The sequence below is a fragment of the Hibiscus syriacus genome, unplaced genomic scaffold, assembly GCF_006381635.1.
Source record: "Hibiscus syriacus cultivar Baekdansim isolate YM2019G1 unplaced genomic scaffold, ASM638163v2 tig00110194_pilon, whole genome shotgun sequence".
Taxonomy (NCBI): domain Eukaryota; kingdom Viridiplantae; phylum Streptophyta; class Magnoliopsida; order Malvales; family Malvaceae; genus Hibiscus; species Hibiscus syriacus.
Genome location: NW_024062620.1, coordinates 367863 through 595176, shown reverse-complemented (window position 1 = coordinate 595176; position 227314 = coordinate 367863). Strand labels below are relative to the sequence as shown.

Sequence of the window (227314 nt, the reverse complement as noted above, 5' to 3'; positions counted from 1 at the left end):
ATCTTTAAGGTTAGTTCATGCCATGTATATCTGTTGAAATTTTACAACTTAATACCAATTCCAATCATCTTTGATTAGTTCATGGACTGAAGTTGAAACTTTAATACATTCTCTTGGGTACAACATTGTCATCAACCTTTCCCCAATGAATCTTGTAGAACCTGGAATGACAACTGATTTGGAAAAAAAAAATCCACGAAAGTGATGAATTTTGAATTCGAATATCAGTATTCAGTAGCATAATTTTTTTATGTTATATGGAAGATGGATAACATCACACTTTCATTACTTCTATTTGAATTTTGCAGCTGCACCCGTGGGACTGAGTGAAGCCTCTACTTCTAGTACTCTTAAACAAGGTGGCATGCATGAAATATCAAGTGCAAACTCCCTAGATATTGGGAGCCAAGCTGAATTACTGAACAAGGGGACCGATAAACACGAGACTTCCTCTCGCGAAACGAAAAGCATCAACCAACACTGAATCACTCCAAAAAACAAGCAGGAATCAAGCTACTTTATTTTCTTCAAAACTACTGAATTCCTGCATTATAGCCTCTGAAAGAGCACGCAGTTTATGTGCCCAAGTGATAGCATTTTGTGTACTTTCTCATAATTTTCTCTTGCTTGGACTTAGGATAGGCACGGTTGATAGCAACGTATCCTCAAAGCCTCTTTACATAATCTTACTGACCGATTTCACCACTGCGCTCAGCCGACTGTTTCTGGACAGGAAAGGAGTCTCTGGGGAGGCTGAGGAAGAGAAACCTGCAGCATCTCAAGATGATAAAGAAAACTGGGATGTAACAGTTATCCTTTTGGAGAGAGGGTTAGTGACCTATCGGACAATCCGAGCACTTTTCACAGATTTCAGCATTTACGCAGTGGTGGTCATTTGTGGCACTTCTCTACTGTAACTTTTTTTCTTTTGTTGTTGCTAGAAGATGCATTTTATTCTTCCCCAGTTTCGGCAAATGATGCTGAGAAAACAAATTTATTTGTTGGAATTTCAACTGATCAAGTTCATATTCTCCTTTCTGCTATTATCTTCGTCTTTTATTTAAGCTTTCTTTTCTTTGTTTCCAAGTGTTTCGGAGAAAGAAAAGCTTCTATGGCTTACTGTGAAAATGTTTAAGATATCCTCATTCTTCTCTTTGTAGCATATGATTCATTAAGTGTTGTAGGTGGAATTTGTCAAAGATTATTATATAGGTTGGTTACAAGTTCTCAATCTTGCAACCTATTGTGGCCAGTAATTAAGGTTCAAGCCACTGCTCTGGTACTTGACAATTGAGATTTCATTAAATTGAAGAAGGGGGACCAAATGCAAGGATTTCTTCTGGACCACCTATTTATGGCATCACTGCTTCAAAGGCTTTTCAATTAAAGGATATTACTAACATTATTGAGAATTGTGTGAACTTTGTGCTACCCTAGACCATGCCTGATATCATGCTCCACTCAGCTGATATACATTCACAACCGATGTAGTTCATATATGCCATAAACGAACCGAACAAGGTATATTCATATTCATTCGTTTAACTTTAATTGAACAAACGAATGAACAAGATCAACTAAATGAACATAATTTCTTGTTCGTGTTTGTTCCTTAAGAAATGTATACTTTTATTTAACGAACAAAAAAAATCTTGTTTATGTTTATTCGTTTAATAAATAAACGAACTTTCCGGCAAACGGTCCGATGCATACTTTTATATGATACTCCCCTCTCTTATCCAAATAAAATTGAAGTCTTGGAATTTGAGGCTTTCAGGACATTTTATTTCCCTTTTGGTCGAGAGGGGTATCATGGTTTCAAGAATTCATAAATGCAGCCCAGAGATTATGGTTGGATGATTTATGAACCTATAATCATATATGTATGTGTATATTTTCTCAGTGGATGTATAGGCTCCACCGACAAGTCTTCCAAATATTATTGCATCTATTAATTTTACAAAAACCTGTTGCTCTTCCTGCTCATATATCCATCTAGGTAAAGGACTTGGGGGGATTCAAAATTTCTGGTAAGCACAGTAAATGCAGTGGACAATGATCTTATCTCTAAAATGTAACCTCTTCCGGGGCTTTCTCCAAGAGAGATGGTACATTATTCGGATTTTAATGTTAGTTTCATATATAAATATATATCCAACAAAAGTATGTTTAATTTTGGGTAAAGTATAGTAATGGTCACTGAACATTTCTGAAGCTTGCATTTAGGTCCCTCAACTTTTAAAACTTGTAATACAGTCCCCCAACATTTAATCCACTTGCAATATGGTCCCGCACCTATGAAAATTAGGGTAAATTATATAAATGGTCACTGAACTTTTCAGGTACTTGAATTTAGGTCCCCTAACTTTTTAAAACTTACAAAACATTCCTCAATTTCATTATAAACCCCAAATTCCAAAGTAATTCAATTTCATTCTAAACCCTAAATTTCAAAATAATTCAATTACATTCTAAAACCCAAATTCTAAAATATTTCAATTTAAGGAGGAATATACTAGATTATCTTTAAGAACGTGATAGCGTTTTGATTTCTTTACTTTTGTGAAGAAAAAAATAAACTCTCTCCTCGTAAATGTAAATTTAGCGACCTTCAATAATTTAAATATAAAAAAATGATTATGGAAGAAATTGAATAAAAAAAAGCACAATCTCTCAATGAAAAAATTAAGAATCAAAATCCCCAATTGACATCCTTATAATTTTTATTTATTTCAATTATAATTTAGTTTTTTAATAGTTTGATGTGATTATAAGATAGTATTTATTCAAAATTTTTAATTTATTAATAATATAGATATACCCTACAAACACAATTGTTTGAATTTAAAACTTTTAAAGAAAATAACATTTTTTACCTATGAAACCACTTAACGAGTTATAATATAATTTTGTTAAGTGTATTAGAAAATTAAAAAATAGATCGTGCTAGAACTAAAAGAATATAAGACAATGAAATAGAAAGTTTACGTACGTTACGAAAACATAGCACAAACCCCATCTCTTTTGAGTTGATTGTTATCATCAACTTAGGGTATATTATATTAAATTATTGATTTTTTTTATTTTATTTTTGAAGTAGTCAACTTCAGTGTTTATTTTTTATTGTGTATTTTATGATTTTATTAAATAATTTTTCTACAAAAAATATTCGATGTAATAAGTAAATAAATATTTAATTATCATGGTAATATTTATATTTTAATTATAATAGAAATAATATAAAAATAAAATATATTTATACATCATTACTATAATTAACATAACTCATATATAAAATTTTGACTCTACTATTTATGTAGTCTTAATATTTATATGAAAGATATAAAATATATTAACACATATGATTAGATATAAAAACATACACAAATAATTAGAAATATATTTATTTATAAATAAATGAATTATTATCATATATTCTTACTATTGAAAAATTTTCATGTCTTTAAATTAATATTTAAAAAATATCATATGTTTTTAAATATAAAAAGTAAATTAATTAATAATTTAGTGACATTGGCGTCGTTTATAAAAAAGACAGAAATTAAAATATTTTAGAATTTGGGTTTTAGAATGTAATTGAATTATTTTAGAATTTAGGGTTTAGAATAAAATTGAATTACTTTGGAATTTGTGGTTTAGAATAAAATTGAGGATTGTTTTGTAAGTTTTAAAAGCTGGGGGACCTAAATTCAAGTACCTAAAAAGTTTAGTGACCATTTATATAATTTACCCTAATTTTCATAGGTGCGCGGGGACCATATTGCAAATGGATTAAATGTTAGGGGACTATATTGTAAGTTTTAAAAGTTAGGGGACCTAAATGTAAGCTTCAGAAATGTTCAATGACCATTACTATACTTTACCCTTTAATTTTTAACATTTTTAAACGTATTTAATTTAAGTTTAAAGCGAGGATCAAACAAAATCGGTAGTTAAATGACATTGTCTGTATGGATTTTTAAACATTTATTGTAAAATAGTTGAGTCTTCCACACATATATTATTAAAGATGAATGTACGTTATAAATGGGAGGAACAATGGTCTAATTATATTTTAGGTCAGTGATAGTTTTGAAACTATTATAATTAAGCTTTTTTCCTTTCCGAAATTTGTTGGTATAATTATTTTTTAGGACATTATTAGTTTTAAAATTAATGGAATTAAACCTTTACCTCGAATTTATATGGTTTAATTACTTTTTAAGACCTTTGAATTTTAAATTTAGTGAAACTAAACCCTTGATCTCTTAGCTTTTACGGTTTAATTATTTTTTAAGACCTATTTATTTTAAAGTTAAACAATTTGCCTCCCTCATGATTCAATTTTGACTCCGTCCCTGAATACTACCTTAAAATCATCTCAGATTAATCAAAACAAGAAAGATTGAAGCATCATATCTCATACTCTTAAAAAACAATTGACTTAATGTCAAAAATATTTTTTATCGTTTGATTAAATAGTCATTTTGACTTTTATTCTTTTAAAACATTTTAGCTCATAAAGTTTTATTTTAATGGAAAATGACCTCTAACGTTTGATTAATAGTCACTCTAACTTTTTTTTCTTTTTTTTTTTAACATTTTAACCTCTGAAATTTCATTTTAGAACAAAAAAATCCCTATTTGATGGTGCTGATAATTTGTTGACTACCCTCTTCCATTCATGAAAAAAAATTATCTCAAAATGAAATGTAAGACTAAATTATCAGTAAAAAAGCATAAATTAAAATTATTATTTAATCAAACATTATACCAAAACAATTTTAAGTTATGAGTACGTACCTTAATAAAAAGCTATTGGAATATTGTATTTAAAATATTGAAATATATAAGTGAAATTTTTTAACCATATACTCTATAAATTATTAACTTACTGCAACATTTTTAGTGTATTTCGGCATTTTTCCTGAAAAATAATCTGTGACCGGTATATTTATCGATCTAACACCGTTTAGACTATATTTCTCGATCTAACACCCTTTGCATAAAGCGTGCCCCCTGCACCGCGCTATATGCTGATTTGGCGCTACGTGGGGTAAGGCGCCCCCCTGAACCACGCTATATGCTGACATGGACTACATGTGGGTATAGCGCGACCCTTGGAGCGCGTCTTATGCCACGTAGGGTATAGCGCGGGTCAGGGGCCGCGCCTTACCTTTAAATCTCTGACATAATTATATATAGCGCGGGGCAGGGGCCGCGCCATACCTTTAACTGATATAATTATATAAGGCGCGGTGCAACTACCGCACCTTGTATAATTATAGCAACTTTTCTCGGCTATAAATACCCTTCTCCCCCGGTTAAGTTCCTCACATCTCTCCTTTGAACTTATAAATTAATACAACAATTCCATCAACGAGTTAATAATTCTGGCAACTATCTCATATTTGATTTAGAAATTCGTGCGATTTTTCGTTATAAGGTAATTTTGTGATAAATTTTTTTATTATACTTATTGTTTATTATGATTATTTGAAAAAATATATTATACTAATTGTTGTCAATTAATTTATGTGTTTGTAAAATTAGAAAGCGGGAATATACATCGAAATAGTTTTGTGGTACATGTAATAATATAAAATTATATTATTTAAATTATTTACGTTTATGTGTAAAAATTTTATTCTGTTATATTTTCGTTCATATATTATTTATTTTATCAACATTGTTTCAGTTATTTTTTTACAGATATAATATTGCCGCACTTTTAAACTCAAAGAATGACACGTTATTGTTTATTATGATGGTGAAATTAGAGAAGATGAAACCGACGTTGTTTTCGTATCAAATGAGCGTGTTAAAATATCATTGAAGAGAAATATAACTCTTGAGGAGATGATAACGAAGATTTCGAGGAAGATTCATGTTGGAAGTAGTAGAAGAATGTCGTCGTTGCAGTACAGATTTCCAACATCATTGTTGCCATTAACTTATACAGCGTTTAAACTTTTGAACAATGATGATGTTGAAATGATTGTTGAAGCTCAAAGTAATTATTCAGACGCCGATATTGAACTGTATGTAAATTTTATTCAACTGTATATCGTTCGGGGTCAATCATTAAGCTCTCACTATGGGTTGGCTGAACAAGTTGATCAAGTTGACAGCCCGACGACATTAATGTGTAATGATTTTAATGCCATAATGAGGAGATATTCATCCGCAACTCCTTATAATAGGTACCGAGGTGGGTCGACGAACAATTCGTATGGCAACATCGCGTCCAGTTCAAAGGGAAAACATTCATCTGCAAATCCGTTTGACCTTAATATGGAGATGCCATCGACGCAACCATCTGTGTAGTTTCTATTTGACACGATGGCTTCAAGCTCCAGGGGGAGGCATTCGACTGCGAGCTTTTTCGATCTCAATGTCGATATGCCTTCTAGTTCAAGGGGAAGGCGTGCAAGTAGTAGGTTCTTTGACATAAAAGTGGAGCGCATGGAGGAACCATCATCTCCACCAGAAGAACCGCTTCGTGAGCCTGATGCGGATGGTGCTGAGACTAGACTATTCATTCACCCAGAATTACCGCAATTCAACTCCGATGATGATGAAGTTCCAGGAAATGTGGCACAAACTGAGCCTCCTGCACACATGTATGAAGCTGATTATGGTGCAATGTAAGGGATAGAATTTGCGGATATGCCTCATCTCGGTGACTATGGATATTACTCATCAATAAATAATGGTGAGTTATCTTTAGGCATGGAGTTTTCAAGCAAATAAGAAGCGGTGATGGCTATAAAAAATTACAATATCCGTAATTTTGTTCAGTCCAGAGTCAACCGATCCATGACCGAAAAATATGTATGCTAATGTGCTCGACACGAAAACGGATGCAATTGGATGGTTCACGTATCAAAAATGAAGAGGAAAAACAACATATAGAAACTAACAGTATACAACGGTCCTCACACATGTTGTGCTGGAGGGGTCAACCAAGATCATCCCAACTTGGACTCTGAAATGATATGCCAAGCCATCATGCCCATGGTAAAAACAAGCTCTCATATAGCTGTTGCAGTGTTGATTTCAGCTATACAATCGTAGTATGAGTACATTGTCTCCTATAAAAAATCTTGGTTGGCAAAACAAAATGTCATTGTCAAATTTCATGGCGAATGGGATGCATCTTATAATGAACTTCCAGGTTGGTTTAGGCTAGTGCGGACGTTGAATCCTGGGACAATTGTGGACTTCGAAACTTCCTATGCATACCTTAATGACCGAGTTCTTCGCGATCGATGCCAATTCTACCGATTTTTTTGGAGTTACCTACAGTGCGTTAATGATGTCAAATACTGCAAGCCTGTGGTCCAGATCGACGAGACTTTCTTGTATGGAAAATACAAGCAAGTTTTATTATTGGCAGTTTTCCAATATGGAAATCGCAACATTTTTCCAGTTGCTTTTGCTCTTGTTGAAGGAGAAGATACATATTCTTGGGCTTTTTTCCTCTGAAATTTACGTGCACATGTTATCACGAGGAAAAACATCTGTGTCATTTCAGATCGCGGAGCTGGGATCAAAGCAGCAATGGAGTCTTTGGGTCCAATGTGGCAACCACCCTTTGTCCAACATAGGCATTGTCTCCTACACATTTCTGAGAACTACCATGGAATGTACAAGAAGAATGATGAGCGTCAATTAATTGTGTGCATGGGTAAGTGAAACTGATGTAGTTTGTTTTCTTTCGATCGTTTTGATTTTGCAAAGAAAGCATGTTAGTAAGTTATACATTTTTTGATCAGGTTACGAACTACTTCCTCGAACGTTTGAATCAATGCTTCAAGATTTGCGGACGAAGAACGAGGAAAGATACGATTACATCAGCCTCATCGATAAAAAAATGTGGACGAACGCATATGATGGTGGATATTGATATGGACACATGACAACCAACTTGGCAGAGGCAATCAATTCAACCTTAAAGGGTGCACGTCACTTACCAGTAGCGACTTTGGTAAAGATTACATATTTTTGTTTGGGGGCGTTTTTTGTAAAGCTCGGGGGACAAGCTCAAACCTGGATGCAAGACGGTCATGTCTATCACCCTATATTAGTTGCAGATCTACAGAAAAAAAATTCTGCATCAAATGGAATGTCTGTAACAAGCTTCTCTAGAAGGCATGAAATGTTTCGTGTCACAGACTTACCGCGACCTCTTCAAGGGATTGAAGCTGTGTCGTTAAGAGTAAATCTAAGGGACAGAACGCGCGACTATGGGTTTTTTCAAGCTCTGAAGTATCCATGCTCTCATATGATAGCAGTTTGCTCGCATACACGTCAAGACTATAACCATTTTGTGGATCTCGTATACCTACTATATGAAGTTTTTAAGGTATACGAATTTGAGTTTCCCCCATAGGTAATGACAAAGACCCTGATGAGGTTTAAGATTAGCTTTCGATTGTACCAAATCCGAGTTTATTGAGGGAGCATAGTCATCCAAAATCAAATCGAATTCATTGCGATATGGATATTCGAGAAAGATCTAGACAAGACAGAAGATGTGGGCATTGTAGAAACCCATAACACATTAGAAAAACATGTCCAATTCTGTTGCCATCAAGTAACAATTGATGAAGAAATGATGTATTTGTTTATCAAATAATAATTCTTGTACTTTAATTTGCATTTACTTCAAGTTAATGTTATTCGATAATCGCTGATGAAGATTAAAAAAACGATACAATAATACGAGATAGGACGTATGCGTTATATGTGATTATAATAAAAGAGATAACAAGTGACAAACTTAAGAAAGTTATCGAACACAATCATTAAATTTTATCAAACTAATAACAATTTGGTATTTCAAATAATTTTAAATACAACAAACTTACAATAAGTATTAAATGGTAAATGATAACCAAATTACAATAACTGATATTAAATGGTAATAAACAAAATTAACTGAAATACATTAAAAAAAAGTCCAACAAATTTAACAAAATAAAGTAAGTATTAAATGAGAAATAATAAAAAATTACAATTAAAAAGTCAAATAAACTAAATACAAATATAATAAAAAAATCTATCGATGTCTGCGACGCGAATGTCTTCCGTAAGGCGGTGGCTGTCGGTCTCGAGGAGGATTTCTTCGTATCACATGTTGTGACTCCTCGCTGTCATCGTCGTCATCCTCCTCCTCCTCTTCCTCCTCCTTCTCCTGAGTAGGTATATTAGGTTGATGAGGAGCTGATGACGATGAAGCACCTCCATAGAATAAGGACCCTCGAGGTGTATGACTAACTATCCCACCGGCCTGCGAATACTGGGAAAACTCATAAAACCCAGACATCGCTGAGTGTGAAAAATGTACAAGAGGTGTCTGTGCTGCGACCATGGGTGATGAGGCTGAACCCGCCAAATATCCAGTATATGAACCCTAAGTCAGATCTGTAAACATAGACCCATAATAGCCTAAAGGAGGGGTCATTTGTGACGGTGACGGTGGCGGGGTCATAAAACCAGGTGAAAGCGGCGACAGCGACATCTGGTAATGGAAAGGCGGTGGAGGCATCATATATGGCTGTGGTATGTAAGTCGCTGGATACAGTGGCTGCTGTGAAGGTCCTGCTGGTGCAGCTGAGGATGAACCAGAAGCATCTACTCTCTGTCCATAAGTCGGGGGATGATGGTGATGTGTCAGTGAATGTCTCTGTCGACATCGCGAAAAGGTCTACCCTCATGCATCATCGGGAAGCAGAAATGGTTTCCCGTTACTGTTAAACCACTCATAATAACCGTTAGCAACCATAAAGAGGTCATAAAAAATGGGCTCTCTACGGGGAAAGCGCCGATGTCGATCCTCCCACAACACGATCCACTCATGATGCCTCACCAGCCAATCTATATCTGTCTTGCCGCGTTTATCTGTGCTATGCAACTCGTCCATATTGTGAGGTGCTTCCAGAATTGGTTGAAAACAACCAAATTGTCATAGCACGCGATCAGTGAAATGCCACTCGACGATCGCATAACAGATTAGGGGGACCATCGCCATCCAAACATCTGATGGGCCCCTCAACTCAGGTGAGATCACCTCCCTCACATCATCAGTAGAATATGACACTCATTCAAACTAAAACAAATATATATAATTTTTATCAAAAGAATAATCTAATTATATAATTATAATCTAAAATCAATTTTTAAACATTAAAATGAAAAAAATTTATTATACGCTTTATAAAATTATTAATAGTTTTATAATTACATTAGGAGTAGTGGAAATACGAATGGGTTCTTCACAACGGGACATAAAAAGGACAATCGATACCATGCCCAAGACTGCAGCAGCAGGAGACATCCGCCGATAGCATTACGCCTGTAGTCAATGGCTCGACACATCTCCCTATACAACAAAGCCAAAACTGTCGAACCCTAACTGAATGATCCGACTAGATGAAAGTCACTCAGATGTCACAACCACATGCAGTGAACTTGGTTGCGCGATTTGTCCAGCATCAGCAACCCTCCTATCAGCTGAAGTATGCATGCCCGTGCATACATTTTAACTTCATCCTCAGACGCGTCCTCGCTCAACTCCCGAAAATTGGCATCTAACCAATTTAACGGTATCCGACCACCGTTAAAACTTTCCGGGACACGTCCTAAATTTTCCCTGCACAAAGTAGTCCAGGAACCCTGTGCGATCCCTGATATAACATCTCCATCCACCGAAAGCCTCAGGTGCATAACAACATCCTCAAGTGTAATCGTGCACTCTCCGCACGGAAGATGGAATATGTGGGTCTCCGGCCTCCACCGCTCTACTAAGACAGAGATAAGGTCTGGTTCTATCTTATAGTAACCCTGATATCTACCTATGTAACCAAATCCAGCCTCTACTAAATACGACAAGACACAACTAGGTATCACTAACTTAAGGTTCTTAATAAAAGGATCTAATACACGGTCCTTCTCCTAAAAATAAATAATTACAAAAATTAATTCTTAATCTAATAATCATGCATTAAATAAATCAACAAATTATTACTAATAATTTAAATTAAATTAAAACATTAAAATGTTACCGTATCAGCAAAGTGTCGAGATATATGATTTCTATCCAAGCGAAGTAGACCGTCTTCCATTATATTTCTGCAAAAAAAATTATATAAGAAAAATATTAAATAACTTAAAATACTTAAATAAATTAAATACACAATATTAAAAATATAATAAAATATACCTTAAACAGAGAATATAAGAGTATTTGAGAGAAATTGAGAGAATTTGGTGTGATGAAAGTGATTGAGGATGAGGGTATTACAAAAATTAATTCTTAATCTAATAATCATGCATTAAATAAATCAACAAATTATTACTAATAATTTAAATTAAATTAAAACATTAAAATGTTACCGTATCAGCAAAGTGTCGAGATATATAATTTCTATCCAAGCGAAGTAGACCGTCTTCCATTACATTTCTGCAAAAAAAATTATATAAGTAAAATATTAAATAACTTAAAATACTTAAATAAATTAAATACACAATATTAAAATATAATAAAATATACCTTAAACGGAGAATATAAGAGTATTTGAGAGAAATTGAGAGAATTTGGTGTGATGAAAGTGATTGAGGATGAGGGTATTTATAGAAAGGATTGGGGTGTGAAGAGTCGGGGTATGGGGGTAATTAAGCATATAGCGTGGGGCAGGGGAGCGCCTTTCTGACGCGTGGTAGATACACAGGTAAGGCGCGACCCCTGATCCGCGCTATACCCACGTATATCCCATATCAACATATAACGCGGTGCAGGGGACGCGCCTTACCCCACGTGACGCCAAATCAACATATAGCGCGATTTAAGGGGACGATTTACTGCAAAAAATGTTAAATCGATAAATATACCGATCACCGATGATTTTTCGAGAAAAACGCCCTATATTCAAACACATAGTTTAACTTCGAATGTGGCCCTCAAGTCCTCAAAAAAAACAAAACCCCCCACCCCACCCCAAAAAAAAATACCGTTGCAATTGCAGTCTTAGAAAATAATAAAAAAATGCATATTATGACGTAACCAATTCAAATTTCAAAAGTTTAAAATGAAGGGAACAAAACACGATAAATAAAAAGAAAGCTGCTGCCATTAGCTCCTCTTGAAATCGGAGCTCCCAATCTATCTCTACAAGTAAACTTCAAATTCAAATCTTCCAACTTTCTTGTGTTTTTACTCATCTTCGTTTACCAACTTATGATAAGCATTTGCAAAAATTAAAATGAAATCTCAGTTTTTCTCTGAGAATTTAGTGTTCCTGTCGTTTTACTTCCTCCTTCAACTGTCGTGAAAAGTCTCTTCTTTTTCATTCTCAAGTCTTCACAATGAGAGAAGAAAACTCATCTGAGAACAGAGCCAAAGCATCATCAAAATTTGGCGATCAAAATCAACCACCGAAATCTCTGCACACAAAGACCATTTCCAATCAATCCAAGCCCAAGTCTTCATGGGGTTCACACATTGTGAAGGGCTTCACAGGCACAGCTGACAAGAAAACTAAGGTTCAAACCATTACTGTCCAAACCAAGAAACCTCCTTTATCGAATTCTGACCTCCCAAACACTAACCCAGTTCTGAATTCCCATTCTAGAGTTAAAAGGTCTCTCATTACTGATTTATCTTGCTCTGTTAATGCAACCCAAGTTCACCCTCAGGTCTACCAAACTCACCGGAGACAATCCTCCGGTTCTCGCGATTTGTTCATCGAATTAGACCACGTTAGGAGCCTTCTTCAGGAGTCTAAAGAAAGGGAGTTTAAGCTGCAAGCTGAGCTTGGGGAGTGGAAGACAAATGTCAAAGTTTTGGATCTCGAAAAGCAGCTTGAAACAAGGAACATTGAAGTGGATAATCTTTCACACCGAGTTGGGTTGTTGGAGTGCGAGAAGACCAGCTTATGTGATCAACTGGCAACTTTGACTTCCATTTTGGAAAGGAATGAGGAAAATTTGGAGATTTCAAAGGAACCACAATTGAACAGGGATCTTGAAATGGAAGTAGTGGAGTTGAGGAGGCTGAACAAGGAGTTACAGATGCAAAAGAGGAATCTTGCTTGCAAGCTTTCTTCTTTGGAATCCCAGTTAGCTTCTCTTGCCAAAGCTAATGAGGTACTTTCATTAACCCTTCCTTTATTTTTTGTTCATTTTGGTTGATGAATCAAGAAGATGATTGACTTCTTTTTACATTAACTAACTTGTTTTTCTGTTATCAGAGTGATGTTGTTGCGAAAGCTAAAGCGGAGGCATCAATGTTAAGACATACAAATGAAAACCTGAGTAAACAAGTTGAAGGTCTGCAAATGAGCCGGTTGAATGAAGTCGAGGAGCTTGCATACTTGAGGTGGGTTAATTCATGTTTACGAGATGAACTACGGAATTCGTGTTCGACAACGAATTCTGATAAGCCATTAAGTCCAGTTCAAAGCAAGGTTGAGTATATCCGCTCACCGAATTCAGCAAGCTGTAAGAGCTCAGAACACAGTAGTGCAAGTGTAAAGAGATTAAATTTCATAAAAAAGATGAAGAAATGGTCTATTACTAGCCAAGAATTTTCAAGTTCAGAGTATGCAGCTGATGTTGTGGACAAGGAATGGGTGCATATAGAGGAGCTGAGAAGCCCTGGAAGAAGACATTCCATAAGTGGATCAAAATGTTACATACAAGAGTTAATACCAAATAAGAGAAGACAATCTGATGGTTTTATGTGTATCAAAGAAATGGAGGAGGCTGAGCCATTAAGTTCTCAAAAGCCTGCAGCTCTTCTTTCTTCATCTTCCTTAGATTTTGAAAAAAGGGCTTTGAGGATTCCTAATCCTCCTCCCAGACCTTCATGTTCAATTCCATTTGGACCTAAAGATGAAAGTTGTACACAAATTCCACCACCACCCCCACCTCTCCCTCCAAAGTTTTCAGTGAGAAGTAGCGCCGGTGTCGTGAAACGTGCTCCACAAGTAGTCGAGTTTTATCATTCACTCATGAAAAGGGGTTCTAGAAAGGATTCCACAAATGGAGGAATATGTGATGTGCCTGATGTTGCAAATGTTCGAAGCAGCATGATCGGTGAAATCGAGAATAGATCATCACATTTAATGGCTGTAAGTGTGCTTGTCTAGTTCACTGAAGCTCAACATTTGTATAAACATCTTGTTATAAAATATCAAACTTGGTTCTACCCATTATTGGTTCATTTATTTATGCAGATCAAAGCGGATGTCGAAACTCAAGGAGAATTCGTGAATTCGTTGATAAGAGAAGTAAATGATGCAGTTTATCAGAACATCGAAGATGTTGTAGCATTTGTGAAATGGCTTGATGATGAACTTTGCTATCTAGTAAGTTGCTAATTATTAAAGTTTAGTTGACTGTCTATCGTGTATGGTACATGTGAACTATGCATAACTATGTTGCTCTTATTCATCATTTTTTTAAAAGAAATTTCGTCCAACACCTATGCTCGATACATAAATGAAAAACGAAATCATCATACAGGGACACATACACGACGACACTTACGCTCGAGTCTAAGTAACATATGTGATTTTGCTAGTTTTCCGAGTGTTGCAATAAAGTAATGATTCTATATAGTATGCTTAAAATGATATATTGCACGGTCATCTTTGAAATGATGGAAAGATACCTCTATGTATTACGATTAACCGGAATGCATGCAGTTTTCTAACACTACTATGGTTTTCGATAAATCTAAAAATCTTTTTAAGGTTGATGAAAGGGCAGTTTTGAAGCACTTTGCTTGGCCAGAGAAAAAAGCTGACACATTACGCGAAGCGGCGTTCGGATACCGAGATCTCAAGAAATTGGAGTCTGAAGTATTATACTACAAGGATGATTCCAGAGTGCCTTGTGATATTGCCTTAAAGAAAATGGTTGCCTTGTCCGAGAAGTAAGAATGCTGAACATTTTGGCCAATTTTCCAAATTATTCAAGTTGAACATCTCTGAAAATTTCTTGTGAACTAAATTCCCAGGATGGAACGTACTGTTTATAACCTCCTACGTACAAGAGAGTCGTTGATGCGTAACTGCAGGGAATTCCAAATTCCCACAGACTGGATGCTTGACAATGGGATTATAAGCAAGGTACTTCGGGTTTTAATTTATTTAAACAAAACTGGACATGCCTTCATACACCTTTTTTATGCTTCTATGTATAAGCATCATCTTAAGTAATGCCTCAATAGTATAGGATAGAAGGCTTAATGAGTGTTCACTGCAGATTAAGCTTGGATCGGTGAAACTGGCGAAAAGGTACATGAAAAGGGTAGCCATGGAACTGCAGTCCAAGGCAACGCTGGAAAAGGATCCTTCAATGGACTATATGCTCCTCCAAGGAGTCAGATTCGCTTTCAGAATACACCAGGTTCGTTGTACGATTAATATATAATGTTTTAGGGTAGGTATATGAATGGATGGGTTTAAAAGGCCTAGAGTGACCCTTGTGGTGGTTGTATGGGTGCAGTTTGCAGGAGGATTCGACTCCGAAACAATGCATGCATTTGAGGAACTCCGAAACCTTGCCAACCTCCTTAACAAGAAGTAGTAGTAGTAAAGGGCAAGGGCAAAGGCAGATTTTTGTTTTGTTTTCCTTGTGTGTTTGGGGCATAGAGTTGTGTGGTTTGCTTACCATATCGGTGAGGATTTTTCTTATATCACAATACTTGCGGCAAAAAGTCATAGAAATAGAGGATTGTGGGGAGAAGAGGAAGATGATGATGCTAAATGATCGGATAGCTGAACATGCTGCTGTGCAAGATGAAATGTGAGCAGTATCGTTATCATGTGTAAAGAAATTACAAGTTTACTTCTTCTCCTACCTAAATCACAATATTTTGACTTTTTTATATTTTCATGCTGTTTTTTCTTCCTAATTACAACACTCTTTCCTGCTACTGTTGTGTAAAGATATGTTGCAATTCCAATCAAGCTAATTAATTACAGCACCTGGCAATCTTGTTTGTATGTGTACTTGATACTTCTTAGTTTAAGTACGTCTATTTATTTTAAATTTGTTATACCTTCGTAAATATAACTTTTCGCCAACTTATTAAAATTACTTTAGGAAGGATTTACCGAAGAGCATAAGTCTTAGACGGGATCTTTGATAAGATCTTTAATGAATTCGAGAGATTTGTCCTAACTAAATATGCTATCTGACAATTGCATTTATACATTATGTTGAAGTATACATAACAATCGAGGCTCTAGATCTAACACAAACATGCAAATAGAGTCGATATATAGATCCCAATGACATACAATAAGGGGACTCTTCGACCATTCTCCTCTTCCACCTTAGAGCCTCCTTTTCGATGCCTTGTTTCCATATCTATAATTTCTTTGCAACCAGCCAATCATTTTCCTAACACTTGACTGCGGTTCTCCACTCAAATCAAAAGAGATGAATCGTCAACTATAAATTATATATTTTATCATTCAACATGGCAATTACATGTGCTGATGATGATTGCTTTTTATTAACATGGAATCCACGTGTCATCTATGTCATTTTTTTATATTTTAGGGTAAACTACACCATTCAATATTCTACTATCTTTTCACTCTTATTTTTATCACTATAATTTAAAAAATTTAATTTAATCGCCCAACTTTTGATCACTCTATAATGATATTGATTATTTTATTAATATTTTCATATGACATAGACATATTTTATTAATATTTTAATACCACATGAAATTATAATAAAAAAGTTAAATTTAAAATCTTAAATTGTATTCTTAAAATGTAGACCCAAACTATAAATTCTCAAATTATACCCTAAATCATATATCAAATGCTAAACGCCAAATTACAACCTCTATCTCGTCCTCGTCTTCATCCTCCCACCAACGACGATGACTCATCAATGACTTCACCATCGGATCACAACCCCAACCCCCTCCCTCGACCGCCTCACCAAAGGTAGGTGATTTTGTTGGTGGGGAGACTACAAAATGTTGATTATTATACATTGATTGGTTTTAGGCATGGGTGCTCAAGGTCTGAATTTGAGAGAACTCATTTGCTGTTTTGTTTAAGGGACAAGCCGGATAAAGTTACTAACTTTATTGATCGTAGGCGAGCTCGATCTGGACGATGAAGCCAAGATGTCGGCTTTCCTTCTTTACAGATTGCTTCAAAAAGTGTATTCCAGCTTGATCTATACAATTATGGATGAAGAAGCAGCTGAAAAGAAACGGAAGAAAACTGCTCCTTCTTTACAACTGAAGTGCCACGTTCGAGTATCATATGTCAAAGGTATATATATATATATATATATATATATATATATATATATATATATATATATATAAACAATTGAAGTGCCGCTAACCCAAAATTCAATCTCTAAATTTGCTTCATTAAATTACTTTTTTATATATAAAAAGTTTTTATTTTAATTATTAATGTAACTATTGCTAGACAAATTTTAATTAGTACAACACATTTAATACTTAACATTTACATGTTCTAATAATTTAATCAACTTTAAACAATTCAATAAGTTTAACATTCAATATTTATAACTTTGATCAATTTAATCATAAAAGCTCTTTAAATGGTCATCATCCCTCTCATCCACCCTTCTTACCCTCGTCGTTGCTTACTTTCTTGCCACCAACGAAGCTTAAATCCAGCGAAAGTTCTTTCTTCCGTCTCAACTTTCTATTCTCGTTCTAAATTCTCTTCACTAGGGCTGTAAATGAGACGAGACAAATTGCGAGTTATTCGAGATCGATTCGATCAAAATTCGGTAATCACTATAATCGAATGGACTCGATTAACGAATCAAAGCAAGCTACTTGATATTCGACTCAAAAAGCTCGCGAGCTACTCAAAAAAATATATATTAAAATTTTAGATTTTTTAAATTATTAATAATGTTGAATTTTATATGTTATTTAAAAAAACTACAATATAAGGCTTTCATGTATTTGAGGTTCGGATTCGAGATAGAGTCAAGCTTCAATTTTTTATTTCTAATGAAGCTTGAAAACTTTAAGCTCGCAAGCTTTCCAGTCGAGTCGAGCTTCAATTTTTTTATTTCGAGTTTGAGTCGAACTTGACAATTTTAAGCTCGCGTGTTTTCAAGTAGAGAAAGTTTTCGAGTCAAGTCGAACTCAACAATACTCGAACTCGACTCGGCTCGTTTACAGCCCTACCATCCACTCAGGAAGAAAATGTACTACATGATTTGGTTAACAATCTACAAGAAATTATTGGCAAAAAAGGAGGAATCAACAACGATGATGAACAAAGAATTACTGGCCTTCAAGAAAAAGCACAAATTCTAAAAAACCAGAGCATTGCTACTCTTCTTCATGCTTGAAGCATTATGGCATCCCATTACGCTTGGAAGATAAAAGATTTACAATGTAGTACAAATTATTGTTGGAGCAGTAGTTGTCGACCATCCAGGTCAGATTATCATTATTATATACCATATTTTTATGATATTTATAGTTATATGAATTAATGCATGTTGAATGATTACCTCTAATAGTTTTAATCTATCTTCTTATAATGGATTTGATGATATTAACATAATTACTAATTATGATATTTATCAAAAAGTAGTCTAACATTCCTGAACAACAGAAGGATGAATTTTCTTTATATATATATATGTATGTTTACTTATTTTCTTTCATATGTGCGTTTGTATTTGGATACATAATCTTTTTTTTTTATTAATTGGATACATAATCTAAATACATATAATTTCTAATTAGACTACTTCTCCAGTTGTCCCAGGTTCGATCCACTCCAATGTCATTTTAACATAATTTTAAGTTGACCACATAGTTTAACTTAAATATAATATTGTATACATTTACAAGGGATCCTGGCTTTCAATCCCACTCAATGCAAATTTAATTTCACTAATAAAATAGTGAATGATGAAGTGTAAAATAAAAAATTCATGTCAGCATTTTCATTAATTTTTTAATAGATTAATAACTAAAGTAAAAATAATATTAATGGTACAGTTTACTCAAAATAATTTTATCATTAACACTACAACACAATTAAAACAGCTGGAAAAATACCAAACTAAGCTCTATCTCTAATTAAATTGTAGTTACACATAAAAGAGTATATATTCTTATGAACTGGAAATTTTAAAGGAAAGAAAAGGATTCCATGAGAAAACCTTCCAAGAAAGATTTATACATACCCAGACAGTAATCATGGATGAATATGATCCTTGAGCACCACAGATGCAACTTTCTTCACCGACGAGCATGCCTTGAGCAGGTCGGATTCTGAGTGGGCAGCTGAAACAAACATCCTAATTCCCACAGGTAGTGGGCATTTATCGAGAGTTGACCTTTTCGAAACCACTACGAATACGGACTCTTCTTTCAAGGCCTGTAATTCGTAAGTTATTCGGATCAGACACTCGGGTGATGGAACTCAAATAAAGGCATCAAACATAGAGGCAAACAAGGCAGCGCACTTACATGATTAGCAAGGTCTTCTAGGAGCCGGAGGTCACCTTTCATTGAACCAGCTGATTTTTCGAGTCTAAGGAAAACAATGGGTGATTCTGGATGGCTTGCTAGTGACAGCCCCTGCACATCTGAGAGTCCTGTAATTGCAATATGTTCAGAACCAGAAATGGTTTGATCGGTTACACAACAATCACAATAATCATGTTTGTGCTGTAAGTTCTAGGCAGTATCTTCTATTATCTATGGCCGAAGGAAGGCTTACACTACAAAATGTTTGATTCCCACACAATTTAAAACATTTAAACAAGTATTAGTTCAATTAAATTACAGAGGTGCATCTGATGTTCGATAATTTGATGAGAAAATATCAGGAATTTTCTAGTACAGAAAAATGTTTGATTTTTCTTATAGGGCAAAAATGACATTTTTTATCTATTACCCCAAGAATAAAATCACCAAAGTATTTTCTAATCTGATTTTGCTGAGTTACATAATTAAGTAAGAAGATACTAAAGCTCCATTTTGCTTGATTTTGGCATTTCTATTTTGCTCAAGGTTATCAAGGACGCCAGATGCGCTCTAGGTGCTACGACCTCCATATAGCTTTAGGTGCAAGACAAAAGAATAAAGATTATAAAAAATAATGAAAAAAGAATTACAATACAAACTATAAAAAGAAAAACAGATGTTGTTCTGTTGTACAATACTAATACAGAGTAATGACTCCTCTGCTTCTAAACAACAACGTGAAAATTAGTACGTTTTCATGTCATATTTTGTTTTTAAATAAGCTTTTAGCAGACAGAGATTTGCAATATAGCATTGATTAGTTGAAATAAGAACATATCATCACGGAAACAAAGGAAACTCTTAAAACTGTATAAAAATTTGTTCAGAAACTAACCTTTCCATAAAATTGCAATGTTTTCCTTCAGCTTTGATGTCAAGTCAGGATTTTGCTCTAGGACATCAATAGCAGTAATTGCAGCACTAGCCAGATATGGGGGCAATGATGCAGAAAAGACATATCCAGAACTGCTCAACCGCTGACAAACATAAGTAAAATTAGCCTTTTAAAAGAGAATGAGGAGGGCTGTCTGTTCAAATAACGGTTAAAGAATACTACTAGGCCAGACTTCCACGTTCAACATAACTAGAAGGTTATAGTGTAAAATCTACATACTTGATGATCAATGACTCTAGCACTTCCGGTGCAAAATCCTCCTTCGGTCGCCAATGCATGCCCCATAGAAGCAGTAACAATGTCTATCTTCTCTATCTGAAATACAAATAATAATTAATCACCGAGTGAAAGCAAAAGTAAAAAAATGTCAATAGAATAGTTATAAACGGACCGGAACCCTGCAGTATTCAGTAAGTCCCCTTCCTGAATGGCCAAGTACACCAATTGAGTTACTCTCATCCAATAAAACACGGAAGCGGTACTTCTCTTTCAGTTTGATGATCTTGTCCAAAGGAGCTATTTGACCAGAATTCTGCGTATTTAACCTCAAGTCTTAACTACAGCAAGTGAAATATTAAATTTATGAAAGAAAGAATTCTAGAGACCTGAACCAATCATTCCAAGTGCCTTCATATTAACTAAAGTCTTTTTGCAATCTCTTCTTAAGACAGGTGTGACAAAATAGATGCTTATCAAGATAACAATTAACAAAATCCATAACTGCTCTTATACCTTGAACGTGTTAAGTAACTTTTCTATAGATTGAAGGTTGCTACATTTCAGCAATTCTATTAAGGGAAATAGCCAACTAAAAACAAATAAGTCATTGCAACAGCAAAAATGGCCATGACTTAATAAAGCTATGCAATTACTAATCATGTGAGAAACCATTTTATAACTGAAAAAGTGAGACATGAGGAGTTGTGATATACAAAATATTAGGAATTAATTAGCAAGATATTAAGAAGGATTCATTTATATGTATATATTCACTGCAATATTCATCTTTCCATATTTGGTACACAATTAATAGTATAAAATCAAACTTTAGCTTTTGAGTCAGACAAGCTGAATTATTCATAAACAGATCTCTTTTTCTCTTCTTTCTATTTTCTCTCTTATCTTTTCTTCTTTCTTTTCTCCCAACCTTCAAATCTTTCTTAATTTCATAGAACCACAATTTCAAAGACATCAACAGTTGCAAAATTTGGCTTCTAAAGAGCTCCCAATCAGGGAAAAAAGAAACTTCCTATGGAGTTAATAACTTTATGATAAATGCATGTACATGCATGAAGCAATGAATAAAAAAAGAAATTAAAGGCTAAGTGAAGAATAAGAAAGAAAACACTCAAACTTCCATAATTAAAAATCATGGCTTCCCAGCAATTTTATTAAAGGAAAATAATCAATCCAACACATAAAAGTAAACCACTGCAACAGCAAAACAGGTTATTACTATTGATTGTTTAGGCAAATAATGAACCTCTAGTGAGAAAATGGTTTATGACTATGAAATTGAAACTTGAAACTAAAACATTCACTTTAATTGAAGCATCTTTCACACGGAATATCAATTTCCATGAATCCAATAGCGGCAAACTTTGACAGCTAAAGTAATCCTTAACAGGAAAGGACACTTCATAATAAAGATGACTTTATGTTCAAAATGCAAATGACTCCATAAGAGGATCAAGGAAAATATTTTCTTTTTGCAAGGATGTAAGCCTAAGCATTATTGTTAAGCAAATTCTTCACATCACTACTCACTAGTCATTTATGGAAGCACTCTCGAGCACTCATCCTAATTTGTTCAGAATTTGGTATACCAACAAAAGATGAAATGGTTCAAATGAGAATGTCCTCAAGGATCGGTAATTATGTAAGGAAGACTATATGGGAAATGAACATTCAAAGTACACCACAATGACATGAAAGTCATTAAGTCAACAATACAGACTAGCACTGCACACGTTTATTGTCAGAAACATTTTAGAAATAGTCCAAACTAGTCTAATACTGCCACCATAAAAAAGTAAACCATTTCAGAAGGTGAAGTGAATCATTGTTGTTTATTGAAGAGGAACATGAGTGAATGTTCTTCAAAATACCACTAGACTTATTTATTATACCAATAACTCATGGGAAGTAATTTGAGACTGCACCTAGATCGGTATATGTTAATCTTACAGACTGCTATAAATTTGACAGAGGGACTGACCAGAAAACCAAATCATTAAAGCTTATACATACATAAGACAAAACATACCTGATAGACAGCTTCAACCACAATGTAGCGCCTCAATTTCTTAGCCCGCTGATTCTTGGCAGTAATTTTCTCTAGTGTCTTCTCTAGAGATTCCATATCATTGTGCTTGAAATATACAATGGTGCTTCTAGAAAGGTACAGACCATTTTGTATTCCCCAATGGACTCCCTCATCCCTAGATAACCACGCACAAATATAATACACAATAATGAGATAGAACCCCACACCTGAACATTTCTAAATAAAAATATTAAAAGAAAAGATAAAATTATGCTAATGCAAGGAAAGCATGACAATAGAAAATCCAAGGCCTAGAAAGATTACAAACATCATATGTAGTCCCTCAAAGAAAAAAACAACAAAAAAACTTTAAAGATGGAACAACTCAAAAAACAATTTAGACCTCTGAATACAAGCTCCATCACTTAAAATTTCCATCTGTTTTATTTTTACTAAATATAAAAATAAAACAAAAGGAGCTAAACTTCAATCTTCATGAGGTTTCCTCCAAAACTCCTTTCCAAGCAAACAACAACCAGAAATCAACATACAACACACCGAAAATAGAATGATACTAATACTAAAAACTTCCTGGCAACCAAATAATAAAGCAAAAAATGATCCTCTGTCTAAGCATTATTCATACATATAATGTACCAAGCTCAATCTTTATGGGACTATCCATTCATGATCTTTTACACAAAACTGCTGTATAAACATTTAAAAGAATTTGACCAAAAATGAAAAAAGAAAAACACCCATAAGGGATTCTTGGAAAAACTCTCAACATTCCAAAACACGCTCTCTTCTAGTTGGTTTTCAAAAGAAATAAAAAACCACCACTTTAGAATGGAAGGAAACTGTTATAAATTAATATAAGGGACAAGGTCCCAGTTTACCATTCTAGTTAGGGTGATAGGTTAAATTTAGGACTAGTTTTTAATTTGGTTCGAAAATGGTGAATCGTTAACAGTTGAAGAATACTTAGTGAGAAATTAAAAGAATAACTCACACTATTCTAAGCTTTTAACATCAGTAACAAAATTAGTATGATCAATAGTATAAACGAGAGAACATTTCATAGAATATTTTAACTTCTGTCCATTTTTTAACCAAATTATAGTGGTAAAGTGCATATGTTAGGACTTAGGAGACAAGAGATAAATATGGTCCTTCTCCCTTAAATGATAAAAAATGATCAAAGTTAACAGTTGGAGAATATTAAGTGAGAACTTAAAAGAATAATCGACATGATATTCTATCCTTTTAACATTTTTAACCAAATTAGAAGCACCAACAGTATAAACAAAGGAACATTTCACAGAATATTCTAACATCTGTCCATTCTTTAACCCAATTAGAAGGTATGCCTGTAAATTTCACATGTTATAGGTAAATTTGGAAGTTCACCCTTATATTGAACATGATAACTCAAAACTATGCCAATCAGAGCTATAAACAAAAGATAACATAAAGAACTATGTGTGTGTAAGCACATACAAGAGGATGCATTCAAAGATGAGATTAAAATTCACAAAGTTTGCACTAGTAATAATTTTAAAATATTTATAAATCTAAATTTAAATAAATTAGTTTAGTTTTAAAACATGGAAAACAGCAGCAGGCACACTGCAAAACAAATTCTAATTCAGTTTGTGAAAACCATCTATTAATATGACAAAAAGTTGTTATTCATAAAAGAACCCCAGTAGGACACAAGAAAATATGTCTATTTTCCTTGCTTAGGAATTCCAAGTTTTTTAATCAATCAATTTTAACTTATGATGCAAACATTGACAATGTGAAAGCGTAAAAAGTAAGGAGAAAGATTTTGTTCATACCATAGCTTGCCACGTCAAGCTCTGGCTAATAGCCATTTATGAAACCATTTAAAGCAATGAAAAGTCTTGTACTTACACAACAATTATGTCGCCCTTTTTACAAAAACATGGGATTGCACTGAACATGGTGGAAAGCCCATAAGAATAGAGGATGGAATCAGTCGTTCCCAGAAAGTTTGCTATTCTGGCCTCACAATCAAGGTGGACATCTGAACAATGTAAGGTTGTCATAGTCTGAATGTTGTTCCTATAGAAGATTTAGAAAGAAATCTCTGAAAGTATGCCAGTTAAGTAGCTTCAGAATTGATGCTTACCAATTGTTCCATAGAATCCACGAGGACCACAAGAACCGACACCATATTTCTCCATGCAAAGGTACAAGAATCCTGAAATAACAGATTTACTTCATAGCTATGTTTTTGTCTACTTAACCCCAAGGCTTTTCCTAGAAAATGTACACTTCTTGAGAAGCCATTTTTAAAATAATACCTAAAACGCTTCATAAACACAATTTGGTTTAGGTAAATACTGAGGAAATATCAAGAGGGGAAGTATATGTTTTAAGGAAAATTGGGAAAGGATTTAATTCTGCCATCTAGCTTTAGGGTTTTTTCCGATTTGTTATCTATTGGTTCCATAATCTTCTAAGAAAATAGAAGTAAATAACAACATATTACTCACAAGCAGCTTTTCATGCCCTACAAATCCAAGATAATTTGCAGAAGCAAAGTTCACAACTTCTTTTCCGTTGACTATAGCACGGGGCCCTGCAGCACTGTATAAAGGTGAACTTGTAAGCTAGTATACCTACGAAAGATTTTCTTTTCCTTAAAATTACAACTTTCTACAATATCAACTGTTATGTTCAATATATATCAGAATCAATTATTACAAGTACTGAACTGGATAACAAACACAACTAAGGCAACTCAAACTAACTCGAACTCTAGAGAACCCACACATGGTTTATACAGGGTGGGTCTCGGTCAAACCTGGGACCTCATGGATCCCAGGGTCTCAACCTTGCCAACTCTGCCAAGGAATCAAGGACAGGAAATGGTAAAAGCCACATTGGAGATAAGGCCGTTCAGATTGGGAAAGAAAAAAAAATGGAAACCACATTTCACTGAAAATAATACTCTCCCAGATCTTCAAAATTGAGGATGAAAGGAATACATGCAAGTGGAACCATAATTTTTGAAGAGTTGAATGCAATTCAGATTATGCAGAAACTAAAATCATATTCACCTTTCCAGCACAGGGGGTTCAGTCTGCATCTCTTCTGTAATAGGAGGAATAAGAGATTCTGGAACCCATTCATCACAGAGCTCATCTATTTCCTACAGACATTCCAGAGGATTCTCAGATTGTTAGGCTGACACAATATTATCAACTTGAAAATAAATGATATTGTAAACTGACACAATAAAATAATGCAGAAAGCATATCAATCACAGTATAATACAAGGTTAAAATATGACATATGCATCATTTAATTAAGTTATTATATATGTAAAATACATCAATAGGTAGAACACCAGTGCACTTGGTCCAGCACCTTATCAAACACATCAGTAGAAAATTTTAGGCCCAGACATAAAATTAGAAGAGTATATATGGCTAGCCTTGTGATAATAGTATGATGATTGAGACATGCAAACTTAGAAATTTGTTATCTGATAAGATAGTATTTATGGCAGAACGTAAGAACAATTGGATTCAAGAAAAAATAACAAAAATAAGTGAAACTGAACTGCAGATTACACATTTTGTGTAAATAATAGCTTGCCACTGTTACACCTTTCAATATAGTCCTTGTCAAATGGGATTAGAAAAAGGGTGTGTTGAAAAGCTATCAAATAAATTTTGACAGCAGTAAGGTTTTACCAAAGGCAACAAAAAGAAGACTACAGCTATAAATAAAAATCTTGAATCATTAAGGCTATGTTTTCTTGTTGCTTTGGCGTTGTTCTATTTTTCCCTTATGATCAGTTAATTTTATTTTTATCTTTTCTTAATTTTCTCATGCTATTGGTAAAAGAAAACGGCAAAAGCACCAACCATGCAGAGCCTAAATATTCTAATCCAAATACAAGAGTCAAATCCTGGATATGAACTATTGAATAGAAACATAACATGGTAATGAATTCTCAGAACTATAACATCAACACCCAAATAAACTTTAGACAGTATTAGTCCAGGGTGAACAACATTAAATGGAAGTTGAATTTCAGCACAAACCTTCTTAGTTAAAGGCCGCTTAGGAGGCTTGTAACTTTTTTGCGAAAGCAGAAAAAGAATGACCACCAAAAGAAGAACCTCCACAAACAAATGCCCTACAATCAAAGCTCAAAATTTTTTGAAGTTAATAAACATGTAAAGCACGAATGTGGAGAAAAGATAGCATCACGTAAATAAGATTTCGAGAGGGTACCGCCTATATGGACTCCAAACACTACGGCTCGTGCAGAAGGGGCATCCAAAGCCAAAGTGACCCAATTCAAAGTAGCATTAACGAATTTTAAAGCAGCTGATTCCATTGCAACTTGTAAGGCCACTACACAAATAATAAGATCTGATGAAGAATTTAATATGTGCTAAAGAAGCGAGTACTTTAGCCCACTCACCTCAACTTTGCAGCCATTAGTTAACAACTTTGAATTATTTTATACTTCCCCCAAAGAAAAAGCAAATCATAGGAGGTAAAATCATAGTAATTTAATTTATTATAAATGACTACAAAGCAAAATTAAATCCAGCGTAATAATTTTACATGAAAATAAAATTCCAAAAACAAAAGAAAACACTTTGAACGTTAAATTCTTCAACAATATCAACTTTGATAAGCAAATACACTTTTTCACTAAAAAAATACGTAGTAGAATTAACAAATAAACCAAAAAGTACATAAGCTAATGAAAATTATTCAAAAGTAGAATAAAATTTTAACAAAAAATAACACCATCAACCACACAAATACAAAAAGACAACTGAAGCAAATATAGAAAGAATACTAAACGATAAATACAAAGTTTTATATCTTTAAATGCTGATTGCAGAAGAAAAAGTAGTATATGTTTAGCCAGAAGAAGAATAAGCTAAGGAGATCAACCAGATTTGATTGAATATATATATATAACGATCTCCAAATAATTGTATGTAATTTTAATGGGAGAATCAAAATCAAAGTCGCAAAAATAAAATATATAAAAATAAAAGGCGAATTTCGGGAAAAGGGAAAAGGGAGAAGCGAGAGCGAACCTGGTGCGGAAACCGGAAAAGCTCAAACCTATTGATTTCAGTTCGTATGGATTTTATTTATATTTATTATTAATAATAAAAATTATATACGTTTTCTTTTGCAGCCTGGCTTTGACATAGGAAGGAATATGATGACGGTAAATCAAGGATTTGGTCAACCCAGTCAAGCCCACCGCTTTTTTTTTAGGCAAACTACACCCATGCCCACTCAACTATGGGGAGATTCTAATTTAATAGCGTTAACATATTTAGTCCTCAATAATTATACATTTTATCATTTAATCTTAATTTTAATTCAATAAATTTAATTTTATAACAAGATGTAACAGCTGATATTCTAACTAAGGCAAAATAGGGAATTTTCGAGCACTTAAACCACTAATACAAATATAATGTTTGGTTAATAATTGAACAGATATATATAATAAATTTTAGTTAATATGATATTAAAAATTTGAGTTTAAGATTTTTATATTTTGAAACTAAATATAATATTTTATTGTCTATGATTATGTATAAAATATATATTAAAGATCAAAATTGTATTAAAAAAATCGTTTAGCAAACTCAAATTAACGACCATAACTCAAATCATAAGACAAATTTGTAATTTGAATTTTAAATTTTTAACCATGATGACGTTATAACTTAAATTACATATTCTGAACTACATAATCTAATAAAAAATTAACGAAAATATAAATAATTCATATTTTATTTTTGAATAAAGAATAAAAGTTATTAACTAAACAGAAAAAAATTCAATTTAATTATTATATATACAATTATTGAATTATAATTGTGAAAAGAAGAAATATCAATTTGACAACTTGAATTATAACGTAAATATTGTTGATATTAGATTTCGTCCGGATACAAATTAAAGGCCCATCACTCTACAAAATTAGATCCAACAAACCTTTTAACGCTACAAAATTAAAGTATTCAACTCAAACTTGAAAATCAGTCCTCTAATTATTAAAATTGAGTTATTCGAGTTCTATTTTTAACTCGACTTGAATGTGACATTTTTTCGAATGAAGTCGAGTTTATAAAAATACGAGTCAAAATTTTTTGATCGAGTAAAATTAAAAAGATCAATTTTCCGAGTCGAGTCAAGTTTGGATAGGAGACACCAAGAGATATTCCATGCTATAGACAATAGAGAGTCTTGACTAGTGAATAATCCCAAAAAAAAATGTCACCCATTATCCTACGCTAACCATCAAAACTAGCACGAATCAAATTATCTGATTAGTTAAAAGAATGATTATTATTCCTACTGATTATTTTATAATCTTCCTAGATTAACGATAAATAAAAAAAACCCTCAAAACCAACACTTCTCACCTTTTATCCAAAAGAAACACCACCCATCAAACCCAGCACCTCCCACCATCGAACGCCCCCTAACCCACAACTAATTCAGAATACACCCAAACCTCTTGCTTGAAGTTAAATGAGTGTCCAAAGTCTTAAAGGACTAAATTGAATAGTTCAAAAGCACTAAAGCCTTCGTAAAAGGAAATAAAAGTTGGAACCCTTGTAGTACAATTAATGCATAGATAATGCTTTTTTTACTTCCTCCGTGAAATTTACACCATATATTTATAAACATCTTATTTTAATGATGAAATAATAATAAATAATCATTATAAAAGAAAGAAACATGAGAAATTTCTCCATTCTTCTGCCTTCCCAACGTGAGAAATAAGGAAGAAGTGGAATTTTCTCTCTTTTCTTCCACCCAATTTCAAAGAAGTATCTTCAATATTCCTATCATATTTAATATTTCAATATATTATTTTAAAATATACTAAATTCTAATAATTAATATCAAAATATTGATATTTACATCCGTTTAAAATATTCTAGGGATAGCATAAATTTAAAACCTTAAATTACACTATCCATTGATTTTTAGATAAAGATGAAATGTATTTAAGGTCATCTACTTATGAGTTTGAAATGGATATTTTTTAAAATATTATAATTTAATTATTCAAATAAAATATTATTATAAACAAGTCACTAATTATTAAATATCAGATAAAATAAATCAACTTATATAATAATATTTATTTTAAAATTTATAAATTCTATTTACTTTTAAATAATTCAATAAATTCAACCTTTAATATTTTAAAATTCAATTAATTTACTCCTTATTCTTCTCCAAAAATATTATATTACTTTTATATTATTTCTTGATATAATAACAATTTAATAAATTAATAAAATATGTAAATTTTGAAGATAAGCTATCATTATATCAAACCCACATCTATTTCAATTATAACAATAAAATGAAAAGACCACTTTATAATAATATTTAAATTTAGTGACTATTATATTTTTAAAAAATATCTCATTTGTTACCAAACAAATAATTTAATGGAGTGACTATTTTACCCTTTATATAAAAGAAATAAGAAAAGCCATTTTTGATCCATCAATTTAAGGGCATCTTCAACGAAACAAGAAGCGTTGATAAACTTCACAAAAGAGAGAAAGAAGAAATTAAGTCAAACAGTAGATCCATCAATAATTGTTCAAAATATAAACTAGAAATCCAATGTAACATAATACCACTCCTCAAGACTAAATGTTTCCCATAGAACTTTTTTCCTCAAAACCTTCAATACCAATACAAATCACCTTTTAAGCGGAAGTTGCGGCAACCTTCCTTGGCGATGCTTCGGTACCTATAGATCATGATCCATTCCGCAATAAAAAAATACGAACAATATGAAGAGAAGAACAGAAAATGTTCATATATCATATGCAATGAAACTAAAATCAGAAAGCAATGAGCTTAAGGAAAGTAGCATTTTCCTACCTTCTCTGAAACCGGTCTTGAACCTGCGTGGAACGTGGCGAAGATACCTCATCCTACCGGTTCCAGTTGTCTTTCTTCGGATTGCCTTCACACTCCAGTTATCTGAACCACAAAATTAAAGGAAGATTTCCCTTCGGGCTTAACAATTAACACGTAATCACAAAGCATATGCAACCATCTAGTATCCAATTTATAGCCGGCTTTGGACTCGGGTTTATATATTATAGGCAGCCATGTCAAAGGGTACTTCAAGAAGAATGAAGAATCGGACAGCATACCATATTCAAACTACAATATGGATCCCCATTTCCATTCACAAAATCGCCGGTAAAAGAACATTTATTGTAAGATTAAACTGAAGAATACTAAAACCATGACAGGTAAACTACAAGTATGATCATGCAAGTCAAGATTTCAGAAAGAAATGCATTCACATTCTTGCATGTATACATAGTTCATACTTTTACAAAGAAACACGTTCAAATCAGACACCTCTTGCTTCATTGTTTTTAGGCAAATGAACTTCAATCAGAACCAAATAAACAAATTCAAGGGAAAACTACAAACCCAGATTCTCAAACAGCTAAACAAAAAGAAATCCAGATGGGGAAGAAGACTTAATCAATAAAAGCACAAACAAAAAATGAAGCTTTAGAGTTGAAAGAAAGTAGGGGGAGCAGGAAGCTTACATTTCCTCTTACGGGCAGCGGGGAAAGCACAGGCGGAGCAACGGCTCTTCTGGAGGTGGAAGCTGCGGCGGCCACATCTGACGCAGAGAGTGTGGGTCTTGTTCCTTCTTTTACCAAAACTCCCAGTTCCCTTTCCCTGCAAATTACCATTCCATTTCATTGACGAATATATTAAAACAGATCGCGAGCAGAAAAATAACACAAAAGAGAATAAAAGGAAAGAAGAGTATCGTTTACCATTGGAGCTGAGTTGATTCGGGAGAAACCCTAAGATACGGTGTTGAATTAAGAAAGAGGGCGGCGGAGAAGAGATGGGTTTATATTGGGTGACCAACTAACAAGGGTTGTGTAATTTTACTTTTGGTAAACCATACCATTAGTCATTCAATTATTACTGTTCTCTTATTTGATTATCAAACTATTTTGTCTGCAAAGTTGATCACTAACGTTAGTACTTTTTATTTTGATCACCTGCCATTAGAAAAACTAATGGAGATGGTAACGTTACATGATATAATAAATATTTTTAATCTTTAAAACTTGTATATTCTATCAATTTGATCTTAATTCAAAAGTAATTTAATAAATTTAATCTTAATGTTCACAAATCATTTCAATTTGGTCTTTTATTTTATTTCTAAATAACTCAATATATTTAATCATCTAGTAAGCTAGAAAACACATCATCATTTTATTAGTTAAAATTAAGAAAAATATGGATGAGTTTGGGATCAAAAGTGATATATTTAGTTATTAAATTATTGAGAAATAAAATAAGGAGAAATTAAAAAAAATTGTCAATATTAGAGCTAAATTTATTAATTTTTTGAATTAGAATCAAATTGATATACAATGTAAGTTTTGGGAGATAAAATTATTATTATATAATGTCACATCACCTTATTTATTAAGTTTTAACGAAAACTTAAAAGTTAGTGACTAAAATAGAAGAATATGAAACTAACATTAATAAGACCGTTCTCATATTTAATTCCCAAGAAAGATTCATTGAAAACTTTCAGTGACTTCCGACCTATAAGTGTATACACCATCATGTACATATTGAATTGATAACGAAAATTACAGTCCGACACCTCAAACACATCGTACCTCCCCTTGTTCATCCAACATAGATTAGCTTTGTACACGGAAGATCAATTATAGAAAATATAATTATTAATCAGGAAATCATTCATTTTATGAGCAGTTCAAAAAAGAAAAGAAAAAAACATAGAAAACAATTAAAATCCACCTCGAAAAAACTTCTTACTGCGTCCATTGAAAGTTCATTCAAGCGTTTCTTGAATGAACTTTCTTTCCCATGCTTCATATCCCCCAACTTTACTAGTTTCATTAGCCGAATATGGAATCTACTCTGGGCACAAAGTATGCAAGCTGATTTGGAGCCTACATATTCCCCAACGACTCCGGCTATTCCTATCAGGGTTTTAAAAAACGTTCCACGACTGCGATTTCGTCCGCGATATAGCGGTTTTGCCGCCATCCGAGTTACCCGCTACACTCGCAATAACTCCCGCGACGGCCACAATCACGGTAAATCCGAAATGACCGAAAACGCGACCGCGATCGCGATTTAAAACCCTGATTCTTATAAAGGGAAGATTATGAAGAACCACGAAAGATACCGTCGTACTCTCACAAATGATCCTTCTTGCCCATGTTGCAGATGCTCCCAAGAAACAATCATCCACGTCTTGCGTGAATGCCCCATACCTCAACGACTCTGGCTACAGGTCCTCCCTTTGGACTCTAGAACTGATTTTTTCTCTACTGAACTAAGTGACTGGCTACTAAAGAAATCTATCCTCGCATGGCAAAATGTTAGAAATATAATATAATAAAATGTAATTAGTTGGTATTGAGTTAGTCAAAACTAACTGAGTTTGTTAAAAGTTAGTTAATCTGTTGGATCAAAGTTGTAAAACTTGTTTGAGTAGTGCTATATAAGTACTGTTTGTAATGGGTTGGAGTACCTTTCATTAATACTCTTTCAGTATATTTCCCCTGTTTAAGTCTCTCTTCTTATACTCTGGTCATTGGTCGTTCCTCATATCTTGTCTCCGATGTCTCCTTTCTCACACAAACGATGGCCTACACTGGTCCTCCCTCTTTGTCTCAACAACATGGCAATTATGGAAGAACAGGAACGGTACTATCTTCAACAATACCTCACAAGAAGCAGATGACGCGTTGTTATACTATGGCATTACTTGGGCTCGATATTTTGACAGATGCTCACCAACCACCCACATCAGCCCTACACCACGAGCCACAAATTGAGGAAACGTCTGGACCCCCCCTCAACGAGGCTGGTACTGCCTAAACTCTGATAGCAGTACCAACCCCCAAACTGGAGCCACCGCCATTTGTGGAGTCCTACGAGATTCAACAGGAAGATGGGTATATGGATACTCTCGAGGTATTGGCATGTCCTCAGTTCTCAACGCCGAATTATGGGGTATATTTGAAGGCCTAAACTCGCTAGGTCCCTTGGACTCGAACTGCTTCAAATCTAAACAGACAGTGCGCAAGCGGCGAAACTACTGGATGACCATGATGCAGGAAATAATAGACTCTCCCTTGCTCGCTTAATTACCAAGCTGAGGAACAAGCTTCGACAACAGAAATCAGATGGGTTCCGCGTAAGGCCAACATTGCGGCTGAATCTGATCACAGGGCTAAACTAGTTCAACCACTACACTTCCAGCTGATTTCTCTGGCATCCCCACCCGCTTCTTTGAAAGATATCCTTGTTCGTGACTCAGGAGTTACTACGCAGCAACCTGGCTATAGCAACTAGCCTACTGTGATAGGCATTTTAAATTAAAAAAAAAATTGTTTATTGCTTACGAGAAAATCACGATTGCCTTGTAGGGCTTACATTACTAACATATTCCCAATTTGGTCCCTGAATTTGGATTCCATCACACATTTTAGTCCTTAATAGAATCCAAGTTCTAGGACTAAGTAGATGAAGTTGTCAAGTAGTGAGACTAATTTGGATGAAAAAAAATTCAGCAACCAAGTTGAAAAAAATTAACAAATTTAAAGACTATTAATGTGGACCAAAAAAGGTGAAGGGCCAATTTAAGAAAAATAAAATTCAAGTTCAAGAACTAAACTTGTTTTAACCCTTTTAAAGCCTACACCACAATTCTATTGCATCCATGTCCACATTTAATTCGGATTGAGACTATTTTTAACTAAAATCCACTTAAAAATTGATATAATTAATCAAAATCCTAGAATTGAAGAGTAGAAATAAAAGCAAATCTTCTTACAAACTCTAGATTATCTACCAATTGAAAACCATGCATTAGGTGGCCTTTAAACCTTAAAGGGAATAAAATACTAAAAATAAAATTTCTCAAAATTTGAGAATTTTTTATCCATATATAATAATACAATAAAATTTGTAGCTTAATTAGAATAAGTAACTTAACTCATCAGTGGCCTTAATAATAAAAAAGAATATTATTTTTCCTAGAAGTCTTGAGTTCGAACAATTGTGTATGTCAGCAAAGTGTTTGCGTTATGAATTGATTAAAAAAAATTCTAAACTTATATTAACTTGTAATCACATCTTAAATTATTTTTAAAAAAACAAAAAACAAGCACCTTCACAAGAATGCCAAGTTATTATTATTATTTAGGCAAAAGACATGCACATAAACATGGAGGACACTGTCATTAGTGATTTCCTAAGACTTTAGTGCAATTTATCCTCAAATCAACTCATCTTCCTCACTGATTGTCGGTCATTGTGCTAAATCATGGTATTTATTCATCCCAGTGTTTTGTTTATTTTTATGAGTTTAAGTATTTATGCTTTCAATGATGATATGTTTTGCAATCTGTGATGGTTCTTACGGTAGCAAGGCTAGTGTCAGCGCTAGTGACTCGGCCAGTCGCCTCGGTCACGACCATGCTTTATTACAGTCATCTTCTTCCTCGAAACCTCAACTTAGAACGATTGGTTCGACATGAGTTGTTGTGTCCTGAAAACTAATTGTTCATTTCCTCATCAACCTCTTGAGATGTTTCTGGGATTAGTCCTTTGTTGTTCCATTTTTAGGGATGGTACCCATTGATAGATCGGTGAGTTTTATATGACCGACTGTTTGTATGTTAATATTCAAATTTATATGTATTTTTTATAATTTTTTTGACTCGACTCGATCAAATGTTCACCCCTAACATATTGATCTATAAAGTGATGGAGCCAGCAGACTGTAGTAGAAAACCATCGTTTATACAAATCAGATTGTGTGGGCTAAAGGTGAAGATTGGGAGGAGATTGAAGAAGCTAAGGAAGAGTAGTGTGTTGGTTAGTATTTCGGCAGCAAGAATCGGTCTTTACAAGCAGGTTATGAATTAGTTGAAGACATGGTGACACTTATTTTCTCTTGTTTGCTATTAGATATGCACAAGGATTTAAATAGCGGACCTTATAACTGTAATAGTATCATCCGAAACTGTTATTACATGATTATGATAATCATAATTATTATAATAACACTTATTATATTTGTAATCACGATATCAATTGAGAGGTTTTAATTACTTGCTTTAGAGATTGTTGACATGATTATTTATATTGCTGATGGTGTCTATCCTAAAATTTTATTTGTGTTCACTCTATATGAAAATTTTCTTTAATTATATATGTCTATCCTAAAAGATATTTCCAAATCCGTGACTAAGCTAATCACAATTTATGAGTGACCAGCTGAGATTTGAGACAATCTACTCACATGGGTTTCAACTTACAACACTTATTTACTGAAATGTTGGCCGTATAGCAAGCAGGCACATCAATATAATATACACGATAATAAATATTATGTTACTGATATAATGGGTAAATAATAGCAAAAAATATATAATAACACACGTTTACTTAAAAAAAATATTAAAATAAACAATTATACACGCAAAATTAAGGATATAATCAATATTCAACAACAAATTACAAAATTGTCATACGAAAGTATCGAGAGTCTTTCCATCCTCCACATATTCCTATAATATCTTTTCCTCTTAATTTGTTTTTTATCAAACGAATCACACAACAAATTTCTCAAACCGAATCAAATGAAATTCATATCACAAATTCTGTCATTTGTCTTTCAAGCACTAATAATGGATTGAAAATACCCAAAATCATTGTAATCTCACTGTTTCATCCTTGCCCAAGACTTGTGCAGAGCTTTGTACTGCAAGAAAAACCAATATGTGATTACATGTTACTGCAGCTAGCATCATCGGCTTCAATTAAGCTATAATGGTATATTGTAACAGTAAAACATTTCAAAGTTGTTCTGACTCTTCTTCTAATATTATGCTATCAAATCACAAGTTTCTAAACAGGAGACTTTTTTTTTGAATGACTAAACAGGGAGACTTACTTGTTCAGATGGAGGTGGCTTAAACAGTGTCTGTTCCAAAGCCTTAGAGTCCCATTCAATCGAAAACTCTCGTGCTATGGCATGCATCAGTTGAAGCTTCATCTCCTTTGTAGGAGGCTCCGCCTGAAGCTTCTCTACAAACTGTATATACTCAATTATTTGGTTGGTACTTAAATGAAGGTGTAATGATAAAAGTAATACCTCTTACGCAGGATTGAATAATCATTTTAGCCTTTATTATTTTCTTTGAAACATTTTAATCCCAACGTTTCATTTTAAGGCAAAATGACTCCTAATTGGATGGAAATTGTTAGCTGATTAACTGTCAATGTTTTTTTGCTAATGTAACACATGCCATGTGTCTAAAATGATGATGCGACACATGTCACATATACATAAGTGATGATGTGGTTGTATCATGTGTACATAAATAATGATGTGATACATATTATGTGTATATAAGTGATGACATGATACATGTCAAATTATCAATTTGAACACATAGGACTTGCCACATCAACGACAAGCAATGATCATTAATCAATTAACAGTTTCTATCTAACTCAATATAAAATGATAAGACTAAAGTGTTTCAAGTAAAGAATAGAAATCAAATTGAATATTTTCTCAAACATTAATGATGAATTTTGGTATTATGCCCTAAAAGAATAGAAGAAAGAAACATGTTGGACTTCATGCCATCTAATGTGTCTATTACCTCTCGGTTTAAATAGAGTTCTAAGGGATTTTCGTATTTCTCAATAAACAACACTACGAGGGTGCGTAGTTCTGACAAATCGGTGAATCAGGCTGCGACGTATATCAGAGACGTTAAAATGATGATGTGATACATGTTATACGTACATAAGTGATGGTGTGGCACATACCACATGTACATAAGCGATGATGAGACACGTCATATGTACACAAGTAATAATATTACACATGTTACATGTACATAAGTGATGACATGATTTGTGATATATGTTATGTCATTAATTTGAACACATAAGACTTGTCACGTTAACGACAAGTAGTGATCATCAATCAATTAATGGTTTCCATCCAACCAAATATTCCAAGACAAAATAGAAATGAAAGTGAATATTTTATCAAACATTAATTGTTAATTTTAGTATTATGCCTTAAAAAATAGAAGAAAACAACTTCAAGCCATCTAATGTATCTATTACCTCTCGATTTAAATAGGGTTCTAAGGAATTTCCGTATTTCTTAGTAAACAACGCTCTTAAGGTGCGTAGTTCCGGCAAATCGGCAAACCGGGCTGCAGCGTATATCAGAGATGCTATCGCTTCTCTGCATTCCTCGGGACACTCACTGTAATGGAAAAGAAGTAGATTAACACAAGAAATGTATAATCAAATATCAATAGAGACGTGATACCTCTGTTTTTGCATAATAGAGACGTGCATTGAGATGCACAGTGAAAACTGCTCTATGAATTTGTAACAGGCGGTTTGGTTTTGCTCGATCGTAAGACCTTCAGCCTGCAATAACATACACAAAGTGGTCAGGAGCTATAACTTATTAGCCAAGTAATTTATATCTAATTAGATGTATATAGATTGTGTAAAATGTGAATTTAAAATGCACAAGTTTGGTTCAAATAAGACTTCCAGTCCTATGACCGTCTCATGAGCCTCTTCCTAAAGCATTTAATCGGAATTTTGGTATATAGATATGCGTACGATAACCACCAAAAGAGAGAGACGAAAGAATATAGAGTAAATGCTTCTTCTACTACTCTCAATAGAAGAATGAGTGGAATGACATAGTTATAAATGAGGTGGAGAATGTCTCAATTCATAGTTGAGTCCCCCTACATAATGTAGAGTTAATCTTGGACGGAAAAGGTGTCCTAGCTTTTCCAGTCAATGCACATGAGCTCTGACGGATGCCATGAATCTCAGGAGAAGAAAATAATTGGAAGGACTCCATCAAATAGATGCTTAAAACGAGCAACAAATCAGAAGAGAAGAAAAAAGAACTAACAATATATTAAAAAAAACAAATCATTACAGATATGCTCCAGCACATGCCAACACAAACAAAAACAAGCAAGCAAACGTGGGGGGCTGTCTGTGAATGATATATATATATATATATATATATATATATATGAGTTGCTTGGGAAGCAAGGTATTAAGAAAACAAAGAAAAATTTATCGTTACTGTTGGCTACCAGAAGAAGAAACAGGAAAAAAAGGGGCAAAAATTAGTATTACCCTTCCATAAGCATTGTAATCAAGATCGTTCTTCAGAAGATCAGCAATATCTTTCTTCAAAAAGTTTTCCACCGCATTTCTCTTCTTCTTTATAGTCTCGAGCCTCACCTTATTAATCCTCAGTGCCGATTTACTAATCAAAAACAAAATGAAAAGTCTAATGAATCAACAAACACATTGACCAAAATTCAATGCAACCAGGAAAAAAAACTGCAATATGAAGCTTTGGGTTTTGTGTGTCTAACCATTTTGAATAGAACTTTGGCTTCAACAATAAATCAAACATCTTGTGAGCTGAGAATCAAAACCAAAAAGTCTGCTTTTTTTTTCTTTCCTTTTCCTCTCTCTTATCAGGGGAAAAAAGCAAGGTTATAGTAATGAATATATACACCTTTAATCTGCATGTCAGAAAACCTAAAGGTATAAAAAGCAAAGCTATCAGATAAAGATTTGTAGTTGAAAAAGAAGGAAAGGGGGAGGAGGTGGAATGGTTGTGTATTAATAGCAAAGAGAAAATAAGCTGAAACGATAAGCAAATGAGGTTTCTGTTTTGAAAGAATCTTTAAATAGGATGAATGTCAACTAAATATATATATATAGATACATATGGTTGAAAATTTAAGGAAATGAAGATGGCAGCTGCTTATAAAGTTTGAAACAGAGGGGAAATCATTGCCACGCCGGACGCTGATGTTCCGCCACTAAAAAATATTTACGCGACATTCCTTTTTTTCAGTTAAAAAAAGCAGGCTTCAGCACCCATGGGTTAAAACAACACACTACACTATTAGTATGTCAACTATTACTTTTGTTCTGTTTTAGTCATCTAATTTTTTTTTAAATATACTTGACGTTTAGTTTTAGTTTCATTTTACTTTCTCATCATAAAAAAGTAAGGGTGCAAATAGCGCTCTATATTTTTTGTCTAACCGACTTTGGTCATCAATTAAAAATTAAGGGAAAATGGTCACTAACGTTATCGATCCGTTTGAATTTTGTCCCTAATATTATCGATCCATTTGATTTTAGTCCCTTAGCCGTTAACTTCCGTTCAATTCTAATCCCTCAACCATGTTATTTTTTTTTGAATGAAACCCTCAACCATGTTATTTTTTTGAATGAAACCCTCAATCATGTTAGGGACTTAAACAAAAGGGGATTAATGGAAAGTAATAACAGAGGGACTTAAACTGGACGAACCGATAATGTGAGGGACCATTTACCATTAATTTTTAAATTGGTAACCAAAGTTAGTCAGATGACACATTAGTTTTTAATTTTACCCCTGAATTTTATATAGAATACTAATTTGACCTTGAACTTCAGATAAAATATCATTTTGACCCTAAACTTTATATAAAATATCAATTTAATCCCTAAATTCGATCAAAGTCTCTCGTCACCACCACCACTCACCATTGACGTCATTGGTCACCGCTAGTCAACATCGATCATCATCACCGTCAACTGTTAGACCATAAAATTTACAATTCATTCCTTTTGCATTCTGAATGTGAATCTAGTGTCTGTTTCGTCGAAAACATGTGTAATTCAATAAATCTAACCTAAAATTCTTTGATTTTCTTTAACATTGAACCATAACAATAAATTTATTAGTAATATCCCTTTAAGTTGTTAAATATAATTTTTCTCATCCACCTTCACTTAAATTATTTTAGGTGGGATTTTGTTTTCCTCTTTTGATCTTAAGAAACGAATTTCCACCGGGGCCACAATTTGATTAAGTTCTCCAACATCATGCAATAAAAACAAAATGATAGGAAAATCCAGGGTTTAATTGTGGATATATAATTAGTGTCACCAGTGATGGTTCGAGGGGAAAGGGCGAGGGAGCGTCCCTCTTAAAAATTTCAAAATCTCTATATTTTAGATATTTTTGTATTTTCTATCGATAATATGTTTCCATCTCCTCTTAAAATTTTATGAATTCGTCTCCTAATATAAAATCATACGTTTGTCGCTGCGCTAATATCCAAGTACAAGAAGAGGAAGGAAAAAATAGGCGTCCATAGCATGCTTGGGAAATACTTCAGTGGCTTAATTACGTTATACATTTAATTAAGGAGTTGGTGAATTATAATTATAACAAACAAGCGTTTAATTATGTATACCATACGCTCTAGGTTAACTTACAAGTCAGGACCATGTTAAGCTCTTTGGTGCCATACACAACGTACTTCTAGAGGTTAGCTGTTATAAGTTTAATTAGTCCTTAACTACTTTCTTTTAAATGATTTTAAAAAGTTACAAATTAAAGTTAAAGTACATATTCATTATTGAATATAAAATTCATAATCATAATATTATAAACATGATAAAAAATAACGTAATAATATTTTAAATAAAAAGTTTATGTATTTGATTATGATATAGATTTAGATTTTTAATGATTTTATTTCTAAAGGAATATTAATAATATATTTATTATTATGGTTTAATTTTAATGGAAATCAAAGGGTTTTAGGTTAGATTTGTTGAGTTACGAATTTTTTTTTGGTGAAAAGAACATGAGATTCACATTCAGAATGTTAAGAATGAGTGAATTATAAATCTTGGGGGTCTAACAGTCGATGGCGATGGCGGCCAATGCCGATTGACGGTGATCGACAACAATGGTGGTCAGTGGTGGCAACGATAATAGACTTCGATCGAATTTAGGGGTTAAATTGATCTTTTATATAAAGTTTAGGGGTCAAAATATACTTCATCTAAAGTTTATGGTCAAATTAGGGATAAAATTAAAAACTAACCCTTTTGATTAATGTGTCATGTAATCGTATCAACAAAAATTAACAGTTAAGTGATTAAAATATAATAATCAATAATGTAAATAATTAAAATTTAATAAATCAATAAAATAAGTGATTAAAATATAATATTTTAAAATTTGATAAGTAAAATTGTAAGGACATTGACCAATCCAGTATTTTATAGTAAAAAAGGAAAGAAAAATGAATTTCGTGCAAGACGTAATTCAAACCTGCACCCGAAAAGGCAACATATTTTGTCACTGAGTTTATGGTTTTCCTCGCGAAGGAAAAGTATTGTATAATGGTTTTAAGTCTAATTTATTATTATATATAGAGTAAAGTATAATAATGGTCACTGAATATTTCTGAAGTTTGTATTTAGGTCCCCTAATTTTTAAAATTTGTAATACAGTCCCCCAACATTTATTCCGTTTTCAATATGGTCCCCCAACTTAAACCACCGTTAGAAAATTAAGGTAAATTATAAAAACGGTCATTGAACTTTTTAGGCACTTGAATTTAGGTCCCTCAACTTTTAAAACTTGCAAAACATTCCTAAATTTCATTCTAAACCCCAATTTCCAAAGTAATTCAATTTTATTCTAAACCCTAAATTCCAAAATAATTCAATTAAATTCTAAACCCCAAATTCTAAAATACTTCAATTTAAGGTTTAGAAAATAAATTTATTAATTATTTCAAATAAACACATATTGATATAATATATAATTTATAAAAATTCAGAATATTATTTTACCAGGTCATATTGAACCTAGATCTACCTATTTATAATAACATTTCAATAGAAAGATGTTTCAAAATATTTTAAAAATATATATTATTTTTTACTAAACACGTGACTTTATGGAAATGACCAACTGTTACCAAAAGATCTACAACCTCATTCATCCAATTTAGTATGAATTCATTTCCATTCACATCTAAAACCAAATTAACCAATACACTAATCTGTATTAACAAAAGAAAACCCTTTCTTCTACTTATACTACATATGCATAATGCAGTTACAGAATTAGAAACGGTACCTCTTGGAACAAGTTACTTAGAGATTGTCTCTTGCTCGATTGATCATCTTCCATGTTGTCGTCGATAACATCTTTGTCCTCGGCAGCCTCGTCGATAGCTTCGATCTTGTTTTCACTTCCAGCAGTAACAACATCAGCAGCAGCAGCCTCCTTTGCTTCGGGAACTGACTCTTTGGACAGTGAAGGCGGTGGGATCTCCCCTTCGTCACCCATCAAAACCTTAGGCTAGGTGGCGCAACCTCCCATGTTTCCTTAGTTGGAGAGCTTTGTCTTGTTTTGGATATGAATGGTTCGCCTGTTTTAGGCAAGTGAGAGCAGAAAGAGAAGGATATAGGAGATTCATAGGGAAAAGTTATGTTGAAGGTTGATTGGTTCCGAAAAATGTTAAAACAAAAGAAATCCCAAGAGACAAAACGAAAAGTAAAACATGGTGCTTAGATTTTACTAACGTTCCACAAAGTTTGCTTCGACAGTTATTAATGGTCATAATAAACAGGCGTCCCAAGCTGTAAAACACTTTATAAATCCAATTTGTTGAAGCCTGAAAAGATAAAACGTATAGAAAATTGGAGTAGGAAGCGAAACAAGTGGTGTGATGAAGATGGTGGTAAAAACAGCTATGAACCATCGCAGGCATGGAAATGGGTTGTAAAATGCTTCGGGTGGGGGTTTATATTTTTCTGTCAAATGTTTTACAAACTCACCTAAAGCATTGACAAAAATTATTCCATCAATACAACGCCACTTTCATAATTCCATAAAGTCACGTGTTTAGTAAAAAATAATATATATTTTTAAAATATTTTGAAACATCTTTCTATTGAAATGTTATTATAAATAGGTGGATCTAGGTTCAATATGACCTGGTAAAATAATATTATGAATTTTTATAAATTATATATTATATCAATATGTGTTTATTTGAAAAAATTAATAAATTTATTTTCTAACCCTTAAATTAAAGTATTTTAGAATTTGGGGTTTAGAATTTAATTGAATTATTTTGGAATTTAGGGTTTAGAATGAAATTGAATTACTTTGGAAATTGGGGGTTAGAATGAAATTGAGGATTGTTTTGTAAGTTTTAAAAGTCGGGGGACCTAAATTCAAGTGTCTGAAAAGTTCAATGACCGTTTATATAATTTACCCTAATTTTCTAACGGTAGTTTAAGTTGGGGGACCATATTGCAAACGGAATAAATGTCGGGGGACTGTATTGCAAGTTTTAAAAGTTGAGGGACCTAAATGCAAGCTTCAAAAATGTTCAGTGACCATTACTATACTTTACCCTATATATATATATATATATATATATAATCTTTAAATTTTTGTATTAATTTAACATCGTTAAGTTAACGAAAATAAATGATTGGGATTGTTTATTAATTTTTTCATTGAATATATTATTATTTATTACTGTTAATATCAACTGTTTATTTTTATTCGTCTAACTATTTTAAATTAATGTGAACTTTTTTAGTTTTATATTATGTAACTGATATACCTACGTATAAATGAGTCGAGTCGTGAGCCTAAAATTTTTAAGCTCGACTCAAACTTGAAACCATAAATTGAAGCTTGAAAATGTTCGAAATAAAAAAAATCTTAAACTTAATTCGGTTGAAGTTCAAACTCGAACTAAAACGTGAAACTTAAGTACATTAAAATATTATATTGTATTTTAAAAAATCAACACATAAATATTAATATTATTAATAATGTAATTTTTTTAAAAATAATATTTTAATATATTATTTTTTCGAGTTGCTCTTTTCGAATTGAGTATCAAACAGCTCATTAAAAACTCGAGATGAATATATATCGAATTTTAACCGAACCAATCCTCGGCTTATCACTTGCCAATTACATTTGAGGCGTGCCTCTTTTGCTAGCCATTTGTCTCAACAATTCAAGACCAAATGTATAGTTTTATGTTAGAGAACGAATTTTTAAAATTTTAAAATGGGACGAATTTATAAAATTTTAAAAGAATAAAAATATATTTTTAATATAAAATACATAAAAAAATAAAATATATGATAATTTTAAATTTTCAATAAGCTAATACTCGTGCCCATTCCTTCGGTCCATCCTTGCCTCTGTTTTGAAAACCGGACCGGTCCGGCCGGTTCAACCGGGAACCGTTACTTAGTCCGGTTCAATCTAAACCGGTTGAACCGCTATTAGTGAACCGCTATTAGTGAACCGGCCAGAACCGTTGAACCGTTCGAACCGGACCGGCTGAAAACCGGGAAAAACTGGGAAAAACCAGGATTTTTGTTTTTTTTTTTAAATTAAACCAAAAACGTCATTTGTTAAACGAGCCAAGTCGAACTCGAGTATTGCTGAGCTCGACTCGAATTTGAAAACTTTAAAAGTAAACTCAACTCAACTCAAACTCACAAGCTAAAAATTATCAAGTTCAACTCAAACAACAACAACAACAACAACAAAACCCAATTCCCATGTGTATGGGGTAAGGGGGAGGTAGGGTAGTAGGCTACCCCCAACGCCAGGTTGAGAGTAACTTCCGTGGAAGACCTCCGGCAGTCAGAAAATTAAAAATTTAGATAAAATGCAATGCATGTATAAATAAATACATAAATACATAGCTAAACAGTATTCATATGCAGTCATTAAAATCATATGTGCGTCTGTAACGGGAATTAATCCCTGCATAATTATCCCTGCGAAAGAATCTATGCATATAGACATAAGCATAAGATAAGATCCGGCTAAATTTAAAAGAGGAAACATGAAGAGAATGATACACAGAAGTAAACGTTAGCAAGCCCAGTTCTAATCCTTCATAAATACCAATAACAGAAACGTATAAAAAGTATAAGTCATGGAAAATACTACAAAGACATTAAAAGAAGACAGAGGTGATACACCCTATAGATGTGACCCACACTACTCGACTACCCTAGTCTTTAGCCTCCATAATTTCCTATCAGAGGTCATGTCTTCGGTAAGGGCTAAATCCCTCAAATCAGATCTCAAGCAGTCTTCCCACTTTCGCCTTGGTCGTCCTTTCCTTCTGGCACCGTCGACTGTAATCGACTCTACCCTCCTTACCGCATCCGACGGTAGTCGCCTAAGGACATGCCCAAACCACCGTAGTCTTCCCTCCCTCAATTTTTCGGAAACAGACACCACCCCCAAGGACATCCTAATAGCAGAGTTTGTCGTCATATCCCTCAGAGTCTTACCACATGTCCATCGAAGCATTCTCATTTCTGCGGCCTCAATCCTCCTTACGTGATCCTTCTTGGTTGCCCAACATTCTGATCCATACAACAACGCTGGTCTTATTGCCATTCTATAAAATTTTCCCTTAAGTTTTAGAGGGACCTTCTTGTCACACAGAACTCCAGTAGCGGCCCTCCACTTTAGCCATCCCGCCTTTATACGGGTCATCTATAGATGTATGTCTTCCCTGTCCAATGCTATATTTATTATGTTAGATTAAATAGTATTAATAGTTATTATTGAGTACTAATTTGTGTATATGACGTGACCTCTAGAAACAACAACGATTACTTTAACTACTGAATTAAATAAGTTCGTGCAACATGTATAAGACTCTAACATTTTATTTTAGGATAAAAAAATCCTAACGTTTTATTAAATAATTACTTTAGTCCTTATTTTTTATAGAACATTTTGACCCCAATTATTTTATTTCACGATAAAAGGCTCCTTTTTATAGCGTTAACTATTCGTTAACTAACAATTTCCACATACACGTGGGATTTTTTGCCTAAAGATAAAACATTAAGATTAAAATATTTCAAAAAGATATAAGGACTAAAATAACTATTTAATTAAATATTATGGGCTTTTTTTACATTATGCCCAACTGTTTTAAATATGGAAGTTAAGTATCCTCGGTCAAACCGAAGCCAAAGAGGCAGCTGAAAAGTGGAAAGACTTCTCGAGTCTCAGCATCTTTATTTTCTTTTCGCTTTATTCTGTTTTTTGTATAATAAAAATATAAATTCAATAAATTCGGAATAAATATATAATAAGTTAAGTTTGTATTTTAACATATATTCCTTTTACTCAAATGATTATTAATTATAATCAAAGATACTTTCATAAGGATTTGATTTAGCTGAATTCAAAAAAAATATATACTATAAAACTGTATTTGGACAACAAAATATAATTACTATTTTAATAATGTAATTATAGAAAATTTTAATTTACTAAACATGTTTGATTAGCATAATATAAATATCACGAATCGAAAACATCACCAATTTAAAAATCAGACATGAATCAAAGATGTTACATTTGAGATTCAAAATAAAATTTTGACTAAACTAAAACCTTTTACAATTATAAAAATCTTGTTTAATTTATTATTATTATAAAATAATTTAACTTACTCAATGTATAAAATAAAATTGATAACTTAATAGACTTACATTAAATAATTTATTTTCAAAATTTAAAATCAAATAAAATAAGACCTTGTACATGTTAGTTTTTGGCAAAAATTGGTCAAATCCCACATTGGAAATGAACAAATGATGAAAAAATTCTTAGCCTATAAATAGAACATTTCCCTTTGGTTAAATGTATGTCAATCACCAAAATACAAGTGGTGTACTAGAAAGCTATTAGCTATACTGGTAGAGAATTTAAAGGGAAATTCTCTTGGGGTGTACTTTAGTTTTTGGGCATGTGTGAGAGTTAAATATTTTGTAGTGTGGTTGTAATAATTTTCCACATAGTAAATATTTTTTTTCTTGGTTGTCTTTTGACAACGCTTGTAGTTTTTCTCCATTTGGGAGTTTTCCACGTTAAATTATTGTGTTTTCTCTCTTTTATTTTTCAAGTATTTTTGTTAATGTTGTGATCTAAAGGGATTGTTGGATTACAAGGGGTCTATTTTCCCAACAGTACATGTCAATAATAATTTTATAACATACCTTTAGCTTATAATTAGCATTAGAACATTAAAGAAAAATAATCACCATCTCGTTGCAGATTCCTCGTCCAACACCTACGTATGAAAACAATTCACACACTATTTTTTTTATTTAAGACAATAATTAAATAAAAATAAAATAAGTTATATCATAAGTTATTAAACTTGATAGTATTTTTATTTTAATTATTAAACTATAAAAAGTTTCAATTACAACATTAACATTTTTAATTCACTTTTTAGCTAGTGAATTGTTAATTTTTTAACACCTTGGGATCATAGATGAAGTCAGGAATTTTAAATTACAGTGTCATAATTTAAAAAAAAATAAAGTTTCTGAATAAAATAATAAAATTAATGAATAACATTAATACCTGACCAATTATTGTATAATATAGTTAAAAAAGCCTAAAATAAAAGAATGAATGAATAGAATATTCGATGAAACGTTCTTATAATGTTAGATTTTATTTGTTTATTAAGTTAAACAATCAAGTATAAACAAAATTTTTATGTTCATTTAATAAACGAATGAACACAAACAAAAGTATGTTCGATTCGTTTATGTTCATGAATAAATTTGTTTATTGACTTATTTATAAGCTCGTTTGTTAACTCATTTATTTATTAATGATATTTTGTTATAATACATTAAAATAATACCTTTCTCTAGTTTTTATTTGAATTTTTAACTTATTAATTTAGATGTACATACTTACACATGTCTAATATATGTACATATCCACTATCTCCTTTTACAATTATTTTGGTCACCAATTTATTCAATTTTTAAAAAATATTATTACTAAAAAAATAAGATTTTTATGATATAATTATCTTTATTGAATTTGAGAATTTTAACTATCCTTAATAGGATGATTCTCATTGTTTAAATTTTCAAAAGGATAGTTAAACTTCTCAAATTCAATAAAGTCCATAAATCCCAAAAGTGATTGTTTTGTATTGAAATTCATGAGTTTTAAAGTAGTAAATAATCAAATTCAATAAAGGATGATGAGATAAATTCATCAGAGTATCTGAATTGACTATAAATAATATTAAAAGATGATAGTTCTGACGATGATTGAAGGAAAAATCTAACTTCAGAAGAAAAAAAAAGACGAAGACGAAGAGCGAAAAGAAAATAAAATCATGTTTCAAATTGAATAATTGAATGATTGAGAAAAGTGAATGCAAAAACTTTAATATTATAGTTGAAGCATTTTATAAGTCAGTGACCAAAACAAAAAACGATTAAAAAATAGTGACTAATGTTATAGTTTATCTAAAAAGAAAAACCCTGCGTCAGTCTCTGTACTATGTCCTCTGTAACAGAGAAACTTCGTCCTTTCATACGCTCTCGCACTAAAAAACACTGTGTAGTAAACCCATTATATAAAAGCTTCTGTTTTTTCAGCTTTCAACAATAGCTCAACATCATCCAATTATTCGATTCAATTTCTGCCAAGATTCTTGGGGAGTAATGGGTTGTTCGCAGTCGAAGATTGAGAACGAAGAAGCGGTTTCCCGATGCAAAGAGCGGAAACAATTCATGAAAGAAGCCGTCGCGGCGCGAAATGCCTTTGCCGCTGCTCACTCTGCTTATGCCATGTCCTTAAAGAACACTGGCGCCGCCTTGAGCGATTATGCCCACGGTGAGGTCCAGAATCCCAATCTCCCTTCTCACCCTGGACCGTCCTTCGTGGGATCTCCAGTAGACAAGCTCTTACCACCGCCCCCTCCTCCCGTTAACCTTTCCGGCGATCCGGGAGTTCCAATCCAACGGTCGGCTAGTATGCCTATACAGATGTCATTGAAAGGGAAGCAAATGGAGACGTCGACGAGCACGATCATGGAAGATGAGGAGGAGGAGGATGACGACGTAGAAGCGAGTGGGTCGCTGGTTAAGCGGAGATCGAGGAATTATAAGGGGAGTGGTAGTGGCGGATGGCGTAGGAGGGAACTGAAGGAAGAAGAGGAGGAGGTAGAGGAGGAAATGGTGGCATCAACAATGGTTCATGCGCGTGCAATGCAATCGCAGCCGCCACAGGATTCAACTTTTCTTTACTTCTTTCCCACTGCAGATAGTGCGCCCGGACCGAGTTTAGGGGTTGTGGAAGAAATGAGGGTGGAGGATAATAGGGAGGTTGAAAGGAAGGTGTTTGAAGAAATCCCGAGAAGAGTTGAGGAGGAAGAGGTGGTGGAGGAGAATATGAGGGAGGAGGAAATGGTAATGGAGAAAGGACAGAAGATGGCAGTGGAGGTGGAGAAGCCGGTTCCTACAGCAGCTGGCGTAGGAAAAGTTAGCAAGAAGGGTGGGAAAGTAGGGATTGGTAGTACATTAGAGAAGAGTTCGGGGAAGGGGAGTTTTAATTTGTTGCAGTTGTTCACTGAGCTTGATGATCATTTCATGAAGGCCTCAGAGAGTGCTCATGAGGTTTCTAAGATGTTGGAAGCTACTAGGTTGCACTATCACTCTAACTTTGCTGATAATCGAGATCGAGGTAATGGGTTTTCAGTTTTTTACTATGAAACTCAGCATCAGTGCAGTACTTAGCATTTTGATTAGGATTTTTTGGTATCTCTTACATGGATAAGTAGTTTCGTACTGATGTTTGATTATTATTCAATTGCATATTGTTTGGTATCAGCAATTCAGCTTGAGAGTTCTAAGATTGGATTTCAAATGTTAATGGCTCTTGCATGAGTTTGCCAAAAACTATGGTACTTGTACTCAGGGTGGGAGTTTTAGATTTGTGTATGTGTCCTACATTTGTATGTTTAATTTTTTGTAAAGTTTTTTCATGGAAGGGTGTTTTGAGAGTCAACCCCATTCCATTGTCCGAAAATGTGTCAGGTGTTGGATTGAGGGTGGCTATAAGTATATATGTGTTTTCATTCCTTTGTAACATTGAATTATTAGAATGAGAATTTTCAAGGATTTGGATTTTGAGTGATGGATCTTGCACAAAACATAGGACTTGCGAGTACTGCATATCAATAGTTTAAACTTTGTTTAAGATTCAGGCTATTTTGGCTTATAAGTTTTTACTTAGTTTGTGGAGAGCTCTTCTTTTAAAGAATGGAGATTGTTTTATCTGGTTCTATTTTAGAGTCCGTGTTAGATTTACATATATAAATAAACATATAAACTACCAATAACAGGAGATCAGCTATGCAAAACCATAAGATTAAGTTTAACAATTTGGCTAATAAATATGTTCCTTTTCTCCTTCTGGATTTGAATAATTTGATTATATTATGCATGTAATGTAGCTTAGGCAGAGTTTTTATTATCTTGAGCAATGCTTGCAGGACACATCAATCACTCCGCGAGAGTAATGCGTGTTATTACTTGGAACAGGTCATTTAGAGGATTATTAGACAATGCTGATAACGGAAACGATGATTTTGATTCGGAGGAGAATGAGACTCATGCTACCGTGTTGGATAAAATGCTTGCATGGGAAAAAAGCTCTATGATGAAGTGAAGGTATATGAAAAAGTTTCTTCTTCTTGTTATGTCCTTTGTCCTCTTTTTCGTTTTGTACTAATTGACTGATACCTTCTTGATATATTAAACCGCATAATATGCTTTCCTTTGGCCAAGTATGTAACATCCCAAATCAGGGTCAGTGACTAAATTGCAAATTTTGTAAACTAGGTGCTCGATTTTGAAATAAGTTAAAAGTTCATGGATTTAATTGAAGAAAGTTGATGTTGGATTTAATGATTAAGTTTGGAAATATTAAGGGTACTATGGTAATTTTTCAGGGAAGATTTTTATTTCCCTTTATAATGGTAATAAGCACGTAGGAAGAAAAGTCCAGAGCATTCTTCAGTCTTCTTCTTCCTCCTCTCAACCGTGAAGCCTGGTATAAGGTAAGTGGGTCTTTAGTTGGTTAATTCTTTCGTTTTAAAGCTTGTTTTGATTCTTGGGATATTAAGAAAGATTAAGGAAAGCTTTAGGTGGCTTAAACCTCAAAGATTAACAAGTTATGAGAAATTAAGAAAACTGAGTTTTTAAGTGAATTTTTGATATGGAAGGAGATAATAGATTGTGAAGTTGAATTTGACTTGTCAAGGGTTAAATTAAGAGATATGAAGTGATAGAATGGGTTTTAGAACATGTTGGAAATTTAGTGTGATTCTTGAATGCCATGTAAATGATAGAATTTTGAGTTTAAAGAAATGATTATGGAGTAGAAATGAGTTTAAGTATGTGTATGAAAGTTAGGAATATTAAAGGGAATGAAGTATGAGGTGTTGAGCTGAAAATGAAGGATTTTCGAGCTCAAAATATGATTTCTGGACAAGGGGAATCGGTACCCATTCAAGGGGAACCGATACCCCTTCAAACGAACAAGAATTTCCAGTATGTCATGGGGGAACCGATACCCCCATAGGGGGGAACCGATTCCCCCTAAAGGAAAATTGGGAATATGGGTTTAATAAGTTCGTTTAAGTTGCTAGTATCAAATTACAAGGTGTAGGTATCTAATAATTGCCTTAAAATGTATAATTATGTAGATTCAGAGCTTAAACGAGTTCCGGAACCATTGACAAGTAAGATCGATCAAGGGGAAAGATAAGAGATTGGAATTGACTAGTGAGGCCAGGTGAGTGCATATTCAATAGTATATGATGTGCAATGGGAATAAGACTTGCGATGAGTCTATTTCCTGAAGTGTTACACATGAATGCATGATTAAAGGCATGAGTTGAATATGCATGTATGTATGCTTGAGTATATGGATTGATCTGTTCTTTTATGTGTTAGATGATAAAGTATAAGTAATTACATAAGAAAGGTTATGAATTATATGAGATATAAACTATGTGATCATAGTAAAATATAATTATTACTATATGATAAGTGAAATAAGCTGGATAATATTGATTTATAGGATGAAGTGAGAATAGTACACTAACTAGGAGATTTGAACATAAATGATAAGATGAACATATAAGATAAGCTAGATGGGAAAGATTCATATGTTTAAATAAAACTATAACACATGTGTTGTATGATAGAAAATTATGAAGTTATATGAGAAGATTATAGGAGTTATATGAAATTGAATTAAGTAAACAGATTAGATTATATATAGAGAAATAATAGAAGTGAGATATGTTTATAAGTCTACCCTAGATGAATATGAATACGAAATATAAGAGTGTTATATGATTTATATTAGGATAATCTTGAGGATATATATATATAGATAGATATGAAATGAAATGAGTTATATGAATACACAATTATGTGATGAAATTGTGGATTACCTGAACATGTGAATATATATATATATATATATGTCTAAGAGAAGGCATAAGATTAAGATATAAGCAATGTGACTATAAGTATATGTGCTCTAAGTGATATGACTTATAGATATTTCTATTATAATGTTACATGATATGTTATGAGATAAAACCTATGATTATAAGCTACGTGAAAGTGTTCCTATCTGTTATATGAAGTATATGATCATATGTGAACAAGATATGATGAGTATGTGTACATGAATAAAGGTGATTGGGTGAGAAATGATAGAAATTATATGAAAACATGACATATGTGACATGTGAATTATATGGAAATGATCTACGTGTAAGTGAACTACGTGACTATGTGATCATATGAAAAGAAGCTATGTGATAAGTGATATGTGAAAGTGAATTACAAGTTTATGTGAATATTTGAAATGAAATAAATGATAACGCCCATGTTATGTGTCATGAGAGCTAGGGGTATAGTTGGCATGCCAAGAGTCGAGGGTCTACGCGGTTCTTCGGGACATATGTATATTCTTTGGAACATGTGTGAAGTCTGGAAAGACACATACTTGATCCCTAGCATATGTATATGATTCTTAAAGAATTCTATGTGGTCCTTATGGACATTATTATATGGCACTACGGTGCAATTCTACGCGGTTCTTCGGGACATATGTATATTCTTTGGAACATGTGTGAAGTCTGGAAAGACACATACTTGATCCCTAGCATATGTATATGATTCTTAAAGAATTCTATGTGGTCCTTATGGACATCATTATATGGCACTACGGTGCAATTCTACGGGGCACTTCGGTGCATTTATACGAGCTGTGGTGACAGCATAGTGCACAACCTCTATAGACTCACATATCGATAGTTCTCACATATGTACATGGGCTAATCCAGAGATATGAACAAATATAAGTTAGTGGTATGATAAATGCTATAGAAATGATATGATGTTGTGTGTGTATAGTGTTTGATAAAAAAAGTATGTGATTATATGATAAACTGTTAATGATGAATTATGTGTATGTATGTATTTACTGTAATTAAACTGATATGATTTTATACGATATGAAAAATGCATGGAATTGCTATAACATGATAGAACAGAACATTCATGTATCAATATATGTTTTAAAGTGCATTATAAGTTGTTATGCCTCACTAAGTCTTCGACTTAGCGTGTGATTGTTTCACACGTAGGTTTCGAGAAGAGTAAGGAGTGATGCGGAGCAAGACAGGTCAGTTTTCCTTACCAAAAGATCAAATCAGAAATATTTGACAAAGTATGTATTTGGTTATGTATAAAGTGTTGGCATGTAATAAGTCATTAAGTACGAGCACTCTGATAAAGTCTTTATTTTGATTTAAATAAAGTTTTAAATTTCCCGGGATTTTTCTTAAGAGTCAAGGTTTGAAAAGTCAATGTGACACTTCGGACTCGTATCCGGGTCGGATACGGGTTGGGGGTGTTACATTTAATGGTATCAGAGCTATGGTTTAGCCGATTCTCGGCATAAACCGAAGTCCAAAATGTCATAAAAAGTGTACATGCCAACATAGATTGAAAAATTTCTGATCTGATAGTGTAAGGAATACGTTGTCTTGCTAATAAAATAAGAATAGTTTAATACAGTAGAAATCCGATCGTGATAATTTTGAAGTAAGTGAAAGGTGATATTCCTGATTGTGATAGCTATTCACTTGCCCTGGCCAGGCAGGATGAAGAGCGGACACCTCAGGAAATGCCTAGTAAGATCAAAAGTTGATTTCAGAAAGCTGAAATCATATCTGAATAATGATAGAAAATTTTCATCGTTTGGAATCGGAAAAACGATGTAGAGTAGTTTTGCTATTATGTGAATAAGATAGAAGATGGTGAACGGGTGTCACCATAAGAATGTTAAAAAGATCTAATGACGTGATGATTACGTATAGAAGAACTCAAGGATAAGCGCATCAGTGACAAGCGTATAAGATGTATAAGTCAGAGCTTATGAGTTTGAAACGAAGTGATAATATTGCGCATAAACAAGAGTATGTTTATGATAAGAGTTTGCAGTTAAGATGGAAAGAGTTAGCATTGGCTAACTAGAGTATGTGATAAAAATGTACTGGAATTATAAGATTATAAGATATTGTCAGGATATGATAACCAGATCTGCAATGGATCTGGATACAGTTGCATATTTGGATCATAGTAATGTGGTATAGTAAAGGAAAAGGAAGTAAGAATTGGTATTTAAAAAAAAAACTGAGGATTGATAAGAAGAGTTTGAGAATATGTATATCGATGATCAGATTATAAGACACAGGAAGTCAGAATGTTGAGTTTGAACAAAAGAAATTTCAGGATATATGAGAATAGAGGTGAAATTGATAAGTTGAGTAAGTGAATTTTTAAGATAATTTCGATTTGAAAGGATGTATGTGTTTGGTTGATTAGGGTTTGTACCCTAGATTGAACATATATTATTGACTAGCCGTCAGAGTAAAAGTGATAGAGTTATAAGATTGAAGGAAAAGATAAAGTTGAGTTAATTGATTATGATGTGAATTTGAATATGGTTGTATATTCTGAGCAGATAACTATGATGTAGAAACTGAGATAAGTATTTCCATGGAACCTTTAGGAAGAAAAATACAAGTATAAGAATGATAAAGAATGAAGTTATGTATAAGAAATGGGTTATTAAAGTAATGAGGATGCAATGAAGATTGGTACATAAAGATGAGTATAAGTAATAAGACAAGAGTATGTGAACATGAAAGGAAATATATGATTTATGTATAAGGAATAAGGAATAAAGAAATGAAAGGGATTGATTTAAATGATCAGATACGATAAATATGGAAGTACAAAGGACAATTTTGATATAGAAATAAGACAAGTGTGCAAAGTGATGTGAAAATATTGTTTGACTCCTTAAAGTATATGTTTAATCACATTGAAGAAGATTTAAAGTTGTGTTTTGGTCAAATGATGACGAAATACAAGTTTGGTATGGTTATAAGGTAATTAAAGATTGATAAAGAATTTGATTGATTAAGGATTTTGAGTGATAAGAACTGATGCTATTGGTTATATGATAAGTAACATGATAAGGATGTATAAAGGAAAAAGGTAGTTGAAGAACTAAGAGAAAGAAAGATTAAGTAAAGGAAACAACATGAGAACATTAACAGACATGTTTTTATCAATGTGTGTAGTGGAAATTCGAGGACGAATTTTCTTTAAAGTAGGGGAGATTTGTAACATCCCAAATCAGGGTCAGTGACTAAATTGCAAATTTTGTAAACTAGGTGCTCGATTTTGAAATAAGTTAAAAGTTCATGGATTTAATTGAAGAAAGTTGATGTTGGATTTAATGATTAAGTTTGGAAATATTAAGGGTACTATGGTAATTTTTCAGGGAAGATTTTTATTTCCCTTTATAATGGTAATAAGCACGTAGGAAGAAAAGTCCAGAGCATTCTTCAGTCTTCTTCTTCCTCCTCTCAACCGTGAAGCCTGGTATAAGGTAAGTGGGTCTTTAGTTGGTTAATTCTTTCGTTTTAAAGCTTGTTTGATTCTTGGGATATTAAGAAAGATTAAGGAAAGCTTTAGGTGGCTTAAACCTCAAAGATTAACAAGTTATGAGAAATTAAGAAAAATGAGTTTTTAAGTGAATTTTTGATATGGAAGGAGATAATAGATTGTGAAGTTGAATTTGACTTGTCAAGGGTTAAATTAAGAGATATGAAGTGATAGAATGGGTTTTAGAACATGTTGGAAATTTAGTGTGATTCTTGAATGCCATGTAAATGATAGAATTTTGAGTTTAAAGAAATGATTATGGAGTAGAAATGAGTTTAAGTATGTGTATGAAAGTTAGGAATATTAAAGGGAATGAAGTATGAGGTGTTGAGCTGAAAATGAAGGATTTTCGAGCTCAAAATATGATTTCTGGGCAAGGGGAATCGGTACCCATTCAAGGGGAACCGATACCCTTTCAAACGAACAAGAATTTCCAGTATGTCATGGGGGAACCAATACCCCCATAGGGGGGAACCGATTCCCCCTAAAGGAAAATTGGGAATATGGGTTTAATAAGTTCGTTTAAGTTGCTAGTATCAAATTACAAGGTGTAGGTATCTAATAATTGCCTTAAAATGTATAATTATGTAGATTCAGAGCTTAAACGAGTTCCGGAACCATTGACAAGTAAGATCGATCAAGGGGAAAGATAAGAGATTGGAATTGACTAGTGAGGCCAGGTGAGTGCATATTCAATAGTATATGATGTGAAATGGGAATAAGACTTGCGATGAGTCTATTTCCTGAAGTGTTACACATGAATGCATGATTAAAGGCATGAGTTGAATATGCATGTATGTATGCTTGAGTATATGGATTGATCTGTTCTTTTATGTGTTAGATGATAAAGTATAAGTAATTACATAAGAAAGGTTATGAATTATATGAGATATAAACTATGTGATCATAGTAAAATATAATTATTACTATATGATAAGTGAAATAAGCTGGATAATATTGATTTATAGGATGAAGTGAGAATAGTACACTAACTAGGAGATTTGAACATAAATGATAAGATGAACATATAAGATAAGCTAGATGAGAAAGATTCATATGTTTAAATAAAACTATAACACATGAGTTGTATGATAGAAAATTATGAAGTTATATGAGAAGATTATAGGAGTTATATGAAATTGAATTAAGTAAACAGATTAGATTATATATAGAGAAATAATAGAAGTGAGATATGTTTATAAGTCTGCCCTAGATGAATATGAATACGAAATATAAGAGTGCTATATGATTTATATTAGGATAATCTTGAGGATATATATATATAGATAGATATGAAATGAAATGAAATGAGTTATATGAATACACAATTATGTGATGAAATGGTGGATTACCTGAACATGTGAATATATATATATATATGTCTAAGAGAAGGCATAAGATTAAGATATAAGCAATGTGACTATAAGTATATGTGCTCTAAGTGATATGACTTATAGATATTTCTATTATAATGTTACATGATATGTTATGAGATAAAACCTATGATTATAAGCTACGTGAAAGTGTTCCTATCTGTTATATGAAGTATATGATCATATGTGAACAAGATATGATGAGTATGTGTACATGAATAAAGGTGATTGGGTGAGAAATGATAGAAATTATATGAAAACATGACATATGTGACATGTGAATTATATGGAAATGATCTACGTGTAAGTGAACTACGTGACTATGTGATCATATGAAAAGAAGCTATGTGATAAGTGATATGTGAAAGTGAATTACAAGTTTATGTGAATATTTGAAATGAAATAAATGATAACGCCCATGTTATGTGTCATGAGAGCTAGGGGTATAGTTGGCATGCCAAGAGTCGAGGGTCTACGCGGTTCTTCGGGACATATGTATATTCTTTGGAACATGTGTGAAGTCTGGAAAGACACATACTTGATCCCTAGCATATGTATATGATTCTTAAAGAATTCTATGTGGTCCTTATGGACATTATTATATGGCACTACGGTGCAATTCTACGCGGTTCTTCGGGACATATGTATATTCTTTGGAACATGTGTGAAGTCTGGAAAGACACATACTTGATCCCTAGCATATGTATATGATTCTTAAAGAATTCTATGTGGTCCTTATGGACATCATTATATGGCACTACGGTGCAATTCTACGGGGCACTTCGGTGCATTTATACGAGCTGTGGTGACAGCATAGTGCACAACCTCTATAGACTCACATATCGATAGTTCTCACATATGTACATGGGCTAATCCAGAGATATGAACAAATATAAGTTAGTGGTATGATAAATGCTATAGAAATGATATGATGTTGTGTGTGTATAGTGTTTGATAAAAAAAATATGTGATTATATGATAAACTGTTAATGATGAATTATGTGTATGTATGTATTTACTGCAATTAATCTGATATGATTTTATACGATATGAAAAATGCATGGAATTGCTATAACATGATAGAACAGAACATGCATGTATCAATATATGTTTTAAAGTGTATTATAAGTTGTTATGCCTCACTAAGTCTTCGACTTAGCGTGTGATTGTTTCACACGTAGGTTTCGAGAAGAGTAAGGAGTGATGCGGAGCAAGACAGGTCAGTTTTCCTTACCAAAAGATCATATCAGAAATATTTGACAAAGTATGTATTTGGTTATGTATAAAGTGTTGGCATGTAATAAGTCATTAAGTACGAGCACTCTGATAAAGTCTTTATTTTGATTTAAATAAAGTTTTAAATTTCCCGGGATTTTTCTTAAGAGTCAAGGTTTGAAAAGTCAATGTGACACTTCGGACTCGTATCCGGGTCGGATACGGGTTGGGGGTGTTACAAAGTAACCGGCATAATAAATTCAATTTTTTATAGTGCTATTATTCGTTATGTCATGATTGCACTCAAGAATTCAGGGCCAGCCTGGACAAGTAGTCACCTTGTCTTGAATAGTAATTAGCACAAGGCTAGAGATGATATAGTTGTGCATTAATTCACTCCAGGTACTTGCCTTTGAACCCATAGTTTTGACTTTTATGACAGTTGAAATTGTTACTGCTCCACATCAAGTTCTTTTTGTCTTCTGTCCGAAGAAATGATGCATCAAAATAATGAGTCACCATTGATATTGACACGTCTGAGATCTTGATCATGTCAATGCATGCATGCTTGTATAGACAGGGGCCATCCAAAAGCTATAGCTACATGAAGCAGCAACTTTTTGAGTCATTCTTGTTATTGTCTAATTGACGATGAAGTAATTTGCTCCTTGTTTGTGGAATCATTCATCGTGTTAAGTCCGAGTTCTTGTTCCAAAGGCCAATCCTATTGTAATAGATAACTGGTGGGATGTAATTGTATTTTAACTCTCTGAGCACACCAAATATAAAATGTATATTTATTAATTCAGTAACTTAGCTACAAACTCAGTCCAGTTTGGTTAGTAGGTCATTGCACCATCCCTAAACGAAATCTCATTTTTAAGGGTCACTTAAGTCCTAAAATGTGATTATTCTAGAGAAGCACCACGTTGAAAATGACTATAAGCAACATACATGAAGGATGAGGCCTTTCAAATTATATTTTGTTTTGCTAGAAGTGCTCTGTAGCAGGCTTGTTGAAGGAAAAGGAAAATGTCATTCTAGTGCTTACTTTTGTTCAAGATACTATACTTTTTAAAATTTTCTTTAATGCTAATGTCTGTTTTACTTCCTCGAATATATATATCTTCTTCTGTCAATTTGCAATGAGCTTAGCTTCATCTTCTGGAATGAATAGTGACTGATACCGAGTTGGTTGCTTAAAATGTAACCTTTTTGTAATGTCATAGAAGTGCATCTGCACCTTTTGAAATGATAGCTTTTATGTGCTTCTGTTTGATTTGTTAAATTAAGCACTTGTTTTATGGGTTTAATTGTTTATGGATAGGCTGGGGAGCTTATGAAGTTTGAATACCAAAGGAAGGTTGCCACACTAAACAAACTAAAGAAACGAGGTACCAACTCTAAGGCACTCGAAAAGGCAAAAGCAGCAGTAAGTCATCTGCATACTAGATAAATTGTTGACATGCAATCCATGGATTCAACAGTTTCGGAGATAAATCGATTACGAGATGAGCAGCTCTACCCGAAACTGGTTCAGCTTGTTGGTGGGTAAGTTACGGTCCATTGTTTTAACTCTATACTAGACTTTCTCAAAAAAAAAAAAAAGGCCCGCCTTGATCCCAGAAAGGATTTGAAAGGCATAGCAGCCCTTTCTATGAGTATTAATATTCACTTAAGGATACTTCTAACCTTAGTTTTCTGCCTTTTTCCCCTTCCATCAGGTACCTTTTATAATATTTTTCATCAGTTTACTGTGTTTGTATAGGGTTATCTAAGATCCTTTTGCAGATGATGAAGTCCTTGAATTCTTTTTCTTGTTTGAAGTTTGGGTGATGTGAGTTGCGATGTGTCAATTTACAGGATGGAAACAATGTGGGAAACCATGAGAGTTCAACATGAAGGCCAATTTAGGATTGTGGCAATCCTGAGGGATAACCTGGACCTCTCTCAATCACCAAAGGAAACAAGCGAGCACCACCATGAGCGTACAATCCAGCTGTTAGCCATTGTGCAGGATTGGCACATGCAGTTTTGTAAGCTTATTGACCACCAGAAAGAGTACTTAAAAGCCCTTAACAATTGGTTAAGGCTAAATCTCGTCCCCATCGAAAGCAGCCTTAGGGAGAAAGTTTCTTCGCCTCCAAGGGTTGAAAATCCACCTATTCAAAGGCTCATCCTTGCTTGGCAGGACAAACTTGAGAAACTTCCGGATGAGATTGCAAGAAGTGCCATCAATAACTTTGCTCACGTGATCGATACTATCATGCAGCATCAACTAGATGAAATAAAGCTGAAGGAAAAATGTGAGGAATCTCGGAAGGAGCTTGCGAAGAAGCAACGGCAGTTTGAGGACTGGTACCATAAGTATATGCAGAGAAGAACACCGGAGGAGTTGGATCCAACTAGTACGGAAGACAACCCTATCAATGATGCTGTTGCGGAGAGACAGGCTGTTGTGTTTGCAGTGAAAAAGGGGTTGGAAGAAGAGGAAGAGGCCTACCGGAGGTTATGTATTCAGGTGCGAGAGAAGTCTCTCGTGAGCCTTAAAACTCGGTTGCCGGAGCTCTTCCGAGCAATGACAGGTATTGCCTTTGCTTGTTCAAAAATGTATGGGGAATTAAGGGCCATCTCTTTCTCAGGGAATCCAAACCACAGCACATAGAACTTATTGTATGTTTATGTAATTTTCCCTGTATAATATATTTTGTGCTACATATATACACTCAGACCAACAGAAAGGTATAGGATAAACTCCAAAGTGCCATGTTACTGAGATTCTTCATTTTTCTTAAAAATATTTGTGTTTAGATTTTATATTCTACTCATATTCAGAAATGAGTATAAATATACGATATTCAACACAATTCAAAGGTTGTATGAATATAGTAGTTGTTGGTCATTCTGGAAACTTGTGAACAACATAGACATAGTGATAAAAAACTTCATAAACATCTATACAAACTATGAAACAGTATTTCTTTGTTCTACTATTTGTCATTTACCGAAATTTATTTAGTTATTGAAGTAACTCAGAATCAGTTATCTGGAAGTAAAGATCGGAAATCTCGATGTCGTTTCACTTTCAGCCTATGCAACAAAAATAGCTTTCCTCTCCTTTCCTGTGTTTCATTGTTTAGATTTACCCCTGATGACTTGGAAGAACAAGCTCCGGCCAACTTCTTTGCTGCATATTTGAGAGCAAATAATCGAAGTTTGCATGTATGGAAAGGGTTAATATGTAAAATGATAATGAATTATGCCTTATTTTGCTTTTGTTTTGTTGATTGGGTGTGATTTTCGCAAATATCCAAAGATGAAAGCCAATGAGAAGGATTAGTAAGGATTAAGGTGAAAGAACTAAATACCTATTTCATAAAAGAGCTCATTGACATTATGTGCAGTTTTTGCAGATGTTTCCATGAAAAACATCCCATTCTCTTGTGCAAATTCTTCTGCATCCTGCGAATGCTCCAGATAAAGAAATGTCAAGCCTAAAGATATATTCGACGGCCATTCCCGGTTGAACGGTCTAGTCGGCTTGCTTCGGTTTTTCACATTGTTAAAGCACACAGAAACAGTTGGCAGTTCTTTTTGTATGTAAAAGGCTCAGGGAAGTGCTCTGCAAATACCTGAACTTGAACCTCCCTCTTTGAGTCCAAGTCCGACTTGTTTCCCACCAGAGCCATCACTAAATTTGGATTTCCTTAAAGATCAGATATAGAATAATCAGCTTCTGATTTATAGCTAAAAAAACCATTCCAGCTTGTATAATAATCTTCTAAATATATGACAGTTCTGACCTTGTTTTTTCAGTTCTTGAACCCATTTCTTTGCTCTTGCAAAGGTATCCTGCAGAAAGAAAACAGGAACACAGAGAAAGATGCATGTAATTGAAAAGATTTCCAATCATCATTAAGATCGCATTTACATGGATGAGAAGATTTTACCAAGCTCGAGATGTCGTAAACGATGACGGCTGCTGTGGCACCTCGATAATACATGGGAGCTAAGCTGTGGTATCTTTCTTGTCCTGCTGTATCCCAAATGTCAAACTTTACAGTCGCTTCACTTAATGATAAAACCTGAGTGAAAAAGGCTGCTCCAATTGTTGGTTCCTACCATGTAAACAGATTTCCATCAACCCAATGTTACTCGTACTCTGGTGAAAGAGAAGAAGACATAATAAAGAAGTAGACCTGGTGATCCAAAAACTGGCCTTTTACAAATCTTAATACCAAGCTGGTTTTGCCGGTTCCCATGTCTCCTAGAAGCACCTGCAATTTTATAATCTCCTCATACCTCGCCAACATTCTCAATTAATATGCAATAATGGAGTAATTCATTTCTTTCCATTTTAATCTTGTTGCAGTGAGAATGTAAAGATTGTCTTCAATGGCCTGCTTCTAACTAGTACAATCTCCATTTTAATCAGATCGTGTCCATCAAATTGGATGAATGATTCGATTTTTGAACAAATCTACCACCATTCTTATAACATTTACAACCTTAAAGAAAACATCTTATCCATCAAACATCATTAGATGCTAATATCTACTTTATGAGACTTTTTTTAATTTGAATTTAAGTGATACAAATACGATTCTTACATAAGTAAATTCAATATACATATTTTTAAAATCAATTTGCATTTTAAAGTTGTTCAAAGCATGATTCATATCAAGTTCAGTTATATGTTCAATACAGACAGAAACACCAGAGTTTAGTTTGATATATCAGAGACCAAAGAGGGAATGAAAATGAGATCCATTAATTGATCCGGTAGTCAAAGATGCTCGTGTTATTTCATTTTGTGTGGGTTCGAATCTACCAGCTTGAATGAAATATCTCTTTGCTTAATAAAAAGAAGGAATGAAAATAAAAAGTAAGGGTAAGACATACCCACCAGCTTGGGTTGAATGATCTTGTTACCAGGCCTTGCCATTGTCCAATGAAGATGGAATTGCACTTTTTTCCTGAGAAAAGTAGAGAAAGAAAGTTTTAGAGCATAGAAAAGGGGGGGGGGGGAAAGCAAGCAAGCAAGCATTGAGTTGAATGAGAATGGTAGGTTTGATCCTAATGCACCAACTTTGACAGGTAGTTTTGATCCTTTAAGATATGGTTGATGATTTGTGTTTCTCTACTGTATATTGTGTTATGACATATTTGCGTTAAAGTTATTTTATGTTCATATCAATTTTAGGGTAAAGTACACAAATGGTTCCCCGATTATATGGTGTTGCTTTTATAAGTCATCTGACTATTAAAAGTTAAAAAATGGTCCTCCAACTATGACGTTACTTTGTTGAGTCCCTCGACTATTAAAAGTTACAAAATGGTCACCCGCTTATTCATATATTCCAAACTCGTCATTTTCCATTAAAAAATTGATGTAAGTCTGAGCTGGAAATTAACCTGTTGACTGGGATATGATAAAATCTTACCCCAGAATTTCAAACAACTATACAATTCAAACGGTTATGCGATCATATTTTATAATATTTCAATCAACAGGTTAATCTCCAGCTCATACGACCGTCAATTTTCTAATAGAAAATGACGAATTTGAAATATATAAATAGTCGGATGACCATTTTGTAACTTTTAATAGTCGAGGGACTCAACAAAGCAACACCCTATAGCTGGAGAATCATTTTGTAACTTATAATAGTCGATGAATTCAATAAACCATTGCCCTATAGTCAAGGGACCATTTGTGTATTTTACCCTAAATTTTAATAATGTGATAATTTGCATTATATAAAATTTAGTTGCATTATATAAAATTTAGGGTAAACTATTTGTTTAATCATCTAGCTATTCTAGCGTTTATGTTTTGGCCCTCAACTATTTTTTTCCTCAAAATTATAGCTGACGTTACATTTTGTTTCTGTTTTGATCATCTGACGTTTATTTGACCAAATAAAATCAATGAACATTTACAAAGTGAGAACAACAAGAATCAAACCTTACCCCCCTTAGATGCTTAGCTAATGGACTAATATGATATAATGTTATTTATACCGAAACCTATATTTATCTTATATTATTAGTATAATAAAATAAATTATTTTTAATGAAATTAAGATTCAAAATCTTGGACATTTTACAAATGTATTAAACTACTTAACCACTCAACTAAGTTAAGAATTTGTTAATATTTCACCAAAATTAATATTTACCAATAGCAATGTTGAATTAAAGACATAGTTTTCCTACTTCATTTGAACGTAAATATAGATTTGAGATAAATACTTTCAGTGTACCTTATAATATTTAAAAATATATATAAAAAATTATTAAATAAAATCATTTAAATTTTAATTATGTAGTTATTAAAAAACAAAAATTGAAAATATTTGTAAACAATTAAAGAATCTTGAACCTTTTCATCGAAAAAGTATTATGTGCCTCGTTAGTCTGAGTCTAATACTATTCCTTGAACATATTTTCAATGAAATCAATCTTGTTTTAAGATAATTATAAAACCCAAATTTTCCGTGAATTTTTTTAATACCAAATTAGTGTTTAATAATATTATTTTAAACCTCATTAATCTTATTTTATTATGGGAAAATTCAAATCAATTGGTATCGATTATTATATGAATACTACTTTGGTGCAAACTTTATCCTATCATTTTTAAAGTATATGAACTAACCTTAAATGTCATTTTTACTCTAATATAAGTTTGATTCCACACAAAATAAGTTCAAAGAGTAATAATAGGCCCAAATTGACGAGAGACAGTCGAAAACTTTTTCGATGAAAGTGTTCAATTATTTTAATATTTTTTCTAAAAAATTAATTTTTAATAATTACATAATTTAATTTAAATATTTTTATTTAATAATTATATATATATATATTTAAATTACTTTAATGCAAGGTTGTTTCAACTGAAATTATGTTAAAAATTAGTAATAGATTCAGATTAACTAGAGGCCTTCAAAATCTTTTCCGCTGAAAGTATACATAAATTTTAGTACTTTATTTTTAAATTTTACCAACAACCAACCAGTTAAACCAGTGGTGTGTCTAGGCCTAGGCCATGGCACACTCCATGCCCAAAAAGGGTTATTTTTTTATTTAGTTACTCATTTATTATTTAGTTTTCGTTTTAGTCATTCATCTATTATTTATTATAAATCACACTTAATATTACGTTTTAATTATATTTTGGTCACTCGTCTTTAAAAAATTAGCAATGATATTAATGTGTCATCATAAGATAATGTCACGTCAGAATTGAAAAATAATTAAAAAATTATCATGTTAATGTCATTGTTATTTTTTAATGATAGGTGATCAAAATAGAACCAAATCGTAAGCTTATTTTGAAAAAAAAATAATTGAGAAGCCAAAACATAAATTAAGTAATGGACGGGAGATCCAATAGTCAATTTACCCTAAATAAAAAAATGTTTGAATTATATTAAAAAACTATATTGGTACGATTAATATTTTTTCTAGATTTAATATATATATATATATATATATAATTGTTATTATATTTTCAAATTAAAATATATATGAATTATTTTAGATGAAATTTTTATTATGTTTATATTTTGGCCCAACCAATAGAATTTTTTTAGATTCACCATTGAGCTGGACTAGTGGGATGAAGTAATATATCCCTTAAGTAAGTAAGAGATTTGAACCATAGCATTTGCGAATGAAGCAAATTGGGTTGGGAGGATTGTCTGATAATGAGCGTTTGCAAAACCTGATCTGAATTATTCGATTAATAAAGACAAAATACCAGTGATAAATTCAAAGAATATATTTTTAAATTTTTATTTTTTAATAACTTAAAATTTTATAGGTTCTAATTTTTTATTCTTTTATTTATTTTTAAATTTTTTTTTAAAATGTATATTTTTTAGTAATTTTTTAATGTTATAATATTTTTTATGTTTTAATAATTTTAATTTCTAATAATTCTTAAATTTTCTTAAAGATTAAATAACTCAACAAACTTTCAATTAAAATCGGTGATATCCTTGAACTCAACTAAAAGAAATCAATTAAGCTCTTCTTCCATATCATCATTCACATGTGGACTGTTATGTCAATATCATGGACCGCTATATTAGTATTGTTGACTACCACATTAATATTACAAGTCAACTGGAGAAATTGATACAACTAAACGAATTTGAGGATAAAATTAATGATTTAGCTTTACTACATGGATAAAATCAATTAAACCTTTTTAAATAAATAAAATTGAACATTTATATAAATTTATAATATTTTTTATAATTTTAAAATTTTTAATGAAATTATAATATTTTATGATTTTTATATCATCTTTTTCAATTAAACTCACACTCTAAATATAAAAATTATAATTAAATTATCTAAACACTTAATTTATTAAAGTAATTGTAGAAGTTAATATATGTTTATTTTTTAGCTTGTGATTATAAGATTGGGTAAAGTAATATTCTTATTATGAGATATTGTTTTGTTGAGTTTCTTGACTATTAAAGTTACAAAATGATCCATCAACTATAATGTTGCGTTGTTTTGTTGAGTCCATTGACTATTAAAAGTTAAAAAATGGTCACTCGACTATTTATATGTTCTAAATCATCATTTGAATTAAAAAATTAACGTCTGTCTGAGCTAGATGTTAACACACTGACTGAGATATGATAATTCATATTTTTAATGAAACATATGAATGGTCACCCGACCATTCATATGTTTCATTTTAGTTACCAACCGTTAAAATTTAACAATGATGCTGACACGTTATCATAAAGTAATGGCATGTTATCATTGAATTTTTTTCTAAAAATTACACGTCAATAGTTATATTAATTTTTAATGGTCGGTGACCAAAATGTAATATTTGATATGATTTTCAAATAAAAAATAATTAGGTGACCAAAACAAAACTAATCGTTGAGGTACTAAACGTGTAGTTTACCCTACATTTACAACTGCTGTTGGTCTTTCACTTTGTTTTGAAAAGATGTCTGTCTTTTAAATTTGAAACGTGCGCCTAGATTATGTCCTCTTGTGCATTAGTTGTGTTTATGTTCTTTATGCTATATATTCCCATGATTTGTAGGTATTATCACAACATTACTTCAAACACCTTGGTGGTCCTAGAGTCAATGGTTGCGCATGGTGTTAGGACTTTGATATATTTAGTACATGTGCCACATATGGGGAGCCTGAAAAGATGCCAATCACTGAAGAAACCCCACAGGCACGTTGCAAACTTGGTTTTACGCTGATAACTTTTTAAATTTTTGTTTGAGGTCAAATATTAAAGGATAAACCTTCATCAATTTATGGATTAATATAGAGTTGTATTACAAGGAAACTGACCTTCATTTTGGAACCAACTCAGGTTCCAATCAGTCCATATGGAAAAGCTAAGAGGTGGCAGAAGATATCATCCTGGATTTTTCTAAAAATTCAGACATGGCAGTAATGATCCTAAGGTTTTATTTTTAGTTTACTTTTAGAAGCTTTGAGATTCCTCCATGTTTTCTTTTCTGAATATGCATAATTTTATCAACTTAGCATGTAACACCCTCAGACCCGTACCCGACCCGAATACGATCTGAGGTGTCACATTGACTTTTCAACTTGACTCTTGACAAAATTCAAAGAAAATTTAAAACTTTCATTAAAGTAAAAGCGGTTATTTACATAAATTGACCACAATAACCAAAATCGATCAGAGCATAGTTAACTCAATCAATTAGTACATGCCAACTATATTCAAAATAACCAACACATTTAAATCATCTATTTTCTGATCTGAAATTTTGTAAGGGAGATAACATGTATTGCTCTTCTTCGCTTCTCTTCTCGCTTCTGTAACCTACGTGTGAAACAATCACACGCTAAGTCTATGGCTTAGTGAGGCATAAACAAACTGACTATAGCAATCATAACTAATTCCTATTATGCACATTTCATGTAATCATGATAAACCATAAAATGCATGCAAACATAATATATATATATATATATATATATATATATATATATATATCATATACATACATATTGTTTCACAAGAAATACCCATATCATCATATAATTCTGGTAATATTTCCTAACACAAAACATAAAAGTGTATGTAATAAATTTCTCATTATCTCTTTAATAGTCTTAATAATACCCTATATTTATATCATATAATGATTTAACCTAAGCCATCATTTATAAAGTTTATAATACATGTTCAAATAGTCTCATGCTATCCTATAATAATTTCTACTTATCTTATCCCATTTCCCCTTTACTACATAATTCATCTATATACTAATTAATCTATTTAATTAGTTCAATTTCCCTTACTTCATACATATACTCTTTCATAAAGCTTTGTAGCTCTTCACTTTATAATTCATAAACCATAGTTTCCTTTAACTATATAAATCTTCCCTATATAACTTATGTATCCTTATTTATGCATATACCCTCGAATTATACTATCCTCATAGAGTCTTCTAACCTTTCTCGTGTAATCACATTATACCATATAATATGACTTATACTTGATTATCTTATGCTCACTCGTTCATTTCATTCCTATGTCTCTATCTGTAATTTATTTCATGTTTTCCATTATTACATTTTAGTGTTTTACACAAATCTATAGCATATCAATATCTTTAGTTATGCATACATACAATTAATGTAAAATATATAATCACATAAAACAACATATAATAATAAAAACCACATAATCTTATTCATGACTTCATGCATTATTATAGGAAATAGACTCATCGCAAGTCCTATTTCCATTAAACAATACATGTCATTATTATGCACTCACCTGGCCTCACTAGTCAATTCCAATCTCTTATTTTTCCCCTTGATGATCTTACTTGTCAATGATTCTGAAACTTGTTTAGGCTCTGAATCTACAGATTATCATTTTAAGGTAATTATCAGACCTACACCTTGTAATCTGATACTAACAACTTAACGAACTTAATAAACTAATATTCACTTTTTCCTTCAGGGTTGTACGATGCACTATAGGTGCATCGGTACACAAAATAGCTTCGAAATATTGAGCATCAATGCACCCCTTACTGTATCGATGCACCCCTTACTGCATCGATGCACCTTCAAATTTGTCTTGGTGCATCGGTGCACACTCATAGTGCATCGATACACACTCATAGTGCATCGATACATTCATGGCTTCGATGTTTCTTTTTAAAGAGTGCATCGTACACTTTGAATGTGTACCGATACACCTTGCCCAGAAATTACTCTTAGGCCGATAATTCACTCTTTCATCTTCAAAACTTCATGGTTCATCCTCTTTATAAACCTAACTTACATATACATGCTAGATTCATTTTTATTCATTTATCTTGTCTTTAACCTTAATATCCTCCTCTTTATTAACTTCAAGAATCATACCAAATTTTCAACATGTTTTAAAACTCATTCTATCACTTCACATCTCTTAATTCAACACTTGACAAGTCAAATTCAACTTCAAAATCTATTAACTCCTATTTCAAAATTCACTTAAAACTCATTTTTCTTAATTTCTCATAACTTGTTAATCTTGAGTTTTAAGCCACCTAAAGCTTTTCTTAATCTTTCTTAATATCCCAAGAATCATAACAAGCTTTAAAACGAAAGAATTAACCAACTGAAGACCACTTACCTTATATCAGGCTTCACGGTGGAGAGGATGAAGAAGAAGACTGAAAGAATGCTCTGGAGAAATTATCTCATTCCCACGTGCTTATTACCTTTATAAAGGGAAATAAAATCTTTCTTGAAAAATGACCATAATACCTTATTATTTTCAAACTTTATTATTAAATCCAACATCAATACTTTTCATTTAAATCCCTAAACTTTTAATCTTTTCTGAGATTGGTCACTAAAATACCAAAATTCTATTTTGGTCATTGACCCGACTTTTGGGATGTTACATAACATCCCAGAAGTCTTCCATGTCTTAAACCAAAACTAAGTATTTTAGATCATTATACTTTCTCATTGGAGGGAGGGAGTTGATAAGTTTCATTGTTCTGCCAGCCAACTGCTGCATATATAAGACATACATGAAGGTCTACATAGTCCTGTTTTAAACACAGTCATTTTGTAGTTCTAGATTATAAGGAAACCATAAAAGGTAGCTTAGTTCAGAATAATTTAGGATTGATGAACTTTGAAGACCTTGAAGGGCTTCTACTATCATATTCAATGTGTAGAGCTCTGACCACAATTGCTGATAGTCTAACAATATGCTCTCCTATTAATTTATTATTATTGTTATTAAAAACTTGAACATTAAAATGAATTTGCTGAGGTTATGATTCATATATATATTTTTGAATTTTAGATACTTCAATGTGATCGGGTCAGATACTGAAGGAAGATTAGGTAAGGCTCCCAAACCTGAGTTGCGTGAGCATGGACGAATTTCAGGTGCTTGTTTTGATGCAGCTCGTGGTATTATCCTGGTCTCAAGGTGTGTTATTCCTTTATCCCTTCACTATGATTATTTAATGATTTCTACGTATTTCAGCTACACCTGTGGTCAAGATGTAAACAACTAGTCATGTACAGACTGTAACTCCCAAACTATGGGTTAGTGACTAAATGGTAAAGTTTCAGAAATTTGGTGATTAAAGTAGAAGAATGATTAGTTCAATGATTTATCTGAAAATAAATCCTAAAAGTTTTTTGTAATTATTAAAGGATTTTAAGGGCAAAGTGGTCATTTGACTTGGAAAGGATAAGATAATGATATATATGGGATAAGAGATGAGAGATTCTCCAGAAACTCTCTTTTCTTCTTCTTCTTCCTCTCCTCCCGTATCTCCAAGCTCAAGGTGAGTATTCTACTTAGTTAATTATTTGTTAAGTTTTAATATTGGGTTTGATTATTAGATGATAACTAAGCTTAAGGAAAGCTTAAGTCATCTTAACATCAAAGGATGATGGAGTTAGGAGAGATTTAAGATTTGAAGTTCTTAAATGAAATCTTGGAATAGAGTTCATAACTAGAATTGAAAGTTAAATTTGACTTGTCATCAATCTAGTTAAGATATATGAAGTGTTAAAAGTGGAATTCAAACATGTTGGATTATTGATGTAATTCTTGAATTTCATATAAAGGATAGGATTTGAAGGATTGAAGGTTAAAGATGAAATAAATAAGTATAAATTGGTTTAAGGATGTGTACTAGAGTTAAGAGTGAAAGAGGGGATTAAACATGAAGGATTTAATCCAAATAAATGGATTTTCGGGTTCAGAAAGAGATTCTGGGCAGAGTGCATCGATGCACATTCATGCATCGATGCATCAAGGTTAAAACCCAGAAATTTGTTTGAATGTGCACCGATGCATTGGTATGCATCGATGCACTCTTTTAAAATAAAGACATCGAATGCAATTCGTGCATCGATGCATAAGTAGTGCATCGATGCATCCCATTAATAGTGAAACATCGAATGCAATCGGTGCATCGATGCATAAGGAGTGCATCGATGCATCTCAGCAATAATACAACATCGAATACATTTTATGCATCGATGCATCAGTAGTGCATCGATGCATACCTTCATTAAAATGAAATTGACTTTTCTCTTGGTCTAAAGAGTGAACATTAGAGTATTAGTTATGATACTGATATAGATCTATGTATGATTATGTAGATATAGAATGTGATCCCGTTCTGAATCAACTGAAGGATTAGAATCGAATCAAAGCAAAGCTAAGGTTAGTGCAATTTTATTTGTACTTATATTATTGAATAAACATTTGGCTTTCGATGAGCCAGTGATGGAGTTACTATGGTAAGAAGTAACTCCTAAAATGTTATTTGATTGGTGATCAATGTTATGATTTGTGTGATTATGATATATAAGTTATATGGAAAGTATATGTGAAATAAGATATGAGTTTATATGAATATGTGATATGAATAAAGCTATAAGAAATGATTTATGTGAATACATGCATTTGTGATGCGTGTTATATGATACTAGATATATGTTTACAGATACACATGGTATGTGACCGAAGAGAATGAACATGTGATTATAAGATCAATGATTACACGTACATTTGGTACGTGACTGAAAAGAAAAGATATATGTTCATAAGAGAAAGGATATGAATAAGTAAATTGAACTGTTATGAATGTTAATGCCATGTTATGTGGTAAGAGAGCTATAGGTATAGTTGGCATGCCAAGGGTCGAGGGTTTACCTATGTTCTTCGGGACATATGGACTGTTTACCTATGTTCTTCGGGATATATGGACGGTTTACCTATGTTCTTCGGGACATATGGACTGTTTACCTATGTTCTTCGGGACATATGGACTGTTTACCTATGTTCTTCGGGACATATGGACTGTTTACCTAGATTCTTCGGGATCTATGGACTGGTCATTCGGGACGAATACTGAACTAAGGTTCGGTGCCCCATGAGGGAATTGATACGAGCTGTGGTGACAACATTAGTGCACAACCTCAATGTACTCACATACCTTAAGTTCTCAATAGTGTACATGGGCTAATAAAGAGATCAAACAAACATATTGAATGTGATATGTATACGATGGGTTTATAAATGGTTATCAAAGGTAAGTGGTTTGAAATGTGTTACATGAACCATATGATGTTATGTGTGTTTCTTAATGATAATGATGGTATATGTTTATGTATGCATTATATTATATGAAATAGTTTGTGGTTTTATTATACGTGTTATATGTCTCACTAAGTCTATGACTTAGCGTGTAAGTGATTTACATGTAGGTATCATGGGCGAATAAAGAGACAATAACAAATGCAATATATGTGAGGTATATACTTTTGGTGATATGACATGTGTTGCCTGAATTATATTGATGTTGATAAAGATAATAATATACATGGGTAATGCAATTGAAAGACAAATGAAAGTGAAAGTAATACAAGAAGGTATGTTGCATGTGTGTATGACATGATTATATATTGTTATCATGCAATAGATACATGCATATTGAAATGTCATAATTCAATGGTATGAATGCACATTCATGAATTTATTGTTATATGTTTATTTATTGCCTCACTAAGTCAACGACTTAGCGTGTGATTGTTTCACACGTAGGTTTCGAGAAGAGTAAAGAGTAATGCGGAGCAAGACAGGTCAGTTCTCCTTACCAAATGTCAGATCAAAAAATATATGTACTGTATATAGAGTGTAGTTGGCATGTAGTCTGAAGATATAAATTGTATGAACTCTGATATATTTTGTAAACGTTTTGAATAAGTTAAATGTTATAAAAGTTTTTAAATTACTCATTATTTCATACGAATAAATGTTTGAAAAGTCAATGTGACACTTCGAACTCGTATTCGGGTCGGATACGGGTTGGGGGTGTTACACAGACAATGTAGAGAACACTTACATATTTTAGGAAGATTGTGAACACCACATATCCACAATAGGTGTAGATCCAATTCAAAGTTCTGATTTTAGTTTTTAAAACTTGGAGACTAGCAGCAGTGGCAACCTTTAATTTCTTGAAGGCCTGTGCATATTGCTGATGTGAAATTGGATAATTTTGTGAATGTATTCTCTTCCTAACGATGGGAAGTGCAAAGAAGTCTACTGAAGTGCAAATATGTTCAATCAAATCATTGATTTTCTGTGTGTGAGTGTCAATAAAGTTCATTAGAATCAAAAGTATATACAAGTGATTCTAAAGTTTGACAGCTGCTAGAAAAAGTTCTATGATCATATATAATGCATAATTTTCATCTTTTCCTTGAAACAAGTTTGCTATAGATGATGATTTTGCATAACTAGATGCTTTGTGTATCTAATTTAATTTTCTTTATGCTGACATCACCTTTGCAAGCATCTACCTAATATTTTAGGCAGATCTTAGAGCTCATTGAAGATTTGAAAGATTTGGACTGAACTATGATTATCTGTCATTCCCCATGTTTAACAATGATGCATTTTCTCAAGTGAAAAAGATTGTGTATATGATAAAATAATTCGTGTATTATTTACTACAACTATACTTGTATGTGCTTTTTGCATGTTTGTTTTGTTCTTGTAACTTTTATAATATTATCACACCTGTCACCCAAGATGTCCATAGTTTTGCCTTTATGGTTTCAATTTGATTTTGGTGAACTTTTTTTATGGTTATTGTGATTTTCGTGTAGGTCAAGGGAATGGACTATAAAACACACGACGAGACTTGCATTCCTGATTATATCGACGTTACTGACCTGGTTGATGCTCATGTGAAAGCTCTTCAAAACTCAAAGCCTCATAAAGTGGGAATCTACAATGTTAGCACCGGAAGAGGTAGATATATGGAGTTTGTGGAGGCATATAAGAAAGCCACTGGGGTGAAGATCAAAGTCGACTATCTGCCCCGCCGACCTGGAGACTATGCAGAAGTGTTTAGTGATCCCAACAAAATAAGGTGGGAGCTGAATTGGACAGCTCGGTTTATCAATCTCCAGGAAAGTTTACAGGTTGCTTGGAGATGGCAAAAGGCGCATCGCGACGGATACACATCAGCCTCTTACGTGATAGTTTCTTCTCTTGAGTTATTCATAGGCATTTTATTTATTATAGCAAATGGCATATCGAAGAGATGAATGATAGTTATAATTAATAATATAATGATGAAGGCCCAGCTCAGGCTCAGTTATTGCCTTTATTGATTATTTTCTTTAGCCCATATTTTCTCCATGCTTCGTTATCATTACCAGACCAATGCGTTGATTCAATCATTCTTGCACATCAATTCAATTCATTAAATGACCTTAATACTAAAAAATATTATTCTCTTTAAAGATCTAGAACAATTATGTTGTCTTTATTAAAAAAATTTGAAAGCGAAATCCAGCCCCAGAGTTGATAACGAACGAGTCTACAATAAGAAGGTCCGATATAGCCCTAATAAGAAGGTCCCGATATATCCCTTCAACAAGCGAGAGGACATTAGGAGACATAGAAATAAGCAGGGAAATTTGATAGTGATCAGGTGTAGACATTGTCGCTAGGGTATCGACCATTATATTGCATTTACAGATGAACTCCGCGACCCAAGCACGATTGTACATAAAGAAAATAGCTTTCACCAGAGGATGGGAACTAGAGGCTGCATGTGGATCAAGGATAGGGACGGCAAAAAAACCCGAACTCGACGGAGAAAACCGAAAACCGAATTAAACGGGTACGAGAAAAAACCGTTTATGCTAAACGGGGACGGGACAGGGAAAAAAAACCGTTTATGTTAAACGGGGACGGGTTTGATAATCTCCGCCCTGATTACCCGATTATCCGGCCCGATACCTGGCCCGATAATATTAAAACTAATTATTATATATATAATATTAATAAATTTAAATTTAAATTTAAATTAAATTAAATTAATTATATATAATTATATATTTAAATTAAATTAAAAATATATAATATTTATATATTTAATTTAAATATATATATATATATATATATCCGACCCGATACCCGGCCCGATATCCGTTTAAATAACCGTTTATACTAAACGAGGTACTCGTTTCTCAGCGGTTTTCCCCGATTACCCGATGGTGATCCTCGTTTAAATCCCCACGATTTTTTAAGCGGAGACGGGTACGTATTTTTTAAACGGGAACGGGGACCAATACCCTGCCCGAACCCGTTGACATCCCTAATCAATGATTAATTTACAACTTCAACATTATCACTATCATTGCACTTGGAGTACATGTTGTTTAATGTTAAGAAAGATTCTTGAAAAAGATTCTGAATAAATATCATTTTATTTTGTTCTCATATTAACAAAAAATAATATACTTAATATAAAAATAAGTGTCCTCCTCTTGATAATTGTATGATAATTTTGATAATTGTATGATAATTTTGATAATTGTATGATAATTTTAAATAAAGATTCATTGCATGTTTATAATATGTATGATAATTTTAAATTTTTAAAGAATTATTTTTGTTGTCCTCTTGATCATCTCTGAGTGTATTCTGAGTGTGTAAATTAATCTCTAAAATATAATTAAAATCTTAAGTTCTTATGTTTATTTAGATTTTAAGAAAAAAATTATAAAATAATATTTATTTATATGACATATAATATCACATTTTATAATGAATTATACTTTAAGAATTTTTTAAATTATAAAATAATATTTATTTGTATGACATGAAACGTCAAATTTTATAATGAATTATAAAATAAACAGAATGGACCTCCTAAAAATTTTAAATTGATATAATTTTAAATATTAATTTTTTTGTATTTGTAAATAATGATTTGTTTTCAACGTGTTCGTCCTTGATTTTAGATGTTATCACATTTTTGTTTAAACCATTGAAACAGCTTTGAAGCACACTCTAGCAAAAGCAAAACAAGGTTTGAAGATTATGAAAGGAAAAGAAAGGGAATCAATGAAAAGCCACAACAATGCAAGAAATATCATCTTGACTCCCCCTTGCTAATGCCTCTCTTTGATCGGTACTTGGGATGCTTCTTGTGCATAATCCAACTCCATTATCTCTTCATAAGCTTCTTCATTTGACATTACCTTCCATAGCCCATCACTTGCCAAAATTATGAACTCTTCACCATTTCCATCCATCATCTCCATCCTCACATCCGGTTCCGAGCTTATGTGTTCCTTCAGCTTTCCATCCCCAAAGGCCCTCGTCATAGCCAGCAGCCCATCCACTCGAGGAACATTCCCTTCCAATGTAAAATTTTATGTTAAAAGGGACGAAAACAGATGATCATTTTTGAATATATGAGAATTTGACATTTTCAAAGGATGAAGAAGAACTCAACCACATTCATGTATAATATGACCCAACTACATTACCTGGCCTTTCCAGCACAAATCCTCCCCTCCTTTCAACCACTTCTTTCTCCTTATTCGGCTCATGATCCGTCGTTACTTGTTTCACTTCACCCCCGCCGCATACAATGGCCCGAGAATCACCGACATTAGCCACCATTAGCTTCTCTCTGTCAACTAGTATAGCTGTAACAACAGTTGAGCCACCTCTTGAAGCGGCAACATCCGCCAGTATCTCATCATCCATTTCTTTATACGCTCTTTTGATTGCTTGTTTGGGTTTTGTCCAGAAGTCAGGCTATTAAGAAGGGCATAGCAAATCAGAAAAGAAAAAAAAAAGAGAGGGTGTATGATTTGAATAGAAAAGTGTTGCTAAACCTGGCTCAATATCTTGTCAAAAAGTTGAGTATGCAGATATTTGGCAACATCACGACCTGAATGTCCATAAAAAATAGCATAAAGACCAATGTCATGGCCATGGATTCTCCTACTTTCTACCACAACATAATCTTCCATTCCATGCCCCATTTTCCCTTTCACCAAATCATAAACATGTGTGACACGTGGAACCTGCTCTCTCCACCTCATCATCATCTTCTTCTTCTTTGGAGGCTGCTGCTGCGTCTTCTGTTGCCTTTGATCTCTTGTTCTATTTATTGGTCAAAAAGGGCATATTAGGCAAAAAGAAACAAAAGTGAATTGAGAGACAAAAATATATTACCTTGTTCTCAACCAAGAGTTCGTCTTCTGGAAAATGTCTAACACTCTGCAACAACAATTTCCATAAACATGATCATTTAAACCAGCAGATAACTGAAACAAAACGTAGGTGCAATGAATCAAATTCCTTTGACGTATTAAAACAAAGGATATTTAAAATTTCATCATAGTGTAGAGTAAAATTACCTTCATTTGGAAGGCTGGATGAATGGAAGACACTACGTTTTTATATATATATAGACACACACACACATACACAGAGTTAAAGAGAATAATTCATGTGTCTGTAAATAGAGCATTACAGTGCAACGTGGTAAGAGTAATTAAGGTTGCGGGACGGCCACCGCCGCTTCGGTGTAATTTGTAACAGCCAAGTGGAACACCATGCATCCAAGTGGCAAACATTTAGTATTAAATTGTTATTTTAAGTTCCTGCCTTGTTAGGAAATTTCTTCAGGATTCTGAAAAATTATCTAATATATATAATTTTTAATTATTAATTTATAAATTTATTTTTTGATGACGTAAATTTGAAATTTACGAATTAATATACAGGTTTTATAACCTTTATATATATATATATATATAAAGCTTACAATATTATTTATGAGTTGGATTATAGTTTCAAAAATTATATATATATATATATGTTTAAAAAAGATGTCCCTTTCTAATAAGGTAAAAAATAGCCGAAGGAGCAGAGTTAAAAAGAGTAACACCCGATTGGATAGGGGTCACCATCTTCACGAGAGCATCCGCTACCATGTTTGCCTCTCGAGGAATCCATGTAACTTGTGTTTCCCATTGTCGTTTGCGAAGACGTCCGATGGATCGAACCAGAGCATGATTACTGTCAATACAATCATTAACATCTCATATGAGTTGAACAGCTTCAAGACGGAATCCATTGCTCCAAGCTAGATACAAACCAGTCAAAATCCCCCAAAGTTCAGCTTGAAGTGGAGAAGAGCAACCCGTAAACCGCTTGAAATCAAGGAGCCACTCTCCAGCACTATTCCGAATGACACCCCCGGCAAAGCTAAGCAAAGTATCCTTCGAAACAGCGCCATCTGTGTTAACACACACCCAACCGCGAGCTGGCCGACTCCATTGAATGGTACGAGCAGAAGCAGGCGCCGCAGCAACACGCATGGGAGGAGCAGACGAGAAATGGCCAGCCCAGCTGAGCGAGTGGACAAAAGTGGCCTCCATGGAAGCACATGCCTGGGTGAAAAACTCATTTATGCGTTTCCAAAACTGCCATATCAAAGAGATGAAAAAAAGATTCCAAGGGCAGCCCCAGGAAACAATTGCAGAATTCAAACAAATATTATAATGAAGCCAAGTGCATAAATCAAGAGAGAAAAACTCATGACCCCAATTGGTTTGAACCAAAGGCAGAAGCCGATACCACAAAGCTCTCGTCGCAGGACAATCGCGAAGGACATGTATTATGGATTCATCGCTGCCACACATAGGACAGGTAGGATCAGCAGTGAACCGCCGTCTTGACCGCTCAAGATTCGTCATGAGAAGTTGATGAAAAAGAGACCATAGAAAAACACGCAGACGTTGTGGGATTTGAAGCCGCCAGATTGACTTCCAAATGGAGCTGGAATGAGTCCACGAAGGAGCCATTAAAGATTCATATGCTGAAGAGACGGAAAAAGTATGTCGGGGTCCCCATCTCCATATGCAACGATCAGGCTCATTCTCAGCCATTGGAGGCATGAGACCAAGAACATGATTTACAGCAGTGTTTGATAACAAAGAAGTGAGAAGGCCGACATTCCACTCGCCATCTCTGTTAACCAGATCAACAAGATTGTACTGCGGCAGAACCTGAACTGTATTGTGAACATGGTTTCGAAGAGCGCCAAGGCTTGGGAGCCAAATATCATTCCAGAGCTGAATCAAGTGCCCATTTCCAACAGACCAAGCAACATTAATTCGGAAGGAATCCCAAATTTTAGAGAGAGACCGCCATAGAGGAGAGCATTGTCTGCGATTAATTGAGTGAGTAAAAGAAAGCAAAATTCTATACTTTTGGCGAAGAAGTTGTATCCAAAAGGCATCTGGCTTGTGGATAAGTGAAAACAAATTTTCATTAAGAGAGCTTGATTCTGTTCGTGGATTCTACGAATACCCAGACCACCCCGATAAAGAGGTTGACAAACTGTTTCCCAATTAATTTGAGAGAAGGTAGAGTGCGCAGCCGAAGAACCCCGGAGAAAACGCCGAATAAGCCTTTGGAAGCATGGTTGTTTGTATAAAATAGATTGGAATGGAGGCGAGAATCGAATTAGCTAATGTTATTCGACCGGCCATCGAAAGAGAGCGGGTTACCCATCCATCCAATAAACCACGCATTTTCTTAAGAATAAAATCATAGTCAGAACAACGGATGCGACCATACTGTACCGGAACTCCTAAATATTTACCAAGATCGGTAACAGGATGAAACCCCAAGTGATCACTAAGTGCTGCTTTCATAGTCTCACTCGTATTAGAGGAGAAAAAAATAGTAGTTTTTCCCTATTGACACGATGACCAGAGTAATGACCAAAGCACGTCAAAGTGGAGCTAATTACATCAGCATTAGGAATAAATATCTGCCTGAGCATTATAAAATCAAATCATCATCAAAGATATAGGGAGAAAGAGGGTCCCTTGACGGATACCTTGCTCAGACCGAAAAGCCGGGGTAAGCTCACCATTCTATCGTACTTGGAGAGACGATGAGGAAATACAGTGCATGATAATATGGATTAAATTCGGCGGGAACCCGGCTTCACAGAGGATGTCTTGGATGAAATCCCAACGTAATCTATCAAAGGTCTTTTCCAAGTCTACTTTAATAGCCGTCCAACCTTTGTTACCTTTAGATTGCCTCATAGAGTGGATAACCTCTTGATTTAGAATAATGTTTGAGAAATAGATATACCAAAAATAAAGCTCGTCTGATTTGGTGACATGATAGAAGGCATGATGGGCTTCAAGCGTTGCACAATAATCTTAGTTAGTAACTTGTAAATGACGGTACAAAGATTGATAGGACGAAATCTATTGAAAGTCTCAGATTTTCAACCTTCGGAATAAGGACCATTACGGTTCTATTCAAATCAGGCTCCAAATCCCCCCCTTTGAAGACTGCTTGAATGCAATTACAAACGGAGGGACTAATGATAGACCATTGTTTTTGGAAAAATTCAGCATGCAGACCATCGTAACCCGGAGCCTTCAATGGGGCCATGTCGTTCAGGGCAGCCCGAATTTCCTCCGGTGAAGGAACCCCCCATCCAGAGCAGGCCACAGATCAGGCGAAATAGTAGGGAATCTTCCACCAAAGGGAAATTTATCTCACACCGGATCAGGAACTGAAAATAAGCTCCTGAAATGTTGAACGGCAGTGGATTGGAGAGCAAGATGATCATCAGTCCATTCACCATCAAGTTTCAGTGATAGGATTCGATTACGCTGTTTGCGCACCTTAGCTTTGCGATGAAAATAACTAGTATTGCAGTCACCAAAATTTATCCAATCCACACGAGACCGTTGCTTCCAAAGGAGTTCCTCCTGATCAAGGATGGATTCCAATTCACTCAGCAAAGTCGATTCCAAATCATGAAGAAAACCAGAATTCCAAGTTTGCAAGGCCTTTTGGACACCCGAAGTCTAGACATCACAATCTTCTAAAAAAAAAAACTTGTTGAACAGTACCAATGTAAATCTTTTTAGCTTTAAAATTTATATTCACTATTTATTTCAATTAAAATTAAATAATTTAAGATTTTATATGAATAAAAAATTATTTTGACACTTTCTTTTGAAAGTTTAACATATTATTATACATTTAATTTATTATTTTTTAATTTAATAAGCACGCATGTTGTCGGCCGTTAAGTGGTTGACCAACATCTTTAATATTATTTTAGAGACTGTCAAGATGTCAGAGGCGTGGAGAGAGTCTACGGTGATATCAATCTATAAGAATAAAGGAGATCCCCAACATTGTGGCAACTACAGAGGTATTAAACTACTCAGCCATACCATGAAGTTATGGGAAAGGGTGATAGAGGCTAGGTTGAGACAAGTTACTAGGGTTTCGGAAAACCAATTTGGGTTTATGCCAGACAGGTCTACTACGGAGGCGATTCATCTACTTCGACGGCTTATGGAGAAATTTAGGGGAAAAAATAGAGATCTTCACATGGCGTTCATTGACCTTGAGAAGACGTATGATAGTGTTCCCCGCGATACGATTTGGACGACCTTGGAAATGAGACGGATCTCAACTGCTTATATCCGGACGATTCGTGATATGTACTGTAGATCTACTACATACGTCAGGACTACAATTGGCGACACCGAGGCATTCCCGGTGGAAATCAGACTCCACCAGGGGTCGGCTCTTAGCCCTTACATTTTCGCCTTGATTATGGACGACATCTATTGTGCGACACCAGACGGTGTTCCATGGTGTATGCTTTTCGCTGACGACATTGTCCTAGTTGCTGAAACAAAAACTGAGCTGAATAGTCGACTGGCTACCTGGAAGACTGCTTTGGAAGAAAAAGGTCTAAGGATCAATATTGAAAAGACAAATTATTTATGTTCAAACTTCAGTGGGAACCAAAACGATGAAGATGTAGAAGTATGCATAGAAGGACATGTTCTCCCCTCAAATGATTGTTTCAAGTACCTAGGGTCTATGATACATAAAGATGGGGTGTGGATGATGACGTTACACATCGTATAAAGGCGGGATGGCTAAAGTGGAGGGCTGCTACTGGAGTTTTGTGTGACAAGAAGGTGCCTCTAAAACTTAAGGGAAAATTTTATAGAATGACAATAAGACCAACGCTGCTGTATAGATCAGAATGTTGGGCAATCAAGAAGGATCACGTAAGGAGGATGGAGACCGCAGAAATGAGAATGCTTCGATGGACATGTGGTAGGACTCTGTGGGACATGACCCCAAACTCTGCTATTAGGATGTCCTTGGGGGTGGTGCTTGTATCCGAAAAATTAAGGGATGAAAGATTACGGTGGTTTGGGCATGTCCTTAGGCAATAACCGTCGGATGCGGTTAGGAGGTTAGAGTCGATTACAGTCGACGATGCCAGAAGGAGAGGACGACCAAGGCGGAAGTGGGAAGACTGCTTGAGATCTGATTTGAAGGATTTAGCCCTTACCGAGTACATGACCTCTGATAAGAAAGTATAGAGACTTAAGACCAGGGTAGCCGAGTAGTGTGGGTCACATCCATAGGGTGTATCATCTCCATCTTCTTTTAATGCCTTTGTAGTAAATTCCATATACGTTTCTGTCATTGAAATTTATGAAGGCTTAGAACTAAGGTAGCGGAGTAATGTTGCCTTAGTTTAGGTTTTAACCCATTTTGACTTTATTCATTCTCATTGCTTGTTATCGTTGACTTCTGTATATCATTCTCTTCTTGTTTCCTCTTTTTAAATTTAGTCGGGTCTTACGTTTCTGTCTATATGTAGAGATTTTTTATGCAGTGATTTATTTGCAGGGATTACTTCCATTACAAACGCGTATATGAAGAAAGCATATGAAGGCTGTTCAATTATGTATTTATTTAATTATATATACATTGCATTTTATCTTTATTTTTACTTTTTTGACTGTCGGAAGTCTTTCACGGAAACTGCTCTCAACTTGGCGTTGAGAGCAGCCTACTACCCTACTTCCCCCTTATCCCATTACATATGAAAATATGGTTTTGTTGTTGTTGTTATTAATAAGATTTAATTATATGGTGTAAAACTATTTAATTTCACATAAGTGGAAATTTCTATAAATTGAAATTTTAAATTTAGCTTTAAATATATGTAAATTGAAACTTTTATTAGACTATGAAAAAGTAACTATATTTTATCAACTATTTATTTTTTGTATATGACCTATATTAAAATAATTGATTCACATAATTTTATTTTTTTTTAAATCACTAAAATATCAAATACGACATAATGATAATATACGTAATTGAAATCAAAATGAGAATACAAAGGGATAAGTGAGAAAAAGAAGAAAATGAAAATTAAGTATGGAGAAATTGAACGGAAATGACTGCCTGCCATTCTGATGTGTAGTAAATACACAACTTACAAAACGAGAGTTTAGTTATGGTTGTTGTAGAGCATTCAAGTAACAAGCAAGCATTCACCCTTCATATTTTACCAACCTAAATTTTACCATGAGTTTGATCCCCAACCTTATTTTACAATCTCACCACCAAAACCTCATGTTCAGGTCCCAGGTTTCCCTCCCCTCTTCAGTAGTTCCTGATAAAAGTAGATGACAAACATTTATATTTTGATTTTGCACGAAAGCCATCAATATGCACTTTGCTATATATATACCTGTTTGGTAGCAGCGATTGAGACACGCTGTCGTTCTTTTCTCTCTCGTTGGCACTCTCCACACCAGCTTGAGAAATCTTTCTGGCATTTCCTCAGCTCACGAAAGACCGAACTGGAAGACAATAAACTTACAAATCAAATTAAGGAATGTGCACTGCCATGAAGCCCAACATTTACACAAGTTAAAAACTCAGAGAATATCGAGTAGCACCCTTCTCTGAGGAAAGAATGCAAATACCAGCTAAATTAAATTTTCCGTTCAGCAAGTCCAATGAAATTCACTCATGTCTAGATTCTTCGGCTTCCTCTATTATTTCTTTAAATTGTTCTTCATATTTCAATTCAAACGCAGACCAACGAATAAGTTCTATTCATGACGCAATCTCTTTCAATTATATACAAGTAGCTCATCTAGTAATCCCTCCAAAAGGTTCATACATGTTTGGTAGATTTATAATAAGGGCAGAAGATACCTTCTACACCACAAAAGTAAGTTGAACCGGTGACCAGATGTTGTGGCTCTTGCACCATGCCTGTGGCGCCCACAATGAAGAACTGCACGTCCTGGGACATGTGAATAATCCAAAATTTCCTATATTGCACAAGAAACGTATCACGTTAAATGAGAATTTGTCACAATGACATTAAATTATAAAAACTACCAGTATATATCTTTTATTCAAGGAACTAATACCAAAAAACTATTTAAAGACTATACCTACTCCCTCTTGTCCGACGAAATTACAAAATAAAAGAGATATCTCCAATTCATTTTGTTAGCCAATTTGTTATTTCATGCTCTCGTTTACAAAAGAAAACAGCCATAGACCCATAGACTAAGCCAAAAGAAGCAAAAGTATTCTTATGATATTTTTTTTTGAATAAATGTTCTTATGATATTTCACATTTTAAGAAATGGGGAGGGGTTTTGTCAGAGACTGTTTTGGTTCTTGTTGACTTGCTACTATATGGAACTTTTTTTATCAAACTGACTTATACTTTGTCCCAATGAAATTATAGAACATATGATTAAGCTTCATTACGGTAAATTAGAATGAATAAAGGAAAAACGAATCAGAAGGATTAGCATACATCCGACTGGGTTTCTGAATTGACATGCTTATCACACCTAACACCTCGAAAGAACAAGTCCCCGCCAGAGAATTGTTCACCCAAGCAAAAATTTAAGGTGACTTCCGAATCGTCCACATGGAAACCTACAAACATAAGATTACGGAACTTTGTGAAGCAACAAGTTTAACAAGAAGATTTGAAGCTAAAAGAAGAACAATATTCACACCAAAAAAAGAGGTAGTGTTATAAACAAGCAGATTAGAAGAACAAGCATTCAATATATAAAAAATTTTATGTGAACTAAAGTTAAAAACATTAGGAAAAAGCATAACCAAGACGGGTGAAATTATGATCACCAAGTGGTGGAGAAGAAGAAGATGATGAGCATTTAATATAAAAGAAAACAGATGACGCCATCAGTTGATAAGGAAAAAAAAAGGTAACAAGCAATGGAGAAAGGAAAGTTAAAGGACTGAAAAATATATATTTTGTGCAATACCTTCTAAACACTTTATCAGTAGACTTCATAGAATCATCAGTTTCCATCTACCAATAGCTAATGCTTTAATTTCCTCAGGCAGCGCATGATAAATAGCACAGATTACATTATAACTAAGACATTCTAAACAATTCAGAGAACCAATGGAAAGGTTTAAATAAAAAGAGAAAACAGAAGTCCGAACATACCAAGCTCAACGTCCCTGTCAATTCCATATTCAACAACAAAACCATGATGAGAATCCAACGTAGATCCACCCACGTCAGAATAGAATACTGCAAACCATTTCCCAAGATATAAAAAATATGATGGTCTAAGCTTTAAATGTAAATACACATTAGCAAGCATTTACAATCTCATCATGGAAGAAAAACTAAATACCTTTGGATATAGGTCGAATAAAGTCCTCCATCAACTTGTCAAGCATGGTCTCCAAGCCAAAGTCATCTAAAACAGCACCAAATTTGTTCATCGTGTTTGGTCTCATGATTCTGAACTTCGTCTCATGGACCCATTTTTCAAAGTTTTCTACCTAAGCAATCAGATCCTGGTAAGAAAAATATAAAAACTAAAAAACAAGAAAGCTAAATAAAAACGAGAGAGAAAAAGAGAGTGAGAGAAGGTAATGACATTATACCTCGGATAACAACAATTCACAGAAACGGGGCTTAAACATTTCAAAAGTAAAAACCCCTGGAGTAGGTTCAGCCATTATACTTCTAAAGCCTTCCTCTTTATTCTCATTAATTGCTTTGAGAAATGAAGGGACAAAGAAGTTTGAGGCATGCATTGTATACAATTCCCTATGCAGAGGCTGCAAAAAGAAGAGATCAAATAAGCAGAGAAGAATATAAACTTTACCAAGATCACACACTATGAGGAAATTCTATGTAGTTTGACCATGGCAGTCTATCATCATATATCTCAGAAATCAGTATAGTTCTGAGTTTTTGCAGACATAAATTAATCATGGTCAAACAATAATTATAGTATGCACCTGATAATTCGATATAATCTTCTGCCTGTATTCCCGATGCCTTTGAACCTGTTCACAATTTTTTTAGACAGTGAAAAGAAGCACATATAAATGGAAACGGAAAATGAATATAGATTGATATCTTCACACCATATAGGTAGCTTAAATTAAAGGCTGGACACAAAGCATGTAATGACAAAATTTGAGTAACATAAAATGCACAACATTAAAGGAAATTACTGAAAAAAGTATATAAGCATATAGATCAACGGAAATAGGATGCAAACAACAATAAGCAGCTCATAAATTCAAAATCAGAAATATAAAAAATATCCCTTTTCCCTACATTTTTCCAGTATACATCCACTTTTTCTCAATGAATCAAAAATGGATTCAAAAGGCACCGACCATTTTCAGTTTCCAGCGAAAACAGGTTTTTTAAAAGAGTAAATTTATATTTTTTTTAAAAATCAACTGGTTTTCACCTTCATGAACATAAATTCTGATTTTTAACTGAATACTAACACAATAATATTTTTTAAAAAATACATTGTCATCTCATCGGCTATCAAAAACATAATGTATAAGGTTACATTCTAAAAGAAATAAATTATAGACCCTGACATCCAAACATACAATAATAATCAAACCAGAAAAAAGGAGCTTACTCGAGTACGCTCGCCATCAGGAGAGTAACGAAGGATGATATCGCGCATGTAATGGAGCTTGGAATCGCGAGGGAGTGAGAGCATAGGAGGAGGCAAGTAACGTTCCAGGGAGCTGAACAAAAGCGGACTAAACTCCAGCTGCAAATCCTCGTAGCTCTCCGGCTTATGCTCCGTGTTAGGGTTCAGCCGTAAACGGTGCGCCGTCGCCATGCTTGGCAATACCGCTACCAAATTTCCGTTTTGACCAGTGCTCGGCGGCGCTGGCTGCTGGGTCTCTTTCCTACTGACACCAAAAGACATGATTCCTCTTATCTGAACAAAAACATACACATTTGCATCTAGCAGCAAATTCCAACCATTTCTTTCAGAGAAGCGAATGGAAAAACTAAAACTAGCCGAAGATCAAAACCAAAACAAAGCTGGATTTTGTGTTTACAAAGGAAAGGGTCCTTTTTTTAGAGCGAGGGTTTAAAGCGTAGCAAACTGATTTGTGTTATAAGGTAGACGACGATGGACCTCCAAGCCCGGAGTACGAGGGTATTTAAGTGATTTCTGTTCAAGATAAAACCTGTAAAAAAAAAAACTCCACAATTATCACCCGGGTCCTCATTTTATTATTGGACTGTACAAATTTAAAAATTACAAAACAACCATTTTTGTTCGATGAATTGATCTATATTGCACCAACACCCAAAATTACGGCATTTTGCTACAGAAAACAGCAACAAGCTCAGCAGCAGTTTACTACAAAACAACCATTTGACTTATTGAATATATACTGGAAAAGTCTAAAAAGATACAGTTTAATTCATGGTTACAAAATGACGAAAATGAACTCGATTGAAAATGTGAGAAAAATTATCAATTTAGGTTGAGTGTGATAAAAAATGTGTACTTATTTATAATATTTTAAGTCGTAATCATTAAAAAGTAAAAAAAAAAGAGTAATAGAACCGAGAAACTCATAACTCATAATATCGGTAAGTATCAATATTATTTAATTACAAATATTGATATTTATAGTAAAATAAGTATTGAATCATATTTAATATTCTAGGTTATAATTGAAAATATTATTAAAGAAATAACATTTTAGGTTTGACTGAATAACATTTTATATTATAATCAAATATTGATACTTGTCATGAAATAAGTATTAAATTACATTTAACATTTTAGGTTGCAATAAAGAATGTTACCAAATATATAACATTTTAGGTTGGACTAGATGACATTTTAGGTTATAACTATGAGTGCTTAATGAGTTGAGCAGCTTGAACTCGACTAGGTCAAAACTTGAAGAAAAAAAAAACTCGACTCGGGTTAACTCTACTCGAACTCGAGCACGACTCGAGACCTTAACGAGCTGAGTTGAATTAAGTTCAACTCGACTCGATAAGTTCGCAAGCATCTTATTAAAATTTTTATATTTTTTACTAGTTATCTAAAAAAAATTGATTCATTATAAAATTTACTAATTTACTAATAGATGACAAATGACTAATATATTAATATTCTAATAAAAATACTAAATTATTAATTAATAATAATTATTTTAATTTACTAATAGATGACAAATGACTAATCTATTAATATTCTAATAAAAATTCTAATTTATTAATTAATAATAATTATTTTACTACACCCAAAAATTAAACACTAATTATTATTTTAGTGTATTTTTTATTTTTATTTTAGAGTTAAGACTTTGAATTTGTTTCATACACTCTTTTGATAATTTTATCAATTTACGTTTATATTAAGCTTTATATAGTATTATTAGATTTTTCTTATAGTTAAAAAATAAGATAAAAATTTTTGTAAGCTTAACGAGCAACGAGACGAGAAACGAGCTTAATGAGTACGAGTCGAGCAAAATTTTAATGAGCTTAACAAGTAACAAGTTGAGCAATAAAAAAAATTTAACGAGTCGAGCAATAATTTTTTTTAACGAGCTCGCAATCGACTCACTCGATAAGCATCTCTAGTTGTAACTAAGTATCGATACTTGTAGTAAAATAAGTATTGAACTATATTTAACATTTCATGTTATTACTAGAGATATGAGATTTTAGTTTGGACTAAATAACATTCTAGGTTATAACTAAGTATCAATACTTAGTTATTGAACCACATCTAACATTTTAGGTTGCAACCTCATTTTAGGTTGTTTGACATGTATCACAATTATAATTTTTTTTTAAAAAACATTTAAGAAATTAAAATTATATATATATATATATATATTAAAAATAATAAATTTTCTCAGGTCTAAAAGAATTCAAAACTATAAAAGCCCTAATTTTAAATATATTTTTCATTGTTGATCGTCGCCGCTATTGCCTTGATCCTCAACCACTTCATCGAATTCTCAACGCATGAGAAGAAAATCATCTCATGTTATTGTTGCGTAGAGAAATCATCGCTTGGTCGTTGTGTATAGAAATTGTCGTATAAGTACTAATGTTGGTCGTAAAATACAATGAGTTTCAGTCGTTTTTTTGGTCAGTCGTATGGCATTGGTGTTTTAACTGGTTGGTGATTTTGGTGGTGACCATCAGTGATACAGAGATTGAAATTAGAATTTTTAAGAGATCTTAAGTTTTTTCTAAACAATAATTTTAAGTTTTTTTAATAGAATTTTTAAAATATATAAACGTGACACATATCCAATATTAGATTATTTTAACAGTCATGATGGACCAAACACTTAAAATAATATCGAAAATGTTATATATTACTTCAAACGAAAATATTTTAGAATCCTAAAATAATTAAAAAGTATAATTTGAACACTGTTTTTTATGGACATATTTCATCACTTAACTATCTTCTCACTCTTATTTTGGTCACTAAAGTTTAAAACTTTTCAGTTTAATCACTATTTTTTAATCACAACATGAATTATTTTAGGCTTAATACAAAAAGGTGCCTAAACTATATTATATTTTCATTTAGGTGCCCAATTTTTTGGTTAATTTACGTACCTAACTTTTATAACGCTATCACTTAGGTACCTACATCGTAACGACTATTAAAAATCAATCAACCAAACAATATTTGGCACATGTCTTCATTTAAAAAAAAAAATTAATAAAATTTCAAGAAAACGTCAAATTTTCCTTTTTTTCATAAAATATCCCAAGACTTTCAATTCAGACGTTGAGCACCACCACTGTCGGCGATCACTAACTCAACCGCTGGTCACTATCTTGCTGACGACTTACCCACCAATTGGAATAAATGTGTGTTTGGATTTAGGGGGTGTTTGGTTCAAGGGAATCTCATTCTTGTTAATGTTTTATTACCAATAGTAGCTTTTTTTGGTATATTACCGAGAATGTCATTACCTCCCTTCTCTTAGGTATTATAACATTACCGACATTTTGGACTAAAATGCCCTTAATTTTTTTTATTTTTTTAAAAAATATCATTCTTCTGTCATTGAATAATAAAAATTCTACGAAGGTTAAATTACAAATTTATCCTTAAATTATTTTAGATTTGCAAAAAAAAATCTAGAATTAAAATTTTATATGAAGTTCAGAGGTTAATTTTTTTTATCATTTCATTAAACCTTTTTTATATTTTTAATTTTGTAAAAAAATTATATAAATATTATGAATTTAATTTTTTAAAGAAAATATATAAATATTTTACAATTTGTAATATTATAAAAATATATAATAAGGACAATTTGGTCAAATATACATTCTAATAATCTTTTATTCCTTTAACCAAACACGGTAATCTTACATTCCTGCTAAACCAACCAAACACAAAATACAACATTCCCAGTAATCCTATTCCCTGGTAATCTTTTATTCCCACTGGTAATCTTACATTCTGTGAACCAAACGCACCCTTAAGGATTTGAGTTTAGGAATTTTGAGAGTTTAAAGTTACGACTAACGACGGTCGGTGGATGGGTAGACAACAACCGATGAAGATGGCAATGGTAATAAACAATGGATGGAATGGATGCTTTGTGTTCAAGGATTTTGGGACTCTTATAAGAATTTTAAAAATATTTTGATTTTAATAATAATTTTAATTTTTTTAAACAAAACTTTTAGAAACTTATAAATATGCGGAGTGGATGATAATTTTTTTAAATGTATGTTACGATCGAGACATCTAAATGATAATATTAAAAAGCGTTAAACACCTAAATTTATTAGAAAAAAAGTTTAGACATCTAAATAAAAAAATAGATACAATTTAAACATTTTGTATATTAAGTTATTATTTTATTATTATTTTAATATGACTGTTAAATTTTATTAATATTTAGTTCTAAATGTAATTTAAAATAAAAATAATTAAATACCTAAATCCTGACCCCCAACCCCAACCCAAACTCCCACCTCGACACCTTTTTGGGTACGATCAATTTGACTTCGTCGTCCATCCGTCGGAACTTTCTCCGACGACAATTTCTTCCAGTCTTTGAGGTTTGTCTCTCCTCTCCCTCTCCTCATTCTTCGACTTCCTCCTTTGATTTATATTACACAATAGTTTGTTGTTCCATTTTTCTCATTTGTCCAGAGCTTTTTGCGCTTTTGATTCATCATACTTCAAGAGCAACTCCTCCTTGTCAATTAGGCGAAAGGACTAGTCAATTAGGCTCTGTGCTAGTCAATCTAGTTTTTGATTGATCTCCCTCAAGGCGAGTTGCTATCGCTGCTTCCTCTTTCGTTCAATCAGGCTCTGTGTTAGCCCATTTCTTCATATGTTAGTTAAGCTGGTGATTTGGTAATCAAAGAGACAGATTTCCTTTCGGGTACTTGGCTTGTGGCTAAATTGCTACGGCTTCCTCTTAGAAATAAAAAGAAAGGTTAAGGGAAAGAGATAAGGTATAACATAGCAAGTGGGAAGGAAAGAGAAGAGAGTTGGGCTTGGCTCTGCTTTTGTTGAAGGTATAAGCGTTGCTATTGAATTCTTTTATCGCCTCACTATTTTCTGAATGAATTCTGTTCTCTTATCCCCTGCTTTCTCTGAAATATTTGGGGCTACGATGTTGATTGTGGCGGATAAGATATTTTAATTATTTTTATTTTAAATTTTATTGGAATTAAATATTAATAAATTTTACACATCATACTAAAAATAATAATAAAATAATCCATGTTATAGTGTGACTAAAACACAAATAAATAAAAAGTTTTAGTTTTTAAATTGAAAAGTTTTAAATTTCAGTGACCAAATTAGTAATAATAAGATAGTTAAGTGATTGATGGTGTAATTTACCCTTTTTCCATTAAGCCTTGACTAAAAAAATGAACACATTTTTTTAGTTAAACCTTAATAATTTAACAAGTTCTACCCTAGCCCAATAGTTTGGCGTTGGTCATTTCTAGGTCAAATGGTTCATGTTATTGGTGTTTCATCAATATTAATTATTTTATAACGTTTAGAACTTCAACGGTGAAATATAAATATATCCAAACTTTAGTGACCGTTAACGTAGATTTTCCTAAAATTCCCGTTCAATCTGTTCTCATCTCTCTCATCGCTGAAATACCCTCTCTCGCCACTCACACCCACTCTTGTGGCATGCTCTTTTCTCCCAACACATCCTTCAAGTTTCCGACTGACCAAACTAAAGACCTGCAAGTTAAGTAAGGTAATTTTTTGAAACCCTAAACTTACCATGAAGATTTCTACAGATATTGATTTATGGCTCGGTTTGTGTTCTCTGCTCTCTGCCCCTGTTTCACCCTGTTATATTTTGATATTTACTTTTCGGTCCTAATGCTTGTTACTCTGTCTCATCTCTCTCTACTTTGTTGAGAAGACGATTTTTTTTTAAAGTTATTGGTTTAGCGGAAATAGAGGACCCCTATCGTTGCTATTTTCCGTTACACGGCTATTTGCGGCTGTGATCTGTCACTGTGAAAATTGTCCACACTGTTAGCAAGGTCTTTACGGGTGGTGGATGGTGCGGTAACGTGAAATAGTGGCTGCCGCTAGCTTTTCAAAGATAGGCTTTTTATTCAACTTTTAGTTGTGGTTGTATTGTATCTATACGTTCTCCTTTTTGTATGATTCTTTGTTATTTGTAAGTTGTCGATTGCTCTTTCTATTATTTTTATTTTAGCAATACTAATCAAGCCTGTGATTTTTCCAATTTATTTAAAGAACATATGTTTGAAATTGATCAAATGTTACCTTCGTTTGATGAACGAGATGGCTGGATGTTACTTTATTTTAGTTTGATGTGTTGAACAAACTTGATGTTGTTTCCAGTGTGCTTGAGTGATATTGTGAGTGAGTGATTATAGAGACGGAATATGGCAATTTTTTTTTTGCTTTATATTTGGTTTTAAGCTTCCCTGTTGAGCATACATGTTCATTTTTTCCAATTTATTTAAAGAACGTATGTTTGAAATTGATCAAATGTTACCTTCTTTTGATGCATGAGATGGCTGGATGCTAGTTATTTTAGTTTGATGTGTTGAACAAACTTGATGTTGTTTTGATTGTGCTTGAGTGATATTGTGAGTGAGTGATTATAGAGACGGAATGTGGCAAATTTTTTTTGCTTTATATTTGGTTTTAAGTTTCCCAGGTGAGCATACATGTCCAATTTTAGTATCTACAATGCAATAATTTGATTCTTTATCTTAGCATCATTAACCCTTTCATATTTAAAATTTATTCATTCTATTTAAATGTTTACGCTTTATAATTTTATATCCATTCACTTTTTCAGTTTTATTCAAGTTATTGCTTGTTTTTCCCTATTACAATGTCGGGCCCCAGCAACCTTCCACTTGACTATGAAGCTCTGGCAGAGAAGAAGCGCAAAGCACTTGCTGAAATGCAGGGGTAGTTCCATCAATTTTTTTTAAAGACTAGAATTGTATTGTCTGACATATTTTAAATGCATTCCTTTTATTGGATAAAGAGGAAAAGGGAAAAAGAAAACTAGGTGATTCTTTTAGATGTTACTGATTTCAAATTTGTTTTAACAACAGTGAAGGGTCATCAAAGAAGGCTAGAAAAGAGGATATTTCTGAAGAAATTATGGATGAAATAATGCAAGCTATGAACTATGGTGGTCGGAGAAAATCAAGAAAGGTTAATATTTTTTAAACATTCATATTCCTTCCTTGTTATTTTTAACTCACAATTAATAATCACGGTTGTTTCGTTTGTCTTGCCAATTTTTTTTGCATTTGATATTTGTGGCTGGTGCAGCGTAAGAAACTAGGTAGGCGGATGGGGTTAAGGAATAAGCTGAGCCCCCAAATTAAGAGCATGGTTGGAGATGCTACACTTCACTATGGAAATGGTCGTTTCAAAGAGGTATGATGTTTTATTCAGAAACGCATCTGTTGCCTGTGACGTATCATGTCAGTTAAACAAGAATTTTGTGCTCCCAAACGCTCACTGTTGAATGGTATATTTTATTGGTTATCAAATTTTTGCTGGAATTTGGATTGAGGTGGTGAGCATGATTTCAATGTGAATATCTTGTATTTTGGCAAGTCATTGTCAGTAAATCACATAATTGGCTTTAGGCAGTATGTATAGCTGTTAATTGTCTGCCTGAACTTACAAACGCTATCCTTGTCTAGGCATGGTTTTTAATACTTATCTTTAATATTTTCACCTTTTTTGTTTATTTAAATGTTATTATCTAGGTTGCTGGATCTTAGTTTCTTCTTGTACCTAAAATCTAATTTTATATTGTATCAATTTATGGTCTTTATTTTGGATGGAATTTGACATCTTCAGCTATTAAGCATTAGGAAATTCCGCTGATACGAGAAGCCTTTTTTTCTCCTTTTAGTTAGAAAAAAATAAATACCGAAGTCTTCTTCCCATGTGGTGAATTTTCAAATTTTTTTTTATAGATTTTGAAAAGGAGGAAAACTAGTTGCGTCGCTTCTATTTTCCCAGTAATTGTCCTATTTTTCATCATGATTTTTAGGCCTAGAGCCTGCTGCATCTTGTGCTTTTGGCTAGGTTCTACTTAATGCTTTGTAAATAGGTTCTTTTGTGTGCTTAAGTCATGAAGTTGTATGTCATTGCTTCTATTAGAAAGAAAAAAAAAACATGCAAACAAGGTTGCAATATGATGAAGATAAAAAAAAAATAGTATAAGCGTTTGACTTGCTCTTGCACCAATGCCCTCTTACTAGAAATTCAGATTGTCACCTTGGATTCTTACTTTTTTTTATTAAATTAAGGCAGTGATGTTAAAGCGCTCGCCTAGGTGCGCTGGCACGGCCTAAAGAAGCAAAACTGCTTCACGGTATAGCAGACAAGGTTACATTAAAGAGGCAGTGGCTCTATTTTGTCGTGCTGTGTTTTAATTTTGGTTCAAAAAAGCCAGCTTCACCGCTTGGCCCTTACTAATTATTATTACATGTATTACATATTTTTTTTTGATATACTTGATCTTAGCCAAAAGGCCAATATAGAATTATTTTGATGTACATTACTTGTATATTTGTGTATATATTAGCATGTACCTTATTTTAGTTGGGCGAGCACTTTTTTTGCACATTGCGCCTCAGACTATATAGCGGTCTTAGTTCCTCGAGTGTGCCTGGTGCCCTTGACAACAGTGAACTTGAGGTCTTTCCACACTTTTAGTGATTTTTACCTGAACAACATATATTTATATAACCATCACCTTTGATCAAGGGTTTCTGGAATGTACTTGTATGAGCTACATTTGTATTATTTATAAGGATCTGTTTCCTCTTTATCCTCTCTTCCTCTTTTAATTTACAAATTCTTCCCTCCTCTTTTTTATTTACACTCTTCCTGCATGTTATATCGTGTTTTTCTGATAGTGATGGGGTTATAAGTTGGCAGAAAGATTATTTGCTCTGATGCCCAGCTCAATCAGTGTTGGTTGAGCTTTGGAAGATGGTAGCCTGATTTCTTGTTAGAATGTGCTTGAACTTCACCTTATTTTAGTGTTCGGTTCCTTGGTGAGGGTAATTGTTTGTTGGGTTTGGTTCAACTAAACAATTTGGATTTATTTCCCCCTTCCTTTAAGTCTATGATTCTTTGTATTCTTCCCTGCTAAACCTTTCCCCCATATTTTTTATTGAAGGCCATATCTGTTCTGAACGAAGTTGTTAAACTTGCACCAAATTTTCCTCATTTATATCACATGCTCGGGCTTTCTTATAAAGCACTTGGTGATAATAAAAGAGCCTTTCAATTCTACATGATAGCTGGTCTTCTTAAGCCAAAAGATCCTGATTTGTGGAAGCTGCTTTTTACCTGGTCCTTGTAAGTTTCTTATCGTTTTTCATTTTATCATTCATCACAGCTTGGTTAATGGAATAAATTTTGTTTCACTTTTTTTATGATAATGTAGTTTTGTTACATACTTGTTGGTATGGATTTTAAAACTATTATAACACCTCTTAGTTGATGCTTAATATATTACTAATTTGTCTTTTCTTAGCCATTGAGCTATTCATTCTTATTTTAGGGTCTTACTGGAACAAAATATGCTTAATCTAATTGTTCTTGCCTTTTTTTTCTTAGAATGTTTAAACAGTATTATCTTTGCCATTTGTTACATCCTGGATATTAGAGCTCAAATGGATATGCCCATACGTTTTTCATTATAAAGTTGGTAAATTACAATCCAGCTAACTCTGTTGATGTTAGGATCTCTAATTTTTCATACCATTAACCAACCATGATTCAAATCCTTTAATGTCAATAATTAAGATAATTTTTAGATCTTTCGTTTCATATGGATGTAATGGATTATGATGCCACTTAAAATGTCAGATTTACCATGTCATGTTATGTACATCACAATAGAGAGCATATATGTCTTATCTTTCCCTTCACAGTGATTTGGGGCAGATTTTGGGATTGTTTGCCTCGTTTGACTGGCTCTATGTAGGATTGGAAGTTGAAAGTTGGGGATTTTATGCTTGGTTGTTTTGATTGAATTTTACCATTCATACCCATATTCCTGGTTACTATTAAAAGAATGGGTATTCCTTGGAATATCCATTCAGGTCTGAATAGCCATATGGTGAACCCTTTAGAATAGCCATTTGGTGCCTTTGGTGATAGCTGGAAATGTATATTTTCTAGAAACACCTTTTAATGATTTATGAAAGCCCGATTTCAATAATCTTCAGTCCACACCCACCTTCTGGTTCTTTTTCTGGTGACATCTCTGTTTCCATCCAAATGTCAGTGACCAAAATTAGTCATAGAAACACTGGACCTTGAGGCAGTGTCCAGATCCAATCACTGAAGTGTCTTGATCAGTGATAAAAGCTTGCCACTGCAACCTTTAAAGCTGCATTACAGCCATATCTGATGTAGGGCTAAAAACTTTGTTGTCAAGGGGGCACAAGGTCCACTCTAGGCACTAGAACCCATATATTACCTCATGAACAATGTGGAAAGAGAGCACTCGCTTGGGTGAAGTAATGCACTATATGCATATGTGGTATTTTTCTCTGTGTCTATACATGTAATATAAATTAATCTTAAGATATATAATTGACAGTAAACTTTAATAATGAATATGAGGCTCATCAGTAAGAGGATTTAATTCTCCTACATGTTCTCCAAAATTGCCTGAAGTAGTTGCCAGCATTATTACTTCATATCACTTATAGCTTTACACCATATCCTGTACTAAATATGATTAGCAAGTCAAAAACAATTTGAGAATTTGCCACGTATAGATATATTTTAGTTTCTGCTTTATCTTGATTTATTTTAAATGTTGGATTTATTACAATATAACCCATTTATCTTATACAGAGAGCAACAAAATGTTAGTCAGATCTGCTATTGCCTTTCTAAAGCGATAATGGCAGATCCTACAGAGATTAGTTTAAGATATCTTCAAGCATCACTTTATGTCGAGCTTGGTGATTATCAGAAAGCAGCTGAGTCATATGAACAAATTCAACAAATCTCTCCTGACGATGTTGAAGCGTTGAAAAGTGGGGCTAAGGTGAACACTGGTTTGCTCCTCCAATAAAATATTTTAACTCCCAATAATTACCTACCTATCCTACATTTTTTTGTCTACTTAGATTGGAAAAATTATTGGATATGTTCCCTCTATATGTTCTTTGTAGTCAGTTGATTCCAATGATTGGGATGATACTAATTGCTAGCATTGGGGAGGGCAGTTAAGTTTTGGGGTTAAAATGAATGCACATGGCCCTTTGGAAAGCCCAAGGGGCTGTGGAGTTTTAAGATTTTCATCTTCAATATTATCCTTCATTCTTTAATCAAATGTGTGCATTAATAAGCAAAATTGTTTCAGCAAAAATCCTGGATTTTAGGAAGGGTTATACATTGAGTATGGTCCAATATTAAGGAAGTCTTTGTGTATGTTCGATTATTGAGCGTGCAGATAAAAGATAAAAAACTAAGTCTGAGTTTTCCAAGGGCTTGGCATGTAGAATCTAAGGAAATGGCATTTCTTTTGGAAAGCCATGAAGAGGGGGAAAATAAAAGAAAAATCTACAATACTGCAGCAAAGAGGACACGTAAAATGCATGTTGGGCATGCAATCCGTTATTCTGTTTAAAAGTTGGGGTTAGGCTTGTAAAAATCCTTTGTTATATGGTAAGCACTTACATAGACTGATCTGTTTATGTTGCTTTGGTGGGCTAATTTTAAGAAATAAGTGAATTACTAATAGAAAGAGTGTATTGGGAAGAGGAACTTGGCAACCATGAACTAGTAAACCCATAGGTAATAGTTTTCATTAGTTAAATTTAATCAGGGGTTACAAACTAAATGCGTGATATGGAATAAAATGAAGCTTATCAAAGGATTAAACTATTTATTTTTTTCTTTTTTTTAATTTCTTTTATTTCTATCGTTAAATTTATAGTATTTATTTAGTGCTTTAATTTTATATTAAATTTTACAGTGTAACCTAAAAGTATGTATCTTGTTTCAAGTTTTAATAGTTTTAAATGCATGTTAAAATTGAGTAATGAGCTTGAGGATTTCCTTCTCCCTTGGTTCTACCAGTTCCTTTGCTGTATTCTTATGTCAGTATCCTAGATTCCTCTCTGTTCCCTATTTCTTTGCTTTTCCCTCTATTTTCTGTTTAATTCTCCCCATCTGGTTGGGTAAAGGATGTGTTTGTGTGTGTGGGAGGGGGGGTTTACAACTCCCTAAATCTGAACTTTGTTCCAATGATATAGGTTGAAAGTCCTATGTAAATCTATTTAAACTCTTAAGTCTTAACATGCATATTTTGTTTTAAGAGGGGAAAAAGGAACCTGTGGTATTTTCTATCCTTGGACGTTGACTGATTAATTCTAAACCATGCACTGGAGAGGCCAATTATTTGGTATTGCAACACCTCTACAAAATGCTGGATGATTGCCCTCGTATTCTACTTCTTATTTTTTTCTTCCTCCAATTCATGTATAAAATTTTATTCCATAACCAAGTGTGAATTGTGGGGACACAGTATGCCTCTCTCCCCACCCAGAAAAAGAGAGGAAAATAGTGCCTCCCTCATTTTCTGGAATAGCTGCATATATCTCATTCAATTTCCCACAGTCTCAGCATTTATAGAATCCATCGGCATAGTGGTCTGCCTCTGTCCAGAAATATCTAATGTTGTTTCATTCCATCTCAGTTATACCAAAAGTGTGGTCAGATTGAACAATCTTTTGCTATGTTGGAGAACTATCTTGAGGGTCATCGAGATGAGGCTGATTTGAGTGTAATTAATCTTCTTGTTGCAATGTATATGCAAAATAATGCATATGAAAAGGCTCTTCACCAGATTGAGCAAGCCCAAGTCATCTACTATTCGGGAAAAGAACTGCCTGTTAACTTGAAAACTAAAGCAGGAACTTGCCACATTCGCCTCGGAGATACAGAGAAAGCAGAGGTATCTACATTTTTACCTTATGCTGGGGTGTTACTTTGTTTTCTCTTTTTCTGGCCAGTGCCCAATAAAAATTGTTTACATTCTGCATGTTTCATGGGTGTGTTCTGCTGTCTTATTTATACAACATAGCATCCGTAGTATCAAGATATACCATAATGGAATTAATGTCTCCAGTTCAAATAAGTGCTCAATTACGCCTAATAATTGGTTGAGGGCTCATTTGATTGCAATAAAAGTATATGGGTTCAGATGGTAAAGTTATCAAGTACAGATTTTCTTATATAACCCAAAATTTCAAAGATAATCATAGTATTAGATATCTTGTAATGGGATGCATTCTCACTTCACTGGTGAGATTCAGTACTTGTTATATGCTGTTTTTCAGTGACAAAGAAGCTAAACTAGGAATGCTGTACTTGATTCTGTTTCTCTTTACTGCCTCTTGGTGCTAAGAGAAATTCTATATCGTTGTGGGATCCGATAGTACAAAAGTTTTATATGAAGTTGGCCGAATGGAAGGCGAAGACTGTCAATGGCAGGGAGGCTGGTATTATTGAAGGCAGTCTTGTGTTCACTACCTACCTATTTCATGTCCCCGTTCAAGATTCCTTCTTTGGTGATGGTTAAGCTCAATTCTATCATGGCCAGATTTTTATGGGGAGGAGGGGTTGAGGCAAAAAAAATTCACTGGATTAATTGGTCAATAGTGTGCTCTGGAAAAAGTGTTGGTGGTCTTGGTGCTTTGAATATTAGTTATATGAATAGAGCTCTCATAGGGAAATGGTCTTGGAGGTTTGCTAACGATAAGGAGACGGTGTGGAAGAAGGTTATCTGCTGTAAATATAATCTGGATCCCAGTTTGCTGTTGTTCAACGAGAAACTTCCTGTACATTCTTCTTGGATTTGGAAATCGGTGGTCCATAATCATTTCTATCAGGATCAGTTAGGAGCTAAGATTCGAAGCATGTTTAAAGTTCGAGTGGGGGATGGAAGGAGCATCAGATTTTGGTTTGATTGTTGGGCGCATGATTCACCACTTAAACAAGTTTTCCCGAGAATGTTTGTTCTATCTGTAAACAAGAATGGGAAGCTTTATGAGTTTTAGGTCAACAGTTTGGTCTTGGCATGTTCAAATGAGAAGGAATTTGAGTGACTGGGAACTAAATTAGTTCTCTGATTTGATGGCTTTAATTCACAATATCACTCTTTCTCATGAGTTATCAGACGGGTTGGTCTGGAGTGGGAATGGGGAAGGAGTTTACACTGTCAATTCGTGTGTGAAGTCATGCTGTCTTGTTAGTACAGCAGATCCTTTTTGGTTGAAATACGTTTGGAAGGGTTTACTGCCTCCTAGAGTGGAGGTGTTTTTGTGGCAGGTGGTGCATCATAGACTGCCAATAAAACAAGAGTTGATGAGGAGAGGAGTTTCAACTATTGTTGATATTGCATGCCCTTTATGTTATAAGATGGATGAATCCTCATCTCACTTATTCTTTACTTGCTTGGTGGCGTGGACTTTATGGAATAAATTTTTGAGTTTTTGGGGAGTTTGTTCAGCTTTTCAAGCCAATGCTAAAAGTTTTATGGTTGCTTGGGAAGACTTGGTATCTAATTCTAAAATTTGGTCCTTCATTCCGAGAGTGGTTTTATGGACAATTTGGTTCTTAGCTAATTTCAAGGTTCTAGCTATTCCTATGGATTCTCTCATTGGTGATCCATCACTTGGGGATTGTTACTCTTATTCCAGCTCTCCAGTCATCAAAACAGTGTCTTGGTCTCAACCTCCTAAGGACTTTCTAAAGCTGAATGTGGATGCGGCTGTGACTACAGATTGGAGGAAGAGTGGTGTTGGGGGTATCCTAAGAGTTGACGATGGCTCCGTCGTGGGTTCTTTTCAAGAGGCTGTTGGCCCAGGTCCTATTTTAATAGAACTTAAGGCTATTAACAAGGGGTTATACTTCTTTGCTTCGATTCAGCAGCGTTTTAAGGAACGTTTAATCGTTGAAAATGACAGTAAATTAGCAGTAGATTGGGTCAAGAACAACGAACGTTGTCCCTATGTCTACTTAGACTTTGTGACGACCATCGTTGATAAGCTTAGAGGTTTGAATGGTATTATTAGATGGGTGGCTAGGTTAGCCAATGTTGAGGCTGATAGTTTAGCTAAGGCTGGTAATGGTATTGGCTAGATTTACTGTTTTGGTTAGGTTGGGTTATCTTTTAGGCTTTGGGTTGGTTATTTGTAATGAGTGATTGCATGGTTGTCTCTAAGTTTTTGTAACTTGCAGGTATTAATGAACATTTAGGCACTCTTTTCCTCCTTCCGCTGATTAAGGAACACCCTGTGTTCCATTAATCATGAAGGGGGTTTTTTAACGAGGCCTACAATTCCTATAAAAAAAATTCTGTTTCTCTATACCATTCCATATGTGGGAACTCGGTTAGTCCTTTTTTTGTGGCTTCGTATACTTTGGTGGCAACTTACAGTGAGTAAAAGTGCATGGAAATTTGGATTGCTCTGTTGATCTTATTTGAAATACTGTTTATCAATAACTGACGATAATCTTATTTTTTCTTGTTTGTCATTTTATTGCTAATGACATGTTCGTCTAGGACATTCTCACTCTGTACTTGCAATAAAGAAGTGCAATTAGGCTAAACTACTAAAAGAACCCATCTATTCTCCCAAATTTTGTGGATAAGCTCTTCTTATTCTCTTGCACCAAACTGAACCATTAAAGTATTGTTTTTGTTTACTTAAACCTTTGCTTTGACTGGAATCCTATTGAAGTCCATTATCTTTGCCATCTCAGCATCTATGTGGTCACCATCTTTTCAGTATAAGCATTCACGTAGAAAAATATGAAAGTTCATGGGGTTTGCCACATTAGCATCTATATAGCCTTTATTTTGTCATATATGTAAGAAAAGCCACTTAGACATGGGAGATTTGAAAGTGTGAAGACTCTTTCAGTATTTTAACCTTATGAATACTAGTTTTTTCTATACTATTGAAATTTGGGGTTTTGGAAGAAAGCATTTAGAATGTATATGTTCACAGTTTGAATTCGATCTTTCATATTCCTTAATTTCTTCTTATAAAAAAATATATATTCCTTAATTCTCTGGATACTCTTAAATTTCCTCCAGGTGTTCTGCAGTGTTTTGCAATCCAATAGAGCACGTGATCATGCTGACTTGGTTACTGAGGTTGCAGACACATATATGACACTTGGGCATTTTAGTTCTGCACTCAAGTATTACTATATGTTGGAGAATGATGATGCAGTTGATGATGTAAGGCAAGCTTGTTTCTTTCTTTAGCTCATATATTGTTCTGTTATCTCTTTTTTTTTTTGATAAAAATGGGAGGTATCATTAAAAACCCTCTTCATAACCATCAAGCTACTAAAATAGCTCGACGGACATTGGAAGGAGGAAAAGAGTAGCTCAAAAATTTTATTCCTGTAAAACCAAGTACATCCAAAGTTCATTACACCCATACATAACCAAAATACAACCTCAAAAACAACCCACTCTAAACTGCCTGCTCATCTAAGACCTTCTCCATATTTGGAACTAGTTTACCACCTTGTATTACAACTTAAACTTCCTATACATACCAAAACAGTAAAAAAACTACACATAATTACCCAATACCCGACTTTGCAAGCTCATCAGCCTTCCAATTACAACATCTCTGAGTGTGCCTTAGGATAACATTTTTATTTGCCACCACTGCGCAAATTTCCTTCACCAAAGATTCGAACAAGGCTGGGCAAGAACCAGGATTTTTAATCCACTCCAATGTCTTTTTTGATAAGGAGAGGAGGCCTCGTTAAAACCCTCCTTCATGATTAAAGGAATGCCTACTGGAATTCCTTAATCAGCGGAAGGAGGAAAAGAGTGTCCCAAATATTATTGATAAAAAAGTATTACAAATAGAAGACTACTTCCAATAACAACCCCCCTTACAACTGAAAGCCTGAAAAACAAAAAGAAAGAACCACCCAAGCTGAAACTCCCTAACTTAGCCAATACCATATTTAGCTAAACCATCAGCCTCTATATTAGCTGTCCTAGCTACCCAACGAATAAGACCCTGCTGAACTCTTAACCTATCAATAATATCCTTAACAATAGTAACAAACACCTCTGGACATTTATCTAGATTCTTAACCCACTCCACAGACAACTTGCTATCACTTTCAATAATTAACGTTTCTTAAACTCCATTGAAAGGAATTATAGAAGATTAAACCCTGCTTGATTGCCTTGAGCTCCATCAAGGTAGGAGGACCCGGACCAGCAGTTTCTTGGAAAGATCGAAGCACCGAACCAGCTTCATCTCTCAAAATCCCACCCAGTCCACTAGTCTTCCAATCACCACTGACGGCTGCATCCACATTCAGCTTTAGAAAACCTTCCAATGCCTTCAACAGTCTGTTTCCAGAATCAATCTTCCTTTAGATCCCCAATCTCTGCCAAAGAAAAAGCTTAATCCTGCTTTAACTGCCATCAATAATGCTGTATTTCTTTCATATAGCTCAAGATTTATTTAATTATATCTTTTGCTATTTTCTAGATGCAACACATTCTTTTTGTGTATGGGTATGTGTATGTTTGAGTTCCATATTTGTGATACTGTTGATTCCTATAGTTATGGAACCTGTATGATACCTTGGAAGACGAGTTATTTTTATCGTTAAAATTTCAACAGTTGTCTACTACTGTGTGTTTGAGTTTTAGTGTTCTCAAGTATGCTTTCTGTGTAATTTAATGTATGTTTGTTTGCATTTAAAACTTTAATGTGGCCGAAGGCATTTTGGAAGAGAAGGGAGGATTGGGACCTTGTCTTCCCTTTATTTGTAGGAGTTGGAATTATATGAAATATAAATTATACCGATGCATTAGGCAAATTCTGGGTTTAGATGCGGTTCTGGGATATTGTTTGATAGTGTATTGAATTAATGTCCCAAGCTCTCATCTTTGTGTCTCATCACTCTTCTCTTCTTTCTTATACTTGCTTTGATGATTGAAAGAAATGGAATTTGGTTGAGTTAATCAAGGATCTGTTAAGTTAGCTGCATCTGTTCAGTTGGTGGATGACACTCTTTGTCTATAGATACGTGGATACGCAAGCACATAACAAGGAACATACCTGTATTATTTGCATGCACATATAACCCGTTTGTGTTTGGTTTAGGTCAAACCCCTAGGTAGCAAATTAGCAGTTTCAACATATATGTACCTGTTTGCTTTCTGCTGAGCATGTTTGTCTGTATATTTCCATGCACCTATTTCTTTTTTAGAGTACTGGTATACTGTTGCTTTCTTAATTGTATTTCCGATTTCCTTCGACAGGATAATTTACATCTCAAAATTGCTCAGTGTCACTTATCCTTGGGAGAAAAAATGCTAGCAATTGAGTTCTTGCAAAAAGGTATGCGAACACATGATTCTTTGGAAGCTTTTTTTAGCCTATATTTGCACCTAGTAGTTGCATGTTTCCTCAAGCTCAAAGAGCTGGGTTCGGATGTCTTTCCCCCAAAACTGTACTTGATCAAAATAAAGTCCAGGAACCATTTTAGGTGTTTTTCAGTCACAAGGTCAATTTGCTTGGTTGAATGTTTTCCTTGGAGGATAATTTCAACATTTCAGGTTGCAATTTTTGCAGAATTTTGGTTTGGATGTTAATATAATGTTATGAGGATGATGGATCTGGTCAAATTAGGATTCTTAGGTTCTAATGAAGAGTCATATTCCAAGATGAAATAATCATGTAAAATGGCAAGAAAATATAAGAATAATGCAGAGAATTAAGGAGGAAAGGGGGAAACGGTGGCTCCATTATCTTCCAAATGAAAAAGGTTATACTCCTACGAGTGCTGTGGGTGAACCGCAGAGCTGGAATTTGAACTATGTGCATGTGTGTGTGTATTTATGTCGGCATGCTTCCATTTTCCTGAATCTGCGAGATCTGTATGCATCTGTAATAGAGCTGTCAGTTTAAGTGACATTTCTGTTATTCTTTTTTGTTATATTGAGTTAAAACTACTGTTTTGATTGCTATACTATTTGAATTGTGCATTATAGTCCTTTTTAAAATCTTTTTGACTGTTAACTATCGTGGATGGAAAACTGAAGAGGAAGAAATAACTAAGGTTTTAATCATGTTAAATATTTGAGTGAATGTGTGCGGATGGAGAATGCTAGAACACCATAAGCCAATATATGCATGTTTCATCCATGGAGTACTGCCACGGACTGTAGATGCTCGACTTGTTATGAAAGAGTCCGGAAGAACCTTATTTACATAGGTCTTGAGACAAAATATGAAAAACAATAATAAGCGGTACTGAGGATGATGACTGGTTACATTTGATTTAAATCAATAATTGCTTCATCAATTCCATGGTGGAGTAGGCAGATTTTTTAGAAAAAAGTAATTGCCTTCTGAATGTGGGAACATCATGAATGCTCAATGGGCTTGTTTTGTGATGAGTTGATCACATAATAAAATATGATGATTGTCTTAATGAGCTGCCTATTGGAACATCTCCTTACTAGCAAGTTCATTTCTGCACTCAATTTCTCAAAGGTGTTTTTTAATGGCTGATAATGAATGTGGTTCAGCTCTGCAACGACTGGAGAACAATGTTGACGCTCGTTTAAATTTGGCTTCCCTGCTTATAGAAGATTCTAAAGAAGATGAAGCTATTTCTTTGCTTTCTCCTCCCCAAAATTTTGGTACATATTCTCATGATTTTTCTCCTACTTGACATGTAGGGCAATGAATAACGATCCTTTCTCTTTAATTTGCTGCATGTAGATTTGCACAATATTAACGAGAATTCGGATGCATCTAAATCGTGGTGGCTCAATGGGAAAATAAAATTGAAGCTGTGCAACATTTATAGAGCTAAAGGGATGATTGAAGATTTTGTCAAAACCATTCTTCCATTGGTTCGAGAGTCTCTTTATATTGAATCTCTTGGAATAAAGGTAGTGACAAGTCTTTTAATCTCGTAACATTTTCTATAATCTCTTTTGACTAAAACTTAATAAGGAAATCTGTAGTACATCGAGATTCTAGCTCTTTATCACCAAAATTTATCTACAAGGAGCTAGTTAGACTTTATGTTCACATTCAAGGTTACCTTGGAATCAATGTGTGTTTAATTAAGACAGGTACATATCTACTGCGTATAGATGTTTACTGTCTAATTTGAATCATCTTGGGTATATGTTCGTTTGGATGCCGTGGTATTTACTTCGAGGTGTCATGTACTTCACAATCACATATGAAATGTTTACAGTGTATATAAGCTCCTCCTATTGAAGCTTCTAAGTTAGTTACACTATAACTGTGTTTTGTTGAGACTTAGGGCGCATGCTTGATGTGCGTATGTGTCTAACAAGGGTAAGTTCAAATATTTCTTTGCTTTTCCTTATTTAGAGGGTTAAAAGTTCACATCCATAATTATATAGGATAAACGTGAAAAGTTGTGTGCAACATTTCTCTGGAATGCAGTGCTCTGAGCAGTTTGGGTGTAATTTAAGACCTAATTCCTTGTTTCTTCTACTTTAAAAGAAATTTTTGTGTTTGTTTTCTCATTTACTTGCTATTGTTGGTCAGATAAAAGTGAGGAAAAGGCTAAGAGAGAGTGATCTATTTGAAAGAGTAAAAAAAGTTGATGATCAGCAAACTACCGATGGTGTATTTTGTGGTTCAAGACCAATAGGTACTCCAGCAGATAGGTAAATACAGAATTTCGTTCTCAATTTTTATGAGCACCTCCCCACCCCAACTTATATATTTTCATAATGTTGAAATGTTTGTATATTTAATGGGTGTACTAGATTATTAATTTTTTTGGGGGTAAAATTTCATGTCTAGCTTGCTATTTTTTATACCTCTTATTCTGCCTAATGAAATTGGGGGAAAAAAGAAAGAAGATATTGTTTATACGTTCTTTGTTATAGATCTTAATTACAAGTCTTTAACCGTCCGTCGGCGTTCATCATCGCCATCCGCCGTCCACTGTCTTCCGTCCGTCGCCCGCCGCCTCTCTCCGTCATCCGTTCGCCGTCGTTTTCCCTCAAGAAGATCGTCTCCCCACTCTGATTCCTTTTTCGAGACTAGTTTTTCAAGGTCATTTATTCGGTGTTCATCTATACACCTTGGTTTTCCGATTCACGCCGGAGTTCATCGCCAATACATCTTCTATCCACTGGGCTCGTCGTATTCTCTTGAACAAAACACTGTTATCCTACCTTCCAGACTCGTGGATATTCTACGTGTATTAGTTTTTTGACCGGACATCTTCAGAGTTCATCTGTCCTCAGGTTCAAGTTCTACCTGTTGGACTCTCTTCATCACCTCCACCCTTCTTTCTTCGCCGACTGTCACAACCTTCACCATCGCCGGGCGCGCAACCAGGATAATTTCGTCAAGTCTTTGGGTTTTTTAACTTCAACAGTTTCTTCATGCCGAGTGCTGGAATCCCCCCTTCTCTTTAGCAGAGATCTACGGTCCAAACTCCTTCATCCTCTGCAGTCGCGCTTTCTCCGCCATCACTCTTCTCATCATGACGAGGTTCGTACTATTTTCATTATGGGTATGCCTGATGATGTCAAAGAGAGAGAGCTGTAGAATCTTCTGAGATGGCTTCCAGGTTTTGAAGATTCTCAATTGAGCTATAAGGAAGAAAAGACTAAGGGTTTCGCTCTCTTCTCAAATGCAGAATATGCAGTTGCTGCCAAGGATGCCCTTCAGTAAATGGTTTTTGATTCTAAGTTGAAGTCCCTTTTGCACATTGAGATGGCAAGGAAGAATCTTGTTGTTAAAAGAAATATTATTACTAATTCTGATGCTTTTGACAAGTATAGACGTTTTCCTGTTCCTCTTGTACTGCCATTGCCAAATCCAGCTTGTGTAGCATCTCCTAGTATTCATGTGCCTGTTAAAACTGGTTGTTGCAACGGAAAGTCTGCAGTAGATGGTGTCCATGAGGGAACCAGGGAATCTACCACAAAGATGTGCAGTATTGACAAGTTTGGATGTTACACGATATTTGTTGAAAATTTACCAGAGAAGATACATTGGAAGAGGTTTGGATCTTTATTTTGCTCCCACGGTCGGGTGTTTGATGCTTTTATTCCAAATAAAAGAAATGCAAAAGGAGTTTGCTTTGGTTTCATTCGCTTCGCTTCAATCGAAGAAGCAAGGAGAGCGACCTAAAAAATGAATGGCTCTTTTATCAACGACAACAAAATTTGTGTTTCTTTCGCTAAATTCAAACCCCGTCATTCCTATTGGAGAAAGTCTTCCACAGGTGTTCTCCGTAAGTCCGGGATAGAAGATGATTCGAGGAAGAATCATTATAAAATTGAAGGTGTTATGGGTGTCACGTGTTAGTGAGAGAAGCTCCAGCTTCTCTCTAACCTGCGTTTTCAGATTTCAAATTCCCCCAGGCGTTTTTGAAATTTTTTCTCTCCTCCAACTTACACCCGTTGCCCGCCGCCATCATCAGCCACCCACCGCCGCCGTCAGACGCCGCGCTGACATTCACGTCCGGTAACCGTTGAACACCAAAACTTCCAGGTTTTTTCGACTCGACGCCAGCATCAAGGATCTAGGCTTCGTTTCACCAGGGAGAGCCTACATGTAACACCCCTAACCCGTACCCGAATCCGAGTCTAAGGTGTCACATTGACTTTTCAAAACGTTTACTTGTATAAAATAGTGAGTAATTTAAAACTTTTATACATGTATTCCAGAACTACTCAGAGCTTAAATATTTTTGCAAAACCGATCAGAGTATATACAATTCAAAACATTAATTACATGCCAACTATTTTCAATATACAAAATACATCTAATTCAAGACATCTTTTCTGATCTGATCTTCGGTAAGAAGTAACTGACATGTCTTGCTCCACTTTGCTCTTTACTCTTCTTACTTCTGCAACCTACGTGTGAAACAATCACACGCTAAGTCTATGACTTAGTGAGGCAAATAAACATGTAATATAAACTATAGCTTGTAATCATGCATGAACATTTACTGCTATCACTCATACCCTTATTCATGTAACAAATCCCTATAACACATATGCAATACATCATTACATGTAAGAACATATACACACACACATATATTCATCACTCATCATTTCCATCTTTAGCCTTATTTCATTATCAATATTATTATCGTTTATATCACTTAATACATATCCTCTTATACCTAGTATTTTAACCAACATTTGACTCATTTAATCATACCATCAACATCTCATCATATAAATTATATACTATCATTCATAGCACAAAAGCATACAAGTCACATGTAATATGTTTGTTGTTATTTCTTTATTAGCCCATGTACACATGTGAGAACTATGGATATGTGAGTCTATAGAGGTTGTGCACTAATGCTGTCACCACAGCTCGTATAAATTGCACCGTAGTGCCATGTAGAATTTTGCACTGAAGTGTCGCGTAGAAATTTGTCTCGAAGGACCGTGTAGAATTTGTCCCGAAGGACCACATAGAAATTCCTTAAGAATCATATATATATATACAAAGGATCAAGTATGTGTCTCAAAAGACATCACACATGTTCCAAGGAATACATATATGTCCCGAAGGACCGCGTAGACCCTCGACTCTTGGCATGCCATCTATACCTCTAGCTCTCAAGACACATAACATGGGCATTGTCATTTCACATATTCATATATACACATAGTTCAATTACGCATAGAACATTTTCATATGATTCACATTTACATGTCACAGCTTATATACTTTCTCACGTAGTCACATAGATCCATGTCATATAACATATATCCCAAAGTGCATATAATCACATATATCATATCATATAGCTTAGATCATTTCTCAGGTATTCATATAAACATACATATTATATCTTGTTCACATGTGATCATATATGCTTCATATAACACATAGAAACACCTAGAACACTTTCTCATAGCTTATATCAATTTTCAGAGTCCTTTCATATTACCTGATGACATATATCATATAGGTATATAATAACTGATATCATATCATCTACCTTATGCTCCATTTCTTTGTATTCCCTTATATTATATAAATTATGTCGTATTTCTAAACATATATCATTTAATAGTATTTTTATTTAGGTACTAATTTAATCTCTTTACTTAATTCAATTTCATATATTCATTATAATCTTTTCATATAGCTCCATAGATATTTAGCATATAACTTATCTTGCATATTCGTATCGTCCCTTATATTCAAGTTTCCTAATTGATATACTATTTCCATTCATTCTATAATTCAATCTTATTTAGTTCCCTTAACTCTCATTAAATCAAAAAGCTCTATTATACTAATTCTCATAATAATTATACCACTATGTACTTGTCCAACTCATGTTTCCATTAGCATATACTATTACCCATGTTTACCTAGTTCATATCACTTCTCATGAACTCACTTTCATCATATTTCCTATTATTACATATTTTTCTATAACCATGTATTCACATAGTCTTATATTTCATTATCATATTACTTATATTTGTTCTCCTATGACTCTTTATAAACATCTATTTCCATTTCCCTACATCTCTTGACTTATCTTCTATATTCCTATAATTTCATAACTTATTTTATATTCTCTCATTAAAACTTAATCATGTTTTTTACATAAACCACATGGCACATACAAAACATATCAATTCAGATAATCAGCATACATACACTCATTTTCAACTCATGCCTTAATCAGAATTCATATGTAACACTTCAGGAAATAGACTCATCGCAAGTCTTATTTCCCATCACACATCATATACTATTGAATATGCTCACCTGGTCTCACTAGTCAATCTCGATCTCTAATCTTTCCCCTGATCGATCTTACTTGCCAAATGTTCCGGAATTGCCTTATGCTCAGAATCTACATAAATGTACATTTTAAGGCAATTATTAGATACCTACACCTTGTAGTTGGATACTATCAACTTAAACGAACTTATTAAACCCATATTTTCAATTTTCCTTTAGGGGGTATCGATACCCTACTGGGGGTATCGATACCCTCATGACATTCTGGAATTCTGCTCGTTTGAGAGGGTATCGGTACCCCTTTGAATGGGTACCGATTCCCCTTAGCCCAGAAATCATTTTTCAACTACGAAAATCCACTATTCCAACTTCAATTCTTCATATTTCAACCCCTTTTATTCTCTTAACTCAAATATACATACTTAAACTAATTTATACCCATTTATTTCATCTTAAACCTCAAAATTCTATTCTCCATATAGAAATCAATAATCATACCAAATTTTTTGTTTACCCAAACTTAATTCTAACACTTCTAGTTTCTTATTCTCATAGATGAAAAGTCAAATTCATAATTAAAACTTCAAAAACCTCTTTATTTTAACAATTCATTTCTACACCCTTCATATAATTTCCTCTTTAATCCAGTATTTGTGATGTTTAAAGCTTATATAAGCTTTCCTTAAGCTTATATAACACCCAAAGAATCAAAACCAACTTATAAATCCAAGAATTAAATAGCTGAAATTATACTTACCTTTAACTGAGGCTTCCGGGGAGAAGAAGAAGCTGAGGAAGAAAGAGTCTGGATACATTTCCTCATTTCTCACGTTTTTATATCCCTTAAAAAAAGAATAAATATCTTCTCTTAGAAAAGACCATAATACCCTTGTTATTTCCAAACTCTACCATTAAATCCAACATCAAATTTCTTCAATTAAATTCATGAACTTTTAACTTATTTCGAAATCGAGCATAAAATTTTCAAAATTTGCAATTTAGTCAATGATCCTGATTCAGGATGTTACACTACAACTCAGTGGATCTTGGACGTGGCCCTTCGACTTTTAGCTGTTGGCGACGCTTCTTCTTTCTTTTTCTCCGACGACGGCGCGATTTACAACAACAATATAGTCATTATCTTTACTTTATCCATCTCCTTGCGTCTGTCGTCTCTCCACAAAGCAATCAAGTCAGCCACGTTCGCCGCTAATCTTTAGCTGCAGTTTTGGTTCTGCTCATCACCCTTTCTTCCTTTGCTTTTCTTCAACGATAAAGCAACACAAAAGAAATGAGTTCCCGGAAACTTGAAGTGGGTCTTGCTACCCCTCACCATTACAAGTCCTCTCGGAAAAAGCCAAGGCTAGCTGCAGAACATGCTTCGGCTTCGCAGTCTCTGGAGGCGGGGTTTTCCAAGATACGAACTGCTATTGTGGCATTTGATCGCCTTGTTAATTCCCTCGGTTCACTTAAAGACACCGCTGAATTACGTGACAAATTGCATAAGACAAGGCTTGATATTGAGCAGCTCGTTAAAGAGTCTTCAGCTAAACTAAGGGAAGCAAGAGAAGCTGTGCAAGATGCAGAAACCTTAAAGAAATTTATCGATGACAAGCTTGCAGCTGGGAGGGAGACAGCAGATTCATCTTCCGTTCCTAAAGAAGTTCGTCCATCAAGTTATGATGTCCATGTGCTGGAGGAAAAGGTGACCAAGAAACGCGAGGAAGAAGATGAGATGAGGGTTGAAGCCGCAACTCTCGGGGCTAAGGCTGGCCGTCAGCCCAATAGTGAGGATAAAGAGGTTGGAAAAAGTTTGAAAATTCCGGATAAGAAGGCGAATCGAGTGGAAATTTTGGTGCCGAAGGTTACGGAATCGGAGCTTCATAAACAGAGAGTGGAGCAGCAGGCGCCGACTTTGAAGATAGTGGAGAAGGCCAAAGAGAAGCAGTGTAGGACTGCGGCGGGGGAAAAATATGAGAGGATGCTGTTGGAGTCCACCTCAAAGGGGTGCAGTAATGATAAGACTGGATGCTACACGTTATTTATTGATAACTTACCAGAGAACATTCACTGGAAGATGTTTGGATCTTTATTTCGCTCCCATGGTCGGGTTCTTGATGCTTTTATTCCAAATAAAAGAAATTCAAAAGGAGTTCGCTTTGGTTTCATTCGCTTCGCAACTATCGATGAAGCAAGGAGAGCGATCTAAAAAATGAATGGTTCTCATATCGACGAAAGCAAAATTGGTGTTTATTTCTCTAAATTCAAACCTCAACAGTCCTTTTGGAGAAAGTCCTCGACAGGTGTTCTTCGCAAGTCCGGGACGGAAGATGTTTCGAGGAAGAATCATTATAAAGTTGAAGGTGTTATAGATGAAGAAAAACTTAAGGTGTTGAGCAATTGTCTAGTGGGGTGGTGCAAGGACTTTGTCAAAATTGGTCATCTCGCCAGACAAATGCAAGCGAAGGGCCTCATTGGCTTCACCTTAATGAGAGCTGCTGGTAATGCGATTTTAATGATTTTCGAAGACAATGCTTCATTGAGAAGCGTGAAGAACGATAAATCAAAGATTCTCGCAGAGTGGTTCTCCATAGTCAAAGCTTGGTCAGAGAGTTTGGTAATGGAGTGTCGTCGAGTATGGTTAGTTTGCGAGGGTGTTCCTTTTCACGCATGGAATTGGGACACTTTCAAGAACATTGCTAATAAGTGAGGTTTATTACTAGCTATCGACGAAAGTTGTCAGTCTCCATCATGCTTTGATCGGGCAAAAATTCAAGTCCTCACAAAGGCTGATGCGAGAATTGATGCGATGGTGGAATTGAAGGTTGGTGACAACTTCTTCAAGGTCATGGTGCATGAGATAGAACCTTCATTTAAGCCAAACTCTTGGGCTCCTGAAGAAGACGAGTCTCATTAGATCTTGTCTCTTCAATTGTGGTTGTTTTAGTCTATATGGTTGTAGGTGTGCTTTTCATTTGTATTATGTTCTGTTGTGCTGTTTTATTCCTACTGTTGGTGGTGTAATTAGAAGTAGGGTGATTAGACTGTGGCTTTGGATGAGGTCATATGAGGTTAAGGTGTATGTTGTAATGGTGTACATCACCATGAGAGGATTTTCCGTGGTGTCTTTGTATCGGGTATTTATCAATAAAATTTGAGGTACTCTTTTCTTCCTTCCAATGTTCGTTAACATACCTTTAGTATGTGAACGAATATGAAGGGAGTTTTTAATGAGACCTCCAACTTCTATCAAAAAAAAAAGTTGAAGGTGTTATAGATGAAGAAAAACTTCAGGTGTTGAGTAATTGTCTAGTGGGGTGGTGCAAAAACTTTATTAAAATCGGTCATCTCGCTAGAAAAATGCATGCGAAGGGCCTCACTAGCTTCTCATTAACGAGAGCTGCTGGAAAAGTGGTTTTAATGATTTTCGAAGACTCTGCTTCATTGAGAAGTGTGAAGAACGATAAATCAGAGACTTTCGCAGAGTGGTTCTCCTTAGTCGAAGCTTGGTCAGAGAGTTTGGTAATGGAGTGTCGCCGAGTATGGTTAGTTTGCAAGGGTGTTTCGTTTCACGCATGGAATTGGGATACTTTCAAGAACATTGTTGATAGTTGGGGTCAGTTACTAGCAATCGATGAAAGCTGTCAGTCACCATCATCCTTTGATCGGGCAAAAATTCAAGTTCTCCCAAAGAATGGTGCGAGAATTGATGCGACGTTGGATTTGAAGGTTGGTGACAAATCCTGTAAGATCATGGTGCATGAGATAGAGCCTTCATTCAAGCCAAACTCTTGGGTTCCTGAAGAAGACGAATCTCATTAGATCTCGTCTTTCTATTTGTGGTTTGATTTAGTCTCTATATGGTCGCAGGTTTGCTTTTCTTGTAGTATGTTCTGCGTTGTTTGTTCTGTTGCGTGGAGGATGTAATTGAAAATTTGGTGATTAGACGTGACTTAGGATGAGGTTATATGAGGTTAAGGTGTTTGTTGTAATGGTGTATATCACCATAGGATATTACGTGTAATCTTTTGTATTAGGTATTATTATTAATAAACTTTGAGGTACTCTTTTCTTCTTTTCCAATGTTCGTTAACATACTCTTAGTATGTGAACGAATGAAGGGAGTTTTTAAGAGACCTCCAACTTCTATAAAAAACATGCAACTTAAACAATGGAACTATTCTTAGCTACTAGGACTGCAAGTGATTGAGCTCAGCAGATAACCTTTATTTTCTAGCCTCACTTATTGAGCTTTTATTGTTAAGTATTTGTCTTGAAGCCAAGTTGACTTGAGCTAATTTGCTCCTATTTTGTTTAAAGAAATGGGCATCTTTCTTTTTATCTTTCGTTTTTTAAATGCGCCTAAATACAAGAAAGTTTGTTCTGTACTTAAAATTGAATAAAAAAGGCTGAGCTTCTATTGGACTTGCTGTGAGATACTTGATTTGTTTCAGTCCTGTTTATTCTGGCATGCCGAGTATTTCTATACTTTCCATTGAATAGTATCATCAAATACCCACACTAACTTAGCGTTTAGATGTGGTTTGTACCATTGAGTAAGACTGCAATCATTCCTACCCTTTTACCCAAAATGTTGGAATTTTGAAAACAATATTTTGAAGGAATTCATTTACAGATTAAAAGTTAAGTTGAGTCAAAGCTTGTGTTATTGTCTTCTAAAATTAGTACATGACTCAGTATTTTTTGCTGTTCTCTCCATTTTTCATCCTGAATATAGTGTATATCCTTTTTCCTGGAATATGGTGTTTTGGGTATGTGTTCTTTCTTTTTTTCACTGGAGATGAATTAACTTCACGAAATTGATGTCAAAGGATAGGATGAAAGCTGCCAGAGCAAGAAGGATGCTACAAAAGAAAGCTGCTTTGAAGGAAGAAAGAAAGCTGCTGCAATTGCTGCCGGACTTGATTGGCATATGATGACGGCAATGATGAAACTGAGGTGATCCTACTGCATATATTCAGTAACAAGAATTTAAAATTTTAAAGTACTGAGACTCTGCGATTTCAACTTGAACATATATTTTGTTGTTTGATCCTGCAGGAAGAACAGTTTAAAGACCACCTCTGGCTAATCTTCTAAATGAGGAGCACCAAGACCTTATCATAGACGTTATAGTACATTCAATTTCAATTCAGTTGGATTTCTTTCAATCATAAAATCATTTACCTGATTCCTTTTTTTGTTTTCTTGGATCTTTTAGACAGATAGAATTTTATTTTATTCTTTCTTTTTTTCATACTAAATAATGATTCTTTCTTCTGATTAGTTATGCAAGGCATTGGAATCTTTAGAGAGGTATTATGAAGCGTTGGATATTATCAAACTTGCTCTAAAATCAGGTCATAGCATTTTGCCTGTAGAGAAGCAGGAGCAGCTTCGATCACTTGGAGCACGTAATTCACTTTACCTAGTGTCCGTTCGTGTAGATTTGGCCCACTAGTTGTTTTCGTTAATGAATTTGTTTCCTTCACCATTTTAGCTTTTTGATGAATTGCTAAAACTTCGTATAATTCTACAGAAATGGCATACAACACCATGGACTCCAAGCATGGTTATGACTGCATAAAGCACATCGTTCAGCAGCATCCTTATAGTATTACTGCTTGGAACTGCTATTACAAAGTTATTCCAAGGTATATGTTCGCTGTGTTCCCATTTTTAGATGTTTTATCAATTTTAATAATTTAGTGTTCTCTCACTTCTTGGGAGGAGAAACTTACAAAACTGTTCTTTGTAGGAAAGGGTTTAAATTGTATGCACTTATAATTCTATTTCTATATATTTTAGGTTTAATTATAGATAATATGAACCTTTGCAATATTTTAAAAAATATTAACCAGATAACTTGGATATTTTCAAGAAATTTGGGATAGACTTGACATTTATTTGAATAACTTACAAAACTGTTCTTTGTAGGAAAGGGTTTAAATTGTATGCACTTATATAATCTATTTCTATATATTTAGGTTTAATTATAGATAATATGAACCTTTGCAATATTTTAAAAAATATTAACCAGATACTTGGATATTTTCAAGAAATTTGGGATAGACTTGACATTTATTTGAATTGTTGTAGAAGTCTCTAAAGCAAGCGTACAAATTGATAAAGAATTTAATAGTAATAGCAATTTATGGGCTTTATTATCACTAAATTGTAGAGTAGACAAATATTTTCTTAAACGTTCGACTACAGTGATGCTTTTTTTTATTGCTTTAATTTTCAAATTCATATTATGTATGCCATAATGTTATGTAGGTGTAGGTTATTCTTATCTTGATTTTCTAATTTAACAGAATGGTTGCTTAGGTTTATAATTTTGCTTAAAATAGTAATCCCAATGTTGGAAAAAGAAAAGTTGAAAAGAATAATTTAATTCAATCTAGTAGTGGAAAGAAAATAAAATTGGGAGGGGAGAAAATTTAAAGAAAATATATTTTTTTTCTTTCTATTGGTGTGTTTGGTAGGAAAGATGGGAAATGAAAAGTAAAATATTTCTCTTCCATCCATTGCTTAGCGGAGTTGAAAAATGAGAAAAGAAAATGAAATTTTGTGTAACCTCTTATTCCATTTGGAATGATTTGGTTTTATGCTTAGGATGGAAAATGACCATTTTTTCTACTCATTTTTCCTTCCTACCAAGTTCACTTCAAATTTATATTTTTCCACTCTCCACTTTCATCCTTCACTTTCCACTCAACCCTTATTTTCAAAAACATTTACTGTGTAATACAATAGACTTTTTTTTTTTCATTCACTTGCACACGTAAAAACACATTGTTGAGCTATAGCCGAAATAGGAAAATTCTTTAAAAAAACGCTCCAAAAATAAGCTTCCTGTCACCTTCAGTGTTACACAAACATTACAAAAGCTGTAATAGTTTGTGTAACTAGGTACTGTTTCCATTGTGCCATTCTAATATATTAACAAAGTAAAAAAAAGAAAAAAAAGAAAGAAACTAACAATAAAACACATGCCACATTTCAACCTGCTTGTGGAGATTTTTTTATTCCATCGCCATTGTATCAAATAATTATCCTTACACAAAAAGGCTGTAATAATTTCTGTAATTGGGGTAATGGTTTGCATAATTGGGTGATGTTTGATAATCGGAGTAGATAGAAACTATATTATGATTCTCACCCCAGAAACTTCTCCGTACGCTACGTAACCTTCTCTCTATGCTAGGTTAGCCGTTGTTTATGTCTGAATAATTGTATCAAACTTACCTCTTTGAACAATATGGATTGCAACTTTGCTATCAAACTAGTTCTTGTAAAATGGACACTCAAAACGATCTTGGCCCACTTTTTGAAGATTATCAGGATACCTACTCATAACTTTTAGTCGCCAAACATCACTGCTTAACCAAGATTATTATTTTGTTTATCCTCTGGCATCATAAGTTATCTTTATTTTTTTGTCATCTTCACTTGGGCATATGTTGAAGCTTATAAGTTGCCAGAGAATCCTTAATTAATTTGTGTGTTGGTATTTTCTTCTTTCTTTTGGTAGTATCCTAGATGCATATATGTATGCATTTTATCAAGCCCCTTTGATGTGAAAATTTTCATTTTACCTTATAGGGTCTACATTGATCAACCTAACTCTTGGATTCAGACTCCAAAACAAGCATCAGTGTCTTGCACAAGGTTTAGCGTTCCTCTATAACAACCTTCGGCTTTGTGAGAACAGCCAGGTTAGTTTTCTTTCTCATGGTTTTTTTATATTTTCCTATTGATTACTGTGCTTAACTGGTGTTTTGTAAAAGAAATTATTATAAAGTTTTACATTGCTTTGCTCTTTTTTGGGTGTGGATAAACAAAAGGAGGATTTTGAGTGCTAGAATTAGTAAAAGTTATACGCTTAGGAGTATGCCCCCTCTCTACATATGCCTTGTGTATTATTTTCTATGGAGAATAAATAATCGTGATTTGGTGTGCTTATTTATTATTTCATTCTGGGTACATGCTGTGAACATTCCGAATAATACAACTATTTAAGTTAAAGGACATCCTATGTTCTTATCAAATCAAGACCTTTTTTTTGTTGTTGTGGCAGGATGATTTGTATCTCAATCCATATATGTATATGATTAATTTTCTGTACATATTTACCTTCATAGAGATGGTCTTAAAAAGAGATGTTTGATTTCTTTTGTAACTTGATATCATTTGCATTTTGATTAAATTATAAAATTTTATGCCATGATCACCTTATTAAAGCTAATACTCGATGCCTATATGCTGTTAAGCTTGTCCTTACATATGGTGAGGAAACATGTTAAAACTTGTTCAAAGAATGCTTTGGAATTTGGTAATCGGAGTGTGTATGTCCATGGATTCTTTCCTCTGGTTTGGAATAGGTAAGGACACTTGTTGAAACAGACATGGAGTTGGTTGATCTGTTACGTTATCTAATAGTTGTGATTCGCCTGGTTGAATAGAAAAGAAATGCCTTGGCTGACGCAATGTTGTTGTGCAGGAAGCACTGTATAATATTGGAAGGCATGCCATCATGTGGGGCTGGTGACACTGGCGGTTTCGTACTATGAAAAGTGCTAGCTAGCACGGAGGAGGACCGTCCCATCCCAAAGCTTCCGAACGAGAACTGGGATCACACGGTGGAGAATCGGAAAAAAGATGGGTATGTGACCTCCGCAGGGAGGCAGCTTTCAATTTGCATTAATCTATAAAAAGTGTGGAGCAATGGATCTTGCTCGCCAAGTATTGAAAGATTATTGCTCCTTGATTGATGTGCGGTGATTCATGATCCATGGAGTAACATATACGTATGATCTTATATGCTATTATAACATACGTATGATTCAGTTTTAGTCACCGTCATAGTGATGAAATGATATTTTTTTAATGATGATGATGTATTATCTTATGATAATCTATTACCATGTTATTCTTTAACAGTAAGTAATTAAAATAAATCAAAACTTAATGTTAAAATAATTCGGTAATCAAAATAGAATCATGAAATATTTATTTTTAATGCACGTGCGTGCATCGTATTTAATTTTGTACAATTGATCTATGGTTTAATTTAAGTACGAATCTCAGTTTATTTATTTGAGTTTGAGTTTCTTCTGTAAATGTTATTGGCGTGATGTTAAAAATAGCCCACAATATTTATCAACTGATTATTTTGGTCCATTTTTTTAGTATATTGGCCTCCCAACGTTTTATTATGAGGTAAAAAATTCTCTTTATAGATGAAAAATATTAGATAACACATGATTATCACTTCAAAATGGGAATCTTTTTAACTTAAAATAATATGTTGAGGGTTAAAATGTTCTATAAAAGAAACAAAGTAATTATTCTGTTACATGTTAGGGGTTTTTTTGTCCTAAAATAAAATGTTGGAGGTTAAAATATTCTAAAAATAAAATATGGGCGAAATGATATTTTGGTAAACGGTTGGGAGTTAATTTATGCATTATGCCAATTTTGTTCTATTTTATGTTTTATTATATGTTTTTTTATTCAGAATTTTGGCTATAATTTATCTTGGTAAAACTGACGATTGCAATGGGGGTACTTGGTGCTTTGCTGCACTAGCCGAGTTAATGAACCCTATTTCCTTTGCAACGAATCCTTCCCTGCCACAGCTGTAATTCACACAAGAACTACCAGTAATTGACTTAAACTATTCAAGCACATTATCTAATGTGCAACATTTTCTCTAGAAAGCCTAAACAACAGTACATAAAACCAGCCAACATGTTACACTGCAGGAAATGAGTTTATTCACTGTCTTTAGGCATATTCTATTTAATTACTCTTTTAAGCTCTGTTCGTTTTGATGTATCTACTTTTCATGTTCAAATATCAATCGCTTTTTCAGGCTTCAATGTCAATTTTACTAAATAATTTCTACAAACTTCCAACGGTAGAAACAAAAATGAGCAGTCCTTATCAACAACATCAGAAGATCATTTCAGATCACCTTCTAATGAATGAAGCTTGAAGGGAGCATTGAGGGAAAAATTTCCTACGAATCACCAATATGTAGTCAAATTGATATTTTAATTCAAGTAGAGTATTGTAGTATATTATTTGCATGCCTTTTAGAATGTTTGGACTGTGACCAAATAAATAAATACTGAAACATAACATAAATAAACACTAATTTCAATACAAAATTAAATTAAATGTTTAAAATAAAAATACAAGCATGAAATAAATAAATAAAATTCTAAAATCTATTTCGACATAAGAAAGAATAGGAGTGATCTGCTCTAGTTGAAATCACAATTCATTAAACATGCCCAATTAACATGTTTCATAGTTTGTTTAACAACAATAACAAAGTTTTCCAAATGGAGTCGATGTAGTATGGTGATAAGTGTTTCCGCTTGTCACGTTGGTGACCCGGGTTCGATCCCCGGCAACGGCGTCTGGTCTTTTTTTGGTCCTTTTCTGTTTTTAAAAGAAAAAAGCTGAAAAAAGAAAATGTATGGCTTCGCCCGGACTCGAACCGGAGACCTTCAGTGTGTTAGACTGACGTGATAACCAACTACACCACGAAACCTGTTGGACGTACCCTGCATAAAAATAATTAATAATGTTTTCTATTTTCTAATTCAGATTATGTGCTGTAAGGGAGTGAAGGAACGCCTTTTGCAGGTTGGCTTGATCATGTTCTTTCTCGGTTCATCCTCAAAGTTGGAACCCTATGTGGACTGTATCAAGGTATTAGGATTTTTTTTTTTTTGCACCATCTGTTCAAACACCTATAACTGTCACAAGGTGTTGTTGAATGTAAAAACAGTTGCCGAATATTGTATTTGCATTGTAAGCCTTTTGAGCTAAATTCTTTTTTTTTAATAATGCAGCATACTTACCAACCGGGCTTCTCTCTTTCATGGTGAGACTTATGTCTTTCTTGTGCTTAAATCATTTAGGCTTCAATTTGTTAGGTTGTGGATACTTCTTGTATTGGGGATGCGTCCTTTTCTTAGATGGATAACAGTCCTACCTCTGGCAGTGTGAACACTACTGCTGCTTCTCTTTGTTTTTGGAAGCCCTACATTCCGAAAATTGTTTCCAGAGTACGTGGATAAGTACAACAAGCAGTAGCCTGTGTCATATCATTTATCATCAGAATTACCTCGACGAGAAAAATCTAAATTTGAGTCTGAAAAAGTTGTGAACACTTCAGAGGAGTATGTTAAAAAAGTAGATACCCTAAGGGGTATGCGAAGAAACCGGAAACAATCTTTACCGACATGGATCATAGATGATATTGTTGCTAGTTTCGACATGGATGATGTTTTAGCTTTCTTTGCTGGTAGTCAGTTTAGCAGTAGTTGCAGAGCACGTATAGTTAAAATAGAACAAATTCAGCCATCCAAGAAGTCATGAACATTAGAAAAAACATCTTGGAAGAAAGAATCCCACATGGATAAGCAAGATCAGGTATTAGTTTTTTTATATTTGTAGTCGTAATGTACTTGTTGAGAAAATAATTAAATTTCAATTCTAAAAAAGTGTACTATAAAACTTTTTTACATAAATATAAAAAATATATTACTTATTAATAAAAAGACATAATGCTAAAATTAGGATTAATGTATACTAAAATAGTTATTTTGATTTATATTTTTTTACGAAACATTTTGGCTTTCAACGTTTCATTTTAAGATAAAAAGATATTTATGTTTGATTAAATAGTCACTTTCATCCGTATTCCCTTTTCTATGGAGCATTTTAACCTCAGTATTTCATTTCATTATAAAAGACCTCTAGTTTGGAGTGTTAATTGTTTGTTAACTAATAATTTTCATCTACAAAAAAAAAACTTTTTACTCCAAAGTAAAACGTTTGGGTCAAAATACACCAAAAGAAAAATATAAAAAATGATTATATTTAATAAACTTTTTAACCCCTAATTATTTTCCATATGGCTTCCTTTTGAGGATTGAATTTTCTATAGTGACTGCTTTTGTATACCGTAGACGTGGTAAAATATTTGAAAACTGTTACCCATAAGAAGAGTATTTTACATACGTGACAATATTTTTAAAATGTGCATTTGGTGGAACACGTCTTCCGAACCTTAAAACCATCTCTAGGTTTTGTTATAATTCAGTGGTTTAGGGTTTAGGTTCTTTAATATTTATGTTTAGGTTTAGGTTTGGGGGTTTTATAATTTAAGATTTAGGGTTAACTTTGGGTTATGCTGAGTTAGTTTGAATGGTTAAGGCTCTCATTTAAGTGATTAAGTTTAAGATTATTTGGTACGATTAAAATATGAGAGTTATCAAGGATAAGTTTATTTATCCTTATTTTTTTTAATATTTCGACCCTAACGTTTTATTAAGGTAAAAAATCCTTTCATATATGAAAATCATTGGTCAACAAACGGACAACACCCTAAAATAAGAGTTTTTTTTTTGCTCTAAAATAAAATGTTGAAGGTCAAAATGATCCAAAAAATAGAATAAGTATTAAAATGTGTATTTAGTTAAAAATTAATCTTTTTTATTCTAAAATAAAGTAACGGGGTCAAAGTACTCAAAAGAAAAAGAAAAAAAAAGAACCAAAGGAACTATTTAATCAAACGTTAGGCACATTGCTTTTTTGACATTATACCCAAAAAACCTCCCAAGTCCATACCAATATTTTTGACACTCTAAAAGAAACTTGTATGCCATTCTTTTCTTGATATGATTTTACCGGTAGCTTCTGTAGGCAGAGGTGTACATGCAGCTCTCAGCATACTTCACAAGATCCTTAGGCCGAGGCTGGTGAGTAGCCAAACCTATGAAACAATGTGAAAGATTTCTAGTCGACATCAAAAAGAATTCGAGTTCTGCATGTATATACTGTAAACAAGAAAAGGTGTTTGCCGAGTTCATATGCTTTAGCTGCAACATTTGCGGCAATATGGGCTGAGATCTTTCTGAAGTTTTTGAATGGTGGGTAAATGAGTCCCTTGTCGAAGTTCTCTTGTGTCACTTGTGCAACCAAAGCTTCCTCTGTAACCCAGAACCCGAACAAATAAGTTTAAAAATTAGCGAAACAACCTAGTGGTACCACTTTTCGAGGGGGTTTATGAAGTGGAACTTACAGGCTGACAGAAGCATGTCGTCGTGAACCCGGATTGAACCAGACATGATCAAACCAAGACCAAATCCAGGGAACATGTATGCGTTATTTGCCTTTAAGACAGATATAACAACTAAAATCAGCCCTCAATGAAAGACAATACTGAACATAGAGGTAAACCTGCTTTAGGTACTACCCCCTGTTCAGGTAGTACCTAAAGTTCTAAATAAAAGTTTAGAGTGATACAGTTCAGAGTCGTCATGTACTGGTGTTTATATCATAAAGATCTAAATAAATTAAAAAAGAAAAAGAAGAAAAAATTGACCAAACACGTGTTTGGTCAAACATGTGCCTAATCAAACGGGCTTTTATTTTTCTATTAGTATACAATGTAACAATTGGAATTGGGTTCGTTAATTTAAAACATTAAAATTTTAGGGTAATGACATTATGGAACTTTTTTAATATATTTTTTAAATTTTATAATTATTATTTTAAATTTTTTTTTAAAAAATCGAGTAGTTTGTGAGCTTTTCGAGTCGAGTATCAATTAGCTCATTTTTGTTCGTTAAGAATTCGAATCGAGATTGAGTTGAATTTATTTGATTCGAGTGTTGATTGAGCTTTGACCGAGTTTATCTCAAATAATTCGCAATATGTCTCATCTCATTTACAACCCTAGATGTGATTAGTATAAACATATAGTTTGGGATGAAATTGAAATGTTCAAAAAGTTTGGGGATGAAACTAAAATTTTCAAAAGTTTGAGGATGAATTTAGAATGATAGTCATAGTTTAAGGATGAAATTGAAATATTTATAAGTTTAATGACGTATTTAGAATGAGAATCATAATTTGAGAATGTATATGCAATTAACTCAATAAAATCAGAAGGATGTTAAATGGCGAAAACAACCTTAATGACCGGGAAATTGAAGGAAATTTACGTAATTTTGGAGACTCAAACAGTAATCAAAATCCAAATTTTGAAAATCGGATCCGGGTTTAGGGTTTCCAATACAAACTTCCTTCACTGTTGTTTTGAAGGGCTACCTTCTGGCTTCTGCGGCCCTTCAATTTAGGAAAATTCCAGACCGACCTAAATTCAAGGTACATTCTCTATGTGTGTGTGTATGTTTAATTTCATGTTTTATCTTTGTTTAGGGAATTGAGCTGCAAAAATGGTATATGTGGAAAACTGAAGAAAATAAGAGAAAAGAAAAAATAAGCTATCAATAGAAATAAACACGAAACAAATGTATGAATAATGTTTCTCAATTAGCTAACTACTGATGTTTTTTTTCCTTTCAATTTTTCTCGGCCACCAAAATGGATAGTGTGTAAATTTATTGTTTGTTGTTTAATATTCTGCTGATAGATCTTAAACTTTCCCGTGGTTGAGCTTGCTGAAACATGATTTTGGGTAGGTAATAATAAGTTGGTACATCAAGTTTTCTTAAAGCTAATGAGATGATATGCATACAGAACTCTTTTGTCAACTGCTCATATTATCAAAGGAAATGAGCACCGCGGTTCATACAACTCCAAAATCGGAGAGGAAGTCGTTGTTTTTCCAAGATTTAGCTTCACCAATCTCTGCCCGTAGAGGGAAATTCTCTAGTCCAGGTCAAGCAGCTGCAGTCTCAGCTTTATGGCAGGATAATTTTGGAGGTTCAGATCTTCCACCTCCTCCTATGTACACCTTGGAAGACCGTTCGGATTTATCTCCTGAATCCGGGATACTGGATTACCCTATGTCTCCCGAAATCAAGTCACACCCAACAAGTCCGGTTCAAAGTTCTGGACATGACTTCTTAACTCCGGCAAAGTCCAAATCAGGGGCCAGCACTTCATTTGCTATACTTAATGGGCAGCAGAATCAGCTGAACTGAACGAGTTCAAGTTGGTGGTCACCCGCAAAGATGACTGGTAGTGAGCAGGATGAGAAGGGAAAGGGTTCTCCTGTCGAGGGTGTGGTTCAGCCTGGTGCTTTGATCACACTTCCGCCTCCAAGGGAGGTTGCTAGGCCTGAGATACAAAGGAATTCCGTGCCCACAGGCAATCTGGATGAGGAAGAATGGGTTACAGTTTACGGGTATGCTCCTCCCTACTTTCATGTTGTACCAAATAATTGACATGTTTATCTTATGGCCTTCTATCAACCTCTGTTGTGTTTTGTAGTGTCAGCACCTTATTCTGCTGGTGTAACTTTTGCTTTTATTATTTAACCAGACACTTCTTTGCATTTTGGTCCCGTTTCTATTATTTCCACATTGCCAAAATTTGACCCGTTTTTGTCAAGTTAAAATATATTTATTTATATGTAATTTGCTTGAATGTTCTAGGTAAATGGTATTGTGGTATTCTCTAATTTCTTTACCCCTAAAAAACACTTGTTTCTTGGTTTCTTTGGGGTACTGTCATCTGGTCCAGAATCTTCAACCCGTAGCCTTCTGATATAACTCAGCTGAGATTTGAACCTTTTACCTCCTTGGTGATTGGATACGCCTCTTCATGTTTCTCAGTTTTAGTAGAACAATGTGTTCAACCTAAACATTTGGGCTACTCTTGGTATGATCATGCTCTTATATGTATATGCCAGACCTATGATTTTAATATTTGCTTCTTTCCAGGTTTTCTCCCTCTGATACAAATTTAGTTTTGCGAGAGTTTGAAAAGTGTGGTGTGATATTGAAGCAAGTTCCTGGTCCAAGGGATGCTAACTGGATGCACATTCTTTATCTGGTGAATCTTCTTTCTCCCAATACAAGTTTTAATGCACTCTGCTTATCTATCTTTTTGGTTTGTTTTTACAGATTTGTGCTTTTCATGTTGTGTTTTTTAATTGTTGCATGCTATCCTTGCATGCTAAAATCACTACATATCATGAAGATAAAAGAATGTAAATCCAGTTGCAGATCAATATAAAAGATGATCGCTATCGACTAAAAAATAAGTTCAAAAGTAGATGTCTAACCTTTCTGAGTTGCAACCTGTTGGTTAAATTAAAAGCATGTATAATCTTGTTAAAGCTGAAATTTTTGCTTTTGGAAATTCCGTTTTGCCTTCATTTTGGTACAGAATCGGTCTGATGCTCAAAAGGCTCTCAGCAAGAATGGAATGCAAATTAATGGAGTACTAATCGTCGGCGTGAAGTTAGTGGATCCAATGCAAAGTGAGGCCCTAAATGAAAGAATGAATAATCAGGGTTTCATGACTTTGCCCCCACCATCGAGTAGAACATCGGAGCTGAACAATTTCCGACCATCGCGCCCTTACTATCTTCAAAATGGCAACACCAACGCACAACATTCAGAAGGCGCAGCTATAGCAAACCCTACAAAATCACTAGGGGCCAAAGTCATGGAATACATGTCTGGATATTAGGGGAAATCAATCACTCGCATACCCTTTGTTGTATTTCCTGATTGTTTGATGGTGTTCCTTCCATATATTCATAGAGGTCAGAGAGTTTCGGCATATAATCAGCTTGAAAACGAAATGTCCCTTTGAAGGGACGTGTTGCAGATTCTGTTGTAATTGCAATTGTAGAAGACTAGAGTTAAAAGCACTTTTAAAAACTTGTAACTTTTGGTATTAAAAATTGTGAAAAATCATGGTGAAAAAGCACCTTTCTTTATTAAAAAAGAGTTATTTGAAACTTTTAAATATTTCAATTTCATTCCTAGTATATGACCATTCTAACTTAGTCCCTAAATTTTTTAAACATTTCAATTCATCCCAAACTATATGTATATAATAATAACATCCTTTGTTAATAAAATTATTATGCCAAGATATATTATTATATGTTTGAAAAAAAACAAAATTTACGTTAAACTATGGTTGAAACTAATGACATATTTGAATGAATTTAGGGATGAAATTAGAATATTCAAAAGTTTGGGGACTAATTTAAAAAGAATGTGATAGTTTAGGGATGAAATTAAATTGTTCAAAAGCTTAAGGACTAATTTATAATAAGATTCGTAGTTTGAGATGGAATTAGAATATCCAAAAATTTAAAGATCAATTTGAAATAAGGATTATAGTTCGGGGACAAAATGGTACAATTAAATCTATAAAAAAACATTAAACCTTTTGAAGTTACCGATTAAAATTACAATAAAATAGAATAAATTCATAATAAGATTTATACATGATGAGATTTAGATCGAAATAAATTTAAGACTGGATTTGTACATGATAGTGTATGTTTGAAATTCCAACTTAGTATCTGTAAGTTACTAGGATTCAATTTTACCATCAAATTAAGATCTCATGCTAAAAAAGGGTGGACTACAAATTTGGCCACTTTTATTTTGATTTATCTAACTTTTATTATCTATTTTCCAAAAATTATGTTTTGATCATTTACTTTATTGATTTATTATAATGTGGTAATTGAGCTGTTAATTTGATAATGTGATATGCTAATAAAATGATTGAGGGTCAATAGTCGTTCTCTTTAAAAAAAATTCATTGTCAAATTTTTTATATTTTTTTATTAAAATTTATTTGCGTCAATCTAAAAATTTAAATATTCATCACCTCTAAAATTTTAAAAATGTATCCCCAACATAAAATCTTGTATATGTGTCATTGTTAATAACTTGAATATCTATCCCTGTTCATAACATGAATCTCCTCTATATATAGGAAGAGCTTAAAATGCAACTTGTTAATTTAAGACTAAAAAAATGACATAAATCGGTTACAACCGAAAATTTTATAAAAAACGTAACTTTTTAGGTTGGACATGATAACATTTTAGATTGAAACTGAAAATATTATCTTCTTCATAACGTTTTCTATTGCAACTGAAATAATTATTAATTGCATAAAAACAATTGTAAATATTAAACTTTCACAATGTAATTTTTCAGTTATAATCGAAATATTACAAATTGTAACATTTTTTAAGTTAAACATAACAATATTTAATATTAAAAATCGCCTTAAATTAAACTACTGCACAAAATAACTACTTATATGTATATATAAGTACAATGGCAAATCCAAAAAAAAAATTTAGGGTGGGCACATATATATTAACAACATAATTTTTTTGAAGGGGTGAGCACACATAAAATTTCATGGTAGATACAATCAATAAAATATGTAATTAACCGTAGAAAATTTGAATTTTAAGGTGTACACTATCAATAAAATGGGTAACGAACCAAAGAAAATTCATATTTTATGTTAGGCACGTGCCCACCCTCAACCCTCAATTGATCCACCACTATATAAAGATAGGATAGGATGATTTGCCTTGTTGTAGGAGAAATCTAAGGTGCGATGGGCTAATTTAAGGCTAAAAATAACGACTTTGAGATGTAACAAAAAATGTTACATTATTCATAACATTTTCAGTTGGTATAAAAAAATGTTGTTTTTTTCTTAACATTTTATGTACAACCGAAAATGTTAATGAAAATGTAACATTTTTTTGTTGCGCTCAATCTAAAATATTATAATTTTCATCACATTTTTAATTGCGCTCCAAAATTAATACTTCAGGCTAAAATTAAAAATATTAAATTTTACAACATTTTTAATTATAACTGAAATAATTATAAATTGAATAAAAACGATTATAAATTTTAAACTCATATAATATAAATTTTTAGTTGTAATCTAAAATATTATAAAGTTCTAGTTCACGAGTGGTCATTGGAATTTGGAGTTTTTGGGAGTTGAACAATTAAAAAGGCATTTTTCATGTTTGTATTGAATGGCATTGGAAACGCAAATCCCAATCCCTGCGTTATGGGTTTCATTTGTCAGTCCATCCTCAAACTAAGCCCACTATCACGAACTTAACAACATGGGATGCATTTAATGTTCCATATCTCCTCATTTTCCTTCTTTCTCTTATTCATTTAAGAACCCTCCGTATAGCAGTCATCAACTTACTTTATTGTTTAAAATTTATGGTTATTTTTTAATATATTGATTATTGAGTTTGAGTATTTAATATTAAATATTTAAAAAAAATTAAATAAATATTATCTTTTATTCATTTCAAGCTAGTAAAAAAAACATTCCATGTAGTTAGATGTATGCATAAAAATTGATTTGATCGATTTGGTTTGTTATTTATCGATTTGATTCAAATATTCAAATATTATTTCGTTTTTTTTTATATTTGGATAACTCAAGTCAAATATCTATAAAAAATAGAAAATCATATCGAATACGGATCGTTTAAAATCTAATTTCATATTATCTAAAAATCTGAAGAAAAAAAATAGACTTTCAGAGTTTAGACAATTTGTAGCCCAAATAAGTGAATTACTAACTAACCACTAAGCCATTTAGCCTGATAAAAACTAAGATATTTAATTATTGCATGTGAGTAATTAAGATATATATAGAATATATTAAATGTATACAAGACATTGCATAAAGTCATAAAATATAAAATTCTAAATCTGATTTTTTTTGTTAAATTAAATTTTATATTCATGTCTAGATGTTTAAATATTAGATTTCAAAACTTAAATATTCTATTTTTTTTGGATCAAATACAAATTATAATTTTAGTGATCCGAATTTTTAATTTCTAAAGTTTTGGATCGAATAATATTTTATATATGAAAATGTGTACACCTATGTATACATTAATTTAATAAATTCGTTTATTTATATCATGAGTTTAAATTTTAATTTGTTCAATATAATTGTTGTCATAATATTTAAAAAATATAAATGTAAGTGTATTTAAATATAAAATATTTCCAAATAATTTTTTTGAAAATAAAATAATTTAAAGATTATATAAAAATATTTATATACTTGAATCACTTTAAACATGTCAAAATCTGAGTTATACATTTAAAGTTGTTTTATAGAACTCAACTAGACTGCTTGTCATTTTTTATATTTCATACTAACCAAGCGACTTTGGTGGTTAGAAAATTATTATTATCTTTTAAGATCTCGAGATCGAACATCGTGTATGTATATTTATCTTCAAATGATTAAGAATCTTTAGACCTATACAATTATAAAAGAAGTCACTTAAATATTAACCTAAATGTAACACTCAACGTCTAGTCTAAACATTATAACTAAATATTAATTGTTACTATGGTCAACTAAACAATTAGTATAAAATATATCAGGATGACCGTTAAAGATAGTTGTTTTATAAAATATTCACGATTTCGGTATTTAAAATTATTTTTGACTGTTATACTGATACAAGTATAATAAAATTAATAATTGTCTTTGGTAGTTCAAAATCAACAAGGTTTCGTCGTGATATTCTTAAATATCACATTGTTTATATATTAATTCTTTATAGAATGTTTAAATATAGTCTTCTAAACATGCATTCATTAAGTAATTGAAGACAATGCCTATATATGCGTGTTGCTATATTCGTTTGGTCAACTCGTGTGTGTCTTGCTATCGTCGTTTGGTCAACTCGTGTGTGTCTTCGACATGTATTGCGCGTGTTATTTTTTTTTTGTTGAAAAAATTTGATCAATTATTCTCATTCTTTCATTTCAGTCTTGGATGACATCAATGTAGAGAAAGACCTCTCGATAGACATGCCACGTCGATAAAGATGAACCCTACAAACACACCTTTCAAAAACGCTCACACTTAACACACCCAAATTTATGTCCCCATACGTATTATTACAATAAACAAGATCCGATTAATATAATTTAAAAAGTATTTTTGAGATAGTCTTTTTTTTCTTCGTTAGTGTATGGAAATTATTTCATTTGGCAAATGACAAAATATAACTTAATAAGAATATTAATGATTAATTGAATAATTTTAATTTTTCTATAAAGTATTATTTAATCAGAGACAAGAAGTTTAGTTAGATGGATTAACTTTAAAACGAATATATTTAGTAAGTGAATGTTGTTTTTTATAAGTTTTAAGTTTGAATAGTTATTTTTATTAAGTATATATATATATATCAAATTGATTAAAAAATTATCTGAACTATCTTATAAATATATAAATTATCAAGAAAAAAAGTTGTTTGTCTTTATTTCCTCTTTTACAATCACCTTCGTAAGCTGGCTTTGCACTGCTTCAACTTCTAAACTAACGATGAAATTATTGCGCCGCTCACTCTTTTTTCTTAGTGTTTTTTCCCACTCTTATTTTATTTTCATTTGGCCGACGGTGTTATTGGTATGAGAATTAGTTGTCGAACATCAGTATTTCTTGTTTTCGTTTATTTTCTTATAATATTTTTTTTATTTTTTAATAATTCTATCTTTATGATTTTTTTTTATCTTTATAAAACTTTTTCTCATGGTTAGATTGTTCTTTTCAGTTCATTGATAAAGATAACACTTATTTGTTATCTTGATAATCTTTCCTGTTTTGAACCTCGTATTGGATTGAGATACACAATTGCATTCATAGATAGTTTTCTCACATCGCTCGACTCTGATATGTGATTTTTCGATTCTCTTTTAATAGTTTTTATCCCCTTTTATAATTTGTTTGTCCATGTAGTTAGATCTATTTATATCTATATTTGTTTGAGTATTTTGGTTGATTTTTATAACCTTTATTTTATATGATTCTTGTATGATCTTAAATGACTTTAATTTGTATTAACTATTACCGGTTATAGGAAATATCTTAATTACGTGTTTAGCTTACAATTATTTACTTATGATTATAAACATTTGTTACAATTCTGAACATCTTTATTTTAATAAAACTAGCTGATTTGATTAAAAAAAACTTGTAAACTAACTAATCAACCATTATACATATACGAGAAGATGAAGAAGAAAACAAGTTTCAATGGTTGGAGAGGCAGATTACATCCTGGACAGCGGCGGCGGCGTACATCACACAGCTGAAGAAACTGAAGGCTATCGACACCGCCACATGATCGCAGAACCTATCCAATGACTTGCAAAAATTGGGCAATGCAGTGTGACGGATTCCGGTTTGGTTCAGATTTGTTACAGCCGATGCCGCCGATCCCGTGCTCATCATTGCATATGCCACTATCTGTAAATCATCAATCAACAAAACACATACAGACATGACAATATAACTGTGGGATTTGTCCCTACCTGATCTCCGGCAAAGACAAGCCAAGCATGATTTTTTGACGGAATCACCGGAGATTTCTTCACAAGCAGCCTTGAAATGGCAATCAGTAATTGGAAAAAGGAGTAAACTGCTGCCGCGGCTGTTACTCCGACAAGATATCTGTACCATGCTTTTGTCAGTTACACGGAGAATCAACACTCACGGGTATCTGTTCTGTTCAACTATCAATAGCAAACAAACAAAATTGCTTACTTTACAAGTATATTTAATATTTTGAAACTCTCATTGTTTAATCAAACTCCAAACGGTGAAACAAGACGGCACACGTAACCGAAAGATCAAAAGTTCACACACTGAACAGCTCCATTTTTTCCCCTCTATTTTTCTTTCACTTTCTCAACAAACAAACAAATAAAAAAGAATATTGAGAAGAATGAAGTTGAAAGTAAGATTATAGTTATACTTACTCGAAGGAGTAAGAGAAAGACCATTTGGAGTGGAGCTGGAGCTGGAACCCATAGAAGGAAGCAGCGCTAACTTGATGGGCGGTGACCATGAACGACATGGCTGTCACCGAAGTAACCATGCACAGCAGCCTGATTGTCAGCACCACCATGTCACCTTTCGTCAAGGAACCTCCTGGAGTCTTGCACCCTAACCCGAATTCCGCACCGGATTCACCTTGCTGCCCATTCTCCTCCTCCTTCACCTTGACCTCTGTCAGCTGCCTCGGCGGAGTTGGCGGTGGTGGCGGCAGTGTTTTGTTGTCGTTCATCATTACCTCTCGACGTCCTTGGGTATGCGCTATATGTATTTTGTTGTTCAAGATTCCTCGATGAAGGGAAAGCAATGGAGAGGGGGAGGGGTTTATAAAGGGAAAACATGACGTATATAATAATTTGTGTGTGATAAAAAATAAGGGTAAACTACATATTTAATCAACCGACTTTCATCATACTTTTATTTTGGTCACTATACTTATAAAAATATTAATTGTATCACTAAACTTTAAAATTTCAATCTTTTAGGTCACTCAATCGTTTGAATCTTTAATGTAATCCAAAATATTTTTGATAAATTTAAGCAAAAACCTCTTAAACTTTTCTTTTAAACCTAAGTTTTTGAATTTCCTTTTATTTATTGGTATTGGAGTATTTTCTTCTAAATTCAAACAAATAGAAGGTCAAGATGATGGAGAAAAAGTAATTTGTGATGATTTCATGTTGATCATATGATGAAGATCATTAAAGACATGATAAGGACAAAATTTTAATTTGAGTTTTTCCGATTTCGAGGGATTTCAAGAAAATAAAATGCGAAGAAGAAAAAGGAAAGAAATGGAAAGTTTTGGTACTAGTTACATCGTAAACGATGGTCGACGAATGTCGAATACTAATAAAGGATGCCAACCATAGAGAAGAAAAAGGTTAAAAGGCTAAATATGTCAACGATTTCATTGTCAAGTAATACAATTGAAACGAAAATCAAAGTTCAGTGCTATAATTGAAAAAATTAAACGTTCAATGACATAAAAGATACAACGCCTAAAATTTGATGGTATCTGGTGTAATTTACCCATAATAATAATGGTTACTAGGGGTGTGCATTATCGGATATTATCCGATCCGAATTTTTCAGATATCCGAAAATTTCGGATACCTAACGTAATGATCCGTATCTGATCCGAAAAAATCGGATATCCGAATATCCGGATCCGAATCCAAATTTTTTTTGCAAAAAAATAAAAAAAACATAAATAAAAATATTCATATTTGCTTGTTTTCTAACAATTTGTTTATATAATTACATGCCTCACTACAATTAAAATTTTAAATAACATCAGTCAATGGTGCAGGCAACAGGTTAGAAGCAACATCTGATGCAAAAGTCAGTCTATGAACCTCTCTCAACGCATGCAATGAAAGTAACTATCAACACATCCAAATACCCAGCAGCAAAGAGTTGCAACATAAAGGATACTAGAACTACCTGAAATTAATCAAGAAAAGAATTTTTGCTACCTGGTTCCCATACATTGCACTTGTGTGAAACAAATTGTTGTTGCTCATGACCACAAGTTTTCCACCAAATCCAAAAGTCACTAGTGGATGGGGAGGGCACCCAGCAGAAGACCTTTCCTCAATGGGTGAAGAAGAAAATGAAGTGCCTATTTGAAGTGGCTTTTGAGGATGATTTCCTGATTTCTGAGCATCAATGAAAGCCGGAGTGAATTGCATATGTTGCTCTGGCTGAACAGTTGTCTGATTATTAAGTGGAGTATAACTCTGACCTGGAATAAAACTGTCAAACCTAGATATCTCATTCTCACCACCAGGTAGAAGTCTGAGTTTGCTGTTTATAAGGATCAACCGATCTAGAAGGTTCAAATCCATTTTGTTGATTTGCATGATTATCTACATGATCTGCAGGATTGTAAATGTTTCCTAATTGCTTGGTTTCAGAAGAAAAAACTTGTTTCGCTCTTCCAAACTGAGTAATCTTGGAAACTATTTGAAAATTGTTGATGGCAGTTGCCTGCAGATTCACTCTGATTCATATAAAAGTCTCGACTACCTAAAGCTTGGAATTCATAGCTTTCAATATTTTTATTTTGATATAGTCAATCATTATTCATGATTGTTGACTGCTCTACAGTTGGAGTATAAGACTCCAACATCTTCCATTCTAGGGGAATTGTATCATAGTACCAACCAGGGTACTGGGGATCAAACACCATGTGTGCAGGGTAGTCTGCATTTCGGGCGAGAAGCAAAAAAAGGAAATGGCAGAACAATGTGTCTAATAGCCCAAATAGCTCTGGGCTAATAATATAGCCCAAATTTTTTCGGGTTTTCGGATAATCCGAAATTGGATTTTGATCGATCCGTATCCGATCTGAAAATCCAAAAAAAAAATCGGATATCCGAATTTTCAGATCGGATCAACGGATCGAATCGGTCGGATCAGATTTTTTTACACACCCCTAATGGTTACTACCACGTTTATCTCTTTCCTTTCATATTTATTTACTTTTACTTGTCAAATTTAAAAAAAAAGTTACATTTTAATAACTTATGCTATTGATTTAGTAAATTTAATTATTTACGATATCAATTTTATATTTTAATCACTAAATCTTTAACACATTAATTTAATAATGTGACATGTTAGTGAAAAGGGATCATCCCCTATAAATACCGAAGGAGAATCTGCCACAAGGGAAGATTCGAGATATGACGGGGAGGTCGACAAAAAGCCTGCAAAAAAGAATCCGATTAGGGAAGAAAGAAAACAAGGGAATAGGGGGTTTATCATTTGATCGGAGACACTCACCGACGATTTAGTCCTAATTTCATATTTATTGCTTTCTAGTGTTTCCCTTTAATTTTTAAATGTTTTTATGTTGATCCTTATTTTACACTTTATTTTATATATATTAATTTTTAAAATATATTTTACCATATATTATATTTATAAGCAATTTTAATTTACCGTTAATAAGAGAAACTTATTTATCTACTCTTAGGATAATTAGTTAAATTAAAATATGAATTCATAATTTTCTATTGGTAAGATAACAACATAATCGACTAGATACTGAAAGAGAGTTTGGGGTGTTAATCATTTTCCACTTTACTCTTGAATATGTTTTTTTGGTAAGTAGATTGCAATATGTACTTTCTCGAGATTTGAAACATCTTTATGAATGTTCGAGTGATCCAATTCAATATTGCTAAACTTTGAATTCTCATTTGAGCCATGTTCAGAGCCCGTTTTCTTCTTCTTCTTCAGGAACGCACGAATTTGGCTTGAAGACCGATTCAACTTCATACACCAAGATGTTAAAAGTATTGCCATCGACCTTCAATTCAATTACATCGTCAATTCTCATTTAAGTATTTGTGATAGTTTGAATTTTAGGTAGTGTTTGTTTTTACTGTGTAAGGTCTATAAAGCTCTTATATTTGCGCCGCGCAGACCACGCGCAGACATTGGGCTTCGCAGACCGTTTGTTTTTTAGAAGACATAAGCTGTTCTAACGTCTGCGCGAGGTCTTCTTGGTGCAGATATAGTTTTATGTCTTCAAACGTCTTCAAAGAAATTAAAATTATTTAAATCTATTTTAAAATATGAATTGATTTATTTTAAATTATAGATTGATTTATTTTAAAATATGGATTGATTTATTTTAAAATATGAATTGATTAATTTTAAAATATGGAAAATTTTATTTTAAAATATGGATTGATTTATTTTAAAATATGGATTGATTTATTTTAAAATATGGATTGATTTATTTTAAAATATAGATTGATTTATTTTAAAATATGGATAGATTTATTTTAAAATATGGATTGATTTATTTTAAAATATGGATTGATTTATTTTAAAATATGAAAAATTTTATTTTAAAATATAGATTGATTAATTTTAAAATATGAATTGATTATTTTAAAATATGGATTGATTTATTTTGAAAAATTTATTATTGTAGTTTTATGAATTATTTAAATTTCAGTATTGCAAAACTCTTTTAAGTTTAAAAAATCAGTTTATTTATATTTCAGTTTATTTTAGCAGTTTGCAGACGTTAAAAAACAAACAGTCTTCTTCTTGCAGACTGCAGACTTTTGATCCACCTCTTCTGCTGCAGATGCCTGCAGATGTGGTCCGCAGACTGCAGACTTTTTACCTATGCAAAAACAAGCACCACCTTAGTCCTATCAAAAGACGAAGGCTTTTGAGAGCATTCTCATCTATTGCTATTATCTTGCCCCACCTGACTGCTATGTTTTTTAAAGTGTCACAATTCCATGAATGAATTGGAATCCCTTTGCCAACTAACCATACACGACAGCTCTCCACCGCTTCGTTTTCCGATCAAGTTTCAATTCTGCAGACCCACTCTTTGAGAGTTTCTATTTGATCGATCTTTATTCTTTTCATTGAATCAAAGTTTTCAAACATCAATAAGACAACATTTTCGGTAACTCTCATTATGAAAAACCCAGCGAGGCCTTTTTCATGCAATTGGCTTGAAAGGTTTCTGATTGTACTAAACTTCTTGCACCAACCCACCGGACAGTTTTTGCTTCATCAATAACCCTTTTTATTGTTGGTAGCCTCTTCGTTATTCTTTCGGTGAACCCATTCTCCAATATGATTTACGAGGATTGTATTTTATCATAGAGACATCAATAATGATATATTATTGTACAAAAAGTTAAAATTTTAGATTTAATAAATTTAAAATGAGACGGATACAAAGATATAAAGTTATTAATAAAACAAAAAAAATAAAATTTTAAGGTAAAACAAGATTTTCACCTAAAGAGTAGTTCTTCCGAGAAACCAACGACAACAACTTATATCCAAGCAAAACTCAATATTAAGTATATAGAATACATGTTGTAGACAGACATGATAAACAAACAAAAACTGGTAATATTGCTACATAATTACTAATTTATCTCCAAGATTATATTCGGACTTGAGATGCTCTGCACACTTTCTAGCTGCGAACGCCGTGTGGGTGTCATTGTTTTCAAATGGCCCTCCTTTCCTGCATGAAGGATCACCACATGCTATTAAAAAAAGGGAAAATACTTGCCTCCAAAGTGAACCGATGCAAAGAAGGGCAGGCCTTCATCCACGAAGACAAGAAAAGAAGGCTATTCCGACCAGTTGCAAAAACAATCGATTCCATCTGCTTCAGCTGACTCATGTGAGGGAATTCAATCTGCCTTGTCACCTCTCCCGGAATTCTCAAATCCCGTGTTGGAATTTGTAAATTAACAACCAAATGCAACAAATTTAAAAGCCAACACAATGAAAATCTCAATTCTTCCAACTGATCTTCACATCATCTATGGCAAGTGAAAGCTTGTGGAGCTGTGGGAAGAATGTTAAAACCCGAGGCAACTTAAGAATAGGTGGGGGATAAGCGTAGTCCTTGATGCATAATGCTGTGAGATTTGGAACATTCTCAAAGGGAATCTCTATTTCTGGTCCAAAATATTTAAAGCTTAGCAGGTTAGTGGCATGGAGTTGTAGACTCTTCAAACTTGAACAGCCTGATATCTCCAAGCTTCTCAAGTGAAGTGATGGACCAACAACTCTCACATGAACCAGAGTTGGTGGTTGCACACATAAGCATTCAAGAAACGGGCTATTGGATACAAAATTTTCAATAACATCATCACTTACATCTATGCATTTCAGTACAAGGGATGTAAGGAGAATATAACTCGGTAAACCAAGACTCCGTGGACATAGTCTGTAAAAGGAACTCTTGGAGGATATAAAGCTACAAAATGTCCGAAATCCAATTCTATTCTTTTAGCTTTCTTTTCAAAAACAAACTTCACCCATTTATCAATGTCTTGCTTATGTCTTCTATTAAGATCAAAGCAAATTCTGAACTCTTCAGTAACAGGTAGAGAATACAATTCCACAAAATGATTCACCATATTTACGAACCTGACCTTCTCCGAATCTATAAAATCTCTGAGACTCTTAGAACTCAAAGTTCGATTAGAACCCAAAGTTTGGTTTTTAATTTTAAGAATCGTGTTTGAAGCATCAAACTCCAAACGTGGAAGGAAAGTCCATACATTTCCCCATCGTCGAGAAAGTAAGCTTGTTGTTGCTGCAACTCTCATCGGCAAGTGAGACAGAATGGAAATCAGAACGTCATCCGATAGATGACTTATCCTATCTTCAGGATCAAATTCTCTCTTGAATGACATTACACAAGAAAGGGGCAACAGAAAAAACATTAGATGTTATTAGAAGAAAATGGAAAAAACAAAAAGAGACATTGACGCAATCAAATTGTAGTGAAAATAAACAGTGTTTCAAATTCAAACAACACGAACTAAAGATTAAAACTCTCTCTACTCCGTCGAAATATAATAATAAGATAATAGCAACTTTTGAATTTGGCAAAATCGTTACAGAGCAGTGTAATAAAGATCAAAAAATAGAACTATGATATGCTAATTGGAAGGGTCTCTGTATTTATAACTCGAATGTAATCATGAGAGATCATATACAATAACCCATTAAATGGTTCTTTTTGTTACCAAATTTCGCTTTCCAAGGACTCGCAGAAGACAATAATTTAAGGTTTTAGGCGCCTTCATGCATATAAACATAGGGAGAGTTGTTACACTTTTAATAAAACTAATATACATATATATTAAATTACAGTTTAAATTAATATTTTTTTTATAAATACATTATATATAAATTTAATTATACTTTTAAAAATAAAATATTATTTATAAAATAAATATATAACAAAACTAAAATATTTTTATAATATAATATATTGGTGTTTGGGATCTATACGATTTCTTCACACATTTCTTCTTTTATTCTTCTCGGTCTCTACGCTCCAAAAATATGTCTCAGGAAAAGCTTCAAGTAGTTCTTATTAGTGCCAAGGGTTTTTAGAACACCGATTTTCTCGCGGATTTCTCTTTCTTTTCCCACCTTAATCCCAAATCTTTTTTTTTGATGAACAATATTCAATTTTTATTGAAGAAATATAATCATATAAGATTATTTTATGCCTCGTTTAAAAAAACCCTTCAATTAGAAGGGGAGAATTGTATTGCATTGTCTTAAAGTGGATAATTAAAATATGTATCTTATCTTGCTTAAGTTGAAATCTCTACTAACAAAGCTAAAATTTTTCTTTTACCTTTAGTAAAGGAGAAGGAAGAGAAAGAATAGGAGAAGACAAATATAATAAAGATGGGTGAAAAAGCTATAAGCTTTCCCAACATAAATCCCACAATGACCTCACCCTCAATAGGTTAATTACCTATTTGGCTCTTTAACTTTTTGTCTCTTTTTAATCTCTCCCCTTTTTCTAAGTCCAAATAGGTCTAATTATGTCCCAATGAAATTCAGTAAGCCTCGAGGGTTTAATTATACTCTTAAGTTAGTTCAAAGTTATCCCAAGTCAACTCTCATTCGTTGATTCAAAATTTTCAATTATTACATTAGTGGTGAGAAACAATCCGGGTATCAGTGAATAAATAGCTTGATGCTTAATGGGATCAGACGATCATGCTTAAGAGTGTATGGTGAGATAATACTTGATGCTTAGTGAGACCGAGTACCACTCCTATTATTGATACTCGATTGCTTATATAACACTAGGTATCATTATATCATAACACTTGATTGTTTAGTGAAATCATGTGAATTATTGTAATTGAATATTTGACATTATCGATTGTAGTTTGATGCTAGATAGAACCAAAAAATTCACCATTATCGATGCAATTTCATGACTAAGTCCTAAGAGTAAAGGTAATTATGAGACTATTATCGTCGAACAATTTCTATTTAATTAATCATAAGCATGATATACGTTGAAATAATGAAACATATATGTATTCATTGCTCGTTGTTTACACTTCTAACATGTTTATGTTTATGAATTCTATGATATATATTAAATTAGATTGAACTTGTAAAGCTCAACGCTCGAATGATCTCGTATTTAGGTTAGTAGACTAGAATACTTCGTGGAGCATTGTCATTGCAAGATTTTCAATATCTATTTCAAAGTATAATATCCGAGTATTTTAGTGAGCATATATACGTCCATGTCTCTTATATGTGAAAGATAGCTGCCTTTTGATTGCTCAACATTTTTCGAAAGTGAATTATATTTAAAAATAATTAATATTAGATATTTTATATTGGGTCACATGTAATTCTAGCCCAAGTTAATTGTGAAAAATGGTTGACTTTCGATTACACAACATTTTCAGTCCAAAATTATTTGGGCTTTGATTAGTTATCATATTTCTTTATCCATTAATTAATTTAGATTACTTTAATTTATATAGTTAATAGTTACGTTTACATAAATATATTATGTATATTAAATATTTTTAAATTTTATTATACTATTCTTAACTTTTATTCCTTAATATATAATTTATTCAAAATTTAAATATATTATATATCAATTTTTAAAAAAAAATAACTAAAATTCTGAAAATTTATACTAAAATAATTAGTATCGAAACATACCTTATATTAATAAAAAAAATACGTGTATCAGTATGATATTGACCGCTTTACAAGCAACAATTTACTTAGACTATTCGATTGAACATTATAATGTTCATATCATATTATCCATGTGGCAACGTTAAAAGGAAAATTTATTTTTTTAAGGATTTAGATTTGAATAATTGTCTTTATACGTTATCAATAAATTACTTTTTTGAATATATGTTATCTTATAATTATCTCGAACTATTTATAAAAAACCCGACAATGTTAATTTTGCATAATCGAAGATTAATAATCTTATTTAATATCATTATTAATTAGATTTAAAATTTAAAATTAAGTAGATGAATAATTTTTCACATTTTTTTAATTAAAATTAAAATTTAAAGGTATGGTATTTATATGGAAGGTGATGAAATTTGCAGACTTTCAAAATAAATAAATAAATGAAGAAGTGGGGTTTATTTTAATTTATTATCAGTTGATGGTATGGGTGGGTTATCATCACATGTAAGTCTCAAAGTGGTTGAAACTTATAGGCTGCCTACCAATATGCCCTCCACTAATCTCTTCAACTTAAACAATTCTTCCCTCATGTTTTATTTTACCCTAAATAGGGGAAATGCATTTTTGTTTTATTTAAAGGGATTAGGGTAGGAGTAGGAATGGATCGAGGGCGATCGGATTCGGTCGTTTTTTAATATTATAAAATTTTATAAAATTTCAGTATTTTTTTCATTTTTATATTAATAATATGTTTATGTACCCTGAATTTTTATAAATTTATTCTCTCAAGTATAAAATCATTTATCCGTCTCTAAAGGAAATAAAATAAAATGTTTCGGTTATAAATGAGTTTGTTCAACAAATGACACTTTTATGATCTACTTATGCCTTCTATCTGATGACTTCAAAATATTATTTTATAGTTTGAAGAAGGTCAAAGTGAGTCGCCTAAATTCATTGATAATAAACTCAGCTTCTTCAATCGAAGGTTTGGTGAACATTCTGTCCGATTTTTATTCCTTTTTCCATTGATTGGTGGTCGGAACATTTAGGAATTATATTAAAGGGTAAACAACACAAATGATCCCCCAATTATAGGATACTATTTTGTTGAGTCCCCCAACTATTAAAATTTATGAAATGGTCCCTTGAATAGAGTGTACCTTTGTTGGACCCCGACTATTAAAAGTTATAAAATGATCACCCGACTATTCATATGTTTCAAACTCATTCTTTTCTGTTAAAAATTGATGGCAGTCTTAACTGGACGTTAACATGTTGATTGTGATATAATAAAATATGATCCCAAAATCTTAAATAACTATCATATCTCAGTCAACAAATTAACAATGACTCAGACCGTCATCAATTTTTAATAATAAAAAAATGAGGTTAGAACATATGAATAGTCAGATGATTATTTTATAACTTTTAATAGTCGAATGACTCAATAAAACAACACTCGGTGGACCATTTGCATACTTTATCCTAAATTAAAATACTAATAATAGTAATGGAGACGAACGAATCATCACAATGGTGCTTTCCACGTTGCTGCAAAACAAGACACTTAAACCCCATGCATTTCCACTCATTTTCAACTTTCAAAACCTGGATTTTGCTTAGTAATTTTCTTTAATATGATATAATATTTTATTAAATGTGAAATTACTATTGAAAAATTAACACCAATGGATTTTTTTTTTTCAGATTTCATAGAAAGGATATGACATTTTAGAAATTGTTACGAAATAATATTATAATCTTTTAATCAAATTTATTTCATTCAAAATGTTAAAATATAAATATTTAATTTTATATAAAAAATCAACATCTCACTAAACTAATAGGTCGTTGATATCTCTTTTACATTATGCATTTTTAAAATGATTAATATTTATGTAATATATAGAACTAAATCATGTTTGATGATTTAAACAGGTGGTTTTGTTGAATGAAAATAACATGCATTTGTCACCACCAACTACATTACCCATTTTCTTTACATTCTTAATAAAATATAGTTTTCACAAAAAAATATTTTGGTGAATAATGTTAGAAAATATTAATTGTTTTATTTTAAAATTCTTTATTTAAAAATATAAAATATTTTTATTTTATAATCTGTTTTTGGTTGAGTTGGACTACAGGTTTAAAGAAAGAAAGAAGTTTTAATCAAGAATTTTATTGAATCACATAAATTATGTGGGTGATTGGGAAAATAATTTAAAAATAAACGACAGAGAGCGGTTGTTTTTAATTAGTTACTAAAAATTAATTTAAAAATAAATGATTTTAAATTATTATTCTATAAAATGTTAACTGAACTAATACCACTATAATAGTAGTTAAAAATTTCGGTATTTAGTTTTTTCTTATCGCCTTCTTCACATTATTTTCTATCATTAAATGTTTTAATTCAATTCATTCACTGTTATATCGATTTAATTAATAATATAAAATTTTAGTATTGTTTTCTTGAAGTAATAAAAATGTTATTTTACACAATCAAATAACTTTATTAGTTAAGAGATTTATTATTCTTCTTAGGTTTAAGCACCGACAACAAGTGGTGGATCTAAATTTTTTTTTGAGGGTAGACATATATGTACTAATAACATAAATTTTTTAAATGATATATGTACAAATAAAATTATAGATTGACACAACTAATAAAATAGGTAATTAACCTAAAAAATTTCGAATTCCAGTATGCGCTTATCCTAATTAAAAGTGGATCCGCCACTAATTGATAAATGTGTGCTTGTTCATTATCATTGATAAAAGTATTTGAACAAATATCAATTTATATTCACCCGAAATTTATCAAAACAAAATATTATATAAAAAAATACTTTTTATAAAAGAAATTATTTGATGTCATATTTGAAATAAAACTTTCAAAATTAAATTAAATAAATATCCTCAGTAACATATAATATAATAATATATATTTAAGATTGATTTTTTTTATATTTTATTAATTAAATTTAAATTGTTATGTATTTTTTAAATTTCCATTATTATTATTATTATATTATTATTATTATTATTATGTTTGTACTATTAATTTGGCTAAAGAAATTGACTGTTAGAAAATTTGAAGACAAATAAATCTAAAATCAAGAAAAAGGAAATGCAAAATTCTAGCCTAGTATAAAATGCAGACATAAAACCCAGAGTTGAATTGAAACCATAGAACAGCGAAGACGACGACGAGAACAGCAAATTAGTAAAACTACCCCATGTTAATGAAACCCAATCAAATCACAAACAAAGAAATACCCATCCAAGCTTTCTCTTTTCCTTCAACGATGAATGTCTCTGCAATCGGTGAGTCCAATCGACTCGGCCTCCACGACTCCTATCGACCTTTGCCTGCACTTTATTTGGCTCTCCTTTCCATCTGGTTCTTCTCCGCTTGTTCTTGGACTTTCAACACTTTCAAAAACCGTCACTTCCAGGTTATTTCTTTTACTTTTCAATTCTTAAAAGAATTGGATTTTATTGCTTTCTTCGTTAAAATCCAAGTTTTTTTTAATGATTTTTCGTATACCATAATTTGATGGATAGCTGCTTCAGTCAAGATGAAAGCTCTACACAATTTTTGTTTATTTTGTTCAGTTTTTCCTATAAAAAAACATGGGTTTAGTTATTGATTTAATCATTATCAAAAAAAAATTCGTTTGCTTTAGAGATATAAAACAGGATGAAAGAAGAAAACAGTCGCTAAGAATTCCAAACTTTTTTGGGGTTATTTTCAAATTGGTCGATAATATGACCAATTGTTGGATTTTTCTTATGAATTTTTATAATTGTTTTAAGTCTTGTTTTCTTATTTCTATACTGAAACAGATAAATAATTTACAATGGGCTCTTGCATCCGTACCATTGATTAAAGCCTTGCAACTCACTCTATCTTTCCTTTTCTGGTAAGTTTTGATTTTCCAGCAATACCTAGCTTCTTTGTCTTTGAGGGGAAAAAAGGTTAGAAACCAGCTTGTTGAGCATTGGTTTATATACAATTCATGATTCTCTGATTTCGCGATTAACTTGTGAAGAACTTCTAAAAATGGGTAACATGGATAGCTTCTTCATACTCTAATTGTGACTATTTTAGTTAATTCAGTCACCCTTTTCCTACTATTTGCAAACTTCTATAATGTTGAATCTCCAAAAACATATTTTGAGTCTGTAAGGTTTTAGCTGAAATTTCGGATTAAGATTTAGGCATGAGGATGATTGTGAAGATCAGAGAGACGAATTGAATATATATGATATAGTGGAGGCAATGGCAAGTCTCCACAAGTTAACGGTGTTTGTTTATTCGATATGATCATAGTTCCAAACTATAAGGAAACCCTGCAGGAACCTCTGGCCTGTTAATTACATGTTGCATTTCATGTCTACCTACAAGAAGTTAAGCTATGTCTGCTTATTTCAACTGTTCTTTATTGTGGGAAAAAAGCTTCTTCTTTTTTCGGATTTCAAAGGGCGGTTTCTTGCAGGTATTCGTGTTTTTATCTTGAGCTATGTTCACTGTGGATGTCATTTGGGGTGTATATAACTGGAGTACTCTTTCAGACAGTTTCGTTTGTTTCCTTTTTGCTCATCTCTCATGGATACTGCATCACCTGCGAACGCCTTTCCGTGACGGAGCGTCGAACTACTGCTGCACTCGGATGTGTATTTTACTTAACTCTTGTTGGCTACCGAGCATCTGTACCTTATTTCACAGTGAGTTTCTTGATTTCATAATACGAATTCTGCTAGCTAGCCAACTGTAACTTCAGCTTATTTCATCCTTTAAATACCATACTGATAAGATGTATTATTGCACCGTTTTACAGGTTCTTTTACTGCTTAATTACATGATTTCTTTCTATGTAATTTTTCGCCATATATCGCAAAATCTGTTAGTGTTGCGGGAACAATTGACCTTATCGGGGATGAGGATGTCCAACCAATGCGTGATGCTGTTTATATGAAATACAGGATGTTAAAGTATGTTTTGTTTTTTAAACATTTTAATCACATATCGATTGATTTAGCGACAATAATCTCATAAGATAAGCTTTGTTCTCAATTGGGCAGGAAATTTCAGGGTGCTATGCAAATAGTTGCAATGGCCGAAACTATGGTAAGAATACGTTGACCTCATCTTCTCTTGCTTTGACTGATGTATAAGTTCATGAGTGATATGATCGCTTGATATTTTCATTTTCAGTTATACATAAACATCGATGACTCCTCGGAGAATTATTGGTTTCGGTTATTGGTTCGAGAATGGGTTCAATTCTGCATCTTTATGTTCATTGGGTATGTATGAATTACCCAATCATGAGTCCTTGGAAATTTTTAGTTTTGGTCGCTAATGAGCTCGTATATTTTTTGATCTAAAGTACTTTATTGTTATATGCAGGTGGACTTTTAGGTCACAAGAATTGGCACCACGGTTTTCGGTTATGCCAACGTTGAAATCTAAAGTGGATTTAGCGGTCCCTCCGATCTATCGTATAGTAAGATGATCTGCCATTTACAAACTGATCTTTGCTTTGTGTAATACTCTCTGATAGATAGCCTTTAGCTGCCATGTCGACGGAGTAATTTAAAACCTTAATTCGCATTTCATTAATGATTGAATTGCCTTGTACATCACTTCATGCAGTTCATCTCGTTCCTCATCATCTATTTCAGTAAAAAAATGTTTATCTGTGCTTTTAATTCGGAGGAACATCCATCTTGCAGTTGTTATGTCTGTTCTTTACACCGATGCTTTAGGTAGCCGACTTAAGTTCTCCGGGGTCATGTAAAGTTTCAGCTCTGCTTTGCTTTTCGCTTTATGTTTCATCTGATGCGTTTATGTTCCCGAAACAAGGAGTTATTTTGAAAGCCTGATACTTGGTTTCGAAAATGGACATTCATGTTGGCCGTGTTTCACCAAATCGACCATTTTGTCTGTAGAGATTGTATAGATGGTAACCCTAAGAACATCGACACTGTCCTAGTAAAAGACGGTTGTATCCCATAAGATCGAACGCAGGAAAAAAGTTTTCGTTTTCGCTTTAGGTAGCCAGGCATGAGGGAGTAATAACATTTTCTCGAAAACGAAAGCTTTATTTTCGATTTTCTGATGATATTATGTCATGCAACTGCAGGAAATGGATGCAACGACATTTCAAGAGTTTCAAAGACATGAATGGCACATTGGTGTGGTAAGCAAATTATGTTCAACATACATCCATTGATGATTGTAACTTCATACATCGGCATCTACCGTCTTCGAAACTCGTTAAATTCTCCACTCCAATATTCCATATTTAGGGCTCTGTGACCGAAATTCTTTTTTTTTATCGGCTGTAGCCAACTTCTGTCCGAGACGAAAGCTCAAGAGATTCGGTCTTGGTAATAATTCAGCATCCAAATGCATATCGGTCGACGACAGTAGTTTCATCGAGAAAACAGCCAGCGTAGCTTCTCAAAAACTGCTGAGTTTTCCAGCGGAGGACCGTGTTGATGCAGAGAGTCACACGCAAAGCATAGATTAATAACCCCAATATGATCGCAAGCAAAGTTTTATACTGTAATTAGCAGAGATTTTTCTTACCCAGAAAAAAAAAGAGAATCAAATGTCAAGATCCATTGAAATGGGGTTAGAGAATATATGTATATACTAATTCCCATAATACATATTTGTATCCAAATATTATTATTAATTACAAATTGCACATTCTTTTCCCCTATTTTAAGTTGCAGGACGAGCAAAACCAATATGATAAACGATAGACAAAACTGAGATATCAAAGATTACAACCATGACAATAAATCATAATTGAAATCCACAATAAAAAAATCTATTTTCTTATTTCTTATCTTTAATCCAACGCTTTAAAACAATTAAAAAAATCAAAATTGAAAAATTAAAATAATAAAAAAAAAATCATAATTGAAAACCATTACTCACCTCAATAAATTCTTCTATAAAATCTTGAAAAGAATGATAAAAACGATGAGTTTAATGAAGAATTTGATGAAAAAGATTTGTAAAAATCAAGGTTTTGGTCGTTCGAATAATGATAAATTAAGCGCCACAGATATCGATACATGTTGATCTGTGTTTACTTTTTCTTTTCTTCAGGATCTGTATATCATATACACAAATTAAAGATTCGGGAACAAACATAGATTTGTTTGTTTCAGCCGGTGCTTAGGCTAAAAATGCAGTGTCATAATCTTATAAATAAATTAGATGGGTACTTAATAATCAATGATTCCCGACCTAATTGATCATTTTTACATTAAAACAGGAAAACGCTTGTTCTTGGCATTTTACAGGAACTTGATGGCGAAGCAGCCAGCAGCACATGTAAGAAGCAATAGGGGATGAAAGGATCACCGGTCATTCTTAACTTAATTTTAAAAAACGCACGAAGCAAAACATTTTTGGAGAAATAGGCACAGCACAAAACGAAAAGCATTTTCAAGCACCTTTCGGGTTTTCTGTGTGTGGACACCCATTTTTATCCAGACAAAAATATTATATTATATCATTATTTTTATTTTTATTAATTTATATATTATTTTACAGGCACCCACCATTATCATTAGGGGTGTGCATTATCAGATATTATTCAATCCGAAATTTTGGATATCCGAAAATTTCGGATACCTAAAATAATGATTCGTATCTGATCCGAAAAAATTAAATATCCGAATCCGATTTTTCTGGCAAAAAATAATTAACAGAAATTAAAATATTCATATTTTTTCTCAAAATTAACCCGACCTAATTGACAATAACAACTAATCAAGATGCTCAATGAATAAATATTATGGGAAAATCCTAACAATTCCATCCTGCTATACAAAGAAACGACAATGACATAATGTTTCATTCTAACAATGGTAGCCAATAATTTAGTGAATTCCACAATTGAAGGCTTTGGGTACTGGCCAATCATCTTGTTAAACACAATCAGAGCATCACCAACACTATCGAAGCCATCATTTGTTTTCCCCTTTCCACTTACAAAGACGAATTTCTTATTTAAAGTATCGATGTTGGTAGCAAAGGGGTTAATAGAAGAAGAAGAAAAAGAATGGTGAAAATAGAGTGTATGTGAAGTAAAGCCTCGCGAGAGGGATGCCCTAAGCAATCATGAGAATACCTTGCACACCTAAAAGCTCATTCAAGCATTTTGTCAAACAGTTTACGTACAGCAAATGCCCAATCTAAACACTGTTAGCTATGATGAAAGGAAAACAGACGATGTAAGAAAACAACAATTTCTAATTTCAGCGAACATGGTTTAGACGAAAGGAAAACATACCACTAGTCTAAACCATTTCTAATTTCAGCGATCAGAAATGGATTGAATTTGAGAGCGTTTATTTGCAGATACTAGTAGACACGGTGGTGATTGGTGAACGCCATGATAACATCGATAATGCTTCATGCGTCGGCGTCGCACGAACTACCCAAGTCCGGAACCCCCATCAAGGACTCTCGTCTCCAAAATTATGACTTACGTTACTTGTCAAACAAACCATGGATGAACAAAAACGAGTAGAAAATTTAATATGGAAAACAAAGGGAGGGGCTAAGCGAACATGGTTTAGACGAAAGGAAAACAGACCAGACAATAAATGCCCAATTTTTTTTTCGGGTTTTCGGATAATCTGAAAATAGTTATTGTCCGATCCGTATCCGATAACCCGAAAAAAATTTCGAATATCCGATCCGAACTATCCGAAAATTAAAAAACGGATCGAATATTCGAATTTTCGAATCGAATCAACAAATCGAATCGGTCTAATCAGGTTTTTTTGCACACCCCTAATTATCATATCTCAACCACGTTCACCACCCACCTCTCCACAATTCTCGGCCCCATGGTCACCACTTGACCATCACCGAAACTGAAACCTCTACTGCAACATGGAAACTTCGTAGTATAAAATCACAAAGCTCGATTCCTACCATTATGGTATTCGAAAAGGAGATGGAGGTCGGCTGCTCATCGGAACATGAGAAAACCCAACCGAAGAACCATGTCGAGCAAAGCCAGCTATAGCATATTGACATTTACATTGCAATTCTCCCCATCTCTCAGATTCTCACTCAAAGCCCATATAAAGTATCGACCCAGAAGCCTCAATAGCTTAATCATGAGCTCTGCTTCTCGTTCTTCTCCAAGAGAAGCCGAATCAAAGGGTACTTGTTGCGCTGGCGCCATCACGTTGGAGGAGTGCACGGGTAGCCATGGTAGGAAAGAACTGCTTCGCCATCGCTAGTGATCGGAGACTTGGAGTTCAACTCCAAACTATCGCCATCGACTTCCAGAGGATTTCTAAAATCCACGATCGCTTCTTTCTCGGTCTCTCCGCCCTCGCCACTGTTGCTCAAACCTTGTATCAAAGGCTTGTCTTTCGGCACGAGCTGTACCAGCTAAGAGAAGAAAGGGACATGAAATCTGAGACTTTTGCTAACCTTGTTTCTGCTATTCTTTACGAGAAAAGATTTGGTTCATACTACTGCCAACCTGTAATTGCTGGATTAGGAGATGAAGACAAACCCTTCATTTGCACCATGGATTCCAGTGGAGTTGCTAGAGAGGCGGCGACTTGAGGGCCTAGGGACCCTAGGGTTTTTTTTAAATTTTATTATTTTTATTTATTTTTATTTTATTTTATTCCTTTTTTATATTTATATATTTCATCATTTAATATTTATCTTTAATTTTTAAGGAAATCCAACTAATCAAAGGTAATTAATTCGTGTTGAATTTTTAAATTTAAATTTAAATTTTCGCAATTAAAACAATTAACAAATTAATTGGTATCGAAATGGCAGTACAAAGGTGTTAATCCTTTCTTGACCGTAATTGACTCCCGAACTCGACACATTTCTGGTAAAACACAGACCATGTAAAATGGTATATGATCCACCTATAATAATTTTTTAAAATGATTGGTGATGACTCTAATCTATTTATTTAAATCGAAGTCCAACTCCAGCCCACCCGAAACACTTCATAGGCACCAAACCATACACTTCTGCTGTCTTAAGAATAAGAGACTTGCTCAGCGGCTCTCTTGCCTCTTACACAAAAAATATCATTTATGCAGCATGTTATGATCGATGATAAAAAAGGATAATAAAAATAGAAGAAGAAGAAGAAGAAGAAAAATTTATGAAGATATGTTAGTTTTGCAAGTAAGTGCGATGTAAGATTTATTCTCGTGCTTCGTACTTCGATAAATATTATGACAATGATACGAGTTACATTAATAATTGGCAAGAGTTAAGGTATTGATCCAGGTGAGGAGATTGTACGAATTTTCTTTTAAATATAATACATAAGTCCAGTTGTATATTAATGACGAGAGTTAAATGCATGAATCTAGTCGTATATTAATTGTGTCGGAACCGTCTTTCGGTTGGGCCCCGGAATTGGGCTTCGACTTGGATTAAACGAATTGGAGTCGCCACCGACCATTTTAAAACGAATTTAGGTAGGTCGGACACCATCTTACCTGATCTGCATTTTACCAGAAATGTGTCGGGTTCGGGAGTCGGTTATGGTTAAGGAAGGATTATCACCCTTGAACCGCCCTTTCGGTACCAATTAATTTGTCGGTTGTCTTTAATTGCAAAAAATTAAGAATTTAAATTGAAATTTAAAAATTCGATTCGAATTACTTACCTTTGATCGATTGGAATTACCCCTAAAAAGGTCAAAAATGTTAGATTGAAAAATAAATACTAAATAAATCGAAGAGAGAAAAATAAATAAATAGATAAATTGAGAAAATAACAATAAATATATTAAGAAAAAAATAAGAAAATATCAAACAATACATATACAAAAAGAGAAAATAACCCCTATTACTATCACAAACCTACAAACCCTTTTAAGGTTTCATTCGCACTCCCACGGCTCTTCAGCAGCCACCCGTAGTCCTCCATCCATGATGAAGGCACATCAGCACCCAAGCCACCCCCTAACAGTCGAGTCACACGCCGAGTGATCCCCAACGCTCATCCACGCCAGCAGCTGCTACCAACAAGCCCCAGAAGCTCCCTTCCACGCGAGCAGTAGCCCCAAGCCAAGGTCCTAGCATCTTTAATTTTGTGCTAACAGTCCCAGACACCCTCCTCCACGTCATTTGCCAGCATGGTGGCCCCAAATTCTCCTTGGATTTTGGTTAAATGGCTTGGTCTTCTCATTTTCCATTTCCCTTGTCGTTGTGTTAGCTGAGTGCTGCGAGAAAGAAGCAGTGGCACAGGTTCATTCTTGTACAGTCCCTCAGCTCCTTATGCCCGAGTGGAAGAAGAATTTTGGACTTGCAATCTATTTCAAAAATCTGGTGTACCACTTGATCTAGAGGAATACTCGGTTACTAACTTTAGGAACATTGATGACTTATCCTCCAAGAGACGTGCCGGAGTATCAAACTCTGTAACTCGACCATCACTCAACACCAAAACAAGATCATTGTCGATTACGGTGGAATACGATGTGCAATAGTGCAAACAGTGCAATTCATGAACTCTGTTCTGATGATCTTCTGTGTGAGATTATTGGTGGCAGTATCAACCGATGCTTTTGCCTCATCGAGCACGATTATTCTTGCATGTTTGAGTAAAGCCCTGTCGAGGGTAACAAGTTGCCACTGCCCATGAAATCGTGCGTGTTCTTGGTCAGTGATGAAGAAGAAGATATGAGAGCGGTGAGAGCCAAATTTTAGGATGGGTTTTGAGGTAAAGCTACTTTGACAAAGTTGAAAAAGAAAGGTATTGGATTCGTTGTCGGCGCCAGTGGTTCTTTTAAAGATAAGCGTCTTTTCCAGTTTGCAGAGGGAAATAATTAATTCCCCCACCAGGTTAGACTTTGGGGAAATGGAAAGAGTGGGGCTGTCCCCAGAAATCCCCCCCCCCACCTTCTTGTATAGAAAAGTGGTATATAAATGTGTGGAGGTGGAGGAGTTCGCGAAGTGGCAGAGAGTGGTAAGGTAGTGGTGATAGTGGTAGGTTATTAGGTGGGTAGTTTGTTGGTAATATTGGTGCCGAGAAATCCGGTGCATGGGTTGTTGGATGCGTGAGAAGCGGTGCTGGTGGAGGGCTGAAACGGTTGTTGACTGGTTCGGGTCCTGGAATCTGTAAAATAAAGAAAAAATATATTATTTAAGTAATATATATGTGATATATATATGATATTATATATGGATGAAAATTGGTGTCCACAGCTGCCCCTCTTTGTCCTTTTTCGTGGAATGAAAAATAGGACAAAGACAAAAAGACACAAATTTTCGTTCGGTGGAGTTAAAAATTGATTCTAATATTTCAATTAAGAATAACTCCCTGTCGATTTGAGTTGCGGATGACTCCTTAGTTGCGAAGTCAGGTCCATCTTGAAATGAAATTGAAGCCATAATTCTGAATTTGAATCAGAATGTGGCTTATCGTTGTCAATTGTAGTCAACGTTGGTCTTCTTCTCGGTTTGAAGACTTCGGTTAAAATTCGACTGGACAATAATTCATTGACTCCACCCTATGGTTGATAGGCCCTCGAGTTGAATGAAATCGAACTCAGAAGGTCTTCGTTGGCAGATAGCCCTTCCCGACTTAAGCTATGCTGCAAATGACATGCCTTGGAGCCGAGCGTGGTCGATCTCAAAGGTCTTTGGTTGGCACGATTCCCTTCGCCGTGAAATTGAAACCATGGATGGCCTCTCATTGTGAAGTTGAGCCTCGAATTGGATATCCTTCGTCGTGAAGTTGAAATCCAATGAAAGTTATGTTGTCTCGAGTCCAATATCCTTCGCTGTGAAGTTAAAATTGGCTCTGAAATTGGGAAATTGTTTGTTGACAACCAGTCGTCCCTTCGTTGTGAAGTTGAACTTGTGTTGTCTCGAGTCCAATATCCTTCGTTGTGAAGTTGAAATTGGCTCTGAAATTAGGAAATTGTTTGTTGACAACCAGCGGTCCCTTCGTCGTGAAGTTGAACTTGCGTTGTCTTGAGTCCAATATCCTTCGCTGTGAAGTTGAAATTGGCTCTGAAATTGGGAAGTTGTTGTTGACAACCAGTGGTCCCTTCGTCGTGAAGTTGAACTTGCGTTGTCTTGAGTCCAATATCCTTCGCTGTGAAGTTGAAATTGGCTCTGAAATTGAGAAATGTTTGTTGACAACCAGCGTCCCTTCGTCGTGAAGTTGAACTTGCGTTGTCTGGAGTCCAATATCCTTCGTTGTGAAGTTGAAATTGGCTCTGAAATTGAAAAATGTTTGTTGACAACCAGCGGTCCCTTCGTCGTGAAGTTGAACTTGCGTTGTCTGGAGTCCAATATCCTTCGCTGTGAAGTTGAAATTGGCTCTGAAATTGAGAAATATTTGTTGACAACCAGCGGTCCCTTCGTCGTGAAGTTGAACTTGCGTTGTTTTGAGTCCAATATCCTTCGCTGTGAAGTTGAAATTGGCTCTGAAATTGAAAAATGTTTGTTGACAACCAGCGGTCCCTTCGTCGTGAAGTTGAACTTGCGTTGTCTGGAGTCCATATCCTTCGTTGTGAAGTTGAAATTGGCTCTGAAATTGAAAATGTTTGTTGACAACCAGCGGTCCCTTCGTCGTGAAGTTGAACTTGCGTTGTCTGGAGTCCAATATCCTTCGCTGTGAAGTTGAAATTGGCTCTGAAATTGAGAAATGTTTGTTGACAACCAGCGGTCCCTTCGTCGTGAAGTTGAACTTGCGTTGTCTTGAGTCCAATATCCTTCGCTGTGAAGTTGAAATTGGCTCTGAAATTGAGAAATGTTTGTTGACAACCAGCGGTCCCTTCGTCGTGAAGTTGAACTTGCGTTGTCTGGAGTCCAATATCCTTCGCTGTGAAGTTGAAATTGGCTCTGAAATTGAGAAATGTTTGTTGACAACCAGCGGTCCCTTCGTCGTGAAGTTGAACTTGCGTTGTCTTGAGTCCAATATCCTTCGCTGTGAAGTTGAAATTGGCTCTGAAATTGAGAAATGTTTGTTGACAACCAGCGGTCCCTTCGTCGTGAAGTTGAACTTGCGCTGTCTGGAGTCCAATATCCTTCGTTGTGAAGTTGAAATTGGCTCTGAAATTAGGAAGTTGTTTATTGACAACCAACTTTTCTTGACTTAAGCTGTGCTGTAAATTTCCTTTAAATGAATGATGGCCCTTCTCGCCAAATTTTGAGTCGGATATCTTCCGTCGTGGAATTGAAATCTGGCTTGAAAGTTTTAACTGGAAACATGATGCTCATGGATGAGTTTGAGTCGAACTGGATTTGTTTTGAACTGGTTCTCGAACCTATCTGAAATTGGTTCTGAGATATCAAGTCGGTTGAGGTGTAGCTCCTTACTGTCGAGTTAAGCAACCACCATCCTTCTTTGAAGGCGCTTGAGAATCGAGTATCCTTCATCCTGAAGTCAAAACTTGACTCTAAAAGCTGCAAAAACGTGTATGTTAAAATGATGAATGTGACGCACCTAAGTATGTCTAAGATGCATGCAACATGAATGAATTATGTGTTATCTCTTCGTGCTTTGTCTGCCAATCTGGTCCATGGAATCGATCGTGCCCCATTTGCTTCTCGAGCTTGGGCTTTACAGACATTTCATATCTGAGATTGTTCTGTTTGAAAATGTTTTTCTCATTTTTCTTGTTTCAGGAGAGAAAACGATAAAAATGCTGTACAATATTATTCGCAATTGAATCAAATTATAAACGTGAATTCAAAGAATATCAAAGGAATCAATAGCTCTTTTAACGTTTTCAGAGTTACAGCTCTTTGACCAGTGTCAAATGGATGGGTTGGCTTTAGCTTGGCCTCCTTTATAAGGTTTTGGAAAAAAATGTCATTTTTTTTGAAATATCGCAACATGCTTTGGCACTTCAATTGGGTGCGGACAAAATGACACAACTAGCATGATGACTTACTGGACCTTTTATTTCAGTCCTCTGAAATCTTCTATTTGTTCAAGCTTTGTAGGCTCCTCTAACAAAGGCAGTGCAAAAACATCGGTCTAAAAATGAAATTCTTGAGTGCTCGTGTGTAGTTGACTATAACAGGTGTTCCTTAACTCCCTTAGTCCATTTTACCGAAAATTTCTTGCTTAGATAAATTTGATTTAATTTGTCGTTATCTGACTAGCTGAATCCATAAAGCCAGGGCGTTTAACCAATTGCTTTAGAGGGACAGCTTAATATTATAATCACAGTTATCAAGTTAACTGAAGGGTTCATCTCATCACAGAGTCTTCAGCCTGACAAGAGCAGTGGAGCAAACACCGAATTGCCAAGTGTCCGAGCAATGTCATGGTTTGAACGTAATCTACTCATAAGGCCAGGGCTTTCAAGTTTCCTCTATAACCAATTGCCTTAGCGGAATAGCTCAATTTTTACGGATTTAATTTCCTAAGATTGTCAAGAAGAACCTGTTATAGCCTAGGTGTTTTTTGAAAGTCAAGGAATCTCATCTTTAGAGTTCAATTTTCAAGCAACTGACGTAAACTGGATTCACCTACTCGACTCTTTCATTTGTAAAGATCATCATCGTCATTGAACGTCTTAAATAAAAAACTTAGTAATTGTCATATGAAAATGATGCCCCGTGTTGTCCGCACCTTATGAAAGGAAAAGGGTATATTGGTTAATTACAAGAGCAGGGTATGGTGTTTGAGGGTATATTGGTTAATGATGCCCCGGAATTGGGCTTCGACTTGGATTAAACGAATTGGAGTCGCCACCGACCATTTTAAAACGAATTTAGGTAGGTCGGACACCATCTTACCTGATCTGCATTTTACCAGAAATGTGTCGGGTTCGGGAGTCGGTTATGGTTAAGGAAGGATTATCACCCTTGAACCGCCCTTTCGGTACCAATTAATTTGTCGGTTGTCTTTAATTGCAAAAATTAAGAATTTAAATTGAAATTTAAAAATTCGATTCGAATTACTTACCTTTGATCGATTGGAATTACCCCTAAAAAGGTCAAAAATGTTAGATTGAAAAATAAATACTAAATAAATCGAAGAGAGAAAAATAAATAAATAGATAAATTGAGAAAATAACAATAAATATATTAAGAAAAAAATAAGAAAATATCAAACAATACATATACTAAAAGAGAAAATAACCCCTATTACTATCACAAACCTACAAACCCTTTTAAGGTTTCATTCGCACTCCCACGGCTCTTCAGCAGCCACCCGTAGTCCTCCATCCATGATGAAGGCACATCAGCACCCAAGCCACCCCCTAACAGTCGAGTCACACGCCGAGTGATCCCCAACGCTCATCCACGCCAGCAGCTGCTACCAACAAGCCCCAGAAGCTCCCTTCCACGCGAGCAGTAGCCCCAAGCCAAGGTCCTAGCATCTTTAATTTTGTGCTAACAGTCCCAGACACCCTCCTCCACGTCATTTGCCAGCATGGTGGCCCCAAATTCTCCTTGGATTTTTGGTTAAATGGCTTGGTCTTCTCATTTTCCATTTCCCTTTGTCGTTGTGTTAGCTGAGTGCTGCGAGAAAGAAGCAGTGGCACAGGTTCATTCTTGTACAGTCCCTCAGCTCCTTATGCCCGAGTGGAAGAAGAATTTTGGACTTGCAATCTATTTCAAAATCTGGTGTACCACTTGATCTAGAGGAATACTCGGTTACTAACTTTAGGAACATTGATGACTTATCCTCCAAGAGACGTGCCGGAGTATCAAACTCTGTAACTCGACCATCACTCAACACCAAAACAAGATCATTGTCGATTACGGTGGAATACGATGTGCAATAGTGCAAACAGTGCAATTCATGAACTCTGTTCTGATGATCTTCTGTGTGAGATTATTGGTGGCAGTATCAACCGATGCTTTTGCCTCATCGAGCACGATTATTCTTGCATGTTTGAGTAAAGCCCTGTCGAGGGTAACAAGTTGCCACTGCCCATGAAATCGTGCGTGTTCTTGGTCAGTGATGAAGAAGAAGATATGAGAGCGGTGAGAGCCAAATTTTAGGATGGGTTTTGAGGTAAAGCTACTTTGACAAAGTTGAAAAAGAAAGGTATTGGATTCGTTGTCGGCGCCAGTGGTTCTTTTAAAGATAAGCGTCTTTTCCAGTTTGCAGAGGGAAATAATTAATTCCCCCACCAGGTTAGACTTTGGGGAAATGGAAAGAGTGGGGCTGTCCCCAGAAATCCCCCCCCACCTTCTTGTATAGAAAAGTGGTATATAAATGTGTGGAGGTGGAGGAGTTCGCGAAGTGGCAGAGAGTGGTAAGGTAGTGGTGATAGTGGTAGGTTATTAGGTGGGTAGTTTGTTGGTAATATTGGTGCCGAGAAATCCGGTGCATGGGTTGTTGGATGCGTGAGAAGCGGTGCTGGTGGAGGGCTGAAACGGTTGTTGACTGGTTCGGGTCCTGGAATCTGTAAAATAAAGAAAAAATATATTATTTAAGTAATATATATATGTGATATATATATGATATTATATATGGATGAAAATTGGTGTCCACAAATTGCAGGAGTTAAATGCATGAATCAGAGTGGATATTATTTAGGTTAATCAAAAAAAAAAAAGACAATGAAATAGATCTTTTGACATTAAACTTTCTGCTCGACTATAAAACTAGATGAAAGTAGGCTATACATATGATTAATTTTAAAATAGCAACGTTTTACGCCTTTTAAAATTATGATTCTCGCTGATTATTCATTTTCATTTTTTTACCCGAGTTGTATTTACAGGCAACGCAATTAACATGATGAGGATTGTGGACTTAATTGCTTGTATAGATAGGAACGAGTAAAACTCGACTTTAATAAATAAAAATTGATTTTTGATTTAAATCAACATTAAGAAAGATCGATTTTTCGTTCAAACCAACACTGAGAATAAGATTTAACTTGACAACTCGTAATTTTTGCAAACTCTCAAAAAATCTTCAAATAAAATTTGAATTATAAAATAAGATTCAAATAACTCAAAATTTTTCATAACTTCTAGATTATTTTTTAAGTTTAAATTGAATCTTTCAATTCTACATGATATATACATATACATATATATTACGAAGAAATATGCATAAATCATATATAATTATAAAAAAACATTTAAATTAAAATTAATTATGACCATAACACTATTAATATTTCCTTATAATTCGATTTAATTCAAAAAAATTAAATAAATATAGATTATAAAATAAGCCAATTAACCCAAATATGAGTTCATTTTTTTTAAGAAACCAAGCCTGCCGATGGCCTACATTTTTCTTTTAACAAAGAAAATGGTTAACCCAAATATATGGAAAAAGGTTTAAACGTTTGAGGGTAGAGATTTAAACCTAAACATGCTAAAAAGGTGGCTGCTTACATTAACCGAGTTCGATTGTAACATTATAACTATAAACAAGCTTAAAGCAAATGGCATTTATTACTCTTTTCTATCCATTTGCCTTTAACAAGCTTTTCTAGGGGAAACTGGAAGTACAACTCTACAAATCCATTACAAAAGAATCATTATCATAAATGAGTACTAAACCATCTAATTGCAACTGGACAACATTTTCCCAATTTTCCTTCATCTCAATTACAAACAAGCCTAAGAGTATATAGCCTATGCTCAAGGATATCCCTCACACTTATATTAAATGCAATGCAAGGGTCGAAGATGCATGTAACATCACTGATCCAATTTCAGATGAATAATTACCATCATTGGAGTGCCCTGGAGATTCCAAGACGGTAAGTCCATTCCGGCACAGTAACATTATGCCGTCCTCTTTGGATCACGAGCAGCTGCAATATGGTCCCGCAAAAATGTAATCCACAAACAACTCACTTCACAACTGAATCATTTCTCATCCTGATTTGACAAGTTTAATAGCAAGTTATTACTTTTCTCTACATGTGGCATCCAGCATAAACAGCAATTCTTACTAATTCCTCACTTTCACCCTTTGAAATGCTATTTTAGCATGGTATAAAGAATTTAGCACGAAGAAGTTTTTTAGCGTTAAGTACCTGGCTGAGTAATTAGGCTTGACCACCACTACGGTGGGTAAAACTTGTGATCCAACATAAGATATGGTACGAGTCACAATACAAACAGCAGAAGTCATTGTAATTTGGAAATAAAGACAGGGTTGATTGGAAGCTAAAGGTTTTAAATCTTTATTTTCTAGGATCCAACGTGGCACTCCTATGAGCATGGCCTATCTAGTAAAAGATATTCCAGTGAAAGACCTCATAAATTTTAATAAGTAATGCCACAATTACTTGAAAGAATATAGCTTATCATGCAAAGAGGAGATTGGTACAACACTACCATAATTAACATATGCTAGAACTTGAACTCACCGAAATAAAATCAAATACTCTGGTATCCTCTTTCTTTGAACTGTTCAGCATTGAACTGGGTGTTTGAGTTGGAAAATTTGACTGGAATATATCAGGAAGAGGTGATCCTCCATTAGATCCACTTGAAACATTATTAAAGCCACCATTTTGTGCATTAAGATTACCAAAGTGTTGTAAGTTGGACATTGTTGCAAGTAATTGCTGCTGAGCAAAGAAACTCCCCATAGCACCATAATTCATAGGCCGAGAAAAGGTTGGGTTCAACATTAATCCAGGAGGTATGGAATATGGCATGGTCCCTAAAGGAAGCATTGTGTTTGAATTCATCCCACTTGTTTGGGAGCCAAGAAGACCACTCAAAGCATCATTAGAAGCTTGATGGCTAGAATGAGTGTTGATATTGGCAAATATATCTTCAGGATGCACCTCAGAAAAGATTCCTTTCTTCTTCAAATTAGATGGATTCTCATTCATAGACAAGCCAGCCACTAAATCGTTAACATCAGTTTTTTTATTCGCTAGCTCAAATGGAGTATCAGAATTGGTCCCAAAGATATCAATTAGTTCAGATTTTTCGTTTGCAGCCAAACAATTACCACTCACAGCTGACTTGTCATCTACAGTCATCCCAGAGAAGAGATTATCCACATTTTCTCTACCCTCACCGGTGTGAAATGAGACATCTGCAAAGGGATCATCATCATTTTTCAGTTCCCTGGTGCTGAGACCAGTGTCTATACCATCTCCAAATAAGTCATCAATAAGCAGTGTTGCTGTCCGTACTGCAGTATTTAGGTCATGTTGGTGTTTTTCAGAAGTATCCAGTCCATTGTAATCATCTAGATCACCAGTGTTGATCAGATCAGGCATTTGAACAGGAGTGGTCTCAGCCTTCAAATACTTTTCTGAATTACTTGCCAAAACACCATGTTGTTCCCCATTCAAAAGGATGAACACCTGTTTAAGAAGCATATTGTGATACATAAAACGAGAGCAAGCTTAAAATATCCCATTTTGAAGGTTGAAACAAAAAGTATCTCAAAAGGATCAATAGTGGCATCCATTTCGTTAACAGAGGAACTCATATCCTACCAGCTTTAAATTAGTGTTCAGAGTAAATAATAACTTTTCAAGTCATATTATGAAGCATAACATTTAAAGCAATCAAGACTAAAGCACGATGATCATAAGAAGATCATGACTATGGTCATTCATGCTGGAGGGAAATCAAAACAAGGGAACTGAAATATAATGTGGCATCAAACGGGAACATCTTAAAATATCTCAATCCATAGGTTCAAACAAAAGTAAATATAAAGTTGATCTATAACAATAATAATAAAGAGAAAACAACAATTTTATCAATATGAATGTTCTCTTTAATTCGCTAAACCTATGCAACAGGCTTAATATTAATAGATAACACAAGTTTCCTAGATTTTTCTCCCATTTGAAAGAAAAACAATAGATCAACTTAGCTTTGCTTACATATGCAATCATAAAATGCAAGACCTTTACGAACTCAAACAGGATGGGAATTCAATTGGCCTTCCTAGCTTTAATCATAAATTTTTCCATATTACCAAAAGCAAGTTCTTAAGCATAAGTTCATTTTTCCTTCATCTCCCATGACACCAATTTCCTAAATTAGAGCTTATTGTAGTTTCTTGGTTGGTAAAGAAAAGGAAAAAGAGAAAGAATCTACAACATGCCACCAAATTCAGCACTCCGAGCTGGCTTTAATCAGTAACAAAAATTATTTTCATCTTTCTGATTAAAAGTAAAACAGAGGGTTGACTAAGATATTTACCTTGTTGGCCTTTTCTCTGAGGGAAGTCTGGGGAGACTCGGAACATCTCAAAAGAACATCTTTGTTCTCGGTAAAATAAGAAGCCACAATTAAGAAATGTTCATCTTCCTTTTTCCTCAAAATGGACTCAAGCACACATACAGCTTTCATGCGAACCTGGCCATCATTAGTTCTGGTTAAACCATTATCTTTTTATATAGAACAATCACCAATACAAACATGATCATGTAGTGTGCCTCCAGGTACACCAACGACCAAAGTAGTTAAGGTTAAACCGATTTGGGTAGCAGGTCGCCCCCAAACAAAAAAGAACAGTACCATCGCACTCATAATTTATTAAATAGGTGCAGAGAGTTACCTGCCACATTGGAGATAGAAGCTTAGATTCAAGGGCATGACTTAAAGCCAAAGCATCGAGCTTTGCAGCCTCCACAAGGAAAGCCTGAATTGCATCTCGAGTAGGCTGCAGACGAACACCACTAGATGTCACTATTGTTTCCAACAATCTCTCTTCACGACTTTTAGTCGCTTTATTCAAGTTAGATTCTCCATTTGTAATTTCTGTCTTTAATACTCCTGAATCCTGGCCCCAAGGTCCACTAGCAGAACTCCCAGAAACCCTTTGAGTTTCATTGTGCAAATCAACAGGTTCGTACCTATCAGAATGGTCAATTTCTCTAGTCAATGACCTTCGAAGAGTAGGGCTTTTGTAGTTTCCATTATCATTCTTTCTTAGTGAATGACCCTGAGTGAAACTACTAATTCCATGCTTGATAGAAGCACTTCCAATGCCAACTACCTCACTTAGAAATGATTTCTTATCATCCGGGGGCATTTCAAAGTTTGTGTTCCCAAATCCTTGTATTCGTTTGTTAAGGTCATCTGCAGGAGAAGGCTTACTGGGATTATTGTCCTCTGCAAATATAGCAGAAATAGCTTCATGAGCTGTCTCCCGAACAGCCTTATTGAGAGCATCGCCCTTCAAAGGATCCGGTTGCCCTCTGTAATGAAATAACTGACGCACAGCGGCAGAGTTCCTCTGCATTTCTCTCCTAAAATCCACACCAGACTTCCCCACTGCATATTTTATCAACCTCAAAGCCTGTAAAAATCCCACTACCAACTGAGTATTCTAGCATGTTCAGATAATTCATATATAATACGTATTTTCTACCCTTTAAGTTAAACATTTCGTAAATTCAGAGCATTTACATACCAAAACTTCTTAGCCTTTGAAGTCTATTAGGCTCTTTGTAAATAGCTTTTGCTTTAGTTGCATTTATATACAAACACAAGTTATACTTCGATACTGATATTTTAACTACTGACTGAATTGAGTTCAACTTCAAAATTTTGGATTTATAACTTTACCGGGAAAATTTCCCCATCCAAAACGACAAATTGATTAGAATTGACTAGATTTAACCAAATCGAAACGAAGTTCAAAGCGAATTGAAATGAAGTTACCTTTTGTTTGACGATGGGGCTTTTGTGATCGAGTCGTTTCAATATAAACTCGGAGACCTCTTTAACGATACTAACATGAGACGATCTCAAGAGCTCGCAGATCTCTTCTAACTTATAAACGGGCGTTACTTTGTCTTCGTCCAATGTAGCCCCATCTATCATCCGCGATCTCCAATAAGATTCCACCGCTCGCCTGCTCGAATCCATTTCGGGAAAAAAAAAGTTATACAGAAAAACCCAGATTCTTGGATTCAATTGAAGGGATTAAAATCGATCTATTTGATCGATTACTAGAATGAAGAAAGAAGGGAGATGGTTGAATTTTGATGATGGGGATTGAATTAGGGCAAAGACAGGTTTTGTGTTTGGGAACGAAGACGGCCGAGCTGTCAGGTAGTTGATTTTGGCTTTGTCACACTTGCGCATAGTTGGCACTTGGCACGACAGGTGTTAGTGCTTTTGGACCGGCTAAAGGTAACGTGGAAATTTCAATTGTAATATTAACAAGAGTAAATTACAAGTTTAGTATATTAAAAAATATGTAATATAAAATTTTAATTAATTTTTATTAAATTAAATAAATATTAATTCATTACAATATCAAAAATGTCAAAAACATATTTAAGCATATAAATATTTATAAAAAACATTGTCTTCGAGCATTTTTTGATACAAAATCATTGATGATAGTGTCAACATCAATGTTTTCCAACATATTTTTTTCAATATATAGCATAACTAGCCCATTCAATCTTTCTTGTGACATGATTGACCTCAAGTAATTCTTCAATAATTTCAGCTTTGAAAAACTTCTTTCCGCGGATGCTACCGTTACCGGTAGTGTTAATAAGATTCGATAAGCAATTGAAACATTAGGATAACAATCTCTAGCTTTAACAAACTCAAGAACTTCAAGCGCTGACATGAATACATTTGACAAAGTCAATTGCAAAACTTTCATTTCAGAAAAAAAAAATCATCTGCATCAACATCCGACAAATTATTATAAGAAAAAATAATCTTAAAATTATTGTAACATTCTTTTAATTTATTGTCATCCAATGACTTTAATCTTGTAAAATCAATTAAAAATCTAAAATAATTTTCAAAAATCTTTAACTGCTCAAATCTATCTTTCAAAGAAGCGAGCGCCATATCAACAACAACAACAAAATAATTAACTTTAAAAGACTCCTCTGCTGATTGTATTTCTTCATCATGATCATTCTCATCAAATTGTCTTTTTCTAAAAATACGACGCTTAGTCAGAAAAAATGACTCTATGTTCATATCTAATGCAAGAATTTTAGCAATATCTATACTAGATTCGAACCCCTTATTTCTATAGTTTTCAAAATATGACATTACACCTTCCAACTCCTTTATGGTAGTATCGATGCACATTGATTTAGATTGTAATTTCTTACTTACCGTGTTGATAGCAAATAAAATATCATACCAGATAACCATTCCAAGTAAGAATTCAAAACTTTGAAGGGCACTAGCTAAACTTTCTGCTTTTGCATCATTACCACAATATTCATATAATTTTAACAAAGCTTACCTTATTTTAGGAGCATGACATTTGATAGCTTTGACACTTTTAATTCGACTTTCCCATCGAGTATCAAATAAAGATTTCACAGTTTCCGGAATATTATCACATAAAATTTTCCATCTTTTGGTATAACTTGTGAACAATGAATATATACGTTGCACAATCCCAAAAAAATAAATAGCTTTAACACATGAATGTGCCATATCATAAAGAGAAAGATTAAGATTATAACAAGCGCATGTCATATATAAAGCTCTAGGATTTATTTCAAGTAATCTCTTTTGAACACTTTGGTGTTTTCCTTTCATATTATAACTATTGTCATATCCTTGGCCCCTCACATCATCAACGTTCAACTCTAGAGATTGCAATGTATTTACTAATTCATTAAAAAGCCTCAATCCAGATGTATCATCCACTTTCAAGAACTCTAAAAAGTACTCTTCTATTTTTACTTTGTTGTTTGACATATTTACGCATCGCACTATTAGAGTCATTTGTTCTTGATGAGTTACATCAGGGGTACAATCAAGAATAACAGAGAAATACTTTGCCTTCTGGATGGTCTTTAGAATAGAAGTTCTAATACTATGGGCCAAGAGAGAGATTAGTTCATTTTGAATGATATGACGAAGATAATGATAATGAATATTTTCATTTTGAATACGTCTAATATGGTCTTGCATAGGTAAATCAAATTCAACAATCATTTCAATTAATTATAAAAAGTTTCCATTATTCTCATCGTAAATTTTCTCACTAGATCCTCGAAAAGCTAAATTATTTTTAGCAAGACATTTTACAACACATACTATTCTTATTAAAACTTGCCTCCAACGTTCTTTCTCTTTTGAAATTCCTTGTTGTAAATCTTTATCAAGTGTTTAATAAGTTTTTAATCTCACTCTTAATTCACTCCAAATATTCATGTTAGTCATATGCCCAATACTATTTTCATGTTGTTCGAGTCTCTCACTAAGATGCTTCTAATCATTTAATCCATCATTTGCTAAATAAATCTTATTGTTTTGCTTTGTAAACAATTTACAACAAAAACAATAAACTTTGTCCACATATTTAGAATAGACTAACCATTTTTTATCGCTAATCTCTCCATTACTCAACTTTTTAGAAAAATAAGCATATGAAAAATGCCTAGAATTATTGGCTAAGGGAAATTTCAAATTCAATTCTCTTATAGGCCCCTTTTCAACTAAAATATCTCAAGATTTATTATCAATATTACCCCAATTTCTAGGATCATAAATGTCCACAGCAGGGACTAAGTGTTGATCAATCCTAACATCTTCAACATTAAACTCATTTTGTACATGATTATGGACATTTAAATTAGAAATGTCACCATCTATATGATTTAGGATATCATGGTAATTTGCATCAGTAACACCTAGATTGGTACAATTTGAAGAACTATCAATATTATTTAAATTCCCAGCAATATCATTTAAATTTTCATTAGAAGGCTCTCATACTCCACTTTTAAAGAATTTATCAAGAGCTTCCTTTTGTGATTCTATTAAATCATCTATTTGTTTTCTTTTTTTTTCTTTTTTCACTACCAAACAAATATTTTTTAGGCAAAATTATATAACAATGCAACTAATGTAGAAAAGAACAATAACACATGTAAATGGGAAGATCCTCGATCGAAGTATTTATACATCAAATTCGCAACACCGTAATGATTGAACTTAGAAGGAATATGAAGTATTTGCATATCCACGTTTGACATTTCATATCCAAAATTTATGAAACAAAAAAAAGAGAATAAGTTTATCTATAATTTAGAAATATATAAAAAGAAAAAGAAAAAGAATTTGAAAACACAAACTTACTTAGGATTTTAAAAATATCTTCAATGACCACAATTGATGATAAGTAATTGTGTTTGTGAATTGTGAGAAATATGAGATATTGAAAATTGAGAACAATAAGAAATAAATTAATTTTACTTCAATATTCTCCTATCATTTATAGGAAATAAAAAAAGTAACCGTTATGGGCCCTCTTGGCTCTTGCGTTAACGTTATTATGATGAGAACATCAAATTTAAACGTTTACAAATTTTAAACTCAACTTGCATTAATGTACGTTAATATTTATGGGCCCTCTTGCATTAATGTAGAAAATAATATATTAATATTTATGGTAACCGTTATGGGTCCTCTTGCATTAACGTTATGATGAGAAAACGTTAAAAAATTTTAAACTGAACACTAATATTTATGGGACCTCTTGCATTAATGTAGAAAATAATATATTAATATTTATGGGCCTTATTTTTAATTTAATTTATTAAAGTATAATAAATTAATATAAATTAAAATTATGAGTACTGGGCGGGTGCCCTCTTGCCCCTGCCCAGAGCCGGCCCTGACTGGATTCCTTCAGCAAATTTCGGTCTCACTAGGCGAAGAGTGTTGAGCAGAAATGGATGTCTCACTGTGAAACCACCAATAAGATTCGGATCCTCAGCATTAACGGTGGTGGAACCACCGACATTGTCGCCGGTGCCACTCTTATACACCTTGAAGATCATATCCGCCTCAAAACTGGTGATCCTCGAGCTCAAATTGCCGATTTCTTTGACATGATAGCCGGCACTATCGTCGGTGCTATTATTGCCGCCATGCTCTCCGCCGACAATGGAACTGGCCATCCGCTTTTTACTGCTAGAGAAGCTATCAGGTTTATCACTCAGAATAACTCCAAGCTCTTCAAAGTTAATAAGCTTGCCGGAGTTCTTCACCGTCAGAAGAGATTCTCTTGTAAGAGCATGGATAAGGTGCTGAAGGAAACGTTCAGGAGAGAAGACGAGACGGATTTGACACTGAAGGACACGTGTAAGCCTCTCCTGGTTCCTTGCTTCGACCTCAAGAGTTCTGCTCCCTTTGTTTTCTCTCGTGCCGACGCTTTCAAATCACCAAGCTTCTTCAAACCTTTCCCATTGACATCCGTCGATGGCAAGACCACTTGCTCCGCCGTGGACAGCGGTTTGGTCATGAACAATCCTCCGCCGCTGCAATCACGCACGTACTCCATAACAAGAGGGATTTCCCGTAAGTCAATGGCGTGGAGGATCTGCTGGTTTTGTCGTTAGGAAACGATTCATGGTGTGGAAGGGCAAAAGTTGTTAACAACAACAAATGCTCAACTTCTTCGATCGTTGACATTAAACTGAAAATTTAATATGGGTTAAATAATCTTTTGTTTAATTATATAACTAAATAACATGCTTGGTTTGGTGGCAAGGGCCATCTCATTTCATGCCCTTGCCCTAGGTTTGATTCCCCCTTCCATGCAAATAAGAGACTTTTATTTTATTCTTGTCAATACGCACTAGTAGGAGAGTGTCATGTGTCATTCTCTTATTGGTGTAATATTCTAATTGAAATTAAATTTTTTAACCAAAAAAATTGTTGACATGTCAATTCCACGTCAGTATATATTAGTGACGTGGACATGCCACATCATCATTGATGTCCACCTGTGCTTACTTAGTCAGCTAGAGCCGTTGATCGTCAGTTGACTGACGGTTTCCATCCAACGGGGGTGACTTTTGAATCAGATTTAAACGTTGTGGGTACAACTGTTCCAAAAAAAATGATTTGAGCACAAATGCATATAGTGTCAAACGTTAGGGGTATTTTATTTGCATTATGCCTTTAAAATATATGATAATTTTAAATAAAAAAAAAAACTAAGGATCCATCCCTGATAACTGCCACTCCGTACTTTTTATTACAATAAACCAATGGATTAAAAGATGACAGCAAATGAATTCGTCACTTAGATTTAACTTAAAAGTCATTGGATAATGGTGCATGTTGGGAGTGCATGAACACATTTCTATAGATAAGTCCAGCTAAGCCACCACGGACGAGTGGTCCCACCCAGTAGATCCAAATGCCGCTCAAGTCGCCACTAGCCACTGCTGCTCCAAATGAGCGAGCTGGGTTCATGGATCCACCAGAGAATGGACCAGCAGCCAAGATGTTGGCTCCAACGATGAAGCCGATGGCAATGGGTGCAATGGTGCCGACTGACCCCTTCTTCGGGTCAGCTGCGGTTGCGTACACAGTGTAAACCAATGCAAACGTGATGATGATCTCTGCCACCAATCCTTCAATAGCTCCAATTCCAGTTCCGTGGGTGGGAATTGTCTGCAATAAAAAAAAAACCCAAACATTTGCTAGGAAAACATAAAGGAAAAGATAGGAGTCAAGAAGGAGAAGGAAGTGGATGAAGATCCTCTCTTTTAGTCTTTTTTTAGGTATAAATACTTCGGTTATAGGATGATTGATGTCAGATTTATCATAACGATGATTATTTGTAGGTTAATTTAAATAAGATAATTATTACTGTTAGAGTAAATTTATTTTGTTAAATAAACTTATTGTTAGAAGTATAATCTTCGGACGGTTGTTTGGGGAGTACGAGACTCCAAATAAATTGTGGGAGAGATAATATTTTCGGAGAATATCTCCAGTGTTATAACAATATTTATTTAGGCTTACCAAGCCACCAGTGACAGCCTTGAGCAAGAAGCAAGCAACAATGGAACCAAGGAGTTGAGCAATCCAGTAAAGGATGCCGATGAGGATGGTGATTTGGCCACTGAGAGCTAAGCCGAAGGTGACAGCAGGGTTGACATGGCCCCCTGATATGTTGGCGCCAATGGCTACTGCAACAAAGAGAGCAAATCCATGGCAAACCGCAATGGCGACTAGACCATCAGGATCCAGGGCTGCATCTGTTGTCAACTTGTCTGCACCAAAACCCACAAATTATTTCAACAAAAAAATAAATAGCAGCGATGTTTTAGTTTGTGCAAGTGAGGGAACTAACTGTAAGCAATGGCGGAGCCGACGCCGGCAAAAACGAAGACCAAAGTTGAAATAAACTCGGCAAGGTAGGCCTTGAGTGAGCCTAAATTGAAGGAATCATCGAAGCGGCCTAGGCGATTCCTGCCATATTTGAAAGAAAAAGAGAGCTAGGCTATAGGCTATTTCTAGATAAGGATATAATAGAAAGAAAATAGCTTAACTGGAACCCTTTTGATTAGTCACATATAAATACTATATATGAGAATATTAAAGAAGAATAAGAGTTCCATAATTTAGAATTATTATGGACTCTCAAGTAGGGGTGCACAAAAAATCCGAATATCCGATTTTACGAAAAAAATATCCGAAATCGGATTTGGGAAAAACCGGTTTTTTTTAACCGGATCGGATTTTTTTTAATCGGTTATTTTAACCGGTTTGGAGAAAAAAACCTAGACCGGTTTTTTTACCGGATAAAAAACCGGTTTGAAAAAAACCGGTTAAAAAACCGGTTTTTATCCGGGAAAAAAAAACCGGTATGGGTTTAAAAAACTAGCCGTTAATATAGCCGTTGGGGGGGTTTTGTGACCGTTTTGACCTTTTTTTCTTTAAAAAATTACCATTTTACCACCCTAAAACATGTATAAATAGGTTGGGGATGTATTTGATTGATTACAACTTTCTCAAATTTTATTACACAACACTTAAACATCTCTCAAATCTTATTTTTGTAATTTTAATAATATTAAAATCGGTTTTTTTATAACCGGTTTTTTAAAAAAATCGGTTTTTTTAAAACCGAAACCGGTTACACCGGTTAGGATATCCGGCCCTCCAAACCGGTTAGAAACCGAACCGGTTATTTTATAAACCGGTTTTTTTTCTATGGGAAAAACCGGATCGAATAAAAACCGATCCGGATCGGATTGAAATCCGATAAATGTGCAACCCTACTCTCAAGGGAAATAAGGCAAGTCTACATTTACATCCAAATTCCATTCATTATTGATAAGAGGATTACATGATTGAATTTAATTAAATTTATATAGTGTTGATGAGAATAAATAGATCACTACTGTTATAAATAGTTCATCCAATTTGATTTAGATTAAAAAAAACTTTAATCGGTAAGAGATTGATCATTGACAGATATTTATGTTCTTTTGATACAAGAAGATAGAATGTGATGGTGAAGGAGAAGAAGTTTCATAATTTCTCTCGATTTTGATCAAAATATTTTACAATAACCCTTACGTTTATTATATTAATCGTTCAAACAACCGGACCAGTTTCATCAAAATTTCTTCAAGTCTTAATATGATTCGATCTGAACTGGTCTAAAATAGTTTGATATAAACTCGATTCGAATAATCTTTAACATCCTCTGTCCCCACTTTAACATATGAAATAACAATAAGAAAAAGAATCTTTTATTGCATTTTTCAGAACATGAAATCAACACCAAAGCAAAGATCTAATACTCTCTTGAACAGAAGAATCAGTGGATTTGCATGTTTTCAGGGAAAGGGATTGAAGCGCAACAATGGTAATAACCATTCTCATCATACTTAAATCTTTGTGAAAGATGAGCCTCACGGATGAGATACTCACCCCACTCCTCCGATCCGAACTGCTTGAAAATGCCGCATGCATTGAACGAATCCGACCTCCCCATCCGATTTCCCCTCCTGATCAGTTACAATCCAAATAAATAATTAACATAAAAAAATTTGGGAAAGGCGCAATCACATGGAAACAGGATTGCACCTTTTCCGATGCTTCGCGTTCATGACAGTGGCATGCAACTGAAATTTAACAGAGGATACCGTTAATACTTTTTTTACCAAAAAAGAATGGAAAACCATATGAACTAAAAAGAACAAGCAAACTATGTTTCATGCAAGGCACAAGAGCTTGTATATTGACTTCTAGATACAATTCTGTCCACTTTCTTTCGACTTATTTCCTTCCCTCGCAACAGTCTAAAAAGGTTTTCAGGAAATAAGTTTGTCGTTCAGTGTTTGATTTACAAATCTCAAGGTATACATTTAAGAAATGGTGCTGTCTTTATGATTTAGAGGACCGTTGCTTGAGGAGGAAAAAACCATCAGATGGACAAAACCCAGACAAGGCAAAGGGGAAGCCAAAGACTGACTTAAGGCACTAGGGTCCCTGCCATGTTGGGAGAGTTCGACACTTTGCAGCTTTTCTCAAGCTCCATCCATGGTACGAACCTTTTAACTATGTTCATTCTTCTAGAGCTTTTATGGAGAGAACAATGTTTCATGGACCAAGACTTGATGACATGCCCCTTACTATTTGTTCGTATAATAGGCGTTACTGTACAAAATGAGTAATAAGATATCTATGGTAGTTTCCTCTCTTTTACAGATTGATCCAAGCAAATAAGTATCAAGCAAAAGAGGTCGACCTGAAGAAAATGAAGAGCAGAGCATGCCCAAAAGGTGAATCTAGGATAGAAGGAAAGACTATAATCTCATTACGCTCGTAGATTTGAACAAACAATTAGGGCATACTTTGTGAATATTGATAAGTACACATATCGCACAAGCAGTTAATATCAGGGAAAAGGAGAAAGAACAAAACATACAGAAGATCAGAAGTCTTACCTTTAACTCATGTCCAATATCTTTTTCTAGAACAAGCCCAGCCTCAACAAAAGCATCAATAATAACTTCTAAGAAAAGTCAAGGAATTCAAAAGAGAATATTGACACACACACACACACACACACAAAGTTTCAAGAGGAAAGAACATGATTATTGTTTTTCCATTTTCAATTGCACGAATAAAATAAAAGGAAATACTATAAACTGGGAAAATAGGATACGACAGGCACGAGAAAGTCGATTTTCACTACCAATTTCTTCTACAGGAGCATAGACGACTCGGGCTCTGTCCAAAGAACCTTTCATGCAATCCTGCAATGAAATTGATGCAATCAATTAACTCGAGCATGCATATCACTAGCTTAAGGAAACTTACGAAAGAGTCGATGCTTTCCGAGTTGGCAAACTAATGGATCAAAAAGTATTAGCCTATTCACAACTCAAAATCACATATTAACTAAGCCAGTGCCAGAACATCTGGGCTATGAGAAACTTACCAAACCCTTAAGTCTTACAAATAGAGGTCGATTATCCAAGGCATCCATTACTCTTGGGGCAATACTCTGGGTAGGGGGAACACATTATATTAAGCACCGCCAGAATCAAATAATATCCAACTGAGGATCTGATTCAAGAGAATTTACCTTCAATACCTCTGCCGCCAAACTAACTCGTTCTTTGTTCCACAACTTCAACATGAGCACCGTCAGGTGAAACGTTTTAGGTTTAATAAATATGGACTTTTCGATTCTCAAATCTGTCAAGTGCAATATACACCAGCAAGGTTTGTTAAAGCAAAAAGAAGAGAAAAATAATTAGAATGTTAAAATACAGGCATTGCAACTTAATAATCAACAACACAGTTCCATGACTGTGGCTTACAGTCCCTAAATTGTAGGGATCCATTATTCAGAACAAGACTATTTATTAACGCCCAATATAAAGTGCAACGTTTCACAAACTTCTAAACATGAAATTTTCAGAAATCTGGAACCTTTGTAAAGTTTACAAATGATTCAGTACTAATACTTGGAATAGCCAAAGGTGTATGCATGTATATGAACATATGAAATGCACCATGCTACAAATGTAGATTCTAATGTGTAAATGGAAACTTTAGAAGAAAGGGCAGGCATCAATGAATCAGATTGTTTGCTTGCCTGATGATCTAGAAGGCTTTGATTCTTTAAGTTCTTTAGGTTCATAGCTAACAAGAGGAATGCCACTTATATCCACCTTAACGCTTTCCCTGCCATCCGCAACTTTAAGTTCAACTGCGACAGCAGACCCTTTACCAAACTGCTGACCCTGAGCATCACTTTCAGAAGCATCTCCATCTGAGTTGCCTTCTTGATTCTCAACCGCACAAGTATCTTTGATTCCTAATATGGAATTCTGGAAGTTGACAAGCTTGTCAACCAGCTCAGGGTGTATAGCTAATGGAAGAGACACAAAGTGAGAGTAATCAAGACTTGGGGTCTTAACCGCCTGTAATATTGAAACAGTCACCTCAAAAAGGTTATTGACCATCAGTCGTCAAGTTGCTGAAGAAAACAAGATATTGATCACCAGAACAATGTCCCATGTTTTCCAATCAAATATTTAAAAAATAGCAAATTAGCAATCACAAAATACAGGAAAATAGCTGACTAATGGCTAACCTCATCAATTATATGTTGTATCACTTTTGAAGCTTTGGTTACACTATCAGCAGAGGTGCCTTCAATGACTGCAAGCAATAACCATTTAAAGGAAATAAACCATTGAAGTTAATTTCATGAATTCAAACATTTCATATGTAAAGGACCGTTCAACCTAACTTGGGGTTCAAGAATAGTTGTTATTCACCAACCCTTATGCTGAATTGAATTTCCAACACAGTAGCAGTGACTTGAGCTCTGGACCACACGGCCAATGGGCTCTAATACCATGTCAAGAGTAATTTAAGCTTAAACTCTTTAGTGAAGGTTCAATAATAGTTTTTATTCACTAACATCATCTAGATAAGTTTGGCACTGCTCAGGTTAAAACTCTGGGAAAATGTGATACAACCGATAGAGTTGAAGGAATTGGAAAAAAATAATCTTACTAATAGCATCCTCCTGCTTTGATGACGGAAGGATAATCTGTACTCCTGTCTCCTTTTCAATCTTTTCCTTTGTAGAACCCCTGCAGAGGGTATAATAAAAATTTAAAAATTTAAAAATAATAAAATTAAAAATTAAACTAAAGATATGTAATGCTTGGATGCTGAGCTCCATACTCTTTTCCTCTTACAAATCGAATCACGGAGGCCCCAACCTGCTTATCAAGCATAGAAAAAAAAAAGTCAATTTAAGCTTCTGCGGGAAAAAGGTCAAATACCTAGAGTAGCACAAAAATAATGCACCAACAGAAAGCTAAAGTAGGCACTATTGGTAGAATAAAAAAAGTTCAAAAGCTTAAGGTGCATAATTCCTACAAGGAAGTTCTACTCTAGAATCATTTTCTACAGGACCAGAAGGCATAGAAATTCAACTGAGATAAGTAAAGGTCTTAATAGTTAAATCCTCTTCACGGGCAAGGACCAACGACTGTAATGTGCATTAGAAAAGGCAAGAGAATTTTGACATGTTTAACAATTTAACTTTACCTCAACAGAAAGTGAGTGCTTTGCAGCTGAAAGCACTGCCTTTTCTTTTACTGACTCATCCTCAATATCATCCAACTGAGATAAGGAAAGGTCTTAATAGTTAAATCCTCTTCACGGGCAAGGACCAACGACTGTAATGTGCATTAGAAAAGGCAAGAGAATTTTGACATGTTTAACAATTTAACTTTACCTCAACAGAAAGTGAGTGCTTTGCAGCTGAAAGCACTGCCTTTTCTTTTATTGACTCATCCTCGATATCATCCTCCAGGGACTTAGGACTGACAGTTGCATCAATAACTTCAATTGTTGACTCATTTACTTCTTGCATTTGACTTCCAATTTCTGATTCGACTTTGACATCCTTTATCACAGGCTCTGCAAATTAACATAAAGACTTTATAGGCCACGTTAAATAGAGATAAGCCAGCAAAAGATACAACTATCAAGGCAATCTTCTGCCAAGAAGTATAATGCTCTCAAAACAGGCTACAGCTAGATTGTAAAAAAAAACGTAAATAGCAATCCAAGTAACAAAAATGTAAAAAAGGTTCTCAAATCTTTATTTAATCCAAAATTTGAAAAAAAAAGTTTACCTGCATTGAAGCATTTGGGATTTTTTAAAACACTATTATTCATCAGACCAACAAACAAACGTATAATCACATCAACTATCGAGCAAGATTAAAGCCTAACCGTGAGTTACATACATACATGAACTCCATCCAAAAAGGATATGAGAGAGAATAAAAACATTATGTATTGTCAAGAACAAGAAATACCTTCAAGGGAACTAGCTTGAGTACATACCGATCTCCATACAGGGGTACCTTTCCTTCTTATCTTTTTGTCCATCGTGCCTAGGTTATCTTTTGCCCCACCTATCTTCAAATCAAGGCTCAATTTTTCATAAGAATATTTTCCCTGTAATGAATTGATATAACTTTAATGAACCTTGCAACCTTGCAAATTTCATCTTTCCACCTCTACAACATTTATGGTCTAACCTATTTTAACAGAGTTTAGGCAGAAAGGAAAGGATACATCCAGATGCCTTTTCTTCTGTAGCATAAGAAAACTTGGATAGGAAAATGCAGATCAAACCACTAATTCAGAGAGAGAGAGAAAAATATTTTAACATGAGTCTAAATTTTTTCTTTTACTTTTCGAAACTTAATGGGCCTTTTACCTATTCAACCTAGCGACCAATCATAGACTTCCTTGGTGAACCAAAAGTTCAATATATCTTTCAAATGCAATAAAGTACATCAAAATCCTTCACAGAAAAAACAAAAAAGATCAACCTAACATAATTGAGACGGAAAATAAGTGAATCACGTTGCTGATATAAAGAAAGCTCAAAAAGCATGCGCGTCAAAGTTTAATGGCTACCAAGCTTACCATTTTTTGCGAACACAACATCTAAGTTTCAAACATTGTTTGAGTCTTATCGAAGCTATGGCCTATACCATAAAGTTTACTTGATTATCACTTTAAACACACACATAATCATCGTTTAACCCTTAAAAGACACCTCTGCAAATGAAGCCACATCAACCAAAGCAAGCATACCAGTGACATGGAAGAATCAAGGGTAGAATAAAATGTAAATGTTTGCAATAAGGTCTTATTACTTAAGATGATTGCACTACCTTACATAAAGATTTAAAAAGAATCTTAAAACAAAGCTTAAAGGGGAATAAACATGAAATTGTGATGCTCTTAAGTCTTAACACATTCATAGGGATAAAAACCTGAAAGTAGTTAACCGGCTTCGGTTTGAAATAAGTATTTGTGAACTTCAACAAACGGTCAACTCTGCATAGATAATAATTACCGAATTAACACGTTATTTATTAAAAAAATAAAGGTTTTCAACGATTGAAAGCTTTGTTTTTCATTTATTTCATCTGTGCCAGGCTTGAATCCTTTAAACTCTACCCTGCTAAGATACTGAAACATAAACAACGGTGTGAATTGAAATAATAGTGTACACATAAACTGCTTAGCAGACATGAAAATACAATAAATAAAGGACGCATGTAAGGTTTCAAACTAAACCTTGAGGAAAATGAGATACCCAATTCTGAATTTTCATCTTACTTAGAAAAGAAACCTGACATGGACAATTTTAAAGCTAAAGTTCTCTCCTTTTAATTGTTTTTACCTTGTAGGGAGGGTTTTTCTTGTTTACATAGTTCAATTATTTTTCCCCTTCTCAGTTTCTCAGTAAACAAGTAGAGGGTTAAGTAAAAGAAGCTTACCTGAAAAGAGACTTGCAAGCTAACATTCGAATTTTTTTTTTCTGGCTCAGCTCCTCCTTATCCTTTGAACTTCAACAAGTTTTCGAGGACTACTGCTGCGAGATTTAAATTAGCTTAGGTTGAAGTTTTTCTTTAAGATTTAAAATTAGCTTAGGTTGAAGTTTTTCTTTAAGATTTAAAAAAAATTAGTTGAGTGATTAAAATGAAATTATAAAAAATTAAATGATTAAATTTATAATTTATCTTTATTTTATAATTGAGATCTTTGTTAAACACAATTAACTTAGGATATTACAATCAATTGGAGAATACATATTAATGCAGTTAGTAATGCTTAATAAGTTTGAGTATTCGTGAGTTGTTTAAATTCGATTTGATCAAAATCCTATTAATGATCGATTCGATTAATATAATATGAATTCGAATACGATTCAAAATTTTAATAAATTGAATCGAGTAAGGACTAACTCGATTCGATAAGTTTACAAATAGTTGATTAATCTCTTATTAACTTTTTAGTAGTTACTTTAATCTGAATTCTAAAGTAACAATTCACAAATACAACGAACTAGAAAATTAATATATTAGTAAATTAGTTATAATTGGTAATTAGTAATTTACTATCTTTCTTATTATTTATTAGTAAATTAGTGTTTATTATTTAGACTTTTTTTAAATGTGATGGTTTTTTTAAATTGTTTCATACACTCTTTTGATAATATTTTTTATTAAATTTATTAATTTATGTTTATATTAAACTCTAGGATAAACTATGTGAATAGTCCCCTATGTTTTCGGTCTGACCGACTTTGGTCGTCAATTTAAAAAATTAAGGGAAATGATCCCTAATGTTCTCGAATTCGATTTTAATCCATCAGACATTAACTCTGTTCAATTTTAGTTCCTCAATCATGTTATATACTTAAACAAAAGGGGTTAACAAAAATTAATAGCAGAAATACTTAAATCGGGCGGAACAATTATGTGAGGGACCAATTACCCTTAATTTTTAAATTGGTGACCAATATCGATCAAACCCTAAACAAACAAACTATCCACATAATTTAGAACAAGTGGTTAAGAGCTTTCAGTTGTCATCTTCCCTCTCTCCTAGGTTGTAGGTTTAATACTCATTAGGAGCGAAATTTCTCTTCCCATCCTTTAGGTATAAATTGTTAAAAAAATAAGATACAAATTTTGGTGAGCTTAATGAGCAATAAGTTTTTTTAACGAGTCGAACAAAATTTTAACGAGCAATGAGTCGATTCAAGTAACAAACTTTTTTGATAAATACGAGTCGAACATTGTCCAACAGCGGCACTTGATGATATTATGGTAATGATGTCTGGAGTATACTCATCTATCCTACATTGCCATGCTTAAGGTATACATGTATGACTTTGATTTTTATGATTAGTGTGTCATATGATATTAGTTCGTGATATGAATATAAATCGTTTACTATTTGTAATGTGTTATACGATAAATATGTATCAATTGAGTTAAGGGAATCTTACAAATATTAAAAGATACAATGATATTAATTGTGCGGTGGAAATTGAATTTATTATTATTGATATATTATTCAAATTATGTGGTAAGTAATTTGATCATTATTGATGATTTGATATTGTGTATTTATGATAATTTGATTCCATATTTTATCATTATAATTATTTAATATAATTATTTAATTTTATTGGTTTGACTGAACACCACTAAGGTAATATAGACTCATTGTTTGAACTTTCATTCCCTATAGGAATCGTAGATAGAAAGTTTGTTGTTCGTGTAATATCACGAAGAGTTTTTAAAGGTTTACAAATAGTAGTGATATGTAAAAAAATAAATATATTTCAACCGAGAATTTGTAATCACAACAACAGCAAAACTTTATTCCCATATGTAATGGGGTAAGGGGAGGTAGGGTAGTAGGCTGCCCCCAACGCCAGGTTGAGAGCAGCTTCCGTAAAAGACCTTCGACAGTCAGAAAAATAAAAATAAAAATAAAATGCAATGCATGTATATATAAATAAATAATTACATAGTTGAACAATCTTCATATGCAGTCTACATATGCGTGTTTGTAATGGAAAGTAATCCCTGCAAGTAACTCCTTGCGTAAAAAGCTCTGCATATAAACAAAAACGTAAGACTCGACTAAAATTAAAAAGAGGAAACATGAAAAGAATGATACACAGAAGTCAACGAGAACAAGCAACGTGAAGGAATATAATCAAATGGGTTAAAACCTAAACTAAGGCAACACTACTCCGCTACCCTAGTTCTAAGCCTTCATAATGTCTTAAAGATTATTGACGATATATACAGTTATTTATATTGTTTATTTCAAGTACCGATGCGTGTAATATGAACTAGATATTTTATTAAAAAATCAACTCTTTTGTTATTATTTAGTTTATTTTTATTTGATAAATCAAATTATGGAATCAAATTAATAATCACGGACAAATAATGAAATTTATATTAATAGATATATTAAAAGACAATATGGATTAGATTAAGAAAGTTGTTTTTCTTAAAGGTTTTGAATTCGAGTAATTGTGTTTATGTAGTTTGTGCATTATCAATTGGTTAAAAGAATTCTGAACATATAATATCTTATAATCACTCCATGTTATTAAAAAAAATATTGATTAGGTTTATCCTAACATATCTAAATATACAAGTAACGTGGGAGTTCACATGTCCATGATATCAACCCATCTAGTATTGTTATAATTTAAGTTTATTATTGTAGGCAGCCAGCAAGGACGGGTGGCCTGTTGCCCATTATTTTGAAGGTAGAACAAAACCATAATAATTTATTATCGTTGATGGAAGGGTTAAGATGCAAAAATCATCTCCTTATTATTGAGTTTTGGGTAATGCATGTGATAGCTAAGCATAAGGTATCAACTTTCTAGGGAGATTACAAATATAAAATAGTATTTGTTTTAAATTTTTCTTAACCATCGATAAAATATATATTCTCTGTAAATTTAGCATTTCAAACCCGAATTTTCTAAATAAAATAACACTTCCTTTCACCATTAAATTCACTAAACGAATTATATGAGGTGTCAACTTAATCTTCATCATTCAAATTATTATCATCATATGCGGGACAAATTCAGAAGCAAATATTAAGAAGGACAAAAACTTAAGTTCAAAATAATAGAGACTTATTATATATTTATTCCTTAGTTATTATAAAAGTTTAATTTTATATTAAATTAAATTGATAAGAACATAAAATACTATTAAATCAAAAATTTTTGGGAGAGGATCCTTGAACATATGAAAACATATTCTCATTCATCAGATGTAGCCATTTCGTATTACATGTACATGTAGTATGAAAACATATTCTCATGCATGTTAATGATTGATTTCAATGATCTTTTTCCTATAAACATTTTCAAATAAATACTGATAAGTGCCAATGACATGAGACATATGATAAGCTGAGAAATCCGAATTGGGAATCCAAAATAAAATTCTTTAGTATTTCCTCATTAAGTAAAGTAGAAAACGGCATCTCCTTCTTTTTATGAATTTTTAAAAGGGTAAATTATACAAATAATCACTAATGTTTGAGTAAGTTTTCATTTTTACATTGAAATTTCAAAAATAACAAATTAATTACTAGAATTATCGATTTGTAACAAATTGGTCACTCGTCGTTAACAACTGTTACTGAAATAATAGAATCTTGATGTGGCATGTTCAACTAGTTGACCTAACACCATTTGCCATTGAGGAAACTAGCTGACCTAACACCATTTGTCCATTGAGGACATCTTTTGATCGGTTGTTTGATTGTACTCTCTTGTTTTACTTTTTTTTTCATTATTTTTCTCTCTTCCGACAGAAACTCCACCTCCGTCACCTCAAGCTCTTTGCCATTTGGTTATCGAAAACTTCCACCTCTGTTTTTTTAACTTTTGAGTGATTCATCTGCTCTGTTAACATCGAGTAACAAAAACATTGCCAACGTGAATGCCAACAATCACCTCCCTCAACATGGTCAAGCAATATTCCTATTACTCGATGTTGTCTGAGCAGAGGAATCACTCATAAACAAAAGAAACGAAGGTCAAGTTTTCGATACCCAAATAGAAAATGAGTTACAAGTCATGGAGATGGAGGTTTATATCGAAAGAAGTTGGCTTATGCTTTTGTGGTGGAAAAAAAAACAAAACAAAGATGACGAGAAAAAAACAAAACAAGATAGGAGAGTTAAATAACCAGTCAAAAATGTCCTCTATGGTCAAACGGTGTTAGGTCAATTAATTTAACGTGTTAAATCAACATTTTGTTACTACAACAATGATTGTTAACGACGAGTGATCGATTTGTTATAAATCAATAATGTCAATAATCAATTTGTTATTTTTGAAACTTTGATGAATAAAATAAAATTGTACTCAAACATTTGTGACCATTTTTGTACTTTACTCTTTTAAAAAAGCTTACTCAATAACATTTTATAAATATTTTAAATTTTAAAGTTTTTTATTAAATTAAATGAACTGATAAAATATAATAAATTCTTTAAATTAATATGTATTATTTTTTGTAATATTGGTGGTAGTTTTTTTTATTAAAAATTTTGAAACAATAAAATATAAAAATATAGAAAACATATTTAAATTATTAAAAAATAAAATTATAAAAAAAATCAGAAACATAGGATTTTTTATAAAATATATAAAAGTTTATTATTTTTTATTAATTGATTAAATTTAATAAAAAAATAAAATTTAAATATTGAAAGAGAAAAAAATTAAGTGATAAAATATTTTTTTTAAAACTTTAAGGACCAAAAAGGTCATTAGGCCAAAAAATATTAAAATTTAGGGTGTGTTTTGTTGTCGTAATTGGAATTACGGAATTGGTTTTCCCCGAATTCCCGTATTTGTTTCACGTAATTCATTTTTCGGAAAATGTTTTCCCGTGTTTGTTTCACTTAATTCGTTTTCCGGAAAATGTTTTCTCATTTTTATTTCACGTAATTGGTTTTCCGGAATGTAATTCATTTTCCTAATAACAGAATTTCCTTTGTGTTTTCTGTAAAATGACTTACGGATTCATTTTCCATAAGTCATTTTCCGAACTTTTCACTTCAAAGAATAAATACTCAAAATAATTTTATTTTATGAATTTAATATTAATAAAATATTTTAATATCATTTTCATCAAAATATTATTTATTTATTTATTAATATTTATAATGATATTATATTATATTTTTATATTAGATAAAATAATCAATTATATTATAATAATATAAGATATTATATTTTTATTTTAATAATATATAATAAAATTTTTTATATTTAATAATGAATAATATTATTTATATATTTAAATAATATTTTAATAAAGATATTTAAAATATACTAATTAATATTTTTAAAATATAATATAATACTATTACTTTAATAAATAATTAATATAATTTATAATATTTTATTTCACTAAAATATACAAAAATTAATATTTTTATTAATAAAATTATAAAAATAATATTTAATAATAAATAAATTATTTTAATATTTTAAAATAATAATATTAAGTTTTATGATAAATAATATTATTTATTATATTTAATATTTGTAATAAATAATTTTTAAAAAACTTTTTAACTAGTGGAAAAAATGTTTAAATAATATATTTCAAACATCATAAAACGTTTTTCAGATGTTTTTCAGAAAAATTTAATTTATTTTACGGAAAATATTTTCCGAAAAACATTTTCCAGAAATGTAACATTTTTCAGAATTCAAATTCTAGTAATTTATTTTTCAATTCCAGTAATTCAAATTTTAATAATTTATTTTCCAAAAAATTAATTATAGTCAAACATCTTTAAAGGTCCACCTATCAAGGCTTTTAGCTGCGGTTTCTCAAATTTTTTTCCTCAGAAAAGAAAAGAAATCAGACTTCAACAACAGACAAATCTCAGCAACTAATTTTACCAAAAGAAGAAGAAAGATACTCAAATTATAATCTCATCAAATGGTTATTGTTAGAGGCAATCCATCCCCGGCAGCAGCACCTGAAGAAGATGTTTGGGTTACTCCTTACCAAAAGCTATTCCCTCTCTGGCACTCTCTTTCTCTTTCTCATCAGGTAAATTATTTTAATTTTTTCTTTTTTTTTGCTTGAAATTTTGTTAAAGTTGAAAAGAAACGCTTACCCTTTGTTGATAATTGCCTAAAAAGCTCTGCCAAACATATTATGTCTTAGGGAACCCTGATTTCTCTTTAGAATTCACGGGGAACTTGTTTTTTTTTTTCTTGAAATGATATCTGGAAAATTTCTGGGCTACTTTTTTATATATAAATAATATGAATATGTGTATCAAGGACTAGATATGCTAAAGTTGAATGGAATTGCATTATGATAGTGGAAAACAAATTTGGACTTCTAATTCTCTGGATATATGTGTGGAAGAAAAGTTTTGATATTTCTGAAAATTTTTCTGGTTGTTCCAATTTTGCCAGTGTTTAACTTTGGCATATCAATTTATTAACTGTTTATGGTAAATTCATGCAGCATTCCGCGCTACCCATATCAATATCTAGAGTTAATCAGTTTGATGCTGCTAGATTGGATATTGAGATGTCGGCCATGTTAAAAGAACAGCTGGTTAAAGTTTTCTCCTTGATGAAGGTTTTTCTTCTTCTTCTATTTTCCTTTGGTTGAAGGCATTCTCCATGTATCTAAAATGAAATTGTGCTATCGAGTTTTCTGATATTGTTCTATGTTTTGTTTGGGGTTAGCCAGGAATGCTATTTCAATATGAACCAGAACTTGATGCTTTCCTCGAGTTTCTCATTTGGAAGTTCTCGATTTGGGTAGATAAGCCTACTCCTGGAATTGCACTTATGAATCTGAGGTATAGAGATGAACGTGCCATGGAAATAAGAGGAAAAGGTAAGAAGGTCTGGACTTCTTTTTCTTATCGAAATACTTAAAATTTTGGGTTTCGCTAGTTTAAATTCTCATGTATGAGCATTGATACTGCCCCACTTTGCCTTCATACATTTTATGATGTGATAACTGACTTGCATGTATTCTAAGATATCCAATTATTTGTATATCAGAATATTTTTGCGGGATGTTTAGTTTTGTATTTTTTTCTTTCTTTTCTTGTTTGAATTTCATTCGAGTTTATGTATGGTTTTCCCTATGTTAGCTTACCAGCCAAATCATCCTCTGGTACTTTTTCCTTTTGTAGCTGTTTAACTTGTATGCTGGTTGACATTATCTTTTTTCCTCTCTGTGTTTCATTCAGCCTCACTTACAGCCTTAGTTTGTGCTATTCTTATCTTTTGCAGTAAGAACGGGTTTGGAGGGGCCTGGACTGACTGTTACTCAGAAGATGTGGTATTGCATTGCTACGGTCGGTGGTCAGTACATTTGGGCTCGTTTACAGTCATTCTCTGCTTTCCGCAGATGGGGTGATTCTGAGCAGGTTCTGATTTATGAATCGCTTCTATTTTCGTCTTCTTCATTTTCTTCCCTAATAAAGAGTTTTAATTTGAACTCCGTCCAAAGTCAATACTGATTTTCCTTTTTCTTCTTCAGAGGCCATTGGCACAGCGAGCTTGGAATTTGATGCAACGAATAGAAGGGCTTTACAAGGCTGCATCATTTGGCAACCTACTTATATTTCTTTACACGGGAAGGTACGTTTGAAAGTGTTGTTTCCTATAAGTGGAAACCTTATAATGTTGAAGCATATATTGTTCGAATCTCACTAATATTATCTGAAAAATACACACATACAGAAGCGAAGAAGCACTGATAACAAGCATTAAATATGGCATTTCATCTTAAGTTTACCATTTTTTTTATAGAATTAAGTTTACCATTTATCATCTTCACTTTGTGAACCTGATCTGTTTGTCTGGTTGTTGGGTTAATATATATTACCTTATTCTATCGAACATGAAAGCTTGATGGTTTCATGATCACCTTTTGAAATTCAGAGTTGATCTGAATTCTTCCCTTGTTCTGATGCAGGTATAGAAATCTGATTGAAAGAGCATTAAGAGCAAGACTGGTCTATGCAAGCCCTAATATGAATCGAGCCGTTAGCTTTGAGTACATGAATCGCCAGTTAGTTTGGAACGAGTTCTCAGTAATTGTTCCTTGCTTAAGCCACATCTCAATTCTTGTTTATCTTAGTGCTTGATTTAGGGTTATAACCATAAGTTGGCAATGGGGTTTGAAAACTTCGAGTAGGTTTATACACCTGCCATGTATCTATTAAACCGTGAGTAAGTTAACACTTAATTATTAAGTTTGGTTTGGGACATTTAGAATGCATGTAATTTGGTCCTCGAGTTTTTTAAAACTTCACCTTTGGTAACCTGATTTACTGAAAACAATAAGATAATAATCGAATAGCTTACTATTTTGGGTCATTAAGTATTGGTTCTTGATATGAGAACAATTTTTACCTGTTCTATCATCGATGTCAACGTATCTAATAAGCGAAGTTTCCCCTCTCCTATGAATATGTGTCAGTACTTATATTTTCTTTGCTATCATGTAGGAGATGCTGTTGCTCCTTCTCCCTCTTCTTAACTCGTCAACCATTAAAAGTTTTCTCCGCCCGTTCTCAGAGGACAAGGGTTCAAGTTCTACAGACGATGACTCTAATTGTCCCATTTGTCGGGCAAGTCCAACACTTCCTTATGTTGCCATCCCTTGTCAGCACAGGTAGGTTAACTTTTTATTTGCTATTTTTTTTGGGGGGGGGGGGTGGTGATCTTTTAAACAATTAAATTTGTGCCCACCATTCACGAGCCTGCCCAAAATTTTTGGGGCCCAACTTTCAAAAGATACGAGGCTTGTGTTGCCCAATGCTGCAAATGGTTGGCTTGAACATGTTTAATGAATTTGTGCATTGGATGAATAAAAAGACTGACCTGTAAATGATGATCAGTTTGTATCTTGGGCGTGTATTTTTCAAATCCCACCATTAACAGCTATCTCCATGAAAATATATTTTGCGCAGCTCCAATGATTCACATTGTTTAAAGAGTAATTTACTAGTATTGCTTGCTTAACGATTCCGAACTTCAATTCACAGGTATTGCTACTATTGCCTAAGAACACGATGCGCAGCAGCTCCCTCGTTCCGATGTCCCAGATGCAACGAGCCTGTTGCAGCGATGCAGCGATATGGCAGTGTTGTTGAGCATAAAACTCGTGGTGAGTACTTTTCATAGTATCGAAAAATAAGGATTATATGAATGCTATACTCTCAGAAACCTGTATCTGCATACAAATCATTTCAGAAAATGAAGAATTTTGTTTCAAAGAATTTGTAACCCCAAAGGGTATTAGTCATTCTTTTTCTCAACTGTTACTTTGGTTAATTTTTTCCACTCACGGAAGAGAGATTCTTCAAAAACTGTGTTTGATTATCCAAACCAAGGTTCTAGTGTTGGATTCATTGTGCTCAAATTTTAACATGTTTGTGGAAATGTTGGAAATTTGTGTCGAATATATACTCAATGATTGCTCCATTCGAACTCTATTGTTTGAGAATGAAGTGAACTGGGTTGGAAGGGTTGCCCTCGTAATAGGCTTTTGTAAAACTCTATCTGAATTAGTCAGTCAATAGATCAGATACTAGTGGTCAGTTCAATATATATATATATACACACTTGATGAATGTGTTGGACATTACTAGGAAATAACCAATTATTTTCGATGGAATTGGTCGATGAAATAATTTCGAAATTTTCGTGTTGATACTTTGTTCAAATAAATTATAGGATAAACTATACGTTTAATACCTAAATTGTTACTTTTATTTCGTTTTGATACTTAAAATTTATTTTTTTTCAAAGTCATACTTAATGTGTATTTCAGGTTTTATTTTGATACTCTGGTATTAAAATCTTAACATAGTTGTTGAGGAGACACCCTAAGGTTATGTCACGTCGTCATTAAAAAAATATAAAAAAATAACATCAACGTTCTGTTAAGTTTTTAATGAGAATGTATCAAAATAAAACTAAATATTATGTATGATTTAAAAAATAAATTTTGATATCAAAATTAAATAAAAATAATAGTTAATGTACTAAATATATAGTTTACCCTAAGTTATATACATCAAGTCTAAAATAAATAAATAAAAAGTTGAATTATTTAATTAAAAAAATGTCATATATATATATATCGATAATATAGCAATTATATCAAGTAAGAACGTACAACCAGTACATTGTTCTTCATCCTAATATGCATTCTATTTTCTAAATAATAATATACATTTAAGCGATCTCAATAGTTAAAGCCTTAAGGGATGATCGTTATTCTTATAAATTATCAGGTTTGAGCACTAGCGATTATAGAATATTTAAACGTTAATTGTCAAATAATTAAAAATCTTTATAACTAATATTATAACTTGTAATCACTTTAGATTAATAAAATAATAATAATAATATGCATTCTATGACATAAAGAGTATATCTCACAATAAAAAGGTTGTAACTATTGTTGCAGTTTCATTTAGTTGCTGATCCAGAATTTTTTTTTAAAATAGACATATATATATATATATATATAATCATATAAAATTTTGTATGAGATAAGTATAATCAATAAAATAGATAATTATATGAAGAAAATTTAAATTTTAGAATACACATTTTCACCTTAACCCTTAGACAATCTGTCATCGAGTAGAATGATATAAAGTCAATTCTTATCATAAGTGATACAACCTCACTCCTCTAATATCCGAAACATTTCTTTAAGAATCTCCTATAATAGTTCTTTTGCTAAAGTATTATTCTCTATCTATTTTCTAAACTAAAAATCTTATATAGTAGTTGATTTAAGTAGTAAATAATTTGATATCGTTTAAGTAAAATATTGAGTTCTAATATTTATATATGTAGAAAATTTTTGTTGGAAGATTCACCCACTAAAATCTGGTGTGAGATGCTTGTCGATCCGAATTAATCAAGACAAACACTAGAACTAGGAAGGAAAAAAATCCCAGCCCTTCTTTTTCTATTCTTATTATTTTGATTCCTCCCTCGTTCGTTAGTTTCAAACTCTGCCCGAAGTTATTTCTTGCATCAGCACCACCAAATGGGCCATTGGGCTATAGAATTCGATTTCGAAAACACAATATTAATGAGCCGACAATTTGTCAATTTCAATCCAGTTACTTCGCTCAAAATCTTTTCCGCTCAAGTTTTAGCTCTTGGTTGAACAGTAAGCATTTTCAGAGTTTGGGATAGAAGGTATGACAGAAAAATGGAAGCACACGGCTCTCCTTGTAATTGACATGCAGGTTTCATCTTTCTTCTTATCCTTTTTCCTTCTTGTAATGCAAATTATATATACTATGGCATATGAATCACGAACATTGGAGTTGGATTTTTTTTCTTTCATTGATAAATGGAGAACTTTGGGTTTTCCTTTTTTTTTATAGAATGACTTTATATTAGATGATGGGTTGATGAGAGTAAAAGGAGGCAAAGCCATCGTTCCTAATGTCATAAAGACTGTTGAAATCGCCCGGCAGCGTGGAATTCTCGTCGTATGGGTAAATTTTCTAACCTCTTATTCACTTTAATCTTTCCGAGTTGTCTCAATTCTCTCTGTTTGGTTGGTTGGAAAATGTCACCTAGGATGTTTGGTTTATCAAGAAAATGAAAAAGCCAAAGGTTCTTTTTTTAATATATATAACCACATGTATCCAATTTATTAACCGACTAATCTAGATTAGGTTTTGAAGAAACCGTGACCCTCGCAACCCAATTTACTCCATTCACAAATGTTAGGACCCAATTGGTTTATATTTTATGCAAAATGTTTTTTTAGGGAGCTCTTAGAAAAAGATATTGGATAGGTGATCAATTTTCTAAAGTTAAGTAATTGAAGCTATTTTCCTGTCCCTGGAAGGCTGGAACCAGTTCTGAGAATTGAAGAGAACTTTGGGACAATTTCATATTCTTTGAAATAATTTCAACAGTGTTGTTACAAAGTGCTTCTTCCTTTGTTTGTAATCTTGAGACGTTTGTGAAAAGATTAATTTTGGGTTTAGGTTGTTCGTGAACATGATTATTTAGGAAGGGATGTCGAACTCTTTCGTCAGCATTTGTACTCTCCGGGGAAAGAGGGTCCAACCACGAAGGGAACTTTAGGTGCAGAACTGGTGGATGGCCTTGTGATAAAAGAAGGAGATTACAAGTTGGTGAAGACTCGTTTTAGTGCATTCTTTGCGACCCATCTTCATTCTTTCCTACAGAGTAATGGGGTAAATAGTTTAGTTGTTGTTGGTAAGGAGATATCAGAGCTTGTGAAATCTTGAATTTATGTGATTAATTGAGAGGCATTTATCGCTTTATGTTACGTGGCATTAACATTTCAGTGTTTTCCTGAATCTCTTTTGTAGGCGTACAAACTCCAAATTGCATCCGGCAGACTGTCTTTGACGCCATAGCACATAACTACCAACCGGTTACTGTTATCGTTGATGCCACAGCTGCTGCAACACCTGATATACATGATGGTACAAAATTTCACTTCCCTAATCAATTTATCTACCACTAGGAAGAGAACGAAAGCATGGTCGTGCAGTTATGCTTATGAACTTAATCATTTATATAGGACGAGTTGGAACCTTTTAAAAGACGGCATTATTACGTTTTTAGTGATTAAAAAACTTTATAAAACAGTTTTTGTGGAGATTATGCTAGGTCAAATGGGGGGATTATAGGCCAATGAAAATCCGATCTCAGACTTGCAAACTTCTATGGTGGTAGTACTGTAAAAGAGTAGAGACGATTGATTTTACCGTGGTAAAATATCAAGGTGATTGTTTAAACGCGTATATGAAAGAAGCTGGAATATAACTAAACGAGGACATGGATGTCCTTATATGTGTAATTAGTGGATCAACAACGTAAGGTTAGTGATTTGTGTTGAAAGCCTTGTTTGAGGGTGCAATAGAGTAGTGGCTGTTAGCCAAGGTCTTTCCTTGAGTTGATGAAAGATGAATGCAAATCGAAACATATAAAGAGGGGACGATGTAAGGAACCTTGGAGAGTGTTGAATAAAATCATGGGACTATATAAAAGATTTAGTAGAAATAACAGTTCTATGTCGAGGTGAGATCGGCATAATGATTCAAAAGATTTCCTAGTGAAGAAACACAACAGTTTCCTTCTGAGAAAAAGAATGTTGAGAGAATACAGAGAAATGAAGAACATGAGTAGGAATGGAAGATAAATCTGGAATTGATCGGATTTTGAGTCAATCCGATCGGTGGGGTATTTTTATTTAAAAAAAAGTCAGGTTCAAGGCTGGTGGAAATGTAATTATCAAATTAGTTGGGGTTGGATTTAGGAAAAACCTGTCCGCCTCGGGAAAATTATAGAAATACCCTTTTATATATCTACAAAAATATACATTATGGCATATATATATATATATATGTTTGATAAACTCCCCTGCCATTTTGATTAAATAGTTGATAATCGTGTATTGACTTGTTCTCTGCTTGTGTTTTGTACTCTGCTTCTGTTTCGTTGTTTTTTTTTTCAGACTTTGTATTTTGCTATATACAAAGAGAGGTCGGATCTATTGTCACGGTGTAAAATTTAACAGACATTTCTGTTTCTTATTTGCCTACCATCATTGACATAGGAAAAGAAGTTAATTTTTGTGCTTCCAATCCAACTTTGAGAGAACCAAATACAAATTATTTCTTTGAAATTTAAACTGATGCAGCCAATCTGTTTGACATGAGAAATATTGGAGTTGCAATGCCAACAGTACAGGAGTGGTGCGAAACCGACGTCTGATCGGTCAAATGGTTGTCGAAGTGGTATGTATGTATGTATTCTCCCATGTCATTAACCTCGTAGTATCGGAATGACCTTATCGTGTGGAATAGCATCTTATTTCCATGTTGTAATAGTAAGGATGATTGAGGGTCAGCTGGTTTCAGCCATCTTAAGCTTCTTTTCATTGGAATTGCTCATCTTTGGTTTCGCCTTCTATGTTACTTGCTGGATACAAATGTGCTCGTACGGATATGGTTAAATTGTTGGTCATATTTGGCACATACAAATATGCGTTTAACACGAATGAATTCCTCAAGTTTATTTTGATCAAATTTGAACGACATACTCAATACATATACAAGTTAAATTCCTCTTTTCGAAATCAAAATTTATCTTTCTTTTTTTTTTTTTTTTTAAATTTACTCCTTCAAATTTTTACTTTATTCAATTTAATTCTTTGATTGCAACTCTTTGTAAATTATTTTATCCCATCAATTCATTAACTCTGTTGTACTTCCATCAATATTTTTTTCTTAAAATCCCTTCTTTTTTTATATAATTTTAAATTATATTTGATTTATTAAATAACATTATAAATCTTATATTTATATTAGAATTTTATTTATATATATTTTATACAAAATTTTACGTGGGTAATATATATGTATTCATACTCAAATATTTTTAAATTCATCACTGGTGTACCTAAAAACATAGAAGGGTAGGGGTGGGGAGGTGGTCTATCCAAGTCGATACCTAGTTTGCGTCTGTAGTTGCACTTGGAGCAGTTGAATCTTTTGCCTTCACTTTCTATTACCTTCTCATTTTTACTGTATACCCAGATGATTAAAGTGAAATTAGATGGATAGATCTAGTGATTGATCCTGATTTAATTTTGTTAAGGCATTTGCAATTCGATTCTACTCTTGTCTCGTGTCACATGATAAATTTTTATTTTTTAATTATTTTATATCAACTTTGGATTAAGTTAATTATGATGATCTTTCATCTAAATTAAAAAAAATGAGCCGTCTATAATCCCAGCGTAAATGTTATTATCAACAATTCTATTAGATGTGTCACATAGGAAGGAGAGTGAAGGTGGTCCGGAAAAAGAGATCGTGACCGGGGAAGTAGTTCACCTGTCATGAACATGTGACCACCGAAGTTTTGGAAGATCACAAGCAATCATCCAAAGATTGTGATTGAAATGCAGTTGAAAACAATCATTGTTTCATATGAGAGGGAGCACCCTAGATTTTCAGTATCTTTTACTTTTTTTCATTTGCTTCTCTCCACTGTCATCATCTTACACTGCCATCTTCAAAGCTTTGTCTTCCACCGCAAGTGGTTGTCTGAATCTCACACTAGTAGAATCGAAATTTATCAATGATGACATGATATTATCTTATAGTGACACATCAGTAGCATCGTTAGTTTTTTAACAGTGGATGATAAAAATAAAACTAAAATGTAATATTAGATAAAATATTGAAATAAAAAATAATTAGATATCAAAAACAGAATAAAATAATAGTTGAGATACTAAACTTGTAATTTATAAAAAAAACCTATTTTACTTCACAAGTCCAAAAGATGCACAAACGGCACGACCAAAACCTTGCACGAACGACAAAACAAATCAAGATCTCAAAGCATTTTGATAAAACTGAAGATAATAAAATTATTCATTATACCTCAAATAATACTTATTATTAATAATTTTATATTATAAGAAATAAATTATATTACAAATCAAATAAAATAATCACGTTGCAGACAGGGGAGAATACACTTTGCCTCTTAGGGGTCCAAGTGTACACTCATTATTTTAGATAAATTCTTATATATAGTTCAATATATTAAGGGAAAGAAAAAAATTATATACCCATTTCATTAAAAAAGTATTAAAATTTTTAGATTCTCAATTTTAAGTTTCTCGATCCGTCACTAATTATAGAATTTTTAAAACATTTAAGAGGGTTTCACAAGATTTTTCCCACAAAGATAATTATAAATATATATAAATAAAAATTAAGGGTGTATTCAATATATATAAGTAGTATGTTAAAAGGTCGCGACTTGTCGAGAGAGAGATATATAATCGTTTGAAGTCTTTCTTTTAAGGATTCAAGGCTGTTTTGAAGAATATATTTTTAAAATTACATATAATCCATTTAAGAAAGGTGTTTGGTTAGGTGGTTATAAATAGTTAAGTTTATCTATCTTTTGAAAAAGAAGTTTCCCAAACTATTACGTAAAGAATATATTGAAAAATTAACGAAGGCTGCCCTTATGATCGAGTCCATTCCCAGGATATGATTACTCCAATTTTGACTTTTTGATAGCAGTTTGTTTTCTAAATTTAATAATAATATATTTTATTTTAATAATTTTTTTATTAATTATCAAAGAAGACATACATTCACCAACAATCGGTTGGTCTAATGAAATGAGATACTAGATTCTTAAGCAAGGTAAAGGGTTCAAACATTAACGTTTGCAAATAGAGGGTCGTCATTGTCTCTACCGTATTCAATCCGAATTAGTCGATAAATATATCATACATCTACATTCTAAAATTTCAGTAATTTAAAATGGTCTAATGATATTTTTACCTTCAAACTTTTTTTGAAAAAAAATAGTTTATTCTTTAAAGTTTCGTGGTGGCTTTCACATTTATATCTTTTATCAGTGGAATGATGAAAATAATAATAAATATTTATAGTCGATGTTGCTTTTCTTGTCTTCTATTAATATTAATTATTTTATTATTTTTAAAAAAATATTAAAAATACAAGTACAATATCATCTACAATACATAAATATTTCAAAACCCCCATAATAAAAATTATTGAAATTTATATAAAAGAAAATTTTTAATCACATTATAACATGAATAAATATACAAATACAATTTAAATTAATGATAATGATTTTTTTTTCTTTTCAAATTCTACATCTTTTAGCAGTTGATGTTCATTAATCAGGCAATAAGAGTATCAAAAACCATTTCTTTAGGGAGCAGACAATAGAGGATAAGATGTAAAATCAAGGCCCCATCTTTACCAACATTTGAGTTGGAATTTTCTCTTCATCCAAACATCCTCCAAAAAGAAAAGAGAGAGAAATCGAACCCACACTTTTTTCTTTTTCCCAAAGATAAAAATAAATTTTATATTTTTTAAATTTTAAATGTTATAAATAAAAAGTTTGAAGTTTGATATGATTTAATATAAGGATAAACTACATATATAGCCATGCACATATTTTTATAATTTTGTTTTGATCACCCAATTATTTTTCTCAAAATCATACCTAACATTATAATTTTGTTCCGTTGTAGTCACCCATTGTTAAAAAATAAATAGAACTATTAATGTGTCTTTTTTTTCAATGATGATGTGACATTATCTTATACTAATATGTTAGCATCACCTTTAATTTTTTAACAACGAGTGATCAAAATGAAACCAAAGTCTAACGTTAAGTATATTTTTTAAAATAAATAGTTGAGTGACCAAAACAGAATCAAAAGAATATATCGGTGACTAGATAGAGAATATACCCTTAATATAACCTACAGTGAAAAAGGAAGGTAATTGGGAAACTTAGAAAGAAAGGGAGACATCTGCAGCACGCAAGGCCTAAATAGCTACAAGAGAGGTATGGTTGTCGTTATTGCAGTGTCTTGTTCATGCAGTGAATGTAAATTCCTTCGCAAATAATTTAGGGACCTCCCCCACTCTCATAAGTCATAACCCTCCAAATTTATTCACTATTGGATTTATGACCCTATGACCTTGGGGTTGGCTTCTTCCTTCAAAGATAGCTTCGTTCCTACAGATTCTCTCTTTTGGTTTTTTTTTTTAAGATTAGGAATAGAATTGTGTATCCAGCCTTTAATTAGATGTATGGGTCTATGACACTCGAGTTAGCTTGTTCTTTAATGATAAGTGTGTAATTTCTTTGTTTTTTTTTTTGGAAATTATGTTTTTATTGTTACTCTTTTAGACTTACGGAGTTACATAAGGCCTCATGAGTTCTTCAACTTCATTCCGGATGCTTATTATTGTTGGATCAAAATCTGTAATTGTGTATGTATATGTTTAATATATAATGTTATTATAAAGTAGGGTAAGTTATACTTTTAATATCATAACTATTATTTTTTTCCGTTTTAGTTACTAAACTATTTTTTATTTCAAAATTATACATAATGTTCGTTTTGATTTTATTTTGGTCATCAATCGTTAAAATATTGACAAAATTACTGATTTGACACTTTCTTTTAAAAAAACTCAATGATGATTTTGACATTATCTTTATGGTGACACGTCATCATTACTTTTAATTTTTTAACAATAAATTATCAAAATGAAACCAAAACTTAACATTAAGTATGATTTTAAAACAAAAATATAATTAGATGACTAAAACTGAACAAAAATTATAGTTATGGTACTAAACGTGTAGTTTATCCTATAAAATATGACACAAAATTTAGTCACCAATTATGTTACATGTATTAAAGTGTCATGAAAATAAAAGTATGAATATTTATAATTTGATAAGAGGTAAAATTATATATACTTTAATCTGATTTAACATTTAGTTTTATATAAAGAGAAAACAGTCCACGATGAATAATTTAACTTGTATTACTTTTATCTTAAGAGTTTTTACAGTAAAAAATATATATATATATATATATATATATATGTCTTTTTGAAATATTACAACCATCTACTAAACTATCTCTAATTATCTATCAATAGATTCAAGTACGTTTATGTAAATCTAGTAATATATTTTATTTTTGACGACTTGATATGATTTATATATTAATTTTAATTTCATATAAATTATGATCATTTATTTTTCCTCAATTAAATAATGGATTGTGTTTCTTCGTATAAATTAAAAAGAGTGAATATATATCACCTGTCACAACACAACTTTTAATGAACAAAGTTCATTGAGAGGCACAGATTTGTTTTATGGTCTAAAGTTAAAAATTAAATTGTTGGGAGGTACAATACATATTTTTTCAAAGTAAGAATAGGAAAATTCAGATAAAATATAAATTGTATTACTGTTTTGCATCGGTCGAGACGTTGTACTTGGACCTTTTCATCTCATCAAATCTTTTCCTTGTTCAACTATGATGTAACGAAATCGTAAGAATTACTTCATTTCCTTTGTTCATTATATTCAAAATTTCATATCTCAAATTTGATTTATATATATATTTTTTTAAATTTTCATCATTAAATATTAAATTATGAAAACCTTCTTTATTTTATGAAAAACCCCATGTTTTTTTTATTTTCTTTGATTTACTAACATATTTTTTTAAGATTTTAATAGTAGAGAGGTGAAAGAGGAGGAGCTATATATTTCAAATCTACGATAATCGTACAATGAAGATTTTACATAGTTATCAATTTTCTATGAGTTTTGCAACTTTTAAGGAGATTTTGAGAGAATTTAAATTGATAGAGTAATAGAAAATGATGAGACGTGTTCGTTAATATCTTGAGTGGTCAATACTAGAGAACATCAATTCTGATGCCAACACAACAAAAAAAATAAAACTTTAAAATTTTAATCTTTATAAAGAAGAAGGACAAAAAAAATGGCGTTACCACCCATGTATGTGAGCTTCCACATTAGTAAAATGTAGTCCATGTCAACATAAAACTGACCATGCTAGAGAAAGAAAAAATGACATGGCTTCCATGTTAGTGTCTTGTGTGGCTACTTGCACATGCATTCTTGCAAATTAAATAATAAGTTGGGGTGGTTATAGATGATTTATTCTTTTTAATTTGAGCATATATTTATTATTAGTGATTAAATAATGGTTAATCGAGGGTACATATTCTTTATTTTTATGAGGAAAAAGAAGAGAAAGAAATAGACATGATGAAGCGAAAAATATTATTTTATATCTCTCCTTTAATTTTGACTAAGAGATTTTATAGTAATCTTTAATGTTTGGTGTTAAACATAAATACATTATGATTACTCATATATTAACATAATGAATAGATTTAACTATCAGTCAATCACGTAAATCTATCAATAACTGCATCATAAAATTGTTAGATCATGCAGTTTCCGGTCTCTACAAACTCCAAACGATAAAAGAAAAAGAAATTGGTAGACTTTCCATATAAAACGTCTGTGTGTTTGGGATTTATGGCAGTTTTCTTTGATCCTCGGAAGCCTCATTAAATAGCCCTACCCCTTTATATATAAAGAATTGCTTCAATTTCCAATAAATATGAAGGAAAATACGGCTGATAGATGAAGAAACTGAAGGAGTGAATAAATACAGCAAAACATCTTCTGCTAAAAAAACATTTTGAAATGAAATTAGTTTTTTCTTTTTCCAAAACCCACGTTCAATCTGAATTGTCGTGAACCAATATTCAGTGCTGCGACTTGTTCTGCTTTGGGGTTTGAGAAACTGAGTTACCATTTTCTTCTTTTGTTTTTTATCTTCATTATTTCGCCGGCAAAAGTACCCGGATAATGTTGTGAAAAAAAATTCCCTACATAATGCTCGTGAATTATTTATTGAAATAAGATGATTGTTACAATACCATCTGAAAAATGCGATAATCAGAGTGTTACGCATGGAACGTATTTCCCATGCACCCTACATTGCTCTACTTTGTCTCGTGAATGCGTTTTTGTCGAAAGAGCTGAAGATTTCTAAAAATCATGTTCTTCTATGTCATTTGCATGAAAAAATCGTCACGTACTCTTGACGATTTCCATTAAGCTATAACAAAGATCTTAATTCATAGAATAATTTCTATTACACCTATATAACAATTTCTTTTCAACTTATTATTCGAGCAGACGATTTCTCTGCAGTGATACTGACTTGTGATTGCGAGCAAGTAAGAGCAAAAGAAACTGGTGGACCATCCTAGTACAGTGAATTATGTTGCATCATATCCCTAAAGTTTTCCATGATTATTCTGCTTTATTTATTTCAAAAAGTGATTTTCTTTCATTCAAAGAAAAAAAAAATAATGTAAAAGTTTGATGTAACCAGCAAGAAAAAGGTGTTAAGATCATGGTATGTCTATTCCTCAATTATTTGTATAGTATTATAATGTTTATTAGATTTTACACACAAACACTTGTTCCATAGCTTAAAAACCCACTACTTGAGAGCTTCTCAAAGAGAGAATTTTTAGTTCCCTCTTTGCACCCTTGGGGTTTCACTGTCAAAAGCTATAGATTTGAGCTATGGAAGATAAAATGGAGGAGTGTTCAGATGGAAGAGAGATGGGAAGATCAAAGAAGGGTGGCCTCATTACTATGCCATTCATAATAGGTTCATTTTCTTTGCCATTGTGTCACTCTCTAAGTGTTTCTATAAAATTCTTAGCTTTTCGTTGGTTTTGGGTGTTTTTCTATAAGCTTTTTACATGGATTTGAGGTGAACTTGAAAGCTTTTAGATGAGTTCTCATGGCGACATGATTGAAAATGCAGGCAATGAATCATTGGAGAAGGTTGCAAGCTATGGACTGGTTCCCAACATGATACTGTACCTGATCAAAGACTATCACATGGGTGTAGCAAAAGGCACCAACATTCTTTTCTTCTGGCAAGCTGCCACCAATTTCACCCCTATCTTGGCTGCTTTCGTTGCTGATTCATATCTGGGTCGTTTCCTCACCATTGGCTTCGGCTCCATTTGTAGTCTTCTGGTAATATTTTTCTCCTTCACCCTCTTTCATCTTAAAAATGATTGACATTGATTGATTACTTTATCCAATGACAGAAAATATTGACCATTGCATTACAGCTTTTCTATCTGATTGTATGTTTAATTGTTGTGGTTAAAGAACTCGTTGAATGGCCTAAATGGTTAAAGGAGTGTTGTTCTCCTTTGAGGTCTCGGGTTCTTGTAGCTGTGTAGGTAGGGTGTGTGCGTTGTCAATGATTAAGAAATATTATGAACAAATACTATCTTATAATCATCTATGGTTAAAGGCATTGTAATAGATTTTTGTATGCTACAGGGGATGATACTCTTATGGTTAACAGCCATGGTTCCACAATCAAAGCCTCCCACTTGTGACATATTGACTCAGAGCTGCAAATCTCCCACAGCAGCTCAGATGACTCTATTAATCTCATCACTTGTTCTCATCTCCATTGGAGCTGGTGGTGTTAGACCATGTTCTTTGGCATTTGGAGCCGACCAATTGGACCGAAGAGATAATCTGAAAAACGACAGGGTCCTCGAGAGCTTCTTCGGCTGGTACTATGCTTCTGCTGCCATTTCTGTTCTATTAGCTTTGACGGGCATTGTTTATATTCAAGATCATCTTGGATATAGAGTTGGATTTGGTGTTCCAGCAATCTTAATGTGCTTTCGACGCTTGTGCTTTCCTTGCATCTCCTCTCTATCTCAAGATGAGAGCTAGCAAGAGCTTGCTCACTGGATTTGTGCAAGTTATCGTTGTCGCTTATCGGAACCGAAATCTAACATTTCCACTTCAAAACTCAACCGGAAGTTACCATCATAGAAGGGATTCAAACATTGTTGCACCAACTGACAAGTTAAGGTATACTTCCTGTACAAGTATGTTCAATTTTTGGACAGCTCTTGATGTACCATATTCCATACCAGCATCAGATATGTGTACTTAATAGCAACATATGATTTATCCCTTACAAGTTAGATAATCTGCTTGATTGTTTTGGTTAACCTTATGTTAATATACTTGTTGCCTTTGTGCTTTTTAGATTCTTGAACAAAGCTTGCATCATCAAGAACACAGGGCAAGACATTGCCCCGGATGGCTCGGCTTCGAATCCATGGACTCTTTGCACGGTAGAGCAAGTGGAAGAGCTAAAAGCACTTATCAAAGTCTTACCGTTGTGGTCTACCGGAATCATAATGTCGATAAATTTAAGCCAAAATTCGTTCCCTGTACTCCAAGCTACCTCCATGGACAGGCACCTCACAAAGAAGTTTCAGATTCCAGCAGGCTCTTATGGAATGTTCAACATCATATCCCTTGCACTATGGGTTATTCTCTATGATCGTGCCATTCTCCCCATGGCATCTAAACTCAAGGGTAAACCGGTACGGATCGGCGTCAAACTAAGAATGGGGATTGGCCTATTTCTTACCTGCATGGCTATGGTGATTTCGGCATTCGTCGAGAACTCTAGGCGAAGAAAAGCAATCCGGGAAGGATTCTTAAACAATCCTCAAGCAGTTGTGAACATGTCTGCATTATGGCTTGTGCCACAGTTTGGGTTGAATGGCTTAGCTGAGGCTTTCACTGCAATAGGCCAGACCGAGTTCTTTTACTCTGAACTACCAAAGAGCATGTCGAGCATAGCCGCAGCGCTATTCGGACTCGGACTGGCCGTGGCAAACTTATTAGCTAGCGTCGTAGTGAGCATCATCGATGACATTACATCAAGAGGTGGAGAAGAGAGTTGGGTTTCAAGCAATATAACAAAGGTCGTATTGACAAGTACTACTGGGTTTTAGCCATATTGAGCTTTATAAATCTACTGTATTACTTTGTTTGTGCCTGGGCTTATGGACCATGTGATGACCAACCAACCAAAGTTAGCCATGCAGGGAATGGTTCGAGAAAACAAGAGGAGATGGCTAACCTAGGGACCAACGTTAGCCATGCAGAGTCTAAAGTACTGAACCAACCCTAGCTTGATTGGTGTAGTTAAAAGTCTTGAAATGGATGTTGTTGAAGTTAAAGATTTGCTTACATGGTGTTTGTGTTAGTAAAGTAGGAAATATATATAATTTTTGAAACCAGATCATGCATCTTTTCTGGATTATGTGAAATTCTCTGAAACTGTGTCCCAATCCTATATACTTATTTTTTACCCTCTTTTACTTTGTATTTGTTACATATATCATATTTGTAGTAAACAACGGTTGGTCTGATGATTGAGCTTTGGATTTATTATAGTTAACAACGTGGGTTTAAATTGCGATTGCAGTCGCGCTTTCGGTCGCATTATATTTACTGCGATTGCGAACATTATGGGTATCATGATCGTGTAATAACAGTTTAGGGTGACACATTTACTGTTATTAGCAATCTGCTATTTAAGTCCATGATTAGCTGTGTTTGCAGCTGATAAATTTGGGTTGATTACACACGCATACACACGCGCATATATATATATAATTTATTTCAGAAGTGTAAACGAGTGAAAACTTAAGTACTTAAAATAAAATCAATGTCCACATGTGATTTACAAAAGTTAAAAATTAGGTTTTGCAGCTTAAAACATTAGGTTGAAGGAGAATCACAAGAATCAGGATTTAGAGTCCTTTTTTGAGAGAGCTACTTGTCCTTGCACAAATAATTGAATCCAAAGAAGTTTAGAAAGATGTGGCTACCTCCTTTGGAAATTGAGTGTTTGGATGAAGTAAGCAAACAGGGTAGCAAAAATAAGAGGGACGATAAAGAGAACAAGAGCAACAATGCCTAAGGAGCTATGGTGAAAACCAAAGTAATCTCCAAGGAAAGCTGCCACAGTTGTTTTCTCCCCAAAAGCAACTATTTGTTTCTCAACATCTCCGTTGGGAAGTAAGCATGCCATTCATTGACCAAGACGTGGGACATACATAATACAACCATATCCACCACTTTGGTATTTGCTGCAACCAAAAAACTCACACACTCAGTTGCCTTACACATTTTTTTGAATAGTCTGAATAGATTATAAGGTCGTATATGTTCAGAATCTTTATTAGCTATTAACAAAACACACACGCACTGTAACAACCCAGAAAATTTGAAAAGAAAAAAAATTAATTAAGTAATTTGGCAAAATTTGATGATTAAATTAAAAGTTTTTAAAACTTATAGTTTGTTTTGGATTTAAAGGAAATTTAGGGACCAAACCCTGAATTTATCCTAGAAGTGTCGACAAGTTTTGGGTTATATATTCAAGAACCAATTGCTCATAATTTGCCTCCCCCAACGCCAACTTCCAATCCTTATTCTGGAGCCGTCCGATCTTCAGTCGTTTTGAAACCACCATCGTGTTCGTCATCGAGCGACAAACAAAACCCTTAAATCAATTGAAGTGAAACGCTGTCAAACGTCGTGAATTTTAAGTAAAAGTCTCGACGTTTTTTTAGCACCACCGTCGAGAAAATCTTAAATTCATCGCCGATCGTTGCTCCGTTTTCGACACCTCCCGCACCATCTTGTGTTTCTTGTGCCGTTTCGAGTCCACTGGTGTCCTCCTTGTCTCCGGCGGCGGCGACACGTGAGGAGGTGAAGGGGTCAAAGTTTCCAATTTTTTGAAATTGAGCTCTCAACCGTTCAAAATTGTGAACCGAGCTCTGTAAGTGCCTCAAAATCGCTCAAAATAATTTTTAGAAATTTTTCTGTAAATTTTACGACGCCAGAGAAGGTCCCACGCATCGCCGCTGCGCGTGGGGAAGACTCAACCACTACTTGAAAACCGGTTTGACCGGTCTGAACCGGCCCGACCCGACCGTTGACCCGACCAATCGTTGACCGTTGATTCGAGTGTTAATTTTGTAAATATATTTAGAAGGTGGCTAAATTTGTAATTAATTTCGGTTAGGGTGATATTTGCGTAAAATGGCCAACTGTTGACCATTGACCAGAACTTTGACCGACGTTCACCTGGCATTAAACGACCTTTGACTTTGACCGGGTATACCTATCTGACATTTTTTGACGTTCTGAATATGTTTTTGGGGTCCGTTTTGCCAAATTCGAACCCGATAAGTTGGTTTTCACTGATTAATCACCCAATTCGATCCGTTTTTTGGAATTAAGCCCCGATTTTTATGAAATGTTTATTGTTATGTATCTAAGGAATTATTGGAAGATGATTTCAAGATCAAGGGCATTCAAATGGAATTTAATGGTCGATCAGTATGTCACGGAAATCGAGATAATACTTTACTACCTCTTTATGCTTTATGGAACATGTGAATATTGGTAAATGCATGATTAAGATAATGTTGGTCTCATTTGTGTAGTTACTTAATTTCTACACTCGATCTGAATAAGGTAAAAAGGTTCAGTAATTGATTATGGTTCAGATGACTTTTATAAGAAATTGAGGGATTGTTAGAATTAAATTACAAGTTCTGTGCTTAGTGATAAAGAAATCAATCTGGATCTGTAACTTATAATTTATTTCATCAAAGGTTAAATGTTAAAGGCACTTGGATGAGAAATTATGAGAATACTCTGGTATGGTAAAATTACGAAAATACCCTTAAGTTATAAAAATAAAAGATTTGACTATGGAAGTTGGATAAGAGGTTTTTAAAGACATATTGATCTGATGAGACTACTTATGTGCATAAGAAATGTTAGTTTTGCTTAGAAAATATAGATAACCGGTTTTTAACCCAAGACGATTTGGGCAAGAATCTAGGAGTCTGTTAAGGAATCATTTCAAGATCTGAGAATGTTCGGGAAAACAATTAACCATATGACCTCTAAATTATATTATTTTTGTTAAGAGTTAATATCGAAATTATCTGGTTAAGAAATTACGAAAATGCCATTGAGAGGTAAAATAGTCCGAGTTGACCCTGAATGAGAAAGTACTTTGAGGATTCATACTTAACTCGATTAAGTACGGATTTGATTGTTAAGATCCTGACTTAGTGAAGAAAAATTCTTGATATTCCGTTTGTAAAATCTGAGAAGGCACTTGACCGAAAATATCCGAGTTATAAGTAAATACCTGAAGAATGATTTATCAATTGTGCTCTTTTGTCAGAATTGTTTGAAAGGACTGAAGTAAATGATAAGATTAAATTAAATAATAAGACCGGATGAAAGGAAAACATTAAAATACCGTAGATCTATAAAATTACCAAAATACCCCTGTAATGGAAATGACTCAAGAATATCACCAAGCTCAGGAATGATTGGATATCCTCGAGCTCTGAAAAGAATGGAATGAAACAGAGCACCAGAATGACCAAAATACCCTTATGACCTAAACTAAGTAGAGGTGTTGGATTAATTAAGGAATCCAAATAAACATGGATGCGGTACTGCTCTTAAAAGTTATGGATCACATATTAAGCCGAGTAACCAATGCTAGTGTTATATCAGTACCTGAACGACATATATGTCACTTGAATGCGTGTTTGTATTCTCAAGTTTGGCTCGATGATAATTTTGGAAGTATTCAGCTCAGCTCAACTCAACTCTAGATCGCATTCAGTAGTAAGAATTTGATATTTGTTAGACAAATCGACCACGAAGACCAAATTGAATTGAACGGAAGTACAATATGTATCCGAAATTCAGAAACGTATGGATTACTCTGGAAAATCCCGAAGTAACTGAAATAGACTTGACTGCTAAAAGAACTAGGTAATCTCAAGGACTGAGGATTAAGTAAGAAATTGGAATAAGGCTGAAAACTCGGATGAACTTACGTGATGTATTATCCCTATGGATTATGAACCACAAATCAAGTACGTCGGCATTTCCTGATATAGTTGAAACAGGGAAATGAAATAAAGACTATTAGAATATATGTTCGTCTCCTTAAGATCTGTTTAGTGATGACTCAGAAGATGATCTATGGATAGGAATTTTTGGTATTAAAGAGTAAATACCCTGGAAGGTTAATGAATTGACAAGTTGACAAACATTAATTATTGGAGATATTCATCTGAGTTTGTTTGATAATGAAATCAATCGACATAGACTGAAATGTCCTGAACCTTCATTTTTTCCTTATCAACTCAAGTCTCATTCTGAATAACTGATGATTCTATCAGTTATTGATCTCTTCCAATAGTGATTCTAAATTCCAATATTCTATTGACATACTTAAGATTTGTGTTTCTCTGCTTGATAAGATTATCCAATACCTCTGAATAATATCTGTAAACTCTGGTGTGTTCCCTAATCATATAAATACTTTGTCTAATTTCTGACTTGAATTCTGTTCTGATACATGACCTAAATTTTGTTTTGATTTCTGATTTGGATTCTGTTTTGATATCTATTCTGAATTCTGTTTTGATTTCTGATATCTTCGTTTACTGACGGAAAAATGTTTTAATTGGGGGGTATTGTTGAAGGAAGTATTTCTGCAGATTCCTCATCTTTGTGCTCAGGGCCTTACAGGTTGTGTGGGTTGGGTGTATGGTTCTGGGGAACCTAAACAAACAGATTGTGAAAGGATGGGGTATATATATATATATATATGTTTTAAAAGATCTGTATCTTTTTACTGGTTTTGCAGGAACACACTAGATAAGCTATTCTGATCTCCTGAACTTAGTCATTCGAAATACTTATATGAACTAAAAGCTCATTGTCTGTTACCCTTGAAATATCAGTAGAATCTCTGCTCAACATAAAATCTGTAGATGTTCAGAACTAATAAGGAAATATATGTTTTTCTGTATCTACACGTTCTTCAGCATCATCTGGTAGCTCTGTATTACTGAGCTTTCCAAAGCTCACTCTGTTACTCACCATTGCAGGTTAAAAGAATTGTACCAGTGCAATTATCAACTTTAGTAAGGGAGTTCTTCCGGCGTTGTTATCAGAATATGGTACATGTGATTAGGGGGCATGTAATTGTATTTTGTTTTATATATAAGTCTAAAAACTTGTTTTATTTATGAACACTGATAAGTCATTTTATGATTTTACATGTTTTAGGAAAAGTTTTAAATTTTCCATTATTTTTACAGTGGGTCGCTCCGGTGGCTCTAATATGACACTCCAGATCGGATCGGGTTATCTGTATCGGTCTGAGGGGGTTACACACACTGCAGATATAACTACTTGAGTTGAAACTTCTAAAAAAACACTCCCTTTCATAACTAAGATCACCCAATGGCTCATATACATATATTTCCATACTCTGGGCACATAATCTGTGATCTGTCCACAGCTTAGTAGACAATATGAGCTGGACATATGGTATTGGCGGATCGCACATAAACTTAGATCCACAATTTCATAAATTAAAGGTTTAATGGTATTTAAAAATATTAATGACAATTAATATAATTCCTAAAAATTAGGTTGATTGTTATAATATTCACGAGATAGTCAACGATGATCGATGATGAATAATATATTGATTTAATTTATTTTTAAATAAATAAATAAATAATATATTTAGTTATCTAAAATTAGCATTTTGGTTTTTTTTCTCACCTAATTATATTTTTTTATAAAATCATATTTAATGTTACGTTTTGGTTATTTATCGTTAAAAAATTAAAGACACTACTAACATGACATTTTTATATTTTTATTTTTCACATCATTTTTTTAATAAAATCATTGCATGAAACAGTAAAGGAAAACATTGTTGGTTGCACTCAAACCTTTAGGGTGCGTTTGGATGAAGGATTTTAGGATTCCTGACATAAATATTTTTTTCCTGACTAAGGATACCCATGTTTGGTTGAGTATTCTTTCCCAAGTGAAGGTAATATTTATTTCCCAATCGTGAACATTCCTGGGAATGTTATTCCCCCACACCCATTAGGTATTCTTTCATTCTGTGTGTGAAGGGCTAAAATACCCTTGTTTTCCCGTTTCCATCGCGATATCTTTGTTTTTGCCTCTGCAATCATCATCACAAGCGAAGCATCACGCCTGTTTCCAGACACCAACATGTATGTCTCTCTTCTCCTTCACACTCTCATTTTCGTGATCCAAAACCATTCATTTGGGTGCCATTTTCGCAAAAACATGCTTTTTTGAAATTCCATCGACTTTATCTCCTTTTGGGTGCCATTTTCATCTCTGTTTGTTGTTGTTGTTTTTGTTTGTTTCTGATGGAAAATCCATCGACTGCTGTTTTGCTGATTTGAATCTGATTTTTTTTGTTTTCATCTCTGTTTTTTTTTGTTTTTCTGTTTCGTGTACGAATAGGAGATTCTATTAAGGAATTTGTTTATCCAATTCCTTTTTCACTAATTATGATTGAAACTTGTCAGTGTTCTACTTTGTGGAAGATTTTTTTTTGGTTCTGTCCAACAACAGACTTATAATATGTAAAACACAAACATAATTCCTTTTTGGGGGTTTACAAACAATAATATTCCTAGTAAAATGTCCTAATTGGTTATAGGCTACATTATTTTTAAGTTTTTCTTCCATTTCTTAAGTGATGCTTCCTCTTCTATGTAGAATTCAGCCAACCATGATGGTTATAAGGACCCTTTGGAGGGTCATTTTTACAAATCAGAAGATTTTCTTTGTTGAATTATTTGCTCTCTGTTATACGCTTTTTGTTGGTCAAACTATTTTCAGGGGAAAGATTTAATATCATTTTCCCCCTTTTGCTTCTTTTGGTGCTGAAATGTTAATAAGTTCCAAGGTAGATAGTTTTGTTGAAATCAGTTTACAGTGGCCAAAAGTTCTTTTCTCTCTCATAAGGTTTTCTTGAACCAACTAACGTTTAGCTTTTTATGTAATATTCTACTTCTTTCCTGCATGTGTTACCAACGCTAGTCAGATCACAGATGAGTTCTATTTTCTAGATTTATCCTTATTTGTCTGTAAAAACTAGTTCTTCATTGCACATTTTGCAGAGTTGTTTGAAGTCCCGATTGTTCTTGTTCAGTATATTAAGTGTCAACTTTTGCTTTTGGATTTTATTATGGGTTTCACGCTTTGTTCAAGAGATATGGCTTCCCAGTTCCCACCCATATTTTTTTCCATAATATGTTAAAGGCAATTGTAGAATGTGAATAACCATTGTCGGTATTAGCATGCATTCTATGTGCTATGCATAATCAAGTGACCTGCCAAGGCTAGTAACTCCATGAACTATTTTTTCAGTAACAACTGTTGGGGGTAAGGTCCTGTAACTCTGGGTCAAGTGTTACTCATTGGTATTAATCTAACATGGGTTTTCAAGATTTTCGAAGTTTCTACATATATTTCATTTAAGAGATCACTTAGGTGCTTTAGGTAAATGAAGAGTCCAGGTAACACAGATAGGATGTGAGGATTTTTTTGCAGTTCTAATGGTCAGTTGAAAGTTTCAGTCTGGCATCTTTATGGAAGGCTAAATCATGAAAAGTTACGTTATAAGATTGCATTTTATCCGTAAACATATTTTGTAAGACATTCAATTTCTCCTTGATTTCGTCTTAAGAATAGTCATTAAAATATTCACATTTCAATAGGTTGTAGATGAAAAGAATCAAGTGACCTGCCAAGGCTAGTAACTCATTAAACTATTTTTCAGTAACAACTGTTGGGGGTAGGGTCCTGTAACTCTGGGTCAAGTGCTACTCATTGGTATTAATCTAACATGGGTTTTCAATATTTTCTAAGTTTCTACATATATTTAATATAAGAGATCACTTAGGTGCTTTAGGTAAATGAAGAGTCCAGGTAACACAGATAAGATGTGAGGATTTTTTGTAGTTCTAATGGTCAGTTGAAAGTTTCAGTCTGGCATCTTTATGGAAGGCTAAATCATGAAAAGTTACGTTATAAGATTGCATTTTATCCGTAAACATATTTTGTAAGATATTTAATTTCTCCCTGATTTCGTCTTAAGAATAGTCATTAAAATATTCACGTTTCAATAGTCATTTTATCTGTTTAATATCATTTTTATTGTGTTTAATTATTTTTACTGTGATGACAAACAATTGTTTTTGTTAAATATTATTATTTTCTAATATTAAAATGTTTGTTCATAATAACAGTTATGGCTCGTTTACCAATGCGAAAGAAGACGCATATCGCCACAATTCTTATTTTACAACTGCAAATGATGGAGATTATGTGTCATATGCTTATGTTTATTTCAGTTATTCTTAGAAAATATAAAAATCGACCTAAAATAACTTATGCACATGAAAGACTTCATAGACATAATATTAGATCACTTAATTTACATAAAATTGTATTTGAAAGTGATCGACAAAGTGTTGATAATTGTCGAATGGATAGGAGAGCATTTATCAAATTGTGTCACCTATTACAAAGTCAAGGTGGGTTAAAAGAGAGTTGATATATGTCTATAGAAGAAATGGTTATTACTTTCCTTCATATTATATCCCACCATATTAAGATTAGAGTTTTAAAACGTCAAATAGTAAGATCTGGTGAAACAATTAGTAGAGTTCTTCATACAGTGTTAGCTTCAATTTTGAAACTGCATCCGATCTTTTTTAGAAAACCAGAACCGATACAAGATAATTCAACAGACGATAGATGGAAATGGTTTAAGGTATTGTATCATAATTCTGAATTTTCTTTTAAGTTAATTAGTAATGCTTAATATATAAATGGATATTAATAATGTAATTTAACTTTATTTGATAAATATAGGGATGTTTGGGTGCTCTAGATGGAATGTATATTAAGGTCAATGTAGCTGCAATCGATAAACCTAGATACAGAACAAGAAAAAATGAAATTGCGACAAATGTACTTGGTGTTTGCACACCAAACATGCAATTCATTTATGTTTTACCTGGGTGGGAAGGTTCTGCAGCTGATGGTAGAATACTCAGAGATGCCATTAGTAGAAGAAATGGTTTAAATGTTCCACAAGGTAAATTATTAGGTCATTAATATATATATATATATATAAGAATGTAAAATTCTTACAAGTTTTGTATATTAATTTACTTTTTAAATTAAAATAATATAGGGTGTTACTACTTATGTGATGATGGATACACGAATGGAGAGGGATTTCTTGCACCATATAGAGGTCAAAGATACCACTTGAATGATTGGAGAGAATGACATCAATCTACCACCCCTCAAGAATATTTCAACATGAAACATTCTCAAGTTAGGAATTGCATTGAGAGATGCTTTGGTATATTGAAAGCGAGATGGGCAATTTTAAGGGAAAAATCATTTTATCCAGTGAAAACACAATGTAGACTCATTTCAGCTTGTTGTCTTCTCCATAATTTCATAAGATTTGAGATGCCAATCGATCCTATTGAATCTGACTATACTGAAGATAGTAGGCATGTTGAAGAGATTAATGAAGTAGAAATGATCAGACATTGTGAGCCAAGCAGTGCTTGGACTGAGTGGAGAGACAAATTAGCAGAAGATATGTTTACTAGTTGGTTGGCGTCACGTACTTTAGGATAGATGTTATTTTATGTTATGTATGACTTCCATCTTCTATTTTATCTAATGTTAATGGTCATTACTTTCATGTATTTGACATCTTTATATTTTATGGCATAAACTTTATTAAATTTTATGTATTTCTCTTCTATAAAATTCGAATTTTATTTGTTATGGACATTCATTACTTATGTCATTCACTACATTTGATTTATATTATGTTACTATTTTAAATTTCTTTTATGATTAGTATTGACAATGATGACATGTTTTATGTTATACAATTTTTATATACATATTCTTAGATTATTTCGAAGAGAAATATGTCAACATCAAATATGGAATCTCAAAGGGGGGGAAAACCGCCGACATCTAAAAAGCCTAAGTCTTTAGTAACTAAAAGGACATGGACTAAAGAGGAGGATGCTGCACTTGTTGAATGTTTATATATTTTGGCTGAAGACCCACATTGGAAAGCTGATAATGGAACATTTAGATCAGGTTATCTATCTAATCTTGAAAAGATGTTAGAAATCAAGCTTCCAACATCACAAATGAGGGCCCATCCACATATTGAATCTAGAGTGAAGCTACTCAAAAGACAATACAATGCTTTATCTGAAATGCTGAATATTGGAAGTGGATTAGGTTGGAATGAAGAAGAAAAACGTTTAACTGCACCAAAATATGTGTTTGATGATTGGGTTAGAGTAAGTATTTTAATTTAATTTATCTTCTTTCTATACTCTTTGTTATCTATTTAGCTTTGTAAGATTTATTAAATTTGCGATTTTATTATATTGTAGAGTCATCCAATTGCTGCTGGATTGAGAAACAAGTCATTTCCATTCTTTGATGACTTTGTTCATATATTTGGAAAAGAAAGAGCTACATGAATAGCAGCGGAGACATCAGCTGATGCAGTGGAACATATTGATGTTGAAGACAATGCATTTATAGATGCATTACTTGAAGAAGAGGGAGTAAGAGATTCTGAATCAAGAGAGGATATTGGTGCTTCAACTTGCCAAACATCTGATGCTACTGCCTCTACCCCTAAAATGAAAAAAGTAGCTAGCAAGAAAAGGTCTCGAAGTGATGATGGGTTAACCGAGCTTGTACAGGAGATAAGTAAGTTCGGTGCTGCATACCGAGAAACTGCCAAAGAAATTAAGGATATTACTGCTTTATTGAAAAAGGAGGCAGAAGGAAATGATCAAAGAATGTCGATTTTCACTGAAATCATGAAAATTGAAGGACTGTCCACTGATGAAATGCTTACTGCAGGAGAGTATATTAGCAAAGATGCGCACAAGGTAGATTTTTTCTTTTCTTTGCCAAAAGAATTCAAGCAAGATTATGTGATTAAGCAAATGGTTGAATGTCGTCAATTTAGACCATCAATTTGACTGTCGTCATTCTACAATTATGTCGATCTCTTTTTGATTATGACTTTAGAATATGGTCCTAACTTTTTTGTGTAGCTTAGCCAAGTATATGTCAATCTTTTGACTTGAAGAATTTTGTGTGTATATAATATAGCCAACATATATGATTATGTTTAGAATGTCATGGATATTATCTTTTGTAAGTCTGAACATTGTACAATCTTTTGATGGTTAATATTATACTTCTTTTTGTTATATAGTATATGAGTTGCAAGTAATGTGCTAGTTTTCGAATATGTTAATTACTTTTGATAGTTTTTGTTATGTAGTAAAAACCTTGTCTTTGATAGTTAAGAGTTATCGCTTTCTTGTGTGTCACAACTTATCGGTAGTGAATATTAGAAGTCTTGGAGAACTGCAGGCATTTGTTCGTATTTCTGTAACTAAAACAGTGTTGCTCTTGCTGGTGATCGTGACTCTGAGTGGGTTAGATCTATTTTGAAAGAAGTTGGAGGTGCTAATGATGGGTTCTTTAACATTTTTATATTAAACGGTGATTCTCATAACATGACCTACTGCAGTGCTGCTACTTTTTGTAGCCGAATACTTCCCTCTGTAGATTGGCATGAGTCTGTGAATAAATTTTACTTATTTATTTTATCATCATAAAAGATGTGTTTGGTCATGGATGAGTCTGATTGTTAGTACACAAAATGGTTGCTCGACATGTTGATATCTTTGCTTCTGCTCCAGTATTTCCTTATCTTTCAGGAGAGTTGTAATTTTACAATTGATTACATGAGTTGCAGACCGAAAATTGAGGATTATTAAGAACATTATATTATATTTTTGTGAATGATAAATAGTAAAGTAAGAGTTGTTGAGCTACATTTGCAGGAAGCAATCTAGTAAAACCAAATAATCTCCCTTGAATCGAACCTCTTGATTTCCTCCTCCGCCAACTAACTGAGAAGAGAACCTTGAATCCATCAATTAATTCATTTGTTTGAGTGGAGAACTAGCCAAGAAGAATCAATTGGTTTTGCAATAGTTCCCAATCCATGCAAAGCATGCACGTAGAAGCATTTCAAATTTCTCGTTCCCATTCATTTTCATTTTCTTTAAATTTATCCTTTAATGTTACATTTTATGCATGTTAACCTTGCGGCAAAGATGTCAATCACAGTATCATGAATCTGCTTCATTTCTTATAATTTTTTGCTTTTGCCTAATTTAGTTCACTTTTGAATGTTAAATGAAAAAAAAGTTTCCTGCCCCTGCCGTGGGTTCAATCAGTGGGTTAGATCTATTTTGGAAGAATTGTTGTGAGCAACTTCAAAACCAAAACCAAACATTGAAATATGAAAAATCGGATGAGCAAGTTCATTTTAGGTTCTTTGTTAATAGGGTCTTTAATTCGATCAATCGAACCAATTCAATTGAGAGTCGGCTGATCTAGTGGTTATAAAATTGGAAATCCGAAGAACTGTACTTAAAAACCAAAAATTGAAATAAAAAAAGACGGATGAAAAGTTATTTTATGGCCGAGTTAAGTACAAATCAGATTAGGACTGAGTATTATTGGGTTGCTTGCTTTTCGTAATCAAGAGTTAAGTACAAATTAGATTAGGACTGAGTATTAATAATTTTATTAAAATATTAGCAAAGATAATGATGAATGACGGTGAAATATAAAATTATAGACAATATGATTTTTAATGTTATATTTTCTTACTTATTTGAATTATGTTTTTGTAATATAAATTAATGATAAATAATAATGATAAAGTATGCAGAATTAAGTATAAATATAAAAGATAAATAAATAAATAATTGTATATAGAAGATATAATAAATATTATATCTTAGATAACAAAAATAATTTACATTTTATTATTATTATGAATATCTATGAAGAATTTCCACAATGTAAATATTTAGTTAAATGTTGATGTAAAATTTTAATATATTTTTACATAAATTATGTAAAATTTAATATTAATTAAAATTAAAATAATACATGATATATTTAAATACTCAAGTAATATATTATCAACAAATAGAATTTTTATATAAATAATTTTTATTTAAATATTTAGAATTTCACTTGTTAAAAAAACAAATATAGAACAAGGACAATTTGATAAAATATACATTCTAGTAATATTTTATTCCTCCAACCAAACACTGTAATCTTACATTCCTGCCAAACCAACCAAACACAGTAATGTAACATTCCCAGTAATCCTATTCCCTAGTAATCTTTTATTCCTGTTGGTAATCTTACATTCCGTGAACCAAACGCACCTTTAGGTGTCTAAAGTATTTTCTGATCAAAATAAATATTTAACATTTTCGATGTTATTCTTTTAAATGCTTCCATCGTAATGACAATTAAAAAATTGTTGACGTGTATCGTGTTTATAATTTATTTTAAAAAATGTTTGTTTAAAAGAACTTAAAGTTATATAAATATTTAAATAAACCCTAAATTTCTCTAAAATCATAAAAAATACTCCAAAACCTTAAATTTCTCTAAATTTAAAATAAACTCCTAAATTTCAAAACCCCGTCACCCGTTATTGTAGGTCCCCACTCCCCACTGCTAGTGTCGTCGTCACCAAACAATCACCCACCCATTACAGTCTCCTCCAATGGGTGCCGATGCCGGTCCCACAGTCCATTCTTCTTTTGAAATTCCCCTGCCTGTAGAACTAATGCCTCCCGATTATTTTGCTCTGATCACTTCAAGAGGCTCTCAACAGTACCGAACCCTGACAGCTCCCGAGCTAACTCAGCAAAGACGTAAAAAAACATGATGTGTGCTGCTGATCCACGACACAGCCGATACTTGTGTGCATCAGCCCGTGGCAAAATGAGCAGTAAGGAAGTAGATGAACAAATGTTGAATGTTGAGAACAAGAAGTCATCATGGATTCATAACAACGTGAAGTCAACAGTTTGTGATATCCCACCCACAGGCCTCAAAATGGCGGCGTCGGCATTTGTTGGCAATTCAACATCCATACAGGAGATGTTTAGGCGTGTGAGTGAGCAATTTACATCTATGTTTAGGAGGAAGGCTTTCTTGTACTGCTATACAGGAGAAGCCATAGATGAGTTCACCGAGGCTTGCTCTGTCAGCTAAGCATGCTCAGTTTATCTCAGGCATAATGATAAAAATATCCGGGTTATTTTGTCTCTTATTCTTTTTTTTAAATATTTATCAAATATCTCTCAGTAAAATTAGATGTGCAACACAAATCGATCCGAATTAATCAGGACAAACCCTGGAAAACCGGAAGGATAAGGAAAAATAAAAGAAAGAGGATAATTCTTCTGCAATCTTTTATCTCCATATCAAGGAGGATGATCTTTTCCATCTGGAACCCAGGGAGGATTATCATCATTGCTTTCATCTTTTTTTTTTGCTTAATGAACCAATTATGTTACTCAAAAACTTCATTTTGTAAGAAATATCTCATGTCTGAAATTCAAGAATCCTTAAATATATGAACAAATACACAAATGATTTATTGTTAAAATATACACAATATCAGGGTGTAATAATGTTTTATATTAAAGAAAAATGAATTTTGAAGCCAAAATCAATAAAAAAAAATGATATTTTCGGTAGCTAACTTCATGATCTATCACCCTCTATCTCTCTACCTGCTTCCAGTTTTATCTTTTAGTCCTTTTTCTCCCCCCTTAATCTTCATGTCTTACTCCATTAATGGCGTGATGTTGGACTCTTTGATCCACCCAAGCTGTCCAGATAAGATATCTTCTTGCCAATCAGCACGTTTAGCTTCTGCAAGTTCTTTGGATCAATTTCTTTGGTTGCCTCTGCTACTGGCTCTGCTTGTTCTTCACTCTCATTTTGATCACCCCAAGTAAGTAAATCCGAGAGGGTCATCGTCGAATCATCTCTGGTCATTGCAGGCTTCCTTTCCTCTTTTAAAGGGTTCGATTCGGTCGCAAGAAAATCGGCTTGGATGACATCTTCGATTCGGGATAGAACGGTGTGTGCCAAACTTTCCAGTATTCTTGAATAGCTCTCTAGGACAGCCTGCCCTACATCCTGCAATGCCAACACACAATTACCTTGTATAACACCAACAAAACTCACAATGTTTAGTTCGAAATGTTGGTCCATCGGCCGGAGAAATTACCTTGTTGTACTCGATTTTGCTGATGTCTAGTGAAGATTGAGGGAGTCCCGGGAACCTATGCTTGATAAGGTGTAGGATGATCTCAACTCTTTCCTCAAACAGTTCTCTTTTCTCAATGCTAACACCAGAGCCCCATGATTTCCCATCCTTTTGGTGCATTTTCCTCTTCCAAATCACTATAGATGCCTCAATCCTATTCTTGAGGTCTAAAATCTTGTGATCAGATGAGAGGTCCATACTGGAAAGAAATTGATCCGGATCGAAGAATTCGTCTGTGATGCTCTTATAGATCGAATCACCGAGACTATCTCTCCCATTCTAACAATGCAACACCAAAAGAGCCGATGTGAGAATTGAGTGGTGCAAACCCGAGGTTCGAGAGAGTTTCGGCTACTTTACCTTAGGGAGGGATTCAATGTAGCTTTCAGGGATATCCATCTCTGACAGGAGTTGAGCATTGATGGCCATTGCTGCTTTAAGAACTTGAGTTACACATTCCTTTTGAACCTGCAGATTCTTCCTTGCTGCTTCGGATAGACCGCCCGGGCGAACTTTAACAGTAGGCAGCCACCATTTATCATCCTTTCTCCTTCCTTCGGAGTCCGGGCATCTTTCGACAGGTAATAGAATTCAGTCTGGTCCTTGAAGGTATCCAGACCATCCTGCTCACCATTGTTAACTTCAAATCAGACCATCCTATAAGCTGCAATGAAACAACACAACATACAATGCAGATCCATGTCCTTACAATAAGCATTCTATCAAGTGTCTTCAGGGCAGGAATGTTCATAAGAAGATCTTCTCGTTGCTTGGTGACCATTATCTGAATAAGTCAAGAGAATTAAACTTCGTAATTACGTGTTCGAAATTTCGAAGTTATATTCGGGCTAAGAGATACCTCCATGTCCGTACCATCCTTGCGTTTTTGGTGAGAAGGAACTAATTCAACAATGTGATCAGTCACAGACAATAGCCAGTTCATTTCTTTTCTCCACCTTGCTTTCCTTTCAGGCGACATAGGTTCCAAGCGTGATTGTTCACCAAAAACAGATGCTGAAACCAATTATCAATACGAATTCGATAACCCTTTACGCCCTCGATGTAAAATTCGAATCTTCGATGTGTCCGATATGAATATATTCTGTAATAAGAGAAGTAAGAAAGTACCAGCAAGATTTGTAATAGCATTTGAGAGTGCTAAAGCTGATGAAACGCCGGTCCCTCCACCTGACATATCCTCGCCCAAGAGTAATTTAGCAAACTTTTCCTTCATCTGCTCCATATCTGAATAAAAATCTTGCCAAATTTTTACAAAAACTTTGCTATCCGGACTCGGACTTCAGTTTCAGTTTCAGATCATATCAGACATGTTCAAATATACAAGAGACACAAATATTAAATGAAAAATCCAGAAAGAAAATCAAAATCGGATAACATAACAAAAACAAGCCAGAGCTGTTTTCTTGTTTAATAACAATGTGTAACGTATCATGATTTCCATTTACTTCAATCAATCATGTAAGAGAAAATCAAAACAATTATAGATGATCTAATATATATATATAGATGGAAATAAGTAGGTTCGGTCAATCGTGGACAATTTATTCTTCTAATTTAGATGGAAAGTTGTAATCACCTAGTCAGTGATAGAATGAAAGTTAATCAGTAATTCTTGAGAGAAATGACAAGAAAGGTATCATGAGAGAGGATGTGAGTAATGCATATGAGAGAGCTGCTAAAAGAAATAGAGAGAAGTCCTTTCTTCACCCTTTTCTCAGGTATTAATACCTTAACTATAAGATGATCGGTGTCAAATTTAATATCATCATGCATATTAATAGACAGTCAAAATTTATGTCAAGGACATAGAAAAATATAGACTCTATAGTATTAAATTACGATCACGATAGTAACATATAACGATTGCATCGTAACGTTTTTCAAGGTCAACGCGACACATAAATTGCATCCACAACATAAAAACATAGTTGTTTTTAGGAAATAAATCATGTCGTAACATACGTAATACCTACAACCGTAAAACCTCAATCGTAATCGTAACCATAATTTAATACTGTGATTGACTCCAATAAACGATCCTGATATTATAGTGTCTCCAAAAAAAAACCTTTGGAAGCTCTTGAAAATTTTCAGATGTCTTTATTAGCAAAAATTTGATAGTCTGTGGAGGTCGACACCACAGATATAACAATATGAATATATATATATATAATGAAACTTGCCGTGTAATAGCTGCTGTTCTCTGACTCGGAAGGCAGCGACCATCTCTTCAAAGGCATCATGATCACCTTCATCCATAGCCACCTCTTCAAGCTTAGTAGCACTGCCGATACTCAAACTCTTGGCGTGTCTGCCTTTCTTCTCCTTTGAACCCCTGAAATTGAAAAACCCTAACGGCGACTTGTTATTACCCTCTTGTTCTTGTTCATGTTCAACAGCAGGAACCATTGTTCAACCTCTGCTAAACAAAAACGAAGAACAATCAAACTGGAAGTTCAAAAATAATAATAAATATAAATAATATATATGTTGTTGGAAAAAACAAACGAAGTCACTTCTTTGAAATGAGATCTTGTATGTGGGAGAGGGGGGATTTTAGTGAGTTTGTGTTTGCCATTAATGGTTGAAACTGAACGTGGAGTGCATGTTTTTCTGTTGAGAATAAATTTTTAAAATTTAGATTATTTCTACACGTTGAAATGGTTTTTAGGCTGATTTTTAGTGGAAAGGTCAAAGCTGCCGCTGAAAACAAGGGAGGATTGAGGATTCATTAAGACAAAGAGAATAATAGCAAAATCTTTTTTTTATTAAACTATGTTGTAAATAGGTGCTCGAATCCATTACCTCTAGAAACAATAATAATTTCTTTAATTACTAATGTAAGTTGGTTTGTGCGTAATTTTTTTTAATTTTACAGGACTATTATAATATATAATATTTGTTTAGAATTTTTTTAATTATCGACAACACACATACTATATAAATGTATATGCTCGAATCAAAAATAGATGCACTGAGTAAACCAAGTGCATACTCATTATTTTTGATAAATTATTAAATACTGTCCAATATATTATGAGAAGAAGAAAAATTGCGTACTCATTTTGTTGACAAAAAGGATATTAAAATTTTTCACCTCCTAATTTTATATTTTTGGATCCGTCCCTAATTCGAAATCAAAACTTCTAGAGAGGATAATATTCTTATATAATAACTACTAAAGCCACTTGATAACAATATCGTTTCTATTATGCGTACCTAAACTTTCCTCAAATGTTAACTGCCCCTTAACCTACCATATGGGTGCTTATGATTTGTTGTAAATTTTGGAGTTATAATGTTAAAATTCGTCCTCCTTAATAATTAGAGTAAATTATATGTTTAATAGCTAAACTATTACTTTTGTTCCATTTTGGTACTTAAATTTTATTATTTTAAAATCATATCTAACGTTTAAATTAAGTTTCATTTTGATACCCTGCCATTGAAAACATAACGGTGATGTTGATGTGTCACGATAAGGTAATGTCATATCATCATTGAAAAAAAATTCACGTCAGTCGTTTTGTTAACAATAAGGTACCAAAATGAAACATAAACTAAATATTAGGTATTCTTTTGAAAAATAATTAAGTACTAAATAGAACAAAAAAATAATAGTTTAAGTACTTAAACGTGCAATTTACCATAATAATTATATTATTTCTTGTTAATCACTTTAGTTTTCAATACCACTTTGGATCAAAATAATTTTGTAATGGAAGTTAATTGATGAACAATCCACATTTATTGTTAACTAAACAAATTCATACGGATTAAAGTAATGATGTAACATGTCCACATATGATTAAGAAACTCCCTACATAATATCACATAAATGAAAAGTATTTATTAAATTAATTATAAATACAATTATTATTAAATAATTAACTTAATAAATAGTTTTTTATTGACTTGACATTATGTTACGCCATAACTTAAACATACATAGACATGCCATGTCAGTATTTCAACTTATATGAATTTATTTAGTTAGCAAGAAACATTAATCGTTCATCAATTAATAATTTTTATAAAAAAAATTGTTAGTTAATTAACGATTAATTCATGTTATTATCGTAATATTTTTACGTATCTAAATATTGACGTGACATATGTCGTATCATTATTTTAATAATTCATCATAAGTGTGCATTTTTTTAACCATGCATATTTACCATTTGCATAAGTTTACTAAGATAAATTTTGATGGAATTGTACGCATGCACGATGTGTTGATTTCCATAATTCTGGATTTAGATTTACTATTTATGTATCGATTTTAAAAGAGTCTTCGAGATGATTTAGGTTCAAAACTTAATTTTAATATGATTTATCATATATAAATGAACGGTTAGCCAAAGAAATTATCTAAATTCTTGAGGGTATGATTTAAGTATTTTTATTTTCTTCTGAAAATTAAAAATAAAATAATAGGAGTAACTCATAGGAAGTTAACACGTCAACCGAGTAAAGCACGTCATGTGTTTAGTGTTTTTCTTTAACATTGGAATAATTCATTAATTAATTGAAAATAATTTCATGGAATATAATGTTTAAAATACGGTCTAGACATCCAAATTCACATGTCGTCAATGAGTCTAAGTTTAAAAATCATTGCCTCAAAAACATGGGTTGCGTCGTTTGTTTCTCGTGGTAGATATCAGACGATATGCATGTTAGAGTTGTTATCGCTTCGTGAAGATAAAACCCTATGAGAGAGATATATGCTTTTGGAGATGTCAACTTATTTTCGATGTTCGATGCATCTTCTTCTAATATCACTTCGCTTCAGCTTTTTTCACCACTAGTATGATACATGCCGTATATGTCTCTTAACGGGCGTGCATGACAGGATATGCCGATATGATCATGAGCAACAATCCTAATCGCTCTATGTCCCATATGTAACACCCCCCAACCCGTATTCGACCCGGATCCGAGTCCGAAGTGTCACATTGACTTTTCAAAAACCTTTACTTGTATAAAATAGTGAGTAATTTAAAATTTATTATTACATATAACTTATTCAAAACCTTTATCGAACTATTCAGAGTTTATACAATATATTATCTTGAATACATGCCAACTAGAACTTTATGTATTAAAATACATATTATTCACCTTTCTTCTGATCTGACCTTTGGTAAGGAGAACTGACCTATCTTGCTCCATATTGCTCTTTACTCTTCTCACTTTGGTAACCTACGTGTGAAACAATCACACGCTAAGTCGATGACTTAGTGAGGCATTAAACACATTAAAGTAACTCTAACTACTTAATCATGCATGAACATATCATATCATGCTATCACACAAAACAATATAACATTTCATGTAATCAAATGTACACATATACACATCATCATATCAATCATATAATACAATTCATATCACAAAAGCATATACTTTACATGTAATATATATGTTTATTATTATCTCTTTGTTAGCCCATGTACATCTGTGAGAACTGTAGATATGTGAGTCTATTGAGGTTGTGCACTATGCTGTCACCACAGCTCGTATAAATGCACTAAAGTGCCACGTAGAATTGCACCGTAGTGCCGCGTAGAAATGCACCGAAGTGTCATATAAGGTTGTCCCTAAGGACCACATATCATTCCTTAAGAATCATATACATATGCCAAGGATCAAGTATGTGTCTCAAAAGACCTCACACATGTTCCAAAGAATACATATATGTCCCGAAAGACCGCGTAGACCCTCGACTCTTGGCATGCCAACTATACCCTAGCTCTCATGACACATAACATGGACATCATCATTTATGTCATTTCACATTTTCACATAAACACGTAGTTCACTTTCACATAGCACGTAGATTATGTCGCATAAGTTGAATCACATATAAGTATAAACACGTAAATCACTTTCACATATCACGTAGCTCATATCCATTTTTCATACTATTTCACATTTCTTGTCACATTGCTTATATCTTATTTTTATATCTTATCCTATATATATAGATAGATAGTCACATGTTCATATAATCCATCATTTCCTCATCTAAATGTGTATTCATATAATTCATCTTCCTATATATATATATATCATTTTTCCTATACTTGTATTCACATCATTTATATTCTCCTTCTCATAATCTCATATGTCCTGATTAATAGCTTATATCATATATGTATAAAATAACTTATCTCATATCATATAGCTTATACCTCATTCTATGATATTCACCTAGATCATATCACATCTGTCATACTCATAAACATATGTCACTTCTATTATTTCATTTATATACTAATCTAATCTATTTACCTAGTTCAATTCATATAGTACCTATAACTTTCTAATATGACTACGTAGATTTCCAACAAACAACCCATATATCATAATTTTATTTAAGCATATGTATCTTTCCCATCTAACTCATCTTATATGTTCCTATTATCACTTATGTTCAAGTCTCATATCATCATATAGGTCAATATTATCTATCTTGTTTCAATTCTCATTCAATGATATAATTCTATTTTACTATTTTACATAAATGTTCATACCACTATTCACTTACCCAACTCATATTCTTATTGTTTATATAACCTTTACACTTGAGTACTTCATTCCCATCATTTCTTCTAAACTCGCTTTTTACCATATTCCCATATTATTACCTAATTTATCCCATATCATGTATTCGCGTAATCTTATATTCCATTTCTATATATCTCAATGATCTTATCACATAACTTCTCTTTTATATTCATATAATTTCTTATCATATCATCATAACATAGCATATATTCACATCAACCATGAAATACATATATAATAACATGTCAACACATACCATAACATATAACTCAGACACTCATAACAAACACATGTTCATGCGTCATGCACAATACTATAGAAATTAGACTTGTCGCAAGTCTTATTTCCCATTAAACATCATATATAAAATAATACGCACTCACCTTGGCCTCACTAAGTTCCAATCCATTTTTATAATTTCCTCTCTTGCGATCGAATCATAACTTGATAATCGCTCCGGGACTTGTTCGTGCTCGATATCTATATAATCATACATTGATACATATTAGTATCCAATTGATATACTCCAATCTATCATTTCTTAGACCAAAAGAAAGGTATAATTCTATTTCCCTTGAAGTGCATCGATGCATTCTACAGTGTATCGATGCATCCCTTAACATGTGCATCGATGCACTCCTTATGCATCGATGCATTAATTGCATTCGATGTTTCCATTTTTAATGGGTGCATCGATGCACTTCCCGTGCATTGATACACAATGAACAATTTCTGGAAATTTACCCTTGATGCATCGATGCACCTTGAATGTGCATCGATGCACATAGCCCAGAAATCCAATTTATACCCGAAAATCCCCTCTTTTCAACTTAATTACTTCATATATCATCCCATTTCGTATTCTTAACTTACTTACTCCTATTCAAACTCATTTATATTCATTTATCTCGTCTTGAACCTTAATATCCTCTCCTCTTTATTAACTTCAAGAATTATACCAGATTTTCAACATGTTTTAAAACTCATTTTATCACTTCATATCTCTTAATTTAACCCTTGACAAGTCAAATTTATCTTCCAATTTGAGTAATGAACTCTATTCCAATATTTCACTTGTAAACTCTAAATCTTTAATCTCTCCTAACTCCACCATCTTTTGCTTTTAAGATGATTTAAGTTTTCTTTAAGCTTAATTATCATCTAATAATCAAAACTCAAATCTTAAATTTAACCAAGAACTCAATAATCAAAAAACTCACCTTTGGCTATT

At 33.4% G+C, this 227314-nt stretch overlaps 15 protein-coding genes, 1 long non-coding RNA gene, 1 other non-coding gene and 12 pseudogenes across 22 annotated transcripts; 14 read left to right on the top strand and 15 right to left on the bottom strand.

Moving 5' to 3' along the window:
• Nucleotides 1–264: 264 nt before the first annotated feature.
• LOC120217985 lies at nucleotides 265–1009 on the top strand. Its single transcript, XM_039215005.1, has 2 exons — nucleotides 265–326; nucleotides 428–1009. Exons 1-2 carry the CDS (start codon nucleotides 265–267, stop codon nucleotides 915–917), a joined length of 552 nt encoding a protein of 183 aa, XP_039070936.1. The 3' UTR covers nucleotides 918–1009.
• An 11340-nt stretch (nucleotides 1010–12349) lies between these two features.
• On the top strand, nucleotides 12350–15792 carry LOC120217914 (protein CHUP1, chloroplastic-like). Its single transcript, XM_039214937.1, has 7 exons — nucleotides 12350–13149; nucleotides 13254–14135; nucleotides 14241–14372; nucleotides 14760–14941; nucleotides 15026–15137; nucleotides 15274–15417; nucleotides 15517–15792. The coding sequence occupies exons 1-7, from the start codon at nucleotides 12370–12372 to the stop codon at nucleotides 15595–15597; spliced, it is 2313 nt and encodes a 770-aa protein (XP_039070868.1). The 5' UTR covers nucleotides 12350–12369; the 3' UTR covers nucleotides 15598–15792.
• A 3347-nt stretch (nucleotides 15793–19139) lies between these two features.
• LOC120217913 lies at nucleotides 19140–27985 on the bottom strand (annotated as a pseudogene).
• A 2369-nt stretch (nucleotides 27986–30354) lies between these two features.
• Nucleotides 30355–31719, bottom strand: LOC120217856 (60S ribosomal protein L37-3-like). Its single transcript, XM_039214885.1, has 4 exons — nucleotides 31611–31719; nucleotides 31374–31509; nucleotides 30685–30786; nucleotides 30355–30550 (listed from the first exon to the last, which is right to left on the bottom strand). Exons 1-4 carry the CDS (start codon nucleotides 31611–31613, stop codon nucleotides 30507–30509), a joined length of 285 nt encoding a protein of 94 aa, XP_039070816.1. The 5' UTR covers nucleotides 31614–31719; the 3' UTR covers nucleotides 30355–30506.
• A 6414-nt stretch (nucleotides 31720–38133) lies between these two features.
• On the bottom strand, nucleotides 38134–43078 carry LOC120217984. The gene is made up of 3 exons (XM_039215004.1): nucleotides 42849–43078; nucleotides 39049–39181; nucleotides 38134–38310 (listed from the first exon to the last, which is right to left on the bottom strand). The coding sequence occupies exons 1-3, from the start codon at nucleotides 43076–43078 to the stop codon at nucleotides 38182–38184; spliced, it is 492 nt and encodes a 163-aa protein (XP_039070935.1). The 3' UTR covers nucleotides 38134–38181.
• Nucleotides 43079–49210: 6132 nt separating this feature from the next.
• LOC120217911 lies at nucleotides 49211–61999 on the top strand (annotated as a pseudogene).
• A 271-nt stretch (nucleotides 62000–62270) lies between these two features.
• LOC120217912 (ras-related protein RHN1-like) lies at nucleotides 62271–64261 on the bottom strand. Its single transcript, XM_039214934.1, has 7 exons — nucleotides 64165–64261; nucleotides 63458–63535; nucleotides 63209–63376; nucleotides 63062–63110; nucleotides 62891–62964; nucleotides 62627–62720; nucleotides 62271–62445 (listed from the first exon to the last, which is right to left on the bottom strand). Exons 1-7 carry the CDS (start codon nucleotides 64201–64203, stop codon nucleotides 62297–62299), a joined length of 651 nt encoding a protein of 216 aa, XP_039070865.1. The 5' UTR covers nucleotides 64204–64261; the 3' UTR covers nucleotides 62271–62296.
• A 4113-nt stretch (nucleotides 64262–68374) lies between these two features.
• LOC120217983 lies at nucleotides 68375–75893 on the top strand (annotated as a pseudogene).
• A 9048-nt stretch (nucleotides 75894–84941) lies between these two features.
• LOC120217910 (2-oxoglutarate and iron-dependent oxygenase domain-containing protein CP2-like) lies at nucleotides 84942–88736 on the bottom strand. The gene is made up of 9 exons (XM_039214933.1): nucleotides 88437–88736; nucleotides 87790–87837; nucleotides 87430–87606; nucleotides 87174–87324; nucleotides 86981–87067; nucleotides 86312–86436; nucleotides 85693–85811; nucleotides 85220–85331; nucleotides 84942–85141 (listed from the first exon to the last, which is right to left on the bottom strand). The coding sequence occupies exons 1-9, from the start codon at nucleotides 88734–88736 to the stop codon at nucleotides 85106–85108; spliced, it is 1155 nt and encodes a 384-aa protein (XP_039070864.1). The 3' UTR covers nucleotides 84942–85105.
• A 5187-nt stretch (nucleotides 88737–93923) lies between these two features.
• Nucleotides 93924–122057, top strand: LOC120217982 (annotated as a pseudogene).
• Nucleotides 122058–123657: 1600 nt separating this feature from the next.
• TRNAV-AAC lies at nucleotides 123658–123731 on the bottom strand. Its single transcript has one exon. It is a non-coding gene; the product is annotated as a tRNA-Val (tRNA).
• Nucleotides 123732–123852: 121 nt separating this feature from the next.
• Nucleotides 123853–124206, top strand: LOC120217908. The gene is made up of 3 exons (XR_005525202.1): nucleotides 123853–123892; nucleotides 124036–124067; nucleotides 124162–124206. It is a non-coding gene; the product is annotated as an uncharacterized LOC120217908 (long non-coding RNA).
• Nucleotides 124207–125859: 1653 nt separating this feature from the next.
• On the bottom strand, nucleotides 125860–126512 carry LOC120217981 (annotated as a pseudogene).
• Nucleotides 126513–127253: 741 nt separating this feature from the next.
• On the top strand, nucleotides 127254–129812 carry LOC120217907 (annotated as a pseudogene).
• A 5228-nt stretch (nucleotides 129813–135040) lies between these two features.
• On the bottom strand, nucleotides 135041–136079 carry LOC120217867 (CASP-like protein 3A1). Its single transcript, XM_039214893.1, has 3 exons — nucleotides 135769–136079; nucleotides 135322–135460; nucleotides 135041–135256 (listed from the first exon to the last, which is right to left on the bottom strand). The coding sequence occupies exons 1-3, from the start codon at nucleotides 136077–136079 to the stop codon at nucleotides 135041–135043; spliced, it is 666 nt and encodes a 221-aa protein (XP_039070824.1).
• Nucleotides 136080–141139: 5060 nt separating this feature from the next.
• LOC120217980 (putative F-box/LRR-repeat protein At4g15060) lies at nucleotides 141140–142050 on the bottom strand. The gene is made up of 2 exons (XM_039215002.1): nucleotides 141665–142050; nucleotides 141140–141578 (listed from the first exon to the last, which is right to left on the bottom strand). Exons 1-2 carry the CDS (start codon nucleotides 142048–142050, stop codon nucleotides 141140–141142), a joined length of 825 nt encoding a protein of 274 aa, XP_039070933.1.
• A 5486-nt stretch (nucleotides 142051–147536) lies between these two features.
• Nucleotides 147537–151027, top strand: LOC120217859 (annotated as a pseudogene).
• Nucleotides 151028–153611: 2584 nt separating this feature from the next.
• On the top strand, nucleotides 153612–153977 carry LOC120217979 (proteasome subunit beta type-3-A-like). The gene has a single exon (XM_039215001.1). It carries the CDS (start codon nucleotides 153612–153614, stop codon nucleotides 153975–153977), a length of 366 nt encoding a protein of 121 aa, XP_039070932.1.
• Nucleotides 153978–155615: 1638 nt separating this feature from the next.
• LOC120217978 lies at nucleotides 155616–160854 on the bottom strand (annotated as a pseudogene).
• Nucleotides 160855–160871: 17 nt separating this feature from the next.
• On the bottom strand, nucleotides 160872–163121 carry LOC120217977 (annotated as a pseudogene).
• On the bottom strand, nucleotides 162813–167386 carry LOC120217906 (protein MODIFIED TRANSPORT TO THE VACUOLE 1-like). 2 transcript variants are annotated; one of them, XM_039214931.1, is made up of 5 exons: nucleotides 166988–167386; nucleotides 165879–166622; nucleotides 165521–165676; nucleotides 163711–164667; nucleotides 162813–163162 (listed from the first exon to the last, which is right to left on the bottom strand). In XM_039214931.1, exons 1-5 carry the CDS (start codon nucleotides 167192–167194, stop codon nucleotides 163121–163123), a joined length of 2106 nt encoding a protein of 701 aa, XP_039070862.1. In that variant the 5' UTR covers nucleotides 167195–167386; the 3' UTR covers nucleotides 162813–163120. The 2 variants fall into 2 exon arrangements, with proteins under 2 accessions (XP_039070862.1, XP_039070863.1); XM_039214932.1 differs by having other exon boundaries at nucleotides 165879–166597; nucleotides 166988–167125.
• A 3178-nt stretch (nucleotides 167387–170564) lies between these two features.
• Nucleotides 170565–171755, top strand: LOC120217976 (annotated as a pseudogene).
• A 545-nt stretch (nucleotides 171756–172300) lies between these two features.
• Nucleotides 172301–174391, bottom strand: LOC120217975 (aquaporin TIP2-1-like). Its single transcript, XM_039214999.1, has 4 exons — nucleotides 174305–174391; nucleotides 173415–173559; nucleotides 173084–173334; nucleotides 172301–172729 (listed from the first exon to the last, which is right to left on the bottom strand). Exons 1-4 carry the CDS (start codon nucleotides 174389–174391, stop codon nucleotides 172367–172369), a joined length of 846 nt encoding a protein of 281 aa, XP_039070930.1. The 3' UTR covers nucleotides 172301–172366.
• Nucleotides 174392–174830: 439 nt separating this feature from the next.
• On the bottom strand, nucleotides 174831–181016 carry LOC120217905. 5 transcript variants are annotated; one of them, XM_039214927.1, is made up of 15 exons: nucleotides 180916–181016; nucleotides 180406–180469; nucleotides 179434–179575; nucleotides 178884–179029; nucleotides 178655–178693; nucleotides 178286–178323; nucleotides 178112–178191; nucleotides 177684–177751; nucleotides 177183–177510; nucleotides 176667–176779; nucleotides 176520–176585; nucleotides 176244–176334; nucleotides 176023–176090; nucleotides 175160–175197; nucleotides 174831–175080 (listed from the first exon to the last, which is right to left on the bottom strand). In XM_039214927.1, the coding sequence occupies exons 1-15, from the start codon at nucleotides 180939–180941 to the stop codon at nucleotides 174891–174893; spliced, it is 1497 nt and encodes a 498-aa protein (XP_039070858.1). In that variant the 5' UTR covers nucleotides 180942–181016; the 3' UTR covers nucleotides 174831–174890. The 5 variants fall into 5 exon arrangements, with proteins under 5 accessions (XP_039070858.1, XP_039070861.1, XP_039070857.1 ...); XM_039214926.1 differs by lacking the exon at nucleotides 178655–178693 and having other exon boundaries at nucleotides 174833–175080; nucleotides 178845–179029; XM_039214929.1 differs by lacking the exon at nucleotides 178655–178693 and having other exon boundaries at nucleotides 174834–175080; nucleotides 178845–179029; nucleotides 180440–180469; nucleotides 180916–181013.
• Nucleotides 181017–186838: 5822 nt separating this feature from the next.
• On the top strand, nucleotides 186839–190266 carry LOC120217866 (peroxisome biogenesis protein 2-like). Its single transcript, XM_039214892.1, has 8 exons — nucleotides 186839–187053; nucleotides 187480–187596; nucleotides 187707–187860; nucleotides 188265–188401; nucleotides 188515–188615; nucleotides 188953–189070; nucleotides 189488–189654; nucleotides 190028–190266. The coding sequence occupies exons 1-8, from the start codon at nucleotides 186940–186942 to the stop codon at nucleotides 190164–190166; spliced, it is 1047 nt and encodes a 348-aa protein (XP_039070823.1). The 5' UTR covers nucleotides 186839–186939; the 3' UTR covers nucleotides 190167–190266.
• Nucleotides 190267–192121: 1855 nt separating this feature from the next.
• On the top strand, nucleotides 192122–194953 carry LOC120217904 (probable inactive nicotinamidase At3g16190). Its single transcript, XM_039214925.1, has 5 exons — nucleotides 192122–192256; nucleotides 192398–192511; nucleotides 193013–193247; nucleotides 193364–193480; nucleotides 194701–194953. The coding sequence occupies exons 1-5, from the start codon at nucleotides 192209–192211 to the stop codon at nucleotides 194772–194774; spliced, it is 588 nt and encodes a 195-aa protein (XP_039070856.1). The 5' UTR covers nucleotides 192122–192208; the 3' UTR covers nucleotides 194775–194953.
• Nucleotides 194954–201897: 6944 nt separating this feature from the next.
• On the top strand, nucleotides 201898–204606 carry LOC120217902 (annotated as a pseudogene).
• A 13484-nt stretch (nucleotides 204607–218090) lies between these two features.
• On the top strand, nucleotides 218091–218423 carry LOC120217974 (tubulin beta-1 chain-like). The gene has a single exon (XM_039214998.1). It carries the CDS (start codon nucleotides 218091–218093, stop codon nucleotides 218421–218423), a length of 333 nt encoding a protein of 110 aa, XP_039070929.1.
• Nucleotides 218424–219008: 585 nt separating this feature from the next.
• Nucleotides 219009–222157, bottom strand: LOC120217903 (annotated as a pseudogene).
• Between the last annotated feature and the right edge of the window lie 5157 nt (nucleotides 222158–227314).

Bases quoted from the DNA above. Each gene is read 5' to 3' on its own strand.
- LOC120217985 (XM_039215005.1), top strand. From the start codon at position 265: ATGGATAACATCACACTTTCATTACTTCTATTTGAATTTTGCAGCTGC. The intron at 327-427 runs GTGAAGCCTCTA...TTACTGAACAAG, and splicing joins AGCTGCACCCGTGGGACTGA to GGGACCGATAAACACGAGAC.
- LOC120217914 (XM_039214937.1), top strand. From the start codon at position 12,370: ATGAGAGAAGAAAACTCATCTGAGAACAGAGCCAAAGCATCATCAAAA. The intron at 14,373-14,759 runs GTAAGTTGCTAA...AATCTTTTTAAG, and splicing joins ATGATGAACTTTGCTATCTA to GTTGATGAAAGGGCAGTTTT. The intron at 15,138-15,273 runs GTACTTCGGGTT...TGTTCACTGCAG, and splicing joins ACAATGGGATTATAAGCAAG to ATTAAGCTTGGATCGGTGAA.
- LOC120217856 (XM_039214885.1), bottom strand. The intron at 30,787-31,373 runs GTAAGCTTCCTG...TTTGTGGTTCAG, and splicing joins CGCTGCCCGTAAGAGGAAAT to ATAACTGGAGTGTGAAGGCA. The intron at 30,551-30,684 runs GTAGGAAAATGC...CATGATCTATAG, and splicing joins CAAGACCGGTTTCAGAGAAG to GTACCGAAGCATCGCCAAGG.
- LOC120217984 (XM_039215004.1), bottom strand. From the start codon at position 43,078: ATGGGTGACGAAGGGGAGATCCCACCGCCTTCACTGTCCAAAGAGTCA. The intron at 39,182-42,848 runs GTAACTGCATTA...GTTTTTGATTAG, and splicing joins GAGGTACCGTTTCTAATTCT to TAAATCGGCACTGAGGATTA. The intron at 38,311-39,048 runs GTAATACTAATT...ATGTTATTGCAG, and splicing joins ATTACAATGCTTATGGAAGG to GCTGAAGGTCTTACGATCGA.
- LOC120217912 (XM_039214934.1), bottom strand. From the start codon at position 64,203: ATGGCAAGGCCTGGTAACAAGATCATTCAACCCAAGCTG. The intron at 63,536-64,164 runs GTGGGTATGTCT...ATAAAATTGCAG, and splicing joins AGATCATTCAACCCAAGCTG to GTGCTTCTAGGAGACATGGG. The intron at 63,111-63,208 runs GTAAAATCTTCT...TTCTTTCTGCAG, and splicing joins TTTACGACATCTCGAGCTTG to GATACCTTTGCAAGAGCAAA.
- LOC120217910 (XM_039214933.1), bottom strand. From the start codon at position 88,736: ATGTCTTTTGGTGTCAGTAGGAAAGAGACCCAGCAGCCAGCGCCGCCG. The intron at 87,607-87,789 runs GTGCATACTATA...TTCTTTTTGCAG, and splicing joins AGATTATATCGAATTATCAG to CCTCTGCATAGGGAATTGTA. The intron at 87,068-87,173 runs GTATTTAGTTTT...AATGGTTTGCAG, and splicing joins TATTCGACCTATATCCAAAG to TATTCTATTCTGACGTGGGT.
- LOC120217867 (XM_039214893.1), bottom strand. From the start codon at position 136,079: ATGATGAACGACAACAAAACACTGCCGCCACCACCGCCAACTCCGCCG. The intron at 135,461-135,768 runs GTAAGTATAACT...AGCATGGTACAG, and splicing joins TCTTTCTCTTACTCCTTCGA to ATATCTTGTCGGAGTAACAG. The intron at 135,257-135,321 runs GTAGGGACAAAT...GATGATTTACAG, and splicing joins TTGTCTTTGCCGGAGATCAG to ATAGTGGCATATGCAATGAT.
- LOC120217980 (XM_039215002.1), bottom strand. From the start codon at position 142,050: ATGTCATTCAAGAGAGAATTTGATCCTGAAGATAGGATAAGTCATCTA. The intron at 141,579-141,664 runs GTTTGTTTTTGA...TTCCTTTTACAG, and splicing joins GACATTGATAAATGGGTGAA to ACTATGTCCACGGAGTCTTG.
- LOC120217979 (XM_039215001.1), top strand. From the start codon at position 153,612: ATGGTAGGAAAGAACTGCTTCGCCATCGCTAGTGATCGGAGACTTGGA.
- LOC120217906 (XM_039214931.1), bottom strand. From the start codon at position 167,194: ATGGATTCGAGCAGGCGAGCGGTGGAATCTTATTGGAGATCGCGGATG. The intron at 165,677-165,878 runs GTAACTCTCTGC...AATGATGGCCAG, and splicing joins TTCTATCTCCAATGTGGCAG to GTTCGCATGAAAGCTGTATG. The intron at 163,163-163,710 runs GTGAGTTCAAGT...ACATTTTTGCGG, and splicing joins GAGTATTTGATTTTATTTCG to GACCATATTGCAGCTGCTCG.
- LOC120217975 (XM_039214999.1), bottom strand. From the start codon at position 174,391: ATGGAATTTGGATGTAAATGTAGACTTGCCTTATTTCCCTTGAGAGTA. The intron at 173,335-173,414 runs GTTAGTTCCCTC...GTTTTGGTGCAG, and splicing joins CGGCTCCGCCATTGCTTACA to ACAAGTTGACAACAGATGCA. The intron at 172,730-173,083 runs GTAAGCCTAAAT...TTTTTATTGCAG, and splicing joins AGGCTGTCACTGGTGGCTTG to ACAATTCCCACCCACGGAAC.
- LOC120217905 (XM_039214927.1), bottom strand. From the start codon at position 180,941: ATGTTAGCTTGCAAGTCTCTTTTCAG. The intron at 179,030-179,433 runs GTATTTCTTGTT...GTTAATTTGCAG, and splicing joins TCAAGCTAGTTCCCTTGAAG to AGCCTGTGATAAAGGATGTC. The intron at 178,192-178,285 runs GTATGGAGCTCA...TACCCTCTGCAG, and splicing joins CGATTTGTAAGAGGAAAAGA to GGGTTCTACAAAGGAAAAGA.
- LOC120217866 (XM_039214892.1), top strand. From the start codon at position 186,940: ATGGTTATTGTTAGAGGCAATCCATCCCCGGCAGCAGCACCTGAAGAA. The intron at 189,071-189,487 runs GTAATTGTTCCT...GCTATCATGTAG, and splicing joins TAGTTTGGAACGAGTTCTCA to GAGATGCTGTTGCTCCTTCT. The intron at 189,655-190,027 runs GTAGGTTAACTT...TTCAATTCACAG, and splicing joins GCCATCCCTTGTCAGCACAG to GTATTGCTACTATTGCCTAA.
- LOC120217904 (XM_039214925.1), top strand. From the start codon at position 192,209: ATGACAGAAAAATGGAAGCACACGGCTCTCCTTGTAATTGACATGCAG. The intron at 192,257-192,397 runs GTTTCATCTTTC...TTTTTTTTATAG, and splicing joins TCCTTGTAATTGACATGCAG to AATGACTTTATATTAGATGA. The intron at 193,248-193,363 runs GTAAGGAGATAT...TCTCTTTTGTAG, and splicing joins AAATAGTTTAGTTGTTGTTG to GCGTACAAACTCCAAATTGC.
- LOC120217974 (XM_039214998.1), top strand. From the start codon at position 218,091: ATGATGTGTGCTGCTGATCCACGACACAGCCGATACTTGTGTGCATCA.